The following is a 261,215-nucleotide window of genomic DNA, read 5'->3' as shown; positions in this document are numbered from 1 at the left end:
GCATGGTTTAAGTAAAATTACAGTCTTTTTATTAAAGCAGTAGCAGTCAAACCAATATGCTCATGGAGTTTCAAGCTAATAGGACTCTTTTCAAAAGCCAATTAGGAACTTTTGAGAGCCCAGGAGTCATGTTAAAAACTGCTGGTATCTGTGCTTTCTCTGTAGTTTTAAAATAGCCTTTCAAGTATAACTTACTTTCTGAAGATTCAGTGAAATTTTTGATGCTGCTACCTTCTACACAATCACGATTCAAAACCATGATTAACTTTTGCTTGTTTCCAAAGTCAGCACCTCATTTGGTGTTATTGTGCAGAAATCTTAACGTCTGTCTGTGTTAAGGACTTTGAGTGAGGTTTTGTGCCTTAATCCTACAATTTCCCCACCTCTCCTTGTGGGGACCTCAATCAAAGGAATGTGAGTACAAAGAACAATAACTGGATGGGAAGACACCTGAAGCTCCATACATAGCTGAGCATATGGCAGTTGCCTGTTCACCTGCAGGGCTTCTTCATGGTAAAACTGAGCAAGATTGAAAGATGTAAATCAAACCAAGAAACCTAAGCAGAGCTTCCTGTTCCATTCCCCCTGAATCAGATATGCCAACCACTTATCTGCAGGAACCTGGTGGAAAAGCTGGAACAGAAAAGACAACCATGAACACACCTCACCTTTCAAGACAGTGGTCGTGCTGCTTAGTGAAACTCTTCCCAGTGGATGTCTAGTCCTGGCCAGTCAGATAATCAGCTGCTTCTCCAATAGGTGGAGATCTAGGAAGGGGCTAGAGAGAAACGTGGGCAGAGTTTCTCTTTTTTAGGAACACTGTAGGAAACATTGAGCCCCATACCCAGCAGGCTGTACTTTCCAACATGAATATGAATTATCAGATATTTGAACCACTATAGGATGACCAGGGTGCTCTAGGAGAGTAGAGCAAATTGATTTTCATCCCTATACTACCACACATTTGTCCCAGCTTAATATAAGATATGGAATTACACCAGGAAGAAAGTGCAGTTGTCCCCCCTTATCTTCGTTATCCTTTTCCTTCATTTCAGTTACCTGTGGTCAACTGTGGTATGAAAATATTAAACGGAAAGTTCCAGAAATTCATAAGCTTTAAATTGTGCACTGTTCTGAGCAGTGTGATAAAATCTGGAACCATCCCACTTCATCTCTCCAGGGACACAAATCATTCCATTATGTAGTGTCTCCGCGCTGTTTGCCCATTAATCACTTAGTAGCTATCTTGGTTATCAGATCAACTGTTGTGGTATCACAGTGCTTGTGTTCAAATCACTTTTATTTTACTTAATAATGGCCCAAAGCACAAGAGTAATGATGCTGGCAATCAGATATGCCAAAGAGAAGCCATAAAGTTCTTGCTTTACGTGAAAAGGTTAGTATAGTACCATAAGATATTTTGATAGACCACACTCACATAACTTTTATTACAGCATATTATTATAATTGTTCTATTTTATTACTGTTTTTTACTATCATGATTCTTGATCTACATAATTAATGCGAGAGATCTGCTCAAATCTCAACATGGCAGCATTCAGGAAAAACATTCCAACCTCCCTCTATTGCCAAAACCTCAGATATATCTTGATGCAGATATAATAGAATATAAAAATTCCAAATATGATTTCAACTTTCACTCTGCAGCACTCAAGTATAGATTCTCATCTGATCCCTGAAAATCAATAGATTTGCATAGAGAAAGGCAAATGATAGATTGTTTTACCCCCTCTACCTGACACCATTTTTGCCCCATTACTAATCAATTTTCATTTTTTTAAATGCCCAAGTTTCATTTTTTTATATGTCCCAAGTTTCAGTTTTCAAGAAACCAATACTGTGATACTGATACTTTTCAAAAATCAAGGAATAAATTGGCTATTCTTGGATATCACGCTTACTTTTCAAAACAGATTTTTCTTATGGGACATCCTGGAGTGAAGCAGTGATCACTTCCTGTTAATTGTTTGAGGTACCTTAATTGGTACCATGGACTCCCAGCCATTCTGGCTCTCCAGGTACTGCTCATGGAGTATTATGCCTGTGCTTTGGCTTCTAACCCTTGAAAGAAATGTTAAAATTGACTCCCTCTCTCCTCGGCAACCTAAAGACATTAGTGGTCAAGTTCTAATACATTTGGTTCATGTGACATGGTTTGTTTTTTAAGCGCTATTAGGTATAGAACACATTTATTTTTAATCTGAACCTCTTCAAAAGTACAGTTTTCTATCAAATATATGGTGATGGAAGGAGAACTGACTCTGGGTGGTGAACACACAATGGGATTTATAGATGATGTAAGACAGAATTGTACACCTGAAATCTACGTAAATTTACTAACAATTGTCACCCCAATAAATTTAATTTAAAAAAAGTACAGTTTTCAGATTATACTTAAAATTTAAGAGGAAATGTGTCTTTGTAACAAATTATTATCCTTTTGAAGACTTGCATTATATCTCGTGCTTTTTAAAAATGTGCAGCCATACCTCTGCATTTTTCAAAGAATTAATCAAATAAGTTAGATTACATTCCTAGGTCACTCTTATCAGGGATGGTTAGGAAGGTGGCTGTTACCTGGCACATGGAGCCCTTCTTACTGTTTCCTAATCTCTGTGGTTACCCCTGGTATCCATGCACCGTGAAGATGTTTTACTTGCCTCTCCTACACACGAAATTAATACGGAAATAGCCCTTTGAAACAGAGATGCTGGAGTGGCCTTAAATTATTCAAGATCTTTATTACTAATGAATGCACTTCTGGGAGCCTTTAAAACACAGTGTAGACACAGTATCACTGTTTTGCATGCAATTGCTGGGCAGTCAGGACAAGACATCCAATCTCCTTAGGAATGCCACATCTGGAAATCTGTTATTACTCAGCTTCTCCCTCTTCCAAAACTGCTGAGTAATTTATACAGAATGTTTGACTAAAATGCTTCTCCAAGAAAACTAAGAAAGGTAAGAACCTGGCGTGGAGGCAGAGAGATTGTATCTCCAGCTTTACTGTTGATGGGATGGGGTACTGAACACTTCTGCCCCCACCTGAGGACTTCAGGAAGAGTTTGGGGCATTTCTACACTAAGAATTCTAACGTGGTTTCCCTGACTACAATTTTTCAAAACAAATCTTACTTGAGTATATTTGAAACCTTTCTAGTTTCCACAAGTCTGGCATTATCACTATTGCTATCATATTTTTAAAGAACTAATGTAATCACCTTTTGTTTTAGTTTCTCTCTTCTTAAAAATGTTACTTATTTGTCCAATAATTTGTGCCTTAATTCATTCATTAGAAGAGGGGAGAAAGTACTATTTAAGTTTAATTATCATGTAGCTTTTTAAAACAGTTTTCAACCACTCATGACTAACAATGTCTTTTTTAAGAATTGTATAAGGTTTTCTTATAGCATAACCCGTTATTTTTTTGGAAGTGAACATATATTTGTATATATATTGAGTTTGAACAATAGTTGCAATACGAAACAACAGGTTGCTGATTTACTACTGTTTAAAATATTAACTGAATTCTTTAGGTGCACGTATACATGTTTACGATAAGGTGTTTAAATGGATAGTACTTGTCAGAAATTTAATCTGTAGAATTGTATAGCATAGTGATATTAGAAATTTAAGCATTGAAAGCTTCAAATTTTGTCCTTCAAAATTCAAGGAAAATTTACATTTTCTTGAAGTAAGAATTCAATTCACTCTTAAAATAAAGAGGACCTCGAAAGTTCTAGGTCCTCACAGTATTAGTTTCAGGAACTGTTCTCAGTTTCTGAAACACAGCTCTAAATTCCTGGAAGTGTGACCAGTATAAGAAGCCTCTACCCCTGTGTTCTCTATTTTTGTCCTCCCAAGAGACTCCAGAGTCTCCCTAAACACCTCAGATTCTTGTTCTACTGGTGAAATGACTTTGTTTAATTGCCTTTGTGTTCCCCGACCCCCAACCTTCTGCTTAAAATATTGGTTCATTTCCAGTCAGGAGGACACTCTTGCCATCTGTCATTCCAAGAAATTCCTGAAATGGACCCAGATAAACAAGGTGAGTATTATTGTCAACTTACTGAGCACAGTTTGTAAACAAAAAAATTAGGCACAGATGTTGTAGTCTCAGACTTCTGAGTTGCAGCGGAGTAGACATTTGGTAAATGGGTGGCTAAAAAAGAAACTATTGGGTGATGAGAAAGACTTTCTCTCTTCTAAACACAAATTCATAATGTGCTTAAGAGTATTTGGTCTATTGTCCCCAAAGCACCAAAAATAATTTCACAAAGGACCTGGTCTCAACAGAATTCTATTTTAATTACACAAAGTGGCTTGTCTTATTTTTAAATTATCTTCATCGTTTTCTGTTACAATGACATCATTGTAGCTATTTTAATATCAGGGATAAGTTCACAGTACTGTGTAGGCCCAAAGTTGGCAGAAAGATCTCACAGTTGGCACTATGTGAGTATTCGTCAATGGGTATGGGGAAACTAACTCCCCTTTCTTCCAGCATCTCCAAAAGCCAGCATAGGCCCAGGACTGCCTGTGACATTTTTATTGCTGGATCTAGTTGCAGCCTTCATCCCCCAGCTAAAATCTAGATTGTTAACTTTACTTGTTTTATATCAAATTCTGTATTATCTCAAGTTATTTCTCTAAAACAGTGCTATGAGTAATTCAAGTTATCTTTGGGTTTCCCAAATTTCGACCCTCATATTAATAAGTTTAACACGAAGCAGTCCATTCAAAATCCAATTTTCTTTCCCTAAAGGGATGATTTTCAAATTTAGTGTGTGGTAGTATCACCTGGAGGTTTTGTTAAAATGCTGCGCTTCCTCCATGGTTTGTGACTCAGTAGGTCAGGGTGGGGTCCAAGAATGTGCATTTCTAACAAGTGGCCAGTGGGTACTGATTCTACTCACCTGGGACCACACTTTGAGGACCACTGGCTTAAAATATCTATTTCTGGATCACCAAACTAGATGATGGACAGCTGAAAGAGATTTTGTTGCATTCTCAGTATCTGCAGGAAATGACACATATTGATTTGGTTACAAACTAAAGAATTGTTTAAAGCAAAACATATTTCACAGTCAAAATGCTTCCGAAAATGAGACCATATGCAGCTTGCGTTATTTCTTTAAGCATCTAAAACTACTTTGTCCATACCTTTGAGCCAATATATATATATATATATATACGTGTGTGTATACACATATATATACACACATATATATATACACGTATATATATACGTGTATATATATGTATACATATATACATATATACACATATATACACATATATACATATATGCATATATATGTATATATATGGATATATTTATACAGCCATTTCTTCCTTTCTTGAGTTTTCTCCCACCAGCAGGGAGGGAAAAAAGAAGAAGCCTTGAGGAAGCAGGGCTGGTAGTGAATCACCTGGGATACACATTCATTTTCCACATTGTACTATATCACAGCTTGCCATGTTATGCTGCATAACTTCATCAGATGACACTGCAAAACATAATTTGACAGGAGTGTGATGGGCCAGATGGTAGAGTAGCTACAGAACCGCTCTTCCACCAAGAGCAGCATCTGGGAACCCGCAGAGCCCCTGGTTTGCTGATTCTCTGTATTCATTTGGTGCATCTGAGAGGAACCACGACAGAAAAATGGGCCAATTTCCACAAGGAAAAAAAAAATGTTGGGCATTATGCTTTTGTAAATTATTTCCAGGCTGTTATCTCTACTCTCCCTTTGTTGTACTTCTCTAGACAGAGGGCAGAGGTATTTCTGACTTTTCCCATACTCTAACATTGAACTCTTATCTGAAAACTAAGAATTTTTAAAATATAAAGAAATATTAAATAACAAAAGACTTAAAGCAACATGTAGGTTCTTTGACATGGTTGTACCTGTTAAAAACGGGAGGGAAAAAAAGATGTGGAGGTGACATTTTGTTTGTTTTGTTGTTAATGAAAGTTTATTGGGATGACAACTGTTAGTAAAGTTACATAGGTTTCAGGTGTACAATTCTGTGATACATTTTTAGGCACAGCCACATTCACCTGAGGTAGGTACTTTGACTTAGGATTACGCATTGATCGTTGAATCAATATATGTTCTGGGAGAGGCTTTTGTTGTGTTCTTACTCCTCTAGGAGGGGTCTGACCGGATCCAGCACTGTAACCCCCTGAGTGGTTTAGTGTACCTTCATTAATAATTCTTTTCTGATTATAAGAATAACATATGCTTTTCTTTAGAAATTTAGGGAATGTCAACAAGTAGAAAGAAAATAACTATAAGCACTAAGAATTCAAGTACTCAAAGATATCTGCTATTACCAACTTGGTGAATGCCACTAGAAATTAAGCTCTGCATGGTGGGGAATTTTATCTGTTTTGTTCACTGCTGTGTTTCAAGGGCCTGCAATCATGCCAGGCCCATATAGGAAGAGCTCGATAAATATTTGCTCAATGAATGAATGGACAGATTTTGAGTCAGTTTTTATATGTGCATGAATATGTGTGTGCGTATGACTAGAATATACTAACAAAATTGAGTTTATATTCTACATAGAGGTTTTTTTATCCTAATTGTTTTGTAAAGCCATTTCCTTTTTATGTAAAAAGTGGACAGATTTGTGGAGGAGGATGATTCACTTTTTGGTGGATTCCTTAATCTGGTGAACAGGGAGGGCAAGTCTAGGGTCACCTGCAGCCTAAGATACTGTAGACCATCATCATTTGTTCCCAGGTAGGCAAGAGAGCTCTAGACCTTAATTTCTTCACTTGCAAAATAAAGTGGGGCTACCTGATCTCTAGAGTTCCCTTCCAAAATGTGGGAGTTAACTAATGAGACAGTCCTTTATCCATGTTATTTCATGTTTTCTTTACAGATGCTCTTAATAGTACTGAGAATTCCATTTACAGAACAGCCTTCAAATTACGATCAGTGCAAAGCATGTGTCAATGTAAGTACAGAGATCTGAAACACTTGAAGTAATCTGATCCTGGTGTGTGATGTAAATTCACAAAGAAAACAAAAACTCACGTGAGTGCCTGCCAGACTCCAGAAGGCTTGATCTGTGCATTTCCTCCATTTGTAACAGAGAAGATGGAGGGAGGAGGGGATACCATGTGTGTTCAATCCAAAGATAGCTTCAATGACTGAAATAGAAAATGATTTTTGGATAAGGATTTTTTTTTCGTATTTGGTTTCTGCAAAATTTTTTTGGTTTCCTTTTCAGGATACCAATATTAACACAAAATGAAATGACAAAATAAGTTAATTTAGAATATGTACTTATAAATTTAAGTATGAAACATTTAAATTCCTTCTACCACATAAGATTTGCATTTTCAAGTTTTACCTCTTCTCTCTCTCTGAACAGGCAAAAGTAGGTTCAGATGAATAATCCTTAGACCATAAATTTTAAAACTATCTCAAGAATTCCCTTGAGAACAGCTCTTTGCATTAAATTTATATCTGATGAATGCTCTGATTTCCTTTTTCTATGCTGTTATCTAGGTAAAATACAGTAAAAACATTTATTCCATAAAAGTTCCTCAAAAATGGAACAAATTGGGTCCTGGATGTGAAAAACAACAAGCATTCGGCATATCTAAAGTCATTGATTTCTAATAAGTTCTGTATTGCATTAAAAAAATCACTCCATGCGAAATAATTTATGACATTTACCAAATCAGACCTAAAAGAAGCTGTGTTATATACATGGCATTTCTCCTAAATGTTCAATTATTTTATATTTTACTTTCTACCACTAATTACATAGACCAGTGGTTTACAAATCGTGCTTCCCAAAGTGTGCATGGTTGTGAAGTAGTGCACGAAAGAGTTAGCAAGGTGGGAAAGGAAGTATAGGCAAGCCAGGAAAACCCCCAAAACCATCTCCTCAACCAGAACAACTCTGCATCTCTCTATTTTCCAGACTGCATTTCTGTGTAAGCGTCCCTTAAGAAAGGATTCTTGGCTTAAAAAAAACAAACAAACAAACAAAAAAAACAAACAAATTTTAAATCAATGATGTAAGCAAATAAACTCACCTATAACTGTTATTTATTATTCCAGAGATCAACAAAAGGCAACATATGCTCACTAAAAACTTACCCTCAATTATTCTATCTTCCTGGCGAATTTCTCCCATTAAAGAAAGTTAACATCAAATGTTTATATAATCTTCCATTATTAATGGATAGGTGCAAACAACATAATTTGAGGATGCATCTTTTTGTGCTTTTTACTATCCCTGGCATCAGATACAGTACATATAAAATAATACTCATGGGAAATATTAACAAGAGACAAAACTAGTAGTTGAAAAGTTCTACCTAGAAAAGACATCCAAACAAAAATTCAAAAACAAAAAAATGTCCCAAACACAGAGATAAAGCATACCAGGAGCTCCAGGCAGCAGGATCTGGAAAGCATTGCTGCAAATCTTGTGTGAGATTAAGGGACACCTCTGTTGTCTGTTTTGCTGTAATACAGAACTCTTAGCAGAAGACACGTATGTCCTCAGTACATCATGCCAGGCCGAGGTGATAGGTTTTGCGATTGAGTAACAATAAAAGACTTTTCAGCCTTCACCATCAGGTTTTTATTTAAATTGCATTCCAAAACCTACTCCTCACTTCCTTAGACTCTCCCCTTAAAAGCAGTATCAGAGAACAAATAAAAAATGCTATTATACTTGCTAGATTTCTTATCTGTGAGGTTGATTTATGAAGTAGAGAAAAGCACAGGGTTTTATCACTTCACAGGCTGAAACATTTTGAATGCCAGCAGCTCTTGGTGCCACTGACAACCCTATCTCTCAGATGACACAAATCGGTATTTATTAATTTTGTCTGTCACCCTGTGTCTGCAAGAAGCCATAGAGTGAGTTCTACTTCATTCTTCCTTTATAGTCATTGCCTTGTAAAAATTTTAAGAGGTGGTAAAAATATATAAGAAATAAACCATTAGTTTTTGTAAGCAACTTTGGTTTTATTTAGTGCCTTACCCAGTTAATGCTACTAATGGAACCAAGAACAAAAAAGAAATATTATTGAGGTGAAGGTAGGACCTAAAGAGTCTGATACCAAATTTAGTAACTGCGCTTTTATAAAAATCATTGGGTGTCTTAATTAAAGCAATTGCATTTTGACACACAATATTCCTTTTGAAGCTCGGCTGTAGACAGGAAAAAGCTGTATTTGAACATGAAAGGTAAGTTTGCTCAATCCACTTAAAGAACATAAAACTGTTTTCCCCAACTTTTCTCCGCAAGGCTATTTTTCAAGTTTCTCACTTTTTCTCCTTTCAACTTCATTCTGTAATGCAACATCCAGAGGTTACACTGCAAATAATGTTATAACTATGTTTTACTAACTTGTCTAAACCAAATTGATCATCAGAATAGTAATGCCTGAAGTATATAGAAGAGATTTATATCCAAATGGTGGTCATATTTAATTTCCTTTCAAGAAAATAACTGCAATAAAAAAACAGTCTTAATTAAACACTAGATGACATTTGCTTTACTTGATGCCTTTTGTTCCCATCAGAAAATAAGACTCAATTCTTTCTTCATTTGCTTTCTACAGTGGACTTGATTGACAGTTCTCTGATTCAACGCACCTTACTATGTCAAAGTTTCTGGGAAGCAAGAGAGAGGCCCCTCTCCGTGCAGGAGCTTTTCCAGGCCCTCCAGGAGCTGTTTCAAAGAGTCAGGGTGGAAAAATCAGGACAAGTGCATCCCAGAACTCCTGAACTCACTCTGAGCCTTCTCACAGCGATGTATGACAGGTGAGGGTGTGGAGGTTACGCTGTGACCTCACGGGAGGTGTTTGGCTACCCCTGGTCATTGACCATTTGGGTTGTCTAATGTCTACTTAAAGCTTAATATATAAAAAGGTTTCTTTGATTTCTGCAAGGTATTTCTAATTCAGGAGGGGAACAAGGAAAGTACATGTTTATCAGCTCTATTTACATAAATGACCCAAGATAGCAAAAAGATGGAGGGTAAAACTCCCATTACTTTTCTCTCATACAGACTCATTTCCACTCTAGAGACCATGCATACCTTTGGCAAGGGCAATTATATATCTATGCATATGGAAAATTACTCTTTTCTGTTGAGTCCCTGGTAACTTATTTCCTTACTCATTTCTTTGTAACCAATTATTAGTTTTTCTTTTGTTTAGTTTTGTCTTGTTTTGTTTTGCTTTTGAAGTTGACTAAGGTTACATAACCTGTGCATGTATGGCTAACCTATTGTCTTAGTCTATTTGGAGCTACTACAACAAAAATACTATAGACTGTGTGGCTTACACTGGGTCTCTTTTATAAGAGTGCAATTCCAACTCATAAGGGCTTGTTCTCATGATCTAATCATCTCCCAAATTCCCACCTCCAAATTCCATCATATTGGGGATTTCAACATATAAATTTCGGGAGGACATAAACATTCAGTTTATTGCACTATAAACCAGTTTAGACCATGTCAAAGGCTTGACTATACATTCCCTGGAGTCAATGGTGTGTGTGTGTGTGTGTGTGTCTGTGTGTGTGTGTATGTGTGTGTGTGTGTTTCTCTGTGTGTTTCACTGACTCTGGAGCTTACCATTCTTCTGTCTCACTGCATTCTGTTTACCTAATGTGGTCTTGATCCAGCAAGGCTCATCTTTTGGAATAGACCTTTGGAAAGTGCAGAAAAGAATAAAGAAGAAATACCACCCAAAGGCCTTCCTCCCAGAGGCAAGCACAGTTTAGCCATCTGGCAAATTCCCTATAGTGTTTCCTTTTCTAGGTTAAGATTAAGCCTTTCACGTCATTTCTAATATCAGTGCCTGCTCGGAACAATCCCCCTGCCTCTGATACATGTTTTTACAGGTTTGGAACCTACATAGCCAATGAGCAAGGGATGAGTAAGCTCTGAGGGAGGGCCTGTGAAGTGGGGGACTTTTTAAAATGGAAATGTTTGCTCCTTTTCCCTGCCTTTTGGTGCTTATCTCTGTGCTTTGGTTTCCCAGCATGTGGATCCGAAGGAAGTGAGACGCCCTACTCCAGGAAGACAGTGTGGACCCCCTATCCCCAGGGGATAAGTAGCACACTGTTTAGCACAGGGGAGGTGCCCAATAAATATTTGTTGAACGAACAAATGCATGCATGAATGAATGAATGAATGATAAAACATTTTAATTTAATTCTCAGTACTGTCAAATTCTAAATACTGGAAAAACCTATCATGAAAAGCTTGAACTTGTAACACCATGGCAGAAATGTCCACTAATAATTATGGGTTTTTATAAACCACTTCACCAAGAGAAACCTTGCCTTTCCCATTCTTTGTGTTTCCTTGCCATGCAGCACAGGAATGGGTTTTCTCAAGCTTGTACCGGCGGCCGCTGCCCTGATTGCCCTGTCAGGGGACATCCCTCTTACAAAATACAGAGGTAAGATACATAGGAGTTTTGACTGTCTGAGGTCCAACTGGCTCCAAATCTCCATACATCATTTTATTCACTCACTCCTATATCCCAGCCACCTGGCTCTTGCTCATCATGGTCTCAGCACAACTGGGGATTTTTCAAGATATCAATCTATGGTTTCTAAATATTCATAACTGGGTTATTCTTCATATTTATTTGTATAGGGATTTTTCAGACACCAATGGTTATTATTCCTCTAAAGACTAGGACTCTCCTCACATCTCTGTTTACCAACCTCAGGGTCTTCATCATCCATGTGCTGAATTATCAAGGGGTTGAAATGGGCATGGGTTTCAGTAATTATGCAATTATCTAGTTTGGGAAGCCTTCCAAATAGAAAAAACAAAGCATCAAGAATAATAACGTTCCTTTTTGCCCCCCTTCATATCTACAAATAAACTTTAGAATTCAAAGCACATACTCTTCGAAGATGCATTGCAAGAATTCAATTTAAAGATTTCTTTTCCCCCTTATGTATCTAGCTCTTTTTCAGCTCTATGCAGAAAATAACAGGGGCGGTTATGATTCTGGGGCACGCATGACTCGAAGGGTTTTGAGAAACCTACTAACAGATCTACAGCAGGTAAATCTCTAATATTTAAGAATCCTAAATTTGTTCTAGTTATTAGCACATTTGTTATTAAAGAATCTGATTTTTACCGTGTCAGTTCTACCTTAATATAATTCTGCATGCAATCCCTCCCGTCTACAGCCACTGCTATTATCTGAGTATAGGCCTGATATATTCCAGTTAATTCCTAGTTGGTTTCCCCAACTCAAGCCTCTCCCCTCTCCAGTGGTACCTCCACACTGAAGCCAGTGACTTTTCCAAAATGCACGTCACCCCCATGTCTAAAATGTTTCATTGGCAATTGATGTTGATAGAATAAAGCCGAAACTCCTTAACATCAAAAGCAAAGTTTTCAGGATTGAACTGATCCTTCCCCTTTCAAAGAGAGGTAAAAATCACGATTCTCATACAAATATATATATATAAAAAGTTATTTAATTTATTAATTAAAAGAGGGCACCATTAAGATGTTACTAATAGTTCAAAGTAATAACCAAAAACAAAAGACAAACTGAGTGATTAGGAATATTAAAATGAATTTGAAGGTGATACAAGACTGGCTTTTGGGGAAAGGAAAAGGTGGTTCTTCAACCAGGACAGAATTTATTTGCATGTCTATAGACAATAATTATTTACATTTTGATCAGTTTTCTACAAATTAACTTTAATCTCTACAGAGCTGTAAAATAGCCTCATCAAAGACAATGAGGCACATCTCTATAGGTTCAGATAATCCCCATTGAAAAGCTATCCAGTGGTTTCTTTTGCTTATCCCATAGTGTTTAATTTTTCTTTATACTCCTTACACCCTATTACTCATGCATATCAAAATCCTTACTGGGCTGACCCGCACCAAATTCTCCATGTCTGATTTATGCAGTTCCATCTGTCTGCAATAGCACTGCCTATCCTTTCATTTGACAAATACTATTCATCTTTCAAGATCATTCAAATATTAGTCGTCTCCTCATTAAAATCTTCTTTAACTGTTTGTGCATAACTTTCTTATAATACTTGTCAAATTTTGTTGCAATTATTACCTAGATATACGCTTTCCCCACTAGACTGATTCTCAAGAACAATGATTGTATCTCATTCATGCTTATCTCTCCAAAGGTTTGAAAATTGCCTGGCACTAAGGCCTTCAACAAATGCTTAACGAAAGCATAAATGAAATGTGATGCTGAATACTCAAATACTTAAGATTTCTATGATTTCCTGTGCTTTAAGAATGTTCAGATTTTTTTATTAAAATTTATTAGGGTGACAATGGTTAGTAAAGTTACATAGATTTCAGGTGTACAATTCTGTAATACATCATCTATATATCACATTGTGTGTGGAAAGAATGAGCAAATTTAATATTGTTATTATCCTTGCTAGGCAAGAAAATTTAACCTGCTTAAAGCAAATATGTCACTTAAATGTTAAAATTACATAAAATGAGGTAACCAGAAGAACTTCTGCAAGTGGATTAAGCAGGCTCTGGATTGTCTTGTGGATAAGTGGATGCTGTCCCACGGTACTTTTACCCGTTTTGAGGATGTCTCTATTCTTCTTCCAGCCCCTGTAAAATCCCCACACTGGTTTTTGGCACTCTGAAGCCATAGTAACTTTCTGTCATTTTTCTCCTCAATCTGGGTTGTAGGGAAGGGGAAAAAATATAGTTTTCTTCTACCCATCGTAGGTTCCCTGACTGGGACCTTGTGAATTGGTAAAAGACAGATTAACAAGAGAAAAACAAACAGAAGTGCATGACACATACACATGAGAAAACCCAGTGATGATTAACTCAAAGAAATGGTTAGAACTCAGGCTTCCATACCACCCTAAGCTAAACAAAAGAAAAGAGTTTCTGGGATTCTGAGTGGGAGAGGCAAGATATGAGAAGCTGACCAGGAAAAGTTTGGTGAACAAGGGTTGTTTAGTAAGGATTGTTTTTCAGATTTAAGTCTGTGCCTTCTCCATTGATAAGTGTTCTTAAGAGTTCACCTCTTCCTGGTTGGGAGAGGGAGACAGACATCTTTGGCAAAGGGAAATTTCTTTTATAAATGTACATTTTCTTTACAAAAGAAAAACTTGTGCCCTATTTTCAGAACTTTTCCTACATCTGCTGGTTCTCAATGGCCTTTACATTAAATAAGTCTTATGCCAAAGAGGCATATTTTGGGATGGCATATTCTAGTACCCTTCAGGGCCAGGAATTCTGAACTGGGGATAGTCACCATGGGGGTGAGAAGTGGGTAAGGAGGAAGATTATTAGAATTCTAGGACAGGGAGTACGGTTTGGAGAAACCTATCCAAAATTACATCTGCTTTGCTTTGTCTTAATATTCATATTTGATGTTGATATTAATCATAATAATTAATGTTTAATTTATTCTGGAAATTCCAGATGTTCATATTTCTTAAAGGAGCAATGCTTTTTGAAAATAAATTTCTAAGATTAAAACGTCAGGCGTAGTTATTTCAGAGCTGTCCTGGTAGTTGTGGCAGCACATGGACCACACTGCGAGTTTTCTACTGCCTCTCAGGCATGTCTCAAGGAGCTACCGTAGCAAAGGCGCTACCCCAACAATCCCCACATCGCAGGACTCAAGCTGGTGGGGAGCTGGGAAGAGTGGGGAAATCTATCCATTCATTTACACAATCAGACTTCGAAGACTGGCATGTACAGGTGGATGTGATGAAAGACGATGGACTCCTGGACTCCGGGGCATTTGCCTTCTCCTGTCAAAATCCTTGTGCTTGCTTCCTGACTACTACAGCTGTCCTTAGGCTAGCACCCCACCCAACAGGCCCTAAAAATCTGCCCTTGTTCCAGGCTCAGCTGAGGTCAATGAGCTGCTGTACTGGCAGCTCCCACAGAGGTCCCATCACCCCCACTGCATTAGTTTGCTCCTGGGAAAGCTGTTAGGGAGGCGGAGATTTGCATAGCAAATTGTCATCCCATTGATTTCCATTAAGAACTCAGAGATGAAGTTTCATATAAGATTCCAGGTCCTACTCTGTGATGCAGACCCCTCCCCCAAGAATCCTAATTATCATTTCAAGTGGTGTTCTGCCTGTGCCAGTGTGTCATCTAGCCGTGTTTAATTTTTCCATCGAACACCTGCAAGAAGCTAATCAAATGGGCAATTAATGCACAAAATCTTTGTGCACATGCTTAAAGAATAAGTGTAGATGAAAACCCACTGTGGCAGTGAATTTTCTTTTGACTGGTATCTGAATCACAGAGCTGGCAGGTCAATCAAATCTGATACATTTCCCTTATTTCACAAATTAGGTTAAACCCCTTTACTAGGGCTCAAAGATAATGTCTAAATAAATGGTCCAGTTAGTTCACCGGCATTTCCAGCATTCACAGGTCAATGTGTGGGTAATGAGTTATTTTTTCAAACCAAGGCTGAATAACAGAGGGAATAGTTACTTATGTTCAGCTGGTGATGGGGTGATTATCAATGTAAAGTACAAGCCATCTTGTCACTATTACGCAAATGTTTGTTGACTTCTGCCTGGCTAATTGTCAGCAAAGTGGTTCTGAGTGCCACTTTCCTGATTAGAAGAATGTTTATTCGAGTTGATGGACCCAGCAGGAGGGGTCTTTGAAATTACTTCCGAGTTTGCAGGCAACGCCTGCTGACAGCCTGTGCTGTAGAAGACAACAGACACAAAATTAGGACCCAGCAACCAAACGGGAATAAATGGAGGTGACAGGTAAACATAAATGTGCATATAGATAATGGCAGAGCCAAGTCCCTGGACATCTTAGCAGTCATGAGGGGTTTTTAGTCCCTTAGCTAAACTCAGATGATTGTGATAGAAAGATAGAAACGACTGAGTGAAGTAGTGTAGATGGAGCCATTGGAATATAGGTAAGGTTGGAGTGAGACAAAGCTTTGTGAGAACCCCTCAACAGAGTAAGAAGTGTTGGAATGAGATCTCAATTCTGCAGCTAACTCGCTTTTTTTTTTTTAACCTTGAGCAAAATATCAAATTTCAATCACCCCTTGATTTAAACAAGGATAGTGATTACTGCTCTACACCAGAAATTGATGTTTGTTAAAAGGAGATGATGTGAAAGCGTTTGGAAAGGTTTTTCTTAAAACTAACCTGCCCTTTAATACAGTGTCATTGTTATATGTAATTCATAGGTAACCGAGGGAAAAGAAAGGTTAAAATAATTCGACTGGAATCATAAGAAGCAATAGAAGCCATCCCTGTACTGTCATCCCCAAAGCTCCATTTTTTCCCACTGGTTCTTCAATTGTCTCTAATCATACATTGCACAAACCCCATAAATTTCTTGTTTGATTGGATTGAGACAGTTCATCCGGTCTCAGACACCAAATTCTTGTGACTCCACCGCTATAAGCACTGCCATTCAGGCATGCTGGTTTCAGGGTCTACATATTTTTCCATCTTCTAACAGCTAACGTGGAGTTTCTTGCCTTTTATAGATCCCAACCGTTGTGGGAGAGAGTCGTGTTCTGTGCTCTGTGGAAGGTGCTATACGCAGCTGCTTCCAAGGGGTGAGTGCCATGCAAATGTCTCTGGGAGTTGGGGGTAGACATGTTTTCCAACTGATTTAAATTACAGACCTGTACTCCACACAGCATCCCAGACAACCTAACTGAGAAGGAAGACTTGCCTCTGACTTTTCATGGGATGAACTTTTTCAGCAGAGCTGACAGAAACAGAGCCAGGAAAGAAGAGAAAAATACATTTTCATCTATATTAGAGACCGATGTCATTTCTAGAAACACATCAAAGTGTGCCATTGTTTTCCAGGTGTTGAGCCCAGCAATCAAGGAAGAGAAATTCCTATCTTGGTTACAGTCTGAGCCTACCATCCTCCTCTGGCTCCCAACCTGCTACCGATTGTCAGCCACTGAAATGGTCACTCACCCTGTCCGGTGTAGAATCTGCAGGAACTTCCCAATCACAGGACTGAGGTACAGTCACTCATCAGTATTACACGGACAATCATTCTCCAGATGGGCCTATGGTGGAAGCTTTGTCTCTCCAGATTCTTTTTGCAGTCCTCCTCACACATCTGCAACTCAGTTGATTTTTTCAGGGTCGATAATTTCCTACATGAGGGATCCTGGTTGATGATAAATTATATTTTACTTTCTATGATTAGTGGACTATTAAATTCTTCCATTAACAAATACTCTCACCAGAAGACATTTTTATTCATTTAAGGGGAAAAAATTTTGTCTTTTGTTACAGGAAAAAAACAACTTAAATACTTTGGAGCCATCAATAATAATAGTTTGCATTTATTAAGTGTTACACAACTGTTAGGTTGTGTGGTTCACATGGATCATTTAATTTAAAACTGGTTATAACTTTATATAAAAGGTGATATTATTATCCCTAATTTGCAGAGAAGCTGAATAACTTGCTTAGGTTCACATGGTTAGCAAGCGGCAGAGGCTGGCAATCTCAATCTACAGTCCCTGTTTAGCAATCCTGTTGCTATACCGCCCCCTGTGCAGACAACTGAGAACATTCCTTGGAGCCAAAGGCATGATCAGGTTTTGTGGGAGCAGCTCATGCCAGCTCTTCTCTCTGCCTAGGGTAAATGCATATTTGAAAGCTAAGTTTGGAGGGAGGAAATTCAGATCTTTCCACAGCTTTGACGATGGCAGTCAAAATTTCATCTTAGGGAAAGGATGTTGTAGGTCTTCCATAAATAAAACAATAAGGAAGTGAAATGAGAGTTATTATTAAAGACTCGGGAGGAGAACAGGAAACCAACAGGTCTAGACCAGGCACAGGGCATCGTCATGATCATGGTGAATGGACACAAAAGCAAGGGCTGGAGATGTGATGGGATTGGAGAGCTGGGACGACCACGTAGCTGTGGGAGCAGAAGAATAACTTCCCTTCTGCCTTTCTAAATTCTTCTGGCTAGACTTAATAAATTAACATGAGACAGATTAACAGAAGAAAATGACCAAATTTATTACATATATATGTAGATAGATAGATGATAGATAGATAGATAGATAGATAGATAGATAGATAGATAGATAGATAGATAGATGGTAGATAGATAGAGGTTCCAGAAGAATATGAACCCGACCGACACATTGAGCAGTTGAGGCTTATATACCTTCTGGACCCAGACAGGGGTTTGGGATTTCAAAGGGAAAGTGTATGCAATTCACAGGCACATGAGAAAAGCAAACATGTAAACAAACGCTTGGCCACCCGGAAACAAAAGGGACACAGAGGGGAATTTAACAGACAGACTTGAGTGGATGTTCCCTGTCTGCCATACTTCATTCATACATGCCAAGGTTCCCTTCCCAAAGATTTTTCTATCTGAATTCCTTTAGGTAAGGGGAAGGTAAAAAACAAAACACTTCTTCTTGAGCTTTAATTGTTTTCAGCTCAAAATAATCTGCATGCCAGGGTGGCACATTCTAGACCCCTCCACGGAGGTGGACTCATTCTGGGCCCCTACATAGATAAAAACAAGTCAAAGGAGGGGTTGCTCCAAAGGAGCAAGAGGAGTGAGGACCCAGGGCCTGGTTCCTGTGGCCTCTGCTCCGTGTCTCTTCCCGTACTTCCAAATCTTAACTAGTCCCAGACCTTAAACATGCTCCCCACAGATGTAAAATAGGTCTGCTGGGTCCAATAAAAACCTGGAAATCAAGTTTTCATTTTGCTGAGAAAATAAATTGTGTTTGCAAAGAATTCTGAGTCCACAGTGAAGCTTCACTCGTGAAAAATTCTTTGCATGTAAGTGAACTTGAAACAATAAAACATATACATGAGCAGGGATGGTGAAAACCAAGCAAGCCCCACCAAGGAAATCTCTACACTACAATGAAAAATAAACTCTTTTTATATTGGACGGTGGAGGAACATGAATATACTTTATCATATTATATGTATATTATAATCATTTAACCAAGAAGCAAATATTAATTAGGTATGTAGTTACTACATGTCTCACACACTTTGCAATCACATGAAACACAACTTTTCCATTGTAATATTTTGTCAAAATTGTTATGTATAACATAAAACAGCTATTATTAGTCTTATTTTATAAAGTAGTTTCAAAGAGTTTGAATGATTTGCTTGGGTCACTGAAAAAACAGCAGAGGCAGAAAACAAGCAGTGCCATACTTTAAGTTTTAGATTATGTCCCTACATATTAAGGGTAAGATTCCTCTTAGAAAGGCCTTCATGTGAAGCGTCTTTCCTCCTACACATCCAAGGCAATGTACAGTTTTTATACTTGTATATAAGATAGCTGGGTGGTCTCAGCAAGGCCTTTAACCTCGCTGGGCCTCAGTTTCTTTGTAAGTAAAATAAGGCGGGGTGGTTCTAATGATGTCTTAGGGTTCTTTTAGCTGTAACCTTCCGAATCTATTCAAAATTGCATGAATGCAACTGCAATCCTAACCTTAAACCTGTGTTTTGGCTCTTATAAACTCCAGCAATAGGCTCTTAGTTTTAGTGAGATTAATAAAGCCATGTTAGAGCAGAAGTGTTCACAGATACGGAGGTAGCAGGAAGAGGGCAAAAGCTTTACCTTCTCAGATAAAAGAAGGTAGAAAAACCAGAGATTGTTCCTAAGCCAAGTGTTAAATGTTAGCAGGACGTGACACCTTTATGCTCTGTCAAAGCCGTTTAAGGATGAGATAAGATTGGAGGAAAAACTTGGTTCTCTGTTGATAAAGCACCAACAACAGACCACCCTCATTGTCCACACTATACCCTTTCTCATACACCTGTAGGTAGTTTCAGAGCACAGAGGAACCAATACAAGGTTAGGGGCAACATATTGTCCTAGACGAGTCAACCGCAACCATATAGTAATGCTGGATAAAGTAGCCAGTATGGGTGGCTTATCAAATAATCCTTATAAAAATACTTTGCTGTATTATACATTTCACGTGAAAAGTGCTTCTCAATTATGCATGTTAAATAATTTTCAAAGCTTTGTAAAAACTTTGCAAGGCTGAGAGGGCAGGGTTTACCAGTCCTATGTTTCTGCTGAAGAAACTAAGTCATTCATTTAACTTCATTCAACTAATGTTCCTTGAAAACCTGCCATGGACCAGGTATCTTCCAAAACAGTGAGCTTAAGTTTCCATTTCAAGATCACTAGTACTTGTGCTGTGTGGACATTCAAACTCAGGCCTCCTGCCTTGGTGGTCTATTACAGTGGTTAAAATAGCTGGCTCTCCATCCAGATGGCAGCCGTGGGATAAAAGCCTACTTCCACCACTTACCAAGTAGCTGTGTAACTCTGTGCAAGTTGCTTTAACTCTGACTCAGTTTCTTCATCTATAAAATGAGAGTAATAATACTACCTTGCTTTAAAGACATTTCATGGGGGTGAACTGCCAACACATATACACTGCCTGCTACACAAAAGTTAGCTATTATTAGTGCAGCAGCTATGATTAGGTCAAAAATGCTAACTACTGTTATAGCCATTCAACACTGTTTATTAATATCTCACCATGGGATTAGGTGTCACGGTACAGCAGTGAACAAGGACAGTGAGGGCTGGTCTCATGGCACTTACATTCTCCTGTTCTGCCTTCACTTTGGTCAGACTTTTCAAGACCTTCTGTCATCTGGCCTCAAGGGCATTCCAAGTTTTCACCTCTGTTCTTCAGGGTAATTAGCATGTCTGATAGATTTGACTTGCTCCAAACCCTTCTTCTTCGCTCTATCCTCCAATACCTTACTCCTCGGCTTTCTCTCTGGGATTTCCTCCACTTTAATCTCCTTCAGCCCAGCACTCTCCACACAGCATGAGTCTCACTTCCTCCACGAAAAGTTTTCAAATGATACCAGTCCCCAGGGAGCTCCCTCTGTTTCCCCCTTATAACACTTATTTCCTGTGCCTCTCAATTGATGCATAATCACGTTGCCTATCTTTGCTAGTTAGTACCTCAAGCTTCCAAATCACCTCTCTGCAGCAAGATACAAGATTTGAAGAGCATAGGGATCTTGTTATATTTCTTTTCCTTTCTTCCTTTCTTCCTTTCTTCCTTTCTTCCTTTCTTTTTGTAACACTTAAAAAGGAATTGAAAACTCAAAACTTATAGGGGCAAGGCAGTGTGGCATTAGTGAGGGAGGTGGGCGGGGCAGGGACTGCGACACCTGGAACAGTGTGTCTCCATTCTGAAAGGAGCAGGTACCACTTTTTTGTTCTCACCATTGATGACAAAGACAGAACTTTATGCCACACAGACTGCAATGGCAGAAGAGAACTAAAATATCCGGAGAAAAGTATAGATCTCTAATCTTTTCCAGAAAGACAATATCCTCCCATTCCAATACCCTTAAAACTTATTAATTCATGACTATTAGGTCTCTTCAGCCCTCCCCTGCTATCACAATATTCCCTTCGTGTTATGGGACACTCTTCCTTACCAGAGTGTCTCAAGATTCTTTCCTGAGCTTTAGATTGTTAACTGTTCATAAAAGGAAGCTCGCAATAACTGGTGTGTTAAGAAACTTGGGTGTGGTGGTCACTCCCCAACAAGTTGTCTGGAGAGGAACTCTACCTCCTGCACTTTTTGTCTTTCCTACCTACAGACTTCTAGAAAATGACAAAAGTTTATTTTAAATTCTCTAGCTATGGCTTTATTCATTTCCTTCAATACCATGCAGAAATGCAGGTCCAATGTCATGTCCTGCACATTTTTAAGAAAAGTCAAAATTCAAACTTTATTGAAATCTCCCATTTTTTTAAAGTTGGCAACTAAATTCAAAATATTTTAATGCATTGTGCAGCAACACAAAATGTGGCTGCAGGTTGAAATGTGTGTCCTAAGGGTAGCAGTACTCAGTACCCTACATATATATATATATATATATATATATATAAGTGCTTGTATTTTGCGGGGAGGAATGAATACTATAGTCTGTTGAATAAAACTATATTCATATAATGCCATATTATAAAAATACTATCCAAACAAGATTTCTTTAATTAAATAAACATATGAGAGTCATTTACCACCCCAACAAAGTTTGGGAGAAACCTTATACTCACCTGATAGCTCAGATATCTCTTGTATGTTTCGGGGTCCTCATTCTCCATCTGAATATTGTTTTCCTTGTTCGCCTACTAGTAATGATGTCAGCCGCACTTCCATTTTAATTGGCAGATACCGCTGCCTGAAGTGCCTCAACTTTGACATCTGCCAGGTGTGTTTCTTATCTGGTCTTCACAGCGAATCTCACCAGAAATCTCACCCTATGATTGAGCATTGCGTCCAGGTAAGATCTAACCTATTGCACCATACTATTTATGAATTGTGCCAGTATAAGCTACAATAGTTTAAACACTTTCCCTCCATAAAACCACAGGTTCTGCTCCTTTCGTACATTATAATGCCGATATCGAAGACTAAGGAAGTGGGAAAAGCTACCCTTAAATATTTCTCAATATAAATATGCTGTCTTTACATTGTAGATTTTAATAAAAACTTTTGGGGACAGGAAAAGGCCAGAGTCCAGTCGGAAGCCATCGATCCCATACTGCGTATAGAAAATATCTGAGGTGTAAGAGGGGTGAGGCATTGGAAATGGGTATGCATTAAAAAGAAACGGCTCTTGTTTGGTTACACATGATCCCGAAAGGTTTCTAGTGGCAAGTACATTTTGGGACATTTTGGGAAATGACATTTCAACATGTCATTTCCTGAGCCCTAAATGTCAAGTACTTTCTCTTTAGGAAAAATGAAAGACAAAGAGTAGTAGCTCAGTTGTGACTGGAAGAGTATAAAACTAAGGCTTCACCGCTGCCTTTCAAATGTTTTTTTCTTAAGAAAAATTTAAATACTCAGCGAGAGAATTCAGATCTTTTTAAGAAGAAAAACAAACGGCATAGCAAATTTTAAACAAAGAGAATTTCAACTTTTCCAGAAAGAACTCTTTCTTCCCATACAAAGTTCCCATGAATCAGTTTCTTCATAGAGGTGACATCACCTTCAAATACCACAATAGTGAGGGATGTTGATGAACTAACTAGCTCCGAGGACAGTTTTCCCTCATTCTCTCCTTTAACATGAATGGTCCACAAAAGTCAAGTGCCTGGTTTTTGCCAAATAATTCACAGTGGACATTTCTTTACTAAACTTTGTTCACCCAGATCCTCAGGTTCATTGGCCTGTGAGCTTCCCATTTCTTTTCTAAAAACCAGAGGAGAAATAGGGTTTGTCAATGTTAGGCTGACACCGTGTGGTCGCTTCGTTATTACACTTTAGATTTCAAGTGTTGAAAATCGTGTGATAAACCATCCCATTCCTTCTTTGTTCCTTTCGGCAGAGGTTCTTAATGCGGAATTCAGGTGGTCTATGTATCCACTGCAATTTTATACCAAATTGGATGTACGAGCATTTTATCTGGAAATAAATCCATGGGTGATCACCCAATTCTCAAAGGAATCCACAACCCAAATGTTAGCAACCACGGCCTTAGTCCGCCTTCACCCCCCTTCAAGCTTTAAAATTTCACATCACTGGGTCACTCTAAGGAAGAAGAGATATTGGGGAAGTTGGAGGTGTTGAATTTGGAAACTTATGCTATGGGTACCTGTAGACGGAGAGAATGTGAAGACATTCCGGTAGTAAGGAAGTCAGATGGTTTTTCTGAGGACATAAACCTAAGTGAAATAATTCCAGACACTTTTATGGTGGCCAGTCTGCCCACACAAGGAAAGGAGACCATATTGAGGTTATCTGACACCCTTGGTAATGTTGGCCATTCCAGCAGATGTCAGCAAAGGAGAACACAAAACTCCTTGTCAGGTCCCTCAGAAACACCCTGCTCCAAGGGCGTTGCAGGAGGAATGGAGCTGCAAGAAGCCAGTGGCTGCTTGACCAGATGAATCCAAACGACATGGCTGACCGTGCACAGGCCAGGTAAGTGTCTCTGAGTGACAGCCCCATAGAGTGTGTTCAGGGCCTGGGTACAGAGCACAGGCATCAGCTTTCATAATGCTAACGATCCTAAAGATGGCAGGAGGTGGGGTGAGGGGACATTGGGGAGGGCTTATGATGCTTTCTCTTCTGGAAATGACCTTAATTTTAAAGCAGAACAAGAGGCAAAAGGTTTTCAAGTGGCTCATTCAATCATTTGGAATTAGCCCAACTAAAGTCATCGGACAGACACAGAAGATTTTTAATGTTAGAGTATTTGAGTGACAGTTTCATAGTCCTACTTTTTTGTTGTTTGCTTTTGAAAGCCTAATTCAGAAATGATCTTTCATTAAAACAGAAGAAAAGAAAAAAGAAAAGACACTATTGGATCACTCACGAATTAGCACTATTCACATGTTAGTATTCCAAAACAGTAATTATGCTATCAACACAATTTTTTCATTCTTCACTTACATTAAATGGAGAGCATTTCTTACGCCATTCGTTTCCAATATGTCAATTTTTAATGGCCTCGCTCTCATCGTTACAAGGAAGTGCCATAATTCACAAGCAATCCCTTAACATTTTTGTTACTTTCAAATTTTGCACCCCTAACTTCTGTGTCAACATCCCTAAACATGTATCTTCCTCTACTTTTTATATATTATGTTAAGATAAAGTTAGTCAAGTAAAGTCTTGGGTCAAGAGTTGTGAATTTTGTTAATCCTCAAAATTCAGAATGCCAAATCGAGCTCCAAAGGACCATTGTAAAGGACACCCCACCAATATGGGTATATGAGATCACAAATCACAACCTGATCCGCAACCTAAAGAGGACTTTCAAAACATCTTCGACCTTAATTTTTGGAGTAACTACTTCATAATTTAAAATTACAGAAAGTAAAGGAAAGAGATACTATACCCTTGGGTTTATGATCCTCAAATTTTGAGAGGAAAAAAATACAATTATTTATTTACTCCCATTTTATCTAGTGGGAGAGGAAACAGAGATCACAGTTTAAATCAGTATCCATTTATTAATTTATTTTGTAATTCTCTCATCTTTCCTCAGACATACACCAGCATATTTCTATCTCCATCCTAGACACTATGTCTGTGGTCATTTTGTCACTTTACAATTTGATGTGATTTAATTTTTTTTTTTTTTTTGGCTATTTGAAGAAAAAAACACATATCGACTTTGCAACTAGATGCCATTCATTAGGCCTATGTCACTTTAATCTATCAGGTTGTTCTCAATATATCCTTAAAGTTAGAGAATTGGAGTATCATTTTGATGTATATCTTTAATACAGTACAAAGAATTTGAAATTAAAAACCAAAGCAAAGATATCAGCTTCTAATTCACCTGTCTTCTTCAAGCCATTTATTTCACCTTTTCCGAACAGAGTAACGACAAAACATGTCATTTAGTCATCCGGATTTATTGACTACTTAAGGTCTTCTTTAAATTCCTACATTCTTATAGTTAGAACACAAGGATCCATACTCTTATTTGTATTGCTTTTGGTCACTGAAACCTGACTGATCTTTTAAAAACAGAAATATGAAGACATTGCTCCCAGGCCCATCCCCCCAGACTTCCCTGCCTTATGTCCCTCTATTATCTTCCCATTGTTTTTAAGCTAAAGACTCAAAATTGTAACATGACTTAGAAAGGTCCTGTATGTTTGGATCACCCTGGTAACCTCTCCAGTTTCATCTCTTTCACCACCTACATCTCCATACAGATGCACACATTAATAGCTCTTTACTATACTAGCAATAGTCAGTTGGAAATTTTATTAAAATCCTATTTATAATATCTGTAAAATTTATTTTAAAAGAGTACTCCAGCCCCAATTCTTCCCTTTTCCCCATAAGACTAAGCCAAATACCCTTCTCTTAAGACTTAAACCTTTCCTTTAAAGATTTGGTACCCCTAGCCCACCACCATGAAATGTTTTGGCTCCTCATGAGCAAAAGGTCTTTGCTCAAATGTCATCTCATCCTGGAGGCCTTTCCTGACTGCCCATTTGACATGTCAGCCCCTCCCCCCACTCTGGGACTCCCAATCCTCCTCCGTTGCTTTATTTTTTTTTTTTAAAGCACCTCGTCAGCATCTAACAACCTATGTTTGTTACTTTGATTATATTTTTTGTTGTTTTGTTTTTGCTATAATGTAAACTCAGGGCGGGGGTGGGCAGGAGGGAGGAACCTTTTATTGCTTCCAGTTGCGTTGCCAAAATCTGTTGCAATGTCTGAATATGATAAATGTTCAATAAATGTTTGTTGAATGACTGACTAACTGAATAAGAAAATGGATGGATAGATGCATGACGAAGGGGTTTATGGGTGGATAGATAAGGGAGATCATGAACTCTTTTAGAATGGAGCATGACAGAGTGTCATAGGAGTAATTGCAGTGTTGGAAGAAGGTGGTGAAGTTTGATTGAGCCTGGGACAGAGAGACACAGAAACCTTGTCCTCAGCCAACTGTGCACGTGGCCTTGGGGATGTCACTTCTCATTTCTATGACTCAATTTCTTTACCTGATAATAGGGATAACCTGTGCTTTTTGCTCACAGAGTGGTATTTGGGGAGATAAGAAGAGGAAAGGAAACTGCAAGCTCTGTGTAAAGCTAAAGGTTTTTAAAATATCAATGTGTTATACTCTGTCCACACGAATACAATACAGTTGTTCCCCAAAGTAGAATTCTTATGAAATAATTTTCAGTTTAGCCCAGATATTGATGAGTTCAGAAATTCTGATTAGTGGCTGATGAAGGAGAAATGAATGTAGAATATTACTATTTTACAATGTGACAATAGGCAAAAGCACATCTTTGATATCTAATAAGTTGACACATTAGACTGACCATCTCCTAGGAGCTTAATGGTTTTGCCAAGTGGTAGCAATATTGAATTCATTCATTGATTCAGCAAATATTCTTTATGGTAATCAGCCTCCTCCCTTTTGATGTGCATTCACTTGCTTTCCATATAACAGTTTACACTGAGAATATTTTCTCTTACAAAAACATAATCAAAAACTAGGTGCCAAATACCACCACTGTTATTAAATATTTTGGGAAGTTCTTGAAAACATAATAAAAAAGAAAATTAAAACAGTGGAAAAGAATAGGCAAAATTACTTTCATTTGCAGCTAATAGGGTTTTGAATCCCCAAGAAAGCTAATATGATTGGGAATCCCCAACAATGTAAATCTAACAAAAACTACTAGAATTACTAGGCTTTTAGTGGTAGAAAATAAAATACATATGTACAAATGAATAGCTCTTCACTATACTAGCAATAGCCCACTAGAAATTTTATCATTGTTTGCAGATTCCACACTTATGCATTCACCTACACATGAAAATGTATTTGTAACCCCAAAACCACTACTCACAAAATACTATCTTGGTCATTTGCAGACATGCACAGAGCAGCAAAACAAATAAATAATCGAGTTGCCTGAAATGCACAGTGGAGGCTGAAATGCCTTCTTGTTTCAGCTCCCATACCGTAAACATATGTGCTTGCCACAATCTATTTTGCGCCATGTTTTCTACATGTTTTGTGCTTTTCGTTTTGGTGATTTCACTATTTCAAATGGCCCCCAACATCGTGCTGAAATGGTGTCTAGTGTTCCTAAGCACACAAAGATTGTGATGTGCCTTAACAAGAAAATACGGGTGATAGGCAAACTTCATTCAAGAAAGAGTTGTATGGCTGTTGCCCCTAAGTTCAATGTGAATGAACAAACAATGTGTATTAAATAAGGTATCTTTAAACAGAAGCACACACAAACTAAGGCTATGTATTGATTGGTGGATGAAAATATTCTAACCAGAGACTTGCAAGAACCTATCTCTAGTATCTGAGAAAAGCACACTGTAAATTGAGGAGACAGCCCCCTCAAAGCAGAGTGAGCTTGGCAGGTCCAAAGAACAGCAAGGAGGCCAGTGAGGCTGAACGGAATGAAGAAGATGTTGGGAACGTACTCAGGGGGCAAGAGTAGAAGCAAGGTTATATAAATATTTTCCTAAATTGTCTTCTAATGCTTTTCTTTTTATTCTGAATTTCAATTTTCAATCCATTTGAAAATTATTTTAGCAAGAATCTAGCTTTGCTTTCTTTCGGATAGATAACCAGTTATGCTATCTTTTCCCCACTTAATTAAAATACCAACTTTGTCAAATAGTAACTTTCCTCATATAGTTGGATCAATTAATAGAATTGATATTCTCACCCTTAGATCCATGGGTCAATTCTTGTATCTATACTAAACTATGTGGTCATGGTGGTACTACAGAAGTATAAAGTTGTGTCATCTGAAATGGGGAGACTATAGAGGAGCAGATTTGTGGGGGAATCTTGTTTAGATTGAGATGTTTCTTAGACATCCATGTGAAGATGTTGAGTAGGCAGTTGGCTATTCAGGTCTGAAATTTGGGAGAAAGTCTATTGGAGATAAAAGTTTGGAAGTTGTTGACATATGGCTTTTAAAGCCATGAGACTGTATGAGATCACCAAACAGAGAGTGTAGAGAAGAAAGGAGAATTGAGGAATGAGCTCTGCGATATTTCACATTACAAAGTTGGGGAGAAGAAGAAAAACCAGCAAGGGATACTGAGAAACAGTAATGAATGAGGGGGGAGAAAAACCAAGACAATAAGGACTCCTGGAAGATAGGGAAAGAAAGTGTTCCAAGGAAGACATAACCTACTGTGTCAAATGCTGCTGCAAGGTCAAGTACAAACTGACCTTTGGGTTTAGCATGAGGAACACTTGAGGTCATTCATGACCTCAAAAAGAGCACTGTCAGACAGTGGTAGTAGAAAAAAAATCAGACTAGAGGCAGTTTAAGAGAGAATAGGAGATGAGGAATTAAAGATACTAAGTAATCTTTATTTTCAGGATTTTTTTACTGTACAAGGAGCAAAGGGATAGTCCAGGTGGCAGAGTGACAGCAGTTAAGAGACTGTTTCATTATGATGGGGAAAAAAATAATAGCATATTAGTATACCTAAGGAAATGAGTTTGTAGAGAGAAAATAATTTGGTGGAGCAGGGAAGAATTGTTGGAGCAATGTCATTCAGCAGTCAAAGGGAGATGGAATCTACTGTACATGTGGAGGGACTGGCTTTAGAAGAGTGGTATCTACTGAACATAAAAATATACCTAAAATTTGGCCCTTGACCCATTTTTGGAACTCCGTCTTATAGCAATGAGAGCACCACTACATAGTAAGTAAGGAGAAACATTGTATCATTGGAGGACAGGGCAACGAATCAGAAACAACCGAAGAGTCCCACTGGTAGAAAATATGATACAGACATACGACAGAATATGATGAATCTACTTAAGAACAAATTAGCACCAATCTATTACACTAGAGGGCATTTATCATCATAAAGAGAAAGGGTCAAGTGGCAGAATAATGTGCGTGGGATGATGTCATTTTTGTTTCAAAAAGGAATTCGATAGTATGTATTTTGATGCTTGTAAATATTTGTATATTTGTATAGGATTTTGAATCCCCAAGAAAGATAATATGATCGGGGAAAGACAATATGAAAGATAATATGATAATATAATCCCCAAGAATGTAACTCTAGCGAAAACTACTAGAATTAATAGGGTTTTAGTAAATGGTGTTGAAGAGCCCCAAGCTATTAAAATGATCTCAGATGGAATAGGAAAGAGTGTGTCACTCAGAAGATGTGTGACAAAGAGGTTATGGGTAACCCTGCTTTTCTACCCCAAAATGCCCACCCTTTAAACACATATTTAATGTACTACAGAATAATTGCTTATTTCCTTATATACTCTCATTGCATTCTGTAGAAAGAATTATGTTATGCCAAAAATGATTGTATATTTGCTGTTTATTAGATGTGAAGTCTCTGTGACCGGGGAGTTCTCTGCTTTCTTTAAAAAGCTTTTTTTATCTGCAACAACTCAAGATGGTTAGATACTTTAAAGAGTTTTTGAATAAAGGAAGGAAACTAAATGAAATTGTATAAAATGGAACATGCCTTAAAATAGCCTAGTGTATTCTATGTTCTTTCAGATATGACATAATACTCACACACCTGTGCTTAGAACCTCTCGTGTCTGGCCTGGATAAGATGACCTGGGGAATTTAATGCTGTCATCCTTGAGTTTCTTTGCATTCTCATTTCCAGATTGCCAAGAAAGTGGGAAATGGGATTTGCGTTCCTGCTGTTGGCTAATTGGCTCTCTATCAACTGAGTAGTTGGAAAAAAGCATGGAGAAAAAAACCATTGTGCTCCTTTATTGATATTTTTTAACATCAAATTTAATATCTGATTTAAGATTTTCTAAAAATATTCTCCTCGATGTCATACCTGATCATTAAAAACTATTATAACTTCTCAAAAAACTCTACTTCCTAACAGGCTCTCCATTCAGCACAATAGCAGGAAAGTACCAATATATGTAAGTCCAACTGGACCAGTGGCAAGAGCAGCTGCAGAGGCCTCCAAACGAATATCTCAAAGGATATCTGAGGCTCAACAAACCAATGACAGCAGCCCACATCATCAGGTGAGTCCAAAAGGGAAAGAAACTGTTATTAAGGCACAACTCATCTGGACAATTTTGCAATGATACAGTGAGATTTGGTGAATCATTCCTTATTTGGCGGAATATTTTCAAGACGTTAATGTGATCAAGGGGAAATCTAGGAACATAATTTTTAAAATAACTTTTTATCGCCAATCATAAAGTGCTACATATTATGGAAAAGTCAGAAAAGAGCAAAGAACAAAATTAAAATTACAATCAATCCATGATATAACCACTGTTAATATTTTGGTATATTTTCTTCCCTGCTAACATTTTTTAAGATAGTGTATGTCATACTGAAAAATGTATTGATTATATAGTCCTTTATCAATGTAAGTTATATTGTGAGCATTTTTCATTGCTATTACAGTTCCTCAAAAACATTTTAATGGTTGTATAATTTTTATTTAAATGAACTTAACATTATTGAACTTCTCTGTTGGATATATGGGTTATTTCTAATTTTTGCTATAATTTAAAATTTTATTATTGAAATCCTTGTACATTATTCTTTGTGCATGGTTCCACAATTATTTCATCAGAACATTTCTTAAAGAGGAATCACTAAATGATACTTATTATAAATTTGCTGTTTAAAAAGGATATACTAAATTATACTCCTAAGGAATTCAAGTAACTTATCTCCCTTGATCCTTGATAATATTAACTATTACCATAGTCTAAATTTTGTTAATTTTATCAGCAGAATATCTTATATTGGCCTTAATTTCCATTTCTCTGATGGAGTGAAATAAAACTTCTTTACCCCCACATAGTTTAGAAGGCAAATTTAAAAGAAAACTACATTGTCTTTTCTCTTCTGCCCGTGTTCTCTGCCCATTTTTACGGATTCATCAGTTTGATTCATTAAATGTATTATGTTTAAACTTTAAAATTTAAATTTTAAACTTTAAATTTTAAGTGTAACTTTTGGAAACCTGTCTTCATAGCTATTTTCTTTCCATCTTATTTATAATGTGACTTAGCTATTTTCTTTCCATCTTATTTATAATGTGACTTGCTATATAGACATTTTCAATTCTTACAAAAACATTATCAATCTTCTTTCTGACTACTTGCATAGTTTTATGCTTGGAAAACTTTCTCCAAGTTAATTTCTTTGAGAAATTAAATGATTCTTTAACTTCATTTATCTTAACATGGTTTGATTATCTTTGACATTTAATGTTTAAATCTACAAACAAAACAGCCTTTTGTTTTGCTGCATGATAGAAGGTCAAAGTACTCCCCCACTCCTACTTTTTACTTAAAATAGCCAATTTTATCTAACCTTAAGTAAATCTTTTCTCTTTGTAGTGGTTCCTTTAACATATACTAAAAGGTTTACCGTTTTAGAATGTCTTTTAGTGCCATCTATTCAGCTCAATTGCTTTTAATTTTATTTTTACATATGAATGTTATTTGAATTAGTCCACCTTTATGATACTCATTAATATACTACAGAACAAGTTTTCTCTTATTTTTTTTCTATTCAAACTTCATTTCTTTCCAATCTTTCACACAATTAATTTAGCTCATATGGGATTATTTACAAAGTAACCCAATATTGATAGTTTCTTTTTTGTTTTTTGTTTTTCTATTGAGATATAGTTGATATATAGAATTATATTAATTTTCAGGTATACAACATAATGATTCTATATTTGTATGTATTATAAAATGCTCACCATTTTAAGTGTAACATCCATCAACCACAATTACAATTTTTTTCTTGTAATGAGAACTTTTAAGATATACTCTGTTAGCAACTTTCAAATATACAGTACAATATCACTAACTATAATCATGCTGTATATTACATCTGCAAAACGTATTTATTTTCTAACTGTAAATTTGTATCTTTTGACCCCCTTCACCCATTTCACCTATCCCCATCCTCACGCCTCTAACCACCAATTTGTTCTCTGTATCTATGAGTTCTGTGTTTTGTTTTGTTTTGTTTTCATTCCACATATAAATGCAAACAGTATTCATCTTTCTCTGTTTGACTAATTTCACTTAGTATAATGCCCTCAAGGTCCACCCATGTTGTTGCAAATGGCAAGATTTCTTTCTTTTTTATGGCTAAATAATATTCGTGTGTGTGTGTGTGTGTGTGTGTGTGTGTGTGTGTATGTGTACTTACATATATATTTTCTTTATCCATATATCCATTGATGAACATTTAGGTTGCTACCACATCTTGGCTATTGTAATAATGCTGTGATGAACACAGGGGTGAATATATTTTTTCAAGTTGGGTTTTTTGTTCCTTCAGATAAATATCCAGAAGTAGAATTGCTAGATCATGTGGTAGCTCGATTTTAAATTTTTTGAGGAAATTCATCTGTTTTCCACAGTGGCTGCATCAATTTGCATTCCCACCAACAGTGTACATGGATTCCCTTTTCTCCACAGCCTCACCAACACTGACAATTTCTTGTCTTTTTGATAATAGCCATTCTAACAGGTATATGGTGATATCTCATTATGGTTTTTGCTTTGCATTTCCCTGATGATTAGTGATATTGATCACCATTACATATACCTGCTGACATATGTACATCTTCTTTGGAAAAATATCTACTCAAATCATCTGCTCATTTTTTTAATCAGGTTATTTAGGTTTTTTTGCTATTGAGTTGTAGGATATATAGTATAAATTGTAATTTATTTTTTTCCCCTCAGTAACCTCGCAAACCTTTGTGCTGGTTAAAACTGCTATCTTTGTTCTCAGTGGCCCCCGAGTCATCTAGAGCCTGCAGGGTCTTGTCAGATTCCAGGATAAGCTTACTTCTTATCCTTTGAGCTATTTCTGACTGAGGGCACCCTGGATATCTTATGTTTGTTGTTGTGATTGTGAATAAAGGTCACATCGATTGTATCTTTTCCTAATTATGGATGATGACATGTTAAAAAGTTATGGATTTTTGATTAGTTATCTCTTAAAGAGAACCTTTCTGAACTCTCTTAATATTTCAAATATTGGTTTAGTAAATCTCTTGCTTCTAGATAGACAGTTAAACAGCCTGGAAAAAATGATATTTTGGTCTCTCTCTCTCTTTTTTCTTTTTTTTTTACAATGTTTAAATGTTTCATTTCTGTTTCATGTCTTCATTCCCTAAAGACTCTAGGTTTTTCAGAACAATATTGAATAATGCAAGGGATGACAGGGCAGCTTATTTTATCTTAAATTAGATTTAATCGGGGCATTTCTCTAGTGTTTCTCCATTAAATCTTATGCTGTTGTTGGTTTGAGATTCTTTTTAAGGTGGAAGGAGTCATTTTCTTTTCACTTCTTTATTTATATATTTTTTGGTATGCAATCAGAAGTGATTTTGAATTTATTTATCTTAAATCCCTTTTTAGCATCACTTGAAATTATCCCATGTTTTCCCTTATGGGAAGTAGTACATTAGTAGAGTCCCTGACAGTAAGCACTCCTGGCATTGCTAGAACTGTTATTTTTGTTTGTAGTGGATTATTCTTTAAATACACTTAAAATTTGATTTGCTCATTTTTTATTTAGAACTGCAACACACAAGTCAGAATAGTCTCATTCTTGCTCTCTGAATACTATCTTTGTCAGCTTTGAGCATCTGAGTTTTGATGGTTATATTAAACAACCAGCCATTTTTCATCTTTTCTTGTCTTTGAAACAATGTATCTAACTTAAGAACTATTTATTTCTTTAACAATTGCCAGAATTCAAGACTAAAACCCTACGACACTTGAACCTTTATAATATTTAGATACAGTTATCTATTTCTTCCAGCTTAATAGTTTCTTCTTGCTTTCTTCAGTTAACTCTGATAATTTAAAAGATTTTCAAATTAATTAGGTAAGAAAGATATTTTAAACGTATCATTTTATTCATTTTTCAAATCTTCAAATCTCTATTTAATCCAACTCAAATCTGCTCAACTTTTACTCCAAAAGAATAAATTCAAGTTTGTATCAGAAGAATCAAACCAAATATCTATTAAGAAAACCTATGCTATTCTCAAAATACCTAACTACCTGTCAGTCTTTGGCCTATATTTTGGCAGTATAATCATTGCATAGATTTTCCTGAAGCGTAGAGCAATCAGGTTACTCTGATGTTTGCAAGGATGAAGTACATCATAAGTTTTCTATCCAGCCAAGAATTACGAATTAATGGCAACAGTGGTAAACACAATTAATTACAATAAAATTTGCATTGCTCATTTGTGGCATGTTTTAGAAGGCTCAATTGCGACATCCTTAAGGAGACACAAAAGCTATCTTCATTTACATGTAGCTGAGTAACATGAATTTTCTCTCACCTGTTGCCCACAAAGAGTGGGCAATTCTAACCCAAACAACACATGCCACCTCTGGTATGCAACCAATGAACTGTATTGTTCACTGCCTTAGTCGACAAAGTTTAGCTTTGAGAGGACTGTGCCTAAGTCCACATCCGAAAGGTAAGTTGCACTCAACTTCCATATCTTTAAATTACTCCAGTGTCCATAGGTACAAAGTCTCTGCCCAAAACTTCTGAATGTAAGTTACTTACAGGTAAAAACTTTTCTGTCCACAGGGCCTTAACTTGGCAGCTCAGTAGCCTAAGACTTGATGTCATTGAAAACTAGGGGGAAGAAAAAATGGGGGGGGGATTAGTTTATCCATACATGAGGAAAATGTTCAGGAAACTTAGAACAAAGAGACAAGGGTGGGGGGTGAATGAAAAATAAGATGAGGGAAGAATCTTAAAAATCCCAATGAAATTTTTTCATCAGAGGAATTAGCAATGCTTTTTTTTTTTTTAAAGTGTACATTCTACAAATACTTCATAATGTTTTCAATCAGTTGTTTCTTTGTCCTCTTACATGTTCCTCCACTTGTAGAATGTCCCTCAGTGATTGTAATCAGTACTAAAAAAAGGTCCTAAGTACTAATCAGATCCTAAGAAAGGTCTTCAAAACAGAATGATCTGTAAGGCTTTTCAATCATCAAAGAGAAATTCTAGTTCTCATATTGCAGTTGTTCTGGGTAGAAGTGTGAGTGGAGAGTAAGTTTTGAGACCACCCTGTGCAGCTGCCTCTGGGGATGATTTTTCAGGTCTGTGTATGCTCCCATCATCAGCTCATGTCAGGGGGCCACTCAGACACCTCTCATTGCATACCTAACATCACCTCTTACTGGAGCACTCTGCAGAGAGCTGGAATTACGTATGTGAGGACAGATACAAAGCTGCTCTATTTCCTGCTTCGAATAGAAAAAGAAGAAAAGCCATTTTCACAATGCAGAATTTTTTTTTCACTTTAACACTTATTTGTTCTGAGGGAAAAAAATTTCAAAGAGGTTTTGCTTTTTGGTTTTCCTCCTTTATTTCACTTTCCCTTTACTCCTCACTTCTTTTCATTGTTAAAGTTGCTACAGCCTATCGTACATATATAGTACATTTTTTTCTTTGATTTTTATCCCCCCAAAAGCATTTTTAATTATACAACTAGGACCTGAATCTGTTTGCCTTATAAAAAATTATAATATTACAAATAAAGGTAAAGTCCTTTTCAGCCATAATTCCCAACCCAGGTCCTATCCCTAGTTCCCCAGAGGTAATCTGTTTTGGATAGGCCTTTGCAGGCCTTATTTTATGCATTTTCAAATGTGCATACATGTGTGCACATGTGTGCATATATGTATCTAAAGAGGGCAAATGGCTAGTATCTATTAAACTTAAAACCTGAGAATCTTGCACATATATAGGCAAGAAGTCAGGTACAGCTTAGTTCACGGCAGCACTGCCTACAATTTTGAAAAAATTGGAAACAGTCTGATGTCCTTCAATTTCAAATGACTAAATAATGGTATGTAGTCTATGGATAAACTGTGGCAGGTCCATATGTGCTGAGCTGATATGTTTCTCAATTGCAGAACAATATGTGCCATATAATAACATTGATGTTAGTAATATGAAGTTCCCTGATTGATTCAAAGGCTATGCTAAGCATTTGGAAGCTGTTTGACTATTTGAATGAAAAGGCAGACAGGCACAGGTCACTCAGAGGGGCCACAGAGAGTGTGCACCAGCCAGAAAATGTGACTTCACGTCTGTAGCTCAGGTTCGTCTTCCTGCCCTTTCCACTTCCTCTTTCAGGCTCTTCTTATGGAAGAAGTTTCCTAAGGTGGCCAGCCCCTCTTCAGATCCTTTTCAAGGAGGGGGGAAGGCCATAGACTATAGCCACAGCTGCTTATAAATGCAGAATAATGAAATCCAATCTCCTATCCAGGCGTGTGGGAGCCAAAGGCTGGTACATGGTGCCCCAGGAGCCTGAGCCAGGCTGGGTCAGGTCAGGACTTGTCCTTGGGCTGCAGTTCAGGGAGCAGACTGTGATGTGAGAGACAAGTAGGAAAATCCTAAATGAGAGGTGGACTGACCATTATTAATTCAGAGAGACTTGGTGAATTATAAGAGAAGGGACGGCTCTAAGGAATCAATGGAAAAACAAGAAAGTTTAAGGTAGGAGGTAGAAGTAAAAGATTTCTTGAGCCAAGAGAAACAAAGTGACCCCACTGCTTTTGTAGATGGCTTTGGGGGAGAAGATGTTCCAGACAGCAACCTAACTCGGGCAAAAGACTATTGTAACTTGTTTTTAAACCAAGAACTCTTTGTTATGTTTAAATGTCTTTAATGACAGCTATTATATAAAAATGAGAGTATGTGATGTACTTTGAGCACAAACATCTCTGCATCATTGCATAGGGACATAAACCCCAATATTAGTCACATTTGGAAATAGACTGTATATTTTTAAAAATAGCTTTATCATGTTCTGATGATGAATTTGTAGGAAAGGGGGTTAAAGTCAAACCAAAAACTGAAAACTTACTGTCTCTGTTTCTTCCTTCTCTAGACCATAGTCAGCATTAGGAATGAACTGTCGAGAACGCATGAATCCATTAAGACTCTCCATAGGGAAAGAAGGTAGGAACCATGTGTGTGCACAAATACTGATGGCAGAGACAAATGAATATCATGTCCCTTTGCTTTTGTAGAAAATTTTTCTATAAAGATTTTACCATGCTTTTTTTTTCTTTTTTTTTTTGGAAGGCATTCCTTAAACAGAGAACTCTTATGATTCCAGTATGAAGGTAGAGGGGGGCCTGTGAGTATTGGAGCGTAACAAAAATTATCTGGCTACTTATATTAAGTATTGAATTTTGATTGCCTAATTTTATTCCTTAAAAATTGGTTAAGCATTTTCAGTGAATTATTGATTCTGTGTGTGTCTTGTGTGTATGTTTTGCCTACTTCTAAAGAAATCAGCACATTTTCTCCAACAACATCTAATTTTCTACCAGGTTTATTAGGTTTGTTGGAAACTGTCTACCATCTTTTTATTGTGTGCCAAGGAACTAATTATTCCAAGAGTTCCTGTCTCCTGTTGTCATTTTTTTTTAGAAGACAGAATTCTTGGATCCTCAATAAGAAGTTCCCTCTGAGGGAAGACCTTTGTTTTCAGGCACAATACTCAGTATTTAGTAGATGCGTTCTCTTTCTATCTCTATATAATGAGATGTGCTTCATAATATAAATGTATGAAAGATAAGGAACATGTTTTAAATTCTGTGATAACGCATGAAAAGAAGCTTAATAACACTTTTAAAGTTGTTTAATAATTTAAATGTTAAAAACAACTTTCATCTTTTTCATGGTATAAGAAAAAATAAATTAGATAAAATTAAATAGTACAGCAATAAAAAGGCAATTTGGAAATCTAAAATGTAGAAATAAAAAATGAAACTTTGAAATGTAATTCTGTAAAGCAATTCTTAAAATAATTATCTCAAGCTAATTATTTTGAACAAAGATATTCCCTTTTATATAACTCATACCCACTACACACATCGTTGGTCTCCTGTAAGGTATCTATCAACACAAAGTGCACCAAAGTGTGAGGCTGATTAATATATAAAATCTATGTGAAGGCTTTATCCCTTGTTCCAGTTGGCATCATTATTTTTATCAATGATTTGGATAAAATAGTAGAAGGCACGCTTTTCTATTGTGTGTGGCATGATGCCAAAAGGCATAGACGATAAGCTGAATGATGATCTCAGTGAGAGTGAGAGTATGATGGTGTGCAACAGTGGGGCTTTTAATAAAGACTAAATTTTAAGGAATTAAACGCAAGGCCTACAATTATAGAACCAGATTCAGGACAAATAGTATGGAAAAGGGCTGAGATATATAGTGAATTGTAAGTTCAATGACAGCCAACACTATGTCACTGATTATTTAGAAAGCAACCTTGTATCAGACTACATTAAAAGAAAGAGTATCATTCAATCATTAGTTACCTATTTATTACTCGGCACTCTGCTAGGTGTTAATCAAAGAAAGGAACGTTTCACCGTTCTGCGAATGAATGATTAACCTGCCTTAAGGGTATTTGTGTTCTATCTGAGGGACCACTGCATGGGCTCCTTAACTCCAGAAAGTGGAACTACATATAAAGATAAAAAAGTTTAGAAAGGCAGATTCCAGATCATTTGAAAGGAACTATTTCTGACATAAGCTGAACTATTTGACAACAGTGGATATTTTTCTGGAAAGTATTGGGCTCCTAGTTGCTGGAAATACTAACAGGGAGAAAGGAAGAAAGGAAAGAAAAAAGAGAGAGAGAAAGAGAGAAAGGAAAGGAAAGAAAGAAAGGAAAGAAAGAGAGTAAGGAAAGAATTATACTTCTGATAGGAGTTTTAGGGATTTGCCTGCTTTCACTTGGATCGTGCAAGGATTGGGGTCCATGTCTTCTAGTTGTCCAAGAATGGTGGATGGAGGAAGGAGAGGGGTGAAGGTGGACAACACGGGAGAAAGAGAAACTGGTATTACTAGTGGTCATAACAAGTGCAACACTCTTAAGTACAGAAAACACTGTCTAGAGAAGCCTTGTGAGACTGTTTCTTTGCTGTCTGCTCTATCAAATCCCTAGGCTGTTTCCTTTCTGAAAAACCCAGTGTAAGGATATGCTTGAATCTTCAATTATGATCAAGGATTTTAGAGTCAGACTCCAGTGTCTCCTGAGCGTGACTGTCTGGAAGTTTGAGGGCTATCCTTTAGAGATGCCTACTTCAGATGGGAGCCCAAACTAAATTCTAACACCTGTCCAAGATCTACAGCAATTAGAAATTTCAAAGGCTCTACCACTAAGAATGTTGTTGCATTTCTCACCAGAAAGCCCATTTCTACAAACTCCACAATATGCCAGCAGCACTGATCTAAGAATACGACTGTAATTCAATCGTATTAATTGTAAGCCAATTTTAATCATATACACACTTTGTAACAGCAACTATATTAGGCCTGGGTCTGGGGCTATGGCAATAAGCAATATAGAAAAAGTTGCCAGAATAAAGAGATAATAAACAATTATTAAACAATAGAGTAATACATAAGTAAAATAATAAGCAAAACAGGTAATATGTCATATAATATGAATGTCCAGAAGTATAAATGCTGGAAACTAAGTCAAAATCTAAGATCTCTTCCCACTCTGTAGCAATTAGACATGGCAAAAAGCCATGGAAACAAATAAAGTAGGGAAGGGGATTGGGAGATGCTGGAGGTGAGGTTGGGGGCTCCTGGTTTGCAATTTTAAGTAGGGCAGTCAGGGATGACCTCACTAAAAAATACGACAGTGAGCAAAGACTTAACGGGGTAAGGCAAACAAGAAACTGAGGATACGTGGGTTCCAGGCAGAGGAGCCAAAGGAGCAAACTCTGAAGGGAGAACATGCCTGGTGTGTTCAAAGGGTTGTCAAGAGCTCTGCGTGGCTGAAGGGCAGTGAGAGAGCAGAAAGCAGGGAGGAGTTTGAAGAGGAAAAGAGGGTCTCGGCCATCCCGTTGGGCCTTGTCTGCCTCTGTAAGGACTTTTACATATTCTAACCAAGGAGGGGAACCATTGGATGGTTTTGAGGAGAGGAGTGACATGATCTGCCTTGAGAAATACCCTGACTACTTGGTTCATTTTTAAACAATAAACATGTAGACTGAGGGAGAAAAGCCAAACAGACACACAGCTCCTGAATCGCGTCACTGTTTCCTTCCTGTGATCTTGGTGAGATGTGAGGTGTTTAGCCATGACATGTATACTACCATTCTAAATGGAGTGTTTCCAGACAAAAGCACACTGACTAGAAGTCAATATTCAAATGTAAGTATCTGGTGAAGGTGTGCTGTCAAAAGTAATCCATAATATGCTTCATGAGTTTCCTAAAACATCTCTAAAGCCAGCGAGATTCTTAGTGGAATCGGATATCTAATAGCCACAAAGGGCAGCTCTACCTAATGAACAGTTTAAAACAGAATTGATCAACAGTGTGTGCACAGGCTTCTCCAGCATCTTCTCCCACGGAGAGGACCTGGAGTACATTTGGCTAAGTCTCTGATGAGTGTGCTGGCCTCTTGTCCTTACCACCCACTCAGACCTGTCCTCTTTCCAGGCTCCTTAAAAAACAACTAAACCGATACAAAGACAAGTTGCAAGCCATCTACGCCTCCCAGGAAGAAAAAAGTTGCAGATTAGAAACAAGGATTCACCAACTCACAGCTAACCAGGACAGTCTCTGGACCAAGCTACAGCAAATGGGACAGAACCTACAGGTACGAGATGCGGGAGACTGGCCACCTGGACCATCTGGAAGTCTGACTTCAAATCCTCTGGCCAAGGGAAGGCTGCAGCCTGAAGCGTCACACTTCACCCTGACCAGCCTCTTCCTCTTCCCTCTTCTCTCCGTATCTCCACCACCTCCCACTTTCATCCTTCAAACTATATTCTCCCGCTTTGTGAAGACAGTGCCATTGGGAGAGAACTATACTGTTTAGAAACAAGAGATCTGGGTCAAAGTGGTTCCTTTCAGCATTGATTTTTAAACCTTGTGGTCTCAGCATTGCTTTTACATTCTTAAACATTTTTAAGGATCCCAAGGAGTTTTTGTGGGTTATATCTACTGCTATTTATCATAATCAAAAATTAAGACTAAGAAGTGGTTTAAAAATAAATGTATTAACTACTTTCAAAATGAAACTAATAAATCTATTATATACGTAACAGTTTTAAACAGTAACTACATATTTTTGAAACTTAGAAAGTGTCATCATTTTACTTTTTTTTTTTTTTTTTACAAATCTCTTTAATATCTGGCATACTAAACGATAGCTGGATTTTCATAACTGCTTCAGCATTCAATCTGTTGCAAGATGTTTTGGTTGAAGTATATGAAGAAATCTGGCCTCACACGGACTGGTAGTTAAAAAAAGAGAGTATTTTAATAGCCTTTTCAGATAACTGGAGATCTTCTTTGCTGCTACACCAAAACATGATAAAAGACTGTTTCTTAAAGGAGAGTTCCAATATTGACTCTGAAACCATATCGAGTTTACACTCTGTTTCATTAAAAGATAATGTTCTGCTGTGCTCTTTGAATGAAACTTACACTCATGCATGATTGTGGAGCACCATACGATGTCATTTAGACGTTCGCTTAGCTATCGTGAACTTCCTAACACTCACGCATCTCATTATACACAACCAAAAAAAAAAGAAAAGAAAATCACACTCACTAATAGCACCAGTAAGCTCATCGGGAAAGTCTAAGAATTGGAAACAAGCTCCTGGTGGTGGATACAAGTTTTCCAAAATTCTAATTTTCGCTTAAAAGCTCAACCTTGAAAATTGGGAACATACATGGCTATGTGTTTTCCTTACCGCAACAATCTCATTTCATTCATTTTTGAGAAGGTATTTGCCAAATACCCTTCTCTGAATAACATAGCCTGTAAGTAATTCTGTCGCACAAGAGGAAACTTTTATAGCTCAGTAAACATCAGGAGTGTTTCATGCACATTTCCATTTCGTCACACATAACATTTAAACGACATGTTTGATTATTGTGGAAATTAAGAATTTTGCGACACCATCAAGACTTTTCATAAGAGGAACTGGCCTTTTTTTTTTTTTTTTTAACTGCAAGCGCATGATGGTGAGGAAGAGCATGACGAGTAAGACTAAAATAACACTGGCTAGTGATGCTGCCTGGATTTGTGTCTTGCTGCCTGCCTTTAGCTTTACCTACTCTTGATTTTGCAACTTCCATGAAAATGTCAACACAAACAACAGGCAAATAACATCTAAGTATCATTGTGAAAATAGTCTCGACCTCATGGACCTCTTACAGGGTCTCAGGGATCTCCGGGAGTATATGGACCACGCTTTGAGAAACGTGCTTTGTAGGGAGCACACGTCCTAGATTTTAAACCTATGGATTATCATGAAACCTTTCACAAAATGATAAATTATTGATAGATTGTTATGAACATGCTTTAAGACTTCTTAATCTATCAGTTTAAAATAGGCTAATGTTTTCAGAAATTCTTTATCTTACACACACACACACACACACACACACACAATTTCATCTTTCTTTAATTTGGAAATATTTCAGTATATATCTTCAAAAGAAACAGACTCTTTTTTAAACCATAACACCACCATCTATAATAATCAATCATTTCCTAGTATCATCAAATGTCTAGTACATGTTCTTATTTTTTCAATTGTCTCAATTTTTTTCTACAGTAGGTTATTTAAATTATAATCCAAACAATGTCTATGCCATATAATGGTCTCGTAAACCTCCTTTAATCTATAGATTTCTCCTCTTTTTTCCCTTGCCAATTGTAAAAGAAATTGAAAGACTGTGCTTTTAGCCACATAATATGACATCTTATATCTATTTTAAGAGTTTTGCCTTTGAGGGGAATGCCTTCCTTCCAAACATATTTCTTGTATTTAAATATGATTCCCTATTTCTCTTGAGAATACAAGGTAATCAAACATCAAAAATGGATCTTAGAAACATTTCAAAAAACCACTTTGCTTTGTAGATGTTTATTATATGATGTGGCTTAAAGGAAGAAAAGCCAGGTCTCAAAAAACAACTCCTGTCCCACCTCCCACCAGGCCTGAAATGCCATCAGTAAAGATGTCCCTGGTGTCTTCAAGCATCATAAATAAGCCTCTCCAGTCACTAACACTTTCAAAAGTCAGGCTCTGACAGCTTAGATAGGTATGTAAGGTACAAGGAAGAGAGGAAAAGCCTGAGGAGATCTAGCCCAGAAAAAAAAAAAGAAACTCTTTATATTTTTAGAAACTGTGATTTTAGAACCTAATGTTTTCTCAAATTCCTTGTGATTATTCCTTTTGATATCTTAATATCTGAGCTGTTTTAATTTTTGTAGACAGATTTAACAGCATAAAATAAAATTAATAGTAATGTATTTAGAGAGCAGAAAACATCTTACATTAAAATTTTCTATTAGAATATTAAAATTATATACATTTATGAAAAAAGTAAGATATATGCTAATTTCTTAATAAATAAAGCTTTCTTTCTCCAGGCAATGTTGCAGCCACTCCATCCTTTATCTTCCTTCAGTCAAAATATGGTTTCCAAGGATGATCATGGAAAAGGTAAACGTTTTCAGAGGGGAGGAGATTCTTCCCAGCTCAAGAATGCCACTGAGGATGGTTCGGAATGGGAATCTCTTCCGAGCCACACGGTGACTGACAGAAATGGAAGTCAAGCAAATACAGAACATGCTCTACCAAATTCAGAATCACCAGAGGCCATTTTACAGCGAAAGTCAACTCAAAGCCCCAGAACACAAAGCCAAGCACAAAAGACCTCGAAGGAAATTCTTAGCTCCCCATCCAGTTCCCACAAAGGACTGATGGAGGACACCCCCCAAATTACTCCTGCTGAAATACACAGTCCTGCTCTCGCACCCGTGGAAAGGAAAGAGACACTCAACATCCAGGAGGAAAAGGATGAGCTGGAGGAAGAGGAACTGCAAGAATTATTGTCAAAACTTATGGATGCCTTCACTCTAGAAATGGCATCAGGTAAGATTCGCCCAATCAATAGAGATATAGTGATGACCAGGGATTCAGGCTGCCTTTTAAAACACTTGATTTAATAACATTAGCCCAATAGTTCATCTGGTGAGGAACAGTCAGAGGAGTGAATCTTTTGGACATCAGTAGCATCTCTGAACTTGATTTCTAATATTTCTAACTGATAGGATTGCTGTGAGCATTAAAGATGATAAATCATATGAGATTTTAGTATAGTACCTGGTATATATTGAGAATTTGACAAATGCTTATGATTTTGTTATTGCAATTATTATCATCAGTAGTGCTAAAACATATATAACTGGGCAGCCTCGGGTTACCATTTAAAAATGGGGGTAAGAATGATACAGTCTTTCTGAAGAATAATTAAGGTTTTTATACTATTAGTGCCATCATTATCATCTTCTTCTTCATAAGCTATGACTCATCGATAAATTCTGAAGCCTCTTTTTTCTAATCCTTTTTTGCGATAGTTATTTCTTGTGTTTTGGAGTGACACTGTCTTATTTATAGAGTGTTTTATTATCTTAATATAGCGATATCTATATCTATTTCTTTTTAAGAAAGCCTAAGATCTTTTATGTTGGAATGATCATCTAGAGGCTTGTGATAAAACAGAAGATAACATTCTCATGTGCTTCTGTATCAGAGAAGACCTCAAAATGTTTCTGAGTTAGTGTATTAGTTTGCTAGAGCTGACATAACAAAGTGCCACAGACTGAGTTGCTTAAACAAATGAACAAAAACTTATTTTCTCACAGTCCTATAGGCTAGAGATCGAGGTGTTAGCACCATTGGTATCTTCTGAGGCCTCTCTCTTTAGCTTGTAGATGGCTGTCTTCTCCTTGTGTTTTCACACCATTTTCCCTCTGTGCATGGCCCTATTCAAATTTCCTTTCCTTATGAGTACACTACTCGTATTGGATTAAGAACTTAGACCCAACCATATAACTTCATTTTAATTTAATTAACTCTTTAAAGACTCCACCTCCAAATATAGTCACATTCTGAGGTATTGGGGGTTAGGATTTCAATATAGGAATTGGAGGTAGGAGACACAATTCAGCCTATAACAGTTGGTAAACTGTAAAGTGGGCACATAATGTCAGTTGGACATCAAACTTCGTAAAGCCAAGTCAATGAGGTAATTATTTGATGATTCTAAAAATCTCTACTGTGAAGGGAGTTGGAGTTACAATCCTTCTATTAGAGAAAACAATATCACAAAGATGCTGGAAGCATGCTCAGACTGTCTGAGGTAAACATAGAATGGGAACTCCTTGTGCCTAATTCTTAGGCTGACACAAAATTCCACCCACTGTGTTTCCATCTACACAGCACTGGGGTCATGATAAGTATTCAAAGCAAAGTCAATGCCCACTTGACGTTTTTAGAAAAATTTCACATAAAAATGTGGTTTTAGTCTAGAAATTCATTTGTATATGATATCTTCAGCTCATTTTCGTTTTTGTTCTTGGTTTATGAAAGCTACTGACTTCTAAAATGTTGTGTTGGGTCAGCCATCATAAATTTAGTTGGCTATTTTGTACATTTCAGATTCCTAACAGACGAGGTCTACTATGTATATATGGAAGGCAATATCTGAATGCTTTGCACTGCTTGATGCCTAAAGATAAAAGATTCATGCATAGTTTAAGTAACTATATCAAGACCTATCATTAAAGCATCAAAGGAAAGATCATGAAAAAGATTCATTTCTAAATTCAGATGATGTAATAACATATAAAGATGCAGTTAACATTATTCAATCTTGTAAAATATATAAAAAATGTATGTCTCAAAAAAATTTACTTCTGCTTTCATTTACAACTTAAGTAGAACCACTGAGATTTTCTGCAGGAAGTATGCATTATTACTCAAAAGCTCTTATGATATTAGCAAGAAGATGCACATTTTCCCTTTTTGTTGTTAGAGTATTGAATACTTTGTGATTATTCAGCAGATATTTACTAATTGATACGATTTAAATTTATAGTCCTGTTCCTTTTATATTAGTCTTATTTCTTTGAGGGTTTTAGGCATAGGATCTATTATATGTCAGCCTTCCTGGTTACTATCTGCTTTTGTTAAACACTGTCACTCCTCTCTGAAATATTTCTTATTAAGCTGATATCCTTTTTCAGTCTGGTATTGAATATGATCCCGTTTGTAAATTCCACTTAGCCATTGGCAATATGGATTATAAAAATATACTCCATAATTTATGCATAACTTATGCATGTTACCAGAATTACCTCAAACTTAATCAGGGATGGGAGTGTGATAACCACACTGATGAAGAAGTGGAAAGGCAAATAAATTAAGGTATTAGTTACCTTTGTTTTATTTCTATCTCTGTCATAGATGAATTAGATGACAGCAGGAAGTTTCTGATCATTTCACTGTTCTAGTTTTGTTTTGTTTGTTTTTTTTAATTTGAGAATTGTTGGGAAAATTAGAAAGATCTACTGTTTGTAACATGCGAAAATTTATTCAGTGCCAACATATTCACCCAGTGTTGTAGTTATCCTAGTAGCTGACTACCCTTTTGGATTGAATCTTTCCTAAGGAGTCAACACATCCTGGAAATTAAAATGAACTTTATACTACTTAAGGCTTTCATTCAGAGATCAGATAGATTTGTAATAACATTCAAGTGCATTATTTTCCCATTGTAATATCCTCCAGAATGTTGATTTCACAGGTATTTCTATTTAACATCTCATTAGGCCTCCACCTATGTGCTGAATTTCAAGTAAATGCCAAACAACACAGTAGGTGCTAGGTGTATATCTTAAGCTATTTTTAACATTTAAAGGTACTAGAGCTTAAAAAGAAAACAACCAAACAATGAGAAAACTCCCATGTATGAAATGGATTAATGCTTCCTATTTATTTATTGCTATATTTTAAATGTTTGTCATGTGGGCTGAGAAACAGAATATCCTAAAATAAGTTTGCCTCTGGCCAGGGGTTTTTATTCCGGCAACAAAATACTATTTATTCAAGGTCCTTGTCATTCTGGAGCAGTGTTAGAGAATAGATAAAGTAAAAAAGGCATGAAAACTCTCCTACATGTTCAACAGAAAACAGCGCACTTGGAGCTACAATATAAATCATCTAACTAAAGTGTATAGCTAGCAAAATAAGACTTTCTGTGTTTTCATTGCCTGTGACCTTATTTTTTTATTAATTACACAAACAGTATTACATGACATGTTCATTGTAAAATTAAAATGCTTAAGAGCAAAAATTTTTTTTAAATTAATTGTTTATCATATCCTTCACTCCTTACCTACTGTTCTGCAGAGGTATCCACTATTAACAGTTTAGTGAGTTTTCCTTCAATTTTTTTTCTCTGAATATAGGTATGTCTTTACTTTCTCAACAAAAGTTAGATTGTATGTACCTTTGTTTTTCACTTGACAATATATCTTAGACATTGAGCAATGTCATTTTTAAAATGTGGCATAATACCCCACAGTATAAATACACCATAATTTATTTACTGATGTATAATTAAATTACTTTCAATTTTTTATTATCACAAACCTGTTTTGGTTAGTGTCTTTATAACATACATCTTTGCACTCATGTGTATGTTTATAGGATTAATTCCTAGAAATTGAACTCTTAGGGTAAAAATTATGCGTATCAAACTTTTAGTTGATAACTGCCAAATTAGAGATCTTTCTACAGCACAATCCCTATTACAGAGGTCATAGGGGACCACTCAAACCATGAATCAATAGCTATAGAGCAGATGTTCTCAATGTGTGGCGCCTAGACCAGCAGCATCAGTATCACCTGGGAACTTACTTGACATGCCATCTATCTATAACTATTTATATATCTATATGTAGTCAGCAAGCTGGACATGCAGACAGGTCAATGAATAGTAGTTCAGTGCAAAAGCTGATAGGCTGAAGATTTAGGAAGAGCTGGTGTTTCATTTGAATCCAAAGACAGAAGAAAACTAATGTCCAAATGTGGGGACAGAGCCAGGAGTGCAGTTTCCAGGCTCTCGGCCTCACTTGGAAAGGTCCTAGCTCAGGTAGTAAATGGCCATCAACTGTGATTGGATGGCCAACAGCTGTGGCTAGTTGGCTGTCAGCTGTAACCAGTGAGCCATTGGCCACTAATATAACTGCTGTGGCTATGCTAGCAGTAAATGGGGGCTAGCAAGAAGATGGTGGCTGGCAAGTGCGGGTTGCAGTCAGCATGGTGGAGTGTGGGTTGCGGATTGTAGAGAAGTGGATAGCAGGTTGTGGATAAGTGGTCACTGCTTCCTGTGTGACTCACCTATCTGTGGCTCCGTGGGTGTTCCTTTTGGGCCTCACCATTTCCTGTGTTCTTATGTGAGGAGCGGGAGCTGAGACCCCGTATGCCACCCTGCATGACACCAAATTGGAAGGCAGTCAGACAGAAGGAATTCTCTTACTCACATCTTGTTGTAATCAGGCTTTCAATTGATTGGATGAGGTTCATCCACATTAGGGAAGGCAATCTGCTTTACTCAGTCTAACAATTCAAATCCAGAAATACCCTTACAGACACACCCGGAATAATGTTGGACCAAATGTCTGGGCATCATACTCCAATCAAGTTGATACGTAAAATTAACTATCATGTATATTGAGTCAGAACATGGGTGGGATCTAGCAATCTCTTTTAACACTCTCCAGGTGATTCTGATATACACTAGAGTTTGGAAACCACTGCTCTAGAGTGGGCTGTCTAGCTACTCAAATTTGTACTTGGAGTCATCTTAAAATGCGCTTTAAGAACAAACAGCTTGAGAACGATCCAAAATGGTGGAGTAGCTAAACACTGTGCCTGCCTCATCCTGTGAACACATCAAAACTACAACTAAATTATACAACAATCAACCTGGAGAATCATCTGAAGTCTGGCTGAACAGAAGTTTTGTAACTAAGGATATAAAGAAGCCGTGTTGAAACTGATAGGAGGGGTGGAGACAAGAAACAGGGCAGCCCCAAACCTCCATGTGGTGGATGAAAATTGGGAAGGCTTTCTCGGCCACGGAGGTTCCCCATGGAGAAGCAAGAAACCCTAGCCTCACGCCAGGCTCCCCAGCCAGGAGTACTAGTGCTGAAAAGAGGAGTCCCCACAACATCTGGCTATGAAAGACAGTGGGGATACTGACCATCCGGGTGGGATAGAAGACTTCAGGAAACCCAGCCAATCTCTTAAAGGGTCCACGCACAGATTCATGTGCTCACAGGTACTCATCCTGGGCTCCAGCAGAGGGACGGTGACTTGAGGTGTGTCAGAGACAAATGGGGTGCAGACTGAGGAGTGTGGCCTTGCAGGGAAGCCTGGAGGACAGTTGACATTTTCCCCGTGTGGAGTCCTTCTCCCCTGCAGCCGGCAAGTGGGTTCCATCTCTCCTGTGTTAAGCCCGCCCCCTACACTTACCGCCAAATCTGAATCTAATTGGTGAGCTCCGCAGCTCCACCCTGTTGATTCTGTACCACAGGAGGCTTTATCAGCAGCTGCACCTTAACAGAGCCAGTAACTAGCAGCAGGTGGCAGCAGGCCTCAGCGTGTCCTGGCATTTTGCAGAGCTACCACAGGCCCAGTACTGGTGGCAGCCATCCTCAGTTCACAACATGGTCTCTCCCACATGTCTCCAGGTCTCTCACAGGCAGTGACCAACTGTGGGTCACTCTGTAGCTGCAACCAGGTAGTCCCTGACCAGTCACAGGCAGTGGCTGACCTAGACATGCACTGGAGCCCCTCCCAAGAGACCCTAGAATGAACATTTTTAGAAGTTGGCCTCAGACCAGAGAAGAGCACCACCGAATTAGCCCCACAATTGGCACAACCAAAGGGCAGTCTCAACAGGCACCAGAGCCTGCTGGGGCAAATCCCGTTCCATGTTGTATGCCTCCGGGCACAGCAGCCCAAAAGCTGTGGACATGGCCAAATCCCACAGCCAATCAGCCTGAGGGTGAAATATTTAAAGTGATGAAAAGCAAGGATCTACAACCATGAATTCTTTACCCAGCTAAACTTTTTTTTTTAAGTTTAAATTTGAAATTGAAGGACAGATAAATAGCTTCCCAGACAAGAAAAAGCTAAAAGAGTTCATCACCACCAAACCAGTATTACAAAAGTAATTTAGGGAGACTTCTTTAAAAAGAAAAAAATATGAATAATAAAATGACAATAAGTACATATCTATCAACAATTACTTTCAACGTAAATGGATTAATGCTTTGATCAAAAACATCAGGTGACTGAATGGATAAGAAAACAACACCCTTATATAAGCTGCCTACAAGAGACCCACTTCAGATTGAAAGACACATACAGACTGAAAGTAAAGGGATGGCAAAAGATACTTCGTGAAAATGGAAATGGAAAAAAATAAAAGAAACTAGGGTAGCAATACTTGTACCAGACAAAATAGACTTTAATACAAAGGCTATAACAAGAGACAGAGAAGGACCCAGTAATCCCACTTCTGGGTATTTATCTGAAGAAACCCAACATGCTACTTCTAAGGGATGTGTGTATCCGTGTACCTTGCAGCACTGTTTACAATAACCAAGATGTGGAGGCCGCCTGGGTGCCCGTTGATGGATGAATGGATAAAGAGGAGGTGGTGTACATATACAGTGGAATATTGCTTACCCATAGATGGGAATGGGTTCTTTCCATCTGCAGCAGCATGGATGGATCTGGAGGGTATTGCGCTGCGTGGAGTATGTCAGACAGAGAGAGACAGATGCAATGTGATTTTACTTATATGTGGAATCTAAAGAACAAAATAAACAAACAAGACAGAAATATACTCACAGATACAGAGAACATTTTGATGGTTGCCAGATTGGGGGGCAGGAGGGATTGAGGTGATGGGTGAAAAGGCGGAAGGGATTAAGAAATACACATTGGTTGTTACAAAGTAGTCATGGGGGTGTAGGATATAGCGGAAGGAATATAATCAATAATACGGTAATAACTATGTATGGTGTCGGATGGGTACTAGATTTATCAGGGTGATAGAGGGGAGGGGCATTGGGGAACAGGGTGAAAAAGGGGAAGGGATTAAGAAGTGCAAATTGGTAGTTACAAAATAGTCATTGGGATGTAAAGTAAAGCATAGAGAATATAGTGAATAAATATGGTAATAATTATGTATAGTGCCAGGTGGGTACTAGTCAGGGGGAATCACTTTTTTAAGTTATACAAATATTTAACCACTATACTATACACCTGAAATTAATACAAAATAATATCAAATGTTAACTGTAATTGAAAAATTTTAAAAGGTGGGAGGGAAAGGTGAAGCAAATAAGAGGTTCAAATCTCCAGGTAAGGAGCAAGTGAGTCATGGGAATGTAATGTACAGCATGGGGAATATAGTCAGTAATATTGTGATAGCATAGTATGAGGTCAGATTGTTGCTGGCCTTATAATGATCACTTCTTTAGGTATATTAATATTGAACAACTATGGTGTATACCTGAAACTCATATAATATTTTATGTTAGCTATATTTTTAATAAAAATCTTTTTGAAAAAAAAGAACCAACAACCTGTTTGGATTAGTCATTGCTCCTGGTAAATAATGGTCATCTCATCTGCTAGCTAGCTTAGAGAAAGGGCATTGTCATGAGGAACTGAGAAGAGATGGATTCTATTTCTTCCCTGTCCTAGAGCTTTATTAAAATCAGCCTGGAAACCTACAGGTATTTTCTCTGAAGGACTCTCCTGTTTGTTGATTTCAGACTCTCAATCTTCAGAAAACACGGACCTGTATCATGGAGCTGAGCGAATGTGCAGGGCCTTCTCTGCCCTTGTTGATCAAATCACCTTGCCCAACTAGAAGTGAAAAGAAGTCCAGTATCAAAAGCCTCTTGGGGTGATGATGAAATGTATTTTCAAAATCTGTACGAAAAGAATTACGCCTTCTACCTTCTTAAAAGTCTGGTGTGAAGTGTGAAGAGAAGTTTTATTTTTCAATCTCCCTACTCATGTGTCTTAGTTCTTCAGAGAGAAGCCTTGGGAGTGAGGGGTGGTAGAGGGAAATGGAAAGAAGAGACCGAGGCAAATCCAAATGTGCTGAGTTTCCGGCAGTGGGCTGTTCTTACTTTGAGTATGCTAGTATTAATAGTAATATTCAAATGTGTCATCTACCTGAATTCATGCAACTGTCTTCCATGTTATTTAAATTACTGAATTGATGATCTAATTTTCTATTTGGATTCTCCTGCTAGAGAAATAGGCTTACAAAAAACTACACAGGCACACACAGACACACACACACACACACACACACACACGTGAGTGCACGCAGTACTAGCATACTCTGAACAAACTCTGTGAATTCTACCAATGTCGATTTCCTGGTCGTATTATCGTACCCCAGTTATGCAGGGCATTACCATTGAGTGAAACTGGATGAAGCATGTACAGGATGTCTCTGTATTATTTCTTATAACTGTATCTGAATCAAAATTATCTCAATATAAATTTATTTTGAAAACATGAACATTTCTCATTAAAACCTTGAATCCAATGAGTTTGGCCAAAGTACCTGTGTGCCTCCTTTGTCTGTAGGATAGAGAGGGTTAACTTAATAACGTCTAAAGTAATAGCTAACCTTTTTTGACTGTTAGAGCACTTAGTTTCTAAGCACCTTACAGGTACTGACTCATTTAATCCTCACAACAACCATAGCAGGTACTTATCTCATTTTATGAGAAAACTGAAGCACAAAGAGGGTCTGTAACTTGTCTAAAGCCATTTGGTTTGTACTTGATGAATTTGAGATTTGAACCCAGTTCCTGAGCCTTTACTCTCATGTTTTTACATTATTTTACCTATTATCTTGCTGTGCAGTCTATGTTACATTTAGAGAGACTTTTGATTTTTATTTATATGATCTATAATTTCTAGCACTGTTTTCAGAGTGAAATGATGTCCAATTGGATAGGATTAGGACTAGGTTGTCCCTGTTCAAGCTCATCCTAATATTTTTGAATTTGCTTTTCAGTCTATCACAAATTTTTGATTTTGGTTTTGTTACTCATTCTCCTTCTTACTTCATCCCAGCTTGTTCCTTACAAGTTTGATAAGCATACCCTAGACACCGGTCAGCAAGCTACAAGCTCAATCCTGTCCACTGGCTGTTTTGTAGAGGCTGTGAGCTAAGAGTGGTTATTACATTTTTTTTTAATAATTGAAAAAAATCAAATGAAAAATAACATTTTGTGACACCTGAAAATGATATGGATTCAAATTGCACAGTCCATTAACAAAATTGAATTGGAACACAGCCATGCTAATTTATGTACCTATTGTCCACTGTCGGTGTCATTCTACAGAAGCAGAATTGATTAGTTGCGACAAAGACCATATAGCCTATAAAGCACATGATATTTACTATCTGACCCTTTACAGAAAAATTTGGCAGCCCCCAATGTGTAGTACCAAGGTGAGGGAGAAGCAAGAGGTAGGCATTGTAAGCATAGTAAGAGTGGCATTTTTTCAATGATTTATAAGAGGTAATGAGTTTATGTGGCCATTTTTAAGAATATGATGAAAAACATTAGAGAGAGTAGCATGAAAGCAAAACCACAAGCGCATGCAGAAATGGTGGTCAGAGTGGAAGCTTTGAATGTCCTCCTATCCAAGAAAAGCTGAGGCTAGGCCCTTCCCAGTCCTTCCCCAGGTGTTTCCCCTATTGAAGGACTTGGCTAATCCTCAGGTGCAACTGTCTTCTAATAATAACACTTCAGATAAGATTTTTAGTTTATGGAGGGCCCTAACGGTTCAGTGAAAACATTTCCTGAGGCTTTCTTTAGACCTGGTAAAAGCAAGTGGATTGCTAACATTTCTGAAATTCAGACTGGTTGTCAATCACTGGTTATATCAGTCATCATGATTGAGAGATGAGAGTAATTAGAGATAAAAATAGCAGTGTGTCTGGAACTCAAGTAAATTTGCTAATTGGACTTCTCTGTTATGAACCTTATTCAGGCCTGGTCATATTGAGGGAAAACATTTAAATGGTTATTTTCTTATAAAGCTGTTCATTTTACTTTTAGCTTGCTTTTCAATGCAAAATGTAACCAATTATAAAGTTTTAATATATAATCAAACAGAAAATATGCTCTTTGGGAAATAATTTATACTTACTGCTATTTTATAAGAGTTTGGATTATATTAATAATATTAAATATTGAAATAAAGAGACTTCAATAACATTACTTGGGATCCAGAGCTTTTATTAATTTTGTTTCTATTAGAAGAATACTTTATTCACCCATTTTTTTGTTTTGTTTTGTTTTTTTGCTTCATTCTGTTCAAAATATTCAAAAATATTCTTTCAAACAAGATTCAGGTATTACAGACCATCAGTAACTGGTAACTAACAAATATAGTCCCTTATATGCTTGTGCATAAGCTATCCAGTGTTTAATGGCTTGGAAGTCATGCAATGTTGTCACGTTAACTGTATGGCACTCTAGTTCATTAACAATGTCAAGCATCCCAAAACAAATGATCCAAATGCATACAAAGAATCTGAGTAGCCCTCACCCCCTACTCATCTTTGGAAGCTATTTTAACTCTTTCAGACAATGGGATGATCTGGCAGTAATGTCACCATTTGAAGGAACACGCTAGCAGCCCAAAAGAATGAAACTAAGTACTCTGAATGTGGCTTAATATTTATCACTGGATATTCCCCCCATTTCAAGTAAATAAATGATCAGGAGACAAGAAAAAAAGTATATATATATGTGTATATATATATATATATATATATATATATATATATATATATATATATACATTTAAATTCCAAGATGTGAGTTAGCTCTGAGGTTAGATTTAGTTTCCCTCTATTTCCAGGCCACTGGTCACATTTCCAGTGAACTTAGGCCCACTCCTGTGCACATGCATGCTTAGCAAATCTTCAATCAATTCTTTCTTCTTCACGGAAGGGATTCTTAGTTGCTGAGAATATGTACCTGAAAGTAGAGAAAAGGAACAAATAATTAAGTCACCAAATTATTTTTAGGTTAATTAAATATCAACATATTGGTTTTTAAAAGGAAGTTTGCTATTTCTGCCACTGCTATCAAAATTCTGTATAAATTTATTACAGAGGTGTGTTATCTGTCCTATGCAGTTTAGTTGTATAATATAAATTAAGTAAATTGTAATACATTTCTTTATTATGTATTAAGATATATTTTTCTTGATTAAAGAAGTAAAAATGATTATTATAATTTTTAATATAAAAATATAAAGAAAAAAACTTTAAACCACCCATAAATTTTTCTAGAACATACAAACTGCCAGGCTCAGGCAGTATTGCTCCTCTCAGAGCAATATTTGTTGAAGAAAGAGGCCATTATTTTTGACACATACAATGATTTACTTCAAAATCCCTTCATTTGTATTGAAGCCTTTACTAATCCATGAGTTAACCTCAACTCTGTTATTTTCTGTTTATTACCAGCCTACTCTTTTTCCTAAATGAATTAATTTCTCTCTCTCTCTCTCTCTCTCTCTCTCTCTCTCCCTCTCCCCACCCTGCCCTCCCTCCCGTCCTTCTCTCCGTTCACATAATCCATCATAATTTAGTGGTTAAACCCGGTACACCCTCTGCACACCTTCCAGATATTTCAGCATTCAGTTGTTAGCCCATATTTTTCTAGACTAAATAACGATGACATTTTGAGCCTTCTCAAATGGTGATATCTCTAGCCCTTAGATTTTTTTGGAATTCTCACTTCTGGAATTCCTCTGTTCCTGCTTGTCATTGTTATAAGCAACCACAATGTCCCGGTCATGCATCATCCAGCTTGGTACACTGTCCTTGGGGTAAATCTCTCCCAGATTCTTTCCATAATTAAATACATGCCTTTTGTACATTTCTTTTTAGACTCACAGAACATTAGAATGGAAAACCTGAAGAGATTTTATGATCATTCAGTTCTTTCCATGTCCCTATCTTTCAGGTGAAGAAACTGAGGACTAAATAAGTTAATTAACTTGCTCAATTACATAGCTGTTTGATATCTCTTGCTTTTATATTTGTTGACTCAACGGTAACAAATATATTAGCATATAAAATTATATCGAAGCTTTATGTTTTTAACAAAGCATGGTTTATAGCAACATTTCTCAAGTGTATTTAAACTATTTCATTTGAAGAGATTAACTAACAAGAACTTTTCGCATATTACGTAGCCACTTAATTTCGTTCTTTCCCTGAGAACAATAGAGACAAACACCTCTTCACCCTCATCCCCACCCCAACCAGTTAGCATGTTAATCCCCCAAAGACCAAAAAAAAAAAAAAAAAAAAAGACTTTGTGAAGAATTTGTGCAGGTATATCCAGAGCTCAGTTGAATCACTAGAGATTTCATCGAGCCTCTTGAGATGAAATCTCGATGTTCCTGCAACTACTTCACTTTTAGACATGGTGTCTTCTTGACCCAAGACCCTCTTTGACTATAATTATAGAAACCAAAGGGAATGTCTTGTTTCCTGGTCTGCAAACAATTGTTTATGTCAAACCTTAAAATAACTCCGATAAAGTGAAATGTTCACTCTTGCTACTTGCATAGGAACTCCAGCTAAAATTTACAGATCAGCTGGGTCAATAGCAAGTCTGCAGCAAGCTGAAGAAAGCAGATTCCAAAGCTGAAGGTAAATCTACTTCTTTTTTACAGAAGGAAATAGAAATTCCATGTTGAAGTATGCACAAAAATGACATGCAGACTCAGACTATTCTGATAGCCTCATTGCAAGCAAGCAAATCGAAATCTGTTTTAAAGAAAGAATGTATATATTATATATAATCTTTTTCATGTTCAGCTGAACACATTATTTTCATGTATTCTACAGATACTTGAGTAATTCAAAATGAGTGCAAAATACAAAAAATATAAATATTGATAGTCATTTCAGTACAACAGCTCAATATAATAGGAATGGAAGAAAGGGCTCCACAGTACAAATGAAGAAAATATACAGTCCTGACTGATGCTGATGTCTTGGCAGCCTCTGTTCAAAATATTTTTTAAATATTGGTAACTAACATTTAAAGATACTCATTTTGTATTTCTACTTTAGTAGCTAAGCTGCTGAAAGAATACTTTCTCTAAGAAAGAAAATTGGTTTAAGTTACAATAACACTTCCCAAAATAATAAATTCATAAATAATAGCAGTGGATTGCTGGTTTTATGAGGCAGCAAATCATGAGGATTTTTAATTACCATGGTTAAAACAAACTAGATATATAAAGGCTCTACAATATCTTCATAAGGGTCGATTTAAAACTACTACTGTTAATTGCTATTTTAATAGATTATAGGAATGTATAACAATTCTCACAATAAAATGTACAAATATAAAATTAGTTATGCCTCATTTTTCCACCGGTGCTTAAGTAATTCTAAGAGTCAGTACCAGTCAATTGGACCTTGCTGTAACCATTGGAAGCTCATGGGTTGAAACAACATCAAAAAAAAGAAAGAAAAAAACAATATGAATAGGGCTAATATATCTCTCAGCTTATTCACAGGGGCTAATTATTCCTCATTCTAATTCTATAAAGGATATTTCTTCTAGTGCAGGGGTGTCAAAACTGCCGCCACGCAGGCCAACTGCATCCACAATCCATTGTTAATTGGCCCGCAGCAAATTCCAAAAATATATTTAGTTTACTTAAATAAACCAGGTGAGGCAATACTACTTCACCTGAGTGAGTGGCCTGGCTGTTTGTGTATTTTACCGCATATGGCCCTTGGTGAAAAACGTTGAAAAAAGTTTTGACACCCCTGTTCTAGTGCCTCCAGAGAAGACTGTTTTTGAATATAATATTTACTCTACAAATATTTCACTCTACAAATATAGAGTGAAAACCTCTACAATTGTAAGAAGTTCCAAATTATGAAACATTAATTACTCAGCTTGCTGGAAGTTAATTACTTATTTGAGATTCGCTTAGAAAGCAATGAGGAATGAATTTGCAAGCCAGACAATTTTTCTACCCTTTACTTCATCAACTAAGTACATCTCAAGGAGCCCCTCCATTTTCATGAAAACAATCTTTCTTTGTTTGTTTTAGTTTAAAAGGGGCAAGAACACATATGCTGTGAATATTCCCAAGGCTTATAGTCAAATCTTCCCAATTCCATGGCAAATAAACACAGGTTGTGACACCCAATGTTCAGGCTAATGGTAAAAAAAAAAAAAAAAAAACAGAGTTAATTTTGGGGCATCTCTTTATAGCCTTATGTTGTATTTTGGGAATCATGCTTTTCTTTACTTGTCTTTCTGACTCTTCCTTGCTGCTGTTCATATAAAGTGTGGGGATAAGGACAATATGATGACATATGAACAGCTACTATGAGCCACAAAAGGAAGTGCTATCTATCTTCCTGTCACCTGAGAGGTGTATATGTGGCAATGGACTTCCCTAAAGCCATTTTCCCACTTCCTTAGAGTTCAGCACATTCATAGTTGATTGACCCTTTCAAGACTTGAGACCAGGGGTTGAGCACCTTGTTTTCTCCCTGTGTGTTGTGGATGCACTGCTGAGATCTTCTCTTCCTTTCCAGCCAAGTGCCTCTTTCCTAAGCCATGGCTCCTGGAGAGAACACAGTCCACATAGATGTCCAAGAAGATGTTGGCGAGCTCCCAAAACAGTGTCCTATGCTTCGAGTTCTCAGATGACTCCAGGTGGATCATAAAATCCCAGAAACTTGAAACTTTGTCAGAAATTTGAGGCCTGCGCATTTTCAGGAGTTTCACTGAGGAAGACTCCCAGCACTGGGGATTGACTTTTTTAAGAGCCAGCATCTCTGCCTGGATATCACAGAAGAGAGGCGACACACAGCACATTCCAAATATGAGCAGGGAGCAGGTGAGGCTCAAAGGGCGGTAGATCACGCCTCTGTTTCCAGGATCAGCCATGGCCCTGAAAATGCACATGATGGAAACATCTCACATGAGTCCCTGCGTGTGCTCCATTCAGTAAAGAAAATAAGTATATCTTTAAGAACCTTGGTGCTGGCAAAAGAAACACACCACTGTGTCTAGGAAAACTCTTATTCTTCCTCCCATGCTACAAGCCCCATTCTATCTAAAACTGATTCATTGTCCAGCAGGTAGTGTAAAACCAAAATACAGATACTAAGAAATATTTATTCATAAAATGTGTTCCTTTGTAAGATAAGTGAACGTTTTCCCTAGTACAGAGGAATATAGTTTTAAAAAGAATATTAAATTATAATTCAAAATCTTGCTTAATGGCTTTAATTCTTCTATATTGTAATTAAACTTAGCTATCTGAATAAAGGAATCTCATGCAATTAAGAATTTGAATATATTTGACTCTTGGATGCTTTCTTATCCAGGGTGATTTTAATTTTTTAAAAAGGCATAAGAATTATAAAATGTTGTAAATAAAAATAAACACAGATAATGTGCTAAAAAAGTATGTGAATCAAGGGATATATATTTAGCCAATTAGAGTAGAATCAACAGACGCTTTACAAACACCAAAAATGTTCTACCATTCTGATACAACTTTTAGAAGCATGACATTTTCTCACTTCTCTCTTCTTGCGATAAATCTCAAGAATATGAACAAAAATCATTTGCCTTTCATTCAACTTTTCTGGCTTTTCTAGCAACAAAACATATTGAGTCACTCTAAAGTCAATATTTCAGAAACTGTCTGAAGATGTAGTTTCCTGTTTTGAAAAAGCACGTTGAGGTACAAAGTTATTCGCAAATTTTTTCTCTGTATTTCAGATCAGGTACACAGGATATCTCCCTGAACAAACTTTTATATTCAATATGTCCTCTTCTGAACTAAAAGATCAAACTTGAGGGGCCTCAAACGTTGATTTTTCATAGAGGACAAGTCCGAGCTGTCAGTGCTAAGGGTGAGACCGCGGGCGGGGCGCTGTCCAGCTCCCTGAAGTCAGCGCTGTCCGGTCGCTGCCGGCTCGCGCCGCGGCGCTCACACGGGCTCGCGTGGGTTCCCTTCTCTTGGGGAGTCTTCCTGGAGCTTAGAAGTCCCTCATCCCTGGGGTCCTCCTTGCGCGCCTCGACGCGGCCCGCGCTGAGCCCCGCGCTGAGCTCGGCGCATCTGGACCCCGCACCCGGTTCCCGCGCCTCTCACACCTCGGGGCAGAGCTGCCGGGGACCCTGTGCGTCCCCTGTGCCCCACCAGCCTCCCCACTCTACGCCTGCACTCCCGGGCGGCAGAAGGGCGCCCCTCCGCGCTTACCTGCTCAGCCCAGTCTGGATTCCTCGCAGCGTGTGGAGAGGAGATGCTCGGGCTGCGCCCCAAGCGAACGGAGGTCCCCCGCTGGAGCGTCCCGAAGGCCACCCGGGGCCCCTTCTTAAGCAGCGGGAGTGATCCGCCCCTCCTCAAACCTACGTCAAAGCGCCGGGAAGCTGCGGCCACCTCTCGCCCCCCAGCCATCTCCCGCACCCTCCCCTCCCCGCCCTTCCCTCCCTGCGGTAAATGGCGGCTTAGCCACACACACCCTCGTGGACCCTGGCCCACACCCACCCTCCGCCGCCGCAGGAGCCTCTGTGCGGTTGGGCGTTTCAGTCCCACGGCGGGAGGCGGGACGCTGCGGGCGGGAACCGGGAAGTTAGGGTCCAGCCCAGCGCGGTCTAGGAGCGAGGGCGACTCCCCAGATCCCCACTCTCCAGGCCTGCCCTGTTTGAGAATAAAGAAATGTGAGGGAAGTCCCGGGACTTTTACGGTCGAAGACGGCACGTGGGCACTCTCCGAGCGGTCAGTGAGGGCTGCGAGGGAACCAGGTGCTTCCCGCGGACGTCCTGGGTGTGAATTTCTCCTGCTTGCCTGTGGACCCGGCTGTAAGGAGAAAAACACCGCTGGGTCAAGGACAGGAGTAGGGGCGCCCTGCGGGAAGCGCCCCCTGACTTGGGACGGGAGACTCCTTATCTCCGGGCTCTGGGGTCTGGGATATTGCTGGCGACGGTCGCGTCAGCTCACCGCTCCAGATTCACAGCGCGGGTCCCTGCTTTGAATGGGGAGGAGGAACTGCTTGGGATTGCCTTTGATTCCCAACTCATAGCTAGTTAATATCTGAGTCGAGACTAGAGCCCTGTCACCCCTTTGGGGTTCTGCTGACCATTAGCATCCACCCCAAGTGAAATATACCCAGCCCAGGGGCCTGAGGCAAAGGTCCTACCTTTGCAAGCGTTTCCAGGATTTACCCCTCTCCTCAAAACCCTCTAAGCGTCCTGAAAACCACTTGTAGTCTACAATAACTGAAAGGTTTTGTGCCAGCTCAATAGTATCCATGGTTACATTCCAGAGGGGCCCAGGGGGGAACCCAGGCTTATAGCAAGGTTTACGGAAAATATGGAGAACCCCCTTCCCAAGTACTAGGAAGAAAGAGATCTGGAGAGGATCCCTTAAGAGTCCTGGGATTTTTCTCCTGCTCTGAAACAGGATGGAGTGTACCTCAGTTTCCCACTCTGTGAACTGGGCATAATACCTGCTTCTAATTGCACCCTCATGATGTGGGAGAAGATCATAGGTGAGGTCTTGGACTTGCTTCAAGGATTTCTTGAAGTCGGCAGCCTCTTGGAGAATGTCATTTGATAAAGAGCATGTGAGCACAAGGATAGAGATTAGCCTGGGAGAGTCCAGAGGAAGGGGAAGGGAAAGGGACAGGCAGGGGCAGAGCCGGCATCTTTGAGGAAATGACTGGTGAACCTCTTGAAGAAGGATTTACACAGGTGTCACGAGGCCAAAAGGGAGAGGACGGTCTCCTCCAGCAGAGAAGCCAGCCTGGGCAAAGCCATACAAGAAGCACTCAAAGCACATCTGTGCTTCTGGGGAGCAAAGACACGAAAGGAGTGAAGGGAGAGAAGGGAGAATGGAGGTAGGATGTGGGGGTGTGGGACATGTCGACTGTTACATTCCCCTTGAAAACCTCGGAATATGAATAGGCAGTGCTTACTTTATTTTCAAGTGCCCATGTGCCAGGCACTCTTCTAGATGTTGTGTATACAGAAGGAATAAAAGCAAAGTCCCTGCACTCATGGAAATGACATTCTACTGGGGGCGGGGGAATAAAGTTTCTATTTTAAAGTTATATATATGGATAATAATTCGTGTTTCTAATTTCTGGGTTGAATTGTGAAGTTACAGCTGTGTATCAAAAACAAACACATAAATAGCTAATTAAATAAACATAGTGACATGCATGAGTCAATAATGAGAGTTTACCTATCCTTCTGAAGCCCAAGAAAAATATATATGTAATGTGTCAAGTGTGACAAGAAAAAACAAAAAATCATCACGAAAAAGTAAAGCAGGATTAGAAAGGATGATGGAATTTTATATGGAACACTGAGAAGTCCTTCCTGAGAGGAAGTTATTTGAATAAAGACCTGCTACAGTGAAAGAGTGAATCATGCATATACATTTGAAAAAAAATGCTCCAGGTTGGGCATTGGGGAAGCATAGAGAAGAGTGTATTCCAGGTACAGCGCTAGGAGATGAGGTCAGAGAGGTGGTCAAAAATCCATCCCGGCTGCTCAGTAGAGAACAGACTAGAGGGGAACAAAGGCAGAGGTAAGGAGTCCAGGTAGGAGCTGGTGCAATAATCAGATGTGATACATTGGTGGTTTACATGAGAGTGGTAGCTGGGGAGTCAGTGAAAGTGATCAGATTCTGAATATATTTTGATGGCAGAAAGGACAGGACTATTGATGAGCTGCATGTAGGGTGCAAGAAAAAGAGAAATCGAAGATGACTCCAAGTTTGGGGGCTATGCCACTGTAAATTGGGTATTACCATCAGCTAAGAGAGAAAAAATGTTTTGAGGAGTAGTTTTAGGAAAGGGAAATCAAGAAATTGTTTTTAAAGATGTTAAGTTTGAGAGGACTGACATCCAAATGGAGATGCTGAACAGGAAAGCAAAAGGTGGGAACTAAAGATAAATACTTGGGATACAGTGCAAAGGAAAGAAGTCTAGATTTGGGATTTAGATGTATGTATAGCCAGTAATTAAAACCCTCAGGGAACGTATGTAAAGTGGGTACAATAGTAGAACAGCAACTGGGAAATGTAAACATTTATATGATTAAGAAACAGAGAGTGAAGGGGAACCAGGAAAACTTGGTGCCTTGGAAGCCAATGAGAGAGATTTTCACAGAGGTAAGATATCAACCACATTACTCAGATTCAGAAAGAAGGATCGATGAAATGAAGACAAAAATTTTTCCATTGGATCTAAAAACAGGAGGTCACCAAGTTGCTTATTAAGATCAATTTCAACTGAGTGTTGGGGGAGGTGAAGTGGTGGGCTGAGGCAGAAATGGAAAGTGAGGAAATACTGACGGTCCCTGTCTTTAGTCTTCGATCTGATGTAACGTGGTAGGCAAATTACACAACTTGTGTAAAACAGTTTTCTTGCCAGTAAAATGGGCAAAAATCTCCCTTATGGCTGGTGAGCAGAAATTGAGATGATACATGGAAAACACTTAGAATGCTGCTGCATGTGGCAAGTACTTGATAAATTCTAGTTATTCTTTTTCTCCTGCAGTGCTCATCTGACTAAATGTAGGAGAAAAGAACGGTCATTGTTACAGCATTGCAGTGTTTGAGCTATGTTGGTAAATGTTGGTAAATGCTGATGAAAGAGAAGGACACAAAGGAATGAAGGGTATAAGCAGGTTAGAAAAAGAGAGGAAACTGGGTGTAGAAAGATGAAAGACGGAGGAAATGGAGAAAACTGGAGGTCTCAATGAAGGGGGAAAAACAGGTGCAAGAGGAGTAAAAAGAGTACTGAAAGGCAGAGAGGTTCAAGTTTGGGAGAGGGATATTTTTGTTTTAGATTTTAGAGGCGGAGCAGCTCTGAATTCTGAGTACAACCCCTGAAATGAGTGGCTGCTTCAGGGTGAAGATACAGGCCACTGCAGGTGAGCTCCACCTCTCCTGTAAGTCTAAAGATAATTAATTGAAATGGTCTCCCCTACTTTACAGAACCTGAGGGTGTGTGGCATTGTGATACATCAAGATGGCCTAAAACATCCCTTGCCAACGTCAATAAAGACTTTAAATATACCTTTAAAAAAAAAAAAGCCTAGCTAGTATCTGCTTACATGCTTTTTTTGCTTGTTTGTTTTTTCTTTTCAATATAATTATTTGGGACTATAAATTTTGACATTCAGTAAAACTTTTGTAGTGCTACACTGAAAAACAACGTCCTGATTAAATAGTTTGCATGAGTACAATTTATCAACTTGCACTTGAAAAGTGGTCATCTTATTGAATATTTTTATTTAGAAGACCCTAATGACTGCATACTCTGTTATACCATATATTTAGTATTCCTTGGTTATCAGGGAATTTGCAGAGTTTCTAGGAAAGGAATGTATATCTTTTATCTGAACATTACTATCAGCTTAATAATTGCAAGAGGGAAATGGCATCCTAATTCTTGCATTTAGATAAAAAGAAAGCTACCACCAAATCATCAGAATGAAATACTTTGTATTCTCTGAGACATATAAGAATGCTTAATTTGATATCCTATCCTGTGGTTTCATTTCCACAGACTATAACGATGATGAACATTTGGTCAGCATCTACATTTTAAAAAAGATCATTTTCATATACATGGTCTCATGTGGTCCTAAGCAAAACACATTCTATCCTTCTCTTTCTCTCATTTTGCTGTTACGTTGATGGATTTTTTCCTTGGGTCACTTAGCTGGTAAGAGTTAGAACACGGTACTGTTTCCAAAAAGCTTGATTCATTGCCATTTATCTGCTCTAAATAGTGTGTTTGTACAAACACACACACTATCGCAGTATTCTCTTACCAATGGAGTCCATCCTTATTCCTCTACTTGCTCCCAGTACACACTGGGAGGGAGCACATGATGCTCTAGCTCACAGAGGGAATAATTTGACCAAGTTACATCTGGAATTGGTCCATCACATCGTTCTGACTTGCTAAAAACTATTCAGGAAACCAATGGTCATTTAAAATTACACGACACTAAATAACTGGTTTGACTGGCATTTGTCATCCAAAGAGTTGTTTCAGTTTTATGTGGTTGCAGCCTAGGGTGAAAGAATGCCTAGTTGAGAAGTAAGTCGCAATTAGCTGAATGTGCCCTGTGGGTAGCTTTTCTGATTTTTGCCACTTGAAGAAATTCTCAAAGCCATTAAAAAGGACTTCTGATTAATTTTAATGAAATTCGAGGGCAATTATATAGATAGTTTGCATTTTCAGCAGTGCATTAATTTGCAAATAATGGGGACAGCCTTTAAGAATAGGGTACTTCTTTAACATTTAGGATCAGATAGTAAAAATAATTACTTTCTCTCATTCTATTATGCTTTTCTATCATTTGAAGATGGTAATAAACAAGGACAATTTCCTGGAATGCTCATGGGGTTAAGTGTATGAGTCATTAAGTGTCATCAAATTCATAAGAACAAACTGCAGAGAAGTAGTCAGATGATATTGGACAGTGACTCTAAAATGTGCGGAAAAAGAAAGTTACTCAGGGATACAGGAATAGTTCACATGTTTCCTGCTTGTACTGGTGATGATACTGTAATTGTGACAATAGTTTCTAAGGTACTTCTCAAGGGACATCCATCCTTGGCTCATTCTTTCCAGTAGGTTGCAAAGCCCATACAAATTCTTATGGCTTTGTCAAGAGTTAAGTTTATCTCTTACAATAACCCTAACATTTCAAGAGTGACCATTATAAGGACTGGCTGTCAGAATTGTCCTGTTTTGGGGGCTACTCATTTCCAAAGGAGACTGCAATGGACATTTGTTTTCAGTTTGATTTGCATACCAAGGCTACAATGACAAAGGTCTAAGATTTTAGCAATACTTTCTTTTTCCTAAGGCTTCAGTTGATGGAGTAGCACAAAACAGCATAAAATCTCTACTTCAACCCATATAGGAGAAGCACCGGGATTCACAGCTCAAACAGCCAGGGTCCAGGGACAATCATGGATTTCTGCCAAGAGGAAAACACCTGTGAAAGTACAAATAAGGACATACACCTGTACATTGAAAGGAATAAAATAGAGTATGAGCAGGCCTCCTGGGATGAGAAACATCCTTGACTTATGCACGCCGAAGGGGGTTCTCTGCTCTGTTCTAGATTCCTACACAATTTTGTTCATGCTTTCATTAAGCGCTTACTGTATTCTAGTTGTTAGGCATTAGGCTTATCTGTCTCTCCTCACCTTCCCACTCCCAACCCCAACCAGACTGTGAGCTCCTTCAGAGTAGGAATGGTATCTGACCACTCTCAGCTTTAGAGCCCAACATGCATATAATAATTTCTTAATCAATGTTGTTGGTTGAATTTATTTTTTGAGGAGTCTCATTTTGAACCTGAACTGGAGTAGTGAGTGCCACTAATCAACTTTGCATTGATAACATTTCTTTCTCATATCTAGACAAAGAAATTAAGTTTTTTTAGTTCTTTTTTCTTTATCCAGTGCCTAATTTTTTAATGAAAGTATACAATTATTTTTCCCTGAGGAAGAAAAACTTTTCCCATTCAATGACAAGATTTTAATTTGTAGTCATTGGAAAATAAGAAATACGCTAGTTTGAGAGTCTAAATCTAGTTTGAGATCATCTTTGAAACATGATGTATTAGCCAGGGATTCATTAAGCTACAAGTAGAAGAAAACCTGGCCACAGCAGCCTAAATAAAAAGGGTTTTGTTTGTTTTTTTCTTTTCCTAATAAGAAGTCTGGAGACAAGTGACTGCTGATGTTAGTTCAGCGACCTGAGGATATCAGGCCCTATGTTTCTATGATTCCCATAACCTTCCCTTGGAGTCACAGGTTAGCTGCCACAGCTCCAGACATCAATCCACTTTCAAGGAAGGAAGTAGGGAGAAAGGTTGTTCCTGCTTAGCCACATCTGTTATTTTTTAATCAAGAAAGTAAAAGCATTTCTATAATGTCCATCTGTGGACTAACGCTTAAATTTATGGGCTACAACTAGGTCACATGGTCATTTATAGATGCAAGAAGTCTGGGGGAAAGAGCTGCAGTGGGAGGCAGTGAAGTACTTTGTCCACAGAGCTGGGAATGGCTTTTAGAGAAGTAATCCACGAAGTCATGAGGCAATGTGAGGTGATGGAAAAAACTATGCATTGAATAAATTCAATTTAATCCTAAATTGGGGTAACTCCTTCACTGTTTATCTTTTTATATTCTGAATTTCTTTATCTTAATGGAAGTTTTATTATTATTCACTAAACATTGCATATTTGAGAATCAGGAGATACTACTTGGGGGTACATCTGAAAACCTCTTGTTTCCGGGACTTGGAGCAAATAATTTTATCTCTCCTGTGCACCAATGTTCTCTGTAAATGAAATAGCTTCAATTAGATAATCTCAAATTTTTTCTCCTTTACTAATTTATTATTCTGTGATTTGTGGCAATAATGCATTAACTAAATAAATGTATAAAAGTCCTGGAGTTTAGCAAATTACTGAAATCATGAATTAAAAGCACACAGACAAAATTCAGGTGCTCAGAGAAACACACAGCTGATAGGATCATTCTACTTTGAAAAGATATTATGGCAGGAAAGCCAGGGTCTACTTGCTGGTACCGCATCACCTTTAGTCCAGAACAGCTTACAATACTGAAAGATACATTCGAAAAGACCATGTACCCACATTGGGTTACCACGACAGCACTTACTTCAGCTACTCATCTTGATGAGTTAGTAGTAAAGACTTGGTTCAAGAACCAATGCATCAAAAGGAGGAAGCAGCAGGTACAAACTCAGCCAAGTCTGTCACTAGAAGCACCAAACCAGATCATTTCAGTGAAGGAAGAGAACCCTTTACCTGTAACTTCTACATACTCGTCCCATGAGTTCCAGCACTTAGGATGCTAATGACCATGAAGCACCTAAGCCTTCTGGTATTGAACAACCTGGTGGGGCCGGTGCCTCTGTGTGGAATGCATCACAGGGTGCTCAGCCCCAGCAGATGTGTCTGGGGGTCTGATCTTCCTTGGGCCTCCGTTCCCTATGACATAGGTCATTTGTACAACTATGTGCCTCACTGGGGATGAGCACCCAGTAGTCTACATCAGTACCTCCTCCCCGGTGGAGGGGGCATGGCTGGCAATGATCTTCAGTGTGATGGCTGATACCTCCACCGGTGCTGAGAAAGGTCTGGGATCCAAATCTTGCCAAACTGAGAGACATTCCCAAACACCTTCAATGGGTCGACTCCAGTCTAAACAGATCAGAGCTCAGGAGTTTATCTTTTTCTGTCAGAAGAAAGAAATCCCTCTATCTTTCATCAGTGTCTGAAATTTCTGTCCTCTGAGCCTCTTTCATCCAAATTTCAGTATCACGACAGTCATCAGTGCCTTTGGAGAAAGCAGAAACAGGCTTGTTTGCCTTGGGTCCTAGCTTGTCTTAATTGAGTTTAGCTCCGGGAAATCATCCCAACTAAAGTCAGTAGCATGTAAAAATTCCTGTTCCCCGTGGACCACCTTTATTTCTAAAAACAATGAAAAACATTTAGGAGCATGATATTAGTAAGATTGGTGGACTGGGAGGTCCCTGCACTTGTACCTCCGGAAAAAAAATGATTTAACAACTACTTATCGAAGAAAATAGTTCTGAGAGAACTCTGGAGTACAATAAAGAAGCTACAGAAACCCAGTGGAGCACAAAACTCAAATATGGCCATATATTTGGCCACATATGGCCACGACAGCACAACTAAAGACACTCACGACAGAGGACTTCCAGAACTGCTTCAGAAAGTGGCAAGAACAATGGGATAAGTGTGTTCAAAGCCAGGGGGAGTATTCTGAAGGGATTAATAGCAATGTGCCTTTTACTGTAATCTTTTTTATTTAAACATTCACCATACTTTGTGATCATACCTCATTCAGTACTACCAAAGGTGGTGCAGGCCAAAAGGACCCCACAACCCACACTGGTCCCCCAGAATTAAGGATCTCTAAACAAGTCTTTATTTACCCCGGTTTGGAGACATTTTAAAAGTCAAAATTCAAAGATTATAATGAGAAATCTAACCTGCAACTGCTTCGAGCAATGGTTAGGGAGATGAACCGAGATTGAGATTGACAAAAGGGCCAAGGTCCCTTGACTCTACGCCCCCCCCCCATTGGGGACCCAAAGCCTTCGAATCAGAGTGTGTTAAATTAATCAGGGGGTGGAGAAGAGAAGTTTCTATAGTTCTTCCTATAGAAGCCCGATGAACTGTGGAACCAAAATCCATTGCTGAAGCCCTGCGTGCCTTACAATTAGATTGAGAGAACATAAAGGTTGTTCTCTCAAGGTAAGGGTTTATGGGATTGAGATTTGGAATGTTTAAACAGGCTTTGTGTTAATAAGTTATGTCTGGCTCAGGAACACTTTCCCTACCGAGTGTTGTAAAACCCAAACTGTTAATAAAGTCCTAATGGAGGCTACAGTCAAAAAAAAAAAAATTAAAAGCAATATAATCACTGTGGAAAGGAGTTAAGCATTAGCATACTCCATGAGTAAGCAATTACACTCCTCAGTATAAACACCAAAGAAATTCTGATACTTGTACACTAATAAATATGTAAAAAAATGTTTACAGAGACACTATTCACATAGCAAATACTCAGAAACAATTCACATGCACAAATAGTAGGGAATAAATATATAAATTATAGTACGTTCACACAATATGCATGTTCACAGACTATTTCACAGCAGTTAAAATGAATGAAGTACAGCTAGTAGGAACACCATGGATGGTTCTATAAATATAATATTGAGAAGGAAAACGTGTGTCCCAAAAGATTATATACAAAATATCAATACCCTTTTTATAAAGTTAAAAACAGCTAAAATCAAATAATGCATTTATTAGGAATATGTAAAAGAATATAACTATGTATGTTTCCAAATGACAATGAAATTATTATTATAAGAATCTAGGTGGTAATTACATTGGGAGGGAGGAGCGCAATGGACAAGATGGAGGGATTTCACATAGACAACGTTAGTTACTATCAATGTTTAATTATTGCATTGGCTGGAAGATTTATAAATATTTATTATAGGATTTTGAATAAATAAGTAGGTAAGTAAATAAATACATACATGCATACAAAAGGCAATGGACTAATCATAGGGTTTGTCAAAAACCAAGGGTTATGATTAATCCCATCCTGTTTACTTAAATTTCAAGTAAAAAAAAAAAAAGCATCCTTACCATCTATGGAAGGTCTTCAAGATAATGACCTTCCATGAATGTTCTACATTCCTCACATAAATCAAATGATACAAAAACTCATTCACCAAAAATGGCAGAATTTGTTGGTTATTTAGAATGTCTAGTATTAGAGCACCTAGGCATTTAACTCATGCTAATAAAACAAGTAGAAAAACCAGAAATATATCACACCCAGCCCTGAACTCCAGTCCATCTTGGGATGACAGTCACTCTGTTTTCTTTAACCACAAGTCTTATCTGTGTGCTCCTTCTCTGTAGTGAGGTCAGGACAGTGAAATGTGAGGTTCCATCCACAGCATCTTCCTGAGCAGAAGGGAGATCGTTGAGATGACAGAATACCAGCTATTTCAAAGCATGTCTTCTATTGGGTGCAATGAGAGATCATCAAGATATCTTTTAAACCACTGATGAATCCACAAACTAATGGGGAACATAGCAGATGAAGACAGGCAAAGAACAAGGTATTGAAATATAATGCCATGTATGCCCAAACCAAAGCAATTCATTTTTCAATATTACATACACACTCAGTGCCATTCACTGTTATGGACATGGGGGATATGTATCAATGAACAAGATAATCAATCTTTGCTCTTGTGGAACTTCCATCCTACTGATGAAGACTAACAATATATAAGTAAACAAATAAATAAGCAAGATAATTTAAAAGAGCAAAAGTGAAATGAAGAAAATATCATGTATTATAATAGAGGCTGAGAAGAAAAACGTTGCTTTAAAGCACAAGTGACTTCATTCCTCTAACTTGTTTAGATCTTCAATCCATGCAAGCTTTGAGATTGTACAGTGCTCATTGGAACAAACTTACAGCCTCTTATGCTTACAAAATTGACTTGCATCAACCAACTTCAAGTGTCAGTAGGCATATACATCTGGAAGTACTGAAATCAACCAAGATATGGGAAGAGCATATGCCTCTGCACCATTCAGACACTCAGCAATCAGGCTCCTTTTGAACCCTCTGTCACGTCCAGCACAACGAGGGTTGTGGGGCGGGAGAAGCACGGTGCAGGGTTAAGAAAAGACAGTAGCCATGAATAGAATGCAAATGGCAGCGCCAAGGGGAACAGTCTCAGGGACTGAACCCGAATTGGGCCAATGCGTAGTTTTTATTGGTAAACTTCTAAAGAGGTAAAAGATTGTTAATCTCAAGATCTGTGTGTTAGTAGCCTGCTGGCTGTGTTTACGAAAGTTCCCATTGTGTTCCAGCCTGGACTTTGCCTTCACACACATGCACATCTCCAAGGAATCCATTGAAGGGGAGGGACCGATCTAATTCCATCCAGTCTCAGTTTGCTGAGACTTGCCCTCAAAGGAGCTTTTCCGATATCTCTCCATCGGGCCTCAGTTTGCTGAGGGATTCCCTTGTGATATCCTGGGAAGAGCATGGGGGAACAAACTGGTTTGGCAGCTGTAAGGCCACAACCCTCCTCCACCCTTTCCTTGAAAACATTTCAAGGAAATTTCCCTGAAAACAGAAAGATAGGTGACTCACCCCTTGTGTAACGACCAGCAACTCATAAAAATGAGTAAATTTCTTTTAACAGGCCCCATGCTTCTTACCTATCTGGGGGTTATATCTCAAGAAAATTTAAATTTATACATTATTTGTATAAGCACAGATTTGGAAGAGCATGTTACATGTTCAAATATGTATACATATACGTGTATATCGATCCCGTCTTGGGATCCCATATTCAGATGAGTTTCATACCTAACATGCTTTTGGGGACACCCATTCATAGATGGCTTTGAATTAATAATTATACAGAAAACTTCTGGACTCTAACAAAGTTATGACATCAGCCAAGGCATTGATTAAATCTTACTGAGAAATTTATGAATTCCTGTATACAAGTTTGTAACTTGTAAACCTAATCTAGAGTGGCTATAAGAAAATTGACCATCTCTGCCGTTAAACAAGACGTCTGCATTTGATATCCTACATAATTTGTCATCCCCAGCAGTAAAAGAAATTTTATTTTGGAATAAATTTCTTGAGTTTCCAGTTCAACACCTTTTCCTCACTAGGTAACGGGAGTAAGTGAGAGAATCATCCAGGAGATCTATTATACAACCATTTCATTGATCCATCTCAAGACCAGAAAGATGTCAGGCAACAACCTATACACCAGAAGCACTTGTGTTAAATATTCCATCCAATGCCCAGCAGTTTTTGAAATACTTTGGTAAGCTAGTGGCTGTAAAGGCTGTTGAACTTGTTCCTTATGTTCCCCAGTTGTAAATGTTTCAGACATAAAACAGTAGAATAGGGGAGGAAATCAAAACAGCAAACAAGATAAAGTTAAAGCCATGCTCATCTGCTAGTAAGCCCAAGCCCTGTCTCTCTTGGACCATTTTTGCAAAGTCATATATTTATAAATATAACCCATCTCATTTCTAAATCACTGTAGTTCAGCCATGCTCTGCTCAGACCATGATTCCTGACAGTATCTTCCTGACACCACACTTTTCCCTTTCTCTGAAATGATTCTCAAGCACAAGGGTTAGCCCCATAACGAATTCTGTAGAATAGCCTCTCTCACATTGAGGAGGATGAAGGAAGCATTCTCAGGCCCTCATAAAATGTAGAGTGGGGAGAAGAGTATTACGAGGGGTTGGAATTATTCCATTAGGGATGTTTTCAGGGTTTATTCTGTTAGGGATATTTTCAAAAGCAACATGCTGACATTATTTTTACCTGTAAATCACTTTTTGTACAAGGGGTTCAGTTTGAGATATCAATCACTGTGCAAGGAAATCAAAATTTATCTTTCACTACAATAAACATAAATACATACAAAGCTTTCTAACCAAACTTATTGCAAAGTTATGTAATTAACTGTCATGATACTGCAGGAAAGTCTGCCAAAGAGATGATTTATGTTATAAAATATTTGTAATAGTTCACGAAGATACGTGATATGTGATTTGTAGATAAATGGTTTGCCTTTCTGGTTAATTAAGTGGGAATTGTGCAGACTTTAATAGTCACAGGACTTCTTCCAGGTATCTTCATCTGTAATTCATTCATCTGTAAAAAGCCAAAGACTTGTTATTTTATGTGGACAACTGCCTACTCTGTATATAACCTGAGAACAAAGCAACAACGGACTGAATTGACTACATTTCCTCCTTTCATCTGAATATTTGGTCTCATATAAATATTTCAGTGCAAGGCCTTCTCAGAGTTGTTTTTTTTAACTTTAATAAAGAAAACTTTATTCTTCATTTTTTACCATAGCTAGTGAAATGTGGCTTTGCACAGTACCTCACCAAGAAAGGATAGGTCAACAATTTTTTGATAACTTAATGAAATACAGAGCCATTTTGGCTACCTGTAACCATGACTCTCTACTTGGATTGGTTCCTTTTATTTCTCGTATGTTCAACTCACATTTCTCAAAATACTAAACGTCTGATGAAAAGTCTGAAGCATCTTACCTCTTCTTTGTGTGGCCTGAGAGTGTAATTTTGAGGCTCAGGAACAATTACCAGCTTTCTCGTGTTCCACCTTATGACAGTGGTCTGCACTTAGACCATAGTGGCCAGGAATAATATTTTTCTGTGGAAAGCTATCATCATGTTATTAATAAACAACTGCTCTGCTGATAAATCAATATTTAGCTTCTTATAAGTATGGGAGTGTCATTCTCGTCTCGTTCCTGGAAGGACAAATGCTTGTAATTTGGGTTTTGGACTAAAGAAAGTATAATTATAGTGATAGTAATGGAAGTAAAAGGTTTTCTGAAATTTGTTCTTTGGCTACGCGGCAATATTGTGAAAAGTTTCCAGTGTGGACAACCCCGTTTCCCTGAGACTGTGTTTCCCTGAAAATAAGACCTAGTGGGACCATCAGCTCTAATGAGTCTTTTAGTGCAAAAATTAATATAAGACCCAGTATTACATTATATTATATTATATTGCCTGGTACGTTATATTATATTACATTGTATTATATTATATTACATTATATATCATTATATTATATTATACTATACTATATTATATTATGTTTATACCCAGTCTTATATTATATTAAAATAAGAACAGGTCTTACATTAATTTTTGCTCCAAAAGACACATGAGAGAAGAAAGGGTGAAAGATAAAGGCCAGGTTTGATACCTAGTGATTGGGATGATGGGGACAGTCTGGAAGAGATCCTGACTTAGGGGGCAAAGATGTATTTGAGGAATAAAGGGATTTTAAAGGGTTTTCTTCTGTGTGTTGGGAGTGCCGCTGGAAGATGGACATCTTCTATTGACCCTTTTGGGGACTGCCTCTAATAAAGAAAACTGCCTTCCTCAAAGTAGCCTACATCCAATGAAGGATCAGTGTGGGGTTTTCAAGGCCCAGTCTTCTCACCCCCACTCAGGACAGCTCTCAGGGCCAGACCAGCTCCAAAAATTTTGCCTTTGTTGGTCCCTGGTGGAAGCTCATCTCCCTCTGCCTGATCCAACTTTCTCCCCTCTCCTTCCATAGCTGTGGGAAAGCACCTCCTAATGTTTATCCTGCCACTGAACTCTGCCTCAGAGTCTGCTTCTCAGGAAAAGCCCATCTGGAACAATCACCAATAGCTTGATTTGAGCAGAGCATAGAGTGTATAAAGGGGAAAGGAAGGAATGACCTGTAGCCCTGGGTAAAGTGGTAGAGACCCTGAATTGTCGTGCATGGACTTGATCCCTGGGAGCAGGTTTCTGAGGATCAGAATAATGGAAGCTATTTTCAATCCCATATTAAAAAGAACTTCATTGAGTCAACAAGTAATACAATCATCTATTAAATAAAAGATCTTTGCTAGATATGGTACGTCAGAAAATATGCTGTCCAGATTTGGCTCCAAAGGATATTTATAATCATCGGTTTTGTAACAGAACACAATTTCACTCGTCAGAGATAACAGCAAAATCCCATTTCTTCTCTCCCTTAACATCCTGCAGATATTTCAAGCTGGTTAACCTAACCCCTCTGGAATATGTTAAGTGGAGTGTCACAGAAATAAATTTTCAGCCTTTTCCTTTGGTCCTGCTATTCTCTCTCTCTCCACTTCTAACAAAAGGTTAAGATTTACATTCAGAGAGTAAAGTTTTTACAATACAGATCTTCTAAACATGGACACTCCCTGTCTCCTAGTGGTGGCCGCACGTAATGATTCCAGCAGTAGTACTGGTAGCAGAATCAGCACATAAATGTGGGCAGCAAATATTTCTCTCCAAGCATCCACTGTTTGTACCCTACTGCTCAATTTTTGTGTGTGTGGTGGTTTTTTTTCCATATATGCTGTGTTCTATGTTCTCCTGGGTTCAGAAAAGGATCCAGAATGGGACCATCTACTTCCTGTATGTGGCCTCACTACTTAGTACAATGGTGATCTCAAGGAAGGTGTTAAACCTGTTCAACTTTGAATTTTTTCAACTGTGAAATGGGAACATACGAGGGACAGTGAAGTGATGTGATTAGAGCATGGACTCTGGAGCCTAAAACACCTGAGGTTTCATCCAAGCTCCACCACTCACTGGAGCTCCCACAGTCTCTGTGCATTCCTAGAAAATGGTGGAAGGATCAGGAAAGATGTTGTAAAGGAGGTCATATTTGTGGTGACACTTGGGGATGCACAGGAATTTGACTGGAGCTCTGAAAGAAAGAGGAAGTCTTCCCAGCCGAGGAAACAAGCTGAGCCAAGGTTGAGAGGCTAGAAAGGAATTCTTCGCCCTAATGATCCGACTGTCCCGTACATTTCTAGAGCCAATAGATCATAGAACATGGTACATAGGACACACACACACACACACACACACACACACACACACACACACAAATGAGCAGGAGAATGGAAACACAGATCCTAAGAGAGACCCATTTGCTGCCTACCTTTGTGGGCTCGCCCTGTGGTGGTGGGAAAAAACAAAATAAAGGTTCAAGAAATTAACAAAGTATTAATGGAGGCTATATTTTGGTGATTAGATTTATAGCAGTTTTAATTTTCTTTAAAGTTTTGGTTTTCAAGTTTTCTGCAATAAACATGTAATTTTCATTATTAATCAACCCCTCCCCCATTTTTAAAAAATTAACTTGTTTTTTTTCCTGCTGGATTTTTCAGCTTCTGCATTTCTTTGCTCAAGAACCCTTTCTTTATCTCCCTGGATCCAGAAAACTATGTAGGGACCTTTGGATTAGCTGGATTGGCTGATTCATTTCTATATCCAATTGGCCTTGAAAGTCAGAGACTGAAAGACTGTTTTAAGATTTGTGCAAATCTAGTCAGGTACTTCTGGTTGCCAGGTAGCAGACATCTATAATAACCACAGCACTCTCTCTGACTGATGGTAGACATGGCTTAGGAGCCAGGTCACCACTAAGCTGCCTCAGCGAGCATTGAGACAAGCCTCTGGGAGCACTGAAGCATGAGCGTTGACAAAGCCTATTTGCCAGCTCAGGATTTATTCTCCCACAATTCAGCACATCTGAATAACTTTAGCACACAAAGCATCACCAAAAGGACATGACTTGAGCAAGGCTGCCTTTGATACTCGATAGTTTTTGGTGTCTGCTCCTCATCCACACAAAATAACACTAAGTCAGCTTTGTAATGGCAACTAATACGAATGCCTGCATGATTCTTCACGTGACCACCTGTCTGGGAGCAAGGCTACAACTGCAAACCCACTGGAGCTGTCAGACGATTCCAGTGAGCCCCACATAACAATGTCTCATTAATTTATGCAGAAGTTCCACACCAGGGGCCAGTAGACTTAATCCTCCACAAAGATACGTTCTGCCTTGATCCACAGTGTTTTTAAAATATGAATTGGCTGCACCATTTTCAAAACAGGATATATTATATCCAAATTTGGGTTTCTGACTTCTCTAGAAAAATAAATGGGGAAAAAACGACGGAAGGCCTCAAGTTTCCACAACTATCGGCTGGAGCCAAACACAGAGTGTGTGCTCTCCATCTCAGCTCCGTCTCCTTCACCTCTGTTGTCTCCTGCACTGCGCTGTTCTGCTCATTTGGGTAGTTGGCTTCTGTAGACATTAGGGTTTGTCACCCTTGCTTTATAGCCATTTCACCGACATAGGAAAAGCAGCTTAAGCCTACCAATCCAGTCCATTCGCTATTTCTATGGGAGCGACAATGACTGCAAATCTGTGTCTGTTGCTGCAGAACAGAGGCCTCCGTGATGGCACTTACGATCCAAGTCACCCTTTTCTGTCTTCCCCCTGAGACCTGACCTGACGTAGCAAGGAGCTCTGCCGCAAGCTCATTTACCTCCTGAGGGCTGGAAGCTATTTCCAGCTCCGAAGACATCTGAAGAACTCGTGAGATACTCCCGATCGTTTAGGATGAAGATTTTGTTTTGTTTTGCTTTGCTTTTTGTAGGACCGGTCGATTCACTCAGCTCATTTAGCTTTCAGTGATCATCACAGTCAGATAAATGTTCCATAAAGGGGGACTCTGTGGGGTCACAAGAGCAGTGTTTGCAGCCACACCAGGGCAAGTGTGTGCACTCAGGCAATCAGCTGGCAAAGGAGCAGCAGCAGATCTCAGCAGGACAGCTACTTTAAGGTAATGAAAGATCATGGCATTTCCTGTCTCTCCAGAAGTCACGTATGTGGCCTAGGACTTGTTCTAGTCAGGGAGCCAGACCTGCTGGTGAGCCTTTGAAAAGACTGAGGAATGGCAGGCAAGTTTCTCTCCAAAGCATAAGACAAACACTAACTGTAGTGGACTGGAAGTACAGCTGCCCTTGGAAAAATGATTTTGACCCTTCATTAATTGAAGGACTTACTAAATGACGCTTTAAAAGTATTTACGGTTCTTAGCCACCCCTTCACTCCAGACTGAAATTAGCTAGGGATCTGTATGTTAAGGAAATATTCAAGATTTATAGGTATTGTCAAAAAGCTCTCTTTATTATCACAGACAGCTCCAAACATTAAAAACTGATCCACGATGAGCACGTCAGTAGGAAAATATCTAAAAAGATAAGCTTCTGATGGATAGCCTTATAGGAATTATCTTCCCACAAGCAAAGGAATCCAGATATCTGAAGTAGAAAGTAGACTGAACATTACAGGTTTTTCTTCCAAGGCATCTATGAATGTACTTCTACCAAGCAAAATGAGCCCTGGTTAAACATAACAATGAGTGATCACCATATTACGTCCAACTGCACAGCCTTTTGCCCAAATGGCACCTCATCTGTGAAACCCTTCTTGATATCAAGGAAACGGATAGCATCTCTCTCTCCTCTCTTCTCCTGAGGCACCTAATACTTACGTCTATTAGGACACTTACCAGGTGGTATTTACATGTTGTATCTCACTCACAAGATTGAGAGCAAATGGTTGTGTCCTTGAGACCTGGCACAGTACTCTAGGATTTTTATAGATCAAGTGTTTGTGAAAAGTAGGAAGGAAAAAAGAGGGAGATGGAAAGAAACACAGGCCAGATGGAGCATACACTTAGCATTGCTTACCCCGAGGGGCCGAGCTCTTCTTCCTGGGTCTTGGCTCATGTTGCTTTCTGTGCCTTGAATGTTTTTCCCACTTTATTAGATTAGTGAACTCTTCTCATCTGTCAAAATAGTTCAAAACTCACTTCTTTTAGGAGGACTTCCTGCATCCCTCTCCCACCTGTCCCACCTAAATTCTTTTTATTCCCGTTCACAATTTCATTGATCACATTTATCACATGTATCTCTCTGCTAAACTGTGAGCAAGTTTAGGCCTAGAATTTTCTTTTGTTCCTTAAATTCCTAGGAGTTGTTCCTGACATAGAGGCTTAATAAATATTTGTTGAATTAATAAATCAATGGGTAGCAGTCCCTAACCTTCGCACATTAACCTAAAAGGTGCTTATCTCAAATTTTAAAAGTTACTTAGGAATTACATCATGAGCAAATGAATTATCTACTTAAATACTCACGTCTAAGTTTTAACTCTAGGGCTGCTCTTCTATTATCTAGGGAGTTTTTGGTTTCTGGGTCACCTTTCTCAGTCAATTACCCAGGGAACATAGAGCAGAACTCATTTTCAATGTGAACCTCAAAAAACAGAATGATTTAAAGGAAAACCTATCAAATAATCAGATGATTCTTTTAAAGTCAAACATAAATAATTCAAATATGCTTTCTTATTTAAAGTGTAAGATTCATGTTATTTTTACTTGTTTCTATATTTCTTTTGTTACATGAAATGACGTAGAAACCAGTGAATTACGGTGAATGGAACATAAAATTTACATTGAGATTATTCAGATCTGGGTAGAAAAGGCTCTTTGGGAAGAACTTCAACAAGAGTGACTGTGACAAGATAAGACCGTTGAAGGCTAGAAAAATAAACAAGGCTGGGGTCATGAAAGGCAGGCAAAAGTTTAAGTCACATTAACTTTAGACTTTATCCCTATAGACCAGGGGTGTCCAAACTGTGGCCCGCGGGCCGATCTACTTTTAATTGGCTCACAGCAAATTCCAAAAATATATTTAGTTTACTTAACTAAACCAGGTGAGGCAATACGTACTTCACCTCGAGTGAGTGGCCCGGCTGTTTGTGTATTTTACTGCATATGGCTCTTGGTGAAAAACATTGAAAAAAGTTTGGACACCCCTGCTCTAGACAATGAAGAGCCCTGCAAACTTTCATCAGAGGAGTGATGCAGCCCGATTAGCCTCTCTGTGTCCGTGCAGTAGATGTGTGAGATATGTGCGGCTGTGATGCCCAGCCACAGCATGGCAGTGGGGATAGAAAGGAGACATACTAGACGACATTCATGAAGAAGGATTATCGTCGGATGACCAATTCTACGTGAGGCATTAGGAAATCTATTCCTTCAAATGTTTTCGATAACACAATTCATACAACCAACAATTCTATTTTATTGACAGCTTGATTGTCAATTTGGTACCAGGTCAAAAGTGTGGATGTTATTACTAGCCACCCCCTTTACACTCAGAAGTGACACTAAAGAAAAAAAATGATAATGGTATGATTCTAAGGTGGAGGTTTTTGTTGTTTTTGTTTTGTTTTGTTTTGTTTTGTTTTGTTTTGTTTGTTTTCTGACTTATAAGAAGCAAAGCATTTCCAACACATCCAATAAAACTGAATCCTAATCAGGAATATAAATCAGAGATTTTATTTTGCTCCATTGACTACTTAAATTTTCAGGGAGCCTTTGATTGAGAGACCTGTGCTAAAACTCTTGGTGATATCAGGCGCATGGCCATTTATTCAACAATACAAGAGAATACAGAAACAGGGTTTATGAAAAATGATCAAAGTATAAAGCTACAACAGTTATGTTAACAAAAGTTTTAATACATACTTGACTAAAAGATGCATACAATGGGTACCGAACCTCCTTCGTAGGCAGCCAACAAGATTATGAATGAATTTATTAACTTCAAACAAAACTTCAGGTTGTGCATTTAAAAAATTACAAACCATTTAAAAATGAAAATCAACAATGGAAGCCACAATGACTATAAAATATGATGGGATGACTTTAAAGAAAGGGTTCAAGTATTGTTTGTAAAGTTCTTCAGACACTAGTCTTTGAAAAGTTTGTGCATTGCCCATCTTTGCATAGTAAAAAAACAAAAACAAAAACCACACATACCACTTGGTAAAACTCCACAGCTCTATGTGATTCATGTTTCATAACATGCACCTATGTGTACTGCTCATTTATCTAATAGGAGTAGCTCTAGTTCAGTGGGCTCATGCAGTATCCCAGGTGAGCGATGAAGTGAGCGCACATCTCATCCATGTGTCGTTACTCAATGCAGCAAAAGTATAGCGGGTGAAATGGGAACTTGTCATCACTTAACACTAACTCTTGTTGGGTAACATTAAACGGTGATATACTTGTGCTTTGAGCTCAAATTAATAAAAAGGAGTGTTCACATTACAAAAATCAGCAAATGAACGGCAAGTGCAAGAGAAATGACAGCAAAGGGTTTGCAACTACATAACCTAATATCCAAAATAATTATAATCCACGGTTTACGACTGGTATGGTTGCATTATCGTTCATATTCATACACACATAGCTTAAAGCTCGTGTATTTTACATATACACACACATAATTTAACATTGGAGCATAGGTTTGGTTACCTATGAAACTGCCAGTGTAACAAAAAGTTACACTGACATTTGCCATATATGTACATAATATTTGGGGACCACTGTGGTCTGATTTAAAACATAACATCGCACGTTTACAATGTTGTTTGTGAAATGCTCAAAAGTTAATTAATAAAGATTTAACTTGTTTTGTAACCACCATGGTTTTGTTTCTATTAAGTCACCTTGGTGCCTCTGGAAGAGCAATAAAATGTACATGGTGTGCTCAGCAGTGGCTTAGAATCCACTAGTGAGTAGGATCCAGCAACAGAGTAAGGTAAATAACGCAGTGACAGGAAGAGATGCTGAGTAATCTGAGTTTCCTCTGGGCTGAAAGAGCCGCTGCCACCAGGTGAGGGATACAACTTGAGTCTTACGAAGCCAAGAATAAGGTTGATAGACCTTGTGGGGAGCCTCGTTATTATAACATAAACATACAGCTAGTTCTAGAGAAAGACTGCATACCTGTGTAGCACCTAGTACTCAGAAAGCAATAACAGGGTTAAGATGTTAGGTTATGGTCTATTGTAGCATACAGAAATTAAGGTTTCTGCTCTACGACTGTGATACTTCCACAATGAAAGATATATGGGGGGGAAACCCCACTGTTCTAAGCAGGACATTTTTAAGACATAATCCTTTCCAAAGTCAAAGCCAAAGTTGTGAGACTAGCATCATAAATCTTGCTGAAAAGAACTTAACATTAAATCTAGCCACTGATTTGGTTGTCACAAAGTGAATAGTACAAGTGTCCTGTTTCTAAAAAGAGGACATTAGAGAAGCACAGGCTCTTTGGGGACCTTCAGGAAAGCTCGTCTCCAGAGGGATGCTCACTGAATGGATCATGTACAAGTTTTTATGTTCCAAACAAAGCGAGGACCAAATTTCTTTATTAACATACATAATTCACACTTGAAAGGAATCGATCATGACCATGTTCGTGGAAGAAGAAACCTCAGAGAAAGTGAAATAAACTCAGAGGGACTTGGGAAGCCAAATTACACCTGCAAATCTGCCTGGAGGGAAAAGAAGGTGACTTTGTATCTCGCAGAATCCCAGTATATTCCAGGGCAACATTCCACAGACCAGCAACACACTGAGAGCCAAACGAGGTTTGCTAAAAACACAACACACAGAATTAGAGACTATTACAACAGTGCTCACAAGAAGGTAACTGCTGTTTCTGTCTCCATGACCAGTTTGACAGTGGGGTTCTACCATATTTTTTTTGAGGCAGGAAGATGAAGCACGAATGACATATTGACAATAATAGATATGAATACAATGGAAAGCTTAACTTTTTTTCTAAGCTTTCAACATTGAAAAAAAATTTTGATTTAAGGCTTTGAGTTTATCCTCCTTTCACATTAAAGACAGGGAAAGAAAATTGTCAAAACCAAAAACTGAAACCATGAGCTTGGCACTTTTGTGATTAATTTGAGAGGGTGTCTACTTTCTTACATTATATACATACGTCTATAATGACATCAAAAAAATTCAGAGACTTATCAGTACATATATTTGCACTTACATCATTTTTGTGTTTTTAACATGGGTTATTTTGTTGTTTTGTGTCCCCCCCTCCACCTTATTTATTTTTTGGTTTCGAGCATTTCATTTTTAAATTGAACGTGTTTTGTGCACCGACTCCCTTCATCTATGGCTACATGTCTTTTAAGCAAGCCCAACAATCATTGAACATGTTACAAGAGAGAAGAACAGAGACAGAAAATGAAATAGAGACAAGAAACCAAATGGAGGGGAGCAAACAACAAACTAAAGTTTACAGAGAACCTTTACAAGAAAAATATTTCAATACAGACAAGTGAAAATGATGTGTCAAAATCTCTTATTTCCATATTTACATTTATAAAAGGACTATACAATAGCATCATCGCTCAGATTCCAGCTCCCATTTCCAAAGGATGCTCGGTCCGGGAGAAAAGACAATGGGAAAGTGAATCAACAAGAGCAGGGATCTCTGGAGTTCCTCGTGGCCTGGTCTAGCCCAGGGGGTGGGGGCCAGGCAGCTTCCTTGCGTTCATCTGTCATCGTCATCTTAGGAATTCAATTGTAGGTTTTGCTGCGGATTGGCTTGCTAGCTGCTTGTTGTATATATGCCATGCAGAGTTTACCCTTTCGAAAATTAGATCTTCATGCCACTGGAGTGTGTCATTGGTAGGAAAAGGAAAAAAAACGAAAAAAAAGAAACCATGCCAAATCATTGAGAAGATATTAAGTGCCAGCAGGCTGAGGAAGGGGGAAAAAAAATCATTTGCTATTTTAATGGTTCGTTTATTGCACTTAATTTTTGTTGTTGTTCCTTCTTCCTTTAGGTAGGAAAAGAAAAAAAAAGATTCTGAAATAGTTCTTTTTATAACATTGTCTTTTGCCGCTTTTTTTTGACGTGTGGTGGGAGGAGTTCTTTGAAATTATTTCCAAAAAGGACAGTTTTCTTTGACCTCATCCCTATCACCCCAACTTTAGTTCTGTAGTCATCACCACTCAGTGTTCTGGTTTACAGACTTAATAGTTCTGGCAACGTTGCTACAAGTATGTCATACCCAGGTCCAACAGCATGAGGCACCGTTTCTCCAGTGCGGCGGGTTCAGATGGGGCCTTGTTGACTAGGATCGAACCTCCTCTTCTTGACATTTCTTCCAGAGTGCGTCAAAAGAAGATGGAAGCAGGGGAGGAAAATATCCACAATATTAATCAGATCATGATGAGAAAAGGGTGATGATAATGACAGCACTAGTTCCAGAGCAAAGTAATCAACTCACACTGAGGCAGATTTCCCCAAATAGCTTGAAATCGAAACACACATGAGCTCACACTTGTGAAGGTCTTGACAGCATCGCCACTAGAGTATATCCATTCAAGACCAAAGAAGCTTCAAGTGGTTCATGTTAAGTCACTGGAAGCCTCAGCAGCCCAATGTGTGTCTTATTTCAGATGTAATTGACATGGCTAATTGTAAGGAGATGAAAATTTTTGTAGGGCGCAGGCTGTTAGAACTAAGCAAAACTCTGAAGGGCTTGTAGCTGCTACCTTGCAAGACTGAGACTTCTGTATCAGTGGATCAGCCTTTGCCAAGATGGCAGAAAGCCTTACTGTACTCAGTTATCTTGCTGCCTTGGGTGTGTGAGCTCTTACCCCACTATGGAACTAGCATTTTTCATGTCTAGAAAGTTGAAAACCAGAGTGCACAGGAAGACGGTACACTCCGAGGAGAATGGACACAGGCTCAGGTTAGTTAAGCAAATGCAGCAGATTAGCTTAGTTGAAAGAAGCAAGTTAAAATGCCTTGCTCACAGTGTCCAGTCTCCTAAACAGTGGTTCCATGTTTAAAAAAGAGAAAAGAAAAGAACCAGCAAGACACTGTACAAGGCCACAACAAAAGTTGGCTGCAACCTCCCCATGGTCTGGCTTCATGTGGGGCATCAAGCAAGGGGGCTCATGCACTTGATCTGCACACTGGGCGGGTGCAACGCTGCTGCCACCGAGGCATCATGCAAAACTGGAGACCGAGGCGTCCCCAGGAGCCCTCATTCCCCTGCCCACTCACTCAGGGCCAGCTGGATCCCCTTACAGCCCTAAGTACCAAAAGGATTATAGTATATTTCTGCTCCCCCCTATGTAATTCAAAATAAAAACAATACCAAAATTCAAAATATTTCAAAGGCATCCTGCAAAGTTCTTATTTTTCCCAAGATGACCACTTTGATGCTTCTCTTTTGAAATACCAAATATAAACATTTTTCAAGACAATCTCCCTTTTCATTTTAAAAATGTTCACTAAAATCTCTTCATTAATGGCCTAAGCATGTGGCTCACTGGCCTAGCAGGTAATCCACTGCAGCACACACTATTTGTAACAGTGTCACTTCCTTTTCTTCCCCATTCTCCCACACACCCTCTTTTGAGTCAACGTTTTTGAAAGCAGGCATGGCTGATGCTGCCTCAGAAACACAGATGAGACCAAAAGGGACTTGTCCCGTAATGTACCTGTCACTGAGTTTGCTTCAGAGCACAAGATCTGCGTATGCTACCCACGCTCATATCCTTGAAAGTAGACACATAAAGAACCACACTTCCTATGAGTCAGGTAGGAAATCACACACCGGGACAGCTTGACCTTGTGAAATGACTCTGAAGGACTACGGACCCCAACTCTTTTAGCTATGTATTACTGGACATCAAGAGAAATGTTAAACTAATGTCTCCTCAGTTGAAACAAACGTAGAGGAAAGATCAAGCCAGCTAGCACTGTGCATGTAAATGACTAGACTGCCCACATCTAAATTCTTTTATTCAAATTCAAGGTATATCAGGTAAATAGCCATGGCCAATCCCATTCATTTTTAAATAGAGATATGAAATTCCATTTCAGCCTGGCATACAGGCAACCTCCAGGTTCCAAAAGTTTGTGCTCCTTTTAAAGGTCAGTTTTTGAAGCTTAGATCGCATTTTTTTTTTTAATAGAAACAATGTTATAGAGGGTGACTGGGTTCCCAGGCCAGACTCCCCTGTAGAACCATGTATTTCTATGGGAAAATGGACTCTGAATCCCAACGGGAATTCCAGGACCGTATTTCCTCCACAGAGGGGGAAAGGGAAGCCTCGAGATGAGGACAAAGAGGGACTCTCTGGTGGCAGGCGGGTGTGAGGGCTCCCCACGTACCAACTGGAAAACCACTATGGGCTGTATGTTGAGAACTGCCTGTCCTGAATTTTCTATATGAAAAAAAGTCTTTTTTTTTTAATCAATTTTCATGCAAAAGCACAACTATCATGGGTAGATGCTTGCTATCCTCCTTCCACAACTATTTCACCTGAATATCCTCTGCTCAGAAGGATTTGAAGACAAGTAACTTTCTCATTATAAGGTATTTCTGGATTGTTATAAAATATTAGCACAGTCCACAAACCTTGCATTGACCCAGTTTCATCAATCTTTACTACTTCTGAAAAACCTGTACTCCTCTTCACAATACATATTATACACATACATATATACAACCATACGAAATTAAAACAAAGCTCTTCAGGTAACAATAGCCATTCCAGATTGTAAAGCCTTTAGATCTTTCAAGGGTATATATTTATCCACTGCTATCACCTCCCTATCTTTCCACAATGAATCCCACCCACCCACCAAGAGCCCCTTGCCCAACACCTCCTAGGCCACCTCAAACTGAGCTCCCTTTCCCAGAGGGTCGAGTCAGGGAGCTGAACTGGGTCTTCCTAGCCAGCCTGCACTACTACCACCTGCGCGATCTGAGTGAGAAAATGCCCAACGCAGGAGTGGCAGGCACTAGTGGAACCAGGCTTCTTACTTCGCATTAGAGTATGGTCGTGGAATTCAGACAAGCACTAGTCTGCTTATCTTCCTCACTGAAAGACTAGCTAACATTGATTCCATTTTCTAATTTTGTAAAAACCAAAGGCAAAACAAACAAACAAACAAACAAACAAAAAACTTTTAGTCTTTTGAGAAAATATAACTACCAATGTCAGGTTTCTTTCAAATTTCATCAAACTTGACAACAATTCAGTTAACTTTCCTTGTGATAACCCAGATAGGGTCCTTTAAATGTTCATTTATGTGAGTTCCTAAACAGTCCTTCTTTAGTGTGGCCAATGAAACGTGGGCCAAACAGAAATGCTGACAGTCACAGTGAGACTCAGTAAGAACGCATGACCCAAGTAAGTCCTCCCCGAGAAGAAATCACATATGATAATTACAGGTGTACTAAATCAACACCTCTAATGTCAAGAACAGCTCTGCCAGGCCTTTGAACCCCACGGAGAGAGCAACTAGTGGGAAACGCCTGCCACTGAACCCTATGGAGAGAGAGCAACTAGTAAGATAGGGGGACATGGTGAGTAGGTCCCACAGACTGAGACATTGTAATGTGGTTGGAAGACCTCAATACTCATCCCAAAGTCTTGTGATTTGAATTGTGAACAAACTACGTCACTACTACCTTCAAGCTTTTTCCCCCCTAGAATTTCTCTTTCCTGTCACCACCACCAATGATGTTCAGATACTGTATGTGCACGTAAATGATTATATTGCTCACATCTAATTTCTTGTATTCAAAGTTAAGGAATGTCAGATAAAAAGTCACGTCCAAAGTAATAACAGTAATTCTGTTCATTTTGATATGGAGAGATAAAATTCTCTTTTTATCTACTTATCATCTTTCCTGTTTTAGGGAAGATGCTACTAAAATGATCCTTCATCTATACGATTTTTTCCAATGTGTAGTAAAAGCAACAGCCCGAATGATCTAATCGAGTAGCATTATTATTCAACGTTGGATAGAGGCTCTGATCCCCATGGGTCAACCAGGACAGAGGTTTGCATTCCTCTGTCCCACAGTTCATAGCTTTATTCTGTGTGTGTAGGTGATGGAGAGGAAAAGGAGTATGGGGTGAGCGTAAATAAATGCAGATAGGGGGAAAAGTTGGACAAATTGGTATGTCAACAGCCTATGTTCACTTTCCAGAATATTTCTCGAGAAAAATCCTAAGACACTAAAGACTGGGAACCCATAGGCTAAATCATCCCTTAGCATCTTTGTACTTTTGGAGTATGGGATTAACTGAAGTTACCAAAGTATATCTACCACATTACCCAATACATCAGAATATGTTAAATAAAATAACGTACCAAATATATTTTTTTCTTTTCAGGAATTCTACAACTTTTATACAAAAGTCTTATTTGCATTAAGCAAAGCTTTCAGACTGTACTATTCTGCTAAAAAATATCTAAGTTAATATTATTTTTATCACAATAATCTTAATAAACCTTCATTATCATTTTATACACACAAAGGTGCATACATTCACATATGTACACACACACACACACACACACACTCATCCTTTTACCACCTATTTCAGAGAAGATACAGTTTTAAAAAAATCTATGAACAATGGCAGACAATGTTAGGGGTCAAAGCATAGCTATATTTTTCATTTATACTTGAACAGGTCAAATATGGTATGATACTTCTTCCACATGTAAATTACTCAAAGTATTACCCTTAAAGAAATTTGACATTAGGAAAGACCAATACTTCCCCTGAGCAGCTAATACATTTTCCCTTTAATCTAAAAGTGTACATGTCCTCAAATTCTTCCAGCTAGTTTGCTAATGTCTCTACTAGTAATAAAAACCTGGTTTCAGGTGAGATTTCCAAAAAAGGTAGTGAGAGCAATCATTTCTACAAACTGTTTTCAACTTCTGATTCTAAAGGAACCTATTTTGTATTCACCTTGAACTCAATGAGAAACTCAACGGCTTTTAGTTTGACTAGCTAGCAAATAATTATACTTCCAAATCATTTCTAGACTAATCATTTCCAAAATTGCCCAAGCAGTTGGAAAACCTAAACTGTATCAGTCTGCACCCAAAGTCTTTAATTGAAAAGTAGAAGCATTTACATTTACTGCTATAAACCACACAGCTACTATTCAAATCTAAAGCAAATGCAGATCTTCCTGTAGCAACCAAGAGTCAGCACAAGAGCAGCAGTGTCTCCAAATTTAAGCGCTTAAAGTTATTCCACTTCTTCACTTTTTTTTTTTTTTTTGCCTGTTTCAGGGCATAAAAATATTTACTGCACAAGGCTGCATGCCTTTCTGCAATGTTTTTCTTTCTTAGGGTCACAGGGCATAGGAAGGGGCATTGACTTAACAGCACACATGCCCTGCAGCAATCCGCACTGGGTGCTCAGCGGATGCTGTTTCTCACCTCGCTAAGTGTCCATTTCCATTCCCCTCCCCCTTTTTTTTCCTGTTCTTCTGATGATTAGACCTCTCGCAGACAGAAATAATCTGTACAGGGCCTAATCCACTTATATACACAGTGACAAAGGCTTGTTCGTTCTTCCCCAAAGAAACATGCAATTCAAGCTGTGAGCTAGGCCAGGCCGCTGTTTTGAGGTCCTGCTACCAAATAGTACTCTTGTCTCCAAATGTTGAAATGGAAAAGTTGGCATGGCATGTGGCTGGGTGGCAAAGATGTGCAGTACACTGTTTTCCAAACCTTTAAAACTGAAGCTTCCTAATTCCAAAGAGGCACGAGCCTGGGCATGAGCCAAATTTCTTTTCCTTGAGGCATATTTATTAAAAAGTTCAAGGGGGCTTACTATAAAATAATAACAGATCAAGGAACTACTATAATACGCAATGACTTGTTTACGGTAATGAAGCACGAAGAACATTTTTGTTTGAATCAGGCCAGTCCAAACAAAAATATTTTCATTTTGTTAGGTGCCACATGAGTTACTCATTATATGGGCAATGACTTGTTAACATTATGACGAGAAATTCAAATGTAAGTTGCCCATTTTGTGTTTGTATATTTGAAAACACACTGATGCTCAAACTACTGTTTCACTAAATGAGTTCAAGTTTCTAAATATTTCTGTAGAAAAGTAGTATTTGATGACAACTTTCCAAGTTGACACCACTCCAAAACTTGCAGGCTTACTCATTAAATCTTAATATAATAAACTTAGCAGAAAATGTTAAATTTATTTAAATCATCTTTTGGTTTTTCTTTCACAATTAGTTTTCTAATAATAATATTTTACCTGGTTTAAATATACTAAATTCAAGATTCCAAATAGAAAATAGACTAAACTTCATAATTAAGGCAATTATTCAGACAATTCAGGTCAAAAAATTTCCGAGTAACCAGACAAAGGAGGCCAAGTGGGTTTTGAACTTAGATAATGGTCTTATTTCCCACTGAAATTTGTTTCTACAGATATGGTTGCAATTTAATTTATCACAAGGAATATTTGGCAAAGGAGGTCTTATTTACAAATCATAATAATCAAGTCACTGCAGCATGAAAAACCATAAAAGCATTTATCCAATGAACCTGAGGTATGGAAACATCCAAACTGGATAAAATTAGGTTGAAAAATTTTTATCATAATTAAGGATTATTCGTGACGATCTGGCATGTCTATTTAAACAAACTTAGTTCGGTGATCAATGTATAATCCAAACTAAAAGGTTACTATGAACACACACCAGGCCTACCAGTTATGTCAATATTAGCAGTTAATTAGAAAATATTAAGTATCACAAAGCCACAGATTTCAAATTCCAATATGAAAGTAATTCAGTTGGTTAGGGAATTAATGAAAATATTTCTTAAAGTCTGTTTTTATAAAATAATGAAGCTTTTCAAATCACAAAGCTACGTATGATATGTTATAGGCGAAAAATAATGAACAAATGGTTCCTTAGGTTGTGAAAATGTCAAAATGTCAATGGCACATAAACCAGTTATAACAGATACAAGGAATTTATATCCACTCTTTCCAACTACAGAGTTTCCTCGATTATCTGTATATAAATAAATGTATCCCAGAATGCTGGCTGCTAAAAGCTGGAATACCTTCTATTAAAGAACTTCTGCTTTGTTCTTCTTAAACTGGTGCACGTGAATCCCTTTTACATTTTATGTTTTCCCACTTGCCTGAAGATGACATTTGAGTTTCCATGTTTCTTCTTTTCTGACCCATTCTGAATAAAAATATTTATTTTTAGCAGTTTTACTCTTAAAACTTGTAGCAGGAACTCAAAACTTGGTTATGTAAGCAGAAAAGAGAAGTGCCAGAGCCACTGAGAAGAAGACATGCGGCGTCGCTTACTTAAATCCCCATCCTGTGCCCCCAAGGACAATAGCTGCTACCAGGATGGCACCAGCGATGGAGCCTATTATGAGATTGGTGGCACTAGGACCTGTGACAAAGGATCGTGGGAAGAAAGTCATATGAGCCAACCACTTTCGTTACTACAAGGGAAAGGCAGTTAAGCGGTTTCAGGAAGTAAATACCCTGCATAAAAAATTGCTAAACACGTAAGAGTCTTTATTACTTAGCCTAATTGCACTTTCAATGTTATGGATAACTACTGTTAGGATTTGAATGCCTTTATATTGAAAGCTTCTGCACCATTGACAATTAAGTTCTATTAAATTCACCTTTCACAGAATTTGAAGCAAATATGCCCAATTGCTGTCATTGCCTGTCTTTCTTCTCCTCCCCTTTCCCAGTACCAGGAATCAAACAAGTAAAAGAGCACATAAAGAACATGACTGCATTAGAATTAGCTCAATCTGACTGGCAAATGAGGGCATGAAAAAAAAGGAAAAATACTCTACTAAAATGTTCTTTCAAGCAACACACAAAGTTGTCTGAATGCTGAATTTTTTATCCCCCACTGGGAGACAGCTAAAATTCCCAAGCCAAAAGGAGGTTACCAATAGAAATCTGACTTTGAAGCTTGTGCTCAAAGTTGTATTTCTTTACTGTACAGACCCATACAGTGTTTCAATAGCAACATGGGGTTGCAAAGGCAAGATCTAAAGGAAGTGTAAAACTCATTCCGGTAATTTTGGAGGAAATGGAAGAAAGATTCCTTGGGTTAGATTGAGACTATCTTTCAAGTTCCCATTTGAAGTTTGAGGTTTGGAGATATTTTAAAAAGGGGGGAAGAGGGGAGCAGGACGGACAGCAAGAAAAATATACAACATGGGGTTTCTATCAATTGTTTGAGTAAGAGTTGATAAATAGTACAGTACATGCTCTCCACTCACATGGAAAACACCTTGGATCACTATTTTTAAATGTACACAACATAAACTTTAGGACAAGAATTATTTCAAATATTACATCCTACAGGAGTCTATAAGCAAGTACGGTGCCCCCTAACAGCAAAATACCTTCGGTCCTAGCTTTATGTCCCTGTTCCAGAAGTCACAAGGCTAGTTTTGGTAGTTCCCCTAAAATCCTCGTGTTTGTGTATACATTAAGCTGTGTAAAAAAATTCTCTTTTCTGCTCACATCAGTGCCCTCAACTGTGTACATAAATGGATGCCACTTTTAGCAGCACTGAAATTGTGTGCGGCATGTTTTTATTCAGAGACCACCCAGTGCTTGTGGGCGTGAGTGGAAAGGTGGAGGACAGCTATCCTGGGAGTCTCGGGGATGTGGTCTCTTCAGGCTCCTGGGCTTTTGACACACTCTTAAGACTAACCACTGAGGTCCCACAAAACACAGATCTCAGTGGCCCTTAGAGATACACCAATAAAAATAATACTACTGATAATGAGAAAATAAAAACAGGTTAGCTACTATATATTGAGCACCACTATGTGCCAGGTGCAGTTCTAAGTGCTTGACAAATATTATTTCATTTGACTATGACTATCCCTGTTTAATAGATGAAGAAACAGAGGCTTCCAGAAATTAATAGGTGATGGAGGCAACATCTGAACAGAGATCTGTCTGACTGAAGTTTATGCTCTACATCGACCATCCGGAAACGATAGCCAACAGGCCAAATCTGGCCCTGCTGAGTGTTTTTTCAAAGAACACAGCCACGTTCATTCATCTACATACTGTTCATGGCTGATTTCATGCTAAGACAGCAGACTTGCAAAGTGGTGACAGACAGCCCCGTCACCTGCAATGCCCAAACTATTTACCATCTGGCCTTTTACGGGAAGTTTGCTAACCCCCTGCACTAATGAAACGTTATTCCATTTACACGAATTTCCTCCCCAGCATTTAATAGGGAAGCCAATTTTGAAAGAAACATTTAAAAATGTTGATATTACCATGAACATTATCTATGATTTCGATATGATTTGCACATTACCATCTCAGAAAATAGGTTAGAATTACAATCAATACATAATCCATGAGAAATGATTCCTAATTTATAAGTATAAGTGAAGGAGTAGAAATAAAAACAAAACAAACAGAACAAAACCTCTCTGTCCATGGACTCCTTAGTGACGAAATGAACATTGCACTATCAGTTGAACTAGGAAGCGTTAAAACTATATTGTACTAGGTGGACTTTATGTTTTTTAACTGTATTTAATTCTGTATATAATTCTGTATATAATTCTGTATATAATTTAATTCTGTATATAATTCTGTATATAATTCTTCACAATTATGGCAAAATTTAGAATTTGAAGGGGAAAAAAATCAGTAAACTAATAGACAAAAAACAGCATATAAGCCGATAATAATAACATCTACTTTAGAAAAAGTATATACACTTATACAGACTTACCTGTCACAATCAGAAATGGCCACAAACCAACAACACTGGAAGGGATGGATGAAATGAATGCCGGTAACAAGAACTATGCTTTACAACAAAGGTCTTGGATTTTGCCTAGCTCTAAGACTCAAAGGGAAAATTATAACAATTCATCCCATCAGTTAGTACACTGTAACCTACCACAGTCAATAAATTATTTTTTAAAAATGAAATTGGGATGATTTTTAAAAAACTACCTTTCTTCCACGGAGGAATTTCACATAAATATATGAGTAGAATTTCCCCTGGAAAAGGAATGTTACTTCTGCATATAATCCAGTCCACAGACTTAAGGTGAAATTTTATGGGACAAAGTTCTTGTTTTCTCTAAATATTTTATTTCTGTTATATAGTTTTGTTTCTAATCAGAAACAACATTATCTTTTCCAGGATTTCTAGCTTCCCCTGGGTCAACTAGCTTCACAGTCCGTACTGATGGGATGTTAGAAGATCCAAGTCTACTGAAAGCCCTGCAATCCAGGCGAGAGAAGGTTGAGGTCATCTTCAACACAAAGTGTGAACCTACTGACGTGTTCCCCCCTTAATGCTGTACCTCCCAGACCGAGTACAGAAGAACAGCATCTGTGGGGTGCAACTGTATGATGTTCTCGACATGCCTGTGGTTTGGACTGATTGAATGGAAGGTATCTAATTCCTTAAGATACTAATAATTCATTCCTGGGCTGCTGCGAAGTGTTACCACCACCACGGTGAGTAGCAGAGACAACATGTGAAGGAGTATTTCTGTTATTTGCGAATGCTCTCTCTGTAATTAGAGAGTCGAATACAGGTTTTTAAAAAAATGAAAATAGTCGACAGATTAGCAATCTCATGAACGCAATATCCCACACAGAACTGACAGCTATTCTAAGGATGTGGATCAAGTATAGAGCAACGTAAATAAAGGGACCAGGAGAGCTGTATTTCTGTGAGGGCAAGTGGCACATATATATTTATATACTGACTAATTTTTAAGACAAACCCACCAGATAATTTGCAACTGTTCACTTAAGGTTTTGCAGGTTTGGATTAAATATCTTTTCATTCTTGATGCTGCTTGTTCCCAAATATTATGTAAACTTTGAATTTGAATTATTAACCTATCTTATAAGAAAAAATAAAGGCAGTATCCTAAATATCTTTTCTTTTAATTAAGCTGAAGCTTCCTATATCACTCTCAAAAAAATGGAGAAGATACCAGTTGCTATCATTCAGATTATCTTTAAAAGGAACTACATGTGTTAATAATTCCTAGTTGTATAATAATTCTTAGTGGTATACCTATTTGACTGGTGATAATTAAATTTGTTATAAGAATCTTAATAAAACACTCATATAAAAGTGTTTTTGCCAATAAATAGTAAAAAAAAAAAAAGGCGTCTATCTTAAAATTACTTTTATAAGTGAAGGAGCAATGGAAGCTTTTGGGACCATTGCTTAATTGTGAAGACATCATAAGCACCCCAATATTATTTATGCCCCACATTGTTCCAGACAGGAGAAGGTTCTCCACTGCACAAGAAAACCACACGACACAAACATATCCAAATCACACCACAAGTTGCACTACTACGGGAAACACAACAATGAGACAACACGTGGGGAGTCAGGAACTAAGGGTCAGCTCACACACCAGGAACCAAACAGAAACACTCTGAAACTCACAAAGATGCTTACTCTATTCCCCACCCTGTGCCTCCAAAAATCACCCCCAGGGCCAGAATGGTGCCTGCCACGGCACCTATTAGCCTGCTCGTGGCCATGTTCACTGTGTGGAGGGAAAAACGAAGATGCTTTTAACAAAGGAAGTTAATTACACACTGATTTCACTAACATACAAAATAATCTCTCCAGGAAATGCTTTGAAAGTCAGTTAAATATTAATAATTTGAAATTAACATCTACATACACTCTGAAAATGCTCAAAGGTAATTTTGAATTTACCTTCAAATTCCACAAACCCTATCTAAAAACATAATATTTTATACTTTTAAACATAAATAATCCAATTTCAGGTATCGTAAGGAATGAGGTGAAATTAAAATGAAATTGCATAAATGCAAATCTATATTTTAATTACCAAAGTAGCAAACCATTAGATACTTTTAAAAAAATTCTCAAGCTGTAAAATTCTCAAGCTGTAGTCTAGGAAGCTACATCTTTTTAAAATTCAGAACATATTCAATTTTGGGAAAAATCCTTACAAATTTAAAAAGAGAGCATCTTTAAAATTAAATGCATTTTTAACTGGAAAGTTACTTTATCTGAAAAGGTATATTTCAAATAACTGCATTTATTTAGGGTTGAGTGTGTCTGTGTGCAAGTGTGTGGATATATATGCACTTTCTCTCACATTTCTATGAATCAAAAATACTGGCTTCTTATCATTTTATCAATGAACACAGAGATTGGCTTCAACAAGGCTGAATTCACAGATTGTGTGCTGTGTGACACAGTGAAACAACACAACGAACCATGACTAGAAGTCACAGTTTCTTAAGGCTTAATATTGGGCTCATTGACTTTTTAGCTAAATATTCTCCCAAAGAAGAGAAAACCTTAGATTTCTAACTCAGGTGAGCAACTGTACAATTATTTCATTTTATCACAGGGCAAGTAAAGAGTGAGCGAGTCTCATTTTATCATTAACTAAGCATAACTTGAGTTGTCCTTAAAAGCAAAAATAGATGGGGGACACAACAGAAAACAGACAAAGGCTACTGAGAGTGTTGAGGGGAAAGAAGAAAAGACCAACATGTAAGGTAGTGGTAATGTTTTCCAAATATGACAATACATGAGAATTCAAAGTAACGTAAACTATAGCTCAGATTTCCAAACTGTAGAGGAAAATACTGGGATAAAAGGTATTCCAAATATAATGCATCATTTTTTTATGACCTTAGAAAATCATTGTTTTAAGAATACTAAATTAACTAGGACATACTATTTAAAAAAATATTTTTTTTTGGCTTAAGTTTTAGGCATTGGCTCTCAGAGCCAAAATACACGAGTCCTATTACCCCTTCAATTTTTATATAAGCCCTATGTGCTAAATTACAGGAAACACACACACTCCTGTAAAATGCGATGCTGAATGAAAATTTGTTAATTTTTATAAAATTATAGGAACTGTATGAATGATGAATGAAAATGACTATGTAAAAAGGCTAAGGATGTAATTTCTTACTGCAGAATCAAGAGAATTTGGTAATCCATCATGTAGGTATTAGAAACACAACCAGAGGGACAAGACATTTCTACAGATGCTTCAAATAAGTATGCAGCACACAAACAGATATATCCTGTAATCTCCACTGAGCAAGAATAATTATCTCCAAATCCTTCACTGATAAATTGGTACTGTTAACAGCAATGCAAAAACAAAAGTAAGTGGGAAAATAGCTTTTTCAAAAGTATCCTCTCCTTCCTTGTTCTCCGTCCCTCCCACTACTTTAAATTCCAGTATACTGAAAATACATGTGAAAGCCATTTGGTTCTTTATCAGGATATTAACAAGGTTATCTCTTCTAGTAAATAGTGACTCAATCTGTTTTCAAACTGACATAAATTGAGTGGCTCACTCGTTGGTGGAATTTTACACAGGACAATTTCAAACTGAGGTCTCAGTTGCTCTTCACAGTTACAAAGAATTTATCATCTCATTGGAAAAAATTCCTTGGACTCCTGGGGGCCTCTGCTCTAGTTTTACTTCTGTACCAATTCATTTATGATATGACTTTGTTCATTCATTCACTCATTCATTCATTAGCTACTAAATGCCTTTTTCTGTTCCAGGAACTATCTGGGCACATGACAATGTATCCTATTTTTCTTTTTATCCCACCATATCTGAAGATGGTACTCTTAAAGATTTTAACTAATAACACTGTCCTCATACCAGGAATTTAACTTTGCTCCCTAATTCTTTGACACACTTACCTTTCACTGTAACTTGAATGTGGAGACTATTATCTAGCAATATGTTTTCATTTTTGTTTCCTTGTTTATTTCTATTGTTTGCTGGTTTATTATTATTTTGTTTAGTCTTGGTCCCTGCTATTGAGGTTCAGATGTGCTAAAAGGTAGAATTTTTGATTAACTATATAATATCAATATACAAACTCTTGAATTTTCTCATTTTCTTAAGAATTTCTATTTTATATGTAGAATTCTCCCAGACAAGTCATACTTCAGACATGTTGAAATTGTGTTTTTGAAACTGAGTGGTTGTTTTTTGTCTTTTTTTTCCCTTACTTTTGGAGAGTTTCTGAAACAGAAAGGTGCATTATGTAGTTCATGTGATCCCAATGAGCCAAAAGGGGCTCATCCCTAATCCCTAATACTTCAAAGATGGGCGGCATCAAAGCCATCATTTATATTCTATGGATTAAAGTTCTTTTTGCAGGGATTTATTATTTTACTAAAATTTAAGATTAGAAATAAATGCTAAATATACTCTTTATACTATAAAGTATAATATTGGCATGACAAACACATATTTTATCTAGCTCCATATTTCAATATGTCAGACATACACTCATATCTCCCTACCCTTTTCCCTGAAATAATTTTAAAAATGAAGTTAATTTGGGGATACATTGGGACAAATATCTAAAAGAATAAAAAGTGAATTGTTTCATATGAGAATATTATTTCAGTCAGTTTAGCTGCCTCTGAAAATATCATGGCATTTTTCTAAATCCAAACAAAATAAACTCAATTATTGAAAAATTTTAAAACTTGGTAAATTCCTAAGTTACTGATAAAGCTATTGTTAGTGAGAAAAATACCTGTGAGATATAATTATAAATGAGCATAATCATATAATAATCATAACACACCATGTCTAATCATCTGAACTACAAAATCACAGATTTGTACACTCACAAAGGAAGTCATCTTTTAAAAAGATATATGCAAAAGTTAAACATAAACACTAAATAATGCTCTTTAAGGTACTAAGACTTAGAAATTCTTGTTTTCAAAATACTAAATACTAATAATATAACACTTCCTTTGACAAGTAATGAATCAGATAATAAGCTTAATCATTACTTGGTTATTGTTACACCCCTGTACTTATTATTGTGCTATAAGAACCAGCTTACCAATTTATTATGTACTCAGCTTTAAATGGGGCAGTGTGCAATAGGGCTCAAGATCAGGTGATCTACATTTTATTCTTGGCTCTGCCCCTATCTGTTAATCCTGATAATTAAGTTAGTTTTCTCATTTGTAAAATGGGTCTGGACTGAATTGCCACTAAGGCCTTTCTATCTCTGATTGGGTGACTACGGTCATAAAAGGGTCTGAGCAAAGCTTCCCAGGAAAGCTTTTCTTCCTTTCCATATCAATGGAAACATTTTATGTTCCAGTATCTTCTCTTCCCTCCTGTGGGTAATATAAGCCATCCAATGAGAAAAGGTCCTGTGTATTCCATAATAAGCATCATGCAAAGACGCCTACCAACTGACAAAAATTATGGATACTTGGCATGGCTGCCTCCACAGCAGGTGGGAATTCTAGGTTTCTTAAACAGAGTTCACATATCCTCTACCATGGCAGAACAAACCAAAACATTTCTTTCAGCGAGTTCAGTGGAAATAAATTAGGAGAAACGGGACCAGAAGAGTCTTTGTATGTAAATAAACGACAAGGTGAAAAAAAACAAAGTAATATGTAATAGAAAATCTTTTATAAAAAATCCTTGTTCACACTACTATTTGCTTTGAAATCCTATTTCTTGCCCTTTAATAATTAAGATTTGAGAAGGTGGAAGAAATAATCTTGCATGCTTTAAACACGTGGGTCAAAATTGAACAGCTTTAGCTAATGCAGGGTGACTTCAATGGCAATACTTTTCAGGTGTGTTTTTAGTTCCTACCCAGATGGAGAGCTCGAATTTTCATTCTTCTGGGAATTTATAATTAAAATGAAAAAAATATCCAAAACATATTGGTTCATTTCTGACGTCCCCAAATCAACGAAATATTCACAGAATTCACCTTTATTTTTACTATTTTGGTCTTGCTCCAAACAACTTATCTCTTATGCCCATGTTCATGATTTGGAAAAAAAGAAAAGACAACAGTTTCATTTTGCTTCTAGAATTTTTTTTCTCCAAAGCAAGAAAATATAATGAAATTCAGTGAAACTAAGTATTTCTTAATACCCTCTCACTGTATCTACATAGAAAAACCTTCACCTGTGGAATTGACAGGTCTGATCATTGTGAGTGTTGATCATATTATATATGGCAAGCATTTGGGGAGGCCCAAACACTGGGCTCAGTAAGGCAAGTGCCAATCAAACCAATCTGATCGTGAGAAAGAATATATGCACGCAGTTACAGAGAAAACCCGTGGCTCCTCACACAGCTGCTGAACTCACAATCAAGATAGTACCAATTGTTCCAATATCTTGAGTTCATTACCTAGTCCTCGTCAGCAAGGTAATATAATATATGAATACTGGTAAACTGAAAATCAGCACTAATATGAAGCATTTCATTTCCTTTACATATTCCCAAAGGGAAAGGATGTAATATTTATTGAGTGCCTACTATGTGCCAAGGATGTGCTTTTGAATAGCAGATAGTCAATAAAAATTTGCTATCTGTATAAAAACTATAAAAATAGTTTCTCTCTCATCATCTTCTTTTAACCAGAGTATCAAAAATAAAGTCATAAAACCTACAACAAAGTATTAAAGCTTTGATTTCTGTTGTTCCTCATTTTACTAGCATGTTAACAGATTTTTCTATAGAGGCTGAAAAGATATAAATAAATAAAGATAAAGCTATTATTAAGTTATGCTAAAATTGCTTGACTTTTCTGGAAATCTAATAATTTACAATAAGAACTGCTCTTTGTTAATATCAATTTATGGCTTTTAAAAATGTAATCAAGATTATTAAAGGTCACAAGGATTTTAACCATTTTTGAACCAATGGTTACCCTTACTCTAATGCCTCCAGTGTCTTCATTAAGAATGGGGAAAAAATACAATAGGAACGAAATATACCAGAATACGTATATTGATCACCTCTGAGTTGTGGGATTAAGGGTGATTTTTATTTTCTTTTTAATCTTTTCTGTACTTTCAAAATTTCCTACAATAAACATGTACTACTTGAAGGATCAAAAAGGCTATCTTTAAAAATAATATAGACTAGTACCATATGAAATAGGGAGAAAGCAAAACAAACAACAACAAAAAAAGGTAGCTGTGAATATCTTCTTCTCTAGACTATAGCTGTTCACTTCATGCCTCCACGTAAGTTTTCTAGGCCTGGGTGGGTGTAGGAATGAGGAATAGATAGAGTCAGACAATTAATAATCCCTTACTCTAGCTAATGAAACAAGGCAGAGTCTAAGCCCATTTAGTTCTGCTCATCTGTTCATGTATCTTCATATATCCCTTGAGGAAATACCATCTAGGTCTTTACGAGGATCACAGATACATCACGGAGAGAAAATCTGGAAAAAAAGGAACTTCTGCTTCTCTTGTCAGAGCCTAAATCTTCTCTCACTATAATTTCTGAAGGTGCATCTAAGCCTTTTTTTGTTCTAGTTTTAAAGTAACAAAAGACTACATGTAACAGTGGAATTGGTTCCTTTTTAGAAATAGGTGGACAGAAATAGACTGAGGGTGTGATTATAATCCTTATAGAATTTTAATATCATGGACATATTAAGCAAAAGTATGAAGGGTTTTAACACACCCACTATTACTGAACACTAAGCATGCATGCAAATCAGCCTAAATTTCTTTAGGAATTGAGGACTATAGAGTTTCATATGCTTTTGAAGTCATATGTTCCCATAGGGACAATACAGAAGTTCAGAGAGTTTAAATGAGCTTTCATCCAAAACTGAGGAGATCAAAATGGCACTATTTCTACATGTTATTTTTCCTATCTCCAGGAAAAAACACGATAGTTGTTTATAAAATGCTGTTAGCAGTACCATGAGAAAGAAGAACCTGAGGTATAATGTCATTGGAATCTACCACTTGTTCTGGTAACTCCTGGTTTCTCAAGTACATACAAATGCTTTAGATGCTACCGTAAGCCTATTGCAATGAATGACTTTTCTTGATCTTTAAAAAATCATATTGGGGGTTGGCAATGGGGAGAATAATGACAAAGTGATTACTATTTTCACGATGACATAGACTACATTACAGCGTTATATAACAGAAGGGAAGGGGCCAACACTGGGGTCCTGTTCCCAGCCCTACCGCTGGTTACCCAGGTAACTACAGCATGTCACTTGACCTCAGGGCCTGGGCATTCTCATCCGCAAAATGAGGGCGGCAGCGTAGTTGGCCACTGAGATGCCTTGTAATTCTAAAATTCTAGTTTCTTTGCTTCTAATGGCTAATTATACCACAGGTCCAGATCTTTCATGTTTTCTTTAAACAATTAAAGTTCTGTGAAAAATTCCAACTATTTCCTAATCAAAAGTGTATTAAAAAACACAACATGGAAGACTATAACTTCCATGTATTTCACTTTTCAAGAATTGAGGAATGATCAGAGTCTCATGTCAGCCAACAAGATTTATCTATTAGAAAACTGACAAAGTTTAGACAGACTATAAAATGATTAACATTTGTGATTATTAAAAAAGAATGAAGTTGAAAGGAAAGAAAAAAACTGGAAGAAAGCAAATCGGTACATTTACTTCTTCCTAATCTCAGTTCTAGACTAAGGAGTAACTCAAACATTTTTTTCAATATGATATACTAGAATCGTTAATTCTACAATAACATGAATTATACATTTTAATAACAAAAAGAGATAGTCTTATGTGTCTCCTTTCAATCTATTAAGTTGTCATATTGGTGCCATTGGAAGAGTACCAATAAATTCAATATACTAGGAATTGAAACTGAAATCACACAAACCCTTGGGTCCTTCATCCTTGGGGGGCTGACGGTTCTTAACTGGATCCCGGATACTGCAGTCTGTCCCAGCCCAGGTAGAATCACAAATGCAGGTGGCTTCATTACTACACACCTGTGAAGAACAAAGAACAGAGATGGAACATGTTCACTGCATTTTGTAGAATACTGGTGATAAATGTAAAAGAGACATGGGGCCAGGCAAACAACTTTAAAACCGATGTGGAATTTTTTAAAACTCTTCCACAGTTCTGAGTACTAAACAAGAGTAAGTCACGTATGGGTCAAAATTGAATGGTGTTTTTTCAGTTAATTATAGAAAAAATAAAGATTAAAAGGAAGACATTTTAAAATTAAATGTTAATTATTCATGTTGATATTATTTATGTACACAAACGTCTAACGATGCAGTTTTTTTCTGAAGTAGTTGTTTCTAGGTGCGTACTTTAGAAACATATATGCTTAATTCAAGGAATTCATAGATATTAGGTTCAAGAGGCACTGTCAGAGATTAAAGATCAAAAGACATATATCACCAATGCATTGCTCATTACCTCACCATGCTCAACACCAAATTCATTTGGTGGTACTTTCCCAACCAAGCACCCTTCCCACTTTCCCTCCCTGCCACGGTATCTCTTCTCTCAGTCAGCCAGCCTGAAGACCATACTAAAGTGATCTCTGTCTCCTCTCTCTTCCTCTGGGGACCCAGCAGCGTGCTGTAATGTATTTGTAATTTAGATGAAATAAATAACAATCTGCAAACTAGAGACAGAGTAGTTTAAACCTTTAGCTGCTTGTGAAATACTTTCAGGGACAGATTATTAGAGATGATAAAATTGACTGAAGCTTATTGGTATAAGAAGCTTTTAAGCTGAAATGTTATAATACTTTGATTACAATTAACAAGACTGCCTTTGACCTTTTTAACAAGAAAAAAGTGAAAGGGATAATAGAGTATCAAGGGCCCTTTTGTGCATTAAGTTTTACAATGTTTATAAAGCATAACTGTTTATAAAGCATAACGGCAAGTTTCTGCCCAGTGCTTTTGTTTTAATGTAGCAATTACTGAACATTTACTATGTGCTAAGTACCCATGCTAAACTAAGTGTTTTAGGTATAGCATCTCATTTATCCTTCCACTAGCACCGTGATGGATGAGAGAGGTTAACTGACTTGCCCAGTCAGTGGGATAGCAAGAAGCAGAGCCAGGATTGAAACTCAGGATTCTTTATAGCCTAAATCCATGCTCTTGATCATTAGGGTTTACAGCCTCCCTTGCGAGCCTATGATTCAACCAAACCTGAAACTATAATACATAGTCATTGCACATAGGCTTCTTACGCCTTTATACCTTGTTCTATCCCATATCATCTGCTTAGCTACCTATATTTGGGGGTATTTTTATCTTCATTCCAGCATCTTTGCTCTCAGTTTCCTCATGTCTCTTTTATCCATTTCTGAGGTCTGTCTGTACAAATTTTGAAATATCTTTCATTTACTAAGCCCAATTTAAATAATTATTAAGATTTGTTTTTAGATATTAAGCCTAGGTTTGCCAGGAAATGTCTGCCCAAACACCTTTTTCACAGAATTAAAGATATATGTAGGAAGAGGGAGTATCTTTTCTAGGCCTGGCAATGACACAAGCATCACCATAGAACTTTAAGCATGTGAATGGTATCAGTGATCCAACCTCCAGTCCGATGTGTTCTTGTACACAGAACTCAGTATGCATGCTGAGTAGCTGAGAGGGAATCACTGAGAGGGTGTAAGTTATTTTGAATGCTACAAAGTAATCATAGTGGGTCTACACAGTTCCTTCAGGCATCGTATCAATTTTCTTCCAACTCCTTAGACATCAAGCTATACCTAATACCCAGTGATAAAAGAAACAACAAAAATACACCGTATCAATACCTATGGGTGTTATTGTTGGCAAGTAAGGCTACTAAGAAAATTATCATAGTCAGTGCACAGATATTGGCAGCTGAACTGGAAGTTTCACCACTGTGAACTTTGACGACTATGGAGGACGCTTTGAACTGAAACATTGATGCCTACTTACCCCATGGCCTGAACAGACTTTACCCTTGGAATCGAGTGGGCAGCTGCTCATATTGAGGGCCTGAATCTGTAAGCACTTCCGATCTAAACACATCATAGATGGGCCACATGGCGTCCCATCTTCCACATAGCCCACATCTGTGTCATCATCTAAAACCACATGAGCACCACTAAAAGGAGAAACATATTCATACAATCATTAGCACCACACTTAGAAATACAACATCATCCTGAATGAGCCTTGCTCTTCATGACACTGAAGAGGCTGCTAGGGACATGGATTTCTCCTAGCATCTCTCCACTTTTCTCTTCCTTTCCCCCTTTTCCCCACCTCCCCTTAAGAAAAAAGCATGATAAAAGAAACTACCTTTCCTTGACGTTATTACACCGCACGTCATCAGGAAAAAAAATGTCATCTGCACAAAGCGTATTCTAAATCTTCACTTGTTGTCAAGACCAACATTAAGACTAGGGAGAGATGTTTGTACAAGAACAAGAGAAGCAATTTTATCATAGCTCTCCAAGGCTTTCAGGTGTGTCATGGTACAAAAACGCAGATGTTGCGCAAAAAGAACAAATAAATTATTATTATTACTTTAGAGGATTGGATTATTCATGATTAAAAAAATTAAGTGGTTCCTCTTAATGGATATTTACTCCTAAAATTTCAAAGTTAGGAACAACGTGAACTTGTATAATAATCAATACTATAATTACTAATAGAGTATCTTGCTGAAAATTTTATAAATACACCAGTTTAGAATACAACAATTTAACTTAACAAGACTGTTATATCTAATGACACGTGACAACTTACATATTCAAAGGAAGCTTGTGTCCATCAAACTATATTTGAAGACGATAAATTTATCCCAGGAAGGATCTTATTGTCTAAGCCCCTGTTAGAATTGCCGTTAGAGCCATTTAGATAAACAGCAATCATTTAACCAAGCCAGAATTATCCAATTTGGTTACCCAATCCATTTACTAAATTTTGTTGAAAACTACTTTTGGATGTTTCCAAATCTTACATTCACTCACATAAGATGAAGGTTTGCTACTTGGGAAATACTAAGGATAAAAGATTGCAGATGCTGAAGGCAATTCTGTAGGGGGAATTACAAAAGTGTTTTGATCAACTACAGTACATTTGAATAAGAGTATAGCATCTTAGAATTATGACTTAAAGGAAACAATGATTATTTGGAACATAGTATGACTCCCTGGCTTAAAAAATAAGCCTCATAACTTTCTGCCCCCAGTACTCACCATTGGATTTCAAATGTTTGCCTACAGCTATAAATAATATTTTAATAAATATTTTCTATATATGATTGGATATTTATTAAACCATCTTCTAAACTAGATACATGCTACATGAAGTAAAGCTTAAACTTCATTTTTTTTGTCATAAAAAATAAAACACACAGTGTTCAAATAGTGACATATTCCAATGCTCAAAGCTTTAATCATGGGTCAAAACAGATAACATAATTCTACTCTTAAAATTATAATTACAAAGAATGCCTCACTACTAACAACTGGTACAATTTTTGAACAAATGCATTTTGCATTTGTTCAAAAATACAACTTTGTTTTTTAAGTGACTCTTAATATGAAAGGTGATAATAAAATCTCAGCATTCCTCTTGTGAGAAATAGAAAAAAACTCCCTTGATTTTTCTAAATCTGTGATTGTCATGATTCATTAGGTTTTCCAACATTAATGTTACCTGCAGTCAATCACTCGGCCTTGATGGTAGAAGGAAGTTGGGATGATCTCACCCTGAAGTTGACCAATACGTGGAGCCCGAGTAAGATTGGTACAGAGTAAAAATCCACAGAACACATCACTAAACATGTTTTAAAAAAAAATAGAACAAGACAGGAGGAATTAAACTCAAAAAAACCCCAAAACTATTCAGTCCATATATATTCAATCGCCTCTTTCCTTGTAAACAAATATGTTTGTCCAGATATTGTTGGTTGGCTATGATCCCCTTCTTCTTTACTAACAGGATCACATTTTTGTTTGGCATAGCCCAGTGCCCAGCACTGATAGATGGTCATGACTGGTGTCCAAGTTAGCCATGAACTTCCATTCTGTACCATCCACTTTCCTAGCCATCCCTCCTTCTCATCTTGCTGGAGCTAAAAGTGGCCTCTGGGCGTTCAGAAGTGAGAAAAAGCCAGCTAGGAAGTTGATGGGGAGAATTTTGCTTTCTGGATAAAAGGTTAGAGTCTGACAGGGAGAAGACCCTTTGCTCCTACGCCTGCTTCCTGCGTTTGAATGTGGAACCTTTGCATGTATGGTGCAACAGTGAGTTCACAAGCATAAGGATAAAAACTCAACATGCGAAGGATTACAGAGCAAAGGGGCAGAAATCATCTGGGTCCTCGGTGATGCTGTTAAGTGACTCATCCACCAAAAGGGCATCTTCAGCCTCTTTGTGAAGTAAAGAACGACTCTCAAAAAAAAATGGTCAGAGAATTGAAGTGGCACATCACAAAAAAGGAAATCCATGTCCAATAAAAGCACGACAATGTACTAAATTTCATTTTTAATCAGGGAAGTGCGAATTAAAACCACAATAATATACCAATAATATACCACACCCACCAGAAAAGAAAAAGTGAAAAGTCTGATAACACCAAGCGTTGGTGAGAATGTAGTACAACAAAATTCTCATGTACATAGTACTGCTGTAGGGTTTACTAATACAACCATTTTGAAAAAACAGTGTGACGTCATCTGGTAGCACCAAAAAAAAAAAAATATATATATATATATACATCACCTATGACTTAGCATTTTTTCTGCTAGGTACAGGCTTTAGAAAAACGTCCAAATGTGCACTAAGTTATGTGTAAAGAATGTTGACAGCAGTATTGTTCCTAATGGCCAAAACATGGAGACAATCTAAATGTCAGTCAACATAGAATGAAGAAACAAACCGTGGTACATGAATTGGAATGGGAATGAAAGTAAAACAAATGAACTAAAAAATGGACAGCTGCCCCCACCCTAGAAGACGCTTACAAAGAGAAGCAAAATACAAAATAATATAGGAAGTATGATTCCTTTTATATAAAGTTACCAAAACTTTTGGCAAAATATGAGATTTTGAGATGAATCTCAAAATGAATCTCTAGAGATGAATCTCAAGATGAATCTCTAGAGATGAAAAGTTAGGCAGTAAAACTAAAGAAAAGCAAGAAAGTGATTGACAAAATGATAGTACCTCCAGGAGAGAGATGGGGGGCATTATGAAGGGGGAGCATAATTTTCAGGGATACCTCAATGTTCTATTTCTTGATGCATGTAGAAGTTACATGGAAGTTCACTTCATAATTATTTGGTAAAATGTATGCTTTTGTATTATTCACTTTTCTGTTTATATATTATATTTCACTAATTTTTTGAAGTTTCAGAAAATACACATTTATTTTCTTTATCTTGTTGGTGGTTGCATATTCTATTACCAAATATTCAAAAGCTATCTTTTACAATGATCTGATGAAATGCTTCCCAAACTTTTTGACGTCACAAGAGACACAGAGAAATGATCAGATTTGTCTAGGAGTTAATGAATGAACCTAATCAAACCCAGAGGCATCGATCCCATGGACTTGACAAATGTAGGACCGATCTTCTCCTATTCCCTGGCACCTCAGGGACTGAACACTGCAGAACGCCTGGAACCTCATTCGTGAGACATCAGGTGGGAATCTCTGTGCTCTATTTTGGGTTAATTTTAAAGAAATTATAGTGGTCCCCTAACGATTTGTTGTCACTCATCATCAAAGCCTAGGCAGAACTGCAAAGCTTCATAAAGTGCAACACAGAAACCATTAACTACAGAAATTAAAACTTCCCTTAAATCCTTGCTCTGCTTCAAAATTGGGAGAAGAGTCCTCATTACTATGGAGGGAAAACAGAGCTTTGGTCTGTAACTTAATGGTCCCATAGAGCCAAGTCACTGAGTTAACTTTAATAAATCATTAAATCACAATTTTAACTGTCCTCAAAATGTCACCGATGAGCTCTAAAAATATCTCATTTCCTTCATAAAAATGCCTCCCATATGTACTAACTAGATGCTTTATAGAGAGAGAAAAAAATATCTGCTATAGATATTAGATGTTGAATTAAATCAAATGGTGCTGCACTTGTAAAATTATCAAAAATATACGTAATGTCACTTTGAATGGTCCCTATTTAGCTTATTGAACTCTGTATATACTAGTACATACATAGACCATATCTTCTAGTAACAATAGAAAATTAAAACCTAATATTAATTTGTAATACCTTGGCAAAGCATCTCTTCAAAACAAGCATCAAGTAAAATATAGCATGTGAGAAATTTTCTGAATTTTACAGAAATGGTGTGAGTCTGTGCCACAGACAAAGTTTAGTCCATGGTCATTTGCCTCTAGATACACTAATTTATTTTCTACATGCATACTGTAAAGTTTGAAATAGCTAAACATTTATTAAAAAATCGGTAACATTTATTTTATGCCCATGTTACATTTGAATCAGGGCTTCCAAGTCCATTCATTAGGCTCCAAGCTGACCACTCACTGTTTACTGCACTGGATCCATCGGTCTCCATCCTTGCCACAGTTTCCCTTCTCCGTGCCTTCTGTATTCAGCTTTTCATAACAGAACTTGTCAGACCCTGAAGCCTCTTTTGAAGACAAGCAAGAGAAGAAAATCTATTTTAGTTCTCTTTGTTATCCATAATCAGTAGTGTACTGGTAAACATTTAACGACTAGTTTCTCCAAAAATAAAATTAAATCCCAATTTGCAGCATTTACCAATTTCCATGGTGTAAATACCATTATGTCAATTTCCATGGGGTAATACATGACTAATTTCAAAGTATCAATGTAATGTCAACTGGCTTCTAAAATTCCGGAAGATTTAACAGTTGGCTCTCACAAGACAGCTCCAACACACCACTGCTTTTACTAACTTGAGAAACAGATTTATTCCCAATTCTTGTTGGTGGGTTTAAAGGTGTGAAGTAGGAATGATCATCAACAGAAATTAGTGAAGTGACACATAGAAAACTAATAAACATTCTTCATCCTGTTTTATTTAATATTAAGAGATACTATAAAGTTTTAGTCAATTAAGATTTTATGTTGGCAAATAGGTTTTGATATTTAAACCTCTTAAAAGACAAGTATGCCTCTATTATCTTTCCTCTGCCAAAACTGAAGCACCAAAAGTAAATCTTCAGTTATATATTTGTCAAACACTGAAAAATCACTCGTGCAGGGGCTCTATTCTTCTATTGTGTACTTTCTCTTCCTTTGGGGATGACCCAGCCCCAGGCAGCAAGGCAGACCCATTTCTCTCTTCTGGTCTGGCCCTCAAGAGCTGAAGTTCACTGGAGAGGCACTGTAAATGTCAGGAAGATAACATGTGCATTAACATTTGGGGGAGACAGTCGGATGGCTCAATTGGTTAGAGCACAGATCTGAACAACAGGGTTGCCGGTCCGATTCCCACATGGGCCAGTGAGCTGTGTCCCCTGCAACTAAGATGGAAAACAGTGACTGGACTTGGAGCTGAGCTGCGCCCTCCACAACTAGACTGAAGGACAATCACTTGGAGCTGATGGGCCCTGGAGAAACACACTGTTCCCCAATATTCCCCAGTAAAAAAAAAAAAAAGTCTCTTAAAAAATACATTAAAAAAAAATTTAGGGAACATACTGAGAATCATAACCATGTCCCCGAATCTCTCTCTCTCTCTGCACTTCAGGAAGTACCTGTATTTCTTCACTTCAAACTGAGGAGAGTAAATTACAGAATTTAAAAAATAAGGGCTGGTACTTTCGTGGGGTTAAAGAACAGAAAGCTAACTTGCGGGGCAAATGTTAAATCCGAGACACAACATAAATTACACCACATGGCTGGATAATGAACACAACCGCTACACTCAATCCAATCTTTGCAAGTGGATGTAACATCCCTTTTCTGACAGCCATAAGCACCAGAGGACACTGTTCGGTTCTGATAACAAGTCCCCAGCTTCAGCAGTTGTTACCTGTGGTTGGGTGACTAAAAGTCACAGTTCTCGTTATATCACCCTCTTCTGAATTAAAAAAAAAAAATCGCTCACGCTGTACTTTTCTTTCAGCAAGACTGGCAGAGAAGAACAATATGAAGAGAAACCAGTGTTGAACCATCTAGCAGGAAAATGCCACCTACTTGTTCCCCAGATGTACTGACACTGGTTATCCCGGGTCTTGCACTCCCCATTGTAGCAGCGGCCCTGAGGACAGGAACACACATGTCATGAAGCACATGGAGCCAGTTCCGCTTTCCACCATATTTTTACTGCAAGGTCTCCTTTTCTTTGTTTAGGTAAAGTTTTTGGTGTTTTTTTTTTTTTTTTCATCTCATACTCTAATAATTATCACAGTGAAAATAAGAATCATAAACATCTTGAAAGAAGCATGAGAATAACAGTTAAAATCTAAAACTCAGAACAGGCCTCATAGTACAGCTCTTGAATTCCAAACAAATCATCAAAAAATTTAAATTTTATGGTAAACAAATACTGGTATATTTCTTTGGGTGATACCAAAATGATTTTTTGCTTCTTTTGTATGTGAATGGTTAGGTTATAACATGGATTCAGGGTGGGGGGAAAGAAACTCGTAGTAACAGATTTTCATGTATTTCCATAACAAACAGGCTGATATTGAAAGATAGGAACAACTCAATAAATTAGATTCCTAATTCTTCAGCCAGTAGGTTTTTGCCTTATCCTCAATCTGGACAATTTACCACCTGTTAAATATAATATATTTAGTATTTGGTCTGACATAAAGCAACTCTGAATTAGAAGATCACTGCAATAATTTACTGTCATTCTGAATTGCGATTTCCCTTCAAACTTACATTTAATCAAAAGAAAAAACCCCACAAACTAATCCTTTTAAAATTACATTTAAAATGTATAGGCTAGCATACCTGATTTTGATTGCATGCATATCCATCTTGCTTATGAAGATTTGGTGGGCACTGAAAAAGATCATCTTTTTAGTTAATGTTCAGCATAAGTACCTTCAGGTATGTGCACAATATATAAAAATTCAAAAAAAATGCAAGCATGGTGACTATATAATTAGCAATGTTGAGAAAAACATGAGTTAACTCCTTAAGTAGGTTATCTAAATTAATTCTCCTATTATTGGTAAAAATAAATAAATTAGGTCCATGCAGTGGGTGCTTTTTATGTTTCTGTTTTCCATGAGGTGGACTAGAATAATAACTTACATTCACTTGCTTACTAGAGTTAAAAGTAGAAGGGATTAAGAAATGAACAATGAAGGAAATGAATCAGCTTGCTCTGGAGGAGTGAGTAGACACATTCAGGAACTAATTTACAAGACCAGCTCAGCTCTGTGAAAAATGTCAAATCTATATTTGACACCCACAGAGCTCACCTATAGGGCATATTACTTGAAAAGAAGAAATATCCTGGCTTTGGACTCAGTGCCTCTCCATTATATTTCCGACCTCTCAAACCACACACTTGTTACCAGAACAATCCTGAGGTGATGGATATTTCTTTTTTCAGGTTTATTTACCAAACAATTGTTTAAAAGTACACTTCATTTTCCCCCAAAATTACCCTAAACAAATTAAGTTAAAATGTTTACTCTCTGAGCATTTCAATTACCACATTTAAGAGAGCTACTAAAAAAAAAAGTTCTACTCAAAGTCTCTGCTACAATGTTCAAAGCAAATTTGAAAAGAGGGAAAACAAAAAACACAGGTATGGCAACTGACTAAGAAACAGAAATATGCACTCAGGTCCTCCCTCCTGCATTTCACCTCCTCAGTAAGACGGTTCCACTCTTCCAATTATTCAGGCCCCAAACCACAGAATCATCCTCTGTTTCTCCCACACTGTCTTTCTAGTCTGTCAAAAAATCCTGATAGCTCTACCTTCAAAATATAATCACTATCTGACCACTTTTCTCCATCTGCACTGCTACCACTGGTCCAACCTATCACCATCTCTCTCACTTGGGTTATGCACCCGATTCTCCTGTTTCCACCCCAGTCACCTAATAGTTGATGGAGCTACCAGAGTATTCCTTTAAGAACGTAAACCAGACCATGGCACCCCTCTGCTCAGTAGCTTCCCAGTTTACTCACTGGTCTTCAAAATCCAACAAGATCTGCTCCTTTGCTGCCCCCAACCCTTTCATCTCCCTGACCTTGTTCCTGCTCCCTGCCCTAACTGGTCTCACTCTACGTGAATGTGCCAGGCGTGCTGCCACCCCACAGTCTTTGACCTGGCTCTTTCATGCATCTTCCCCGCAGATGTCTGCATGGCTTGCTCTCTCACCTTCTTGGCTTTGCTCCAATATCAGCATCTCAGAGAAGCCTTCTCTAACGATGCGCTTCAAAACTGTAACTCCTGCATGTTGGCATTCTCTGTTCCCTGTTCCCAGGTTTTCTTTTTTCTTCTCCATAGCACTTATCACCAACCAACAATTCATAGGTCCTCAAATAACATTGTTTTGTTATAACATTCATGAGAAAGAAAAAAACAACTGATTTCAGCGAGGACCATTGTCTGTGTGGAGTTTGCAGGTTCTCTCCATGTCTGTGTGGGTTTTCTCTGGGGACTCTGGTTTCTTCCCACATCCCAAAGATGTACATATGAGGTGACTGGCATGTCTAATTGTTCCAGTCTTAGTGAGTGTGGGAGGTGGATGTGAGTGCACCCTGGATGGAGGGGTGTCCTGTCTGGAAGGGTTCCCTCTTTGCACGACCAGGGTGGGACAGGCTCTGGCCACCTGTGATGCTGAACTGGAATAAGCAGGTTGGAAAAGAATGCTCCTACTTGCTTTTATTCATCTTTCCTAAATGTCTATATAGTTTACATTTATTTCAATGTTTAATATTAGAAGTGTTTAGGGTCTTTATTTACAAGTTCAGTGATGTTTTTGTGACAAGAAATAGGCCATAGGAACTTAACTCTTGTTCATGTCAATTAGCCTATGGTCAAACTGGTTTTGTTGTATGTCGTTAAACTTAAAGTCACAGTTTCTGGGAACCTATCGACAACATTAACTGAGGACTTACTGTATTTTACTTTTTTATGTGTCTATTATTCCATCCTAATGTGAGCTCTGTACAGAAAATCTCCATACAGGGGTTTTGTGTTTTGTTCCCTGGTGCCTCTCCAGTTCCTAGAATAAAACCAGGCTCAATTATTACTGAGGATGGTAGATGCTCAGATACTACAGGCTGGCTGAGAAAATACATGAGTGACCCACACAGATACAATTAAGTTATTCTATTCTGCACCTACCAAGCTGTTTATCAAAGTTCATTATAAAAAGGTAACAGAACCAATTTAGAATTGCTAAGAAGCAGTAACTTACTAAGGAACATATTGAGAAAAATTGCTTTGGTTCAATGTCTTTCCAAAGAATAACTAACTCTCATATAAGCTTGCCACGCCCCAGTTTTATGCTGTACAAGAAGGTTCACTGGAGGCTGGCTCCAACAGTGCCATAGCATTTAAATGGACTTATTTAAACTGTGTTATACTATCCATTTAGATGGCACGTTTCATAGTGCTAACAAAGAAACATTTCCCACATCTTTCAGAAATATCTGTGTTATATCGTCTAGTATTGTTTGCCACGGAGTTCTCGCAGTTGCAAAAGCATTGTTTATTCTGTATCAATTGTGAGTTTAAAAAGTAGTGCGAAGGCATCAGTAAATGTTATTATCAAAATCAAGCAAAAGCATACTAGGAGATAAAAGAGATCACGTCAAAATGTTGCCAATTATACTGATTCTGAGAGATCAAATCGCCTTAATCATTTTTAGTATCAGTTAAATTCAAAATTCACTGCCTCTTACAAAGCAGAAGAACTTTGGGGGATTTTAACTCCCTCTACTCCAATTATCTATTTCAGGTTCATTCTGGTCATATAAAGAAATTACTACCAAAAACAATGCTATTCTCATATGCCACTGAGAAATTTAAAAGTACAATTTTTACCTTAGACATATGAAATAAAAAGAACAGTTTTTAAATTTAGAAAATAGAATATTAGTTTGAACACAGAGCCCTCATTATAGAAGCTTATTTCCAGTAAATACTGTGGAAATTCAGCAGTTAAAGGTTGAAACGGAAAAACTAAACTTCTAAAAGAGCTAGATACACAGAACCAAAACAATATATAATAGGTATAAAAATAGTGTTATTCTACAAAACTAAAACATATAGTGCAACAGTGTATCAGGAATTAATATATTTGTCATAAGACACACAATCAACAATTCTTACACTTTGCCACTATAAGAAAATTGCAAAGAAACCTATTTACATATGGTGTTTCCCCCAAAATAAGACCTAGCCAGACAACCAGCTCTAATGTGTCCTTTGGATCAAAAATTAATATAAGACCCAGTCTTATTTTACTATAATATAAGGCTGGGTATAATATAATATAATATAATATAATATAATATAATACCGGGTCTTATACAAATTTTTGCTCCAAAAGACACGTTAGAGCTGATGGTCCAGCTAGGTCTTATTTTGCGGGCAACAAGGTATTTAAATATAAGAAATAGATATGCATAAAAATCACAAAAGACTAGTCTGAACATATTTTGCTGTCCCATATCTTTACAAGGGTCCATTTGAACTGAGCCTCAAATGATATACATCAAGAAGTTTCCAAAAAGTTCATTAGGACCCTTTCGTTCCCTCTCCTCTTGTTTCCATCCAGTGAAGGGAACTCAGTGTAACTCCAACTACTTTCTGCAACTGTCCTCATTTCTTCCCCAGGCAGGTAAAATGCTTGCGTGCTTGACTGATAAATTTGGGGAGAATAAGTCAGCATTCTGCTCAGTTCTGCCATTCTTCTCTTGCCTACTCACATAAGTCATACTCTCTACTGCCCCTCCATGACATACAAAGCAAGGGCCCACCTCTGCAAGGAGAGGTCACTGCAGACCCAACTGGTCAACAACCTGTTGCTACGGCCTGAATCTGGGATCTATAAAGATTCCCATTTAGCCCTCACACTAAGCTATTACTTCTAACTTGGCCATTTTCAATAATAAAAATGATATTTTGACCTCCATCTGTACTCTATTTATTGGGAGCCCCTTGAAAATCACAATACTTGGCAATAGGTAACTCCACTCCTGGGAATTTATCCTAAGCAGCTAACCCCAAACACGAAACACTCTTAAAAGTCATAAAGATATTCACTGCCTATTAATTGTAACAATAAAAAACTGCCAATGATCTAAATATCTGCCACTGGACACAGAAGCCAACTGATAAATACCCATGACAGACTCTCATGCAATCGTGAAAAGGATATTTATAAAACAAATGTGCAATAGTCTGGGAGAATGCTGTTGAAGTGCTGTCAGAATGAAAACGAAGGTAGAATGAAATCCAAAATTCTTCCCAAGTGCCTACCTGTCCTGATTCCTGACTTCGTCTCTGAATCATTTCCACTGCTCTCCAGTTATCCCTGCTTTCATTCCATTTCTTGAAGGAGCCGAGCTTCCATATTCACTGTTTTCTGATAAGCTCCTTCATTTTGTGTTTCTACTTAAATGCCAACTCCTCCAAGAAAATATACCTGATCACCCCACTGAAAGCTCCCCACCCCATCATTTTCTTCACATCGCCTTATTTTATGCTTAGCACTGGCCACCACCTGATATTTTTGCTCACTTATTTCCCTTGCTCCACCCAGTAGAGTGTAACTTCACGAAGAGCAAGGACTTGTCCATCTTGGTCCCTACTGTATCCCAACATCCATAGCCGTGCCTGATACATAGTAGGTGCTCAACAAATGTTCATTTGAATGACAAGGACTTAGAATAACATGATATAAACTTTTAAAGCATACGAAGTATATAAAGAAGGAATGCTGGAAGGCAACATTAGTTATAATGTTGTAATAACTTTTTAATGTGATCATTTTAATGTGAAGAACAAAGCGTATGGGCCATGAAGCCAGAGCTGTGTAAGTGGGAGGGAGATGGCGACAGAGTTGAGAAAGGACTTCTGCTCCCAATCCCACTTCAACCAGAGCATTCTTACTTGTTCCCTGCTTGCCACATTGGGCTTCCACCCAAAATGTTGTTAAAAGAAAGGGTTTCGTGGCTTTAAATTATTTGAAAACAGCACATTAGTGTTTTAGTGGTGTTTTAGATGTGGGGACCAGGAAAGAAAAATCAATGAGTTGGGTATAAACGATACGAAGAGAACTAATTATGGAAAGGAAACTTGGAAGAAAAAGAGATTTTGGCCCAAAAAAACTACACCGAATATTCTTAAAGGCATGGTAGAGAGCTAGAAATTACTGGAAAACAAAACGAAACAAAAACCAAAGGAACCAAAGTATACTCACACATGTAATCCAAACTGAAGCCTTAAATCCGTATTTACAAGTAAAATGTGTTAGCTAGAACTGCGTTTGCCATACCTGGCCAGAGTCTCCGGTACAATATTCGGTAATATCGCACCCATTCACAGCCTCCCGACATTCATACCCTCGTGGCTGAAACTGCAAATGAAAATTCAATATAAGGAGCCAGTACTAATTAAAACTTCAGAGTTAGCATTCTCATATGCAGCAAAAATTATGATTACTTTCTCATAACCATCACCAAACTCTTCTTATGAATTAGCAAGATAGTTGCAGAATAGAGACAAAGCTAGATACCAGGCTCTATAGTAAACATGAAAATTAACCAAGGCAGTAGATGTTTAGATTTTAAAACCCACTGTCTTGGAGTATTATTTTTAGAAAAGAATGTGATAGCAATTATATAAATAAAAAACAGTAGTGTGGCTTAAGACAAAAGAGCAAATCACTAAAATATAAGCATTTAAGATCTTCCTGAAGATTGACGTACACTCCCAATGTTCACAAATTTACTTATGAGCTTGGACATTAATCTTGCTTTAGCTAAATATACACAATAAATTTCAGTGGTTCCCTTCACCAACACCAGTAGAATGTCTACGGTACACAAAGCATTTTGTTTGTCTGAATGGGGATGGATATAAGAGGAAGCAAAGAGCCCACTCCTCTCGAGCAATTTATAATCTGGTAATGGACATAGGGGACTCAGCTAGAATCTTCTAGAATACCATAATGCATAATACCCATTGGTATTGAATAAAATAATCAAATCATGTGATTTTATAGTTAAAAGGAATATTAGAGGTTTTAAGGAGGAGAAAAGAGAAGATTTAAAAAACGGCTTTTCAAAGGTTAACTGGAGGTCTCTATAGATGGAAGTAACTATATATCTACACACATACAAACATGCATTTATATATTACTTCCTTATCTAGCTCTCTTGCCTTTATAGGGGATTTAAAAAGTCAAATGTGAAAATATGAGCAGTAGCTTTTATGCTCAAGGTCTAAAATAAGTTAGGGTAAGTTTGAAAGAAAAATGCTATAAGTAGGTCATATTATTAAAAAAGGCACAGGAATTGTCCCTCTTATATTCAAACATTAACTTGGTTTGAATCTAAGTTAGTGGTGCAACTCTCAATGCTTATTTTGGAAGGACTACAGGTACATTTTTTAAAGAACACACTGGAGGATAGGATGGTTGATGGTGAATCATAGTAAAGGTAAATGCTGTGACTGACAGAACTTGGGTAGATTTACTGGTTCCACAAAATTGCCAGGCTAATATGCACAATGGCAACCAACAAATTTGTGGCAAGCTATGCACACATTGAGATATTTGGCTAATATGTCAATGAAAAGAAAAATGGAACTGTCAGAGAACTCACAAGACATGAGGTATTGTTACAGCAGGGCCCGTCGCTGCAATGGGCCCCATTGGAGAGAGAGCATTTCTTACAGCACAATCCATAGCATTCCTAGAAAAAAAACACTTCACGTGAGTGAGGAAACTTTCCCACTGGTCATTCAACACTCGTCCCACATGTGACTTATGCATAATCCAGATGAGGAGATTTATACAACAGTAAGCAAATACTTTAGGAAAGAATTAATCACCTTAAAAAATGATAGATTCCTTCCTGCCATATTTCTCAGCAAAGCCTGATCTATGAAAGTTCTCCTCTACCAAAAACTCAGCTTATTTCTTAGCAAGCACCCCACCCTTGGTTAGCTCTATTATTCTTAATACTCAATATAATTTTATAAAGACAAAAATAATACACAACACAGAAAGAATGTTTCATGATTTGATACAACTTGTCTGAGATGAATGTAAGCTATGAATTTTTAAGAGGTAGGAAATTTGATTAGAAGAATCAATTAGGTTTTTTTCAGACAGGGCCATAAGAACATGAATTCTAATGTGTCTGAGCTGGGAGTAAGCATTGATGAGAGAGATCAGAAAGAAAGGCAGTAAGACCACAATGGATGACAGCGCAGGCTTCTCACTAATGCTATTCGTGTTTGCTCTGGGGAGGAGCTGTGCTGAAGGAAGAAAAGATCTCTTATACTTACCACATGGAAACCACAGTCACATTCCTCCCCAGCTTCTACATATCCATTTCCACATTCTGTGGGCTCAAATAGCTGAAAGAGAGTAGGGAAAGAAAGAAAAATATTTTAATTTACCACAGAAAATCAACCTACCAATCGGGCCATATACATGGCGCTTTAATCAACTACCATGTGATATTCTGTGATCTGTTGTTATGGCATCTTATAAATGATGTCTGTGTGGGAAATACTGTTCACTTATTAATAACACTTCTAAAAACCCTATTTTAAATGGTATAATATCTCTTGGAGGATTCTCTAGTGGTGGGCTCCAGAGATGACCTTCACCATTAGAGTTACTTTTTATGGAGATAGGCTGTCAAGAGGCATAGATCACTTTTCACATTTGCTAATGGAGCTAAGATGCATTGCTAAGAAGACTCACACATCCAATGTGCAAATTTATCTCAAAGCAGGTAAGAAGACATGAAAATTGTCAAAAAGATAAAAATACTTCCGTCAGAGCCACATGTGATATATACAATCAAACGCAGGTAAGTTTAGAAAAAAATGTGGCTGGACATCCACTCTCATCATTCTCACTGAAAGGAAACCCACACAGCCTGAAGCACACTAAATACATGTGCAGACATACTCATAGATGGACAGAAAGCTGTCAGTAATTCCGGGAGCAATGGAAGGGTCAAATTTCTAGAATAATCCACCTTACTGGTGCTATGAACTTGCTTGCCAGATAGTCTCTATGGCAACCAATTGTGAAAGCAGTTGATCGTTTATGAGAACCATTCCGATTTCTCAGCACCTGGGGCAAGATTGCTCTGTGCACATCCACCACACCTGGGTGAAGACTGAAACAGCACATCCGAACCCAACTGCTCAGAGCCATGAATATGACAATGAGAAAGACTCCTTACCAGCAGCAACATACCCAAGAAAGGGTTGGCTTCCACTGAGTTCACCTGAGAAAGACCTGATCCTCCTTCCGTTTCCAGGAAGGGAAAACTATTCTAAGAAGTAAGGAAGGTTTACAGCATATTTAGGGGGGACTCCCCTGTGGGAAAGTCCAATGAATAAAATCCTAATGTCTGTAGTATTTTGATCAGCAGACAGGAGAAAATGGGAAAGGAAAGGGCAGACTGGAACATAACTAGGGCTTTACATCAGGTCTCCCATGTAACCAACCATTAGATTTCATTCTTAGGACTCTTCCATCTTGAGACAGGTCACTGTCACTAAAAACACTTGAAAAAAGTCAGTTCTTTGATATATACATATAAACTATTTCACGAATCCATAGGGGCTTTTTTTAAAAACCATGCTAATATGCAGAATGATGGATCCTTGCATACACACTAGAAACCCTAACCTTTCCAAACAACTCAGCATCGTTTCCTCAGGTGTAATGCTTGTGATTGGCTGGTGAGCTACAAGGCAGGTAAAATTAACCATGTACACTATAATTCAAAAACACCAGTTGAACACATTGATTCATTATTACTCATTTCATCCATTATAACACTCGGAAGCTTTCAGATTTCTGCTGCATTAAGATGAATGCCATTAAAGAAAAGCAGCCAAGTTTAATGATGCAAGGTCACTTTAAAATTCCTGTTTCTTTTTCTGCATCCCGACTGAGATTTTTTACACATCTCAGGCATCAAACTACCATCCCCTGACTGTAGCAGTATCACTTAATTATGGGGATAGGAATAAATTATTCTGTCAGTTATCCATGTTAGTCACCTTAACAAAAAAAAGGCTAACACGATCTCACTGCTCTCTCAATTTGCAGAGTATTAAACATTTTGTATAGTAATGGACTATTTTTGACTCATGAAGTAGTATTTTAAAAGGAAATATGAAATGTGCAATGTTAGAATTTCTATACCATCTGCTAATTAGCATCGACCCTGTCTTTTTGCCTGTTGAGCAACTCTTCCAAATGTCCTACTATAGGTCCACAGTCCCTAATCCAAATTCCTAACAGCTGGTGAATTTGAGAATTCTGGCTTTTCTGGATTTTAGAAAAGTATGATGCATTTTCCATGCTCTGCCTAACAGCCCTGAGGGGCCTGGTACACACCCTATAACCAAACGCATCGATATTTCTGCAGTAAGATTTATGAATATTTACACTATAAACAATAACGATTTTCAGTTCAGGACAATGTATTTTCTGAAAACTCTTAAAAAACACTGCCAATTTTCAGAATTTTTTGAATGAAGGAATTTGTGGATAAGGGATTGTGACACTATATTATATGGATTTTGATGAAATGTCAGTTAACAACATGGACCTTCCTAAGTAAAGAGACTGTATAATATAAATACATATGTGTATTTGTGGGATCCATAAATTCCTTGGGACATTTTTTGACTAGCTGATATTAGGAATGCTTCCTACCTGGGAGAACAGACCACTCAAGAAAGAAAAGAAAAGAGAAAAGAGAAGAGAGGAGAAGAGAAGCAAAAGGAAGAGGAAAAGGAAAAGGAAAGAGAAAGGAAAGGAAAAGAAAAGCCAAGATATTAGTTACACCCCTAGATGTAGTGTTAAGGGGAAATGGAATTTTTGTCAGAAAAATAGGTTAAAGTAATATATCTTAGTATAAGCCACTATCTCTTTGCAGCAGGTGAAAACTCTAACACAAAAATTTCAAAGATATTTAAAAATATTGTTTGTTTTTTGGAGGGAAGGTTTGGGAGGGGATACAGCTAGTACTGAAAACCAGAGATTCAGAATAGTGAAACTAAGGTTTTGCCATTCATTTAAACAGGTCACAGTCTCCAACATGATAGTGTTTTATAACTAAATATTAATCTGATTGACAACAAACCTGCTTTCCAAGACAAATATGCTGAAATTTAGCAGCATTCCATGGTAAACAAAACAAAACAAAACAAAAACTGAGAAATAATGACACTTTCTAAGTTACTAACCTTTGTTGGCCTGTTGAAAAGACAGGCTCCACCTCCTCTCTGTAAAAAGTCTCTGTACTCCAAAATGCTGCACTTTGAGAACTTTCGGGAATGGGATACCCTGAGAAAATAAAGAACCAATTATATAAATAACTTACCAAAAGCAGTCATCAGAGAAGAAAATTAAAAGCCTGGAATTAGAACAAAATGTTCACTCTGGACCCAGATGATTCTACCCAAATTTTGACAAGACACTTCTGTTCAAATTGCCAAGTAAGCATGTGTGATTGAGTTTGTAAAAGTAGAAATTCAAAGAAAAACCACAGATTTGGGGGCTAAGTTACAACCTCCTCAACACTCAAGCCCTTTTGTGCCCAGGCTTGAGAGTTTTTGAAAAGCTCATCACAAAACTTCGTCATCTAGGCTGTATTTTAAAATGTGGTCATTATTATTTGCTCTGTCTCAGTAAAGGCAAGCACTACTTTGCCTGTCCTGAATAAAAGGTGCTCGGGAACCCATTAGATTTTATTTTGAGGAGGAAGTTTTAGGGTCAATTGATTAAAGATTATACAATGTAAGCTTCAGCAAAACAATTCGGGTAAATGAGGATATATATATATATATCCTCGAGGATATATATACATATATATATATGTATGTATACACACACATCATATATACATATATATATATACATCTTATATATGTATATATATAGTACTTTATTCTCAACTTCAACTACTATTGGGTGATATTCATGATTTGATAGGACTATAAGACCCTCTCTATGATTCACTTAATCAAATTTTCATCTCTCTGTCCATACATAGGGGAATATTAGACACACTGTCAAGGTTAAACTAAATCATACACATTGATTCCTTGAGCATATTTGTAACAGTAGTTGACTTGAGAGTGAAAGGCCACTTATTCTAGAATGTGATCCAATAGTTTTATGTATCGTGATATATGAGGATAGTATATGGAAGTAGGTAAAATCTGCCGCTGTTGACAGTGATATCTCACAAGAACAGTGCAGAAATGTATACTTGAGAAAATACATATGAACTTTAAATAGTTTTATTATATCCTATGGGTAGTCAGTCCAAAAATCCATTTAGAAATTGGAAGTTGAGAAGACAGAAGACATCTCCTCACAGAGCCAATATTATTAATGGTGTTACCTTCCTACAGCTGTCCTCAAAAAAGTGTGTTTAAGGCATAATGTTACTAAACTATGCTACAATAGTATGGGGATCACAAAATCTAACAGTTTCAAATTTAGACTACAAATTTAGACTACTTAGAAATAAGAGTCCTAAAGTAGTGGGCAGAATGGCTGACTCGCTTTGCAAACCCTCACGTTCACACTCCTGTTGTCACCATGAGCTGGACTCCTGGTGGAAGAATAGGAACAGATTCTGTACAAAAGCTTCTGGCAACCGAGGCTCCTAGGGATCAGGGTAGGACTAGCAATGGTTGATGGGTTGAGCAGATGCCTGGCAAGGGCAAAGGAAGTAGGAGAGGCCTATGGGTGAGAAAACGTCTCCCATCTAGAAGGAGAGCTTAGGGGGCTTTGGGCCCGTGGCTCCCATGGGGTAGGGATCCCTAGAAAAGAGGGCAATGTTTCCAGGCCCTAGTTCACAGAAGCAATGGCCACTCTGGGTCAGCTTCTCTAGTTCCCAAAGTATCCACAAAAGAAGAAAGGAGATAGGTGAGGAAATGTTCAAATGCCTATCTGTAGAAGACTACCTAATTTAGACCCAATAAATCTGTCTTAATAAAAAAATTATTGATTATATAAGCAGTATAGTACATTTTTTATTACAGCAATATGTCTATTTGTGAGTTTCTTAAAATATAAATTGATGACTGAATTGATTTTCACTGACTGCTTCAGGTAGACAACCAGCTTTTATTCTAAGTGTACTAAAAAATTAATGCCTCTGCTAAACTTAGAAGCATTTAATAATGTGCTTCTTTTAAGGGTTAACAGAAATAGCACATTTTACTTTTATCAATGACTTTAAATAAAAAATTAAAACTTAAAGTGAATTAGTCCTTTCATTTTTAAAATATCAGATAATTAGTTATTGAATTTATACTAAGTGCTTAGCCTAAAAGACCTGTACCTGAGAGACTGTGTATCCAATTATATGGAGCAATTTCAGCAAAAGGTATATATCAAATGCATGTATAATGAAAAATTACCCTGTTTCCTCCATGATGCAGCCACCCCAGTATTCTGTGCAGTCACATTCTAGTCCAAGGAAACAATAAAAGCAATAGAAGAAAAGGTAAACAACAAAAGTCACATCTCCAATTTGCATGACAGCTCTTGAAATAATTCCTTATTAGCAATTCCATGTCAAATAGGTAGAGAAGGTGAAGTCTCACAGAACAAAATCTATTTCCTTTAAATCAAGCGTTCTTTATCCTTTCCAGTAGTATAGGTCGCTACCTAAGACACCCGCTGGCAAGAAATACAATTGTACCTGTCCTCATTCTTGTAAACCTCAGAGAACTCATTTAAGTTCCTAGTTACAATGTTTAATGAAAAGTATCCTGGTATAGAAATCAGAAAGCCCGAGTTCTAGTCCAAGTTCTCTTTGATAAGAGAGTCCCATAGGGAAATGACTTAACATGTCTTGGGTCTCAGTGTTTCCACCTCTAAAATGGGGAATGAATCTCTCTGCCTATCTCCCAGGGTGGTTCTGGGGCCCACACAAGGTGGTATGCCAATGTGCTCTCTGTACACTGTAAAACTCTATTTCACAAAAGCATTGAGCCATCCTCGAAGCTCTGCTCACAGAGCACACTGGAAGTTAGAGAAAAGAATTCAGTTTTCTAGGATAGGCCAGAGACATGAAGAACACCGTGCTAAAAGGTTTAGTGAAAAAGAGCAACATAAAATAGAAGTTTAAAGAACCATTTAAGTTAAATAACAATCATAGTAAACTTAACAGAGATACCAGAGACTGACATATTGATATTGTGATGACCTGTTCTTTCAATTCCTTTTTTCCTATTCTCTTTTCTATCATACATACAGATAATTTTAAAGAAAGACTTCCAAATGGATTTTTTTAAATTTAAAGTTCAGAACTAGTAAGTATTTAGCTAAATAAATAATTCACAAAGGAATGAAGAATTTTAGGAAGAAAGGAACTACACCAGGCATTAGGAATGAACCTTATTTCTTCACTCTACACAATCATTCAACTCAGTAACATCTCTCAGCTGCCCCAGGACCGGCCTCTTCCCAGGTCCAGGGTTTTCAAACAAGGTTGTAAACCTGGTCCTACTCCTTAGATACTTAAGGCATCTGTGCCAGCTGATGAAACCCAAAATACCTCCTTTAATTTTCACTATGTGTTTCCTTGAGAAAGCAAATATTCTGAGCAAGATATTAATAAATGAAAGTGGACATTTGCTAAATGCCACTAGACTTACTATACCCATAAAGTTATGACTTAATATACTCATAAAGGGAATGAGAAGCCCCTGGATATATATTTGTTTCAAGATTCCATAATGTTATGTATTAATGACAATTATTTGATAGTAATCAAAAAGTATAAAACGTAGGATAATGTTAAGGTAAATTTCTGTCCTTTTCTTCTTTGGGGAGGTGGAATGGAAATACAGCATCTGATATTTTCTCAGAGGGAAGGAATCTTCCACTTAATCCCTAGTTAAGAGAATAATTTGAGCAATAACCTTGGTCCTTCCTGCCACAGGATTGCAATATGTGAGTTCTAGGCACTCTTGCCACCTACCACAAAAACGTATTAGAAATTATATTTTACTATTGAGCTGATATAAAAAAGGAATACAACCCACATTGGGCTTTATTCTGATTGCAAAATAAACAATACTTTTTAAATGGACCCCTAAAACTATTGTGGGCCTTAGACACTTTGCCACTAGAAACTCAACCCTGTCTTTCCATCTACCTCTCATCTGATTAATGAAGAGAGGGACACCTCACAGTCATTGGCCACACTGTCCTACTGGGTGGGATTTGTGGCCCTGTTTGTACTCCCTCTTGGCCTGCCTGCCCACTAAAAGAGAGTGCTATCCTCTACTCCCTCCCCCATGCTTATAAGGCCCAGGGGCAGTGCCTGCCTATGGGGGAGGTCTCTTCTCTAACATTTCTGGTGGGACAAATGGAGGAGTTTAATTAGAGGTAGGAAGGTGGGTAAGTTTCGAGTATGAGCTCCTCTTTGACTTTAGGTCTAAGCTATTTTCTGTTCCAACTGTACTCTTATTCAACTTGTGAAAGAGCCTCACTGGCTTCTTGTGTCTATACTCCAGTGCTTGGAACTCGGAGGGTGAGTACTCACCACCCCAACCTTGCAGTATGAGAAAGCTGACCACGATCTGAGAAAATGAGATGATTTTAGGGATGTAAAAAAGGGACATTTCTACAACCCAAACAGATTAAGAATTACCTTAAATTGCTCATTTTGTTATTTTTTAGAGGAAGGAGACATACTGCAATTAAAACATAATGACTTAGGAATAACAAATATGTATTTATTGACTAGACATGCATTATACAAACAGAATGGTACATGAAAGCGAGCAAGTAGGTCAGTGTACATACTTGGCTTTCTGCTAGAAGGTTCCCATTGGATTCCAAGGTTTTGAGCCAGGCTCTGCGATAATACTTGTGCCACTGCCATTGGAAGACCATACTGTTTTTCAGAGTTGAAAGTGTGTGGGAAACATTTGAGAGAGTGCACAAAGCTAGTTATTATTTCTTAATCATTACACATATCATCTCAGTTCCCTAAATAGAGCCTCACAGCATCAAAAAGTGGCATCTGTTCCTTTATCATTTCTTCCTTGCAACTGGGCCCAAGAAGCAGAAAGCCTCTTTACTATGTGGCATCTCTCAAAACTTGATACTCTCGCATGAAAACATAACATACAAATCAAAAGGCTGTGCCTCAATTCAACTCATATCAAACCAAGAATAAATTCAACGTACAACAAATATGTCAAGAGAGGTCTCCACTGAAAGATGGCTATGGGGATAACCTGGTATATTCTGGTATTGATCATGGTTTAGACATAGTTGGTTCAGCTTTTTTGGGTGCTGTTGACGACTGTTATAAGAATTTTCTTTATACAAATGAAGTTATCAAAATCTAAACAATAAGATTAAGGAAATAATTATTTCAATTAATTCTACAGATAGGTAGGTAGAAGGCATAAAAATAAAAAAAATTTACATAAGGAGAAAACAAAGATACTGATTAGATACAATCACAAACTCTTTGATATAAATAACTTACACCTTACAAGGGCAAAAGAGCATTAAAACTTGTTAAAAAATTAATAAGCTTATAAAAACTTATCAATGGAGGCTAAAAATATTTCTAAGCTAATCTTTGGCTTGCATTTGCCTGATAAATATGACAACTATCTTTGTGAAATAAAATAATATCTCTTTTCTTACACCAAAGACCACTTGGAGTTGTACTTCTTAATATAAACCACTCATACTATGTTCTCGATGTCATTATCATCCTAAAAAAGCCTGAGAAGGGATGTAACTGGGCCATAGGAAAAAAAGAGATTAGATCAGATGCAAAGATAAAGCCCTACTTTAAGAAAATTGACAAAATTTACCTCATTCACACCAACTCCCCTTGTGCGAGAACAAACACCTCCAAAGTAGCTCAGACTGCTTCTCTTATAGTGGAATGTCACGCGCCTTTAAAAAAAAAAAAATGCTATTAGGAAAGTACCATTACATAAGTTCTCCCAAAACACGTCTATACACCCACATTGAACACCTGAAACAAATCCTCCTTCAAAAAAATCAAAAAATTTTAAATACATTTAAATCTATGTTGTCATAAATATGTTTAAATTTATGTTACGTAAATCATCTCAGTTGAGCAAACATTAATTTAGCACCTCCTCAGCATCACGTACTGACACAGGAGTTGAGGACACAAAGATAAACAGACCACAGCCCTTAACTTTTTTCTAGTAGAGAATATCCAGTAGTTATACAAAATATTGCTGATTATTATAAATTGCTGATTAAAGACCGAGAGAAAAGAAAGAGTAAAGGCGAGAGGAAAGGAAGGAGACTTCAGTTGGTTTGATACCAGCACAGAACTGTCTGAAAAGAATTTTGCTGTAAGTAATGGAGCATCTACTATTATATGGGGGAAAAATATACATATGTGTGTAATATATAATATATATATTTTATATAATATATATGTGTGTATGTATGTTTTATATAATATATGTATATGTACCACTCCTTTTCCTTAGTGCTAGAACTTCATCTTTATTTAATAATTCACCTCAAAACACTATATTTCCTAGCCTTTCTTGCAGCTCGGTGTGGCCATGTGACTAAGATCTAGCAAATGATTTGTTAGGGAAACTGACGTGTGCAAGCTTTCAGGGAATCTGATTTAAAAGAGCTAACTCAGCTGGAAGGAGTGCTCTTTTGCAGTCCTTCAGGACCATCATTCCTGTTGCCTGTAAGAAGGCTGGAGCAGCAGCAGCCATCTTGAATCATGAGTCGACCTTGTGCCTGGAAGGTCTGAAGATAAGGATGTTGTCTGAATGTAGATATAATGACTGCGGAACCACCAGCCCAGCACTGGACAACCTACCTCTGAGCTTCGTATATAACAGAGAGAGGAATCCACATCAATCTTATTCAAAACCCATATATTGATATGTAACATAACTGACCCCATACAAGGATAAAGATAAATGTCAAACCAAAGACTTCGGGTACATACGAGATGAGGTGCACAGCATCAGCATGCTGCTTGATACGCTGCCGGTATTTGGAGAATTCATGGAGCATCTGCACAGGGTTGGTGGTGATGTCGATATGATCCTTCTCGGTCCAGGTCTCTACAGCCACCAGAACAACCCTGGTATTGAGCTGTTCCTTGTAAATCTGAGGAAAAACAATAGGACAGGTGTAGGAGGAAAACACTGGGTCAAACATGCACAGTCAGTGATTCAGAGTCAGTGGAAGGACAGGAGGGGAGGTGAGAGGAGAACACGAGGTCATAATTAGCTCATCACAAAGAATCTTCTTTTCCTTTCTCTTTTCCAAGAGCAAAAATTAAGCAATAACAATCACATAATTCAGCCTGTCCTACAAGGTTATTTCAATCCCAAATCAGCACATTTTGTGGCCAGGCATCTCACTAGGGGATAGATAAATAGGGATGTCAAGATTTTAAAGTCTAGACATAAATGTAAAACAAGGTTCAGTAAAAACACCCTCCAAACCTCACAGGAAGTAACAGGTGGAGCCTGATATACCTGCTCTGAGTACTGCAGTATGACCAATTATTCCTGCGTGATTGGAATGGATCACGAAATCCTTGGACAAGCACCAACACCATGGCTAGCTTGCCCTTGGAAACCTTATTATATGAAAAGTAAAATAACAGTGGGAGAAAATCAAGGCTGTGAAGCTAAAAGAGGGAAGACAGATTTATACAACCCAGTTCCCCCTCACCACAGGATGGTATCACTCGTAACATTTAAATGGTATCCTCCTGCTCTCTTTACTTTTGGCCCAGTAGCTAAATAATTCACACAATTAAGCAATTTCAATGAATGGTGCCATTCTGTCCTATTTTCAAACTAATTAAGAAAATAACAGATGACCTTTGAACACACTGAAGAAAGGGACTATCAAATGCCTAAATCAACCTGAAGAGATAATGATCTTATAACAAGGAGAGAGTTAAACGTAGTCTTTTAAAAATTTGTTGGTAAGCTTCAGAACCTTGTATGGTAACCCCAAAAAATCTTACACTTTGTAAGATGTGGTTCTGTTCAATCATGTTAAAATGAATAACAGAGATTCTGCCAAGTGAACAGCTTTGGCAAAGGGAAAGTTGTGTTTAATGTTTTCATTTTTATATTCACTTATAATTTCTCTCTGAGAAGACTGATAAGAGCTGAAATTAAAGAAAATTAATAAACCAGGTATAACTTGGTTTTCAGAATTTCAATCCTGACGCTATGTAGTATTCTAGGCCCATCCATCCATATTATACTTCTGCTTAGCTATGCCTACTAGGCATTACGTTATGAGTCTTTATGATTGGAGGTGTGGGGACTGTTTAAAAGACAGAAAAGAAGGCAGATCTTTGGAGAACATTAGTATCATCTAGACATTTGGAAATTTATAAAAAAAATTTTCCCCAGTTAAGAGGGATCATACACTAAATATCAGATAAAAACATATTTAGCTGAACGAAATAGTATTTTACATTAAAATACACAAAGTAGTATGCTATATTTAATTTATGACTAGTCAAACTGAACTATTTATTGGAACATAATGAATTGTATTCACATCTTTGTTGTTCCTAACTAAAGGAGGAAAAAAGGAAGAAAATTTTAACTATCATTCTCTGCAACTTACATATTGAAAAAATTATCCATATGACAGATTTGTCGTGTCAGAAGTCTTTGTAAGGAAACATGTATTTTACTGTTTCAAATTAATTTTATTTGGGGATTACACTTAATTCCGTCATCTAGAAATAAAGTCTGAAGCAGTCCTCTAAGGGGAGCACTAATAAGACAAGTTTGGGGGTTTTCTGTTTGTTTGTTTGTTTGTTTGTTTTGTATTTCCTATATCCTTCAAACATAATCCATCTCATTCTATTAGTTCTTCTACCATATATTTAAGACAATAAGCTCAACTGTTTATTACTCACAAAGTCTCATTTGCCAACTTTAATTTACACTGTCCTTGAAGCTAATTTTATCCAGTGTTTTTGTTCTCCATAGGCTCTGGTGACAATGAGGTCTAGACATTACTTAGAAGCAACTCTAATGCATCTTTGGAATTCCAAGGATAACAACAGTCCCCCGAAATTCTTATACCACGCTTTGTAAAGCAGATCACTCCATAATTTCTTAGCCAGATGAACTTAAGGATGACATTTTTTACTTTTGCCCAAGAAAGAATTAAAGTAACAAGTAAGCACACAGAGATATAAATGATTCCATTTTGGAAAAATAGGTTCATGAAAACTAGGATACTTACGGAATCCACAAGGTTGACCACAGATTTTGCAAAGTTGTTGGTGTGTGCATGAGAAGAACGATACTTCTTGTACTGAGGAGGAAAAAAGGATATACCAGTCATGGCCAACTCATAATTTAAGGGTCGATTTCAAAATTCTGTAAAAGCAGAAATCTCATAGTAGAAATGGGTATTAAAAATACAGAATTTAGTTTGTGCCATGTTGGATATGGTCGTGTCCTTATTTTATTTCTGTGTTAGACAGCAATCTAATACACCCGTGATGTTCTAGGTGATGGAGAGGGCCCGTGGAAATCTATGTGAGACCCTTTACACTTGAGAAGTAAGCTGTTATTTCAGTCTTAATGTCTACAAGTGCAATCCTTTCATTTGCAATGAAATGATCTTTCCCAGCTTATAAAGGGCTTAGATCAAGAACTGAGTCCCAACTGGACACCCTCCTCACTTTAAACTCAAGGTCATACACAGATCAAGAAAATCTCTTAGGTAGTACTTCGGTACTGTCCACGATATGGAATGCATTTGTTGTACATTTCAGTAGATTCTTTCAGAAGAATGCCTCTTCCAAACGAAGCCTTTCACTTTTGACTGCTCCAAATTAGAACAAAGAGACAAAAAGTAAAAATGAAGTGTGCCAATAGGTTTTTATTGTTTATGGTTATCTATGATTATTTGAGAAAATAATGAAAAGTAAATTAATAGAATAATCTTCACAGGATAATTACATAGCAACATCTGAAGGCTGCATAATTTTTTATGAAATAATTACATAGCAACATCTGAAGTGCTAGTTTTAGCAAGGAGTACTTTGAATAATATGTCTTTGATAGAACATTTGAAAACAAAAGTCTACCACAGGGGGGTCATACCTCTCCTGAGAAAAAAGAAAAACATTCCCAAACTACCAATTCAGATTTGCACCATAAATCTTTAAACTTAATGAATGCTACTGAAAACACAATACTAACTTATTGCACATTTATCATGGGTTTTCAGCACAATAAGCTGTATTGTGTTTTTAGTAGCAGTCATTAAATTAAAACTACTTATATTTATGATATTTCTACGGTGTGAATGTTTGTGTCCCTCAAAATTCATATGTTGAAATCCTAACCCCCAAAATGGTGATATTAGGAGGTAGGACATTTGGGAAGTGCTTAGATCATGAGGTTGGAGCCCTCATAACTGGAATTAATGCCTAATAAAAGAGGATCTAGAGAGATCTAGAAAGATCCCTAGCCCCTTCCACCATGTGATGACACAGCGGGACGTTTTAACAGGTTTTCTTAAATGAGCATAAAAATGCTGTAAATAGTTTAGCATTTTAAGTTGCCTAACAAATTCCCCAAGCTGAAAAATTTCATAGATATCTTTAAAAGTAAAAGCAAAAGTCTCAGCATTGTCTCTTTGATGTGATGAAAATGTTTTAGAACTAGATAGAGGTAATGATTTACCACTTAGTGAAGGTTACTACATGCCACTGAATTATAAATGTAAAAAAAAAAAAAAAAGAAGAAGTCTTGACACTAAGAAGCACACATCACAAAAAGAAAAGAAAACATGAATTTTATTTTGTTTCTGAACATTCATTTGTCTTTTTTTGGATACTTTTTTTTATAGTCTAATAGTCATGGAAAATATGACATACAAGTTTTTAAAATGAGGTCTAAAAATCTATCAAAATGTGTTTCTTCGTTTATTTTACATTTGTAATTTCAAAGTCTATGATTTTCTTTTTGGAAACATCACTCTGCTTGCTATGAGGTGAGTGAATTAGAGAGGAAGCAGAGAAACCTGTTGGGAAACTACTTTAATAGTCCAAGTAAAAGATAACAAAAGCTGGGTATCTGTATAGGCTGTAGGTGAGGAAAGATAAGAATAAAAGATGACTCCTAGGTTTTGAACTTGAATAACTGCGGGGATGGTGATGCCATTGAAAATAATTAGAAAGACCAAAAGAAGAAAAGTTTGGACCCAGGAACCAAGAGTTCTGATTAGAAATGTTAAGTGTGAGGTACCTACTCAATATTGAAGTATGGATGTCAAGTAGGCAGGTGAATATACAAATATGGAACTCAGAAGGTTAGAGGTATAAAGAAGAAAATGATGAATCCAAGTCATGATATTAAAGACTTGAGGCTGGAAGTGGACATTTTTGGTATGGGGAGGGTTATAGAAAGAAAAGAGAATCCCAAACCAAGCTGTGGGGCACTCCCATAATTCTAGAGGCTGGATGTAAAAGACTAAGAAGAAATGGGCAGTGAGGTGGGAAAGCTGCGGTGTCATAGAAGCAGAGAGATGAAGAAAATGTTTCCAATAGGAGAGAATAATCAACCGTGAACCATGCTGCTGCGCGAGCAAATAAGATAAGGATAAACAGTGACCACTAGATTTGTTCACCTGACGCTCCGTTTAATTGAGCACCTAGGATTTACTAGGATCTACTGTAAGTGCTTCTCCAACAAATATTTGTTCTTCACAACTCAATGAGGTGGGTTTTTTTCCTTCTTCTAAACAAATACAATCAGAATTCAGAATACAAGTTTGTTTTCTGAAAAAAATTAAATTAATTAAATTAAATTAAATTAAATTAATTAAAATTAAAATTAACGACTGATTTTCAATTCAAGGGTGACCGTTATCAAAATAACCGTACTGCCTCATCTAGCACAGACTGTAAGATGAGTGAGTACTCTCAGCGAGATGATTATTCTAAAATCCAATAGCAAATCTCCAGATATTAAAAAAGATGTTAATTATTCTAGTTCAACTTTATTTTCAACATGTGAATTTAAGCACTTTATTCATGTCCTAATTTACCACTTCTTTGTGGCAATCAAATTTAAAAACTATCTTCATCTAACATAAGACACACTATAAAAAAGAACTTTTCTCAACTCTCAAAAGGAAAACAAATTCTTATAAAATGACATTTATTTGGGATTATAATGGGCTAGGCTATAACCTGGTCTTACAGCAAAAGAATACATTTAGTTCTATTAGCCTAAATGTAATATTTCTTTTAATAGTAGAAATCTTCTTAGGTAACTTCTTTCTACTTTAGGCATTATAACTACTCAACAATGAAAGCTTTCTTTTTCTTTTCCTTTTTTTTTTTTTCGCATTTCTTAACACGTGTTCTCTCAAAATTTATCAGTGAAAATTACAGTTCTTTTTTCTGGTTTCAAACATAGATGAACATATCATGTTGAATTCTCATTCATTTTAACAATAATAATAATAAATTACCAAGATTTACCATTAAAAAATTTGGTAGCCTAAGTAAGGTAACTTTATCACAGAATATATGGTATGATGTGTAGAAATTTTCCATGTGTGAAAATAATATTTTTAAAGAGGGTGCAATTCTATTATTCATAAGATAAAGACAAGATAACTTAAATGCTTTCCATTTAAAAGGATTAAAAATAAATTCAATATACACATTTTAAAAATTATCAAGTTTCCTATTGAGCATTTACTGAGGTCTGCTCTCTCACTGATACCTTCAGGTATCTTCCAAATAGAGTATGAAGGAACAAGAAATATGGAATTACAAGTTATGGGTTGGAGAACTGTTCTAATCAATTGCCAGCTATATGTGAATACACTTTGTGAATTTAAGGGCATTGTATATATCTTAATTTTTATTTCCATCACTTTAAAAGTATTTGCATAACGGATATTGAGAAAAGCTTAGGCTTCTAAAGCCATAATTTCACAACATACCACAATGCTAAGGATTGAGAAGTAGCTGAAAAAAATTTCAATGTCCCAAAAATAATTCAGATGAAAAAATTATCTTGGGCTTTCAAGCAAATTAATGTCCTTCAGAAACTCATATTTTAGCCTTCATTATCTAAAATGTCTGCCTACACATTTGGCTTCTCTTCCTACTAGGGAAAGCCTCTCCTAAATTGTAATTCTGATAATTCTGCTTCTTACTAACGTATCTCAAGCAACATATTTAAAAGCTACTGGTATAGAAAATAAATATATATAAAAAATTAAGACATATTCTACTGAATAACTTTGTACTCAACATAATTGACCTGGTGCTTGATAATGAATGGAAGACAGCAGTTAAAATAGACTCAAATAAATGTTTAAATATAAATTCAATCATCATTTCCAAAAATGGATGGTTTCAAGGCCTTTTCTGTTAGGGTCTGCTAATTAGAATTTCAGCCTGTCATTTTTGTGTCAAACACAGCCTTATCCTATAGCCTACTAATCTAATTTTTATCCCTTAAAGGAAAACAAGGACTTAAAGATATTTGCAAAGCAATCTGAATTTCTGTTGCAATCTTTTAGAAGTTTTTCCTACATACCTGACACGTAAGTATTTCTTAAAAGATTCTCATCTTTAAAAAGTCGTTCCAGAAATGTAACTTCGTTTTCATAACAACAACTACTCTTTGTCTTATTTTATGCAGTTTTAAAAATTAAATTATGTAATTACAAAAAAAATTTCAACTGGCCTAAACAGCTTGTGGAGTGTGGCAACGGGGTGCTACAGGCAGCTCCCAGCCAGTTCACAGAAGCCAGCTGGATGCATGTTTTCCCAACTCCTCACTGAGCAACCTCACTTTGTTAACTTGAAATCCGCCATGATGGGATTATTTGCACCACAGCCATCAGCAAATATTTTAATTCAGGCTTTCTTTCAGAGAGCCAGGTGTTAAACCTTTACCAGCCTACCAGAAGTATTGGATATACTAGCAAATAGCCTACTGACCAAGCCTCTTTAGAATGTTCTAGCCTTCAGCCAAGTTATTTCATAAGGGAAATGGTTAAGTAGAGCATGATTAAGAAAGTTTCCACTTTATCTTCAAGAGGGGCCAATGGAAGGCAATAACTATTTATCATAAACCTTTTAAGTGGTACTGAAATAACATCGAATCATCTTACTTTGACAGAAGTAACACAAGATTATTCATCTTTCCAATATTTAAATCATCAGTTAAAGATGGTCTCTTTGAGCACGTCTTTATTATATGTTTAGCTCCTATAATTATATCTGCCACAACTCATATTAGTAAGAAAAATTAACATGTTAGCCAAGCAAAGACATGAAATGAAATAAAATTAGAAGGCAGCGACCAAACACATAGATGAAGAAAAGTAGAGAATAAGAATTTTAAATCAAGACAAGTGAAAGATGCCACACAAATAGTTAAATCCATTAATTACCATCATTATTAAAGGAAGGGAAAGTTTAGAGTTGTGAAATTTCTATAAAACCCAGTGTTCCAAAACACCATAAAATAAACTATGTCAAATACCATTTCCAGAAAATACAGCATCTAAGTATCTTGGCTTTAATAAGTAACAAATAATAATTGAACATAAAGTGAAATGCATTCTTTCTCAAGTAAGCTGTCGTGTCCAAAACCCATTGATTCTATATTCTTACCGTTTTGTGATCATTAACAATCATAAGTTCCAAATACTTCATTTCTTCAAACACACCACGAGATGGCTATGGAAAATACAAATATATGGTCAGAGATAACAGCACCATCTCTGAGGCTGACTGTTAAGTTGTTAACTCACTGAATTTCAGAAGAACTCTTTGCTGCCTACTTTACAAACACCCTCAAAGAAACTTGGTCAGGGAAATCGAAAAAACTGATAGTAAAGCATAAGTAAACATTCAGGTATTCAGAAAAGAACTATATGTAACTACCATTAGAGATATGTTCTCCATTTAATGTAACTACTATTAAATAGAGGCTGTTCTCACAAAATAGAGAAGAGCCCATGTTGTTTTTTATATGATTTTTATATATTAAAAATATTCTAGAGAAAAATGTACAGTATAATTCTGTTAAGATAAATTATCTCTATTTCTGTGGTATTAAGATGTGATAAAAATATTCATATCTATTTAAAACTTCAAGGAAAACCTATGTAAAACTTATTTAGTAAGAATAGCACAGTACATCTGGAAAAAGATACCACTGTAGTCAAACAGAAACCTTAACTCAATGGAGTAAAATTCTAACAACGATATACTAATTATTCAACACACAACTTTTCAAAGGAACAAATATTAACAATTACAATATGCTAAATTCTTCAAAATTTTTATTATTACTAGATAACCCTTTAAGAGCAAGGGCTAAGTGGTTTTTTCCCCTCACCTTCTCCCTTATTCCCATCTCCTTCACCCCACCCCCATCTAGCAACCTTCAATTTTTCCTCTATATCTCTGAGGTTATTTCTGATTAGTTTGTTCATTTATTCTATTCTTTAGATTCTACATATAAGTGAGGTTATATGGTATTTGTCTTTCTCTGTCTGATTTATTTCACTTAGCATAATGTTCTCTAGGTCCATCCATATCGTTGCAAATGGTAAGATTCGTTCTTCTTTATGGCTGCGTAACACTCCATTGTATAAATGTAGCATAGTTTCTTAATCCAGTCGTCTACCAATTTGAAATGCAAACAACTGCATTTCAGTTGTTTCCATGTCCTGGCTATTGTAAATAGTGCTGCAATAAACATAGGCATGTGTATATTCTTTCGAATTAACGTCTTGGATTTCTCTGGATAGATACCTAAGAGTGGAATTGCTGGGTCATAAGGTAGTTCCATTTCCAGTTTTTTGAGAAACCTCCATACTGATTTCTATAGTGGCTGCACCAATCTGCAATCCCACCAACAGTGCACCAGGGTTCCCTTTTCTCCACACCCTTGCCAGCACTTGTCATTTGTTGATTTATTGATGATAGCCATTCTGGGAAGCTCTTTATTTCTCCTTCAATTTTAAATGATAGCCTTCCTGGATAAAGCAGCCTAGGTTGTAGGCCTTTGTTTTTCATCACGTTGAATACCTCCTGCCACCCCCCTCTGGCCTGCAAAGTTTCTGTAGAAAAGTCATTTGATAGTCTTATAAGAGTTCCCTTGTATGTAACCTGCTGTCTTTCTCTTGCTGCTTTTGAGATTCTCTCTTTGTCTTTAACCTTTGCCATTTTAACTATAATGTGTCTTGGTGTGGGCCTGTTTGGGTTCATGTTGGTTGGAACTCTCTGTACTTCCTGGACTTGTATGTCAGTTTCCTTCACCAGGTTAGTTTCAGTCATTATTACTTCAAATATATTCTCGATCCCTTGCTTCCTCTCTTCACCTTCTGGTATTCCTATGATGCACATGTTGTTGCGCTTGATGTTATCCCAGAGGTCTCTTAAACCATTTTCATTGGTTTTTATTCTTTTTTCTTTTTGTTGTTCCGCTTGGGTGATCCCTGCTAACTTGTCTTCTAAGTCTCTGATTCGATCCTCTGCTTCATCTAACCTGCTGGTAATTCCTTCAAGTGTGTTCTTTATTTCAGTTATTGTATTCTTTAGTTCTAAATGGTTGTTTTTTATGATTTCTCTATCCTTCTTTATGTCATCATTAAGCTCCTTAAACATTCTTACCATCAGTGTTCTGAACTCTGTCTCTGATAGGTTGGTTACCTCTATTTCATTTGGTTCCAGTTCTGGAGGTTACTTCTGTTCTTTTATTTGGGACATGTTTCTTTGTTTCCCCATTCTGGCTGACTCTCTTTGTTTGCTTCAATGTATTTGGTAGATCCTCTAAGGCAGGGAAGTCCAAACTGCAGCCAGAGGGCCAACTGCGGTCTGCAATCCATTGTTAATTGGCCCGCAGCAAATTCCAAAAATGTATTTAGTTTACTTAAATAAACCAGGTGAGGCAATATGTACTTCACCTCGAGTCAGTGGCCCGGCTGTTTGTGTATTTTACTGCATATGACCCTTGGTGAAAAACGTTGAAAAAAGTTTGGACACCCCTGCTTTTGGATTCTCGGTCTTTGCTGGGTTATCTTATGCAGTATGCGTCCTTTATATTTGACTTGAACCACTTCCCTATTCTCCTGTGCGTGTGCTCCAAAGGTTACCCTTGTGCTGTATGTATTCTCCTGTTAAAGTTGAGCCTTAATTGCTTTTTGCTTGTCAGTAGATGGGGTTGACTCCTAGGCTGATTAGTTGTGAGACTTGGCTATGCTCACAGTGGATGAGCTGCTGCGTGAGGGTTGACTGCTCTGATGAGGCTTGGCCCCTGTGGGCTCTTGTGCCTGTAGAGAATTCCCTCTGGGTGTGTCACTTGTAGGTCAAACCCGGTAATACTCTGGTTTCGTCTGGAGTTGGTTTCTGGGTATGTTGAATCGTGTGACTCTTAAGGCTAAGTATTTTAGTTTTCTTTGGACTTCTGTTTCTTTTTCATAGTTCAAAAATTACAAAGTCATTGATTAGTTTATATTCGATAGAGGTGGACTATAGTGAAATGTCATTAGCCTATATAAAATATTATTACTGACCACATCTTTAAGAGTAAACAAAAAGAAATCTCTAAAAACAACAACAAAACACCCCGCCCCCCCCCCCACACACACACACACACACACACGGGGCCAAAAAATGTATACGCATTTTAAAAGATGTTATTTTAAAATGCGTATACATTTTTTGGTACCCCCAAGATAGACAGACAGATAGATTCCATAATCACCATAATACAAGCTCATAAAAAGACAATGATTTAAACTGCAAGTTTTTGATGCCTGGAAGCCTAATTTCTTCACAAAAAAATATATTCAGCAAAACATTATTTAAAATGAGCAAATTCTAGTATAATTAATTACTCATTAAGTTATCTAGTAAATTACCATGTAATCTATAAGCTGTGGAATTAATTCTTCATTATATAGCATTCACCATATAATTACTAGATAGTCCCCATCATTACAGCTTTCTAATCTATTATGAAAAGGACTAGGAACATGATTTTGTTTACAAAGCCCCTGTGCATTTATCAGTACATGGAGCTATATGACAGATGCTGATTATATAATTATATGACTCTTGTTTAGTAACCGTCATGATACTAATGGTCAAATAGATCCATTCTGTTCAGAAAGACACATCCAGCTTCAAAGTTTGGTATGACAAAGTACTTAATTTGAAAGCAATAAAAATAAGTGTGATTAGCCAAACATTTTGAAGTCTAACTCCTCCCCTTACTTATTTTGTTAACAGAAATGCTTAATATGATGTTATATCAGCCATATTTTTAAAGCCTCCAATCCAATCATCCAATTGCTCCCGTTTAGATAAAAGCAATAGTTTCAAGAGTTTCAATAGAAAAAAAATGCGCTGCACTTTTCATAAGAAAACACTTTGAAAACAGAGCTAAAACAATATATTCCTCATATGATATTAGGGTTCATAAAACCCAGTAATCGGTTTACCTCACTAATAGGGAAAACTGAATAAGAAACAATACGCCTATAAGACTCAAGTTATAGGGGGTTGGGTTTGTTGTTTTCATTTGTAAGAGAAAGTTGCCCAAATCTAAACTGTTTTAGGTACACGTAGATACTGTGCGATGACAGGGAGACATTGCACTGAGTGAAATGGCCACACCTGTGGCTCAATGCCACACTCACATTCACTGCTCTCTTCCTCCTCCTTTTCAACCACTGTAATTCAGATAGAAAGGGCCACTGTTCACTGCTTTCCATACCTGTGGAAGAGAAAATGGAATATAAAAATCTATGCTCTACTGCATTTCAATGGGAATAATTTTTTTAAATATTACATGAAGGCACAGTAGCACTGATAGCATATTTCATCTCAAAATCTAATTAAGGTGAAAAGGTATGCTGATCATTACACATGTCACATTCTCATGGTGACAAATGTGATTCAATTTATAATTAATAAATTATAATACATAATTTAAACATAATTTTCTTCCAAACATCATCAAAAATATATGTTCAAGACTCATTAGGATAAGCATATTTGACATACTAGCACCTGACCCCCAGTATCTGGACATTTAAGAGAATTCTACTATGCTTAATTCATTTTGGAATTAAAAAATAATGTGTGCCATAAGCGTTTGCATTAATTATTAAAGACTTTTGGCATTAATATACAGAAGTAGACATATGACATGCCACAATAATCCAAAATAAGCTTTTGCAAATCAACATGCTTAAGATGCCTCAGGACCAGGGCATAAGAGAGAGACAATGCAAGTTGGGTAAAGAGCAGTTAAATGCCAAGAAAATGTAAGGATGAACCTCACTGTAAATCACTCCATTAAATTTGGCCACGCTCTCTGGTTCCTAGCACAGCTTTATTCCTGGGCATCATATTTCAGTCCTTCCATCAGAAACAATTCTTCATGCCGCATCACATGAAAGCCACAGTTCACTCCCCTGCCTACTCACACTCCTCACTCCAGATCTTGAGACAATTCTACTTCCCAACAAGCCCATATATCTACCGAGTTCCACCAGGGAAGTCATGGCTCCCACTACATAAAATAGAATAGCTATACGAATTAAAACTTACTGAGATTCTTCATTTGTTTAGAATATTGTCCCGCCAAGGTTTTCTGGATTATATGTGGTCGACCTGTGCTTTTCTGAAATGGAAGCAATTGTAGACAATTTAAAAGCAAGATGTGATTATGCCTCTATGGAATAGTGTGAGAACTTTCTCTAATATCCTTCCTAAAATAGGGACATTTATATGCTAATGTTTTAGCTATCAAAAATGAAAAGTACATGACTCATTGAAAATTTAATTTTAAATAAAATAGAGCATCATCCAATTGCTCCCGTTTAGATAAAAGCAATAGTTTCATTAGCTACTCTTAAGCCCTAGCTTTCTTCAAAGCCATGAATAGGAAATTCACAAGAAAGAACACAAATAGTCAATGAATATGTGAAAAAATGATGATGCTTTAATATTCCTTCAAAATTCAACTTTTTAAAAAACATATACAAATTTTTGCTTTCAAGTTGGCAAAGCTTTAAAAATTAAGATAACCATTGTTAATTATGGCTACAAGGCAAAAAGCCCGCTCTTACACTGCTGGTAGGAGAAAATTGGCAGCATAGTTGAAAGAGAAATCTAGCATTTCTATCAATAACCTTGCAAACATTCATATCCTTTGCCTTACAAATTACACTTTTAGATATGTCTTATTTCCATTCCTAATATTACTATTAACTTCCATTACTGAGTGCATAGTATGTGCCAGGCACTGATAATGAACACATTTCCCAATTTCATCCTCACAGGAACTCCATACAGTGCATATTTTATCCCCCTTTTACAACTAAAAATATTGAGGCTCAGAGAAGTACATTACTGAGTTTAAATTATATTACAAAATAATGATCCAACTTATTTTTAAAATGTATGAGAATATTATCATTGGAAAACTGGAAGAATATACACTGAAAAGTGAAGAGAAGTTATCTCTGGGGAAAGGGCTGATGGATAATTACTAGTTAAGTTTTTGTTTACTTTGCTTTTCCAAATTTACTACAATATGTTAGTTTTATAATCAGAAAGAAATAACTTGAAAAAAAAGAGTATTCTTAATAAAGTACATAAAAGACAACAATAATTAAGAGCTTTGCTACTCATTTATTATTTAAGAGATAATATGAATTCTCATTAGAAGTATCCCATCCTTATTACTTGATTTACTGTAAAGCATACTATAATTAATAGTAATAAACTAAATATGAAAAATATCTAAATTCAAGTACAATAACTCTTAATTCTGGTAATAGGTGAAAAGATACCTAGAGTAACGAGACTCACAGCTAGATTAGCAACACAATTTTAATAACTGATTAATTTCAAGTGTCAAGCACTGTTCCTTTCCCTCTACCTCTGGTGAAGATGAAGACAAATTGTTACATGAACAAAAGGTAGGCAGTAAGAAAGAAGGCAGAAAAACAAAAGACATTAAACATGTAACAATCAGCCCCCGAAAAATATAATTATGGGTATACCAATGCAAAACCAATGCTTTAAGTATTAGAATAATAACAGTTTATATTTATAAATTTCTTCAACAGTTTATTAGATAAAGTTATATACATTTATTAATTCATCAAATCTATAAAATTGCCCTACTAGAGATATACTGAACAATTATCTCATTTTACATATTTAAAAAACTCTAAGGCTTAGGGAGTTGTAATTTTATTTTTTTGTTTTGTTTTGTTCTTTAGGTTTTGCTTTATTTTGTGTGTGTTTTTTAAGATAATGGGGCTATTAATCAATGCCAGAAATCAAAGTCAATTTTTTGCTGAATGAACCAAATAATTTTGCTGTATACAGGTTATCTACCTACTAATGAATATGGGGAAAAACATTTACTTTATCAAAATGTCTTTATCTAAGTGGGATTGTCTAGTTACCTGGTAATTTTTATAGTCACTATTTGAAAAATGACACAGGATTACTCAAATGTTAACCATTTAAAATTTAATCACTTTTCTGTCTCAAATTTGAAATTTACCCCATATTCACATATACATTGCCACAACAAAGAAAAACTGTGTGTCTGTTCAACTGTTATTATCTACATTTGCAATCTCTAAAGATAAAAAACATTTTCTGCTCCCCATGAAACGATTGCAATATTCTGGCTCCATCACTCTCAAAGTATCATTTTCCCATCGGCAGTCCTTTGCACTGATATGACCTCCGACTGTTACTTCTCAGTGCCTTCATCTCCCACCCCTCTCTCCCTCTTGTCCACTCCTCTCCAACTTAACTGGGTTCCTCAAAGTTCCTACAATATACTAGGAACAGTCCTGCCTCACGGCCTTTGCATTTGCTCTTTGGAAATGTTCTCCCCGCTCCCTAATTTCTTGAAGATCTTCATTCAAAATTACCATCTCATTGTGTCCTTCCCTGGATAGTTAATATAAGGTTTAACTCTACTTTTCTGGCTTCATTTTTTCTCTTTAGCGTGTGTCACTGCCTAGCATACCGTATGCAATTACTTTTTCATTCTGTTCATTCCTGTCTGCCCGTCGACTAGAAGCTCCGTCTGACTCAGGCTCTATGTCTGTTTTGTTCACTTTATCCCCAGCACTTAAAATAGTACCCAGCATGTAGTAAGCCCGCATTACGGTATTTGATGAATATATATCAAATTTTAAATTTGGTTGCATCCTATTCGTGAGCAACAGTATTAGAGTGTATTGAGATAAAATTGACATATAATATGGTATAAGTTTCAGGTGTACAACATAATAATTTGATACATGTATATATTGCAACATGATCTCTGCCATAAGTTTAGTGTACATCCACCATCTCACATGACACAAATTTTTCTTGTGATGGGAACTTAAAATCTACTCTCTTAGAAACTTTCCAATATACAGTACGGTACTGTTAACTATAATCTCCATGTTGTATATTACATCCCCAGAACTGATTTATCTCATAACTGGAAGATTGTACCTTTTGACCATCTTCACCCATTTCCCCTATGGGCCTCTGGTAACCGCTAATCTGTTCTGTATTTCTATGACTTTGGGTTTTTATAGATTCTACAGCTAAGTGAAATCATACAGTATTTCTTTGCCTGACTTATTTCACTTAACATAAGCCCTCTATGATTTCTTGTCTAGGTTGCTGGCCTGTGCATGACTCTAAACATTATTTTCTTCCCTATCTCTAAAGAAACCTAAATATTAAAGAAAAGGAAGTTGGCCAGCATAAAACAAAATGTTCTCTCTGCTCTCTCTACAGACTGGAAAGAACTGGCCTTCACTTCAGAAAACCTAGGAGAGTTGCCTCGTATCATCCCTTACTGGTGTGTGGCCTGAGTTGTGTGACTTAAGCTTTAAGACACATGATGTCATCCTAAGTTTGAAATAGGTACTATGTATAAATGCACGTAGACATCTACATTATGTTCTCTTTATTGTTCAAAGGCAAAGATGCTGAAAGAATAAAACACCTTAAGGCAACTGATGTCACAGTCAGACTTACCTCATCATGAATCAGCTCTAGTGGTTCTATCATATACACAAACGTATTATCTTCAAACATACCACTGCAACACAAGAAAGCACACAAGGAGAGAATTAACAAATGTAGCAAACAGCAAGACATAGCAGGTGAGCTTCACATTGTGTCTTTAAAACTAAACAGTATACCTAAATAAATATCTTTATACTTCCCCAAATCTAATTCAGATAAGTGGTCCCCACACTGTACTACTCAGCGTATACGCTATACAAGGTGTAAAAAGTGTACACCAAAAGCATACAAATTATACCTGATATAATTAACTTTTGAAATTAAATGGACAGATTAGGAGATAAATCTGAGATTAGAACTATTCATGCAGTTCCAGTATCGCAAGTAATTATTCCAGAATAATGTACAACTAGTACACATTTCTTGTTATACAAATCCAATACCTATAGGACAGGATATTTATGTTTAAGAATAATCTAAAATCATCTGATTCTGAAGAGGCAAATAGAAGTATCTTTATGCTTGCAAATTGTGGATTTCCACTGAGCAGTATGACTGTGATGAAAATCACATTTTATTTTCAGAGATATGGGATTTTTTAAGATTTTCAAGATCTTTTTTACTCACATGGCCATAACTAGATCTTTACATCAAGTGTTCTGTGTTCAAGTCTAAAAGGTGCTTACAAATGTTTGTTTTTCTTCAGCTCCTGCCTCAAAGCTGATGCATGAGCTCCTTTCTCCCCACCCTCACCCAGCTAATTCCTACTTACTTTTAGGTCTAATCTGATTGATATGCCTTCTGGCATACACCTCTGGGAAATCTTCCTGGACTAGGTTCGGTTACCCTATAAGTCCCTGTCCGACCCTTCATAGTACCTACCAAAAAAGGCAAATTAAATATGTTTCTGCATAATCATTTCTTTGAATCTCCTGCAAACTCTAAGTGTTAAGAGAGCAGAGATTCTGCCCTACTTGTTCATCACTCCATATCCAGTCCCTTACAGAAGACTCACTACAATAAATATCTGCAAAAGAAAAGATGGAAGGGTGAACGAGGTGAAAGCAAGTTCATTCTCCCAATGAGAGACCCACGTACTGAAGTCCATTGCAGGTTGACAGAGCTGCCCTGGAGTCCTTGACACCTCGGATGCTTCCGTGATAGTAACAGTGCTCTCCACCCTACAACACAGAAGAACATGTGATTGAGAAATTAGGCTTACTGCTTCATGAGTCACTCTTTGGGATGTTTCTATAAAGCAAAAAGATATGTGAGGATGGCCCTAGAAACTCCTACTGGTTAATGTGAAATCACAAGGAGCACTAGGCAATTTTTTCAACATTCTTGTAATGAGCATATGTATATGAACTTAAATGAAGAAGAAAAGGCTTTAACAGGAATAAGACACCAATGCAACTGGTACACCTTACATATCTTTCTTAAACATGGAAGGAAGTAGGTACTTACTAGATATTGTTATGGAATAAGGCCTTCTACCTAACTGAGGAGAGACCCCAATGTTGTTATTTATGATCATTTTTTATGGAAAACTACATAAAACCTTATTATTCGCTTTCTTATTTTTTAAAATTAATTTTTAAAAAATTTAGAAATAATATATGGATTTAATTTTGAAAGTCAAACAGTAACTACAGGCCTATTTTTTTAAAAAAAATACAGCAGTTCTCTTTCTCCCTCTCTCCCCACCTCCACAGCAATCATTTTTAACTCTTTTAGCTGTTTCTTCTGTTTATTTTTTAATATATTTCTGAATGGAATATTTTTGTACTATTATGTCCTGATTCATTTCACTTCAGAAAATGTCTTCCTAATATAGAATCTTAAAACCTCTCTTGCCTCCAATAAATTCTAATACATATCACCAGTTTGGGGTTAAGTTGACATTTCGTGTTGATAACAACTATGCAAAAATTGTTCATAGCTATGCCACTGTGATTACATTTGCATTTTCTTTCTTGATCCATTTTTAATTTTTTAAGAATTTTTTGCTTTGTTTTCTTGTTTATTTTTCCATGTATTTAATATCCCCATTATCTAAAAGTTTATTTACAACTCTTCTCCCATGGTCAAACACATCAGATAAATGATCATATCCATTTTGTTCTTGGAGACACCCTCCTCCTAGGCCTTTTGTACTGCTGCCATTCCTGATTTCTCTGTAGGATCACCCCGGGAACTTCCTTAGTCTCCCTTCTATATTGACTCCTAGATCATATGTCTTATCCATTCATGGTCTCACCTTCCCCTTTTCCGGAGGCACACATCCTCTAGCACATTCTTGAAAAAGTGTTCATGGAAGATGAATTTGTTGAGAACTTGCACGTATGAAAATTTCCTTATCTGCCTTTATACTTGAGTGATCATTTGGGTGGGAATTCTAGATTGGAAATTATTTTCCCTCGGCATTTCAACAACATTGTACACAGTCTTATACTTCTAATGTTGCTGTTGAGAATTGGATGTAATTCTAATGTTTGATATTTTCTATCAAATCTATTTTTCCCCTTTCATGAACACTTTGGGAAATTTTATTCATCCTCATTTTCATGAAATCTCATGACGTGCACTGGTGTGGGTTTTTGTTTATTCACTGTATCGGGTATTCTGTCACACCTTTTAGTCAGGAAAATACATGCACTTCAGTTCTGGGAAACTTTTATTATTTCTCTGATAATTCCCATCTTTCCATTTGTCTCTAAAAACTGAGCTCTTCTACCAGAGTAGAGAAGGGATGGCCTCCTAGCTATATGGGGTACAGAGTCGATCAGGGATTTAAATAGCCTCCATGTAGACTTCCAACCAACCTTTCCGTTTTTATGTGCCTTCAATTCCTGGGCCTTTCTGGGTAAAGTCACATTAGTTGGCTTGTTTCTTCTGAGTTTCCCTCAGTGGAACATAACAGAGCAGGAAAAGCTCAAACCTAAGGCAGTTACTCCTCATTCGTCTGCTTTATATCTCCTATAATTCTAAGGACACCTCTCATCTGCTATCTTTTCTTCTCTTGTCTTTGTCCTTGTGGGATTATAGCATTTTTTTATTCCTTAACTGCTATTTTAGTGGGTTATTGGAAGGGAATAAAGATAAACAAAAGCATTGAATCCACATTGTTTAACTAGAAGCTTCCAATTTGTGTCCTTAAATAGAATATACAGGACATACTTTGATTTTTATTGATGATTTACAGTCATTTTGATCACTGTTTAGTCTACTGTAATTACAGTAGCTTCAAGTGCTATTCAAAGTGCCTAAAGGTGCTCATCCATATACCAAATGACCACTCCCCAACCAACTCAGTTTGTTTCCTCTTAGTAACTATAATACATATTTTCAATGTTCGTTGTCTATATTTGGTATTATAAACTTGTAATATTTTGTAAAGGTTTGCTTTTCAGTTCTCAGAAAGTAACCTTGTGTATAAATATTGACTTGTACATAATATGTCAAGTTCTATTTGCATATTCAACTCTGGAAATTATAAGGACAGCAATCTGAGAATCAAGTTCAATATGCTGCAATTAAATTTCAGGCTCTTCACATAATTCTAAAAACAAACATAGGTAACTATGAATTCCATCAAACTGATTATTTACCACTTTATATCACACCAAAAGGCTATCTTAAGCCAAGTGATTATTAGAAGTGCATAGCAAACACTGCCATATTTACTTGATCTTTCTAAGAAAGCTGTATTTTCCAGATTTTTCTAAAAATATTCTTTTTTTCCCCACAAAATATTTCAAAGTCCTTTCTTAGATTTTAGTTTTCTTCACTAGCATTGGAAAATAATGCTGATGCTCTCTCAGTATAAAAGTCATTGTTACTTGTTTTAATTAAGGTAGGATATTTTCTGAAGGGAACTGTTTCAGTTCCCTGTATATCTGAATGTGGATCACCATATTTTCTGGACCTTAAATGAGACTTGAGGTAGCATCCAATCCCTGATGTTTATCATCATAAGAAAACTTCAATAGCAAACAGTGGAGTTATATTAATCACTATAAGTCAACAGATCAATGCAGCATTTTGAAAACACCACTGCAAAGTAACACTTTGAGGTATTTCATATTAATAAATCCCAGTTGAGAAGAGGCATTCCTTCCAGGGTAACAGGGGTAACAATGGTGGGCCAGGGCAAAGAGGCCATTTCCAGAGGCTTCGTTAACCGTGACATTGGACAGTCAACTCGGGAGGTGCCGTCCACACAGGATCTAGCCATCTTGAACACTCACTATCTCACAGTGACTACCATCTCCAAGTACAGATAAGGAGACAGTCACAGAGTGCTAAAAGGCTCTGCCAAAGACAACAAAGAGCCTAACTGAATCCGACATCTTTAGGCTCTCAAATTAGTTTCCAGACAGTAAGGCCTCAGACAGCTCGAGAGTGCTGGCCAGTGAATTCGAGATCACCCCCTATGAGTGGGTCACAGATCTGTGACTAAGCAACAGGAGGCAAGAGAACCAAAAGGGCCCATTCAACCCATTCCACAAGTATACTCGAGTGTGCGTCCCCAAGGGCATTTTTGGATTCAAAACTGTCAATGAGTTAATTAAATTCAACAAAAACGGAGCTTCTGGTACGTGAAAGTTATTGGCTAGTCAAAGGAACTTAAAAATCCTAATAAATTAGCTCCCCAACTTTCTCTGCCTACCACTTTCACATAGCCGAACATTCCACAAGCCAGATAATGCTCAAATAATCAGCTTTGCTCCACAAGGTTGCCAAGCTAAGAAGCCCATTGGAAAGCACCAGGCCCCTCCTGAAAATAATGAAACACTGAAGCCATGTGCATGCTTTAAAACACTTCCTAACCAGAAGTGGCCGGGGGGAACAACTTTGTGAGTCTAGTGATAACTTAGAGGAAAAACAGATTTTGTTCCCTGGCATTATTGATCAAATGACAGGAATGTTTTGATTCTACTCACTTTAAATACAACCTATTAGAAAATAGAACCTACTGGTAATAGGTTCAAAAACCTATTGTTTCAATTTAATTTATTTTAAAATCTCCCCGCCTTTGTGCCTGTTTAATTATCTCATCTGTTTCAGTAAAGTTTAATCAGCCAATTCTTATTATCTTCATTGCTTAAGAAACTCTCATAAACTTGGGCATTCATGGTGACCAAGCACTGATGTTTTCAATGAACTCCGGAATGTGTGGATAAACATTTAAAAAGAGCTGCATAGTCCTCAGCTCCCAAATGTGTGTATTTTGGTAATCCAGGTTCTGAATATGATAATAAAATATAACACTATATTTATTATCTTTAAACATCTCAAACTCATCAACCAGTAGTGTGTATCAATCTATTTAATATATCAGTGGGCTAGTAGCAAAAAAGATGTCTATAATTGGACACACATACCTGAATTTGAATACTACAGAATAAGAAAATGAAAAAGAAAAAAAAAATCTCAGAGAATCAGAGAATTTATGACCCTAACACAGTTTAATTATTTACCTTCATTAAACTCAATGCAGGGAAAGTGTTCAAGTATTAGAACAGTTTGGCTGTACCCATGCTAGATACATTTTTAATAATTCATACAAAATCACACTATTCAAACTTAAAATAGCTTTGTGAGGAGCCAGTACAGTCTGCTCTCTTAATTTCCTGGGGATTTTTCTTACCTTCCCAGCCAGAAGCCATGCCCACCGAGGCCCATTCCCCCCGACAATAATCCCTGCCAGGAAGTCTTCATGGAAGAAGAAAGCGAAGGCTGAGCCATGGTGATTTGATAAGGAAAGCACAACAACACTGTAGGAGGGCAATGTGATTACAGTGATAAAGAAAAACACAAGGCAGGGAATTTTATCTATTTGATCCACTGATGTATATCCAGCATCTAGAACAATGACTAGATCACAGTAAGTGAAATCAGTACTATTTAATTAATGAATAAGAATGGCTTCTCCATGAGCCTAAGTGACAAGACCAATTTTAAACGAGCAGAGGATTTGTGTTTGTTGAGACGATGGGTAAATAAACCCCCATCCCCCACCTAAGGGTTTTTTCCTTTGAGATATAATTGACAAACTATAAAATTCACTTTTTTAAAGAGTACAAGGCAGTGGTTGTATAGTACATTCGCAGAATTGTGTAACCATCACTACTCTCTAATTCCAGAATATTTTCATCACCTCAAAAAGGAAATCCTGTACCCACTAGCAGTCATTCCCCATTCTTCCTTTCTACACCCCTCGTCCCCCAAGTTCCTGGCAACCACTAACCTACTTTCAGTCTCTTTGGATTTGCCTAGACATTTCAAATAAATGGAATCATACAATATGTGGTCCTTTGTAACTGGTTTCTTTCCCTTAGTATAGTCTACAGGAATGATCTGTGGTGTAGCATAAATCAGTACTGCATTCCTTTTTATGGCTGAATAATATTCCTTTGTGGGGATATACATTTTGTTTATTTATTTGTCAACTGATGGACATTTGGGTTGTTTCTAATTTTCTGCTATTATAAATAATGCTGTTATGTACATCCATGTATAATTGTTTGCTTAGACACACGTTTTCAATTTACCTGGATATATACCTAGGTGTAGAATTGCTGGGCCATAAGGTAACCCTACGCTTAAGTTTTTGAGAAACTGCCAAACTATTTTCTGAAGCAACTCAACCATTTTATATTCCTACCCGCAGTGCATGAGGGTTCCAGTTCTCCACAGCCTCATCAGCACTTGTTATTGTCCATCTTTCTCATTACAGCCATCCTATAGGATGAGAAGTGGTACCTATCCAAGTTTAAAATCAAATGAAAGGGTAACACAGGACTGAAACAGATTAAAAAAATATATATCACCTTCCTTTTTGATAATATACTGGAGGAGAGGATTAGCTGAGAATCCAATAGTCCTGCTAATGTTGCATGCCGGAGTTAGCCAGACTTACCAACCCAGGCATAGACAACTGGGACAACCAACCCCTCCCCACCACACACACACACACACACACACACACACACACACACACACACTATACACACGCACAGATGAACACACAGGGCTGCCAGTGTACAACTTAGAGCATAGAAAAGAAGAGAGAACATGCCTTTCCAATAGGGAGATAGATCTCACAAAAGAAAGGGAGGAAGGGAGTACATAGACATAAGCAACTCTTTCCCAACAGTTGGTTTGCCCTTCCATCCTTGGGCAGGAGTGAGCAAGGGAACAGGAAGAAGCCAGGGTGAGAAAATAGAGCTAGGATTGGGAGTGGAGACAGTGGAAATGTGATGGCTCGGTGCGATGTCAGAGAGATAATGGATGGGGGGAGGGGGGTCCACAGTGTGAGGGATATAAATGATAAACGTCTAAGTATTATTTTGTTTTGTGCACCTGAAACTAATAAAAAATTAATTAAAACAATAGTTTTCCCAACTTGCAAGATGGCAGGGGAAAAAGCTGGGAAGCCAGACACTAAGGAGAAGAAACCTGAAGCCAAGAAGGCTGATGCTGGTGGCAAGGTTAAGAAGGCTAACCTTAAGGCCAAAACGCCTAAGAAGGGGAAGCTGCACTGCAGCCGAACCCTGTCCTGGTCAGAGGAATTGGCAGGTATTCCCAATCAGCTATGTATTCCCGAAAGGCCATGTACAAGAGGAAGTACTCAGCAGCTAAATCCAGGATTGAAAAGAAAAAGGAGAAGGTTCTTGCTACTGTCACAAAACCAGTTAGTGACGACAAGAATGGTGGCACCCGAGTGGTTAAACTTCGCAAAATGCCTAGATACTATCCTACTGAAGATGTGCCTCGAAAGCTGTTGAGCCATGGCAAGAAACCCTTCAGTCAGCACGTGAGAAAACTGCGGGCCAGCATCACTCCCGGGACCATTCTGATCATCCTCACTGGGCTCCATAGAGGCAAGAGGGTGGTTTTCCTAAAGCAGCTGAGCAGTGGCTTGCTACTTGTGACTGGACCTCTGTCCCTCAATCGAGTTCCTCTGCGTAGAACACACCAGAAATTTGTCATCGCCACCTCCACCAAAATTGATATCAGTGCTGTGAAAACCCCCCTAACATCTCACTGATACGTACTTCAAGAAGAAGAAGCTGCGTAAACCCAGACACCGGGAGGGGGAGATCTTCAACACAGAGAAAGAGAAATATGAAATTACAGAGCAGCGCAAAATTGATCAGAAAGCCGTGGACTCGCAAATTCTGCCAAAAATCAAAGCTGTTCCTCAGCTCCAGGGCTACCTCCGCTCTGTGTTTGCTCTCACAAATGGGGTTTATCCTCACAAACTTGTGTTCTAAATTAATTAAGAAGAACCTAATTAAATGCCTGAACTGTTAAAAAAAATAAAGCTAGGAAAGGACACTTCCCCCACCCAATAATGATAGAGAGTAATAAGGCAGAGGGAAGTAGGCTTGGGACAGGAGTACTGTATCCATCTTTTCAGTCTCACACTGCTGGCCAGGTGGTAGGTAGTTCTTTGTATAAGCAGAAGAGAAACCAAAGTACTAGTAAGCACTTAAAATTAATGCCTAAAGTTAAATCACCTACAAGGGATTTAATAGAAATATGTTACATTTGAAAAGTACTTTTATACTGTCATATTGATGCCTAATTCTTTTGTAAGAACTGAAATATTAAAAGTTAACATTTTTTAATAGGTTCATCAACAAAGTTGTTTTACTATATACTATGTGCAAAGGATGGTGTGAGAACCCCTAACAAAAGCTACTGCTCTGTCGGGTGCAAAACAAAAGTTCTTCCCTATGTGCTTACTGATTACCTGGCACCTAGTCTGTATTACCTACTTTAACTGGTTGACCGTTCCAGTTCCTGTATTTGCGTCATAAGAGAAGAAACCCTTTAACTCGCTTTCAGCCAATAAAAGTAAAAGCCTAACACATGATGAGCCCCTTCTTAGCTAGAAGTATGAGCTATGGAGGAGGTTACTGATGGTGCAGTGGGAAAAACCTAGACAACCTACTTCAAAGTGTGGATTCATCATTTTGTTTGAAACTAATTCCCAGGATATTTTCAATGTCCATATTGATATTTAACTGCAAAGATAAATAGGCTATTAGTGATTCTATTCCTGTCCAGTCATATGAATAATAATGTGTGTGTGTGTGTGTGTGTGTGTGTGTGTGAGTTGTGCAAGTACTTTTGCCCAAATAGTTTGAGATCTCTGGAATAAAGGTTACACAAAACACGTTTATTTAACCTAGCTATTCTTACATGTCAATTTCCTTTTCTGGTTCTCTATACAGAGATTTTCTAAAATAACATGCAAGGTAAGGAGAGGTTTTAAAAAAGTGCTTTCAGAAATGTGTATGTAATGGTAGTGGGAGCATGAATTTATGCAATCTTTCAGAAAAAAAAAACTGTCAATATGTACCAAAAGCCTTAAGAAAATATGTACCTATTCTTGACCCAGAAATTCCCATTATCGGAATTAATCATTAAGCACTTATTAAAGATGTGTTCAAATGTATCTAGAAGGTCTTTCCTTAGAATTATCTGTATAGTGAAAGATAGGAAACAATCTAAATGTGTATTCCTACGGGATTTTTAAACAAATACAGCAAACAAATAGGAGAGAACATTATGTATTTTTAAAAATAAAAGTTTAGAAGTTTATTTAATATATACTACAATGTTTATAACATTGTTAGGTTAAGAAACCCTGCTATAAGATAGTGTACATCATAACATCTTGGTCTTGGCAGATGTACATATATAGAGAGCAAAAGAAAGAGACAGATACAGATGCATAAAAACAGACTGTAACCCTTAATTCATCATATATGAAGCAAGTAAATTTGGGTCTATTTGTTGTTCAGAGAAAATGGGTCAATATAAGAGAAAAGCAATGAACACAAGAACAAACTGCAATGAATAAATACTGCTTTTGCCAGACTTGAAATACCCTTTGTTTAAAATTTTAGTTACAACTGATAACGAGATTTGGCACATCTTTTTAATGATAAGGCCTCCTTTGGGCACCTCAAATGACCTTTAGAGACCAATTAGCGATTCTGCTTCTAAAAAAAAAAACACAAACCACTAAACTTCCTAGTGAGAAGTTTGGATCAGGTTACTGCAGCCTGCAAAGGTGGCTCATTTGCTGAGTCTTTAAAGTTCTCATGCAATCTTCTCCACTCCAGACTCATGATTCAGCATCCGCAGTGCTCCCGGCACTGGCACAGCTGACAGAAGCTGTGGTTTGTACAAATGCCAGGAAGCACCGTTCCCCAGCTTGATTTAGCGTTTCTGCTCACTTTCCACAGCATTAACTTTTAGGGAGATTCAACAACCCCCCAGATGCACCCTAAGGCAAGAACTGACAGACTAGTAAAAATAAAATATGGAAGTTCTTAACCTGGGGCGGAAAATTCAAAGGTTTGGAACACTCATCAAATTATAAATGTGCCCACTGTTAATTGGGCAGTTATAAATCTTGAGCAATGCCATGGTCCCCTGGGCAGTATTTGCAATTAAGACCAACTATAAATACTTGTTGCGAGGCTTCGGACAGACAAACCCAATTCTCTCTATGAGGTACAACCAAGCAAGCCCACACATGAAAGCTCCACTTTTGCGCCAATGCTGGTTAGCAATTGAGAAAAAATAAATCTGATAATGTTTCCCTACTTTGTTTTGTTTCCCTCTGTGTCCTCTTCCATGCCCATGGGATCTGTGGACCCTGCTTTGGCTCAATGGCACTCTGTGGACTTCCTACATATCAGAGTCCTGGATGTAGCCATTCCAAGGATATGTGCCCTATCTGGGGGAAATCACTGCGTTCCTTACATACAAATAATCTCTTTCTCATTTGAATCTAAATCCACTTCCTGCTTTTTGATCCTCTGTGAAGAGTACAAAATCTCCACCTAAAGGAAATCAAGCCCCCCATTACCTTTATTTTTTACTTATTTACTTTTTTGGTGTTAGTTTACTTCATTTTTTTCAACATTTTTTTTGTTAGTTTCAGGTACACAAAACAATGTAATAGTTAGACATCTATCATTTATATCCCTCACACAGTGACAACCCCCCTCCCCCCAATTATTTGTTCAGGTTTATTTGCCTTCCTTCTGCCTCCAATTCTTCCTTGCACAACAGGAATAATAGATAATATCCACCTCACAGAATAATTGTGAAGATTAAGAGGGAGAGTGCTGCCTAAATCTTCCTTCCCCCACCTGTACGCTGCCCTTCTCAGGCACCAAAGTCACTTGGACGAAATACTCATTCTAATAGCCCATCCAGGCTCATCATTCAGATTCTATGGCCATCAGCCTGGTTATCCACTACTTTAAAGCGTTCACATGGAGCTCTTTTACCATTCACTTACAGAAGATACTGTATGTATAACCAAAACAATAAAAATGTCTTTGGCCTAAATATTCAGAACCTTTGTTATCTCAAGTATTTGTAAGTTTTAATAAATTTATCTTAAATATATTTTAAATTTAAAAATCATGCCCTTGTACAAGAGGACAGATGAGTTTATTGAGATAGACATCAAAACAATGCAGTGTACACTGAACAGTTCTATGATTAAGTGTATTTATACCGCAGGATTTCCATACACTGTGAACCGTACCTTAGAGTACTGTGGTTTCCCATTTTTGTAGTGAATCTCCACGTAATCAGAAGACAGCAAACCACTACAAAGAAAAGAAAACAGGGTGACTTCTGCATCTGACACATTTGGAGGTTTAAAAATAATCAGCTCAATAAATGGATGTGAGGGGCATATACCCTACAAACAAACAGCAACAGTCCACAGTAAGCACAAAAGAGGTTATCATCAAATGTTATCCAATAACAAATCATTCCTTGATCTGTTGAAAAACATAAGATATAATTTAAGGGTGAACTCCTTTTCTACACACTGTTCATCATTTGATTGCTATGTTAATTAATATGGAACAAATAAAAAAGGCAGGTAACAGGAGGAAACGGGCCCTCTAAAATCCCACTATAATGCTCTAAATAATTGGGGACTCATAAAACATAATCACTGAGAAAGAGTACAGAATAAAGGCCAGTTATATAAATATTTTAGGCTTTTCAGGTCACCTGGTCTCTGTCACAACTCAGCTTCGCTACTACATTACAGAACTGTAAACAAATGAGCATGGCTGTGTTCCAATAAAATTTCATTTATGGCCTTTGAAATTTTAATTTCATGCAACTTTCGCCCAATATGAAATATTATTCTTCTTTAATTTTTTAAAACTATTTAAAAATGTAAAAAACATTCTCAGCATGAGAACTGTACAAAAATAGGTACGGCTGGATTTGGCCAAGGGCCATAGTTTGCCAACTCCTAGAATAAAGTTAAGAATATAGATTTCGAAGTCACAGTAGGATTAAAGCCTAGCCCAGCCCCTTATAGTGGTGTGACCATGGACAAGTTACCCAACTCAGCCTCTACATGAGTCAAATGGAGACAAGAAAAAGTATGAAGCTCACAGGACATTGTGAGGATTAAATGAAAACACACATGTGCAATGCTTAGCCCAGAACTCCGCACTGAGCATATGTTCAGTCATGGGCATTGAGGCTCTCTCAATATCTATTTTAACTCAACATCTTCAAACACGCTTCTCCCTACACAATGTGGGAAATACAAAATATGAATCTCTGGACTGTTAGAGCACTGGAGTTCCTGATTGGGTTCTGCCACTAGAAATAATGAAAACATCTGCTAACTTGCATTTACTGAACACTTACTATGTCCCAGGCACTATTCTAAAAACTGGAGAGGATTAGCTCATATCATCTTAATGGTAACTAAAGGACAACAGTAGGTTCTACTATGAGCCAGATGTGTGCCCTACATTTAGGCATCCATTTCCTCTTCGGCAAAAGGAAGCAGAAGATTTCTCAGGTCCCCTTCCTGTTCTGATGCCCTATTTTCTATAATTCTGCCTAATAGGTTTTCTTATTAGGAAATCTTGACACTAGTTCTCTAACAGAAGTATGGGAGGATGCAATGATTTTGCATCATTTTGATAGCTGCACCTGATGCAGTTCTAAAATGACCAAATGAGGAGGGCTGCAGCAGCCTTAGCGCCAGTCAGCAGAGTATGTGGGAACCACATGTGTGCGTCCAGCAGGGTTTCCTATACGAGCTGAAGGACAAGCTGTACAATACAGAAGTAAAGCAGGTGCTTGTACCTTGGCCAGGTTTTTCTACTGAAATTACTAATCAAATGTGATCTATTGATGATTCTATATTTGAAACTAAATTATGATAAATCTACTCATTCTCTTTAAACATATATATACATATGTATATGTATATATAGAGAGAGACAGAGACAGAGAGAGAGGGAGACAGAGAGAGTCAAAGTAATGACAATTCTCAACTCTATATATTTGGGCATACCTGACAGGGTGCAGAAACTTCTTTCATTTCTAGTTAATTAAGTCAGTTGCCAGCACTGTGAATATTCATAAACAGGGCTGTTAATAGTAACATTTCTCTGAAAAATGTGTCCGCAACACCAAGAGCCAGAGAAGTTTCACTAACTGCATTCTAATTACCTCTCTCTACAGATAATTCATTATTCTCAAATTTCTCAACCACATAATAACTGGTGCATGTTTAAGAGCTGAAAGTAAAAGTCTACTTTTTTTTTTTAAACTACTACTTTTGCTTGTAATTACAATAATGGTTAGATAGTACTCTAACCATTATTGCCAAATCTGATAAAGGTCACTTTAATTATCCTATTTCTCCTCTTGTAAAGGGCTTCTTCCCTCTCCCCCATGGACATACCTATTTCTAATGTCTCCTACATTTGAGAATCTTAAAGAAGAAAAATAGCTACTTTTCTAGAAGCCTGTGACAAACACTGAGATGACATAAAATAACACTATATGCTCCCCGTCGCCACACCATCCACTCTCCCACCTCCTATAAACAATATTTCCATTTGCTCATTCTTTCCTCCTGACCACAGCCATCCCTCCCTTAAAACTGTTTCCTTCACTTATTACAGTGTCTCTAGCACCTGGCATCATGCCTCGTGCATAGTAAATCTAATCCACATTTGCTGAGTGAGCGAACATCTACCAATATGTACTACCGTGTTTCCCCGAAAATAAGACCTAGCCGGACAATCAGCTCTAATGCGTCTTTTGAAGCAAAAATTAATATAAGACCTGGTATTATATTATATTACGTTATATTATATTTTATATTATATCATACATTATGTATTATATACGACCCAGTCTTATAATAAAATAAGACCGGGTCTTATATTAATTTTTGCTCCAAAAGATGCATTAGAGCTGATTGTCCGGCTAGGTCTTATTTTCGGGGAAACACTAGATGCCAGGCCCACACCATGTGCTAGAAAGCTGGGATAAAGAATGCAATTTTCTGAAACAGAAAATAAACAAAGGAGCACAAATGTAGGAGATTAGCCATCTCATCCTAAACTATTATTTATAATCTCCCTGAAAGTGAATTAATGCCAACTGAAATGTAATCTAACGAGTTATAAAAGTCTTGAAGTAATTTTGAAATAAGAGACCTTTCAGTGATGGATAGTAACACTGGAAAGGAAGAACAGAATAGTTCATTAGTAGTGGTGCGTCTCCAGCTGCCGCCCGGCAGAGAGGGAATGGGTAACCTATATTTCTGTGTCCTGAAGATGAGTTGTCTGGCGATCTCTGCCTGCAAGTGCTCTGCAAGGCCTTTCCTCCACCTCTGGTCTCTGTAGTTTCCCTACTAGAATCTCCTGTTGGAAACAAAATGTTCTGACATGCCATTACTGATCCATTTAGCAGTTATGGCCCCAAGCATACGTTGTCATTGTACTTTATTGATCAGCCGACGGGGGTTTGGTTCGGAGTTGTCTAATAACTTGCAGTCACTGATAAAAGGGTATTTCTGAACATGCTAAGTTATGAAATAAACATCTTTTTTCTAATCATTTAAGTTACAGGAAACCTATCTATACCATGACTACTACAGTGCTTCTCATGAAAGTTATCTGGTGAAAGAATGACCTAGAAGAGATAAGTGTAGGGTGGAAGTTCCAAACAAGGTAGAAGAAAGTGGAAGAATGGAATCAGGAAATTCTTGAACCCACATACTCTACACCTTTGTGGTCAATCTGGATGTTGTGAAAGAACATAAACTGTAGAGTCAGACTGAATGTGATTGTACACAAAATATGAAGGACAAAGGGTAAGCACCTTGAAGATGCTGAATTCTAAGAGCACAGAATGGTAAGACTGTTAAAACAGGGCAAATGAGCCAAGAATGAGATCAAGGCAGGAAACTGGGGCAGATATAACCACTGCGTATCCACCAAATCCCATTACACTTTCCCCTTCCTGGCACAGTAAGACTACATTTCACACCTTCCCCAGAAGTTGGCACCAAAAAACTGAATTATGGCTCATGAGATCTGGGCGGGAGTGGGGAGTGGAGGGGGGATGTCTATTTCTCTAGTGTGACCATTAACATGCATGCATGATTACTCAAGCTCTTTCTTCCACATCAACCCTGGAAGCCACATGACCCAAATGGCATCGCTACGACATTAATGCAGTCTAGGTTCCTACATCATTATTTGGTGAAGCACCTTCTAGAAGAGCCACTCAACTTGTATTAGGACATAATGTGAGTAAGATGTAAGATATAAAATTTCATAGTGTTTAATCTCAGATTACTTACGAAGAATCCCTAGTGCCTAGAAAACTTACTAACCAGGAAGGGTGAATGACTTCTTGTTTTTGGAAAAATAACTTGATTCCCACACTTTCAAGAAAGAACCATATTCTTTTTTTTTTTTTTTTTTTTTTTTTGAGGTAACCTTGTCATGAAAGGCTGGAAGTATGCTAATCAAGCAAACTAAATTGTTCACAATGTGACAGCATAGATAACAGGGCCTTGGGCTATAAGGAAAACTATGAGGAAAGACATACACTGAACTACAAGGAAACCATCTGTTCTACATGAGTTAAAAATCATTTACTTCCTTGTAAAAAATAGTCAGACTACTAGTCTCTAGAAGTCCCTTCGAGTTCTGAAATCTACATTCACTGAAATTAATCTGTTGATCCTTCAGTCTATATCTGATTAGGACGTTGAGTGGGTAGCTAGGAGCTGAACAAGCCCTTCTAAAGGGACCTATAAGCCAACAGGGCATTCCTTCACCAGCAGAACTAGGGAAAAGTCTGGAAGAGTAGCACACACCAGGGCTTAAAAACTGGGTGGCCATATAATTTATCATCCGAATCAGGCCATTTCTGGAAATGAAAGGAGGCATATTAATAATTATGCCAGGACAACACACATTAATCAGGAAGGACTGTCCTGGGGAAACTGGGACATATAGTTACCCTACCTAAAGGTCCAATTTAAGGTACACACATCAAGTTCTACACAGAAAGTCAGGCTTGTCTATAAGGTAAAAAATACCCCAAAGCCAAGCTGCTACTAAGCAAGCAGTCTGTGTGTCTCCTTCTCCAGTTGCTTTTGGGTTCTGTGATTACAACAACCTTGAGTAAGCACCATAGATTCCCTCTCTCAGTGCATAACATCAGGATGTAGGTATTTGGAGAGAAGACAGTGGTCCATGATGTGGAAGCTGGGAAGCTGTGAATCCATGTTCACTATAATACCCTGGACTTATCAGGTCTTGACCTGATAAGTCACGCCATGCTCCTCGTCACAATGTCTTTGTTCCTAAGTAAACAGTAGCGCAAATATCGCAATTCAATTCTCAGTAGTAAAACCCATAAGTTAGTTTCCATCTGTGCTTAAAGTGGAACTGGAACAGAAGTCAACATTATGTGAAGAATGAAAAATCATGTCTAGAAGAAAAGGAGTGCCACTAAGGTCCATTTTCATAACATAAATTCACTCATCTGGTGATCTTCTGTTTGACAGCATTTAACTTCTCAATATTGGGAACACTGGTCATCCCAAATGGCCTTAACAGATTCACATAGGAAATATCCTGCCACTCTCCCCACCAGGTCTCACCTTTGTCTATTTAATGACAACAAAGGCTGATCACTGTGGATATTCTCAACTTCGTGGGACTTCTAGCATAATAGCCTTGTAAGCTGAAGCACCATGCCCATTCTCCCCTTACACTACAAGCTTCTCTTTTTTCCTTTTATACACATAAGTATTTTTAATTTATTAAATACTTACTACAAGCTATACTGAAGAGACACAAAATTTAAATTCAGTACATTATGATAATCCTTTTGTCACATTGTTTTCCTTTTTGAAAACAACAGACTTTAAAAGTAAAATGATTTTTCAACCACCACTTTTCTCAAGTTTTAAGAAAAAGTTCGACTTATACCACCTAAAGAAAAATTTTATACCAAAAGTTGTTTCAACTAGAAAATATATACTCCTTTGGGTGTAAACAATACAGTAAGAATTCGAAGCTGTGTTAAAATATTGGAGACATGGAGAGGTTGGGATTTGAGAGTGCAGAAATGATAGGTGGGTGAAAGTAATTACAGTTGAATTGAGGCTTTGTGTTAAGTCAAACAATGATGGCATGCCAGGCAAGGGCTGGGGAATGTGGGCATATTTCATAGGAACAGAGCTGCAGGTGGAGAATACTCCTAGCACAAGCAGGGGTGTAAGCTTCCTTGAGGGTCACAGTGAAAATTTAATGAGTTCCTAAACCACATAAGAGGTTGCAGCAGAAATTTCAATGTGTAGGCACTCCTACGTATCATAGATGATGGCCCCATGCGCTGTAATACAGTTAAGAACACTCTAGAATAACAAGAACAGGAAACATAGGCAGGGCTGCAAGTTAATAAATAGGGAAGTCGAGAAAGGAGAAGTTTGGAGGGAAATAAAGATGGACTTGAGGCGATGGAAAAGCTGAGGGCGCCCCACTCTAGCTGGCTTGATTAGTGGATAAGAATAGCCAATTAAGAGTTCCCGTCGGAGAAGGTGGCGTCAATAGAAACATCTTTAAGTAAATAAAAAAGAAAGCTGTTTACTTTTTCTCCTCTCCAACATTTAACCCAGACCGTACAAAGTGGCTAACACATTCCTACTGTGGCTGCCAGTATCTGCAAGTCTACCAGTAATTTTGAAATTCCTCTGTGATAGAATTGTAGTTACTCTCACATAGGTGGTTTTTACCCACATATGTCATGAAACAAAAAATTTTAAAATGCAAACAAAACTGTACCCAAATAAAGATGGCATAACTTTTGAACAGTTACGCATAACTGAAATGCTCTGATGCACAATTCTCAAAGATAATAATATTATAGTTTGTTACGTATTATTAATCCAGGTTCTCTTCTGTTCTGCCCAATATTTATTTATACAATTACTAAACCAGGCATCACACCTAGTGAAATTGTAGGGAATGGATACAGATCCATTACTATCAACCTTGCCTTCTGGTAACTTTGTCCAAAAGAAAAGACTCTCCTCCAAGTCCAGTTCTTTCCACATCCTAGGACAAGAACCCCCCACTTCTTTCATTTTTCTGGCTCCCCTCAATTTAGTGCCACCACCATTCCTTGAACACCTGGAGGGTGGGGTGAGGACAGGAAGAGAAATAAAACATAGTCCCTACCCTCAGGGTGATTGTAATCTCATAGCTAAAATAAGACAAGGCACCGTGCACCCTAATATCATAAATAACGAAGTATCAAGCTGCTCCACAGGGGAAATTAGTTTCCACTAAGATAATCAAGGAGCTTTTCAAAAAGAAAGCAGGAACAGGGCAGGTTCATGACAAAATATGGAAGAAATATAGGCAGGAAAGACCAGGGTGTGCAAACACATGAGACAGGAGAAGACTGACAGGCATATTCAGGGAACAGCTGGGACATTTTGGCCAGGGCATCAGTCCTAGGAGGATGGTGCTCCAAAGGCAGATCTGGGACCAGACAGTACACAGGTTGAAGCAAGGAGCTGGAACTTTGAAAACAAAGGGCACTCAGAGTGATCAGGAACTCAGAACTGGGAAGGTCGAACATGGCTCTCCTCTTTATAAGAGCTGAGAGCAAGAACTACATTTGAGTCCTCAGAAACTGCAGATTTTAGAGCCTGGAAAAGGCTGAACACAGATAAGATTATTTTACTGGGCCAATTAGAGCCATCTGCAAAGTAATTAACGTTAGCAGCAGGCGAGAATGGCAAGAGACCAGCAAAGATACTAAGAAAAGGTTTTCCACATATGAAAACCTGTAGCTTTAACTTTCCTTCACTCATTCAATTAATGGCTGAATACTGAATGAGAGAAAAAAAATTAAGCAAATAAGCGTCAAAGTAAGGATTACCAACAATTAAAGATTACTTAGTTTTTACTTACATGTTTCAATTTCTCTAATTATTTTTACTGCAAATTAGAGATATTTGTCCTAAAACTTGGTATGCAAATGCTGGTATGAACTCTGCAATTTTATGGTGTTTTAATAAAGCGTAAGATTTTTATAGAACCACCACAATTGTCTTTGATGTGTTTTCTTCTCCTTGTATCCTACCTATGTGTCTAAACCTTTCATCCCTCGTGTTGCCACACTCTGAGTGTTCATATCTGCTGGCTGAACTGAGTCCTGAGTCCTCTGTCCTATAAGACAGACTGAAGATAAGTCTGCACAGTCCCACAAAGGAAAAGGTATTTGAAGTTGTCACCCTAGATATCTCTACATGAGGCAGAAAACAACACTGAGCAATCACGTATCCTTCATACATATAACACACAGGTGTTTAAAGAAAATAACCATGGTCCTTCCTAAATATTAGATATGTTTAAGAAATTATTCCAATGTAGCAATGAGAAATGTACTGCAGTAACAGCAAACCAATGTGGCAGAAAAGAGCACAACATAGCAAAACAGAAGAGGAGGAAGAAAAACAACTTTTTAATGATTTCTTCAAGAAAGTACACAATGATTGTCATACAATGCACCAATTTTTAAAATTACCATTTAGAAAAATGATCTTCAAACGTATCATCCACCTTATGAGTACATTTCATGGCATCAAAAAATTATTCACGAAATCTTTAGGGGACGTCATCAAAATGGCAGCTGAGGTGAGCCTTTGTAAAGCTCCCCTGGAGTTTACAACTAATCGAACAACAATAACTCCACAAAGGACTCCCTGCACAGCATACAGGCAAGACGAAGAGAACCACTACTGAATTCACCTAAAGGTGGGAGAATCGCCCGAGCGGGGGAGGAGGGAAGGGAGAAGTGCGGAGACAGAGCCATGCAGGCGCAGGACGCAGACCTAGCTCAGTGCTCCGAGCTCGCTGCATCCCGGAACTACCGCAGCTGCGGGAGAGGGAAGAACTCGGACTGCTAGGGCTCTGCTTATGGCCCACAGGGCTGAGGGGGCAGCATATAACACGGCTGAACACAACGCTCACGGCAGAGACCTCGAAGAAAAGACTGAGGGAAGACAGCTCAAGGCAACAACCAAGGCAACAAGACAGCTCAGAAAAAAAGTGAAAAGTCTCCAGAAGAGGAACTTAAAGATATGGAAATATGTGACCTAAATGACAGAGAATTCAAGATTGCAGTTAAGAAAAAACTCAACGTGATGCAAGAAAACACAGAAAGGCAATTTAATGAACTCAGAAACACAAAGAACATGAGCATTTTATGAAAGAGATTGAAATTTTAAAAAAGAACCAAATAGAATATGGAGATTAAGAACTCAATAGAAGAAATTAAGAATGAAATAACCAGCTTAGGTAGTAGAGTTGACCAGATGGAGGAAAGAATCAGTGACATCGAAGATAGAAACCTGGAAATTGCACGGATGGAAGAAGAAAGAGACTTGAGACTTAAAAGAAATTAAAGAACTCTACAAGAATTTTCTGACTCCAACAGAAAGAGCAATATAAGAATAATGGGCATATCAGAAGGAGAAGAAAGAGAGAAGGGAACAGAGAATATAGTCAAACAAATTGTTGATGAGAACTTCCCAAACTTGTGGACAGACCTGGATCCTCGAATCCAAAAAGCAAATGGAACACCTAATTACCTCAATCCCAACAAGCCTTCTCCAAGGCATATTGTATTGAAGCTGTCTAAAATCAATGACAAAGAAAGAATCCCAAAGGCAGCCAGGGAAAAGAAGACGGTAACCTACAAAGGAAAGCCCATTAGATTATCATCAGATTTTTCAGCAGAAACTCTACAAGCCAGGAGGGAGTGGAACCAAATATTCAAACTATTGAAAGAGAGAAATTATAAGCCAAGAATAACATATCCAGCAAAGATATCCTTTAGATATGAAGGACGAATAAAGACCTTTCCAGAAGCTGAGGGAATTTTCTAATACACAACCTGCACTACAAGAAATACTAAAGGAGGCTACTCGACCACCATCAACAGGGACAATTTGTGGCAACCAAAACACAACAAGGGGGAGAGTAAAGGCCTGAACCGGAATATGGGAATGGAGAAAGTAAGCGTGCTGAAGAAACTGGAATATTCTAAATATCAAACTTTCTTTTACATAAACTTAAGGGTAACCACTCAAAAAAAAAAAAATCCAGAACTGAAATGCATACTGTAATAAAAGAAGAAACAGAGGGAAACATCATAGAATACCACCACACAGAAATAATAGACAACAACAAAAAGGCAAAGAAACAATGGAGACATGGCCTTACCAGAAACCTAAAGATAGAATGACAGGAAATCCTCACATGTCAATAATCACCCTAAATGTAAATGGACTGAACTCACCAATAAAAAGGCACAGAGTAGCAGATTGGATCAAAAAACTAAACCCAACCATACGCTGTCTCTAAGAGACACATCTCAGCTACAAGGACAAGCATAGACTCAAAGTGAAAGGGCGGAAATTCACACTCCAGGCAAATGGTACCCAGAGAAAATCAGGTGTAGCCATAATGATATCAGATGAAACAGACTTCAGGGTGAAAAAGATAACAAGAGACAAAGATGGACATTTCATAATGGTAAAGGGGACTATACAACAAGAAGACATAACAGTCATCAATATTTATGCCCCCAACCAGGGAGCGCCAAAATGTACCAGGCAACTACTAACAGAACTAAAGAGAGAAATTGACCAAAACACAATTATACTAGCGGACTTAAATACATCATTGACAGCTATGGATAGATCATCCAAACAGAAAATAAATAACAAAATAGCAGCCCTAAATGACACATTTGATGAAATGGACATAATTGACATATATAGAACACTTCATCCTAAAACATCAGACTATACATTCTTTTCTAGTGTACATGGAACATTCTCAAGAATAGACCATATATTGGGACATAAAATCAGCCTCAGCAAATTTAAGAAGATTGAAATCATGCCAAGCATATTCTCTGATCACAAGGCTTTGAAATTGGATATCAACTGCAAAAAGAAAGCAGGAAAAAACACAAATACATGGAGATTAAACAACATACTTTTAAAGAACAATGGGTCAAAGAAGAAATTAGAGGAGAGATCAAAAGATACATAGAAACAAATGACAATCAAAATACATCCTACCAAAATTTTTGGGATGCAGCGAAAGCAATTTTACAAGGGAAATTTATATTACAGGCCTATCTCAAGAAACAAGAAAAATCCCAAATAAATAACCTCATGTTACACCTTAAAGAACTAGAAAAAGAAGAACAAGTGAAACCCAAGGTCAGCAGAAGAAAGGAAATAACAAAATCAGAGCAGAACTAAATGAAATAGAGAACAAAAAGACAATAGAAAAAATTAATGTGACAAAGAGCTGGTTCTTTGAAGATATTAACAAAATTGACAAACCCTTGGCTAGACTCACTAAGATAAGAAGAGAGAAGACATTAATTAACAAAATCAGAAATGAAAAAGGGGACGTTATCATGGACACCACAGAAATACAAAGGATCATGCAAGAGTACTATGAAGGACTATATGCCACCAAATTCAATAACCTAGAAGAAATGGACAAGTTCTTAGAAACATATAGCCTTCCAAGGCTGAACCATGAAGAACTGGAAAATCTAAACTAACCGATCACCAGTAAAGATATTGAATCAGTCATCCAAAACCTTCCCATAAGCAAAAGTCCGGGACCAGATGGCTTCAGTAGTGAATTCTACCAAACCTTCAAAGAGGATCTAATACCAATCCTGCTCAAACTCTTCCAAAAAATGGAAGAAAAGACAGTACTCCCTAACTCATTTTATGAGGCCAACATTACCCTGATACCAAAACCTGGTAAGGACAACACAAAAAAATGAAAACTACAGACCAATATCTCTGATGAACACAGATGCAAAAATCCTAAACAAAATTCTAGCAAATAGAATACAGCAATGCATTAAAAAGATTATTCACCACGACCAAATGGGGTTCATCCCCAGGGCACATGGATGGTTCAACATCCGCAAATCCATCAATGTGATATATCACATAAACAAAATAAAGGACAAAAATCATATGATTATATCAATTGATGCAGAAAAAGCATTTGACAAGATACAACATCCATTTATGATTAAAACAATTAATAAAATAGGTATAGAAGAAAAATACCTTAACATAATAAAGACCCTATATGACAAGCCCTTAGCTAATCTCATAATTAATGGTGAAAAACTGAAGCCCTTTGCTCTGCGTTCAAGAACATGACAGGGCTGTCCCCTATCACCTCTGCTTTTCAACATAGTGTTGGAAGTCCTCGCCAGAGCAATCAGGCAAGAGAAAGAAATAAAAGGCATCCAAATCGGGAATGAAGACGTTAAATTATCACTCTTTGCAGATGACATGATGCTATATATAGAAAACCCTAAAGACTCCACCAAAAAGCTATTAGAAAATATCAACGAATATAGTAAAGTTGCTGGCTACAAAATCAACGTACAAAAGTCCATCGCATTCCTATATACTAACAATGAAATCTCAGAAAAAGAAATACAAAAAAAAAATTCCTTTTGCAATTGCAGCAAAAAGAATAAAATACCTAGGAATTAACTTAACCAACGATGTGAAGGACCTGTATGCTGAAAACTATAAGACATTTTTGAAAGAAATTGAAGAAGACACAAAGAAATGGAAAGACATTCCGTGCTCATGGATTGGAAGAATCAACATAGTTAAAATGGCCATATTACCCAAAGCAATATACAGATTTAATGCAATCCCCATCAAAATCCCAATGGCATTTTTTAAAGAAATGGAACAAAAAATCATCAGATTTGTTTGGAACCACAAAAGACCCCAAATAGCCAAAGCAATCTTATGAAAAAAGAACAATATTGGAGGTATCGCACTCCCTGACTTTAGCTTGTACTACCGGGCTACAATAATCAAAACAGCATGGTACTGGCAGAAAAACAGACACATAGACCAGTGGAATAGAATTGAGAACCCAGAAATAAAACCACATAAATATGAACAGATAATTTTTTACAAAGAAGCTAAAAACATACAATGGAGGAAAGACAGCCTCTTCAATAAATGGTGCTGGGAGAATTAGATAGCCACGTGCAAAAGAATGAAACTGGACTGCTATCTGTCACCATGTACCAAAATTAATTCAAAATGGATCAAAGACTTAAGCATAACACCTGACACAATAAACTGCATAGAAGAATACATAGGTACTAAACTTATGGACCTTGGGTTCAAAGAGCATTTTATGAATTTGACTACAAAGGCAATGGAAGTAAAAGCTAAAATAAACGAATGGGATTATATGAAACTTAAAAGCTTTTGCACAGCAAAAGAAACGATAGACAAAATAGAGGCAACCGACTGAATGGGAGAAGATTTTTGCAAACAGTGCCTCCAATAAGAGGCTAATATCCAAAATATACAAGGAACTTATGAAACTCAACAACAAAAAAACAAACAACCCAATTGAAAAATGGGCAGAGGACCTGAAGAGACATTTCTCCAAAGAGGACATACAAATGGCAAATAGACACATGAAAAAATGCTCAACATCACTAATCATCAGAGAAATGCAAATAAAAACCACAATGAGATATCACCTACCCTAGACAGAATGGCTATCATCAACAAGACAAATAGTAACAAGTGTTGGAGAGGCTGTGGAGAAAAAGGAACCCTCATACACTGTTGGTGGGAATGCAGACTGGTGCAGCCATTATGGAAGGCAGTGTGGAGGTTCCTCAAAAAATTACGAATGGAATTACCATATAACCCAGCAATCCCTCTCCTGGGTATCTACCCAAAAACTCTGAAAACATTTATACATAAAGACACGTGTGCTCCAATGTTCATTGCAGCTTTGTTTATGGTGGCCAAGACATGGAAACAACCAAAATGTCCTTTGATAGATGAATGGATAAAGAAGTTGTGGTATATATACTCAATGGAATACTATTCGGCAGTAAGAAAAGATGATATAGGAACATTTGTGACAACATGGATGGATCTTGAGAGTATGATGCTAAGAGAAATAAGTCAGACAGAAAAAGCAGAGAACCATGATTTCACTGATATGTGGCATATAAACCAAAAGCAACAAGATAACAAATCAAACAAATGAGAAACAAAAACTCATAGACACAGACAATAGTTTAGAGGTTACCTGAGGGTAAGGGGGGTGTGGGGTAGGAGATGAGGGTAAGGGGGATCAAATATATGGTGATGGAAGGAGAACTGACTCTGGGTGGTGAACTCACAATGGGATTTATAGATGATGTAATACAGAATTGTACACCTGAAATCTATGTAATTTTACTAACAATTGTCACCCCAATAAATTACAAAAAAATTATTCACTACGTCTTTGATGGCTTAAAAAAAAAGTCATGATTTGCCTGAAGGCCAATTAATTTCTCTAATCTAAAAGTATTTTCATTCTTTCAAATTATGTACCATTTCAAAATAATAACAAGGTAACAGACTTCTGAAAATGATAAAGTTTACTAGAAAATCTACTATTCAGTTGTAATTTCTATGGAAAAGGGATTTCTTCCAATGTGTAGGCTTTCATATTCAATGTAGTTTATCAGAGTGCTTAGTGGGCCTTTTTCCTTTTGCTCCCTATTACACCCTCAAGTCATGGAAGAATGCCTGAACCAAACAGGCATCCAGAGCTATTTGCTGGTTAAACGAATGAACATGAATCAATGAATAAATGAATAAACAGGGATCAAGACATCCATTTCCTAGCCTGACTCTGACTCTGAGATCTGGGAGAAGTCCTTAACATTGTAGAACAAGTTTTCTTCCTTACAGAAACAGGAATGTTGGATGACAGAATCTTTGAGGAAACTTCCAAGTCTATAATAGTGAATGGGAGTCTGATTGTCATCATCTCCTACTGTGCTAAGCTGGGACTTGGGGGTTATTAATGCACACATCTTATCCATTTGCTACATGCTTTGTGAAATGACCGACTGCCGGTAAACCGGCCCACACACTGAGACTTCAAGTTAACCTCTTCCAGAATGGTGCTGAAAGAACAGTTCCGTTCATGTTCCAAAGATACGTAAAGAGCTGCTTCATCATTTTTTTCTAATTCTACATATTTCTCTATGTACCTCAACTAAAAGAGAGCACCTCAATTTCTGAGATGTAAAGTGATAAACTCTTTCTACACAGTAGGTTAATAATGAACAAAACACTTTTACATATTAGGTTGGTGCAAAAGCAATTGCAGTTTAAAAGGCTAAAAAAAAAAAATTCCAAAAACTGCAATTACTTTTGCACCAAACGAACAGAAACTAACCTGAGAGCTAATGATCAAAATCTGTTGAAGCCACATTTGTGTTAACACCCACCTATTCAAGTGGTGTGTTAACAATCAGACAACACAATTACAAAACCATTTCTTGATTGTAACTAAACATAAGTCAAATACTTAGTGATAGTAACATGTATCATAAAGATACTAAAAACAAAGGATAACAGGAGAAAATAAGTCCTTATCCTGAGTAAGTAGCTTGTGATTAGTAAAGTTCATGATATTTGATGTCACTTTGAAAAACACATGTAAAATTGGGATTACAGTTTACTGATTTAATCTATTCCAATCTAATTATACAGTCTGGACATTTTGCAAAATACTAAAACTGAATTTTTATCTGTTAAATGCTACTAAGGTCATTAACTATTTGTACCTGATTCTCTAAATATATCTTAAAAGTCATTTAAAATAATTTATAGGCAGACACCTTATTCTACTTTATTGTACATAAAGTGCCAGTAATAAAATCTAATCAGTGGTGATAGAAAAAAGCAGAACAGAGCTATGAATCAGAGATTTAAGACAATTTCTATAAATGAGCTTTTCTTCCAGCCAAACAACTTTCATTAAATTGTCTTAAAATTTTAACTCCATATGGACAATCTTACCTATATTCATCACCAAAGTGCTCTCAATGTTCGGACCAAAAGTAAAACTTGTATAAGATTCTAGAAGCAGCCAAATCCCAGGGAGACTGACACAGAAAAAAAAGGAGAAACTATCCTATTTAAGTTTCTTCAGAAAAACTATTTTTAGTTCAATCTTGAAACTAGACATTTTTAGAACCCTGGTGGAAATTCTAACAATTAACTATGTGATCTACAGTGGCAAATTCACTAAGTATCAATAGTAAGTTCCAGGATCATGAGTGGGTAGGATTGGAGATGATGGGGAATTAGAAAGATCCTAAATGAATTAATTTATATCCAAGAAAGCCATACCAAGTTTAGCAACTTGCAACAAGGGTAGAAAATGGAGTACACTACATTCAGAGAAAAATCCAGAACCTAGTAGTCTGGTATAGTCAAACTCTAGGTGAAGAGAATATTCAGGAGTTGAAATGCATATGGAGGCTAGAGATCATACCAGCATGTGAACACCAGATAAACAAATGAGATTCTCCAAACTTCCACACTATAGAACGAGCAGGCACTATGTTGTATCCACAGTTCTTGGTATTGTTGCCTACACAGAGGGGGAATTCTAATAAAGTTTTATTTATGATGAGTCGACAAGCCAAGAAGCTCAGAAGAAACAAAAGACGAGACAAAATGGCACATCACCCTCCAGACCCAGGAATCCACAGGAAGCTGACTGTCCTACAAGTAGAGCTTAGCCCTCAGGTAAGAAAGGTGGAGCCAGAAATAGGACATGGCAGAGGCAGGAAGAAAACTTTTGAGACTCAGACTACTTTCTGTCTCTATCTTTTATAGATAAGTATCTGTGAAGTCAAAAGCCAGTTGCAGGCAATCATCCCATGAACAGTGGGAACGTGCGGCTGAAAGAAGAATGAAGGATCAGAACAGATGTGATAGCAAGATTAGTCTAATAAGAGAAGTCCTCTTTACAGTTTCAACACCTACCTAGAGGTTTGTGAAAGATTGTGTGTGTGTGTGTGTGTGTGTGTGTGTGTGTGTGTGTGTGTGTGTGTGAAAGTTCATAATGGAGGATCTATAACAAACAGTAAGACCTGGAAATGCTGCTAGTATATAGCCTCAAGGACAAGGAGTCAGCGAGGTAAAGAAAGAGAAGTTGTATGCTCTCAAAATGACAGATCAAGATAGGAAACTTCACATTGTTCCTTGTAACATCAAACAAGGGTAGGTTGCGTGACAGTCCACTGAATATTTTCATAACATGTTTGAACCTTTCATTTTACCCTAATTCTAATTTCAGTAAGATAGTATGAGTGGCTGAACCCTTTCAAGAGTGTTAATCCTCATTACGATTCTAAACAAATTTTTCTTCTATAGAATAAACATGCATCTACATCTTTATTTTCTTCTGAAAATTATATTACTTATTATTACTATTTTTCTCTTTTTTTTTTTGAAGGGGTGAAAAACTCCCAAATTTCCTATACAAGCTTTTGGATGAACAGTTACCTGGGTGGGGGCTGAGGGTAGAGGAAATGTGTCAGTGGAGGGACACAGGGAGAGCTCCTAAGACAACAGTAATGTTCTATTTCTCAACCTGGATGGTGGATGCATACGAATGTCCATTTTATTACTTTTCTTTAAACTATAAAAATCCACTCCTAATTTTAATAAATTACAGGGAAAGGAATCCAAAATATCTATAAGCAATAGAAACAGAGAAGCCCAGTCCAATTTTGACATTAAAAATTTTGAGTAGGAGACAAACTGAGCCCGAAATGCACTGAAGAAAAGGCAGCTGGAATTTGAAAGCTATCACTAAGACCAGAGGTGAAAATACTCTAAAGAACATGGTGGGAGGTGAAAAGCACCGAGAGAACAAAAGGCAAAGAACTTGCTCCTTCTCTAAAAATAGCAGGCTTATTAGGCCAATTTTAGACTCCAGTGTTCATGTAGGAGCTCATGTCTATTAAGAGAATAAAACTTAGAAAGGAAAAAGAAATTCTTGGAAGACATCAAAGTATGGAAAAGAAAAGTTCAGAAATGTAACAAAATATAATAGACCTGACAGAATTTGAACTATATATGACTTTATTACCAAATATTTAACTCTCAAACTATAGAACTAAAGGAACAAAAGGTTAAAGGGATGAGACTAACAAAATCCTTCCAGGTACTGATTTTCCTTGGAATTACATTAGGATAGTGAAGAATGTGGGTGGTGCAAGGTTAAGTAATACCATATAGAGAACGCTGCCATGGCAGATAATTGCTTTCGTAACAAAATGGCAAGTGATACCATCCAATGCCCTTCCCTGGAATCATCTACAAACCTAAATTTGATTTCTTTAAAGAAATCCTTGTTTTCAGTCATCAAAACGGCCACTGGAAACTATCAATCTCAGTTGTTTTGATAATCACTAACAAACATATTTATGAATTCTTAATGCACACGTAAGTCTTTCCTATCCCACTCCCACATCATCCCATTGTTTAAAATCTTTAATTGTATACAGGAAGGTGGAATTCATGGACGAAACCACCAATAGTGGTTTAATGACAAACAGGAACTATGTCACAACTATACTAAGGTATACACGTCATGTTATACAACACAAGCCACATCTAGATGTTTTGTGCTCAACAAGATAAGACCTTTTCCAGAATTCCTATTTTTTCATCAAAGACAATGCATTACAGTGTTAGATACTTAGAATATCCAATAGTTCTGAAAAGGATTATTCTAAGAGTGTTTTAAAATACATGCTTAAATCAGTATTAAAAATTATGCTATTTTTGTACACTATTTTTAAAATTCTGGGGCCAGGATCATTCTTATAATGCTTAACGAGAAAGAAATTAGTTTGCTTATCTTTTAAAAGTATATTAAAGAGCTTATTTAAAAAGTTGGATGATAAATCTAATTTTCATCACAGAAGCTCAGATAACAGTTATGTGGATGTCAGTTCTCTTTAGTTTTTATTTTTAGTCTATAGGTATTGCATCATTTTCTAGAGTTGCTTAAATTTCACAACACTTGTCATCAAAACAATGATCTAAATACCTCAAATCCCTGTCATCTTTACCTAGTGTTGGGTAACTCACTGGAAGTTCCCAGTTAATTGACCCTCATTCCAAGTCACCCATTCTACAAGTCCAAGGCCACTGCCACTGTCACACACCTAAGAGCAATGCGTAATGCTCAATATAGTTCCAAAGTCTGAAAAGGTTTCCCTCCCTCTCATTTTCCAGCTTAGTCTATCATCGATTTTTTTTCCTTGATTATAATCTTTACACAAATTATAAAGCCCTCACAAATAATAATGGAAACAAAAACAAAAAAAAAATAGAGGAACAAAAAAACTACTCCACATTCCCTAGGAAGAGAAATGGTCCTAATTTCAAGCTACTAAAAGCTATGAAGATAAATACTGGGAAATCTGAGCCAATACTTATCTCCCCCAAATTTGAAGAGGTCATAAGACCTTTCAGAGGTGAAGTGAAGAAGATCAAGGAATAAGGTGAAAGTGCAAAACCTGCTCACCACACAGAGCTCTGAGGAGGTCCTGAAACAAGTCCCACTGACCCCTGCATGCCCCCAGTGAGAGACATGCCTCTCCAAAACAAGAGCAACAGACTGGTGACGAGTGATGAAAGCAACAAACCGCCAACAAGCTGTGGGGCCCTGGCTCATTCCTCCCTCCCAGTCACCATGCCCTCTTCTTCCCACACTATGTTTCAGCAAACAGCTAGCCCCATGCATGGAGTCATCATAACCAAAAAGAAATGGGACTTGAGCATAGATACTGAGTAAGAAGAGGAAGAAGAAAAGTAATAAAGCCAGGGGAGATGAAAGAGAGATATATATACCTCACAAGGAAACAGAGGCAATGATCAAATAAATACTTCTCTATGGCCTCAAACTATATATAGAAATGACCTATTTTTTAAAAGGAGCTCAAAGAAACGTCATAAAAGAATAGAATCAGATGAAAAGGAAGCTGGCAAAGCTCAAGAGAAAAATAAATGAATAAAAGATAAATACTACAAGGCTGCAAATCAAGTTGGGAAAAAGAACATAGTCAGGAATCAATGATAAAATGATAGCAATGATAGATAAGAAGACAGCATATACACATTGTTGATATTCCTGAAGAAGAGAATAAAATGCATGGAAGAGGAAAAATAGGCAAAAATAAAACATAAATTTCCTAAAATCAAAGGAAGACTTGAATTTGCTCAAAAAGGCAAATCATGTTTCTAGAAATCTTTATAAAGCACCATTAGCACTAATTAGTGCTATTAATCTCAGGGAAGTTACTGAGAAGGAAAAAATCATATAATCATGTAAGTCAGAAGAAAAAAAATGTTCTCTAAAGAGGGAGAGCACAGACTCGTTCACAGCAATTCTCACTGCCCAAAGACAGTGAGTGGAGCCATGTCCAAAAAGTCCTGTGGGAAGTATGATTCAAAAATTTCATATCAAGTGAAGTTATTCTTCAAGTATAAAAGTAATCAACATTTTCAAGAAGTCATGAAATACAACACCCAAAAATCTATCTTGAACAATACATTTTTCAATTAATTCCAGTCAAGAAAAATACAAAAATCCAGGAAGAATGGAGAAACCATTCTTGGTAAAATGGTTAAATGACATGGTGGGCACCGAATCCCTTAAGTAAAGAACAAATAGTTATTGTGGGAACTGTGATTACTAAACAAAACGCAAATACTATAAACCTTGACAATATAAAAAGAGTATTATAACAAACAAGTGAGGAAGAAAGTGGAAAAAGAATAAATGTTGATTTTTCTTTACTCAAATATACAATCTAGTTGAAGCACGTCTTCCTTTCTTTTCTTTTTTTAATAACCCAAACAATGTTCGTCACAACTTTAGTGGGATATTTCTTAGCAAGGAACGTCTCTTGTTATGAAGAATTCGTCATCTGACCTTCATCAGTTCCTTTAATCTCACTTGTTTCTTCTTCTTTTGTTTAATTTAACATTTATTAAATCCAAATTTTGTTCAATTTAATCATGTATATTTAAAACATGATTATAGAATAATCCCATATTTGTAAACTATCTACCAAAACTTCCACCTGTAAGCAGAGAGTTCTCTGGATTAAGTTTACAAGTAATAATAATGGTTACTTCTGAATTATAACTTTTAACTTTTTCTTTGCACTCTTTTGTATTGACTTTAAATTTTATAATGAGCAGTATCATTTTCATAAAAACAACCAAATTTTTTTTCAGAAAATTGCTTTTGATTTAACAGCTATTTTTCCATCTTCGAAAGACAGAGATTTTTGACAATGAAAAGGAAACTAATTGAAAGGTCCACCATTAGCTGTTTTTTATATGATGGTCCAATAACAACAGGTTTGTAACTTCAGTATTAAGGATGAAGAAATAACTTGGGCTATCCATGACTCCATTATGACAAGCTGCCATTTTAATGAACTCTGGCTTTTGGATGGAAATCAATAAGCCTGAACATTGCTACTGATCTCTGAGGGAATTATTCATAGCTATTAAGGTGCTTTTGTTACAAGTCTTATGTTGTTGCTGACTTCTCAGAAATAAAACAAGGCCTTTATCACTCAAATACAACACGCCTACTTCAGCACCTAGAACTTGGTAGGTGCTCAGAGCATGAGAACATCTACTTTAATGATGTGATATCTGAAAAGCAGAGGGCTTTCTAAGACCTTCACTTTCCTAAATACTGTTGGGAAAGTAATTTAAAATGAACTAGGAAATTAAAAAAAAAAAAGGAAAGCTCCCTTTGTATGTCTTTTTTACCCATTCCCTTCATACCCTTATCTCCACTAGAAAAGAGACCTGAAAGTTGAGGGAAGCCCAAGGAGGCTGAAAGTAATCACTACCCTTCAGATCTGTCTTTTCCCAGCTTATAAACATAAGGGTCTGGAAGAAAGTCTACCAGGAAAAAAAGACATCCTACAAAGCTGAAAGACATCTACACACTAAAAAGCATGCTTGCATTTTATAACAGTGAGACCAAACACAACTATGACTTGAAAATACACACCATTCAGACAAACCTCATTAAGAAAAGCACACTTTCAAATGAATCCCCTCGGAAAACTCCATATAGTAAATCCTATCAGGCAAGGATCTGATTGCAATTTGTCATCTAGAATGCCAAGGCTTTATCCACAGTCAAAACTTTAAATATTTCTTCTCATTAGAAAAAAACAGTCCTGCATTTATGAGTATTTCTAACTATGTCAATGTTAAAAAGTGAGAGTCCTTAAATAGATGTGAATCTCCTTTTATTGCAAAATAATGTACAATCCCATGTTTTTCAGATCCTCTGAACACCTTCTCACATTTTTAAAAATGACTTCAGCTATCCCACCTTCCTTCACTTACACATCTAGATTTAGGCCATCATTAATTTTGACAAATACCTACTGTTCAGTGTCAAAATACAGGTACGATTACCTGGAAAATGAGATTTTTCTCATTCCACTTAAACACAGCTTAGGGACATAACTACATACGTGTTAAGAAATTAGAATGTTTTGTCAGCAATAAAGAAGTTAAAACTATTTTTTTCCAATGGATATAAAGCATGGAGGCTTTATCTTTCAAAGAGCAAACATCCATAAAAACAAAAATACTGGATCTGCAAAACTAGAAGGTAAAATTCAAATGAAGGTAGCCTGTTTACCTCAGCGTGGAAATACAGACCTCAAGCTGTAACTGAGGAAAAGCGTGAAAGAGTAAAAGCTAGAGAGGAGGAACATAGAAATTTAAGGTGCATGATCACTTATATTATTAGAAGGTGAAATAGCCCTGGAGAAAGACTCCTAAACTGAGGTTCTCCGCTACCTACCAAAACACAACCACTTGGTGAACCTTGGGAAAAGAGGCTTAAGACTCCACATTTCATTTTTTAGCTGAAGTTACTACTTTTGGCATCCCCACTCTGCTCCCTCTTTATTCCTCTCACCACCTTGCCTTCTCCAGGTCAGCATATGGTGACTAATCCTTTCTTCTACAAAACTTGCTCAAATATGGCAAAGAATAACCACGTAGATAAAGATTGCCTTTTGTCTGCAGAGACTGTAGTGGTGAAAAATGATGCATGGCTTGTCTAGATAAGAAATTCCAAAAAACTGGTGGCCTGACTGAGAGGCATATGGTAATTTAGGGGAAGGAAACGGACAATCTAACCCTTCTTAATGTGATGACCCATTTTATAAAATGTCAACACACAACTACATTGAGACCAGACCTTCCCAGGAATCAATGTGAATCTGAGTTGCCCCACAAGATACCAAACTCTCTCAAGGACAGGAAAAAGCTGGGTGAAAATCTGGATTTCCTTTATAGTTAGTTACAGCTAGATGAGGCCATGAAGCTCTAGAGCCCGAAAGCTGATTAAACCCCAGGATGACCACTAACTAGATGTGTGATCATCACAAGCGAGACCTGACTTCTCTGTGCCTCAGTTTGTGTCATCTATAAAGAGTGAGCAAAAATGTACCCCTCTCCTGGGTTGTTCGGAGGATTAAATGAGTCAGTTCACATAAGTCACTCTGAACTGCAGCACACACTGGAAGTGGTCGATAAATCAATTATTATTGTCATTTTTGCCTGAATTCCGAGTCCTGCTAACTTAGTCTGTAGGAGTCAAAATTTGCATTCTTTTGCTAATAATTCTAGAGGTGAATACCAGATCTAAACCATCATTGTTAGAAGCCTTACTTTGCAAATATATATCCACTTGCAAATTCGGTAACTGGAAGGTTTGATACTCCCTTCCTGTTCTGCAAGCCACCTGGCTCTACCAAACATCAGGAGAGGGAACCTTATGGGAATCAAGTTTGGTATTTAATACCTACATTCCCAGTCCCAGAACTCTCATCAAATTTCTGATACACTCATTCTCCTTTCTACTTAATCTTCACTCTTTAAATAACTTGAAATATTTAGGTACAGAGAGTACAGTTTAATAACCTCATGTATATAATCTATAGTCTCTCTATAACCTCCCTATAGGCAATACACTCCAACTGGGAAAGGAGAATAACAACAGCTGTGAGCTGGAAGTTCTAAATTCAGGTGCTTAGGCTCAACACAAACGAGGGTCACCTTGGGCAAAAGAGTCCATTGCTGAATTTAGGGTCTTCAATTGTGAATGGCAGAATTTGGTGCAAAGTCAAAGACTCTACAAAGTATGTATCAAAGTGATAGGTATCTTTCTAAAGTTATTCTGTTCGAAAGTAAAATAATACCCCTTATTTTCTAAGCCTCAGGTTTCTGAGACTCTTAACAAATCATAACATTTAGCTATAAACCCAAATCATATTTTCTACCACACCACACTATTAATTCATTCATTACACAAATAATGACCTCTATCTAGTATCAGGCACGGTTCTAAGTGCTGTCAGGCCATGTATTCCTTCATTTCTTTTCCTTTTCTCACCTCTTATCTCTTCTCATCCAACCTTCAGACAGGTGCCTTTTTACTTCATCTACTGTAAGAAATCATCCATGTAAACTTTTCTTCTTATTCCACAGGTACCAGTATCTCGCTTGGCATATGGTAGGATCCTTGGCTTTAAATAAATACGAATACAATTCTGCAAAGTGAATATGCTTCTCCTATTTAATTATGCTAATTTTTCAAATTAGCACCATGACAACATTGGACAACACGGCATACTGGAAGAGCAAAACTCAATTTCCCTAAGAATCATAGTGGCCTGTCCAAATTAATGCAATCCCAAGGGAACTAATTTATAATGCTTCACCTCAAAAGGTTTAATCTCATATTTCTGAAATCACTAACCAATAAAAATAAGCAATTAGCTTCCCAATATAGAGAATAATTATGCTTAGTGGGGAAAAAAATCACTTAATGCATAATGGGATTTGAACACTCTGCTGAGCCATCATGCTTTGCTCAAGAGTAGATTAGTACAGCCTTTCCACAGGGCAATTCTGCAGTCTTCACCACATTAAGTATACACCTGTCTTATGACCCAGCAATCCTATTCCTGGGTGTATGCACCAGAGAACTTCTTACACAGGTCCACGGGCAACTAGTCCACAGATCCATTACAATATAGCTTGTGGTTGTAGAGAGCTGAAAGGAATCTAGATGTCTCCCCCTGGGGGACTGGAACAGTGCTAAATACACTCCACAGGGGACTCGCCCACACTTAGATATAATGGAATAGATGTTCACAGTTAAAGGCATAGATCTTTAAATGTTGTATTGAGTAGCGATCAGTAGCATAACATCATTTATATAAAATAAAATTATCTGCCCCAAACTATATATATATATATATATATATATATATATATATATATATATATATATATATATAAAAGATCATGTAAGACGCTTCATGACGGTTACCTTGTTAGGACAGGGGTGGGGAGAATAAGAAGGGACCTGGAACTAGACAAGAATGAAAACATTAAACCATGCTGGGGCATTGCCCAGAATAGTGATCTAGTATGCCATGAATGAGAAAGATGATTAGTGGACTGAATGTTTGCGTCATGGCGAGCCTCCACACCTGAAGTTAAAATGAAAATTAAAGGGATATCTGTCGTAATTCCCGAAATATTTATGAGTGCTTGACTTCTTTCCTACTGTTCTTCAAAGTCAATGGAAAATACTGATTTTCACCACTAACATTTGTATTACACGGTAAAGAGTCAATAAACAGCATATAATGATAAAATACATGCTTTAAAAGAAAGAAAAATTTTAAATCCTGAAAACACAGAGTGATCGTTTTTGCTGGCTCACAGGTAATACAAGAGAAAATAACTACTTTCTAAAGTAGTTATTAAACTAGTTATAAGATAACTAGTTATTCATGAAATGCTTTTACATAAATTAATCAGAAGGTGACCTGTTTTGAACAAAGACAATGGCCAAATATTTAGCCAGTTCCAAGGGCACACTCTTTTACACAGGTGCCTGCCATGAATATACAAAAACAGAATTTTCCTGGATAGTGGATGTGTTAATAATAATAAATACAATAAATAATAAATACAAAGGTATGGTATTTAATACTGATAGTTTTTAGATTATTTTCCTATATACATCATCACTTTCCAAACTAAGGGATGTTAGTGTGTTTTGGTATTATTCTTCCCAAAATAATGAGATCAGATATAGACTAATTTTTGGCATCAAATTTTATTTCTGAAATAGCCTCATATTTTCTCCAAAGAAGACACTAAAAACATATTTAAGTTACTGCATTTCAATTCCAGTCAGAATACTAAAATATTTTATCATATTTCAACGCAATTTTAGAAATAAAACTAAATTATATTTAACACAATTGGCTTTATGTCTATTAATGGGTAGTTAGTTATTAACTGTTCTCTTACTAGGCTGTATTAACTTCATCTATAATGACGTATATTATAAGACTGTATAAATTCATCTATAAAACATAATGAGACATCAAAAATCTGGCAGAATTCAACCTGAGATTGCTTTCACCTTGCAGAAAGTTCTTACAGACTTCAAAATACCATTTTTTTAGACTGCAAAAAGCTCCTACTGTTTAATAGTACTGAAAACTGGCAGGAAGAAACTATAAATAACTTCTTGAATGCTTAAAAAATAGTACTTTTCAAGGATTAGAAAAATTCTTTATGTAACTTTCCAATCTTTTCTTCTGGGAAAATAATCTATATTCTTATTTTGTATTCTAGGTGAACACCTATGAATAGAATCTTGGCTGTTTGGGGGGACAATAGCAATCTCAGGATAGGAAGTGCTAATAATCGAGTGAAGTAGACCAATGTTCAGGCTCCAGAAATGAGGGGCTTTTAAATACAAAATTGAGACTGGGAGGTAAAAAAATTACAGAAATATAGCAAAAAAGGACTTGATAAGTCAGCACAGTCTAAGAATCAGGCCTGGAGGTGCCTGATCAGGCCTGGAGGTGCTTTGGAATACAGTGGAAAACCACTCAATGGAGATAAGAAGAGATTTTAGAGTAAGCTAGGAACTTGGACTGTATGACGTTTTAAGGATTTATCTAACTCCAATCTGTCATGATTTCAAAGGACGCTCATAAAAGAAACTGCAAGGTGTTCTGGGAAACAGGAACTAAATATACAACTATACATGTAACAGTTTTCACTCAGGTGTGCCACAATTAAAACTCATTTAATCAAATCAGCAGCCTTTATAAATCCTTCCAACTTCAAAGTGGAGATTCAAAAGTTACACACTTTCAGTCAGCAATGGTGCAATGGTGGGAAGCTCACCTAACTCAGCCTCCTTTAATACAAGAAACAAGTCCTTTAAAACGGGAAATATATGTCTTGACTTTAAACTCAGACAAGCACCAGAGTAGGAAATAGTCTGTGATGAAATCCAACTCTCAAATGATGCTTTCTTTAAAAACTAACAAACATCTTTCACTTGAAAAAAAAAAAAGTATGAGATTGTTCCATTCAAAGCCTGAAATCAAAAGTGGAAGATAACAGACGGGTGCGTGATGGATGGAAAAGTGCGGCAGGAAAGTGTCCCCCACCAAACTCTGGACAGCAGATGACAGTAGGTCTAGCTCAGACGCACACTCGCAAGTTCTTGGACTTCCATGGATGCAAAGGGTAGAGCAGAGACGAGATGGACCCTCAGGATTTCACACAAAGTAGAGAGGGACATCACTGATCTACAAAAAGCACACCTGCAGTGCTGTTTGTTAGTTAAAGTATACCAAGAAACACATTTTGATTCCAGAGTCTGTATCATCTACTGCTGTGGCAGAGATGAGTCTTAGTCACATAAAAGGCCTAAAGGTCATCTTTCATGAATGTAGTAATATCATCGACTGTCATGGGTAACTACCCACACTCTTTTTCTACACACATGCTGAGTAACACCTAAGGATTTGTGGGGCTTTGTACTTTGAGAGCCATGTGATTGAATTATTTCTTACCGAGAAGTGGCACTCAAAGAAAGAGCCAAAGACATTGGCTTTCTTTCGGCTTTCGCTATAGCTTGGCTACAGGACGATGGGTACGGTGCTCTGAGATCCTCCACCCTGACCTTAGCATCTGATCAAGGAATTAAGCAAGCCTCAGATACTGGGCCCTAGCGGAAGAAAGAAGAATTTCCTGTATATAAAACAGGAAAACGAATTTTTCAAATAAGTCATCTAATATTTTAATTATAAAAAGTACTTCCAAACAGCATATCTCAAGGAAAGCTGTAAAACCAAACTAAGGAAAATGAAGCATGGGCATTATATTGACGGTGCTGGGTGCTGTCTTTAATCCACTAACTTGGAATCCTTGCCTCAAACTGTTTTTATAAAAATGAATATCTAATAGTGTCTTACACTTTGTTCAATTTTTATAATTCACCAAATCAGAGGCACAAAAAGAACCAAGGTATTCAAAGGTGGATGAAGAGGTAGATGTATTATTTACTGCTGAAAGCACCGCTGTCAACTCAATGTTTACACATTCAGTCAAGAGTACATTAATGACTGCATAGAAATGGAATTAATTAAAACTCCCAGAGGAAACAGGGCACATATGCATTTTTAACCTCAGTAAAATGTCAGTACTTCATTTTTACGGCTCATAAAACCACTCCTGGCTATTAGATACCAGTGAGAAAAACGATGCAAAGTAACTACCCTGTATCAACAACCCATCACTTGTATATATATCCAGTGAACCTTCCACATCAAATACTGACTCACCAGTGAAAATAAATGAGTGCTCAAAAAAGTTATTGCTCCTCACCCCATCCAAAAATATTAAAATTCATCTTTGAATTACTCATCCTTCAAAACTCAACTCAACCATCTCCTCTGTGTAGCTTGCCCTGATTCCACCCTAAATCATGGGCTCCTTAAAGAGACTACATCTCATTCTTCTTTGTTTCCCCATAACCTAGCACAGTGTAGGGGATAGAGGGAGGGGAAATGGAAAAGTGCTAATAGCCACATAAAGAAACCCTTTACCATTGTCAAAATAGCTTCAAAGAGCAAAGCAACTCCTTAGGGTCAGATACCAGGTCAGTCAGCGATTAATGAATAAATACTAACAATAATGATGAAAAGCCTCAGACACAATTAAGACTCTAAGAAATCCTAGGAATTTATGAGACACAGTCTTGTCCTTATGCTGTGAGATCCTTCTTGTCACATAGTTTAGTCTGTTATTTATTGCACGCGTGAAGTCATTTGGGCGAAAAAAAAGGAGGAAGAAATGAAATGTGTATTCTACAATGTGTTAGAGAATTTTAGCCTCTTGTTTGAAAAATATTCCTGTAAGAAAGATAAATATGTTTTTAATTTTATAATTATTTTGACTGAAATAAGGAATTCAAACTTTGTGCAGAAATGGTTTTATGAAAAATCCTGTATAGATTGTTTTGTTTTTAAACACAATCAAAATACTAAAGCACATGGATAGCATCATGGAAGATGAATTAGAACTAATCACTTAAAGAAAGGACTTTTGTATACCATAGTTAGGTTTCTATTATAATTAATTTTTAAAAGTTAGGGAAATGACTCTGCATGATGAGTCTAGTCTTTGAATCAACAAAAAAAATGTTCTAGAAATAACACAGTTCCTCTTGGTAGCAGAATTTAATACATCATTGTTTGGGGCTAGATTTGTGAAACGAACAGAAGTAGTCAAAGTTAAGCAAAATGTAAAAAAGGTAAGTGACACGGAATTTATTTCTCTAACGTCCATTTTTGCAGAGCTTTTCAAATATAACTTCAGTGGGATTACTTCATCACTGAAAAATGTCTCAACACCCAAAGGCTTTGACAGTGGGTAATCTGAGTTCTGCTCTTGACTGTCACTTACTAGCCAGCTGTGTGGTTCTATTAATTTCCCCAAGCCTGCATTTTCTCTCACTCCACACCTCACCTTTCTTGCTTACCTTCAGGCCCTTACACTCTCTAACCCTCAAACCTTTGGCCAACTCTTAAGCTTTAGGTATGATTTAGACACTTAGCTCCATAAACATTCAGCTCCCTATCCACTCCCAACCCTCCTACAAGGGATAAAAGCATCCTCGATTTTACCCACCACCACACTTCTCAGACTGTAATTGAAATGCCTGTAGACCTGTATTTTTCCTCCATTATTCTGTAAGCTTCATGAGGGAAGCATTTCTCCCTGGAAGCTTCAAGAGTGTCTGGCACTTAGCATGTACTCGATGAACAATTTCTGAAATAAAAACTAATTGGAATGGTTCATAAAAGGCTTCAATCAATGGAAATCTATTGATCAATCCATTGAGGTTAGAAAGAACTTTATGCATTTGGCTAACACAGAGGGTCAATATAAGAAGTCCATTTTAGTAACATTTCTGGTCATTCACAAAACCATGATTGTAGACATTAACCATTATGCAACTGAATGTCATGCTACATCGGGCTAAAGAGATACATTTCTCCTTGACAGGAAAACATTTATATCTTTTGACATACAGGTTAACTTTTATCAGATAATGGGAATTATATCCCCCACTATGTGGCCTTTCTCACTTAACTGTCAGAAAAGTAAGATCTAAATTGAGTAACTACTGTAATTAACTATTTCAGATGCCTAGTAACATCGAATCCTCTGTGCTTTTCAATTTTTTGCCATCATTAACTTGTGCCACCATTTCTATATATTAATCTGTCTTCAAAAGACCAATAAGTGGTCTAGAGAATTATTCAAGTTCAAGTTTCATTTGCCTACATTCTGTATTGGGGTAGACACCTGCAAAGGGTCTCTTTTACTCCATCAGTCAAGAAATAGTCTTTTAGTTCACTGGATATGTCTTTTATATCCTAAATTAAATAAACAGTTCCATGTGATCCCATTGACAATTAGATCTCTTTGATTTTGCTAGAAATTCTTAGATACCATATTTTTTTCACCTTGTGCAAGAGGTTATAGCCACAGACTCCTCCTTTCTGGTAATCTGAGTCTTCTCATCTCTTGGAACTTAGAAAATCGAAATCTAGCTCCTATGCCCCTCCTGATTTCCTCAGCCTCGTGTTTAATGTCCCTGGGTTCCATTCATCCATAATAATGATTGTCAACAGACAAGAGTGTGTGGGGGTAAGGAAGTCTCTTACTGCAGGCAGATGCAAACATCCTTGGGTCTTTCACCACCCAAGAGTTACACTAGATCTCATCCACCTTTGGAAGTCAAGAATCACTACATGAATACCAATGGTTTAATAGTGATTTTATTTTTAATGCTTCTGCTACCGTGTTTCCCCAAAAATAAGACAGAGTCTTTCATTAATTTTTGCTACAAAAGACGCATTAGGGCTTATGTTCAGGGGATGTCATCCTGAAAAATCATGCTAGGGCTTATTTTCTGGTTAGGTCTTATATTCGGGGAAACATGGTATTATTATGTTTAATTGTGAAAGTCATTCTCAAACCATTTTAAAAATAGGTCAGATACACATCCTTTAAAAAAATAGAACTAGAACCTATTAATATTTAGGCAATCTTTATTTTGTTATAAATTTTTTCAAGAGTTTCTAGATCTAATCTATTACCATAAAGATGGGTCATCAAAAGCTAATGATAATTATAACATCCAAATCATTCAATATAGGGTAACTCTTCAACCAAAAATTGTCGAGAGAGACCTCATAGGTACTCATTTGAATCAGAGAAAATATGCCAAAAAGAAGAGCTACCTGGCACAATAGAATCTAAATGTTTAGAACTAGACAGGAAAGGATACCTTAAGAGAATCCCACAGCAACTCATTCCTGCTATCACAGGAAACCCTAGACTACTACTGAGCTTCTAGGACATATAAAAAGCCTGACCACTGTGCCATAAGCCTGAAGCTGAAGTTGAATAATACTGAATATCAACTATAATTATATATTTATATATATAAAATTTATATATATTTATATACATATATAAATTTATATATATTTTTATATATTTATATATATTCATATTTATATAAAAATATAAATTATATATATTTATATGTATATAGTCATAGGATGTGGAGAACAATGTAGAGAATATAGTCAATGGAATTGTAACAGCTATATTCAATGTCATAGCGGTAGTAGATTGGGGGGCTTATCACTTTGTGAGGCGTGCAAATGTCTAACTATTAAACATTGTTTTGTACACCTGAAACTAAAAATAATTTTTAAAAATTTTAAAAGCAATATTCATCTACATCATACTGCACATGGCACAGTGGCAATCAATATGTATGGCAACTTTGGAGATCTTTGCCTCTTAAGATTCCTTATTATCACAGAAACTTTTTCAAAACTACCAAAATAGTTCTATCCTTCCTAAAGTACATAAATGCAAAAGAGACCATGATGCCTCAAAATACACTAAGAGGTTCCCGTCAAGATGGTAAAGCAGGTAAGCTTGCCTCCTCCCACGACCACCTCAAAGTTACAACAAAACTAAACTACAGAAAAATCATCACTGAGAATCACCTGAAGTTTAGCTGAACAGAAGTCTTATAACTAAGGACATACAAAAGAAGCCACGTTGAGACTGATAGGAGAAGCAAAGATGTGGAATAGGCTGGTCTCATACTCGAATGTGGTGGCTAAAAATCAGGAGGGATTTCTCAGCTGTGAAGGTCGTGCCTGAGGAGCAAGGTGTCCCAACCCCACACCAGGCTTCCCAGCCCAGGGTTCCAGTGCTGGAAAGAGAAGTCCCTACAATTTCCGGCTGTGAATATCTGTGGAGATTGTGGCTGAGTGAGACACAGGGTGGCTAGAGTTCCAGGCATTCCTCTTAAAGGGCCTGCACATAGACTTACTCACTGATGGACTCATTTGCTCTGAAGTCCAATTCTGGGGCAGCAGTTTGAAAGGTGCCATGGACATAAAAGGAGGAACTAAGTTGTCTGGATTCAAGGTGAGGGCTGGAGGGGCCGCTTTCTCCCAGACAGGAGTACCGGCAGAGGCCATTGTTCCTTTGTTGAACCCTCCCCTCACCTAGTATGCAGATGCAGATAGTTGCCATATCTGAGTCTCAATCAACCTGGCTAACTAACACCTTTCACCCTACCCTGGTGATTTCCTGAGACCCCATCCCACCCAACTTGTGGACCCAAACAAACCCTACAAATGGCTTTTTCATACAAACAGTCTGTCTTGGCTCATGCTGCAGACCTTCCTAAAATCTCTCAAAGGTCCACAAACCCCAAACAAGCAGCTGCTGGCCTCAGAGTGCCCCAAACATCTTGCTAAGAAACCCCACGCCCAGAACTAGTGGCAACCAGCCTTGGTTTGCAGTATGGCCTCTCCCAGGCACCTCCAAGCCCAACACAGATGGCAAACATCTGCAGATGGAAATTATAGTAGGAATATTAACTCTGAGAAACAAACAGAATTACCATTATGAAGCAGAACCTTAGTGCTGAGTGTCTCACTGCAATAAGTAAGCAATAATTAAAATGTGTATTAATTTGCTAGGGCTGTCTTAACAAAGTAACACAGACTGGTGACTTAAACAACAGACACTAATTTTCTCACAGCTTTGGAGGCTAAAAATCCAAGGTCAAGGTGTGAGCAGAGTTGGTGTCATTCCGAGCCCTCTCTCCTTGGCTTGCAGATGTCCACCTTCTTGCTGTGTCCTCACATGGTATTTCCTCTGTGCACACATCTGCAACCAAATGTCCTATCCTTATAAGGATATGAAATGACAGGATATCCTTATAAGGATATGAAATATGACACCAGTCATATTGGATTAGGACCCACCCTAAAGACTTCATTTTAACTTAATTACCTCTTTAAAATCCTTATCTCCAAATACACTTAAATTTTGAGGTCCTGGGGGTTAGGACTTCCATATGTGAATTTTGACAGGACACAATTCAGCATATAACAGATGGTCTGCTCAACAAACAGGACTATTTTAAACCCTATTGGGGACTTCTGGTTATCTTTACATTGTTAAAAATTTACTCAAGTCATTCAGTTTTTTTTCTCACTTAATATGAACAGATGAGCAATCACTAGAATTATGCCCAGCTTATTTGTAAAGTGATAGTAAAGCAGAAGACTCCAGACAGACAGCCCATGCTGAATACCAGCACATGACTAAATGTCACCAGGTCTTAGGTTGCTCAGCTGTAAAATGGAGATTACCACATCCTCCTCCTCCTCCTCGAAGGGTGATTAAAGGAATTTAAATTGGAAAATATGGGTAAAGGGCTTAGTACAGGGTCTATCACCATCATTCCTGTTGTAATAGAAAGGCTTCCTCATGCAGATCCCTGAAATCAGGATATTAAGCATTTAGCAGATGAGTTAGCAGCATTTGAAAGACACAGAACCCTGAAATAGGGAGGAAAGTTACACATCATCTCTAACTCCTTCAGACTACAACCCAGGGAGCATGCCGTAGCTGGCAACCTCAGCAACAAGACTGAAATTGAAATCTGGCCTCTAAAAAGCCAGTGCTTTCCCTATTTGCCTCACCCAGATGTGTGAGAGGAATTTCAGCAGTAAAACTGATGGGTGGCAGATAGTAGGAAAGAAGTGGAGGGTCAGCATTGACACATATGGCCAGCCAATCTTCGTTCAGGAGCCAGGCAAATTCACAAGCCAAGACAGTGACACCACAGCTTAAGGCTAGAGTACAGGTCAATTTGCCTCACACTCTTCTCCAGCCACAGATCCTAATTTCTAGTCCTATCCACTCGCAAAAGGCAAAAGCAGTAGCAGGGCTGTTTCTTCTCCACATGTTCCTTCTTAAAAACCAACTCAATTTCACATCTCCAAATTTGCAGAACTGCAATAACACTCAGCTGAATGAGACTGAAATTCCTCCTTAGAATCCAGTGACTCCAAACAGCTGGTCTGCCTTCCTGCAGCTGCTTGATGTTCAAGCTGCTTTGATTAAAGGGTTCACCCGACTTCACTCACACAAGGATTTCCATGTTTTCCTGCTCTCACACCTTTGCTCTGCCATTTCCCCTCATGGATGCGCCTTTCTCCCTCCCACATCTTTCCAAATGGAAAGCATCTGTAGCAGACTCTGATATGCCCTGCCCACAAGGTCTCAGCATTCACCTCCATATACCGAAGGCAGCTCACTGAAAAGACCTGAGACTCTTGGCCTCAAGGCTTTCATTCTACCCTGGAGGAGGCAAAGAGGAAGTACTGAAAAGTTATTGCCCCCAAACATAGCCCACCCCCAACAAAATGGCAGTTGGTGGACAAAACTCCAGCTTACTGGCCCTTCATTTAGAAAATATTCTGGCATGTTCTAGAGAATGAATCCACAGACTCCCAAGGTTCCTCAGTGGAATGGGCCCCAGTTGGGCATGTGGGAACTCATCACTTTTTAGTCCTTTTCTGTTCCATATCTCACTTCCACACTCCCTAAAGGTATTCCCTAGAATCCTTGCCTCAGGCTCTGCTACCTGGGGAACCTGGTAAGCATCACAGCATCCTTTAACAGTAATTTCAAATCCCACCTTCCTCATAAAATCTTCCCTCGGCACTCGGTCTCACAAGTCACTTCCCATCATGTTTTAATCTTATTTCTTTCCCATGGGCTCTTGGAAACGAGGAATTCTTTTACAGCTCTGAATTCCTTGGTTTGTTCAGCACAGTATCTTATGCAAACCAGATGCTCAGTAAATATTTGTTGACTGAATGAAAAATGAATTAATCACGCCAATCAGCACGAAAGTCAGGTTCTTTATTTCACCTACCTAAAACTACTCATACATCAATGTGGCTATTTTCTTCTTTCAAAAGCACTGCATGAGCTGCTTTTAATGAGAAAATTACTGTGTGCATGTATGTCTTTAAATCAGCATGTTCTAGATATTCATCTTAAATCAAACACCACTGATTCCCCCGCAAATCAGAATAAAGATCTTTTCCTAAATCCCTAACCACCTTGCCAGATGCATTACTTCAGAGCTTTTCATTTATTCTTACTTAACAGTTCTTTAAGGCCATCCCTTTCTATGTGAAGACTTAGACTGCTCCAATTATCTGAATCCTCGAACCACCCCACCTTCTCACTTTCATCAGTACACACCTCAAACACCATGCATGGGTGGCGGGAAACACTGCGAGTCAGTGCAACGATCTTTGCATAGAAGAGCATTGTAGTTGAGGTCTGTGTACTTCTCTAACTGGGGATAATACATCAACTTTCCTTTTTTGAGATTCCTGGACACCTAATGTCAAATATCACCACTATCTACATATGTATGACAAAGCCAAGTCCAGATATGACCCAGGTCTAACAGTGTCTCCTCGTGGGGTTTGTTGGAGGTTACAGAAGGTTTAGTCTTTGTTGGGATACCAGTCATCCCTCTATGTTCTAACGAAAAGAGTAGGTACACAAAAGGATAAAGCCAAATAAGACAAGGTCTGTCCCCCAAATATAGCTTTCCTAATCAAGTGAGACTGGAGAATGTGGCTGGAACCTTGGACTAAGGGGGCTTTCCAGTAAGCCTGTGGAGGTAGACCAGTTCAGACTAGCTATCCAGTTTCAAGCAGAGGAAAGGGAATAACAAGTACCTGAATATTTGTTCAGATTGTTGAACAGACTCTAGAAGAACCAAAGGATTACCACCTCACCCAGGATCAGATATTTTAGTGTGGGAAGCCATCAAGGCCTAATTCCATCATTTTAGATAAAGTAAGTCTATCTATCAGTACCCAGCTAATGGCCCAATTGATGTCAGGCACTGCCCAATTGTTCTTCCTCCCCCTATGGAGGAACAAGCATACAGAGAAGGGTGTGAGTCCTTCACTAGAACTTCCCTGAGAAAGAAGAAGGGTTCCATGAGGCCCTCTTTTCCAGGGTGGTGAGATGAGAATGTGAAGATTATCCTCATTATAGGCTTGCACATCCACAATGGTGCCCCCATTATCCAGGCACTGCTGGGAAATTATTCCTCCGCCATTACCCTCTCAGGGAAATAGAGAGACAGAGAAGAGCATCCTCGAGAAACACCTCCCTGTTCATCCACAACCTTCGCTGCATTTCCCCTAGAGCAGCCCATTCATGACAGAACCCTCTGTTCCTCTGCAGTACGGAATGCAAACCATGAACAGCTGATAATTACATCCGCACAATTATTTTAGCTTAGTGCAGGGCTGGACGATAATAATGATACAGTTTTTAGCATTGCCTCCAGCCCCTTGTCAACATCAGAGTTGTTTCTCTCCACTCACTTGGTCCCTAATGGAGCAAAGTCCATACTCTCCAGGTTTCAGGTCCATGCCTCAGTTTTAGGCCATTACCATCCAATATTGATGTGTTACATTGATTTCACCCAATTATATAGCTCTCCTGGACACTGTTCAAGACAAATGTACAGGAGAGGCTTGTAAGACCCCTGCCCCCCTGCCACTCTCTCACTAGAGTACCGTGTTTCCCCAAAAATAAGACCTAGCCAGACCGTCAGCTCTAATGCATCTTTTGGAGCAAAAATTAATATAAGACCCAGTCTTATTTTAATATAATATAAGACCAGGTATAATATAATATAATATAATATAATATAATATAATATAATATAACATAATATATAATACCGAGTCTTATATAGTATAATATAAGGCCGGGTCTCTAATATAGTATAATATAATATAATATAATATAATATAATATAATATAATATAATATAATATAATACAATACAATACAATACAATACAATACAATACAATACAATACAATACAATACAATATAATATAATATAATACAATATAATATAATATAATATAATACCAGGTCTTATATTAATTTTTGCTCGAAAAGACACATTAGAGCTGATGGTCCAGCTAGGTCTTATTTTCCGGGAAACACAGTAGTGTTCTCTTAGAAACAATCTGTTGCCTGATTAACCAAGGCTTTCCACCTAATGCTTATTGAGACTTCTGCCCTCTCTGAGATGGATGGAGGAGAGAAGGATTACAGGGATTTCACTTCACAATAAGTAAGAGAGTATGCTGAAGGTCTGAGGAGTCACATTGGACACAGTCAGATGTCCTGGAAAGTTAAATATCAAATATTCAGTGACTTACTAGGGTTGTCATGTTTTTTAATGGATGTCTGATAAACAGCTGTAAGACAAGGGGAGAAGTACCAAAATGTGTCACAAATGTTTTCAACTCAACAAAGTACATTGTCTGAATTCTTAGTACTCACTACCTTGAATTCATATCAACCATCGGCCTGCCAAATTGTCTCCAATTTTTCCTTCCGTCCACTTTCAGCAGAGAAAAGATCACACAGTACCCCACCTTCTTCGCACTCACGAAAGTCAGAAAAATACTGACTGAAACCAAAGCAAAGACTTGTGCTGCTCTCATTAGAACACAAACTCCACGCAATCAGCCACTCTCTTCTTTGGTGCTGAAGCCTTCAACACTCAGCCCAGGGACTGCCTTGCTGGGGTAATAATAACGAATCATAAATACAAATACTTATTGAGTGTATTAATCAGTTCAGGCTGCCATAAGAAAATGCCATTGACTGGGTGGTTTAAACAACAGAAATTTGATTCTGACACTTCTGGAAGCTTGAAATCCAAGAACAAGATGCTGGCTAATTCACCTTCTGGTGAGGACCTGATTCCTGGCTTGCAGACGGCTGCCTTCTTATTGTATCCTCACCTGGGATGGAGTGGGGAGAGAAAGCTCTCTGCTGTCTCCTTATAAGAACACTAATCCTATTAGATCAAGCTCCACCTTACAACCTCATTTAACCTTCTATTCCAAATATAATTATGTTGGGGGTTAAGGTTTCGACAGAAATTTTAGGAGGACAAATTTCAATCCACAGCATTGAACAAGCCCTTCCAATTGGCAGACATGTATAAGTACCACACATTATCTCATTTGATCCTTACAACAACCTACAGTTTAGGAAGGAAACTGAAACTTAAGAAGAATATGAGTATAGCCATACGATGGCATCTGATTCAGCTACAGCATAGGTGAATCTTGAAAACATCATGCTAAGTAAAAGAAGCCAGTCACAAAAGGCCACAAGTTGTACAAATCCATTTATATGAGATATCCAGAATAGGCAAATCCATGAGACAGAAAGCAGTTGCCAGAGACTTGGGGGAGAGGAGAATGCAGAGAGACTGCTATGGGTACAAGGTTTCTTCCTGGGGCAACAAAAATATTCTGCAATTAGACGGTTCAAAAACCATTGAGAGGCACACTTTAAAAGAGTGAATTTTATGGCATGTGAATTATATCTCAAGCTGTCATTAAAAAAGAAGTTGAGAAATTTGCCCAAGTTTGCACAATTAGTAAATGGCAGCCCCAGGTTCACACCTAGGTCTGTCTGACTCCAGAACCTGTGCTTTCAACCATTACATAGCTCTGATCACAGTTATTCCCAATAAATATGTGCTGAAGACATCAACACATTTTATTACAGGTAATATAGGCTTTGGCATAATTCTAATCACACGTAGGGGGAAGACAAACCTCAGACCCTCCAGGATTTCAAAGGATCAAAACGCATTAGGAATAATTAATCTAGTAATCCCTTTTAAACCTTCTGTAATTTGGAACAATGGTTATTCTAGAGGAAAAGCAAAACAAATTGAAAAGGAGAGTACCCTGAAAGGAATATGACGAAGGTCCTCTGAGGCCATAATTAGCCCTTTTGGACAAATAAAATGTAAATCTGATGGTGTGACATCCATGCTGAACTGCCCTTGAATGGCTTCCCACCCAAACACCTCACCATGGACGAGTTCTAGCTACGTGGCATCCTCTCTGATCTCGTCTCCTGTCTCCCACCATCCCCTTCCCCACTGTACTCCAGTTACACCAGCCTCTGTCCTGCCTGAACATTCCACGTTCTCCTCAGCACTTGCTGCCTTACTGCCCCCACTGTGTGGAACCCTCAGCCTCCAAGCTTCATGCAGTGCCTCATCTGTGACGACAGGTCTCAGCTCAATGTCCTTCCTCAGACAGACCTTCTGGCTTCCGTGGCATCTAAGTCACAGTGGCCACCCCCACCGGCAATCCCTCTCCATCACACAGCCCAGTTATATGTTCTTCAATGCACTTATCTTTATTTAGTGATTAACAGTCTGCTTCTTGCCCTGGAAGGACCTTGTCCATCCTGTTCCCAGCAGCACCAGCACCTACAGCAGTCGCAGGCATATAGCAGATGCTCACTCAACATTTGCTGAACAAATAAATAAAACACACACCTCTGCCACGAGATGCCTCAGCAAGCCAAGGCTTCACTTGTTCAATCTATGAAAGCACAGACTCCAAAAGGCTCCCTTCTCAAGAACTCACATCGGGTTAATCTTCATAAGCTGGCAGTCTAGGCCTGGTGATGTCATTAACCATCTACATCCTATGGCCACTGCTTTTATTAGTTTATTTTAACATCATTACGTTTTAATTCCTTCACTGAGCCCATGTACTTATCATATACCTTTTACCCTTTTCCCTCCTCTAACAACTTATTGTTGTAAATAGTGTGGCAATGACCACACTATGATGGAAATGAGATCCCTCTTTCCTCCAGAGCTATTTTGGTTCCTTCGTGACTGATGAAAAATTCTGTTGACTCTTCATTCTAACAGGGATCGACTTTTTAGTTAATCCCAGCCATTGAAAGTCATTTAAACTTGAGATCCACCCTGGCCAAAAGACGTCATAAGCATATAGAGTACAATTCCCATCTCCAAGTCATACCAGTATCGCACTCACGTTGCACTCAGATGGATCGGGACTCTGCATAGGGGGCAGGGAGAGGGGCATCCACGTGATTAGAGCTCTCCTGGCTTCCCTCCCCCCGCATTTACTTTTCCCTATGGAGACCTCATTTTCTCCCAGTCTATAAGCCTCTTCTTGACCTCAGCTCCTTTTTTAGCCAGCCTGGATCCTGATACTTAACTACCCAAGTTATTTGCCACTATTCAAAGAGGTCTGCCTCCATTGTTCTTCTTCTGTGCTACTGCCAGAAAAACTGAACCCTGACCCATGCTACAATCTGCCTCCTTCCCTCACACTCTGTAGTGATGGAGCACTCCATGTTTAAAAACAAAAACAAAAACACATCAGGAAGAATAATGCGAAGACGAACACATGATTTATAATGAAGGTTGCTCATAAATTCTTTAACACGACCTTGGTGCACTTCCTCACCCACTGTTCTCAGCAATGAACCTCAACTTTCAGCATTTTTCCCAAGCCCCAACCCAACCTCCCTCTCTATCCCAATCCCTATCACAGATATAACACTGTCTCCAAGAAGAAGGAAATCTTTAGAGATGCATTTCCTAAACTCCATCCCTTCACCTGAACACCCATCTCTAACTGCAGACACAATAATACCTTCACGCAAATTGGGAAGGAACCGCCTCTCCTAGTTCAAAACTCAATTCTGCCCTCGTGCCCTTGAGCTCACACCCTTCTGTTTTCACCCAGATCCTGCTCCATAAATTATCTCCGCTCTCCTCTGTAGCTTCACCTGTCACTCTTATCACCTCCATCTCTCAGCCTATCATCTTGCTGTTATCCCCAGTGTCTTTTTCTAGCTCCTACCCTAGCTCTCTTTCCTTCTCAAACCTCCTCAATGGCCACTTGCTGTCTCCACATCACCTTTCATTCACTCCCAGCCCATTGTAACTTGGTTCCTGACCCCTGGGCTTCCCTGAAACTGCCTTCAGAGGACTACTGGTTACTTAATCGGCAAATCCAAAGGGAAATCTTTGCCCCTTAGCTCAGTGGATCATTCTACTTCATGTGAAGATCACACCTTCCTGTTTCGAAACTCTCTATTTAATTATGCTTCTGATTCTCCTCCCAGTTCTCTGATCACTCATTCTCTGGTCCTTCATGGGCTCCTCTTCCTCTCCTCAACTCTTAACTATCTTCCTAGCTTATGTTCTCCTTTCTACCGTCCCTTCCTGACAATCTCCTTCACAGCCATGTTTGTCATTCACATTTTTATGGAAATGACTCTCAACTGCACTGTCTCCAGCCGCCTTGTCTTCCCTGAGCTGCAGACTGTTATATCCACCTGCCTCCTAGACATGGCTTCATATGTGTCCCAAAGCCCCTTGATTTGAATCAATTATGTCTATTCTGATTTCATATTCTTTTCCCTTCACCATTTAAACTGTTTGTTCCCTGTGCTGTGCATTTCGGCTGGATCCACCTTCCACCCTGCTATCCAATCAAGATACCTATGAACTTTAACTCCTCCTTCTGCCTCATCATCCACATCAAAGCAATTCTAATGATTTTTATCAACTGAAGATTTCTTGAAAGCATTCCCTCTCCATGCCTCTCAGCACTTCCTGAGAACAGAACTTCTGTTTATTCTCCTGCTTCATTTTTTATGGTCTAGGGGTTAATGGCCAAGCACTTGAGTATGACATCCAAGATCGTCCATGACTTGAGCGGTCCCTGGGCCTACCTCTCCTAACTCACATCCCTCTGCCTCATGCAGTTCAATAAAAAAAAAATCATGCTCCCATAACATGCCACACTGCTCCATGGCCCTGCCTCCTAAGCACACACTATCTCCTCTAGAACATAATTCCCCCATTCTCTCTCTCTCTCTCTCTCTCTCTCTCTCTCTCTCTCTCTCTCTCTCTCTCTCTCTCTCTCATCCATCCCCAACACCTCCTTTCCTCACTAGCACTTATCCTCCAAGATTTAGCTCAAGCATCGCCTTTTCCAAGCTGCCTTTTCACACTCCTCCAGTCTGAAGAGCTGCCTCTCTTTGGTGCTACCATAGCATTCCATGTTCATCTCGAGCACAACAAATTCCACACTTCTAAAATTACATAGTCACCTAGTGACCTGTCCCAACTAGATTATAAGATCCTGAAGACAAGGGCTGCTCATAGTGGTGCTCAACTTGATTCCTCCGCATGTTAAATATTAGTGGTAAATAACCATCTGGTTTGTTTCCAGACTTCAAAGGACACTGGCTACCCCATATGACACTTTCTCAGTCATGTGACTGAGAGGCTGTGCTGGGACCGTGATGTTTAATGTTAAAAACACACAGCAATGTTGGTTGCTATCACTACAGTAGGAGCTAAAGGAAGAGAGGAACTAAACACTGAAATTAACCATACCTTGCTTCTCAACATAGCCTAAGATTTAGCAAGACCAATCTCTCAGGCAGGCACAGTGCTGACAAAGCACGGTGAAAAGGAACACCACCAATGTTCAGCAGAGTCAGAGAGGAAAACCTGCAATACCTTTAACAAAGGAAATTCTCAGTTCTGCTGACTCATTCTGAGTTAAAGCTGCAATAAAACTTGAGTAAGGTGCGCCCGAGCTGACTCTGCATTTTTTTCTGCAGAGTTCACAGAATTTGGCATACAAGAAATTTAATAGTTGTTCTTTATAGTCCTTTGAAATTTCTCAGATATTGACTGCGGTCACCTACCTTATGGGGTCTGAAAGCATTACATGGTATTTTTCTGTCCAAGATACAGCTCTGGTCAAAATACTGATGAGTTTAAAATACTGATGGAAGCTTCTTAAACTAAAGAAAACCATACAGGAAATCCCTTTCACCCAAGGAAGTCCACTGCTAGCTCAATTAGAGGCTGAAGAGCCCTGCTTATGTCAACACCTCTTGCTCATGCTTTGTACAAAGACGTCTGTACAATTGGTTTCAACTTAGGAAATAGCATTTAAATATCAACATAAACATATGCTCAGAGAGGAAAAAAAGGTAAATTTTCAACAGGATCAAAATATCTAAAAACCTATATTAGAGCAAATTACAAAGCAAAGAACCTTATCAAAATATTTGAAAGACATCATTTTCTTTGTTCTTCATACAGAAATCATACGAATTGCACAATGCAAGGTAAAATGGAAGAAATTTCTCAACTGAAGTCTAATTATACTTGAGTCAGTAATTTATCATGTTTCCTATACATAGTAATAATTGTAGTTAACATTTAATTAACTAGCATTACTTCAAATATTTATTTCATTTAAAATCATAATATCTACCCTGTTTTCCCAAAAATAAGACCTAGCTGGACCATCAGCTCTAATGCGTCTTCTGGAGCAAAAATTAATATAAGAGTCGGTCTTATATAAGACCCGGTATTATATTATATTACGTTATATTACATTACATTACATTACATTATATTATTATATAAGACCCGGTCTTATTTTATAGTAAAATAAGACCGGGTCTTATATTAATTTTTGCTCCAAAAGACATATTAGAGCAGATGGTCTGGCTAGGTCTTATTTTTGGGGACACGGGGTAAGTACTGCATTTGAGATACTTAAGAAGTTAAATGTTAAATGCCTTTACTTTCTGGAAAAGAAAAAAATATAGAATTAACTTCAGACTTGTATATTTTTCTTTAAGTGCTACATGACATATAATCAGCTAGAAAATATCAGTTGCGTCATGACTGACATTATTTTGACTTAATCATTATCATGAAGTAAAGTTTTATTGCACTTGCTTAACAGGATTATGACTAAATACTTACTTGTTCAGTGTGAGGTCAAGAATAAATTTGGCGCCGAAGGCTGCAATCTGGAAGCTTGCCTGGGCCAGATGGACAGCCTATGGATCCAAAAAGACAGAAAAAAAATCCTTAGCTTACTTTCTTGTCTTTAAAGCTGAATATATCAATATCAAGAATGATATTTAATAAGAACTTTTTTATGGATTGAGTCACTTCTTTTATGGATTGAGTTACATGGATCCTTATGTAACAATTCATTTCTTTAAAAGAAGAGTAGGCGCATTGTCATACCTGTAGTTGGAAGACCTAAATATCTGTGCAGCAAGAAACTAATAAAAGACAATGAATGAGGCCTTTAAAATGAACACATCATGATAAAAATCAAGAGTATATTCAGCTGGACTTACAAAGTGACCATGATGAATTATGCAAAAGTCTGACTAATTAAAGCTTGACTTCAGCCTATTTTGTGTACAAAGCTAACCAATTCTTTCTGCACACCTAAGTGAAAAACCATGTCAGCTCTCTGCTCGTCATCAGGAATCTCTAAGTGATGTGTTAGCAGAATGTAACAGTAAAATGGGACAACTTTCAACTTCAAAAGCACTTAGAACCACACCCTTGTGCATGGTGAGAGTTTATGCCCCCTTTTAAAAGTCACACATTTACAAACATTGCCATTACTGTGCTTTAACTCAAAATACAAAGATAATCTCATCTCAACATTAATCATAGGTAGTAGGTGTTAAAGATTAGTGTAGCTCACAGAAGCTTCTTGAATAATGTCAATTAACAAATCAATAAAGTTTTGTCAAAATGTTATCCAAGATAAAACGCTCCTTTGTCACCCTCTCAGGCAAGAAAAGGACAAGGATAGATACAACACTCACAACCCACTCCCCCTCCTTTGCTAACAAACATCCCTCCTCCAGACTTCATTCCTAAAACACAGTAGATGTTACAAATCAGCAGTGAAGTGCTACATGCATAGCAGCCAGACACTTTCCACTCCCATCTTCCCCTCAATACCACCCATGCTTCTCTGGGCCCTCCTCCATTATTGAAATCTACTCATTCTTCAAGGACAGCATGATTGCATTACTTTCCATGAAGCTCTGCTTCACAGGCATGAATGAAAATGAACTCTTTGTCCTCAGGGCTTCAGGATAACTTTATTTGTTCCTCCCTCCACAGACGTGGGGGCTTCCTATCCCATCCTGCATGGTGAGCTCCACAACTCACATCATAAGCGTCTTGCAAATAGTTGTAGATTAATGACCCTTCCCCAAAATATATGACCTTTCAACTAATTAACAAAATATTTATTGTCAAGACTTATTCTGTCATGCCAAACCTATAAAATACTATAAACCATGACTTCTACTTCTTATCAAGCACAACTGATGATCAGATAGTCACTCTATAATAATCAATAAATAAAATAAAAAAGGAAATTAACAAATACTAAATTTTAAATACAAAATAATGAGAAGGCACCAGAATCCCGAACACCATGGGATAGCATGCCAAACACCAAACAACCATGTGTGGAACAAGGTCATTGTACTTGGTCTAGGTTTCCTGCATGCAGACAACTACATGAGAAAGAAATTTCTGTCTAGTCCAATGTGGTCTCTATCCTCTGCAGAAGAACCTCTCTTTCTCTAATACAAATATCATATATAGTCTTTAAATTCATTCTGTGTCTTGAAGCATTAATTTTTGCATGAAGTTTTATATATTGATGAATAATTTGTACAAAAAGGACATTTTTCATCTGAGTCCCAAAAGCCTTAAAAAAAAAAAAAAAAAAAAACTTACTTCCTGAAAATAAGATATTAAATAGTAGAAAAGAGTTCATTAAGAGTACCATGGCCTAAAAGTGCTGATAAACGTACCTTCTTGAGCATTTTTATAAATACTAAGAAAAACCTGACAGTGACCCAGTAAAAGGCTCATTTTACAGCAAATAAGCAATGAGACAAATACAAACCCCAACAAACCCTGTTGCAAAATAAAATAGCGTGGTGGTAACTGCTTACCCCATTTTATAGAATTTGATCACTGTTAAATAAGTTTATACCAAGTCAATATGACAAAATTCAGTTTAACAGAATTTAATATAGAGCTAGCAAAATAATATTAATCTTGAGATTTTTCCTTTGTTTTTGTTTTTTTTTCAGTCACTCATTCCACATACAAGTGTTAAGTCCCACTCTGTCTGCAAAGACGGCTGGGACACAGCCCATGCCCTCAAAGGAAGTGTCAGTCTCCAGGATGGCAGGTAAAGCTGCCAGCCTCAGTGTGCTGCAGGGGTCACAGAGACCAAGGCTTCGCTGACATGAAGAGATTTGAACAATATTTCCAAAGATGACTAAGAATCCACTTTCTAGGAGAAGAAAAGACATTCAGGTCATGGAGGAAAACATTGACAAAAATTGAGTAAAAAATAAACGTGGAAAAAATAAACCTTTTAATTTGTAAAAATGAGTACGGCCTATAGGAAAACAGCTTTTGGAGGACAAGTCAATGAATCTGAAAACATGAGGTGGAGACTGTGGAGCTTTTTATGATGTGTTCAATGACATATCTGATCACATATTCATACACGTGGTCAAGATAGCAAGCTTCCCTATAAATGTCCCCCCACTGAGCCCAGTATCTGGCCCATTATCATCACTGTCATCGTCATCATCAATAACAACATTATGATTCCAACATATTGACAGATTACTCTCCACAATTGAAACAATTACAATGCCATTAACAGTATTCCTGTTTCTCCATAGGAGGGAAAAAATCTAATTTTATTATTTTTATCAGTAAGAATGTTTTAACATTTAATTTATCTTAACGCTACGACGCAGCACATTTTTCATATGTGCTGGTACAAGATTTCCTCAAGCATTCATCTTCCTTGCACATAACATCAAATGGAATTAGTATATTCATCTACTATACTTGCCTCCATTTTAAGTAATGTCAATACAAGGGATGTATGTTAGTTTTCTTATATTCTGTTTCTCTTTCCATTGCTATACTTTCTGCATTTGTATCCAGAGTACAGATTCCTCTGTACTTGACAAATGCTACTTTGCCCTGTCACTCTATTCTTTCTGCTCTGTCCTAGACATGATTAAAACAGTTTTTAACTTGTAAAATCTCTGTTATCCCATATGACTCGATCCTTTTTTCTTTAACAAAATACTGTAGTTTTGATCATTGTCAATTTTAAATGTTTTCAAATCAGGTAAAATGAGTCCTCATTATTATTGTTTTACAAATTCTATTTTCAGATATTATTTGTCTTCTACTTCATAGTAAGCTATCTCTTCCACATGATAGAAAAATTAGAAGAATGGCCAGGATGAGTAGAAAGTTTATAATATGCAGCCATAGCACTTATGGTTTATTAATTATTGTAGAGTCAACTCACTGACCACCATCACCAACACCCGCTGAAATCCAAAGCCTACCCTGAGTATTGCTTTTCTTTTATAAAGACAGAACTACACAGTGAGGTTTAGAAAAGTGTTCAATAATACAAACTCAGACTGTAGGAATACTTCAGAGATGAGTTCATGAATACACATAAGGTCGTAGGACTGATTTTCTCCTTCGAGATATCTGTTAAGTAGGCTTGATGACAAACAATTGTTTTTACAAGGACAGTCACACTGTACTAGCTGTGGAAGAATGCAGGGTTTTATAGTCAAACAGCGTCATTTCACGATAAGAATAAGCACAGCCCTGGGCTCAGAATTACCACCCTGAAGGACTGACAACAGCTGTTCCCTGAGCATTTTGATATTTTTCTTTCGACTCAGAATCTGGCACAGGGAACTAACAGGAGCTCTATAAACAAAAACAACTGAACTCAATTATATACACAAAACTCCTTCACTGAAGAACAATTTACACATATTAACAATGTGCTTTTGTTGCTCTGTTTTTTTCCTTTGAGTAGATGGCACCTAATGGTATATTAAATAAGTTCGGAAGACTGTCAGGGTCCTCAGCTAAAACTGGTTTTGCATCTTCGGAAGCAATGCTTTGGTATGAAGCAATCATATGCTCAGCTTTGTGTGAGGAACATTCCAAAAGCTCAAGAGACAGTTATATTGGCCTCGGACTTATACTCTAGAACAGTTAACATTAATATAGACATGAAAGAAAGAAAAAAAAGATGACTACTTATAGAAATAAAAAGCCAGCATTTCCAGAATATATATGTTTTCATGTAAAAATGTTTCACGCATAATGAGTGTTCAATCAGTATTCTTTACTACTTGGACAGGATTTGTGAGTTTACTATAGAGTGTGTACATAACTGGAACTGAATATCAGAAATGGAAGGTTTATACTTTCCCAGAATTCAGAAAATAGTATAAGATTGTATTTCATAATTCAGTAGAAAGTAACTTGAATTGAGGTATCTACTCTATTAATCAGAACATCGTCTGAGCATGTATTTTAGTTTAGTATGCTCTATAATACATACGGTTTGGAAAACAAGAAAATTTGGAAAGATTCCTTCCTCTTAAGACATACCTCATTTATTTAGGGAGATGCTGATTTAAGTTACAAAGGAAACATATCCAGAGTGGCATATCAATAAGATAAGAAAATGCTTTCAAGTGGAGGCAGAAGCCCTGGAGTCTATAAGCAGGCCTGAGCAGACATTGAGGGGATGGTACAAGCTCTGCTTCCTAAAGAAGAGGTCTGTGAGCTTCCAGGAAAGAAGGTGCCACAGAGAACAAAATGCTGCAATTAAAGTTAGAGGCAAGGATTAATAAAACTGTCTTCTGTACCAGAAGGAATCACGGAAAAGTAAAACAGCTATGTAGTTGAATACTAGTGAGACGGCAGGTAATTTTTTCTTGTTTTTATTTGCCCCATTGCTATGATAGCTTTGCTTATTCTGTGTTCATTAAAATATCAGATATATGTTGTGATTGTATGTGTATGTGTGTCTGTGTATAAACTATAACCTTTTCAGGAAGTAGTTTTCTCTCCCTTTATCTTTTTTGCTTATGTTTTTTTTTCTCCTACTCTTAATTTTTCAATACACCCTTCATGAGTTTCTGCTCTTCAAATATGGTGGAAAAAGAATCACAGAATCTCAAATACCACCTTCTTTTGAGTTTCAGGACATTTTATGATGTTACAGAGAAGACGGATTTGAAAATTCACCAACTAAGAAGAGAGGAAGAGAATCCGCTAGAAGGAGGCTGCTTTGTGATAATGGGTTGATTGTTGAAAGAGGCTTGCAACAACTTGGTTGCATAGTATGTTTTTCTCTTCATATAAATATAGGAGACACATAATCCAGTGACCCAAATAATTAAATTCTAATAAGAAATAAACTATCAAGTTTAAATTGAAATAAGTTTGAGGAAAATACATCACTTTCTTTCCATCATGTAGGCTTTTCTGTAAATGACTAATGTGGGTCTATCCCACAGCAGGAAAAACACAAAAGTTCAGCTTGTGGATCTTTATTCTGTATAATGCAACAACTCAAATATGTGAATATATCTTAGGAGTTTTAAAGTCCAAAAGAGAATCAATAGACCATTCTTAATTACAGTCTGGTTCTAATTCCTATTCTAAATTTGCACATTGGTAATCACCAATATGATCAAGTATATGATAAAAACAATAATGCCCTATATTCCTTGTGTTTTAATTATCTCAATTACTCAGAATAGTACAGCACCCCGTGAAGTTAATAGGGTAGACATTTTTATTACCTTTTCATGGAGAAAGAAAATGTTTCAAGGCACAGAGGTTAAATAATGTTTTTGTCCAAGGTCACACAGCAAAGGAAGAAAGATGAGGTGTTTGCTTCAGTTCAGTGCCAGAAAGTTCACGCCAAAAATCCTCAGACCTCCAAACCTCAATGTTCATTAAACATCGGTCATTAAAATATAAATAAATAATAGCTTACCAACAGGAATTCAGTGATTTTGGAAAGGGGGTAAAGTAGAAGGCGAAAAAAAAAAAGAAAAAGTTTACATTAACATTTGAGCTGTCAGCTCCACCTCAGAAGTTCTCTCCCAATATAGCTAATTATCTTCTAGAAAATCCAATGTGCATTTGTACTCTGCAAAATTTGCAAATTTTATATTTTTTATTGCTAATTACCATTAGGTATTGTGCTTTGACCTTGTTCAAGTTGTCGTGTCTTTAAAATAATATGAATCATTTTCCTGAAAAATGGAACAGCTGCAATGTTACATGAAGGCAATTTTGCAAATTAAGGTAATTTGCTGAACATTCTTCCCAAGATGCACTTAAATAGGTAGCGTGGGGGAGAGAATATCATGTTTCCTTCCAGCATGTTCCAATTCACAGGATTATTGGTTAACCCATTAACAAACTGGCACTGAATCCCTACCTTGTGTGACATACTGTGGCAAATATAAAGATATAGAAAATTAGTATTTATTTCAAAGTCTATAATGTGGCTAGGGAAATGAGATGAGAAAACACAAAGAGTAAGAAATACAATACTTCCATTCAATAATAATAATAAATATTATTTGTAAATATGCCACACATAATGTAAGCACAATTAATTACCCAATTTAATATGAAGTGTATGGTCTGTGAAACGAGTGCATTTAAATTTGCGGAGCGAGAATGCTGAAGGCTGGAGAGAGCTAGGAAAAGCTTCCTGGAGAAGTCTTTCTCAACATTTAAAGTTAGAATTCAGATATCTCTAGGATGAATTGAATAGGATGAAATGGAATAGGATGAAATTTCCAAGTGTTTCTAAGTGTTTGCTAATAAATAGAGACTTAAGAAACATGCTTTTGAATAGGATGATTGAATTGATGAAATTTCCAAGTGTTTCTAAGTGTTTGCTAATAAATAGAGACTTAAGAAACATGCTTTTAGAGTAAAACACAGGATGCTGTCTATTCTGGAGCATTAACTACAGTTTGGATTGTGGTGAGAATTAAAACATGGCAGTTTATTATAAAATCATGCATTTCATGAGCTCAATAAGGCATGTAAACACATACAAGAAGCCCAGAAAATACTACTGTATTTTGTTGATCGAGCTATGTTGCAGCCTTAAACTAAAAGCTGAAGTCCCAGCCTTAACAGATATTATAGACACAACCCCAAAACAGCAGCGAAGCACACTCTTCTCACAGGCCCTTGACAGATCAGTATCTGCCAGGGAAGGAAGGAGGTCATTGTTTGACCTTGTTCTCGGTGCCAACCGAGCCAGAAAGATAGAACTCCTACTCTGAAAGAACTCTGGCCAACATTCAATTATCCAACCTCATGATACAGAAAAAAGGATAGCATGTTGAATGTTAACTTCTGACCAAATCTTTTACAGGAGCTTTTTTCTAAATAAACCAATTTTAAAGTAACAACGGTTTCATTGTCCTCCCTTTTCTTACCTACCCTCAGTTTGAGATGCTCTCAAAGTTTGATACAGAAAAAAAGATAGACACTGCAGAGAAAGAAGAAAAATAGGCATTAATAATCCAAACAGATAGTCCAATGAATAAATCATGAGGTACAGTACTAAAAATTTATTTTTAAAATTCCTCATAGCCAGCCAAAGAAGAGCAGCTACATCTAATATTACTTGAACTTGGCGGGGGGAATCTTTTTAGCCCTAAAGGGTTGCACTCTGATCCTCCTTAGTGATCATTTAGCATCCCAGAAGTCTGTAATAATACACTTTCACTGACAAATCATCTTTGGAAATTTACATGAACTGTCTTCTATAAATTTACCCCTGGTGATTAATGTTTGCTGGATATTAAACAGACAATGCCAACTCAAAACAGAGATGAAATCATAAGGCTTCAGATCTCTTGCTATTGGAAAATGGATAAAGCATTACAAGTATCACTACAGCTCTATTATTTAGCTTTCATATATTTTCCGAAGGACGAGTAAAAATACAACTATGACAACAGTTGCCATGGAAGCAGTTTCTTTCTGCTACCTTCCTGAATAGTAACATTTCATTTGATGCATTCATCTAGTGGCTGAGGGGTGATTCACCTTGTTCTTTTTCCCCATCAATTCCTACATCACCACAGCGCGTAACTCCAAGAAGTGCTTCTCTCTGTTGACACTTTTGTCATAAAGTAAGAACCTATTTTTTTTTTAATTTCTAGCCAAAATTATTGAATACCCACTACATAATTTAAATAGAAGAATAGAAGAAGTAGGGTATAAGTTTTGGAAAGCAAAAGACACCAAGCTCCGTGCTTCGCGTCTGTGACTCATTGAACATTTTTTAATTTGTTTATATAATGTTAATACTGCCCTGAAAGTAGAAAACCTCCAGAAGGCAGCACTCCATGAGACTTTCCTAATCTGCTCACTCTGGTCCTTGGAACACTGGCTACAACAGCCCAGGGGACTCCACTCACATATCTATCTACAGCAAAAGAAGGTTATTTAATTTGTATTTGTATGATGACCACATAAGAGTTAGTCAAGAATGGATGAGTCTGAAATACACAATGAAATTTATGAACCTTTTTATATCCAGCAAACCATCAATGCTGTAGAGTCAATTCCAAATTAATTTTCAGGTCTCCCTCACTAAGAAACTACTGACTATGGACAACCAAGGGAGACTAAGCAGATCTATGTAGGCGAGATCTCTCTTCGCTTGAGGTATCTTGATTCTACTGATTTTCTTTAGTGGGTCTCACACTCTCTTGCCCAGAGCTGATTTGCATTGGGACCTCTAAACCAGCACTGTTATTTCTATTTGAAGAAATTTTTCAGGCTCTGCTTATGAGTTCACCATAAATACAGAGCTGTTTGACAACCATGCTCCTAAGAGGTCTTTGCTTTCCTAATCTACCCTAGTCAAGATGTGTGTCACAGGTTAAGGTGGAGACTTCCTTGGTCTGCTTACAGCTGTGGATTAGAGAGAGTATGAGTTTTCTGGTTCTTAGCCGTGTCTGGCTCAGTCCTTTGCTCTGAATTCTGACCTTAGCTATGACCAAGGATGGGTTGCATTCTGCCCTTTAGGATGGAAAGAACAACTTTCAAACAGGTGGGGGGCAAGGCAAAAATGGATTTCCCCATTTTACAAATATGCAGGTGCCCAGAGACTCTCTAAGGAATACTATTTAGGCCTATTCCTAGACACAGAGGTTCATGATTGCTGTGTATCACAATTTTACTCAAAACAAATGTCATGTGTGCTACACATACTTTACTCAAAGCTAGATGTGGAAAAGCTAATATTGATATGACCTCATTTTCTCTAACATTCAGCTTCCATAGAATTCTGCAAAATGCCAACCACTCAGCCTGTAGTCACACAATCTTTAAAACTAACATTTAGAATATTGACTATTACACAAAATATCTTGCCTATTTTAGTAAGCAAATGATTGATTCACCATGTCTACAGAATATTTTAGGTTCATTAAAACTCCATTTCTGTTTCTAAATGAGAACCCAGAAATTCTTCATGGAACCACGAAGACATATAAAATTAAAAATAGTACTTTGGAATACATCTATTTCCTCAGAATATATGCTACCTCATTAGCTTCTACATCATACATGAAATCATTTACTCATTCAACAAATAATTATTGTCTACCATGTTTTAAGCATAGGTCCTGATTAACTGAAGTTTGCATTCCAGTGTGTGTTGGGGGACAGGGCAAGTAACACAATCAACAAATAAATTTAAAGCAAGATAGACGGTGATAAATGCCACAGATAAAAAGGATAAAGTAGATAAGAGGCAAAGGGAGCTAGGGAGTGTATCCTATGGAGAGATGACAATATTAAATAGGGTGGACAGAAAAGGGCTCTGAAAAGATGACATTTGAGCAAAGATTGGGAGGGAAGGAACAAGCCACATGGATACCTAGGGAAAGAGAATTCCAGGCATAGGGAACAGCTGGTTGCAAAAGCCCTGAGGCAGAAGCATGCTTGGTATGTAAAGAACAGCATTAGACCAGTTTGAGTGAGAGGGGTGAGTCAAGGGAAGTGTCCTAGGCAATGAAGTTAGAGAAGCTATGAGGGCTCAACTGTGTAAGACCATGTAGGCTCCTATAAGAACTTTAACTTTTACTCCTAATAAAATAAAAAGTCGCTGAAGATCTTGAGCTGTAGAGTGATTATGATCTGCCTTCCATTTTTTCAAAGGTCACTCAGGCCATTGTATTGACATTAGAGTACAGATGGAAAGGTGGGAGGGAGGCAAGGAAGAAAGCAGAGCGTCCAATGAAGAGGCTGTTGCAATAATTCAGGTATGAATAAATGATGGGTTGGAATTCACAGTAGAGTGAATGAGAAGTGATCAGATTCGGGGTAGATAGTGAAAGCTGAGTCAACAGGAGTTGCTTACAGATTAGATATGGTTATGCATGAAATAGAAGAGACAAGGAAAACTCCAGAATTTTGGGCCTAAATAACCAAAAGGTGCCAGCAATGTACTGAGATGGGAAACACTACAGGAAGAGATGGTACTGGGAATACAGGACTTTTGTTTGGGATCTATTAAGTTGGATATGCACATTCTATATCTAAGTGGAAATGTGGAATAGGCAGTTAGATATAAGGCAGATATAGGTATATCTTTTAATTGAAGTTTACTGAGTGATTAAGTGAATTAAGAAATAATGAACTAGTAAGTGAATGATTAAGCATATGAATGAATGAGTGAATAAATGAATGAATATTAAAGGACAAAAGAATTCTAGTAAAAGAGCTAAAGAGGAGAGTATAATTCAAATTCAGAAGACAACTTATTGCCTGAAATAGCTATAGCTTAAATGAGAAACTAAGATAACTGAGGAAGGAAAATTGTGGAAGTCAGTACAAAATAACCTACTCACTGGAGTTTAAATTAACATTTTCAATTAAAACAGTGTTACTTCGGAACCCAAGAAGTACATTATGCACACAAACTCCCCCAAAAGAATTCAAGTCCAAAAGCATTATTTTCATATGTCATGTATATATGCATTAAAATTATAGAGGAATGCTCAGCAAATGAGGATGTTAGTTCTCTAACAAACCACATGAGTTATATGCATGAATGTATATATCGGGGGTGCCAAAAAATGTATACAAGTGACACTTTGGTCAACATTGCTCAAGCAGTAGTTCACTGTAATGATAAGTGTCTGGACGCTGATGGTAACCACTTTGAGCACCTCTTGTAATTACAGAAGTCAAACGTGACTTGTATTCATCTTTTGTTATTGGTATATATTGAGTATTACAATTTTAATACAGTTTTCCTTTCTTAAAACGTGTATACATTTTTTTGGCATCCTCTGTACATTAAATATTCCTAAGAAATAACACAAGGTTTATCTTTGATTTCCCAAAAGTCCATTTCCATATTCTGGAAGTCATGCTACGTTAACTGCATTTAATGTTACAAACTTGTCACTGCTTTTAAGAATACATTGTCATAAATCTCATTTTAGGAATTTTTAAAAAGTAATTTTAAAAATTACTAACTTTTTAATTTACTAACATCATCTAGCATCTTAAGGGCCTGATATTAAGTCATAGAAACTAAGATATATTTAACATCCTAGCAAATAATAGATTTACATAGTAAGTTTCTCAAAATCTCTAACTAATTCAATAATTAGAGTTTGTATCGCGAAATGTAGGAATAAAACAATTCGAGAGAATTGTACAAATCTCTTCTTCTTACAACTATTTCTTGGGCTACTACTTAAGTTAGCAAATAATAAAAAGGTGACTTTTCTTCAATATTTTTTTTAAGTCACTGTGCTATCTCAATAATGCCAAAGAGTAAGAAAGAAACAAAGCAATTCTTACAATTTTATTCGATTTGAATTATAGTTATTTCTGGTGATTTTTTTTTTGCCTGAAATAAAATATATCATGGCAGTATTTAATTAGTTATGACTAGAGAGGACATGACGTTAGTATGTGATAGTCCAAAATAAAAACTGCTTATAGAATACGAAATTTTTTTTCCAAAAACACAAGACTATAATAAATTGAACACTGTTTTACCTTAGCAAAAAAAACAGAAAAAGCCATTTAAATTAGGACTTCAGGCAAACTCTTTTCTTTTTGCCTTCCATTCCTATTAACATTAAATTAGCCAGTTTCTCACAAATTAAAAATTATAGAATCTGCAAGAATATTGCAGTACTTACGTGAGTACAGCAAAAGATGAAGTCTACTGGCTCAGTTCGTAATCAGATTTATGTAAGAAACAGTATATATGTTAAGGGACAGAAAGATCATAATTTCCATTTTCCTAACCTATAGGTTTACAAGCTCTATTAACGGGCTTTCTCATCCTCAGCACCACTGACATTTTAGGCTGCATTCATCTTTGATTTGGCGGCGGGGAAGGGCTGCCGTGTACACTACGCTTGGCAGCAACCCTGGCCTCTACCCACTAGATGCCAGAAGCAGCCAATCCCCAGTAAGACAACCAAAAATATCCCCCGACATTGCCAAATGTCCTTGGTTGAGAACCCTTGATCTATACCAGAGATATATGAATTTGTATAGATTCCTCTAGATGTGTTGACTTTACACAAAATTGAACCTTAATTTCAAAGCTCACTTTCGGCTGTCACCAAAGCCCTTTGAAATGAAACAGCAGGAAGCAACTGTAAGGGCAGGAAAGAGGAGTTGGGTTCTTTCAAGAGTTAAATGTTATCCACCTGATAAAAAGCAAATTGTTAAATTTTATATCCAGGGAAATCCCCCCAATTAAACTATAGATTTAAATCTGTTAAATGAGCTCACACGTATTCTTTAAAAAATAATAAAGAAATGCTGCAACTATCTACACAGTCCAGATGCTTAATTTTGCTTTGCTTTTCCTCCCAAAATGGCAGCTTCTTATTATAGTTTGAAATGTCATTTGACGACTCAAAAGAAAACAACTGTAATTTAAACAGCAAGAAATGAGGGGGAATAACTCTGCATGTGGCCTCAGTTTGGAAGTTACTAAGTTGTCCTTCCATAATTAATGTAATATGCTTTCTCATTGGGTATAAAACCCCAGGTCTCTAAATACCATTTCTATGCTGGTGGCTCCCACATTTCCGTTTCATCCCAATCTGCCTCTGAGACCACAGCCAACTCACTCATCTACATATCCACATGGATGACCAACAGTCCCCCTGAAGGGAACAGGTTCAGTTTCCTCTTAGCCTTCTTCTAAATTTTCCTCCCCAGCCTTTCCCATGTTAGGAAATAGTAGCACTCTTCTCCAGGAAAACACCTTACAATCATTCTTGACTCCTGTATTTATTTCCAATTACTGCTGCAACCAATTTCAATAACTTGGTGAGTTAAAACAACACAAATTATTATCTCACATTTCTGGAGTTCAAAAAACCAAAATCAAACTCTAGAATCAAAGGTAAAGGTGTGGGCAGAGCCGGTTCCTTCTGGAGCCTTCCTTCTCCTTCTGGAGAATCAGTTTCCTTATCTTTACCAGCTTCTGAGGCTGCCTGCATTCCTTGGCTCATGGGTCCTTCTTTACATCACTCCAACCTCTGCTTCAATCATAACATCTCCTTCTCTGACTCTGATAAGGACCCTAGTGATTACATCGCGTCCACCCAGATATTCCACGATAACCACACCACCTCAAGATTCTTAACTTAATCACATCTACAAAGTCTCTTTTGCCACATGCAATATTGTGATTTGTAAGAAAGATTTATACTTGGTCATTCAGATACCCAAAATACATTTCTCATATATTTCACAGCTCCCAAAACCCTTGGAATTTTCTGAGCAATAAAAGCAATGGGCACATCTTTCGTCACATTTGTTTTCTTTCCTTCAGTTTCTGAAATCACTTCATAAAGGGGAAGTGGGTGTCTTATTATTCATAACAAGCCCCTTTCCACCACAACTGGGTTTATGTTGATGAGATGACTTTTGGAAAGTACCTAAGGATGGGAACTGGTTGGCAGAGGAACCAGCAACGAGTAAAGGGTTGGAATTTTCAGTCCCACCTCCTGGCCTCCCTGGAAGGGAAAGAGGCTCAAGTTTCAATCAGCTACCAGTGGTCAATTTCATCAGTCATGCTTCTGTGATGAAGCCTCTGGAAAATCCCAAAAGGAGGGGGTTCAGAGAGATTCTGCGTTGGTGAACATGTGGAAAGCTGAAGAGAATGGTGGGCCTAGAGAGGGCGTGGAAGTTCCGCACCCTTTCCACATACATTGTCCTATGTTTTTCTTTTTCTATCTGGCTGTTCCGGAGTTATATTCTTTTATAATAAACAGATAATCTAGTAAATAAATGTTTCTCTGAGTTCTGTAAGCTACTCTAGCAAATTAATCAAACCTGAGCAGGGGGTCCTAGAAGCCTCTTATTTATAGCCAGTCAGTCAGAAGGACAGGTAACAGCCTGCACTTGTGACTGGTGTCTGAAGTGGGGAGTGGAAGGATGGCCCTGCAGGACTGATCCCCTTAACCTGTGGGACCTGATGCGATCTCCAGGTAAATAGTGTCAGAATTAGTCGAATTATCGGACACTCTGCTAGTGTCCCCAGAATTGTTTGTTGGTGTGGGAACCCCCCTCCACAGTAGAATTTGGTGATCAGAAAATACGACTTAAGATTAACATATTCACAGGTTATAGGCATTAGGATGTGACATCTTTGGGGAGGAGGCACATTATTCTATCTATTGCAACTCCTCTCTTTTTCTGGCCCACCCAGCCCCCAAATCATCAACAACCTGAAGGCTCTACCTCTAACATACATCCCCAATCAACTACTTCCCTGTAATTCCTTCACTACCAGACTCTGCCCTAGACACCTGCCAGTGCCTCCTAACTGGTCTCCTTGCTGCCACTCTTGCCCTTCTACAGTCCACGTTCTATAAAGCTGCCACGTTCTATAACGCTGATCTTTTTAAAATATAAATCAGATGTTATTTCCTTGTTTACAACCCATCAGTGGTTTCCCATTATAACCAGAACAAAACCCTAATATGAAGGGGCCCTTCATCCTCTGGCCCTTGACCTTTAAAAAATAATAGAGAAGGAAATATGCAATTTTTTTCCTCCACAAAATTTCTTTCCATCCCTCATCATCAACCTTCCAAGGCCTTGCACACTACGCAAGAACTCTTAGCAACTCATTAAAGAGAGGTACTTGTGTTTCAGATGTCCTTCCTGGTCTCCAATTTTACTTCTCTCTCCAGAGGCAAAAGACAGCAACTTACCACATAATTCTAACCCTAAGTTCTCCCTCTCCACATCCATTTTGACTGCAAAATTCCTACTAAAAATACCACAAATTTTAATATATGTAAGAAAAAAATCAGGAGGTAGGAAAAGAAAGGAAAAAGCACAACATAGTGTGATAGATTCTTCACATTTCATAGCAGGCAGACAAAAGATATTATCTTAGGTTGATGGATCTAAAAATAGGGCAGAAATAAATTATTTAATGTAAAAAGAACTAAAAATAAATATTTAACAGCCTTTGGGAAGTGATGGAAGACTTTTACTTTTCATTTTAGTCCTTTATGAACTCTGAATTCTTAGATCATGTAAATAAATATAGTAATTTTATACATTTTACACTAATTTTACACTTAAGAGTATGCATGTTTATATATGCAAATTGGCCATCCAGTTTTTCACCTATTGTAACGTTTCTTCCCTCAGGATTCCCAACACTGTTCTTTGGAATTCCCCCACCAGAAATTACCTAGCCAAGAATTTCTTGGTGATAAATCCGAGGATACCAGGAACCCACCAATAGTCTCTCTGCGGAACATTGTTCCTTAGGTTCTCTCCTCTGTCTCTATTTTCAAAAACTCTTTCCTCACTGAATCACCACCTCAGATCAACTACTTCTGGAGCCAGCTACTCTTCTCCCTTTCAGATAATAAGAGTCCACACTTTATAATTCATACTCTTCTTCCAACATGCCAGAATCTCAGGGAAGCAGCTACTCTACAAATAATAATGTACAATCCCTAATTCAACCACTTATATCCAATCCATATTTTTTCACCTCTGATGAGTACCCAGTTAATTCTTATTGGAGGATATTTCACAGAATTTTAGAGCCATAAGGGATTCTAGAGGACTAACCCACATCAAAGTCACTTGAAATATGAAAATGCAAACCACTGGACCCCATACAGGCCTACAAACTCAAGTTGTTTTCAACAACCTCCCCAGGGGGTTCCAATGCACACAAAAGTTTGAGATTCACCAAATCAACCCAATCTCCTTATTTTTAAAAAGAAGAAAGTTAAATCTAGAGAGGTAAGTAATTTGCCCAAAATTGCCCACCAAATATGCAGCCAATTAATTATTCTACTCATTCATATTCTGGTATCCCTTTAAAAGAAACTGTGAGATAAAACATGCAAAAGTATAAGAAATAAACTACATCAACATAATAAAGTCCATATAAGAAAAAAACCACAACTAACACTATACTCAATGAAGAAAAACTGAAAGCTTTTCTTCTAAGATTATGAACAAAACAAAGATGCCCACTTTTATCACTTCTATTCAGCATAGTACTGGAAGTCCTAGCCAGAGCAATTAGGCAAGAAAAAGAAAGGCAATGCAAACTAGAAAGAAAGACACAAATTATCACTGTTTATAGCTGCATAATCTTATATGTAGAAACCCTAAAGATTCCACCAAAAAGAAAACTATTCGAACTAATAAATGAATTCAGCAATGTTGCAGGATACAAAATCAATACACAAAAATTAGTTTTGTTTTTATACACTAACAAATACAAAATCCTAAAAGGAAATTAAGAAAATGATTTCATTTACAATACCATGAAAAAGAATAAATACTTAGGAATAAACTTAATCAAGGAGGTGAAAGACTTGGACACTGAAAACTATGAAACATTGATAAAAAAAAATTAAATAAAACACAAATAAATGGAAAAACATCCTGTGCTTATGGATTGGAAGACTTAATATTAAGATGTCAATACTACCCAAAGCAATCTACAGATTAAGTGCAATCCCAACAACATTTTTTGCAGAAATTTAAAAATCCATCTAAAATTCACATGGAATCTCAAAGGACCCTGAATAACCAAAATAATTTTAAGAACAAAGCTGGAGATCTCACACTTCCTGATTTCAAAACTTACTACCAAGCTACTATAATCAAAACAGTGTAGTATTGACATAAACATATAGACCAATAGACTAAAAAAACCGGAAATAAACCCTCACATACACAGTCAATGAATTTTGACAAGGGTGTCAAGACCATTCAGTGGGGAAAAGGACAGTCTTTTCAACAAATGGTCATAGGAAAATGGATATCTACATACAAAAAAAAAAATGAAGTTGGACCTTTAACTTACACCATATACAAAACTTAACTAAAATGAATCAAAGGCCTAAACATAAGAGCTAAAACTATAAAACACTTAGATGGACATATAGGAGAAAAGCTTAATGACGTTATATTTGGCAACGACTTCTTGCATATAACACCAAAAGCATAGGCAACAAAAAATAAATAAATAAGCTAAACTTCATCAAAATTAAAAACTTTTGTGTATTAAAGTACACTATTAACAAAGTTAAAAAAAAAATCAAACCACCCAATTAAAAAGTGATCAAAGGATTGACATTTCTCCAAAGAAGAAAGACAAATGGCCAATAAAGAAATGAAAAGGTGCTCAGCATGACTAATCATCAGAAACATGCAAATCAAAACCAAGATGAGATACCACTTCGGATCTGTTAGGGTGGCTGTTATCAAAAAAAAGAAAAACAGAAAATGAATGTTAACATGAATGTGGAGAAACTGTAAGTTTTGGGCATTGCTGGTGGGAATGTAAAATAATGCAGCTCCTAGGGAAAATTTTATGGTGATTCCTCAAAAAATTAAAAACAGTTACCATATGATCCAGCAATTCTACTTCTGGGTATATATCCAAAAGAACTGAAAGCATGGATTCAAACAGATATATGTATATCCATGCTCATAGCAGCATTATTCACATTGGCAAAAGGTAGAAAAGTCCAAGTGTCCATCAAAATGTGGTCTATATATATAATGGAATATTATTCGGCCTTAAAAAGGAAGGAAACTTTGATTCATGCTACAACATAGATAAACCTTGAAGACATGACGCTTAGTGAAATAAGCCAGTCACAAAAGGACCAAAACTATACAATTCTACTTATATGAAATATCTAGGATAGTCAAATTCACAGAGACAGAAAGTAGAATGGTAGTTGCCAGCGGCTGGGGAGAGGGGAAAATGGAAATTAGTATTTAATGAGTACAGATATTCAGTAGTATAAGATGAAAATGTTCTGGAAATGGATGGTGGTGATGGTTACACAACAATGTGAATATACTTAATGCCACAGAAATGTATACTTAAAAGGTTAAAGTGGTAAATTTTATGTTACGTATGTTTTACCATAATAAAAAAAATTGTTTTAAACATGCAAAAACTGAACTACTCATCTTTTTCTTACATGTTAATGTCTCTTGGTTTCATTCATCCAACCATTAGCAAATCTCAGCTTCCAGCAACTCTCCCGTCAGCACCTTCTTTTCAGAACCTTGGCTTATACCCACCTTTCTATGTTCATCCTCTCTCCATGAGGCCCAGTGGTTGCAATGTTTCCTTCCACTCTGATATAAGAGCCACCTTCCAAAAATTCTGTGAAGACTCCTGTCACCACTAAGAAGCTTCTTTTCTTTGGCCTCAAGTAATTTCCTCAGCTACCAAGAAGTAAGAACACACTGCTCTTCATGGAAATAAAAACTGTGATACTTAACAGTTTCATTTTCATCAGTAGCCACGTTATGATTAGGAGAGGAAGAGGGGAAAAAGTCACTCTGAGTGAGATGCGAAGCCCCTGCTAGTTATTGAGCTGAGGAATAACATGATCCAAATTAGTATGTAGAAGGATCACTCTTCCTGGTGTGTGTAAAACAGACTGGAGCTAGTGATGGGCGCAAGACAAAAGCAGGGACAAGAGTTAGGAAGATATTTTAATAATACAAGGGAGGGGTGATGATGGGTTAGACCAGGTCGGCAGCAATGGACACAGTGAGAATTGGACAGATTCTGGTTAGCACTGAAGGGAGTACCAACAAGATCTGAAGATTTGAAGTAATGCTTGAGAGAAAGACAAAGGGTAAAGGCTTTGGCCTGAACAATTGGAAGGATGATCTTCCAATTTTTCAGGTGGGGAAGAGCATGGGAGAGACAGGTTGGGTTAGGAGATATTACAGTCAAGAGTTTTGTTTTAGACATGTTAGGTGTGAGTTGCCTATTACATATCCAAGTGGAGATACAAGATAAATACGTGGATATGTAAGTCTGGGTATCAAGGGAGAATTTATGCTCTCTGTGAAGGAACTAAGGTTCTTTTTTTAAAAAAATTAAAATTTATTGGGGTGACAGTTGTTAGTAAAATTACATAGATTTCAGGTGTACAATTCTGTATTACATCATCTATAAATCCCATTGTGTGTTCACCACCCAGAGTCAGTTCTCCTTCCATCACCATATATTTGATCCCCTTTACCCTCATCTACCCTCCTTACCCTCTCTGGTAACTACTAAACTATTGTCTGTGTCTATGAGATTTTGTTTCTTTGTTTGTCTTGTCCTTTTGTTGCTTTCAGTTTTATATCCCACATAGCAGTGAAATCATATGGTTCTCGACTTTTTCTGCATGACTTATTTTGCTTAGCATAATAATTGGATGAAGATTCTTATATGTTACATCACAAACAAGTGTTTCATACAAATAAGTCAAATAAGTTCATAAACTTTTAATACATTAGGGTGTTAAAACATGTCAGGGGACATCCAAGAACTCTAGAAAACTATCATAGAAAGATGATTTAAGATCCAATAGGCAGACAGGATAGTTTATAAATACAGTATCTGGGTAATAATGCAAAAATGAATCAGTAGGTCTTAAAAGGATTAATGTCACAAATAAAAGAATAAAAGAAAAATACAGATAGTTAGTTCATTAGAAAGAGAAAGAATAATAGTGAACTATTTTCAAAAAATGTTTTACTCACCATTGCAAAGCCAAAAATAACAAGACAGCACCACCCCAACATCGCACAGGTTCTGAAGGCGAACACGGGATTGTTTACGCTGTCCCAAAGCAATGGATGTCCCTACCTGCAGACTGCACATTCTACAGAGATGGAAGTTCATTAGACTGCACACGGCAGACCACAGCCATTTACAAGGTAATTGACTGTGCTCACTAATAGTTCCTGATTATTTGGGGCCATAATTCATAAGAGAAGAGGAATCAGTGGATGAACTCTTCTTGGTTAAGACAGTTAAGATGCAAAGCCCAAAATTGTACTTTCTGGTTATATCATGTTCAATAATATCCCAGTGTCTAAATAAAAACAGTGTATTTCTGATATTTTTACCCTGTTGTGTCGCTGTTTGGGAAGTCTATGTACTAGTCTTCTTGTCATGGTTTTATAACTGTTTCATTTTATTCCAAAGCCAGAAAACTTACCAGATGAAAGTGTTTCTTGGTTTAGTTTTGTTTGGGGAATTGGTGGGAGAAGGAGAAGTGGTGGGTTGATGTCTAATTGGGACATTTCTTAGGGAAATCATCATAGGAATATGTGTTAGTTATAGTATCTGGTGTCATGCTAGGCTCACCTTGGCAATTAACTCCCCAAAGAAAACAGCTCATGTTACAACTCACTAAAATGCCCGATTCCGAGCCTGCCCTGGAGGGCCCTGAGTACTTGCAAAGGTTTAGGGAAAACTACTCCTCCAGAGTACAAATACCATGTTTACAGACTCCTGCCTCAACTTAGTTCAGAAGACTGCAGCCGCTAAGACATTTCACCTCAAGTATTTACTCCACTCTCATCTGAGGTGAACCAATCAAGTTCATCTGCAGCCATTAAACCGGGAAGACTCTGAAAGTCACCCTTCCCCACAAACGTCCTCACAATTACTTCTAAACCCACCTTCTTTTTTTAATAAAACAATCCTTTATTCACAACTTGGACGCCCAGGGCCTCTAGTCAGTAATGAATAGGTGGCATTTACTAAGTACCTCCTGTATGCCAGGTACTGTGTAAACCGCTTTACATAGATGAGCCCATTTCAGTCAGCCACAGCCTCTGGGGTGGGCACTATTATTATGTCCACGTCACTGATAAGAAAGCTGGAGCTTAGAAAAGCTACATAACTTGCCCAAGTCTAAATAGCTGGTGATAGCAGATCTGTCACAAGCCCAATCCTTGACTCCCCCACCATTCTTCCCCGCTAGGTGGCAAAGGAATTAGTAAGAGAAGTCAAAGAATATCTGACATTCCAAACAGCCTAGTACAAATCATATTTATCCCACAAATAAATGTCTGTACTGTATCGTTAAAGCGCCAGTTACCCTGCTTTGCCTTGATAAATAACATCATGTCTGCATAGGAAAACTGGTTATTGCATGCTGACAAAAGTTTAAACTGGGTGTTAGTGAAAAACAGAGGGTAAACTAACCAGGTCTCATTAAAGTCAGCCTGTTTTAAAGACCTATTTCTTCAGGCTGCAGACTCTTCTATTAGAGAATACTTTTCCCCCCAAAAGAAAAGCTTTTCTAGAATAGTCAAATGCCTGACTTATAATTTGGTAACATCCTTGTTAAATAAACAAGGAAGATGAAGTATCTGATAGAGGGGAAAAAAACTAAGGAAGATTAACAAGGAAAGGTAAGCAAGTAAGCAAAGTATTATAAAAATGTCAGCATTTTAAACAAGTTTGTTTGTCTGGAGTACTCATTTAGAAAAAAAAAATAAAGACGAAGAAGACAAGAAAACCAACAGATTGCATAGGAAGGCCAGGGGTGGTGTGTGTGTGGTTGTGTACCCACAGTGTAATTAGTTCATACGTCCTTATCATTGAAAGGAAAGGTATCTAAAAGGGACAGATATGTGCCATATAAAACTGAAAGCACCAAAGGAACAAGAAAAACAAATAAAGAAACAAAAACTCATAGACACAGACAATGGGTTAGTGGTTACCAGAGGGGGCGGGGGAAGGGAGGTGATAGATGAGGCTAAATGGGGTCAACTATATGGTGATGGAAGGAGAACAGACTCTGGGTGGTGAATACACAGTATGATACATAGATGATGTATTACAGAATTGTACACTTGCCAACTATAATTTTATATATATAATGTGATGGTTCAGTGTGAGGTCGGAGGGATAGTGGATGGGGGGAGGGGGTTCACAGTATGAGGGATATAAATGATGAACGTCTAAGTATTACCTTGTTTTGTACACCTGAAACTAATAAATAAATAAATTAATTAAAAAAAAAAAAACCTACGTAATTTTACCAACTAATTGTCACCCCACTAAATTTTAATTAAAAAAATAAAAAATAAATCAAAAGGGGCTGAAACTTCCCTACGCAACCCACAGAGGTGTTGTGATAAAAAGAACAAGGAACCAGAAGTCTACAGATCAAGGTTCTTGTCATTCTGGTCATTCCAAAAATTCCCAAGACCTGGAGCAATGGACTCGACCTCTTCGGACTCAACTTACTCATCTAGTACACAGAAATAATAATCATCTAACAATAAAACTTGTTTTGCCGGCCCGGTGGCTCAGGCGGTTAGAGCTCCAAGCTCTTAACTCCGAAGGCTGCCGGTTCGATTCCCACATGGGCCAGTGGGCTCTCAAAAAAAAAAAAAAAAAAGTCCTACAATAAAACTTGTTTTATTGCTGTGAGGATGTTGTGAGATTATAGATATGAATATGCCTCGATAAAACTATTTAGGCTCACTACAAAAGCAATATATTTGTTGTGAACCTAAACAAATATAAAGTGAGTTGCAAGTTGATTTAAAGCATTCAACTTAGCTGAAAAAGTAAAGCATAAGGAGACATGTGGAGGTATTGACTGATTTATATTATTAATGGAGACCGTCTGCAATACAACTATTGACTATGAGAGTATATCGCATTAGCAGGCCTGTTTACAATTAAAAGACAGCACAAAGTACCCAATTAAGTGATTACAGCTCAATATAACAAATTCTTGAATGTCCACACTAAGGGATAGGAAGCACTGGAACAGATACTGGAATTCAGCAGATACTCAAAAATCACTGTCTTCATGGCTCTGGAATGTTTTTTATGATATGCCCCTAAGCAGGCTTAGATTTGACTTCTAAAATTAATCTTTAGCCCCACTGAGGGCAGAAGGAATTGGTGGTCAAGGGGCATGGGATTATCTTGTTCCCACCACTCGCTTAGGATTAAAAATGTGCCAGGATGACTCCCTCACATGGACACTCCCATGCAGATAAGAAGGAGATGAATGTCCCCAACTGTATAATGATAGATCAAAGCTAAGGGGCATTATAGTCACATGTTATAGGGTCCTATTTACACTCATGTTCATTGATTTGTTTGAACTTAATCTCTGTGATTAATGTCTATCAATAGAGGAGACATTTCAATTTCCATTCTTTTCATTTCTAAATAGAAAGCTTAGAGAACATTTAGCATTAAGGTAGATCTTGTTAACAAATAAATGTATTTCACAATAAAATTGAAAATAGATCTCAAATCTATTAATTTGGAATTTTCCAGCTGAGGAAAGTAGCCTCTGTCTACTCTTCGGCCAGAGAAGACACCTATATAACCAAACCTTATTTGGAGCATTGAGCTAATTCACAGGTTTGGCTCCATCCCAGACTGGGTGCCCAGTGATGGAGAATGCACCTCTCTATAATGCTCCTCTATAAAAAGCAAACACTTTACCCCAATTTGCTATGAATGAACATGATTGTTTTCAACTTCTCATTATTCTGAGTAAAATATGGTAACTAGATCTATTCTTTTTATAATAGAATTCCTAGCATTAGATTTGATTAAAATTGTCCTGAATTTATATAAATTCTAAACACAAAGACTCCTTTGTAAAATTGCAAAATTCAGATGCCTGGTGGTTTTGAATGAATGAATTATGTGAATAAATGAGTCTTTCATAAGGTTAAAGGGTACCCACGTCACTTGTGAATTGAACACTTTGTGTGAATAAAGCCTTACGATTATGTACATTTTTGAGACAAATAAAATATTTTCATTCAGAAAACTTATACTCTAGGATCAATTAATTACTCAGATCTTAGAGTTGGAGAAGACAGAGTCTTCTGAAGCAGGAATTTAACAGTATGAACCGAACAGCATGAACCGAAAACAAAAGACTGAGAATCCATTATTGACAGATTAGGTTGTAGCCAATGATCACAAGTATTTTCCATAACTAGCCCCAGAATTTGGACATACATGAATGGAATCATCCGGACAAAATTAGCTCCTTCCATGTACTGACCTTTGGGTAAAGAGGCCTGGAAAAATGATGAAAGGAGAACAGGAAGCAAACATGTAATATACAGAGGGGAGCGGCAGCTTGTCTCCAGAGCATTTTGCATTCTCTCCTTCACTCCACAAGTAAAATTCATTTAGCTGAAATTATGCTTGTTGCATGAGGATAAAGGGAGTCACGTGATGAAATAAGTGTTCCACAAAGATTAATCTGTCAGCAGTGGGACTGATAGATTGACAGAGAGAGAGAGAGAAACAGAGGCAATGACATGAACACAATACAGAGAGGAGGAGGGACGGACTCAAGGGAGAAACGTCAAGACTTAATAGGTGACTATTTATAGACAGAAGATGAAGGAGAGAAAAGAGTCAAAGATGACTCCAAAGGTTCACTCTTAGAGGGCTGGGAAAACAGCGGTACCACCGAGAAAAATGAGGCAGGCAGGAAGGACAGCTCTCTTCACGCCTGACTCTCCCCTCAGATGGCTGATGTCACCAACCCTGGGCAATGCCATCAGGCAAGTCAATGCTCCTGGGTTATATCTGACTAGCTGTACAGAGCAGGATGGTGGCTACTCTGTTAACAAAACCTGAGAAGAAGTGAAGACAGAATGACACTAGGAGTTATGTAGTTAGCAGGCATGAGTCAACCCTGAGCAGAAATGAGCAGAAAGCACAAAACATGATATAGGGATTCGCGCTGAAGCAAGACTTTCCAGAGCACAGCTCCACTGTTGACTGCTGAAAAGCACGATGGCCATCAAATCAATCCAGGGTGAAATGATCAAAAACGGTCCCGACTTTATGGGAGAGAAGAATCGAAGACTAGGAGCCAAACTCAAATATTAGGTTAGTGCAAAAGTTATTGTGGTTTTTGCAATTATTTTTAACCTTTTAAACCGCAATTACTTTTGCACCAACCTCATACCTATAGGGGCCAGGCAAGTGACAGAAATGAGAAAGGGTGGATGGTAGGTAACCAGGAGTTGGAGCGACTGAAGTAAACAACTCACGCCCACCCCATTTAAAGAGGAGGGACAGAAGACGAGTTATTCCCTGAGTGGGTCCAAGATCATAGACCCACTTTTTTGATTCAAGAGAAATCATCCCATCCGCCATTCTCTACCATATACGCTGTTTTATCTTCAAGCACTTGTCAATACCTGAAGCCTTTATGTTGTTGTTGCTGTTGGTCTTGTGTCTATGGTCTGTCTCCTCCCTCCAGAGGGTAAATTCCCTGAGGAGCCACAGAACTGGCAATCAATAACGTGCTCACCTCTTGACTTCTCAGGGCTTCACCATGTGATACAGAATAAATCCAAACCCCTTGTCTCTTTATAGTCTTCACAGCCTTTTACTTTCACCACCTGCAACTCCCAATACACCTTATTCTCTCTGCAGCGTGAGCTTTGCCAAGATAAGACCTGGGTTTGAATCCTGACTCTGCCACTTACTAGTTGTTTGTCCTTCGTGGAGACACTAACTATACATTGCGACTGTTAATCTATAAACTGCACATCACTGGGTTTCCAGAGAAAGTAAGTGAACTTTTTTCAACTGACTGCAAATGTAACACTAATGCCCCATTCTTTTAAGCCCTTGTCACACTCACCACACCGAGCTCCCTACTGCTGCCCAGCAGGCCAGAGCCTTTGCCTCTGACTCTCTGGACCCCTCTCCACCTCCCAAAACCTTACCTCCTTACTGCTGTCTAGGGCCAGCTATTGTTTCTTCCTCTAGGAGGTTTTCTTTGACTTTGCTGGGTGCCCGTAGCCCTTTGCTCCTACAACTGGCAACTGCACTGACATGACCCGTGCACCACCAGCTGCCTTGTTTCTGATGCCCATCAAGTCACGAGCAAGGGTAGGGACTGAGTGTTACTTTTCATCACTTTTACCAGAGTCCAACACAGGACCTGATTCAAAACAGGTATTCAATAAATGTTTGCTGAACCAAACAGAACTTAACCATCAACAGCTGTAAATCTGATTTACTGGACACTACATGAATGGTCACCTCTTGCTCCACCATTGAAAATTAACCCATAGCAATAACAAAAACTACCACATGGCCAGCTCTTGATTAGCCACATTAATGGTGGGTGACAGTGATAAGGAGAAAGGTAAGAATTGCTTAGATAGGTAATTTCACTACTTTAGGTAATGTAAGCATACAGTAGGTGTGATTTAGGCAGTGCTAAAAACTCAAGCCCAAAATTATCTCTCGTACTGATCTGTCATAGTGCCAAAAATGCCTAACAGTAACTTGAAGCTTTTCTGAATGTCAATTTGATGATAACATGAAATTTTACAGAAAGCACTGCACTCTTTCTGAGTGTTTAATCATTCAACAGATATTTACTGACAGCCTACTATATGCCAAGCATTACAAGTAAAACCATTACAAGCCTGAACTCTATATACTACAGTGTTGTAATGACTGCTTAGGAAGACCTGGAAAACTTGGGAAAGCTATCAAGCTAACACAAAAGTTTATATTATCATATAACCTAATAGTTGCCACTCTACCAATTCTGAGAAAGAACCCTGTGTCTCCTTCTCCTGTGCCACACCAAGAACAATGGAGGAGCTGGCTTCTGGATAGTCAAGAAATGTGGAACCAGCCTGTCCTGAAGTAGAGTGGGAAGTAATAATAATGATGGTGATCAAATTCACTTAAACATCCCTCTTCTCTCTCTTCAGCTTGGGGTGGTAGGGGAGGAGGGATAATGAGAAAACTTCTTTTTCTGAGTTGCTGTCTAGGTGTTTTACACTATGATAACCCTGCTCACAACCGGGTCTAGACGTTTAGATAAGGACTTGAGAAAAGGATTCCCGCCACAAATTCCTGTTGTGCTTTTGCACCTTTTAAAATAGCTACTTAGAACTAAGCCTGAGAAAAGTTAGTGACTTCCACCCAACCACCTTGTAAGTATTATGAGCTTGTTACACTGCTTTCTGTCTCCTGCTCCCTCATGACCGAGGACAGAGGACTGCATTTCCCCCAGCTCACGGAACCCTCCTGCTTCTGGGATCTGTAATAAATCTTGACTACTTTCTTAGCTTCGGTGCTAAAGCTGCGCCTTTGATCAAAATGACACCGTGGGTTTCACTTCCCCAAAGTCGAAGCTCTGATGCTGAGGGAACTAACTGCTGACCCCGTGTAGGTGGCTTGTGCCCCCTCATTCAGCAGATCATAATGTGCATAGCCTTAGCTTAGTACACCAGCTCCCCAAACCAGTAGGGAGGGAACAAAAGACTGAGCACATGCAGGCTGACTAAAGTCAAAGGCCTGATTTCGTCTCCCCCAGACCCTGCGCATAGCACAGTATACCCGTCCATCCTTTCCCACCTGGAAGAGAAAAGAATAATTAATTTTTTCCTACAAGAAAGTTTCAAGAAAAGATCTGCATGGGAGCAGAATATACCACCCCAAAATATGCCCCTTTGGCATAAGGATTATTTTAGGCTAGTTATTTTTAAGAAACAGCAGACATTGGAGAAGCTCTGAAAACCAAGTAGCAGTTACCCTTTTGTAAGAGACATTTACTTTTATAAGAAATCTCCCTTTGTAAGGGTGTCTCCCTCTCCACACCAGGAAGAGGATGACTCTAAATCTCTAGAAACTCTTTATCAATGGAGAAGGCAAGGATTTAAATCTGCATAACAACCTCACCCTTGTTTACTGTCCCTTCCCCTATAGCCTCCCAGAACTGGCTCCCAAAACCCCAATATCTTTTGTCTTTAGCTGCAGATGTTATTTAAGGTGATGGCTTGGGCTATTTCTGAGTTACTCAGTTTTCCTGGGCCTCTCCCATTTATACAGGAGGTACAGATGTTACTAAACTTGTTTGTTTTTCTTCTGTTAAATAGTCTTTTACACAGGGTGTGTCTCAGCCAAGAACTTAGAAGCATAGAGGGAAAATTATTTTTCCTCCCCCACAGGTTCATTAACTTTCTTAGAAACAGACTTCATAGAATAATCTCAGAATGAATGAACGAATGAATGAAGTGAATAAATGAATCTAAACAGTTTCTTCCTCTTTTTAAATGTATGGTCTATTTTATTAATATATTGCAATAATGGTTAATAACATGCTTATGTTTAATAACCATAAAATTCCATTTATGCTTGTAAAATTCTCTGAAAATGAAAAAAGATACATTTTGGTAACAAAGCAAAACTAATTTTTTTCTGTTTCAGACCCTGATACTTCTACATGGTGGTAAACTAACATCCTAGCTAGTAAGAAAAAATGTATAATAAATCATCAGAAGATAAAATAAACTGTCTATGAAGAAACTTGAATTTGGGTAAGCACCAAAAACCAAATAACATAACTGTTTAGATCTGAGGTGACCATATTCCTCGTCTAATATAGACCACCTTCGTTTATGCCTAGTGTCCTGGCATAATTATTAAGTGTGCTGACTTTCACTCTCAAAAATGGCATAGTTTGGACATAAATCATACATCATCCTATCGAGAGATAAAAAGGTTCCTAAACAATCTTTGACAAAGAAAACTTTTAGGTTTTCAGAAACACTAACATTACAGAGGTTCTTTGTACCATCTGCTTTTAAATTCACCAATTTTAAAAGAGTTAAGAAACATTTTAACTTTCACAGCTGTAAAGTAATAAGGCCTAATCAACACTGAATATTTATGAAATAAATACAGAGCTCTGCCTTGCAACCTATATCTGGGAATTTCCTTTCCCACTTCTACCCCCAAACTAGGAGAATCCAGGCACAGTGATTCAGCATTTCTCAGGCATTCATTAAAATGTGCTTGAGTGCAATGAAATCAGAGGAGAAAAAAAAAGGTGCATACTACATAGATACTAAAATCCAAACTTACAGAAGCAAAAATGATGAAATTCTATACTTTCTCTCTTGTCAGTTCAGCTGTTTACTGAAACATTTGTAAAACAGCTGAACTGACAAATATGTCTCATCACTATTATTAGGCAAGTCATCCTAAGACACAAGCATAAAGCATACGGAGCACTTTTTGTCAAGTAGTTCAAGAGATGCCTAAAAACAGAAGTACAAGGGACATACCAAAACACAAAGAGAAATTTCAGGGAATGCATCATTTAAGAAGAACATTGTTGATACCTGCATGGAAGCACTTTTTAGAACCTTGCTTATCTTATTTTTGTGTCCCATCTTGTTCATCCTTGTACCACTTATCTCTGCATCTCTAGATACTATTTTGCACATGAGAAATGGGCAACAAATGTTTGTCGAATTAAACTAATAAGAAAAGAAGGAAAATGCGTCCAAATATATTTTGTGTAAACACTTTTTCAAAATAAAAGAAACCCAACCACTGTGAGGAATGAAAGTGGAGAGGTAGAATCATTCTAACAGCAAGTCTCTGTTCCATAGTGAGAAATCTATTCCTCTACATGCGTGGTGGGTGAAGTTTTAACAAACCTGTTATCATAAAAACTCATATATATTGTAGTTAAACCATGTCCCACCTATGAAACCACCACATGGTTAGATTATAAGATAGGTGTTTGTCATAACCTCCAACACCTGTGTGACAAAGAAGTTCCACTGAAATTTCTTTCAAGTCAGCTCAGTAGAGCTTGCGCATTCTTTAAAATAGACTTCAAGGCACTTTTTTTCTTTCCCTTTTTCTAGCAACATATGCAAAGGCATTGGAGTTTGAGAACTTGCCACTTAACCAAAGAAGGTCTCCTTAATTTGGAAAGCCATAAAATGGGCCTCCATGCATTTATCAAGAGGGTCTTGGAGTCTTCTTCCTGAGAGACACCGCCCACGCCTCCGATCAGCAAGACAAATGGCAGGCATGATCCAGGAGTCGACACATTTAGTTACATAGGAGCAGATGGCAGAAGGGCTGTGAGAACAGAGACCCATTCATCTCAGCCAAGGTGGGTAGCGGCCGCTTCACAATACTGTGAAACAAAATTAACTTGTCCAATCATATTCAGTACAAAGGAAGCATTTTCTCAGAAACCGGACTTGTAAAAAATATTAAAAATGAAATATTCAGGCCTCTTGAATTTGATATTAGCTGTTTTACAGTCTCAGGAACGTCCCCAAAGTGTTTTAAATTTCTAATGCCCCATTTGTAAAATGGGTATAAATACTGTTACTGCTCACCTATATTTTAGAAAACTAATAAAAACACCAATGTAAACCACAGCTATTTTTCTAAAGTTGTAGATGTTCGACAGTTACCGCTCTTCTCAACTAAACAGGGAGAGTCCAAAGTCAAGTATCTGACATACAGACTCTATTTTCTCCTGCTAATAAAGAACAAAGACACTGATAACCCATTGTGTAAATCTGCTTGGGGTCCAAAATATTATTAATTCAAATAAAGAATAGTAAGCAGGAAAGTAAAAAGATCCCTTAAGTTCCGTGGATATTAAGCACCTTCATCTTCTGTTGAATGTCCTTTTAAAAATCAGTGCCACTTTCTGAACCAACCTGAAAGTAAAGCAACCACTTACAATGAATGCAGACAATTGTCTGAAGGATTATGCTGATCAAAACTGGTCTCTACAATGTCTAAATGGTTTGTTTCTATTCACCACAATCTTTTAAAATGTCAAATTGTTCACTTACTGAAAATAGAACAGAAAGAATTTTTTCCTGTTGATCAATTAAAGAAAGAAAGTTGTTTACATTTAAACATTCAGTTTCTACATGAAAGACTGACTGAGGGAGACTCTGTAGCCAAATAGCCTCTTACAGCAATCTTCCGTGTGCAGGTTGAAAGCAGTTTTCATCATGGGAGGGAGAATACTACACACTTACATAAAGCCTCAAAGACACAAGTCAGGACCATAAATATAGTCACTTAACTATTGTCCAATGCACCTGAAAGACACACGGGCCACATTTCAGCCGTTAAACTTCTAAGGCCATGAAGAAAATTCCAATTCCAGTTGAGAGTCAGAGAAGAAAAACAAACAGCAGTCCTATCCCAGTAGATCCCAGGTTAATTCCCTCTAGTTTCTCCCCTATCGTTATATGAATTCACTTCCTAATAAAATGCTACAGTAAAATTTGTGCAATCAGATTCTGGCAGAAAATCAAATCAAAGGAAAACTATTCATAGCAACTACTTTTGCATACCCAGCCCCCTGCTTACCTTGTTATGTTTTTGCTGGTGTCTTGCCTTTGTGTCAAGAACATGGTAAGGGCTTTCCAAGTCTTGGTTGATGTAATATATGAGTCTTGAAGGCAGTGTGATTTCTTTCTGCATTGCATTGCTGTAACTGATATTACTGCTGCTATTCTGTTGCAATGTGTTGTCTTCATCTGCCAGGGCTCCCAAATTCTTTTCTGCAGTTTCATTCCAATGCGGAGCTGGTTGGGGGAAGTGGGCAGGGGGCATAAACATACACAAACATGCACATATGTACCCTATAAATATATAAGTATCAAAAGGCATTTTTCCGATAATGGTAAAAACAAAGTTTCCTATTTATAAGCAGATTAAGAAGTGGACACACAGTAAAACAAGTTATTGCAACAATGAAATAACCTGGATAAGTTAACAACCAATAAGGTTTGTACAATAATATACTGTTGATTTTTATTTATGTTTTGTATGTACCTTTCTAACTAGTGTCAAATTTATAGTTCTAAGTATGGGGGAGGGGCAGAACGGACTTGAAGGACATGTACATGCTCAGGGGTTCTGACCCTTCTCTGAGTCTACAGAACCTCAGTGGGACTCTGACTAGGAGTATCCCGTCTGAGACCTAAGAATGCTCCTAAAATACCTTGGGTGCTGAATTCATGTTAACTGATTCATTTAACAAAATGGACAATTCCCTTTTCTTCTAACTTTGAGACGGGCAAAAATCCTTTGCCACAGAGAGATGCAGATAAGTGGCATCTTTCCAATTCCTTTTTATGTTCCTGCCAAGGCCAGTTTTCTGCTTTTACTGATTTCCAACAGTATCGAACACTGTATTATCTGAATTGTTCATTATGAGAAATTACATTTTGAGAAATTACAAACCAAAGGTTTATATCCCCAAAGTTTGTCTCCCCCACTTTAATTCTAACAGCCCAGGGAATAAATCAGTCGGCAATTTGAGGAAACAACACATAGCCACTACTGTCATTAATCCTTCCGCATTCACATTCAGGCTCCACCACCCAAGAAGTAACTTGCTCCCTCGCGGCATTTCCCATCTACAGGGTTCCCCTCCGCCAACTTGCACAGAGGGTCCCCACATCCACTAAATACCTTCCAGTGGAACCGACAGTAATTGGTAGGGGTTTTAGTGAATGCAACAGAAAGGGACTTCAAAAAGTGAACTGAAATGAATGGGGGTTTGGGAATGAGAGGTGGAGCGGTAGGCAGAGCGGCGCGGGAAGGCCGAGCCCGGGACTTGTCCGGAGCGCACGGACCCGCGTGCCCTTCTCTTTCCTCTGCAGGGCCCCGCGAGCAAGGCAATGCAAGGGCACCGGGGCCATACCCACCGCTGGGTGCAGCAGCCCCCCAGGCGCGGGGCCGGGACGAGGCGGCGAGTGAAGGCAGCAGGAGAAGGACGAGAAGCAGGCGGCAGGGCGGCGCGCGGGCCAGGGCGCGGGCGGGCGCCGGGCCGGCGGGGCCGCCGTGGGGGCCGCTGGAAGCTCGCGGAGGGCTGCAGCCCGCCACGGGCGGCCGCCGGGAGCTGCTGCCGGGCGGCTTCATGGCTCATAGCTCCCGGGCGCCGCTCGGTGTGGCCGGCGAGAGCGCCAAGCTAGGCTGCGGGGAGGCTGCGGGCGGAGCTGGTCACGCCGGCTCAGCGCGCATGGTGCGGCCGCGGGCCGGGGGTCGGGGCTGAGGACCAGGCACCGGAGGCGCCCCCTCCCCTGCGCGCGTCTCAGGCCCTCCCGGGGCGGACGCTGAAGAGTCCAGGGGGTCCCAGTGGCTCCGCCAACTTGGAGCCTCCCCAGATGCTCCTCCCTCCCTGCGGCGGGCGCGGCCGCTCCAGCGACTGCGGGGGCTGCCGCCGGGGCTGAGGATGCTGAGGCGGCACGCGGGAGCGCGCGGGGGAGCGCGCGCCGCGGGCCTGCTCCGCGCCTGGGAGCGCGCGCCCGAACGCCGCTTCGGGTCCTGATGCTGATGCTGATGCTGTTGCCTGGCATGGGACGCAGTGCGCATGCGTAATTGTGGAGGGACCGGGAGGGGGAATCAGCAGTGATGCAGCAACCCGGGCAGCATCCGAGGGGACGGCGGCACCTCCAGCCGCACCTCCAGTGGGGGGAGGGGAAGCCATCACTCGGGGATTAGCCAGAGGGGGAGGCAGCGTGCGGGGCCTTCCGGGCCAGAGAAAAGGATGATCTGGGGAAAACTCATCAGCCGGAGAAATCGACCCGCCTTTTCCAGCATCCCAGACCTCACATACCTCCTCCTGTTCCAACTCCCTCTTTCTCAGGAAAAACTAAGGCCAACCATTTCCTGCTTACAATCCTTTATTTATTTCCTTCCTGCAAATAAATACAAAGGATTGCGGGCAGGGAGGTAAAAATAGCGGGGCTCCTCATTCAGCCCGCCCGCAGCGGGTGGAAGCACCGCTGGGAGGCACGTTTGCGCGTCGCAGGCTGGCGGGCGCTGACGCCAAGCGGCCTCAGCGAGTCAGAACCCCTGTGCAGGGACGCCCGGTGCGAGGCGCTGCGCCCCGGCCTCTGTGCCCCGCCTCTGCCTGGGGTCTTCACGGAAAGCAAATGAGGCCGGAATATGTTTGCTCGAAAGTTCAGAAAGTATAACTGGGCTTACTTGGAAAGCCTTAGAAATTCTGGCAGGAGAGAAATACGGAGATTAGAAACTGAGTGTGTGGCAGCTATCTTGGGAAATCCGTCGTTTGTTAAACATGTGGGTGGGCAGGCATGGGGGAGGACACACTGCCAATTTTGAGATTCAGTCCTGACTTCTGCAGAAAAAGAGGGAGATTTTTCTCTCGCTGCTGTTAAAAAAAAAAGAAAAGAAAAAAAAGAAAAAAATCCAGGGTCTCTGATTTGGGTGGGTTAGCAGCCACTAAACTAATCCGTCGGTTTCAAATTAGGGCCTGTGGCATATTTCTGCCCTCAAACTCCCATAATGCAAGCATGCGTTTATTCACCCTCACAATGACAGTGTGAGTAAGAATGATACTGTCTTACTCCATTATTGCTATTTAAAATGGAGGTAATAACATCTACTTAAAGCACCATAGCTATGACAGGACTCAGTGTTGTTAGCCATTTTCTCAAAGAAGAAAGAGGGAGAAAGAGACAGAGACAGAGACAGAGATAGAGATAGAGAGACACACAAAGGCAGACACACACAGGAACCAGAGATCACAGAGCTGCTAGGGAGTTAAGTGCTAATATAATATTACCTCTTTCTCTATCAGAGCTAGGATATTAATTTATTATCACACATTTATTAATGTAAACTTATAATTAATGTTACTTCCCCCAGATGAAGGCAGCAACAGTTTTCCTTTTGGCTCAGTATTGTCTGCCTAGAACCTAGCATGGTGTTTGTGGCACAGAGAAGGGTGTCAGAAAATGTGAATGAATAAACGGGTGTGTGGTACACATAGTGGAGTCATGTTGGGGCAGGCTGGGAAACTCTCCACCTACCTGTAGTTCCTACTTGTAGGTCAGTGTTCTTGGGGATGCTTTCCTCAAGACAAGCATGTCCTGGCTAGGTTTGCCCAATTTACATTTGATATAATGATATAAGTTTGAAAAGGGGCTTGGGAGAAAGGAGGTGTACAAGGAAAAGGAAGGGACAAGGAAATGAAAGATACCCAGATACAAAGTTATTGAAAGACTTCTCTTGCAACTGAGTGACAACCTCTCAAAGTCTATTCTAAAAATTAAACCTATGAGTCACCCTGGACCAGCTCACCACCCACCAGTTATAAGCCACCATTGCATGCACTTAGGAAACAGAATGAGGACTCAGTTCAGTTTAAATGAGGAGCAAGAATGTTTACAAAGAAAGATGTTGTCTTCTGCATTATAATCAAAAGACTGCATTTATTTACAGAACTGTGATGTTTACAGGCATGGCTGGAGGCAAGATAATATATCAGTAAATGAGTAGGAGTAAATTAGTCAGAAAAGAAATAAATTATTCAGAAAAAATTACCAGCAGTTTGGTCCTTAAACTATACATTTAGAAACAAAATCAAATCTTCTTCAAGTGATGAATTTGTGAGATGTAGTGATATTCTCATCAGGTAGTTTGGAATTTTTCTTGTTACGGAGTTTAGTTCTAAAATTTCTCTTTCACTTTTTCATGCTACTTAATAACTTTGTTAATTGCCACCTACTGCTTAGCTCTATACTCATGTCTAGGCAGAACACCTTTCACCTGTCAAAAAACACTGAGAGCGAGGCTGCATCTTGGTCATCCATGATCCCTACAGACTAGTGGAGTTCCTAGAATGGAGTCAGCATTTGATAAATGTGTGTTAAGTAGGGGGACACTCACAGGAAGGAGAGGGAGGGATTCGGCAGTCTGGCCTAGGATGAAGAAAGGAATGTACCAGAAGTTTGGAAAACCCCAGCAGTCCCAGGCAAAGTTCCATGGGAAGGAAACTACACCAAGTGATATGGACACAGGGAACAGAGTACAGGGCGTCTACAAGCATTTTCCAAAAAGGAGAGCCATACTGCTCACATACTGCTCACTCCGTCGGTCTGGTGAGGGAAGCCACCAGAAAAATCCTCTCTTTGCTATAATCTATTGCAGTGGGCAGAGATGGACCCACTCTGAAACCAGCAAGAAAACTGCGCCTGGACAAAAGCGAGGGAAGGATAGAGATAGGCATATGAGATTTGGAAGGCACCTGCCTCCACAGGGCTGAGATTCTGGGGGAGAAGGTAGAAAGAGGGATCACAGAAGAGGGGCCTTAGAGGGTGAAAGCAAGTGACAATTAGGGCAATGTAGCAAAGCAAGTTTATAAAAACAATTAGCATGAAATCATCATTTGGCCAAAAGCCAAGGTCAAAGAAGGTGTGCAGTAAATGGGTGGCTGGTTATGATGCTGAGGTGTGAGAGCAACAGCACAAACAAGGGTCAAAGGCGGCAGCTCGAGTTCAAGAGCTGGTACAACAGCAATGACTGGGAGCAGAGAATTCCGTTAGAGATTCAGCTCTCGGAGGTTTCTCCTTCTCTCTTTAGAGTGGCTGTGGAGACTGACTTTACAAGGGGAAATTAATACCTCCAGGGAAAGAAGACAATGTACTATTTCTTGGTGTAAGTAAAAAATGAGTGAGCTCTATTATTGGGACTTTCCACATCGTTCAGGGGTCAGCAGACATTTTCTATAAAGGGCTAGACAGTAAATGTGTTAAGCTTTCTGCACCCTATGGTCTCTGTTACATACTTATTGATGGTTTTTTTTTTAATGTAAAATTCATGCAGCCTGCAGGCCCTCATTTGTAAATCTACCATTTTTAACTGCCTTTATATAAATTTAACTGTATGTGTGTGTGTGTATGTGTGTATACATATAAATATACAGAGGGTGCCAAAAAATGCATACACATTTTAAGAAAGGAAAAAACTGTATTAAAATTACGCTGATGGCAAACACTTTGAGCATCTCTTGTAATTGCAGAAGTCAAACGTGACTCGTATTCATCTTTTGTTATCAGTATATATTGAGTATTACAATTTTTAATACAGTTTTTTCTTTTCTTAAAATGTGTATTCATTTTCTTGGCACCCTCTGTATATTTAGAATCTTTCATCAACTGCATTATCTCCTATGCTGGTGAACAGAAAAGCATGTGCAACCACCTACATGACTTTACTCCCAAAAGGATTAACTCTTCATTGAACTTTAATTATTTGTTTAATGAATAAGTAGTTGCTTAATTCTTAATAGATGTTCATCACTTGAAGAGATTCCAAAGGAAAAAAGCACTCCTCTGTTTAGAGATAATTCCCAGATTTAGACAATGGAAATGTCAGAAATCAGTTGCCAAAAAAATACAGATACAGAAAAGTTTCTGGACTTTTCTTTAACCAAGATGTATTTTCTGGTGAACACAGAGATGCTGAATGGGTGTTACAGCCGTGAGAGGTCAGAGGATGGAGTAACACCTGCAGTGACAGCTCTTCCTGGAGCCTGTCACCATCAGTGAGCTGCCTCTGTTCCTCACACTCAACCAGCTACAAGACAGCACGTACACTCTCCAGACACAGAGATGTCTCAGGCAACCTTCAATTTCGTGAAAAATAAGTCTACAAGTTTATGTTAAATACACCTATGCTCATTCTGAATGATAGGCCACAGTGGGCCAACTTCAGAAGTCAAGGTATGACTTATTCCAACACTACTGGGAAAAGAATAAGTATTTAGTACCAAAACTGCAATGGTCACAAACATTTCTAGTGGAATGTTGAACAGACAAAAATATATCAAAGTGTCAAAATGTGAAAATATCTGAAGAAAGATAACCACTGGAAAAACCAAAATTTAAGTTCTTGAAGGATATTATGTTAAAAATGAAGGTTAATTAGGAATTCCTGACAGAATAGGATAAATGTGAAAAATAGTTGTTTTTTTCCCCACTATACAAACATTAGGCTAGTTTATCCCACAGTTTGGTGTGTTTACAAGCTGTGGCAGAAAGAGATAAACAAGCACGTAACAATGATTTGTGGTGATGATATGTACTACTAAAAACTTGGAAGAACTGTGTTTATAAAGAATAATCACTGAAAAGGAACCCTCGTACATTGCTGGTGAGAATGTAAATTGGTATAACCACTATGTAAAACATTATGGAGGTTCCTCAAAAAATTAAGAATAGAATTACCATATGACCCAGCAATCTCTCTCCTGGCTATCAACCCAAAAAATCTGAATACATTTATCTTTAAAGATATATGTACCCTTATGTTCATTGCAGCAATATTCATGGTGGGCAAGACATGGAAACAACTGAAGTTCGATAGATGATTGGATAAAGAAGATGAGGTACATATATACAGTGGAATATTACTCAGCCATGAGAAAAGATGAAATATTGCCATTTGCAACAACATGGATGGATCTTGAGATTATTATGCTAAGCAAAATCAGTCAGACAGGAAAAGTCAAGAACCATATGATTTCACTCATATATGGGATATAAAACTGAAAACAAAAAAAAAACAAGACAAACAAATAAACAAAAACTCATAGACACACAGCAGTTTAGTAGTTACCAAAGGGTTAGGGGGGAGAAGGATGGTAGAAGAGGGAAAAAAGGGGTCAAATATATGGAGATGGAAGGAAAACTGACTCTGAGTGGTAAACACACAATGTGATATATAGATGATGTATTATAAAAATGCACACCTGAAACCTATATAATTTTAGTAACCAATGTCACCCCAATAAATTTAATTTTAAAAACACACAAAAAATATATAATCACTGAGTCAACACATAATTAGTAAGCCCTCACTGAGACACAGAGCAGCACCAGGAGTTTCTGCAGCAACACTGACATGTACTAATTGGGGAGGGGGGGAACCTCAACTACTTTGACAGATTGCAAGTGAATTTTATCTGAAGAGATTAGAACCCTAGCAAAACAATGAATATACTGCTACCCCCTACCACTTGCATAACGATAGCAACTAAGCCCTTTAATGATATCTGCTTTAATAATTACTGAGCATTTACACATCACAAAGTGCTTTTATCTGTTTCACTTTATTTGATCCTTGCTTCTACAACATAGAGAGGGCAGTTATTACTGTTGCTTTCAAAAGCTCCATTTTGGATTTGAGGCCCCAGGCTCACTGGGGTTTGCAGTGATCCTTAATCCTGGCTTCACATTCAAGTCGCCTGCAGAGCTTTAACATCCTATTGATGTCTGGGTATTTAAAGTCTTCAAGTATGGGATCCAACATCAGTGTTTTAAAAATCCACCCAGATTACCTAAATGTGCAGCCAGGGTTAAGATACGTTGAGTCGAGGGATTTCCCAAGACCAGTTGCTCAACATCAGTACTGGGATTGGAACCTTGAATTTCTGTGCTATTCCCAAAGCTGTCTTCCTTCCTTCTGCTCTTATAATAAATTAACCCTGAACAAGGAGAGATTAAAAAATTAGATAGGTGGGATATAAAACTGAAAGCAACAAAGGAACAAGACAAAGAAACAAAAACTCTTAGACACAGACAACAGTTTAGTGGTTACTAGAGGGTAAAGGGGGAGGGGGTGGTAAATGGGATATGGTGATGGAAGGAGAACTGACTCTGGGTGGTGAACACACAATGTGACATATAGATAATGTAATACAGAATTGTACACTTGAAACCTGTGTAACTTTACTAACCATTGTCACCCCAATACACTTTAATTTTTAAAAAATTAGTTTCGTATAATTGCTGAAGGATCTAAGAAAATACAGAATTAGAAAACATTTGCGCCAGAAGTTACCTTTGAGATACCTCACCTACTATGTGCCAGATACTGGGGTAAGCAGTTAATCTGCATGATCTCATTTAATCCTCCTGCAATTCTATGAAAGAGTTACTATTATTCACCCTCATTTTGACTGATGAGAGAGCTGAGGCTTGGAGAAGTTGAATGACTTGTCTGAGCTTATGTAACTAAGAAGTAGTGCTGGGTCAGGAACCATGTTTGCCTGACTCCAAAGCATAAACTCCCAACCACACCATGGTGACTCACAAATACCATCAATCTATCAAGTGCAATAATAAAAGTCACAAAAAAATTACTGAAATTGAATCCTCTACCCATTCCACATTTAATTAGCAATTAATTTTGTTGATAACTGGAGAGGAAAAACACTGACGCTACATAATCTATTTGACCACTGTCCCAAAACAAATCATCTAACAGTCTCTTCAAAGGACCTATAATATTTTGAAATCTGGCACTTGGCTGTAAATATAATTTTAAATATTATTTTTGTCTTTTTAAAACCACTGACACATTGATCCATACACAGGACTGTTCTGAAGTATGTTTCCAACTTTACATTAGAAATTCATGAATATAGCCATTCTACACAAATATTTTATGATTCCAAAACAAAATCTAATTATGGTCCAGATGTTTGTTTCTTACATTGAAATGCCACTCTACAAGAGAAGGCCAAGATCCTCACATAACAGATCATTTAATTTTTTCTAAATTTTAAAGTAACCAACATAGCCACCCATTAAATTTAGTTTTATTATCATACTATAATTAGCAACACTTGTTCATCTATTCCTATCACATAATAATGTTAGCTTTAGCCAACATATTAACATGTTCAGATTTCTAAAGACACAACTGTGAAGGTTTAAACCCTGATCAGCTGTCATTAAATATTTTTATTCTGTTTAGTCTGTTGTTGTTCTAAGGCAAAAAGAATAGCTAACATTTATATAGCTCCTTAGATCATACGACATGCTTTTGCACACCTTTTGTCATTTGCTGCATGTATTGCAGCAGTTAAGTTAAAGCTGAACTCACTGTATTATTTCTGTTAAGATTGTTATGGAACTAGACTACTCATGTCATGGATATAGACATGGCTTAGAGATAGAAAACAAATAATAGAAACAGACAATCACTTCTCCAGAAGGAAAAGATAAACTCTAGGATACTCCAGAGTCCAGTTCTAAGATGTTTTATTTGCTACTCTGATAAGTCATCTGAGGAATAAATTGCGTGCTGAAATGCCCTGTCTTGCAGAAAACACTGAGTTCTTCCATGTAATAAAGTGTTTGGGTGAACTGAGATAAACTATAAACAATTTTCCGAGGCTGTGTGACATGGCCTAAAAACTAATAAAAGAATTTCAATATCAAAAGTAAGTTTTGGAAAAAGTAATCTAAACTTTTATATATCAACGGAGCTATCCAGCCCACCTGCAGACATCACTGCACACATAGATTACTATCCAAATTACAGCTGCCAATCACGCGCGCGCGTGCGCGCGCGCGCGCACACACACACACACACACACACTCCTTCAACACTAGACTATGGAGTTGACTGTTCCTTGAATAAAAGAACTTCCTCTAAAAAAGCCAACAAAACAGTATAGATGACCAAGTAGAAAAGAACAAAATTACAGCAAAATATGATCTACAAACCCTTTAAAGGAATTGCACATTATCCAGGAAAAAAGCATTTTAAATAACCAAACAGTTGCCAGATGAGAACAACCTAAAACGATAAGAACCATACCATCTAGTAAGATAAAGAATGAGAGAGGATATTTTCCAAGACCTTAAAATCATGAACAGTGTAGATAAGGTGAACGCAACGATCCAAATCCTAAAATATTTTAATGAAGGAGTAGCACCTGAAATTTGAGAGATAAATTTGGGGCAAATAAAAAGTAGTACCATATATCATGTTAAATTCAGTGTTAATGGACCCCTCTGGGGGAACCTTCCCTGCTCAGAGATCTCCCCACTTCTGAAACCTCTCTGAGAAGTAGGTCCTCATGTCTATAGGCCTATGTCTATACTTCATGGTCTTACTCCCCCAGTGCCTCCCCAAAGCCAGCCATAGCTTGTTCATTTAGAATCAGACAAACCGCTCACAGTGTCTCATCTTCCAGTCATACTTGATTTGTTCCGTGTGGTCAAGCAAGTCTTCACTTAGAATTTTTTTTCATTAAGACTTAATTTTTCTAAAGTCAAGAACCATATGACTTCACTCATGTGTGGGATATAAAACTGAAAGCAACAAACAAACAAGACAAACAAATAAGCAAAACCTCACAGACACAGACAACAGTTTAGTGGGTACCAGAGGGTAAAGGGGGAGATAAAAGAGGGTAAAAGGGATCAAATGTCTGGTGATGAAAGGAGATTTGACTTCGGGTGGTTAACACACAATGCAGTACATTGAGGTGTATTACAGAATCGTACACTTGAAATCTATATAATTTCATTAACCAATACCCCAATAGATACAAATAAATAAATAATAGATTTTTTTAAAAGACTTAATTTTTTAGAGCAGTTTAAAGTTCACATCACAACTGAGGGGAAGGTACGGAGATTTCCTATATACCCGCCGCCCCATTATCAGCGCCCCCTGGCGACGGAGTGGTACATTGTTACAATTGATGAACGCACATTGACACATAATCACCAAAGTCCACAGTTTACATCACGATCACTCTTGGTGTTGTACATTCCAGGGGTTTGGACACACGTATAATAATATATATCCAGCATTATAATATTATACAAAATATTTTTACTGTCCCAAACATCTTCTGTGCTTCTTCTATTCATGCCTTCTTTCCCAACCCTGGTCGACCACTGTAATTTTTACTGTCTCCATCATTTTGTCTTTTCCAGAATGTCATCTAGTTGGAGTCATATAGTATGTAGACTTATCTGATTGGCTTCTTTCACTTAGTAATATGTATTTTATGGCCCCTCCATGTTTTTCATGGCTTGATAGCTCATTACTTTTTAGCACTGCATAACAGTGCATTGTCTGGCAGTACCACAGTCCACGTAGCCATTCACCTACTAAAGGGCATCTTGGCTACTTCCAAGTTGTGGCAATTATGAATAAAGCTGCTATAAACATCTGTGTGCAGGTTTTTTGTGAACATAAGTTTTCCACACCTTTGGGTAAATACCAAGGAGCACGACAACTGGTTCATACGGGAAGAGTATGTTTAATTTAGTAAGAAACCACCAAACTGTCTTCCAAAGGGGCTGTTCCATTTTACATTTCCATCAGCAATGAATGAGAGTTCCTGCTGCTCCACACCCTTGCCAACATTTGGAGCATTTGGAGTTCTGGATTTGGGACATTCTGACAGGTGTATAGTGGTATCTCATTGCTGTTTTAATTTGCATTTCCCTGATGACTTATGATGTGCAGCATCTTCTCATACGCTTATATGTCATGTATATATTTTCTTTGGTGAGGTGTCTGTTTAGGTCTTTGGCCCACCTTAAAGTTGAATTTTTAATTTTCTTATTGATAAGTTTCTTGGGTTCTTTGTATATTTTGGATAACAGTCCTTTACCAGATGTGCCTCTTGCAAATATTCTCTCCCATTCTGTACTTGTCTTCTCATTCTCTTGACATTGTCTTTTGCAAAGTATAAGCTTTTAATTTTAAGAAAGTCCAGTTTTTCCATTATTTCTCTCACGGATTGTACATTTGTTGTTGTTTCAGCCTGTGAGATACAAGGAAACAGTGAAGTGAGGGGCCTAGAAGCCAAGTAAAGGACGTGTTTTAAAGAGTCAGTGATCAACTGTGCAAGTGCTCAATAGAAAGGAAATGGTTAGTGAGAATTTCCCGTTACATTTAGCCGTGTGGCAGCCCCAAAACTAAAGTATACACATTTTGCTTTCTTGTGTTTGTCCTGTGCCTGTTAAATCGAGGAGAACCTGGAGACTCTGAAGCGGCCTCTACCCAGATGCTTTGCCCACAAGTTGTAGTGATAGAAAATAATTACTGCGACTATACTTTTATATCAGAACAATGTGTAGTTAAGGAAACTTCTTGAAAAGCTCTGAAAATGTGATCTTTTCCATTGTCATGCAGAGTCTTGTTGAAACACTTTCTAACCTCCCAGGAAAGATTTTTCTTGTCCAAGGTAGTCCTGCAGCCTGGCAAAGAGCTTGCTTCAGCCTACAGCAGGAAATACTGAGCTTTACCAGCTTATGTTTTACATCACAGAGAATGGGAGTGTGCTGTACTACCACCAGCGGCATGGGGTGTGTGTGTGTGATGGGGGGCAATGAAGAAAGACTAGTTGACTCACAAAATATTTGTTCTCGCCCATGACTCTGTAGTTCTGAGGCAGACAAAAGCCTAGAAGAACAGCAAGATGACTGGAGGCAGTGTTTCCAATATTAGTCCCATTAACACCTACATAAAAATGATCATATTTAATAGTATTTGTATGACACCCCGGGGTCAACAGAGAAGTCTGCTGTCTGCCAGAGGTGGGGACCATCCCAATGGTTCTGGTTTCCTCAGCCTCCACTTAGGTGCCCCAAAGGCCCACAGGCTCAATATCTCAGCACACTATGTGCCTAGGAATATCAGTTGGAAAATCCTGCCTTACGTTCAGAGACTATGGCTGACACATCTCTACATCCTGAAAATCTAGCAGAGGGATGCTATTGAGTGATAGACATGAACATGCAGTCTCCTTCTGACCCCAGGGAACGGAGTGTGCAGGATTCGAATAGCTGAAGTCTCCAGGATACTGGACTGACCATTTAAAATCAGCTTAATCAGAGGGATCTGAGAGTCATCCTCATCTATAATTTACATAGTTTTTTAAAAAATATATTAAAATGCAGCCAGCAGGGTGAGGCAAGCATGCATTCATTGCTGATAGAAACGCAAACAAGTGCCACCATTCTGGAAATGTGAACAATATGCCTTAACATGTTCATACCCTTGGACTCTCTCCTAAAGAAACTTTCAAAAATACAAACAAAAATTTACATACAAAGATATTCATCATAGCATTATTTTGCACAACAATAGGGCATTGATTAAATAAATTATCATAGGATGGAATTTTATAAAACTTTTAAAACTTCATTGACAAAGAGTTTTGACAGCATAGGAAAATGTTTATATTGCAGTATTAGGTGATAGGAACAAAATACAAAATGGTATGTGAATTACAATTTCAATCATTTTAAATATATATACACACATACCAATATTTTTAAAAAGACCAAATGACCACTGGGAATGAGATTTGGGGTAATTTTTGTTTTCTTTCTACCTTTCTGCATTTTCTAAATTTTCTACAGTAACACTGATATATTTTTATAATCATAAAATATTTTAGTAAAATCTTTTACTAAAAATAGTAAAATCATGTTTTTGGAATCTGTAGTGAGAAATAAAAACACTTATACTAGCAAGTAAAAAAATCAAGATGCATAGTATAATTACAACTATTTAACTTTTGTGAAAAGTATATCTATATTTAGAAAAGAAAACTCCAAAATAATAAATGTTGTCTCTGAGTAATTAGATTGGGGTAATTATCATTCTCCTTTCTACTTTTCTGCATTTTCCAATTTCACACAGAGAAAACATATTCATTTTATGTTGATAACAGCAACAAAATTACTTTTTTTTTATTCTAAATTCAACCATTCGGCAATACTTGGTAGAATTTTTTCAAAGTAGAAGATGAAGCAAGACGAAGTTGGAGGAGGATCTAATTAGCATGCAAGGAAAATATCTTTCACCAAAACATCAGTGAGACTAAAACAGAATCATTGTTAGCTTGAAAAGACCCCATTCAACTCCATTTTCATAATCTAGTCTGCAGTCACTGTTAACTTGAGAACAGTAGTTAAACTTTGACATTTTCTGTACCGTTACAAATAGTGACCTCTCTCTATCCCAAACAATTCCAACTAAGTCAATTAGTAAATCTCAAGCATTTCTGGAAATGAGATACTGTTTAATAGGCACAAAAACAATAAAAACACAATGTCTCTTTGTTATCTCTTTCATCCTCAGAATGTTTTACTAATACCCAGAGATGCCTAGATGACAGCAGCCCCCAGATAGACGGGAGCTACGGGTCTACATAAGAGAAGGTCAGAGGCCTCCAGAAGAGAATCTTGTCAAGAAGATGAATTGATAAAAGACCCAACACATCTGAATAAACTAAAAAGAGACTTACGCAACTGGATGAATGCAGGCTAGAATTAGTGATATGCGAGTATACGTAGAAAAATAAGCAAACATAAAAAGCCAGATTATTATTAAAGCTAAGAAAAGAAGATTTGAGCAGGAAAGGAAAAGTTATCATAAAATACCAACTACCAAAAGGATTTTATAGCAATAATAACATAAACTCCAAATATTAATCTAACCAAAATTACAATATAACTATATTGGGAGGTTAGATGTATGGGTGTGTTCGTATCTGCCATAGTAACTATCACAGTAGTAAAACAAAAGATTATGTATAGTACCTTCTAAAAAACTAGTAATATAAGCATGTTACTTAGACAGGTTACTTTCGGTATTTAGAAACACCAAAAGAATCAGCTAATAGTGATCGGAGATGGTGTAGCTTGCTCCTGGAACATGGGCATGTCTAGGATGGAAAGAAACACTGGGAAGTATAGCCTCCTTTCTCTCACTAAACCTGTACCAAGTTTGCTTGTGGGGTATCTTTGTAAGTAGATGCTTAACTACATCCTGCTCCCTACCCCACTTCAGTGTTTGATTTTTATTGCAAAAAAAAAAAAGTAGGGGCATCTGCTTTGCAGTCATTTCTATTTATTTGGGAGTTTAAAAAATAATTTAAGTGAATGAGCATCTCCATTCTTCCGCACACTTTTTGTTTGCAGAAATCATCTCCTATGCAGAGGGTAGCTGAATATTCCAGTGGTTCCCTGCTTCCTCCTCCCTTCGCCTTCCTTTCCCCATGGGGCCTAACACATCGGAAAGACAGCTTGATGCATTTAGCTCATATATACGCAAGTACCATTAACCATAATGTGACTAATGAGTCTAATTTTAGACCTACTACCCTTGAAAGTCTCATTTTTCTTTTCCATTGATAACATCTTTTATTCTTTGCAATGGGGGGAGAGGTCCTGTTTTTATATATGTGAAGCAAGGAGTTTTACTTTTTTTCCTTTGTAGTTCCTAAAATGTTTTCACTGCATGAAATTTGAGTTTTGATTTTAGATGCTTTTTACTATTTTTTTTCAACTTGGTATTATTGGCTGTTTCAGCCAAAGACCCTATCTTGCCTGTCTGTTGAGCAGTAGTTCCAGTGGTGCTTAAGTAATTCTGTGTATTCCAACTGTTTATAGAGTCTTTGTTTCTCTGCATTTTTTTTTTGAGGCATATGAGTACACACACAGTTACACTTCATGGAGTTGCAGCCATCCAAGTACTATGTTCTTCTGGTGAAGAGGCAGAGAAAATCACCTCTCCCAAGAATTTCCAACTCTGAGCGAGGGAAATGTGTCCTGAAGTGGACATAGATGGAAGGCAACTTGTTCACTTGTTCTGCTGCTAGAGTATTGATTTAACTAGAAGACAAGTTGTGGGTGGCCATGTGCAGACAAAGAAGCACCAGACAGAGCCCAGTTAGCCTGGGACAGTCAAAGTAAGTTATATTCTCTTTTACAACACTTTTTTGAGTACTGATGACGATTCTTATCTTTCGTACTAAGGCGTAACTGGTAACTTACTGCTTGTGTTTATACATTGGGTGCATCTGTTCTTTTCCTAAGTTCCTAGAAATTCAATGTGCTCTCCAGCACAGAGTACCTTGTTCGTGGAAAAGCAGTGGATTTTTTTTCTTTTAATTTTTTTTTTTTTAGAATTCAAAGAAAACTGAATCAATTATTATATTCTAGAATAATTTTACACTGCATCAGAATTGTGTATGGTATTAGTTTTTGATCAATTCAAATACAGAGCATGTTACATTTTTCTTTGTACTGATGGGACCATGAAACAAATTTCACCCTTTTCTAGTCCTTTCCTGATGAGCTGTATTATGATTAGATGTATTTACCTTGGCTGAATCTGGTAGAAGATGTGGTCCAAGACCACACTTACCAGTTCCTGAGGAGCATGTAGCTTTATATGTGAACCCTTATGTAGGTCAAGGAGTTGTTACTCTCCAAGAATAAATTACATTTTGGAATTCAGTTTTGAGCCACTGAAAGCTACGTTTGCTAATTTTGTGGAGCTGGTAGTAATCCTGTATTTTGGCTATGTGGAAGCAACTTAGAATTTTGGACTGAGTGTAAAATGTCTTGTCCTATATTAGGAGAGATATTAGATTCACCAGCCCTTGGATTTATAGTGTTGTGACTATTGTGTGTGTGTGTTTGTGTGTGTGTGTGTGTGTGTGTGTTTAAATCTGTATCATTTGGGGCATCAATTTTAAAATCTGACATATACTGTTGGAGGGGTATTTTTTTGTTTGTTTGTGTGTTGCTTTTGGTAATGTAGGAGCTAGGTTAAGAAGACTTTTCTGTGTTCAGCAAAATCAGAGGCTAATATCCTGAAAGTCAATCTGAAAGACTATCTTTTGATTTCTAAGTTTTTGTCCATCTCTCATACCTAGGCCTTTCTTCAAAATCTGGAAAGGAAGGAGGAAGAAAGTTAAACTACATAATTTTTAGGAATCCCATAAAGATCATATCCTAAATCGTGCTCCAAAGCAGAACAAAACATTGCTTAAGTTTTTTCATTCATTCTCTCTATATTCTAATTTTTATGTGGGTAGCAGGCTTTACCTAAGTGTTAGAATAATGAAGGATGGCATCTCACCACAGCAGAGTAAACAGCTTAAAACTGAATCCTAGGCGTCCCAGTGGACAAACGTTCTCTGGCCATTCCCACTGCCAGGAGGTTTTGAATGACATGCTTCACTCAGGGCCCAGCGTCCTGCACGGTGTGTGCATTTCCTGACAGTTCATGACCTGCATCTCCCTAACACAGGGCACCAACACTGTAACACTTATTAGGTTTCTCAGAAAACTCAGAGTGAGCAACTTATTTACATTTTCCGCTCTGGGAGTATGCACAGATGTTAATATTTAAAAGTGGTTTGGAATTCTTTTTAATAAAAAGAAGCATAGTTATCATTTAGTATTACCCCTCTCTCCTCTCCAATTCTGACCATGTCTTAACCTCACATTTGATAGAAAGACAGTTTAAGTCCTTATAATTTCACGGTCTGTTAGGGTTGGGTTTGTGTGTGTGTGTGTGTGTGTCTGTGTGTCTGTGTGTGTTTTCTGAGTGATATTTCCATATAATCATCAATATGATTGAAAGGTATAATAATTTAGGTTGAAGGGAAGTGTAAGTGGATGTCAAATTTGGCTTTACTGGAGAAACAGCTACATCTGTCTTTTCTATTGCAGCTCATGTGGAAAGGACAATTTCAGGTACCCTGTGCACTAACCTCTTCCTGGACATTGTAAAGAATCTAACTAAAACAAAGTTCAAAACTATTTCAGATGTACTGAAGCCAATATTTTATTTTAGAGATGTGTGTTATATTTGACAAGTAACTCTTTCTACTGCAATTCTGTGGCTTTCAATTAAGAAAAACCCGAAAATAAACTGCTGTAATGTCGTTTTTCTACTTAATTATTTATGTGTTTATTTGCAAATTAAGCAGATTAATAGAAAAGTGGCAAGTACAGATGTGCAGTGCTTTTTTATTAAAATATTTTAATACTAAATTAGAGAAAATATGGTTCCATTTTTGACATAATATTGTATGCCAGATCAACAAATGCTCTAATGAATAAACATCGTCATTTGTGGCATTTATTCTAACATTTCCAGAACAGCTTGGATGCTTCAAGAAGCTCATAAAAGGTCTCAGTTTCTAATATACACACTGTTATGTGTGAGGTTTGTTTTTATATAAAGTATGTTGTCTTTTGTGTAATTGAACAGTTAAAAAAATGAACTGTCACAGATACTAAAACTGGGCATTCAACATACTGTGTTTGACTCAAGCATTCACAGAATGTGATGCAAACAAATGTTCTCTCAACTTCCATCCAAGATAGCTAAAATATGACCTTAACACATGTGAAAAGTAGAGTGCTGTAACTATTTGGCTGGATATAATTCTGGGCTGCGTAAGTTGAGTAATTTTCTCAGGGATTCCAACTTGGATCAATCACAGCAAGAACTTTTAGCATGTTTGTAAAGCAGCCAGTGCCTCTGTAGTATTTCCTGAGGTAGAGAGAAAAGAGAAAATGCCGAAAAAAAGAAACAAAACAAAACAAAAAGAATACTTTCTGTCATTAAGGAGCAGTTACAGAATTTCCTAGGAATTCTTTTTAGATAAGTGAGTCTCTGATGTCTAAATATGCCCTGTGGTTCTGAATTAATAAATGAAAGATATTTCATTTGAGCCTAGTAAAAATGTTTTCTAGCTAACTCTGCTGAAACAAATTGGTTAAAGTCTATTAATTCTTAAACTTTTCATGTTAATTAATATAATATTGAATGGTTAAAAACCTAAACATAAACTATAGTATAAGTCTTAGGAAAGAGGCAGGGGAAAGAGAGAGAGAGAGAGAGAGAGAGAGAGAGAGAGAGAGAGAGAGAAATCAGCTAAAATAGTTAACATATTTGCTTCTGAGAAAGGAGAAATGGAGAAGATAAAAAAAAGTTGAAGTAGAGATTGCTATTTTTTAATAAGAAAGAAATTATTTGACTCTTTAAACTATATGTGTTTAAAACTTCAGGGCATATTAAAAAACTTACATTACGGACAATATCCATACTCTTGCAAATCACTTCCCTCAATCCCCAACATAATGAGCTGGACAAACAGTGGATATGATTCAATACGGCATTTCTTATTTTATGGTTATGTATAGTCATCTAAGAAAATAGGCACATGGCATGTTTTCAATTATAAAGTTAGCTAGTTCATGACAACTAAATATAATATGTGATCCTGAATTGATCTTGGACCAAAAGATCTATCTATCTATCTATCTATCTATCTATCTATCTATCTATCTATCTATCTATCTATCACACTGTTGGAACAATTGCCAAAACGAGAATAAGGTCTACAGATTTAGATAATAATATTCGATCAATGTTATTTCCTGATTTTGATACCTGTATATGGTTATGTAAGAGAATTTCTACCTTGTTTAGAAATACACACTGAACAATTTAGGGGTAAAAAAACATCAGGTCTACAGTTTATTCTAAAATAGTTCATTAAATATTTACATCTACATCTATTTTTCTATACAGAAAGAATGATAAAGAAAATATAGCAAAATATTAACAATTAGTGAAACTCGGTAAAGGGTACATGAGAGTTCTTTGTACTAATCTTGTAACATTTCTGTAAACTTAAAATTATTTCAAAATAAAAATAATAGGCAAGCCAATAGATGACAATAATAAGTGGCTAGGAAGACAGCCCCAACACATTCATACTCAGTTCAATTGTCTAATTATTATATTCATATGGTTCTCCCATTCTGAAGGACTCTTTTTCTATAAAATATAATGGTTTGAACATTTATGAAACTCACGTAATTCAACCTAGGTATCATTGGGGCTCAAATGTTTACACTGATTGGCATATCCATTCAAAAACTCTTCTAGTAATAGTTCTGAGGGAAATGTTTCCTACTCTCTTCTATGACCGTTGTGTTCTTCTCCAGTGCTGGTCCGTTAAAATGAACTTCTTTTATTCCAGCCTAGAACTGATCTAGTCATTTTAGTCTTTCAAAATTCAGATTAGAGGAGCTATTTCACTTCCACACCGTATTAGTTAGAACTGTGTACAGCTAACAGTATGCTGATAAAAGCTTACTTTTCTCACTTAACAAAATGGCAAGTGGTAGACTACTGCTGGCATTTACCCAGTTCAGTGATATCAGAGCTAATATTTCTATGATTCTTTTGGTCTTTCCCTCATGGTCATAAGATGTCTGCCACATTTTCAAACATCAAGTTCATGGCAGGAGGGAAGAAGTAGGAGCAACACTGCCATATCTCTCCTTTTCTTAGTCGATGTCTGTTGACATCTATTTACTAGAACTGTGTCACATAGCCACCCCTAGGGACAGGAAAGGGAGGCTGGGAAAGCAGAGAACAAGATTGTCACAGTTGGCTTCCTAGACCATGGGTCTTACTTGAGAATCCTCCTTGCTTAAGACTGAACACATTGCCACCCTGAACAAAATCAAGATTCTGTTAGAAAACGAAGAGGGCATAGGGAGATTGGGAAGACACCAGAAGCACAGAAGCATCTCCCACACATTCCCAGTTTTAGTCTTCAGATTATGGGGTACAGTCCACAAAATTGCTATTCATTCAATTTCATATGAAGTTCTTACCCACTAACCAAACTCCTTTTTCTTAGTCAGCTCCAAGTGAATACATGGTCCAGTACATCGTTATGGGCTATTCTACTGACACTTAAAGTTGCTTTTGGGTCGTTCAGCAACTTGAACTCTTTGAAGTTGAGTCTACTTCCTTAATTGAACTCTGAGGACAAAGCGTCCTCAAAGTATGTGCATGTCAGTTAAGGCCGGAGTCTTACAGGCAATTTTCAAGATTCAAAGTCAATTTTATGAAGGGAACACACTGATAAAGACAAAGCGAGCTTGTCAGACAAATTCTCTAAGTATAACTTACATGACATATGAATACTTGGAGCCTCTGCGGCTTATTCATCATAGTGCCCGTTGCAGAAAATCAGGAGAGACTTTAGAAGCCAATTTGTACCAAGTGTAATACATTATATTGGCTGAAAACCAGCTTTACTATTCTAGAAAACTACACAATAATAAAAATTACAGTGGTCCATATATCATCTACCATGTTTGCAATTATACATAATTGCACAATTACTCTTAAGGCTAATATTTTCGTATCTTTAGTCTAGAGGATGAAAGTGAAGTAGGAAGAGTACATAGCATGAGAAAGGGAGACAGGTGAGAAACAGGGATTGATCTAAAGCAGGGGTGTCCAAATTTTTTTCAACGGTTTTCACCAAGAGCCATATGTGGTAAAATACACAAACAGCCGGGCCACTCACTTGAGGTGAAGTACACATTGCCTCACCTGGTTTATTTAAGTAAACTAAATGTATTTTTGGAATTTGCTGCAGGCCAATTAACAATGGATCATGGGCCACAGTTGGCCTGAGGGCCGCAGTTTGGACACCCCTGATCTAAAGAGTACCTTCATTTACAAGACTGTCAGAGGAAGAAGAAAAATGTAATATTATTTGAAATATTTAGTTCCAGTTCTCTAGAGTGTTTTTTAGTATATCCAATATAGTGTTTGCCCTATTACATTTTTTTTATTTCATTTACTTTATTTTCATTCTCACAATTTCTATTTTTTTGTAGTCTATCAGATCTGCTGACCTCTGTTTTGTAATTTCTTGCACTTTATCTCTTTGAAGATTTAGAACATAATTTTTCATAATCATTTGGTATGTTTCTATGAGTCTGCATTTCATTAGAAGTAAATCCATCTGACCGATTATTCTGTGGACTATCCTTTGTAGCGGTAGTTTTCTTAATGGTAAATTTATATTTGGGTTGGTAGGCTGATCTTGGGTGGGATGGGTCTTTCTTGTTGTTTTGCCTTATCTTGTTTTCTTTCCATGTGATCACTCCTTTCTATGTCTAAGTTTTGCAGTTGCCTCCACTCAGCCCCCAGGGAGACCCACCACCCAAGTCCAGAACCAGGTCTTAGACTGAGGGACAACTCCAAGAGCAGAGTGATGGAGCTGTTTTCAACCTAGTTACTGAGCCAAACAGGTCCTGCTGCTGGGCTTGCTCTACTTCCTCCTGTCCCCTGCAGGGACTCAGCTTTATAAAGTCACAACTTCAAGCCAAGATCAGAGCTGTTTCAACCTCTTTTCATGGTCAGGGCAGGCCCATCTAGCTTTTGCTTTTGCACTGATGCTGGCCCTGGCGCTCCACCACATGTGGGCCATTTGGGTTTTCATTCCGCTTCAGGAGTCAATCTCTTTACTCTGCCTATTTCTGGACCTATAGCCCAACAGGCTATGATGCAGTCCCAGCTTACTGTGAGTGTTTCCATTTCTGGCTCATAAAAATGGTTAGTTATTGTTTGTTTGGGGTTGTTTCCCATAGCTGTGTCTTTTAAATTTGGAGCAGAGGGGAAATTTTTAAGGATACACTCACAGTACCACTTGATGGGGAAGTCTGTAAAGAAAATAGAGTGTAGCTATAGATAAACCTGTAGATCAGGAGTCAGAAGTTGAAGAACCTCAGAGTTTTGCTTAAGTATGGCCCTGCTTCCAAAGACACAAAAACATTCTAACAGAAGGCAAGAGGCGTGTCAGCCGAGAAATGCATAATGCTCAAATGCATATTTACTGTAAGACTAATACACACTCTAAAGAGGAAAAAGGAAAAGAGAAAAAAAGCATTGCCAGGAAAATCTATACGGTTTTCTAGAGTCCATCCCATCAACCCCACATTAAATTCAGAAGAAATGCAATCAAGAGATTATGATATCAATTCCAAATTTTACTGAAAAATCTACCACTTCTATAGACAGTCCCTCTTCTTGCATGACTAAGAAATTTACACTGAGGGTCTCACCAATACCCAGGTCTTTCTAAGGTCATTTTCTCTTTATTGGTATTCATTCTGCATATTAAAAATTTCTTAATTTGCTTTCATATTCATTCCCATATTCCTGATGCCCAAATGCTGAACTGAGTTTGTACCCCATCTACGAGTACAGGTTCTGCTCTCAACAATGCTGGCCCATTTACTAGAGACATCTCCCAGCTCCCAATGTCCCTGGCCTTATATTTCCCATCGTCCCAATTTTCTGCTCATCTCTATTTCTCTATTTCTCACCAAATGCCATTTGTCTGTTTGTTAGTTTGTTTGTTTGTTTAAGTCTTATGATGTCATTCATGCTGAAGATGCAACTGTTTTAGATTCTGAAGTTTTTTTTAGTCCTAACAACCTTGCTTCCCAGGTTAGATTTCCTTCTGCCTCCACATTTGTACCAGCTGGAAAATCCATCAATGTATTTCTTCCATCAATGTATTTCTGAGCTGAAGTTACTACTGGTGACATTTTTTAAGCCTTTAGTGGTGCAGGAAAAAGCAATATGTCTTCTTCCATGTTTTTATTTTAGCTTTCTTTCAGGCCAACGGAAATACTGTTTTCTCTACCTCTTTTTCTACAGCAACACAACCTAATTCCTTACAGTTGTGTTCCATTTCCATGCCTCCATGAGGAATCCCTATCTCTTTCAGGTGGAGTCAGATGTTTCTTTCCAAACTTGCACCTGTTTCTAAGTTAGTCCCATTCCTCCTCTACAATATGTAGGCTTATATTGTTGGTCTGATGGATGCCATCCTTTCCATTATGCTTGATCTCAAGGCAAAAATGTATTTGTAAAGCTAGACCTATTCCTCTCCACGTTCCAGACTTCATGCTCCCAAAGCCCAAGCAATACTTTTTTGAGCCCATATCCAATTTTGAATCCTTCTTCCTCTTTGTCTGTAGTTTTTCCTCTGCCCCTGAGCAAACATGTGTGATGTTGCTGCCTAGAAATTTTACAGTATGATAACCCTGCTCATACCCAGAGTCTAAACATTTCGATAAAGACTTGAGTTTAGGATTCCCACCATAAATTTCTGCTTTGCTTTTCCTTGGACACTTTTTAAAACAACCACTTAGAATTAAGTCTGTGAAAAGGTAGACCACCATCCCAACTACCTTATCAGTAATAAGTGCTTGCTACCCTGCTGTCTCCTGGAATGGAGGACTGCCCTTCCCCCAGCTCACTGCAGAAGAGGCTGGGGGCACCCTGCTTGTAGAATCTGTGAGTAATAAAGTGCTTAGAAGTGCTGAGGGAACTACCTGCCAGCCGCGTGGGTGGCTTGTGCCCCCTCAGTCAGCAGCAATAATCTGCATATTCTTAATTCAATACACCAACTCCAGCTTCTCAACACAACATGATATGTAGAACCATAGGCCTTTATATTTTCCAAGAAAATGTCCATTAGGAAAGAGAGAAAAAGAGAGAGAGAGAGAGAGAGAGAGAGAGAGAGAGAGAGAGAGAGAGAGAGAGATGTAGGTATCCTTATAGATACAGACCTCCTTATAAAGTTGTGGTAAAGAGGTTTTCTTAAATAAGATACTAAAAGCAAAATGATGAACAAAAAAAAAAGATTGATCCACTTGGTTATATCCACATTTAGGCCTATATGATCCAAGATTCCGTAAACAAAGAGTTAAAAGATAAGCAAAACTGATTCAGAGAAAGTATTTGTCACATATCTAACAAAAGATTGTTTTACAGAGTAATAAGAAAAAGGCTAACAATATAATAAAAATGGGAACAGTTTATGAACAGATGATTTACAGAGGAAACAATACACATGGGCCAATAAATATAAGCATACAAAAAGATGCTCAATCTCAACAGAAACCATGGAAATACAAATTAAAACAGTAATGACATACTATTTCTCTTCATCAGATTGGCACAACTGTTTAATTTTATTAATGAGCTTTTGCTAGATTTTGAGGAAGTGAGTACTCTCAGATACTGCTAGTGGGAATATATTAATAAATTGGTTCAACCAATTTGTACGTTTCCTACCATAAGAAGTTCCACATACAGATTTCTATCTGGGAGAAATGTTGGCACATGTGCATAATATGGCACAAACACATATGGGAAGGTTCTGTGCAGCACTGTTAGCACTGTTCATAATAGATAAAAATTAGTAGCATTTTAATTGCCCATCAGTAAGGAAATAGCTAAAGAAATTATAGATACACATTGTGTATTTTATAGCAGTTAAAAGGAATATGCTAGATCCATTTGTGTCAACATGGATAAATCATAAAACATCATTACTAATTGAAATAGACAAGCTAAAGAATTATATATGTGTGTGTGTATAAAATATTATACCATTTTGTCAAGCACACACACAAACAATATTAAAACAATATTCTGAAAACTCATAATAGTGGTTACCTCTGGGAACTGGGGAGAAGTATATGTCACAAGTACTGTGTTTCCCGGAAAATAAGACCTAGCCGGACCAACAGCTCTCATGCGTCTTTTGGAGCAAAAACTTATGTAAGACCAGATATAACATAACATAATACCGGGTCTTATATTAATTTTTGCTCCAAAAGATGCATTAGATCTGATTGTCCGACTAGGTCTTATTTTCGGGGAAACAGTAAGAAGTGCTATAATAATAGCTAACATTTATTAAATGCTTACTAAATGTGATATGGTGGTTAAGTGTTTAAATTTATATTTAATTGTTAAAACCACCCTATGAGGTAGGTATTAATATTTCCATTCCCCAGATAAGGAAACAGGCACAGAGAGGTTAAGTAACTTGCCTAAAGTTGCACAGGCAGTTAAATGGTAGAGTTAAATTTGAAACTACGCAATCTGCCTCCAGCCTCTCTTTAATTATTCTGTGACAATGCCTGGAATATGACATTGGGGTAGTGGGATAGCGTTCCAAGAGGATTTCCCATCAGCTTTATGTGTAGGCATCTGGTTTTTTGGAAGGAGAATGTATTCAGGAATCACTTATGTAGTTAAAAATTAATTGTCATACTTGGAACCATGTCTAAAAGGAAAAGAGAATGAGTGAATAAAAGAAAGGAAGGAAAGAGAAAAGAAGGAAGGAAGGAAGGAAGGAAGGAAGGAAGGAAGGAAGGAAGGAAGGAAGGAAGGAAAGGAAAGGAAAGGGAAGGGGAGGAGGGAAGGAAGGAAACAACGAGAAAGGACTCTCACCTCTCTTCTTCTGTTTACTGATGAATTTTATAGCTCTGGTTTAGTGGACACTTCGAGTGCTCCAAAATCCATACCATTATCAGGATTGATATCAGCCCAGGTTGACAAACAAGAGATAAAAAGGAAAACAAAATCCTTGGATTGTGAATACACTCTTCTGTCCACAAATGTTGGCACTACCAGTCCAAAATTCTCTATAGAGAGTCTCTGTCTGTTTTGAGATGAGTCTTTCTTTGCCCTTGAAACTAATTCTTAAGCCATTATATTCAGTTCTGTCTCATTACCCAGAGGATGTCTCCAGGCCTGCAATCATCCCCATTCATTGGTTCTGATAGACAGAAAAGACAATTCCAATCAAAACTCAATTAAAGCAAGGAAGAAAAGAAGCACTTTTCTTAATTTCTAAGAATTATCCATTGCCCCTCAACACCTTCTGTGGACAGTGGGCACCTCTATCTAAGCAGAGCCCTCTTTTATCACCCCAGCTGTATGGAAAACCAGTTTTCCTAAAATGTCAATCAAAGAGAGAAAACCCTACAAAATGAGGAATCAAAAAGAAATTTTGCCACCAGGTTTAACCTTTCCTGCAGCACAGAGAAAGTTCCAGACCCAAGAAATGTGCCTTAAACTGTGTTCTTGGACTTGACCATTCCAAGGTCTGCAGTCAACCTTTTTGGGGGGGTGGAGTAATAGCTGAGGGAAGTGAGATTTGAGCTCCCCCACGTGGCTGAAGCCTTCTATTGACCTGGGTGGGGTGAAAACGTATCTGCAGGCTATCCCAGATTTTTCAGGGCTGTGTACAATCCTTATTTTCTTTTGATGTTTTTTATAGCATTTTCTGAAATAACATCATTATTTGATGGTTTTTTGTCCTGAGACACTAACGCTGCCGTGCTTATGACTGGAGGTAACCCAGAACATCTTTCTCAGTAACAGTACAATCTGCTTATTCCTAGGTTTTTGCCAACCCACACAATGTGAACCCTCTTTGTGTGAATTCATTTTTCGAGCAAGTTTATATTTTCAAGACTATGTTACAATTAACTTAGTATCAAATTTTGCAAATATTCTACGACCAAGGGAAAAAATAGCTCTAGAGTGTGTCATTTACTCTACTGCAATCCTCAAAATAGAGCATCTAGTTCTATGATTAAGAAGAAAATAAACCATATTGTGTTTGATACATGTTCCTCACCCCAAAAATACCTCAAGAACACAAAACACAGAGCCCCTTAGCCCAAGCTTGCCATAATTTTTTCCTCCTCTGTTTTAGGAACTCCTTCCAGATATAGAACAAGCCTTGAATTTGCCAATTCTTCTTGCTGCAGCAGCATATTTTCTGATTTCCAAGAAAATGTTCTTTCTCTCAACAAATAAAATGATCAAATTTGAAAGGCAAACCACAAACTGGGGAAATACTGCGATGACTGTGATAAACTATCAGAGAAAGACTATTACCCCACTACATAAAAGGATATGAAGATTATTTCCAAAAGAGAAAACACTAATGAGCAACAAATATTGGAAATACTTCATCCTCTAAAGAAAATCAAAGAAATAAAAATTAAAACAAGAAAATGTCTTTTGTATATCATGTTAACAAAGATGTCTAAAATGCAAAAATCATGTATTCACATACAGTAAAATAGGCATTGGACAATGTGTTTTTGAAAACAATTTTTAAAATATCAGTCATAGACTTTAAAATATTCATACCCCTTGACTTCCGGGATTGAGCTAAGAGTATAATACAAAATAAGGGGAAAATCTTTATGTACAAAGATTCTCATTGAAATTATAGATAAAAACAACCTAAATAGTCAACATTGAGGGATTAGTTACTACCATAGTCTTCCTGGCCTAGTGGTTCTCATTTCTGGTTCCATATTAGAATCACTTGGGGAATTTTATTTTTATATTAATGATGTTTTGGCCTCATTCGGAACAACTGAATCAAAATCTCTGGTAGTGGGATCTGGGCCTGTATATTTTTTTAAACTCTCCAAGTGATTGTCATGTTCAGGTAAGAACCACTAAGTAAGGAAACTACTGTAGATGCATTAAGTAGAATATCATGTAGCCAATAAAAATATGCCTTCAGAATTTTTGAAAATATTTCTTTGAAAGAGTTTTAAACTTAGCAAAAAAAAAAAAAAAAACTGCAAGTTTGGCACAAGGAACTATAAACCAATCACCCAGAGGCCCCATTCAAGTATGGCCAACTATGGACATACAGGTCCACAATATATATATATATATATATATTTCTGTATCCCCAAAGTATAATTTTCAGTGAAAGATCCAGT

At 37.6% G+C, this 261,215-nt stretch overlaps 3 protein-coding genes and 1 pseudogene across 6 annotated transcripts; 2 read left to right on the top strand and 2 right to left on the bottom strand.

Annotated features, from left to right (window-relative positions):
- Positions 1-4,049: 4,049 nt before the first annotated feature.
- Positions 4,050-52,392, top strand: DYTN (dystrotelin; the record flags this gene model as incomplete). The annotated part of the gene is made up of 12 exons (XM_081050787.1): positions 4,050-4,068; positions 6,915-6,989; positions 9,625-9,826; positions 11,390-11,475; positions 11,994-12,094; positions 16,543-16,614; positions 16,874-17,037; positions 22,240-22,351; positions 23,849-23,997; positions 41,065-41,224; positions 44,021-44,525; positions 52,295-52,392. 12 exons carry the CDS (start codon positions 4,050-4,052, stop codon positions 52,390-52,392), a joined length of 1,743 nt encoding a protein of 580 aa, XP_080906913.1.
- A 3,011-nt stretch (positions 52,393-55,403) lies between these two features.
- Positions 55,404-59,506, bottom strand: FAM237A (family with sequence similarity 237 member A; the record flags this gene model as incomplete). The annotated part of the gene is made up of 2 exons (XM_081050786.1): positions 55,404-55,543; positions 59,095-59,506. The coding sequence occupies 2 exons, from the start codon at positions 59,504-59,506 to the stop codon at positions 55,404-55,406; spliced, it is 552 nt and encodes a 183-aa protein (XP_080906912.1).
- Positions 59,507-81,076: 21,570 nt separating this feature from the next.
- On the bottom strand, positions 81,077-234,447 carry ADAM23 (ADAM metallopeptidase domain 23). Of its 3 annotated transcripts, none has more exons than XM_081051151.1 (26): positions 234,105-234,447; positions 232,759-232,976; positions 201,300-201,376; positions 157,052-157,115; positions 146,563-146,645; positions 145,474-145,537; positions 142,012-142,084; positions 141,096-141,172; positions 137,056-137,121; positions 131,640-131,711; positions 129,355-129,518; positions 128,213-128,297; positions 127,182-127,272; positions 124,784-124,832; positions 122,594-122,693; positions 119,657-119,728; positions 118,969-119,058; positions 117,639-117,719; positions 112,120-112,170; positions 111,352-111,415; positions 109,711-109,816; positions 106,856-106,975; positions 105,125-105,293; positions 103,060-103,171; positions 95,827-95,917; positions 81,077-84,653 (listed from the first exon to the last, which is right to left on the bottom strand). In XM_081051151.1, the coding sequence occupies exons 1-26, from the start codon at positions 234,316-234,318 to the stop codon at positions 84,605-84,607; spliced, it is 2,502 nt and encodes an 833-aa protein (XP_080907277.1). In that variant the 5' UTR covers positions 234,319-234,447; the 3' UTR covers positions 81,077-84,604. The 3 variants fall into 3 exon arrangements, with proteins under 3 accessions (XP_080907277.1, XP_080907276.1, XP_080907278.1); XM_081051150.1 differs by lacking the exon at positions 95,827-95,917 and adding an exon at positions 91,683-91,773; XM_081051152.1 differs by lacking the exon at positions 95,827-95,917.
- Positions 152,883-153,746, top strand: LOC308498792 (large ribosomal subunit protein eL6-like; annotated as a pseudogene). The gene has a single exon. The product of its transcript is annotated as a large ribosomal subunit protein eL6-like (transcript).
- Positions 234,448-261,215: the final 26,768 nt, after the last annotated feature.

This window comes from Rhinolophus hipposideros (assembly GCF_964194185.1).
Source record: "Rhinolophus hipposideros genome assembly, chromosome: 6".
In the NCBI taxonomy this organism is placed as follows: domain Eukaryota; kingdom Metazoa; phylum Chordata; class Mammalia; order Chiroptera; family Rhinolophidae; genus Rhinolophus; species Rhinolophus hipposideros.
This window is presented reverse-complemented; position numbering and strand designations above follow the sequence as displayed.

Excerpts from the sequence above, each read along its gene's own strand:
- ADAM23 (XM_081051151.1), bottom strand. The coding sequence starts at position 234,318 with ATGAAGCCGCCCGGCAGCAGCTCCCGGCGGCCGCCCGTGGCGGGCTGC. Across the intron at positions 128,298-129,354 it reads GATGCTGTGCACCTCATCTC|GCGCGTGACATTCCACTATA; the intron begins GTATGTACCCGA and ends TTTTTTTTAAAG. Across the intron at positions 103,172-105,124 it reads AAGTCTGTTCAGGCCATGGG|GTGTGTAGTAATGAAGCCAC; the intron begins GTAAGTAGGCAT and ends TGTTCTTCACAG.